Genomic DNA, 287,434 nt, shown 5'->3' on the forward strand with positions numbered 1-287,434 from the left:
TTGGCGCAGTGCCTGGCACATGGTAGGTGCCGAGTAACCATTGCCTGTTTTATAACACACTTCTGATGCTTGGTAGAAAGTCTCTGGAGTTGACAGGCTTGAGTTCATCAGCAGGTCAGCTCCTAAAAGCCATTTGCTGAGCAGTGGTTTAGGGGTTGCTCATTTGTTTTAATTCCTGAAACTGGTCCCTGCCTCCGCCCTGCCTTCTTCCTGCCTGATTCAGTTAAAGGCCATGGCCTTTCGTGAATGGACACCTGGGGGATTTTATACTGGGTCGGTTTGGTTTTCTGCTAATTGACGCTATATGTGACCTTTGGCAAGCTAGTAGTTTACTTCACTGAGCCTTTGGGAATATAGGAAGAATGTTAGCTAAGTGGATGAGTTAACCCAAGGAAAGCACTTAGATGTGACTGGCCTGGGCACCCAGCCTAGCAGAGTCCCAGCCTCAGTCACTGTGTCATGATCCCTCTTAGTGAATGGACACAGGTGTGGTGTGGTCGAACGCAAGCTTAGGCAGGAAGATGGTAAGTTCAAGACTGACCTGGGCTACATGACAATACTCTGTCAAAATAAAAAGGAAGTGGGAGGCTGGGGGGTGGGGGTGGGGGCACAGCCAGTGCTGTCATACCTACCCATATCAGCTCCATATTGATTTCTAGGGATATTCATGTCTGTCAATTTGTACAATTTTCCTATTGATGGGCAGAAAGACCATTATTACCTGGACTTCTAGGATTTTTTTTCCTAAAATGTAGAATATGCTTATGATTAGTTGATAATAAATTAAATTGATAAAAACCTTTAAAATAGATTGGTGACACAAGCAATAGTGGACTTTCCTATGGCCCCTGACAGCTCAAGGGTGCTCCAGAGGACCTGGCCAGCCAACATGGCACCCTCAAGTTTGGAAAGAGCAAAACCAAACAAGTGGCATGATTGGGACCTGAAAATACAAGACAGTAGGACTGTGGCACCCTGATGTCAGGGACACCCAGAAATCTCACTTGTCTTTCCTGTGTTGCATTACAGCCACACCCCTGTTCCTCCTGAAGATGGAGAAGATGTTGCTGGGGTGCTTGCTGATGCTTGGACAGCTACTCGTCCTCGCAGCTGGAGTCAGAGAACGTCCCCAAGCCAGGTTCTTCTCCAGAGGCCGCCTTGTCCGGACGAACCCCCAGACTGCAATGCTGGGTGAGTGAGGGGTGCCTGCAGCAGCAGGAAGTGGTGTGGGTGGGAGAGGGGCTGGGGAGGCTCCTGCCTCTGTGTCCTGTACTGGCTGTGCTGGGGACTCGAGGAATCCATTGGAAACTGGCGCATCTGGACTGTGGATACAAAACATCCAGGATTTCAGATGAAAAATAAGCTTCCTGGGAGAGGAATAGCTGCCCTATTGCCAGTTTTCTGAGAAAATGCCAGATTGGTTTCCAAAATGGTTGTACAAGTTTGCACTCCCACCAGCAATGGAGGAGTGTTCCCCTTTCTCCACATCCTCACCAACATGTGCTGTCACTTGAGTTTTTGATCTTAGCCATTCTGATGGGTGTAAGATGGAATCTCAGAGTCGGTTTGATTTGCATTTCTCTGATGACTAAACACATAGAGTGTTTCTTTAAGTGTTTCTCAGCCATTTGATAACCCTCTGTTGAGAATTCTCTGTTTAATTCTGAGCCCCATTACAACAAGGACATATGCTCAACCATATTCATAGCAGCCTTATTTGTAATAGCCAGAACCTGGAAACAACTTAAATGTCCCTCAGTTGAAGAATGGATAAAGAAACTGTATTACATCTACAATATGGAATACTACTCAGCTATTAAAAACAAGGAAATCCTGAAATTATCAGGCAAATGAACGGAACTAGAAATGATCATACGGAGTGAGTTAATCCAGAAGCAGAAAGACTCACATGGTATATATTCACTTATAATTGGACACTAGCCCAAAAGGTATGTCCCATGAAAGTTTTCACTTATCAGGAGATTGGGATAGATGCGAGGACTTCCTATTGGGACTCTAGGTGAGAGAAGTATGGGAGAATGGGGAAATAGAAGGATACAGAGGGTCCTAGAAACCTACAAGACAAACATCATGACAGGCAGATCTGGATTCAGGGGGTGTCTGCTCAAACTACTGCACCAACCAAAGACAATACATGCAGCAAATATTGAACCCCTACTCAGATCTAGCCAAGGGACAGGACATTCTCCACAGTTGTGTGGAGAGCGGGGACTGACTCTGACATGAACTCTGGTGCCCCATATTTCACAACTTCCCGTTGGTGGGGAGGCCTGCTGGCACTCAGAGAAAGAATAGGACAGCTACCAAGATGGGACTTGATAGGCTGTGACCATGTGGTGGGGGAGGAGGTCCCCTTCTGTCACAGACCTAAGGGAGGGGAGTAGGGTGAAAGTGGGAGGGGGAAAGGGAGGAAGGGGAGGACACAGTGATAGGATAACAAATGAGTTGTAATCTGAATACATTAATTAAATAAAAATTTAAAAAGACATGGAAAAAATAAACTTCTATTTTAAAGCCTTGAGTTAATGTGGGCTCATGACTGTTTTAATGCAAAGGCAAAGAGTTTCCTTCTGAAAGTATCCTTGCTGGACTTGCCTGGACAGGGTGTTATAAGAAAAAAAATCTATTAAACATGTCTGGATGAATCTGTTCATATTCCAGCATATGGTGCTATAGGGAAGCAGGCGTGACGGAGAGGTGGGGCTGCATCCAGGCACGGGGAATGGACAATGGCAGTCCTTAGTCATTTCCATCTAGGGAATGTGTTTCCTCCAGAAGGAAAACACCATGAAACACACAGATCATGACAGAGTGTCTGGTTGACAAGCAGGCTGGCCAGGGCAGCAAGTCGATATTTTGGCACAGGTGTGGATTCAAGTCCTGTTGCTGTTTCCTACTGGGTGACCTCTCTGACACTCTGTTCCCTCGTATGTAAAACGGAAGCAGGATTGTTGGCTTTGGAATGTTTTCAGGGGAGAAAATTATGCAATTTCTATAAATTCTAAGTATACAGTAGATGTCGACTCTGGCACAACCAGGAATGGTGACCTCTGAAACCGCTTTACCTTTGTAACTTGCAGGCTGCTGTTAAAACATGGGCCCTTCAGACAGATACCTGAGGACCACAAATTACAGCCAGGGACCAAAGGACCTAAGAACCCTGTTCTGACAGGCCAGAACCTGTTTTGGTTGGCCAAACAGTAACCCTGTCTTTCTTCTCCTGAGAGTCCCTGGTTCATAGTGCCATGAATGCAAGACTTCATAAAATTGTTTTAAAAAGAGCTGGGCAGTAGTAGTGATGCACACCTTTAATACCAGCACTCTGGAGGCAGAGGCAGGCGGATCTCTGAGTTCAAGGCCATCTTGATCTACAGAGAGTTCCAGGACAACCAAACCTGCAGAGATAAACTCTATTTTGAAAAACAAAAACAAACAAACAAAAAAAGTTAAAAGAATTTAAGGATATTTATATGATAAACATCATATGTATTTGAATATATACAAATAACTTTTTCTTATCATTCCTGCTTCGGACATCATCATCATCATCTGTGACTGTGTGGTTGGGTTTACTTTACCTTTTTCATGATGTTGGTGTTGGAACCCAGGGCCTCTCACATCCTGGGGAAGCACTCCGTCATGGAACCATGTCTGCACCCCCACAGTGAGTTTTTGATAAGGCTGGGTTGGGGATGAGCTGTCTCTGGCTCAGCCGGAAAAGCTTATGCCTTCTCTTCTCTTCTCTTGGCTCCAGGTCTCTGTTTTTCTGTCCCTCATACACACACTCTCACCAGTCTCTGAATTGGTGACTCTCAAACTTCTGCGACAGGAGGTACACACCCATTTTGCCAAAGGCACCCATCCCCATGTGATGGTTAGAATAAGAGTGGCCGCCACAGGTTCATAAATTTGCATGCTTAGTCCCCGTGTGGTGATTGTTTGAGAAGAATTAGAAGGATTAGGAGGTGTGTCCTTGTTGGAGGAAGTGTGTCACTGGGGGTGGGCTTCTCTCTCTCTCTCTCTCTCTCTCTCTCTCTCTCTCTCTCTCTCTCTCTCTCTCTCTCTCTCTTTAATGGGGAGGCTTGATTTTGAGATAGGGTTTCTCTTTGTAAGAGCCCCTGGCTGTCCTGGAACTTTCTCTGGCTCCTGAGGGCTGGGATTAAAGGCAGCGTGTCACAGTGGGGGTTGGCTTTTCAAAGGCCCCTGTCATTCCCCATTAACTCTCTTTCTCTGCAGTTGTTCACATGGGGATCAGATGTGAGCTCTCAGGTACTGCTCCAGGGCCCTCTTGTCTATGTGTGCTCCTCACCATGACGATGGACTCACCCTCTGAACCTGTGAGCAAGCAAGGGAAAGTTAAGTGCAGAAAGGCGGCTTTGCTCACAGTGGGGGTTGAAGGATAGCCGTGAAACTAGGCAGCAAACACTGCAACTCTGGCCAGGGTTCTGGACGCAGTCTGCTTTGGACGGCACTCTGAAGAGAACCGGGTGGAGTGCCGCCCAACGCAGGCTGCATTCCAGAACCCTGGCCAGAGTTTCGGTGTTTGCTGCCTAGTTTCACGGCTATCGTTCAACCTCCTTTGAACCGGGGAGGTGGAGACAAAAGGGTCCATAGTGCTCAGTGGCTAGCCTACGAACCGACTTGGCCAGCCTCAGGCAAGTAAAAGACTGTCTCAAAGGAACAAGGTGGATGGAGTCATGAGGAGCAACATCCAATGTTGACCTCTGGTCTACATACACATGTACATGCACGCACCTACAAACACATAATTGTGTGTGTGTGTGTGTGTGTGTGTGTGTGTGTGTGTGTGTGTGTGTGTGTGCTATCACCAAAAGGCATGTATCTACCCATTTCTCCAAACAGTGTTTGTAGGCCATTCAGTCTTCTATCCACATGGGCTTTTCTTTTTCTTCTTCATCTTCCTGGGATTTCTACCTTGTGACTGACATGAGATATAGTGTGGTGGGCCTAAGATCAATAGCCTCCATTAAGAATGTGCAGTGAGGTGGTGGGATGGGCTTATAGAAAGATCAATAATTTGGTAGACTCAGTGTGCAACCATGTAGGCATCTCCAGATTAGCCAGGCTGTCAGCTGAGCATGTTCTCTCCAGCTTTTTTATTTTAGAAATCTTCTTCATACACTCAAGAAAAAACTGAGAGCCTCAAAGAACTTCTATGTGGATTACAAATATCATGAATTATTGTGCCAGGAACTAAAGTAAAACTTAAAAAAGTGTTGGTTAATAAGAATCAATAATAAATCCATACTATGTTGATGTAGACTACAGTGCCACACGCCTGTAATCCTAGCACTCGGGAGGCAGAGGCAGGCAGATCTCTGTGAGTTCGAGGCCAGCCTGGTCTACAAAGTGAGTCTAGGATAGCCAAGACTACAAATAAAAGCGCTGTCTTAAAAAAAACAAAACCAAAAACCAAAACAAACAAACAATGATGAACAGCAATCTAGAACTGTAAGCCAAATAAAGGCTTTTCTCCTCAACTTGATTTTTGGTCATGGTGTTTTATGGCAGCAATAGAAATCCCAAGATACCCATCATCAACAGGTGGTAGTGGCACTTGGGAGGGAGGCCGAGGCAAGTGGACCTCTGAGTTCAAGGCCAGCCTCATCCACAGAGCAAGTTCCAGGACAGCCAAGACTACACAAAGAAACCCTGTCTCCAAAATCCAAAACCCCAAAACCAAAACCAACCAACAAACAAGACACCCATTGTCAGATGTGATTTGACAGTCAAATGCCAATTCCTCCTCCTTCCAGTCAAGAGCCACCTTCAGCAGACCACACACCCTGTGGGTCCTTGCCAAGGTATCCACCCTGTCTGCCTTGTAGCCTATGGGCTAGTGGTAGTTCCTACCCCAGAGAGATCAGCATTCCAGTTATTTTTGTACTTGCTGAATGCTTCCCACCAGACTGTGCCTCCCTTGGAGAGAGGGTTGAGTACTGTGCACTGATCGCAGCCCAGGGAGGGTGGTTGATTTGAGCCCCTGAGACAGTTAGACACATTTTTATTTAATCTGTGGGGGTAAACAATGCTAGATGAGTCTTGCCGCGTGCCTCACCTTATGAAAGGGATGCATGGCTTTGCAGCACATGTACACAGAGCAGAGAAAGGTGAGTCAGCAAAGACAGGTGTGCCCTATGCCAGGACATGGTGGCGAAGCCTGGCATGAGAGTTTTCATGGAGGCCGTGAGACATCTGTGTGCCTTCCTGTGCAGCCACCACAGGCCTGGCTGAGCTCCCACCCACCTCTAGCCTTGGCACTGGTTTTGCCATGTGTGATGGCTTACTTTGTCCCTTGGATCCATATTTATTTATTTGCTTATTCGTTAGTTTATTCACTCATTTCTCTAGTGCTGGTGGGGAATCAAATCCTGGACACTGAGCCACATCCCCGCTGATTCCAGCTTGAGTCTCTGTCTCTCTCTCCTCTCCTTTCTCTCTCTCTCTCTCCCCACCCCTCCCTCCCTTTCTCTCTGTCTGTCCCCTTCCTCTCTCTCTCCCCCTTTCTCTTCCTTTCCCCAAATTTCTCTGTCTCGTGTGTGTGTGTGTGTGTGTGTGTGTGTGTGTGTGTGTGTGTGTGTGTGTGTGTGTATTCTAGTGATCTTCCTCTCTCTCTGCTCCCATGATACTGGGGTTACAGACACGCACACATCGCTGAGAACCTGCATTCAGATCCCCATGTGTGTGCATCAAGCATCTTAATTGCTGAGCCATCTCAGCTGAGCCCCAATTTCAGTCTTGATTTGACTAATTCTTTCTTAGGCAAATGGCTTTCTTCTCTGAGACTTTGTTCCTCTCCAGAAGGAAGAGAAGGTCAGTGAGTCCTCCTCAGGTTTTCTCTAGGAGATGCAATGTCAGAATTTCTTTCCACATCCCTCTATGGGATGCCAAATGCAATCCTCTGCTCTCTCTCACTCTCATCAGGTAAGAACTACCACGATTTGGAAGCTAAGATGGAGGTTTTGGGTAGGAAGAGTTGGGAAAGAAGTTTAGGGGTACGGAGGATGGGGCAAAGGGACCAGGCACATCAGGAGCCTATGGAAGGCTTTTTGGAGCACAGGTAATTTAGCCCCACTCCCAGCAGGTCTCTCTTAGTCGGTTTTGCAAGCCGAACAGCAGTATTTCTGAGGACCTCAGTAAAATAACCATCACTGAAGAGCAGCCTCCGAGATGGCGTGGAAATGGGGAAGGCCTCGGGCGATGCTGTGCTGTGAGCCAGGAAGAGGACTCGAGACAAATAACATCTGCAGGGAAAACTGCAGCTGGAGCATTAACTAACTTCAGGCTGGGTCCACCCCTCTGGAAGTTCAGAAATAAGCTGCTAGCATATTCCTACCCAGGGAGGAGTTGGCAAAGGTAGAGCCTACGCCTGTGTGGGGAGCCAGCCTCTTGCAGCGCAGCAAGTCACGTGGGGTCTCTGCAGGACCCACTTGGCTGGATCTTTATCATTAGAACTGATCATAAAAATGAAGGTTGATGTATGGGGTTTATGAGATTGTTTTAAATACAGAAAAGGCTTTTGCAGTACAGTGCTTCCCTGTTCGTTCTATGTCCGCTCACTGTGAACGTCCAGTCGAATCCGTGGAGTTGTGGACTTGACAGAGGGCTTCATTGCTGCTTCTCGGTACAGGGATGCTCTTCTTTATGAAAGTCATTTTTCATGCCTGATTAACATATAAACCAGCTTCTGTTATTACTCATTTTTTAATAAACTGTATGAGATTAATTCCTCTCTCTTATCTTGTGATTAATGCTTGGAGAACTCCAGAAAGTGCCGAATCTGGTTTTCAACAAGCTACAGATTGAAAACTTTTCCTCGCCAACAGATAAGCTGGTTTCCCCTCCTTTGCAGACTGCGTCTTTCCTTCTGTTCCCTATTAAAATCTTTTTTTTTTTTTTTTTTTGCTCCTCCCTTTTTTATAGCCTTAAAAAAAAAAACCTCCTCTTAGCTCTCCTTCTCTTGTTGCCTTCCTTGATTGCCAAAAGCTGCATGGAGCTGTGGGTACAGCCCAGCTGACCTGTGGATGTGACATAGAGAACAGGTGGGGTGGGGTCCCCCCAATGAGTCCTCTAGTCTCCTATTTCAATCATGTCCCTGGTCTTCTTAGCTGATAATGATGATGACAATGACAGTGTGAGGCTGTTTGGTTGTTTTATTTGTTACTGTTATTTCTCCTTTGCATCTATTGCTGCCTGGCGTTGTGCTGGGACAGTCCACGCCGCTCAGCTCAGTGAGGTTAGGCCCATTCTTTGGGTGGAGCTGAGCCTTTGAGAACTTAGGTGTTTCAATAAAGCTCTGAACCCAGTGGACAGAGGTAGAATTTGGTTTTTGTTTACTCTGCCCAAACCCTTACCTATAACCCTAGATACTCCCCTCTGTTCCATCCACCTGAATTGCGCTCACCTTTTAGGTCCCAGGAGCAACATTCCTACACTGAGTCTGGATTTAAAGCCGGGACTGCATTCCCACAGCCTCATCAGTCTGCTTTGCCTGCAGAGCAAGTCCCTGCTTTGTGAGTTTGCTGTTGTATCAGCAGCTCAGCAATGAGTCTGGGATCCCACAGGCATGTGGTGCATCCTAGGAAGGAGTAAACGAAGTCCCAGCTTGGCCAAGGGAGTCTGGAAAGAGGCCTCTGGGCTGACGAAGGATTTCAAAGCCAGGCAATACAGAAAATAGCCAAAACTCCTAGGGATCTGAAGCTTGGAAAGTCACTGGGGGTGCTCTATGAAGGCTGCACATTTTCTTTTCAATCCATTTGTGTTCTTGTTTTGGTTTTTTGGTTTTTGGCTTTTCGAGACAGAGTCTCTCTGTGTAGCCTTGGCTGTCCTGGACTCCCTTTGTAGACCAGGCTGGCCTTGAACTCACAGAGATCCACCTGCCTCTGCCTCCCGAGTGCTGGGATTAAAGGCGTGTGCCACTACCGCCTGGCTTTCCAATCCATTTCTAAGATCTAGCTGCTTTTTTCTTTGCTCAGGCTCATTGTTTTTTTTCCTCCTTCCCTTCTTCCTTCCCTCCCTTCCTTTCTTTCTTTCATTTTTAGCTCTTTTATTCCTTGATATAGCAAGTCAGGGTCACTTGCAAATTTGGCAAGATGCTTTGCAGGTCTGCACAAACTGTTGTACCAACCAAGGACAACACATGCTGCAAACCTAGACCCCCTGTCCAGATCTAGCCAGTGGACAGCTCATTCTCCACAGTTGTGGCGAGAGCAGGGACTGCCTCTGACATGAACTCTAGTGCCCGCAATTTGATCACTTCCCTTTGGTGGGGAGGCCTGGCACTCAGAGGAAGAGGAAGCAGGCTATCTGAATGAGCCCTGATAGGCTGTGGTCAGATGGTGGGGGAAGAGGTCCCCTTCTGTCAGAGGTCTAGGGGAGGAGAATAGGATGAAAGAAGGAGGGAGGGTTGGAACAGGAAGATACAAATGAAGGGATAAGAATTGCGATGTAATCTGAATAATAATAAAAATAATAGTAAAACTAAATATTAAAAATTTTTGTTAAAATTTGTTTTATTTTTAGTGAAATTTTGGCTTAGAACAAAGAATGCGTTTCATCGTGGCATTGTTGCATATCTGTATTGTTACATTTGTTCTTTTTCGCCTCCAGTGGCTCATCCATTCATGCCGTTCCTTTTTCTCTCCCTCCTGTGCTCATAACAACTCTATGCCATTACTCTCTCCTTCGTTCCCTGTAAGTGTTGCAGCTCAGACAGGAAAGTTACCCTGGCAGTCAGGAGCCATGGGATACCACCAAGTACCGCACAACTAACCTCACACAAGCGATTTATTGGGAGGGGAAAACCCAGGTGGGTGGCTGCCTCTGCTAGGAGAGAAGCAACAGAGAACTGAGCAGAAGCCAGGGTTTATACAGGGTTTCTTGGTGTGTGTGTGAGGGGTGTGTGTGTGTGAGGGGATGGGTGTGTGAGGGGGTGGTGTGTGAGGCATGTGGGATGTGGGGTTTTGGGTGATAAGGATGTGGTTCCAGTGGTGCTCGTGCAGCTTTCCAGGGTGGCCTGGGATTGGAGGGATTATGTGGCCTGACCTTGGGGCAAGGTTAGGGGCTGGTGGGATTTTTTTTCTGTAGGGCAGGTCCTGGCCACACTCTCACCTCAAGGGGCTGGTGACAGTTGTTATGGCCCTTGGCGAAGTCTGGGGGGTAGGGCCTTGCTGCTGGAGCTCCTCAGGGGTGGGGACAGGAGCTGATCACTCAAGTGCTCTTAGGGGTTCAGGCCTAGTGCCAGAGTAGTTTGTGGGAGAAGTCTGGCAACTGGAGGTCTTCAGGGGTGGGGCCTACAAGGGGGGTCTCTGTACACCTATCCCCCACTGCCAGAGTGGGCATAAATAGCCAACCCCCCCCCACCCTCTCTCTCCATCTCTTCCTTCTCTCTCCCCTTTTTACTCTCATATCCTACACACATGCATGCACATACCATATATACATGTATGTATATATATATATATATATATATGACATGCAAGGGAAAACATGGTATTGATAAAAATTCCATTTTTATCTCTTTTCCTGTGAATGTCATAATTTCATTTTTCAAAAAGTTTACTCATATTTTTGAGAATTTCATACAATGTATTTTGATTATATTTACCCCGCCCATTCCTCCCCTTAATTTCTTCAGATCATTCCCCGTTCCCCACTCTTCCTAACTTTGTGCCCGTATACCACAATTTCATTCTTCTTTTTTCTTCACAATTTCATTTTTAAATATTATTTTTAATGTTTATATAAGGATTATCATCTTTACTCTGTAAAATCGTATCTAAATATTTAATGAGTATTACTGAAAAATGCAAAATGAGTTTGTTTTAAGCGTTACACAAACAACAATTGTTTACAAATATTTACTGTGTTCTTGACAAGAAATAATATAGAGTTGAGTGGTGTGTTGGTTCGTTGGAACTCTAGAAGAGTGGACCACAGCTTTGGGATTTAAAACACCACAAATGCATTGTGTTGTAGTTCCCAAGGCAGGAGGTCTGAGGTCAAGGTGGTCTGAGTCTGCTTTCCTTTGAGCTCTCTGACCTGGCCGCCTCACTCTGTGTCTTCACATGGCCCCTTCCATGTGCCTTTCTCTATCTAAATTTCTTCCCTGGTTGTCCTGGACTTGCTTTGTAGACCAGGCTGGCCTTGAACTCACTGAGATCCACCTGCCTCTGCCTCCCAAGTGTTGGGATTAAAGGGGTGCACCACCACATTCAGCCCTGATCTTGCATTCTTAATCCTCCCACTTCTGTTTGAGTGCTGGAGTTACAGGCGTGGCTACCACACCCAGGTCTCAATAACCTAAGATGGTGTTTCCAGCATGGCTAACCTCTTGATGTGTGGTTAGAATTTTAGCATATAAATTCTGAGAAGGTTCTGTTTACCCTCTAGAAAGTCACTATGCCTCCCACTTTCCTGGTTTGTAGAAGAAATGTATGTCACCCTCTGACTTGTTTCTTGAATAGCTTGCTTTTTCTTTCTGACTCACCTGATGTGGTGTATGGCACGTGACATGGCCACGCACATTCAGACTTTGGCACAGTGGTACTGTATTAACTTCAAGTTGCAGTGTGGAGTCCCATCTCTGAAGCGGGCCCAGCCTTCCATGCAGCTGTCCATGCAGCTGTCCAGCCACCGCCCCGGAGACACAGATAGGAACCGCTCTAATGTAACCAAGTGCAGGGGTAGGGGGGACAATTTGAGTAAGTTCTTTTTTTTTTTTTTTTTTTTTAATCCAAAACCGAGAACTTCAAGTTGAGCAAAGTCTTCTTTCCAAATATCCAAATGGGTAGGGAAAAATGAAAGGGAGTCGGTGTGTGTATTTTGGCTGCTCGGAGTTTGGTGGGGCCGCAGAGGGAGGATGGAGAAGGTCTCACAAGCCCCACAGCCAGCAAATACGTCAAATGTCAAAGGATGGTCTGGTACAATGAGATGAAGCTTGAGGAGGGTTGAGGGAAGCAAGACAAACGTTGGCTTTGGGTAGTTTGAGCTCAGAGCCAGGAGGGGCCTGTGGGAAGGCATGATGGGTCACATGTGGTGTGGGCATTGCACCATGAGAGGCCGTGGGAGGGAGTCCAGAGTCCGAAGGGCCCCGGCCTGGCAACGGCAGTGGGAACCTGCTGTCCATCCCCAGATCTTCATTCCTCAGTTCTGACACCAGGGCCTGTGCCTTTCTATTTGACCCATTCAGTAAAGAAGCCTTAGTGCTGGGGCTGAGCTTGGACCAGTGAAAGATGAAGAATCCTTACATCTTAGAGATGGAGTGGGCATGGAGTCCTGTTCACCTGTGTGCACCTAGAATCAGGTGTGCCCAACGTTTTGTCATTGTAACATGATGTTGTCTTCTCCAAATTGGAAGCTCAAAAACTACAGGATTGAAAATCTCTCTCTCTCTCTCTCTCTCTCTCTCTCTCTCTCTCTCTCTCTCTCTCTCTCTCTCTCTCACACACACACACACACACACACACATATTGTTCTAGGCAATTCTTGCTCTTTTTTGTTGAGCCACACTCATAGTTATGTTTGGCATGTGAGCCTGTGTTAGCTATGTCAGATGGACGTAGGTGTCCTAGTGGCTGTCCTCTGTGACTGTCCCACACATCCCACCAAATGAAGTCAAGACAGGAACTCAAACAGGACAGGAACCTGGAGGCAGGAGCTGATGCAGCGGCCATGGAGGGGTGCTGCTTACTGGCTTGCTCCACATGGCTAGCTCTGCCTGCTTTCTTATAGACCCCAGGACCACCAGCCCAGGGATGGCCCCATCCACTATGGGCTGGGCCCTCTCAAATTGATCACTGGTTGAGAAAATGTCTCAGAGCTGAATCTCATGGAGGCATTTTCTCAGCCGAGGCTCCTTCCTCTCTGACGACTCTAGCTTACATCAATTGACACAGAGCTGGCCAGTACAGGGATTCTCTTGACAACTTATTGACTTTCTTTAAAAGCTATTCATTGATTTGACTTTTGTATTTATCTTTCGGTCTCCTCTGGTAATTGGTGGTTTCCTTAAAAAACTGCCCCACTTATCAACATTAATTTTGTTGGCATCCATTGCACCTCCCAAAATGGAGCCACGCTTTAATAAGTGGCACTGTTCTTTACTAAAGCATGCCCATTGTTTTATTTTCAAAGATCATAAAACTTTTGGCAGAAAACTCTGGAGAAACATTGAAACTTCAGAGATAGACTTGTGTCTTATCTGTAGGATGCAAGCTCTTGGGTTTTCCTTGATCTTTGGCCTTGAGCTTCCACAGACATAATGTCTTATCTTAGAACTCTTTTATCTCTTTTGTCCATCTAGTGACCCCAGCTTCCCAGAAGTGCCATTGCTGGCCACACTGAGCCACAGTATGAGCCTATACTCCATGAGGGGACTATCTACCATCCATAGCAAACATGGCATAGTAGGCTTTCAGTGGTAGAGGGTCCAATTGACTTGCTGCCAAAATTGGGGGCCCAGCTGCCTCCAGGGTTGTCTGTAGTTGTCTTCCTCACACTAGTGGACTCTGAGTTTCCTGGGATCCTACAGTCCCCATGGCAACAGGGAGTCCTGGCCTTGTGAGACCTTGATCTTAGGTTGCTCCACCCTGTTGGAAAAGGAGCTGCTAGGCCAAGGGAGTGCTCAGGCATTTTCTGACAATCCTGCAATGAAACATGTGAGATGGCTCTTAGATTCTAGAGGGATCTTAGATTCTAGAAGGTTCTCTACCCTGGCTAGTTCCCAAATAATCGAGACAGAGACTTTTTGAATTTATAAAAGCTTTAAAGCACAGTAACTGGACAGCCATCAACCCTCTAAGCAATTTTGCTATTTCCCAGCTACAGACCCCAAGTTACTTGCCATAATTGTTCCTGCGTGGGCTGCTCCTGTTCCACCAGGCCAGCCTTCATGGCCGTGTGCTCATGGAATGCACTGCCCCATGGATACTTCCTTCTCTCTGCCTCCTCTCCCTCTCTTTCCCACTTCATGGTCCAGATCTGACCTCAAGCCTGGGAGCCTAAGCTCCACCTACTTCTCTTTGGCCCAGTTACAGGCTTCTAGATATTTTATTTACCAACCTACTTTCAATTGGGGAGCAAGGTTTACACAACATCGCCTGGTATACTTGTCTGGATAGCATCCAGATCTTGGGGGCCAGTATTTAGCATTTGAATACATAGCACCCCACAATAGATGACCATACCAGCTGGCACACTGCTCTAGAAAAGCAGGTGGCACTCTTTGGAATACAGTCTTTATGCCTTCACCCACTCCACTCCCTGTACCACTTACAAAATAGGAGCATTGCGTCTGCCACATCTTAGAGGCAGTGGGTGTGCTCACTGTGTGAGGGTAAAGACTCACTTCCTAGTCTTCACCTGTAGATGCCAAATACTTTGGAGAAGAATCAGAGTACCGGTGGATGCCTTGCTGGGAGAACAGGAGCAGGAATTTGGAAAAATTTAAGTCTGCTTCAGCTGAGGAAATGCTTTGGCCTGTTTTGGAATCAGAGTATTAATGGAAATGCCCTCTGCTCTTGGGCTGAGGGAGGGGGTTGAGCACGAGACTCCAAAGGATGCACAAAAGCCATTTGTCATTGTCACAGTTCCTATGCTCTGTCTTTCCAAATGCTGTTTATTCACTTACAGTTATGATAAGGAACGTTTTCTATTTCTGTTTGATAATGTGATGGGTGTGCCATTGGGTTTCCTAGCACAACACCAATTGTTGCATTATTGGGGTAAATCTTACTTGGTCATGATGTGCTTTTTATTAATTTGCTAAAATATTTTTTAGAGCCTTTAATAGTTTATGTGAATATATCATTTTACTAGTGCATTTTCATACTTTGACTCATAAATGAGATTAGCTAGTTATTTCCTATCATTTTCTCTGTTTTGTACTATCAAAGTTTTGGTATCAAGGTTAAATTAGTTTCATGAAAATATATGTCTTTTATAAAATAGGGATTATTTGTCTTTAAAAAGTTTGCTTTGGAATTGATGTGTTTTGTACAAAGGATATCTTTGAAGCTAACTTAATTTTATTAAAAGCCATCATTTTATTTCTAGTTTTGTAGTTTAGCTTGGAAACTGATGTTTTCCTTAGGAATTGTCACATTTGTCTACATTCTCAAATGTTTTGCTACCAATCTCAGTTTATGGTTCTAAGCTAAGTTTTAATAATAGGTGACACAACATACTTTTTCAAAAAGGACTCAGTGTTTTCTTTTCATGAATCATAAAGCTTTTCATAAAAATCTAAAAACAAAAAACAGAAATCACTGAGACCTGGGGCACGGGTGTGTAGATTGGAAGTCTGCTGGTTCTTGTGTTCCTTTGATCCTCTCTGCCATTCTGAAAGGGTTTTACAGTTTTACATTTATTGCTTGTCTTATCTCCCTTGGCCTCATTGAGTTCTTGAGAGTTAGATTTTATAATGATGCCTAATTTATAGATAAGAAAATTATGATCTGAGATGTCATGCTAGTTACTTTTCTATTGCTGGGACAAAACACTGTTGTCAGCACGTTTAGGCAATAAAGCTTTTTTGCTTGTTTGTTTGTTTGTTTGGTTGGTTGGTTTTTTTTTAGACAGGGTTTCTCTGTGTTGCCTTGGCTGTCCTGGGATCACTTTGTAGACCAGGGTGGCCTTGAACTCACAGTGATCAGCCAGCCTCTCCCTCCTGAGTGCTGGGATTAAAGGAGTGCGCCACCACGCCTGACTGGCAATAAGCTTTTAATTGGGCTATGGTTTCAGAGGGCTAGATTCATGATGGTGGAGCAAAGACAGGAAGAGCTGAGAATTCACTCATTCACGAGTAGATGACAGGAGGAGCTAACTGGGAATGGTGAAGCTTAAAAGCCCACCCCCAGTGACATACCTCCTCCAAGGCCACACTCCCTAATATTTCCCAAACAGTCCCATCAACTGGGGACTAAGTATTTCAATATATGAACTTATGAGGGCCATTATCATTCAAAACAGTACAGATGTTTTAATCACCTGTGATGGACAGTTGAAACCAGAAGCCATTTTGATCATGCCATTTTATTTAGAAGAGACCATATTCTAAGCTAAGATTCTTTTTTTTAATTAATTTACTCAGATTACAACTTAATTGTTATCCCCTCACTTGTATCCTCCCGTTCCTCCCTCCCTCCTGCTTTCACCCTCTTCCCCCCCACCCCCCAGATCTATGACCGAGGCAGACCTCCTCCCACACTATATGGTCATAGGCTATCAAGTCTCATCTTGGTAGCCTGCTTATTCTTTCTCTGAGTGCCACCAGGCCTCCCCACCATGGAGAAGTGGTCAAATATGGGGCACCAGAGTTCATGTCAGAGTCATTCCCCACTCTCCACATAACTGTGGAGAATGTCCTGTCTATTGGCTAGATCCGAGTAGGGGTTCAATATTTATTGCTTGTACTGTCCTTGGTTGGTGCAGTAGTTTGAGCAGAACCCCTGGGCCCAGATCCACCCACCATGATGTTCTTCTTGTGGTTTCTAGGACCCTCTGGAACCTTCTATTTCCCCATTTTCCTCTATTTCTCTTACCTGGAGTCACAATAGGATGTTCTCTCATCTTTACCAATCTCCTGGTAAGTGAAGACTTTCATGGGACATGCCTTTTGGGTTAGTGTCCAATTATAAGTGAGTATATACCATGTGAGTCTTTCTGCTTCTGGGTTAACTCACTCAGTATGATCATTTCTAGCTCAATCCATTTGCCCACAAATTTCGGGATTTCCTTGTTTTTAATAGCTGAGTAGTATTCCATAGTGTAAATGTACCACAGTTTCTTTATCCATTCTTCAACTGAGGGACATTTAGGCTGTTTCCAGGTTCTGGCTATTATGAATAAAGCTGCTATGAACATGGTTGAGCATATATCCTTGTTGTGTGGTGGAGCATCTTCTGGGTATATTCCAAGGAGTGGAATAGCTGGGTATTGAGGAAGCCCTATTCCCAGTTTTCTGAAAAAGTGCCACATAGATTTCCAAAGTGGTTATACAAGTTTGCGCTCCCACCAGCAATGAAGGAGTGTTCCCCTTTCTCCACATCTTCGCCAGCATGTGCTGTCACTTGAGTTTTTGAGCTTAGCCATTCTGATGGGTGTAAGATGGAATATCAGAGTCATTTTGATTTGCATTTCTCGACTAAACATGTAGAGCATTTCTTTTAAGTGTTTCTCAGACATTAAATATTCTATTGTTGAGAATTCTCTGTTTAGTTCTGAGCTCCATTTCTAAGTTGGGTTATTTGGTTTGGTGGTGTTTACTTTCTTGAGCTCTTTATATATTTTGGATATCAGACCTTTGTCAGGTGTAGGGTTGGTGAAGATCTTTTCCCAGTCTGTAGGCTGTCACTTTGTTCTTTTGACAGTGTCTTCTACCTTACAGAAGCTTCTTGGCCTCATGTGGTCCCATTTATTAATTGTCCTTATGGCCTGGGCTGTTAGAGTTCTGTTTAGGAAGTTGTCTCCTGTGCCAATGTTTTCCAGGCTCTTCCTCACTTTTTCTTCTAACTGATTTAGTGTCTCTGGTTTTATGTTGAGGTCTTTAATCCACCTGGACTTGAGTTTTGTGCATGGTGATAAATATGGGTCTAATTACATTTTTCTACATGTAGACATCCAGTTAGACCAGCACCATTTGTTGAAGATGCTACCCTTTTTCCATTGAATAGATTTGGCCTCTTTGTAAAAAAATCAAGTGATCATATGTGTGTGGATTCATTTCTGGGTCTTTGATTCGACTGATCAGCCAGCCTATTGCTGCGCCAGTACCATGCTATTTTAATTACTGTTGCTCTATTGTACAGCTAGAGATCAGGTATGGAGATTCCTCTGGAGGATCTTTTATTGTATAGAATTGTTTTAGCTATTCTGAGTTTTTTGTTTTTCCATATCAAGTTGAGAATTGATCTTTCAATGTCTTTAAAAAATTGTGTAGGTATTTTGATAGGGATTGCATTGAATCTGTAAATGGCTTTGGTATAGGCTAAGATTCTTAACTCAAGTTCTTCCTGTAAGTGGGCCTTAACTCCAATCCGTAAACAATTGGTTGTATCCCTAATAGCTGTGTCATTATTTCACCAGCAGGCACATCTTCTCAACCACGTTGGTAACATAGCACACAATCTTCACAACCGAGCAGGACTTATGAATCTCTCCCATCAGACTTCAGACACTGCAAGACCTATCCAACAGTAGAGGATTTCAACCTAAGTTCTAGTTTAATTTATTTTTTAATGTCCTACAACCAAAGCAAGTAGTGTCGTTGGAAACAGGCAGGGTTTACCATTTAGTCCCAGCTTACAACCAGTAGCAGCAGCAGCAGCAGCAATAGCCCTTATGGTTTGTGGAGACCTTGGACCTTCCTGGTCAACAGCTCACAGAGAGCTAACCCACCTTGGCACTGGGATATTCAATAACATTATAGCTTCTGTACTTTCTTTTTTTCCTGTGCACCGAAAGTCTGTTTAAGCCTTTTGACTGCTGCTTTTACTGTTCTTCCATATGTCTTTACACATCTGTTAAACACTCAAGGATTAACATTATATAAAACAAACCTTTATACAACAGTGGACAGGATCTCTGAACACCCAGCACAATCCATTCCAAGGAAGTGCCAATTGGTTTGGGGATTTAAATGGCTAGGAGGTACTAAAAATCTTAACAAGGTCTAACACAGCATGAAGAGGTCCCATCACTCGTTTCAGTTGTTTCCTCAAAAGTGCAACACTAGGCGCAGCGTTGCTGATCCAACCTACTCTCATGCAGCTCTCTGTGACTCTCAGCCATCCTCCATGAACTGCCCTATATCCTCATCTTCGGGCACTGCTGAGGACCTGCCACACATTACCCTGCCTGGCTGGGCGGGCAGCGCTGCCATGTGCTGTTCGGTTCTCCCTAGGGGCAAGAGGGAGCAAGGCTCTTACCTGCTGTACCCATTGCTTGAGCTGCCCTCTCAGGTCTAACAGGCTCCAGGCCAGCACATGCCTGCTGCCTCACCATCAGCCACATCTGGATGCTCAAAGGGCCCAGAGCTGGGTGAACAATCTTGGTGTACTTTCTTGAAGGGAAGAAATGTACACAATGTATTCTGGGGGATACCACCTGGGACAAGCTTACTGTTTTCCACCTGTACTGCTTTATCACTTAGACGTCTGTTGAATTTTCATGTAGGTTTTAAGCCCTTCCAGAGGTTCACAGGCACAGAATCTTGGCTGCTGGTCAGTCCCGTGCCCCCCCACCCCCCACCCCAGGACTTCTGGGTCCACGGAGCTCTTGCCACATTTGCTTTTGAGCAACCTGCTTTGCCTTACTCCTAACTCCTCTGGATTGCTTTAGCACTTTAAGAGTCTGATTTTACATGGCATCCTGAGATAGCCAGATCTGCCTGAGCCTTTCAACCTCATAAACATGATGTTTCATATGTCAGTAAAGTCGATAAAACCCCTTTATAGTCCCAAGATCCCTGCCAGATTAACTCCTTTCCAAATGCGCCTGTGAATACAGCTCTACCAGGTCCAGGGAACTGGGCATCATATCCAGCCCCCAGGTCATATCTGTCCTTCCTCTGTCCTAATGAGGACTAAGTATTCCTAATGGCGAAAGCCTGTCCATTAGAGACCGACTTCCTATGTTTTGCTTCCAGTTATGGAGCCTTTGTCACAGAAGGCATGGGTAGTTCAAAGAAATGACAGGATTTCCTTTGGCTTTTGGAGAATCGCCCTAGCTGTGGGATCAAGGCTAAGCTGTAGAGGGCATAGGCAAGCTCTTGTCAGTGGGTAAGTACTGCTGTCCAGGTGAAGGCTGATGACAGAGCTGGAAAATCTCTGCAGTGTAACGGAGAGCTCAGCATTATTTTATTTAAAGGCAGTCTAAAAGTTTTCTTTGAACAGTATTAGGTTGTTGAAAACCTGCATCTCAGCATACAGCCTGCAATTACAACTCAGCAATGTGTGTGTGTGTGTGTGTGTGTGTGTGTATGTGTGTATATATATATATATATATATATATATATGAATGGATTATGTTTTTGTGCAGTTGTGTGTGTGCATGTTGCTCTTCCAGTCAATCACAGGAACTCTAGAGTCAGATATATTTGAATCCCCACTCTGCCATTTACTACCTGTGTGGTCCTGGGCAAAGGACCCTCTCAGAGCTACAGCTTCCCCTCTGAAATGGGGACTGCGTGAGCTAGTGCGTTCTGATGATCTATAATAGTTGTTCCATAAATATTAGCTATCGTCGATGTGGCTAGAGCTACGTATAAAGGGCCAACAAGCAGTTTCTACCTAATTTCTTTTATTTACAACTGTAGCACACTAGAACTGGCAAAGAACCAAGGCATATCATTTCATCCAACACTCTTGTTTCACAGGGAAGGAGGCAATCGGTGAAGATAGAAAATGATGAGTTAAAAAAAAATTATATGGCTAGTGTTCCCTCACTAGATCTAACAAGCAAGCCTCTGGGTGCTCAGTGTGGCTCCTCTTCCATATGTCCCTGCCACAAAGTTTAATGTGTTGCTAGGTGGGGATGCTAATAACAATAGCAAATTGTCATGATACTCTCTGTCCGGTGCCATTCGAAGCCCTTAACGCATGTTCTTTTGTTCAGTCCTCACCACAGCCCCATCTTGTTGTCCCAGTCTTGTAGAAACCCTAAAGGTTAGGGAGATCCAACTACTTGCCCCTGGTTTTGGGACAGGAGCCAGCTAGGGGTCAAGAGGCTGTTCCACCCCAACACAGCATGGCCTTCTCCACTGGAAGAATAGAAACACTGGATCTAGCCTTTAGCATTCTCTTTTTGGCTTTAATATGTACAAGTCCCAAGTGCTTGGTGCTTGATGCTTCTGAGCCTTGAAGAAGCACCATTTCAGCCTGTTAGCTCGCTCTCTTGTTTATTAATCATTCCACATATTAGTGACCAGCTACAAGAAGGGCTTTGTGTAAAACCAAAGGCACCGACTCTGTGTGGTGCGGATCCCCAGCATGTTATTTCTGGCTTCCATGGCAACCCTAACATTGGGCGGCAATCTTGATGGAGCAGAGGACAGCAGCTGGAGACAAGTGTTTGCTAAAGCGCTGTGAGCAGTAAGGAAACAAATTGCTTGCCCAATAGTTTTCTTTTTGAGTAATTACTGTCCCTGTGTGTTTAGGGAGTTGAAAGTGAAGCCAAGATAAGTAGGAACGGAAGAAACAAAGCATTATAGCAGAGTGGAAAGAGGACAATTTTCACACAAGTTAGAGAAGGAATACAGACAGGCAGCTAGGAAGTCGCCGCGGAGAGGCTGTGGGGGATTGGCATGCAGAAGTGTGAGGTGACCAGAAGAAGGTTAGTCTGTTTCCACAGAGCCTGGGGAGGTTGAGTGTCCTCAAGAATCCTGAGCATGCTCAGTTCTATTAATCTGCTCCAACGAATTGGAGCCACCACGTGGAATTTTCTGTGTCCGGACAAGGCATTAAGCATAGAGGTAACCATTGAGAAAGCCGTGAGGGTCGGTTCAGGAAAGCAGACTGTAGTAAGTACTGAGCAGAGAGACTCAGTACAGGAAGTTAGGTGCTTGCGTGATTGTTAGAGGAAGCGGTATGGAGCTCACCACACAAACACACATCACTGCACTCTGGATACTACTGTCACTTTAATCTCCCAGGATGCTGATGAGCTGACACTAGAACCCCAAGTCTGTCGCTGTAGTGCGCTGCCTTCTACAATCTGGAAGGCTAGCAGAGACAGCCTCTGTCTCACATCATCCTTTGTGACAATGTCTAAAAGGGGTTTAGCTCGTTCTTATCCCAAACTATCTGCAATGGAGTCTGGGAATTGTAGTTTTTCCCTTTAAACTTCTGTAATACTTGAAGACTGGGGAAGAGGAGGTGTTTACGCTAAGTGACAGTTGATGTTCAATCAGTGTTGCCATTGAAATTTAGGACTACGTAGAGGATAAGTCGACCTGCGCTTTCTCCTTCAACTACCCACGCATAAGGTAGAATCATTCTTGTGGCAAATACGCAACTCCTAAACTCGGAGGCGTTTCAAGGACTTTCTCAGGGCTTTGCTTCTGGCTTGTCCATAGGGAGCTGAGAGTTTATACTTGAGACCCGGAGGAGGGCCTACATGAAGGAACACTTAGGTGGCAGCAGGTTGGGGACAGGCCTGGTAAGACCGCGCTGAATCAGACATGAAGAAGTCTGGGCTGAGTGTGTGTCTGAAAGGAAGATGGACACACACACACACACACACACACACACACACACACACACACACACACACAACTTATTTATGGCTCTACTTTGGCTCCTTCATAATAACTCTATGTGGCCCCAGACAATGCTGTCACCCCTGCCTCCTTAGGATCCAGCCTTACCACGTCACTTTGTGTTACCTGTACGCTTGGGTACCTCACTGTGGTCTGGCCCTAAGCCTGTGCTCATACCACCCTAAAATGTCTACTCAACCCTTGGCCTAACCCCGTCTATCATACCATCAAGTTGTAATGCAATAACCGTCCTCTTCAGGACTGCCCCCATGCCGGGCTCCAGCGTGGGGCTTTGTTCCAGGCTCAGGTTGTGCATGCTTCTGAAACCTTCCGATATGCCTTCTCTGTGAGACTTCTTGGAGAGCCTGTTAAATGTTGTCATAAGAACCGGGCACAAAAAAGGGAATAACTAACTGTGTCTGTGTAATTCAACCAAATGGAAATGAGGAAAGTGTCTCTCTTGCTGGTTCAGAAACCTGTGCAGCATTTAGAGATACATTCCCTGTCATATAACTCATCTTTACTCCAGAGAAAAGACAAACCCTGGGACCTCATGCCACGAGGCTGACATCTGGGACCTCCTTCCTTTTCCTCCTGGCTCTAAAGGCTTAGCTACCCAGCGCTGCTGTTCACAGGTCTCTCCGTACTGCTCCTGCCTTTCATTTGCTGAACTCACAGAAAGCAGATGAGGCAACTGATCAAGTTCTTAAGTTTAAATGCCCTGCGAGTCAATGCCAGTTTGCTTTGGATAGCTGCCTATGCTACTTAATGCTTTACAGAGAGCAGAGGTCACATAGCTATTACCCAGGAAGGAAAGAGAGAGAGAGAGAGAGAGAGAGAGAGAGAGAGAGAGAGAGAGAGAGAGAGAGGGAGAGAGAGAGAGAGACAGAGACACACAGAGAGACAGATAGAGAGAGGGAGAGACAGAGAGACAGACAGAGACAGACAGACAGATAGACAGACAGACAGATAGATAGAGCATGTGTGTACTCTAACTGAAGATAGTGCCATTTCTCAATTTGAGACAGCAAGAAAAGTGGCCAGAGTGTCTGATAATAATACTGGGTTGGTTTTTTTTCTTTCTTTCTGTTTTCATTCTGTCAGTTTCTATTTTTTTTTTAAAGACTCTAAAGCCACCAACTATGTAAGGATTTGTTTATATTCTCTTTATCAGTTAAGGATAAGTTTGTGCAGCAAACTCTGAGAGAGGACGTGTTGGGCATTTCTTAGTGAGGTTTGAGCAAACTGCTTTCTTTACCTTGCAAGGAAATTTCAGTTCGCTGGAAACTCTTTTCTCCAGGACTAAACTGGGGCAGCCTTTCCTTTGGCTCCCTTGTATAGAAACTCATCCAGGGCTCTGGAAGCCACAGTTGTTGAAGTGCACATGATGCCTCCTTTCGGCTCCTGTAAGAGTTACCCGAGGAAACTGGTGTGATGTGGCATTTTTTTTTTTTTTTTCCTTTTGCTTTTTCTGGCTCCGTGGTGCATATTCCCTGAGGGCCTTAAACAGCTGTGTTCCTGAAGGAATTTATGACAGTCAGTGGGAACAACTGATATTTGAGCTAGTGTCAACTGGGATCCCTCAGGGAGCCCCTGACTTGTGACTACTTTATCAAGCGGTCTTGCTCAGCAAAGATGCCCGCTATCCACTCATTAAAATCTTTGTAAAATAACAGAAAATGAAACAAGTTTGAAAAAAAAAAACAAGTATGTTTTGCAAGGACACTTTCCTTGTGTGCTTCCAGGTAGGGAGGAGCTCATCCATTGAGGCTTCTTCTAGTATATTTGTCCCGCTGTGAATGTCCTTCCGGGTTAAAGTGCACACAGAGCGAACCTGGCTACCCCAAAGCCTCAACTTCTGCCTTTGACCGTGGGTTCCACCATGTACACCTGCCCGCCAGAAGAAGGCATCAGATCACATTATAGATGGTTGTTAGCCACCATGTGGTCGCTGGGAATTGAACTTAGGACCTCTGGAAGAGCAGACAGTGTTCTTAACCTCTGAGCCATTTCTCCAGCTCCTCACTGGTGCATATTAAAAGGAACTTACACACTGACATTCAAGCAGTTCCTGAGGGAAGCCATGATCCTCAGTATGTTCAGTGGTATCAGCGGCAAGATACTCTGAAGAAGGAAAAGAAAACTAGAATGTCTGGCAGAGCGGGAGCCTAGCTATTATATTTTCCCTCCCTTCAGTCATCTTCCTTTTATGTCTACCAGGCATCTCGCTTGAGCTGTGGAGGGAGGTCCATGAGCATCGTCTCCGCCTTGATGGGCACTGTGACTTATTCCCAGTGGTGGGCCAGGACTACCGATCGTGTGTGCCTGTATTTGCACTGGGTTCATGAAATATTCTGAGTCTTTCAGTCAGATGTCTGTTCTCTAGAGACTGTGGTTTGTGGTTATGGCTAGGCTCTTCTCACAATGCTCAGACTGTGCAGCTTGAACGACAGCTCGCCTCACTCTATCTCTCTCTACACTCTCTTCCTGTATGCCTATTTGCATCAGGGAGCACTGTGAGTATCCTGAGGCCTAGGCTGTGTCTTAGAATGCTAAAATGCCTAAAGCTTATGGGATGACACTATACGGTACATGTCACTACTTACCCTGGGATGCACAGCAGGTAAATCTTGCAAAGTTGGGGCATTGGAAATATGTGTTCTGAGTTGTACTCCTCCAAGCCTCAACTGCCTGTTAGCCCATGGCCTGGTGACTAGGAGGATAAGGTGCCTTGTCTATGGGGCATGTTTCTACTGAAAGCAAACTACATGCTAGGTTACTTACTGTGGAACAGTGGCTGGAAATGCAAGTAGCAGAGTCAGGCTGATGGGTTTTCAATTCCTTTCCACTGCCTCCCATCAGCCCCATCTCTGTGGACTTGCTACGCTAAGTCTCACCTTCCCACTCTTTCTTCTCCCACTTTTTGCTCCCTCTGTGATAGCTGGCCTACCTTCTTTATTGTCTGAATCTAACTGGAAACCATGGCATAGCTGTCACATATGTGACTCAGCAATGGAACAATTATTTGCGCCCGGTGGCATGAGGGAATCCAGGATACAGTGTCAACACATTTCTCGGGCCACTCCTGGTTATGAGGCAGAGGAATGTGGTGCTTGCTGCCATCCTCTCTCCTAGGCTCTTGGCCTACATACAGCCTCTCCTGCCCACGTGTCCGTAGAGATGGAGTTCTCAGGCTTGTGCCCAAGGACCACCTGGAACAAATACAGATTCCTTGCCTGGAAAGGACTCAGCATTTTTAATACATTTGCCAAGTGTTTCTGATGTCACCAGACCACTAGGGACCCCTGCTGTGGCTGTCTCCTATTGTGCCTCCAGATCAGCTTTTCCATTTGTCCAAGCTCATTGAGGGCTACCTAAAAGGCTCCCTTTGCTTCCTTTCATGTGCACACCAAATGGAATAAGCAAAGATTCCAATGAGAGCATCCAAATACCTGGCTCTTTGCTCAGTCTCAGGATTCATAGGAGACACTGTATGTGGCTAGTAGCTTCATGCACGAAACATGGGGGCTGTATTTAGATAGAGGTAAACATGGGGCATGAGAGGGGGTCCTTTAGGTCAATGGAGGTCCACTAGGAAAGGTGTTTAAAACAAAAGATGCCAGGGCTGAGAGCCTCTGTAGCAGAGGGCGAAGGCAGGCAGCCAGACCTCATGGGGTAGAAGACTTTAGGGCAGGAGTAGTGGGATACCTGAGGAGACGAAAGTTTCTATGTTCTGCCTCCTGCAAACATCAGTAACCTTGTTGTCAGTGACCTTGGGATGGTGGCTCTGGTAAACCACTCACTGAGGTTTAGTTGTCCTGGGCACCTTATAGCTATCAGACCAAGTGTTGTGACTCAGATCAATATGACCCCAGGTCCCACTCATGGCAAGTTCTGATTGGAGAGAAGAAGAGGAGAGGCCAGGAGGGCCATTGATGAGATAGTTAAGGTACTGATGTTGGGAGGAGCCTAATGGCATGACTAGCGAGTATCATTTAGCAGAGTCTGGTGTCCTTCCACAACCCCCTGCAGGCTCTGGTTGGGAGATCTTGAGGTGTGGTGACAATGGGAATCCTATAGCTAAAATTGGATGTTAAAGCCAAGGAGCTGAGGATGTGAAGAGAGGCTGTGATGTACAGGCTTATGTTTCTCTGCCCATCTGGTCCTGATTTTAGCCTGTGACCAGTTGTCAGTCTGGAACTCTTTCTCTCTGGGGTTCATAAGTTGATTTTTTGAGAGATTTATTTATTTATTTATTTATTTGTTTATTATGTATACAGTGTTCTGTCTACATGTACAGAAGGCACCAGATCTCATTACAGATGGTTGTGAGCCACCATGTGGTTGCTGAGAATTGAACTCAGGACCTCTCGAAGAGCAGCCAGTGCTCTTAACCTCTGATCCATCTCTCCAGCCTCATAAGTTGATTTTTTAAGCCTGTATGAAGTGCACAGAAGTAACTTTGATTATCGTCACGTTGGTTTTTTTTAACTCATTATTCTAGAAATACCTCATGGTCCCGACTCTGTTACTTCATTAATTCATGATTCTTCCCAACACTGTGCCTAGAAACGAAAGCTGTTTCTCCCGTGAATTTGGAGAAGTATTTGAGAAGTATTACTGAGGAGGAAATGGTTGTCCTAGACTCGGTAAGCAGCAGAGGGTGTTGTCCTGAGACACTAAGTCAAGGGGTCCGGGCTGTTCCCAGCAGCATGTTTGGAAGATGTGAACAGAAGTGACTGGATCAGCGAGAGCCATTGCTCATCGGCTGTGTACAGTGTCTAATATGAAGTAATTTAACAGCTGGCGCCTACTCACAAGGGAGGTGGAGAAACGAGAGTTGATTACGGGTCTTCCAGGCCTGGCCAGAATCCATGGCACTCCAACAAAGTGCCTAGATACATGGGAATTACAGGTCAAATGACACTGGGGACAAGAGTCAAAGATGAGTCAGACTGTTGCGGAAATATTCTTTTAACCATCCGTAAGTCCTGCATGTCCGTCAAGTCTCGAGCCAAAGAAGGACAGAACTACACATGGCATGTGCTTGTGGCATGGGTGGGGAGTTTCTCAGCATTGCTTGCAGGGTGGTCTCACTCTAGGTGCCCCCCACCCCCATCTCTTTCGTGTTCCCTAGATCTTTGTGAGCTCATTTTCTCTCTTACTCTATAATGTTCTAGTAACAGTTTACATTGTGTCCGTTGTTTTTATTATTCTTAGGTAATTGCGGGTCCCTCTGATTAGTCCTAGCTCACTGTCCCTGTCTGCAGTGCAGCTTTTGCCAAGATGCTGATGAGCCCAGTTAGTATTCATCCACATTGCCTGCTGACAGCTGGCTGTCCTGAGCTCTGCTCTTAGCTTCTCTCATCTCCGCCCTGGGTTTATAGGAACTGCACTCGCAGTCTCCCTCCTACAGTGCAGCTCAGTACTGCTGAGCTCTTATCTGGACTTGCAGCCGTTGGTCTTGCCTCTGTCTCTACCCGCTCCGTCACCTTTCACTTTCCCCATAGCCTGCCTTCCCAGATTTAATCACAGGAGATGGCTGACTCACTCTGTCAACCCTTGTCCCCTCCTGATCCACATGATAACCCAGTGACATCCAACTTTTGCCAGACTTCCCCCGTGTTGGAGTAGTTGAAAGCAGCTGCAACGAAACACCCAAACACGGTCACTGCTCTCACCCATCATGATCCCTTTCTTCAATTCAACTTTAGCACCATTTTAAAAAATCACACTTTAGCTTCTAACCCAGTCAGAGGCCAGAAACTACTACATCTCCCCCCCCCAACCCCTGTACCATGTATCATTAAAGCCTTCAGTTCTCTTAGTATCTACAAACCGTCTGCTTGTGGAGCTTTAACGGGAGTTGGTATGAAGCCTCAGATCTCTGTGACCTGTTCTCTTATCATTTGTCTCTCGTCCCGACTACATCTCTCCTAGTCCCCACAGTCACTGCAAGACCAGGGAGCTGTCTTTCCATCTCATCCTTCAGTCTCCGCAGATCTCACACCTGCTGACCCCTCAGTAAGCCTTGGCAAGTGGGTGTGGATGTAAATGACCAGCAGCTGGGCTCTTGCTGTAACAAAGGCCGTCCGCACGCGCGCGCGCGCACACCCACACCCACACCTACACACACACACACACACACACACACACACACACACACACACACGCATTTAGCAAAGAGAAAACACTTGTTTCGTTGCAGGCAAGTTTGAGCCGTGGTGCTCAGGCCCTTATTTCAGAAAAGGGAAGAACTGAGCCCAGAGAGCAGTGCAGTGCTGGTAGACCTTGAGGATTCTGGGAATGGAAGGTGACAAAGATAGGGTGGTTAGTGTGAGCTCTGGCCCCTCACACTAGCACAGCCAGACACGAGAGGCCAACCCAGCTTCTCTGCTTCCTCGGCAGGAAGGAGGCTGTGAGCAGGCTTGGACTCTTTGAAGCCATGTCCTCATCTGTAACGTGGAAACACAAACGACCCAGTTTCTAAGGTGACTCGGCAATAAATAGACCGGCCCATGGAAAGCGTTCCAAACAGGGCTGGGCAGCTCCATATGACCTACAACTCACTGCAGTGTTCTTTTTTAATTTTACAAGGTTTTAGAGGTTTCCTTGTCCCAGTTTGCAAAAGGAAAGACTGGTGGTTGGGCTGGAGAGACCACGACATTCCTAGAACCTTAAAAAAAAAAAACAGCTGGGCATGGTGTCAGGTCTTTTAACATAGTGCTCAGGTGTCCGCTATAGGTAGAACCCTGGGGCTCACTAGCCAACAAGTCTGCTTACTAGGTGAGAGGGACCCTGTCCCCAAACAAAGCACAGACAACCATGAAGGTAGATGGTGCTGAATAATGACAGCCAAGGTTGTCCTCTGTCTTCCACACCTAAAAGCATGTATGTATACACACACACACACATGCACACACACACACATACACACGTACATACACACACATACACACACATACACACACACATATACACACACACATACACAGACACACAGACACACACATACATACACACAGACACACATACACACACATACACACAGACACACATACACACACACAGACACACATATACACACATACACACACAGAGACACAGACACACACATACATACAGACACACACATACATACACACAAACACAGACACACATACATACAGACACACACAGACATTCAGGCCCATACAGACACACAGACACACACATACACACAGACAGACAGACACACACAGATACACACATAAACACACACAGACACACACACATTCACAGAGGACTGAGCATCACAGAACTTACAGAGATGCTCAGGACTATTCGGGAGAGAAGTGACGACAGAAGTTGGACTTGTGCTGAGATCACAGGGCTTTGCTGCTGAGTTCCTGAGAAGTTCCAAGTCCCTGCCAGACGAAATTACTTTACCCTCATTACAGAGACACATACCCCTCCCCATTACAAATTTCCTGACTTCCCCAGGCAGAAAGCACCACATATTTACCATGCTGCCATATAGCTACAGTTGACCTTAGCCAGAGTGACAGGAGCAACAAATCCACGGCCTGAGGAGAGAAAACAGCTGTGAGATCGCACACTGTCATCCAGCGGGGTGGAGGCGTTCTTACAATTCCCCTGGCTCAGCCTTCTTCCCTGGAAGAGAAGAGGCTGTTTTCTCAATGCCAGGGCTTTGAGTGAAGATGACCAGACTGGAAGTGCTGTTGACACAGTCCAGATCATTGCTGTGTCGTGAAAGGGTGACACTTTATCATGTGCTCACAAAACCTCATCCAAGTGTGGTTGAAAGCCAAGAGGCAGATCACTGTGTGCTCTTTCCCCAGGCCAAGGAGAAGGGGCATCCTTCCTCAGGACCAGTAACTAGTCACTCAGAGGAGAGTCTGTTTTTCTAGAAGCTTCTCTCAGCTGCCCACTGTGGAGAAGCTAGGGGTCTTCACAGGAAGCTCATATTGTCAGCTGTATCGAGAATGTGTTACAGGGACCTTGAAATGATAAGGAAGGGGGCCGGGGGTCAGGTCATGTCTGTAAACCTCAGCTTCCCACTCTGTAAAGTGGGTGACTCACCTCTATGATTGGTCCTTTGGCTCATATGTCATCAGTCGGGGACTCCGTGAACTGAGAGTTCAACCGCGGTGATGCTGCATATGCCGGCAAAGACATAAGAACTAACATTATGTCACACACACAGGATACACACCTGTTCTAGAACTTTCTGGCTTTGAGATAGTGGCTGCTTCCTTGACCTGATTGGGCTGACTCAGTTTCTTTTCTTGAAGCCTTGTTTTACCACCTGAAATTTCACTTAAGTCTACAGATGTCAATGTGGTGGGATCCTCACTGGGCCACCGTAGGGCTTCAGAGCCCCACCGTGTGGAACTCATAGTCAAGCAGTGAAGTCAGGACATCCCAAAATTCTTTTTATTTCCAGAGATTTATATCCTAGATGGGTCTTTTTCATGTCATGATCCCTGGAATAGGGACATCAACATCACCATTCAACTTGTTAGAAAGGCAAGTTTTCACAGGGATGCGGCTCACTGGCCCAGCTCTTAACAAATCCTGCAGGGATCCCGGGTGCATGTGTAAGCTTGAGACCACTGGACTAGCCATCTAGGACACACTGACCTGGTCTGAGTTCTTAAGGGAAGGTGCTAGAACTTGATTTCTGCTCAGAGACACAACTCTCTTGGAACCTCTAACCACATTGTGATATTTTTCTTACGTGTCTCAGGCATTGTGGAAATTATCCATTTGTTTTGATGGGAACTAAGCCAATTTAGCACACAATTCCACATGGACCATCCAGGATTTTCTTCAAATTGTGATGCGTGGTGGAAAGTTCATGCCATGAGTAAGACTCACAATAAAAATCTCAGTTTGAACTGTACCAACCAAGGACAATGCATGCAGTAAACCTACACCTCTATTCAGATCTAGCCAATGGACAGCACATTCTCCACAATTGTGTGGAGAGCAGGGACCGACTCTGACATGAACTATGGTGCCCCTATTTGACCACTTCCCCTTGGTGGGGAGACCTGGTGACACTCAGAGGAAGAGGAAGCAGGCTACCAGGAAGAGACCTGATAGGCTGTGATCTTATAGTAGGGGACAAGGTCCCTTTCTGTCACAGACCTAGGGGAACGGAATGGGATGAAAGGGGGGCAGAGGGGGAACAGGAAGATACAAGTGAGAGGATAACAAATTAGATGTAGTCTGAATAAATTATTTAAATGAAATTTTAAAAAAAATCTCAGTTTGAGCAAGAGCCCTCACTACCAAGTGTCCCCAGGGCATTTTGTCCTTTGTGGATTCTCCTCCCTTTTAATCCATAGTATCATTGTCAAAGCCGGGTTCCCTGATGTCCTCAGCAGAGAGTGACCATTGGACCGTTGTTATCCCAGAAGTAAGTGCAGACTTACTTAGAAGGTAGGCAGGTGTGGCTTCTGGAGTGGATGTCCTGGGTCATCCTGACAGTGCCTAGCTCCAGCCTAGGGCCAAATGCTCATTCATGTCCCCTTCACAAAGATGAGAAAGGCAGGTGCCACTCAGGTGCCTTTGGGGTTCAGGGCTTACCTGGATTTTAGCTCCCCTGCACTTTTTGGGTGCGTGTATGCAGGCACCATCTAAACAGCTATAAGCTCTAATGCTCTTGCCCAGCCTTGGGCTGAGTGTGAGAACTAAGGGAGGAGAGCCGGGGAAAGGAGGGTGGGTGGAGGGGAGTCTACAGAGCTTGAATACGCAACTGTTTCCTGTCGGCCCCTCGTTCACAACTGCCCCGGAAGGTGGGTATTACTGTTGCCTCAGCGTCTTCTCTCCTTTTCTGAAATATTGGCGTCGCACCTCTTCAGCACCTCCATTTTCTCACCTATGCAATGGGCACAATTCCAGCACTTTTCTCAGTAGCTTGTCCCTATGGTGAAATCACTCTGAAAAGGAGATTCTGAGCATCTTGTGAATGTGGGGGCCTCCGTTTTGGGAAATTCTCCTTATGTGTACCTAGCTTCTAGTGTTGGATTTGGGTGTTATATGGGGATATGTTTTATGTGACTTCCTGTCAGGCTACTGGTATTGGGGTCACCCCCTCTTCTCAGACTGTTGGACTTGAACAGCTGCAGTGAGGAGGTGTCACCCCTGGCAACTCAGCCTGGACAGGTTGGCTTCACAGTCCTTTCCCACCGCTCATCTTCATGACTGGCTTCACTGTTTCATTTTTTGGCTTTCCTTCTTATTCCTGCAGCTGTGGTGGTTGAGATTTAGGGCAAGGACTTGAGATCTTTTTTCTAATCCCTTTCAAATCCTGCTTGAGCTGTAAAGTCCAGGAAGGGCATAGAGAAGTGGGAGGGACTCCCCTGCCTAAAGGCAGTGTATTGGTGCACTTTCTCCTGAGTTAGAGTAATAGCTGTAGCTGGGTGAATTTATAAGGAAGTTCAGGGCAGTTGGTGAAAAGCTTGCTGTAAACGCATGGGAACCTGTTTGGACTCCCAGCATCCACATAAAAAGAAGCTGGGCAGGGCTGCACCCTGAGCGTGGGGGGCAGGGCAGACGGATGGATCGCCGCAGTTGGCTAGCCAGCCAGTCTATCTAATTGGCTCAGGGTGAGACCTACCTCAAGAAGTAAAGTGGAAACAGTAAGGAAGGGCCTACACCTCTGGCCTCCACACCACACACATGTACACACAAACCCAAGCACATACACACGTGTAAAGCAGAGTTTCATGTCGAGCCTGAAGGCCATATGTGGTAATGACTTTTTGCTATTAGATACCCAAGCAGGCACAAGGCACTGTGTGATAAAGAAGTGTAGTGAAGATTGTGTCTCTTCTGGCCTTTGTCTCTCTTCTAAAAAGCCACCAGCACTCAGCAACAGAGGCCCTGCCCTGAGGGCATAGTCAGCCCTCATCCCTGGCAAAGGCTCAACCTCCGAACACCTTAGCTACAGTAAGCTTGGATTCTCCTGCAGCCTCACAGCTGGGATCAAATCTGGACCTGTGACCCTCCGAGGGATGCTCAGGCCACATTCAGACAGCAGCCGGTTGTCACTCTCGTCTCTCAGACATTGCACCAGTGGAGTGCGGCATCTGTCTAGGGCCTCTGCAACACTCAAACTCAATGCCTTGTTTTCCACGCTGACCATTTCGCTAGGGCCTCGTGCATGCTGCGCACATGCCCTAGCACAAAGCGGCACCCCACACTCTGGTTCAGGCGACTGTAGTCAGTCATACAACGTCCCTACAGGAGATGTCACGTAATCCAGTTCTAAGCCATCATGCCATCCGTGACCTGTGTACAGATCTCCGAGTCTGATTGAAAGGTTTTCTCATATAGTTGGCTGCAGAATATTCTCAACTAATCGCACCTACTAGTTCCCAGCGTTCCCTGGGTTCTAGAGCCTCTTACCTTGTTACCCACCACATTCATCCATTCTAGGGGTGCTCACGAGCCCCTCTCCATGTGATCCTTCAAGCCAGACATTCGGTACTCACAAGGCAGCTCATGTGTCATGTCTTTGACCTCAGCCCCTGATACCCCAGTGTGCTCTCTCCCCTCTCTCCCCCTCCCCCTCCTCCTCTCCCTCTCTGCTTCTCTTTTTAAAGAAATTTTTTGTTTTTTTAAATCTGTGTTTTGACTGCCTGTATGTCTGTATGCCAGGTGCGTGCATTGGCCCTTGGAAGGCAGAAGAGGGTGTCAGGTCCCCATGGAACTGGAATTACAGACAGTTTTTATCTGGGAATTAAACCCAGGTCTTATGCAAGAACTGCTAATATTCTTCACAGATGAGCCATCTCTCCAGCCCTACTGTAGTTCTCTTAAAGTCCGTCCTCTTAGCTCAGTCTTCTAAAATAGATGACGAGTCATTTGATGTTGGACCCTCTTAAGCATCTTTCATAGTCTTTGCCGTGCCCTGTCATACTTGTATACCATGGCACAAATAATAAGATTAGTTTTTGACTCTGACAGAGTTTGACTGAAACTGCATCGGTGACTTTGTAGATTTATCTTGCAAAAAGAAGTTCTGTGTGTAGTCCAGGGTCATGATCATGTGGTACGCACAGAGATGATTGAGAATTTTCCTAGGTAAGAATAAGATTGAATTTTGGAGGTTCTTGAGGTGTCCCCGAGTCTCAGGCTTTCCCCACAAGAGCCAGTGTGGGCCCTAACCTCTCACCATTGTTTTTGCTTAGCTTGGCACAAACTTACGCACACCTGGGAAGAGAGAACCTCAATTTAGGAATTGTCTCCATCAGACTGGCCTGTGGGCATGTCTGTGGGGACATTGTCTTGAATGTTATGATGTAGACGGGCCCAGCCCACTGTTGGCGGTCCCTGGGTAGTGCAGCCCAAGCTGTATAAAACAAAGCAGCTGAGAAAGCCAGGGGAAGCATTTCTCCAGGGTCTGCCTTGGCTTTCCTTTAACCTGTAAGCCACATAACCTTTTCTACCCTGCTGACAGGAATAGTACTGGCTTAGGACCCCCAAGACCAAGTTCTCAGCACAAAGGATAAAGAGGGACAGAGGGCAGGGGTGAAGGACAGACAGGAGACAGAGGAAGAGGGAAGAGGGAAGGCAGCAAAGGAGGTGGAGGAATGGGGCACGGAGGAGGGTTAGGGGTATTTGACAAAGGACTGCCTCTGGATAGAGAGGACACAGATGGGACCCACAGGTAAATGGCAGTTTATAAAGGTACAAGGGGAAACCTGTGTTAAGATGAGGTATTGAATTTTAACTGGGCGTGTTAATTAGGTGAGCCAAAGGGGACTTTTGATTGCTGACCTTGGTAGTCAGCCTCAGGAGGAGGACATGGTCAAATAAGAGAATAGACCTCGGTGGCTAGCTTTAGGAATTTATATTTTTAAATTTTATTTATTTATTTTTGTTTTTCGAGACAGGGTTTCTCTGCATAGCCTTGGCTGTCCTGGACTTGTTTTGTAGACCAGGCTGGCCTTGAACTCACATCAATCCATCTGCCTCTGCCTCCCAAGTGCTGGGATTAAAGGCATGTGCCACCAATCTAACAGTTTTTAGCAAGGCAGAAAGAATGGGGGAGAAGGGCAAGGCCTAGCAGTGCTGTGCTCTCTGTGATTGCTTTGCTTACTCTCCATGCTCACCTTGTTTGCCATGCCCTGGATGCTCCCCATGCTCTCTGTGCTCCCCATGCTCTCAATGCTCCCCATGCTTTTTGTGCTCCCCATGCTCTCTGTGCTCCCCATGCTCTCAATGCTCCTCATGCTCTCAATGCTCCCCATGCTCTCAGTTCTCCCCATGCTCTCAATGCTCCCCATGCTCTCACTGTTCCCCATGCTCTCTGTGCTCCCCAGGCTCTCTGTGCTCCCCATGCTCTCTGTGCTTCCCATGCTCTCAGTGCTCTCCATACTCTCTATGCTCCCCATGCTCTCTATGCTCCCCATGCTCTCTGTGCTCCCCATGCTCTCAGTTCTCCCCAGGCTCTCTGTGCTTCCCATGCTCTCAATGCTCCCCTTGTTCTCTGTGCTCCCCAGGTTCTCTGTTCTTCCCATGCTCTCAGTTCTCCCCATGCTCTCAATGCTCCCCATGCTCTCAGTGCTCCTCATGCTATCCATACTCCCCATGCTTTCTGTGCTTTCCATGCTTTCTGTGCTCCCCATGCTCTTTGTGCTCCCCATGTTCCCCATGCTTTCTATGTTTGTTATACTCTCCACACTCAAGCTGGCCAAAGTCATCTCTTTGCCCATGTTATTTTTGGATCAGTGGGTTTTGTTTTGTTGTTGTTTTTAAATTTTACTTTATTGTTCATTTTGGGGTGTTTTTGTTTGTTTGATTGTTTGGGTTTTTTGTTGTTTTAGGGTTTTTGTTTTCAGCTTTCGAGCCAGGATTTCCTTGTGTAGTCCTGGCTGTCCTGGAACTCAGTCTGTAGGACCAGGCTGGCCTTGAACTCACAGAGATTCACCTGCTTCTTCTAGGATTAAAGGTGTGTGCCACCACTGCCTGGCCTGGGCCAGTGCTTTATTATAGCAACAGAAGAGCAAATCTGAGCACACTCCCTCTGACACTTGTGACCGCTGTTCTTTCCACAGAGAGCTCCTGTGAGAATAAGCGGGCTGACCTGGTATTCATCATTGACAGCTCCCGAAGTGTCAACACCCATGACTACGCAAAGGTCAAGGAGTTCATTCTGGACATCCTGCAGTTCTTGGACATTGGTCCTGACGTTACCCGGGTAGGCCTGCTCCAATATGGCAGCACGGTCAAGAACGAGTTCTCCCTGAAGACCTTTAAGAGGAAGTCCGAGGTGGAGAGGGCTGTCAGGAGGATGAGGCACCTGTCTACGGGCACCATGACAGGGCTGGCCATCCAGTATGCCCTCAACATCGCCTTCTCAGAAGCAGAGGGGGCCCGGCCCTTGCGGGAGAATGTGCCACGGATCATAATGATCGTGACGGATGGGCGGCCTCAGGACTCAGTGGCTGAGGTGGCCTCAAAGGCCCGGGACACGGGCATCCTGATCTTTGCCATTGGCGTGGGTCAGGTGGACCTGAACACACTAAAGGCCATCGGGAGTGAGCCCCACAAGGACCATGTCTTCCTGGTGGCCAATTTCAGCCAGATTGAGTCTTTGACCTCGGTGTTCCAGAACAAGTTGTGCAGTAAGTCCTGCTCCTCGGTTGTTCATTTGTCTTTAAGGTCTTCATTCGGTGCTCATGGCCATGGGCAAAGGGAGATGCACCATTCTTTGGGGGATTATGCTTTGGGCAAAGACAGATATGATGCAAACACTAAGGCAGCCTCAGTTGTTAACAGTGTAGTAGAGGAAGAATTTAGGGCATAGTGGAACAGAAAAACCCAGAGTCTAATCTAGGCCATGGTGTTTATAAAGACTGTCCTAGAGGAAAGGATGTGTTTGCACCTGTGTGTGCGCGTGCGGGTGTGCATGCGCTCATGTGTGTGTGCATATGTGTATGCAGGTGCATGTGTATGTGCATGTGTGTGTATGTAGGGGCATGCATGCCACAGCTCATGTGTGGAAGTTGAAGGACTATTTGCAGGAGTTTGTTTTCTCTACCATATGGGTCATGGGAATTTAAGCTCAGATAGTCAGGCTTGATGACAGGTCCCTCCTCCAACATGCTCAACCGACGCATCAGCACTCCCCAGATTGGAACTTGTGAGTTGGAGTAGGAATAGGAGCAGAAGGCATAAATCGTAACCAAGGGGGAGTGTGTGCGGGAGACCAAGGCGTTTCTGCTGCATGATGGTGTGAGCAGTGGCTGTTTTGCTTACTGAGAAAGAGGCTTACTACACAGGAAGGATGGTGATGAGGGCTTGCAAGAGCAGTTCTTAGAATGCCGCAGGCTACAAACCTTGTGCTTAGAGAACAGGAAGCAAGATGTACTCACATATACTTATTGCTTATTTGTTTGTTTATGGATTTTCTTTCTTTTTCTTTTTTAAAGATTTATTTATTTATTTATTTATTTATTTATTTATTTATTTATTATGTATACAATGCTCTACCTGCATGTACACTTTCAGGCCAGAAGAGGGCAGCAGATCTCACGATAGAGGGTTGTGAGCCACCATGCGGGTGCTGGGAATTGAACTCGGGACCTTTGGAAGAGTAGCCAGTGCTCTTAACCTCTGGGCCATCTCTCCAGCCACCGGTTTTATTTATTTATTTATTTATTTATTTCAAGACAGGGTTTCTCTTTATGTAGCCCTGGCTGTCCTAGAACTTGCTCTGTAGACCAGGCTGGCCTCAAACTCACAGAGATACTTCTGCCTCAGCCTCCCGATTTCTGGGATTAAAAGTGTGAGCTACCACTGAGCAGTTTCATTTTTTAAAATTATTTTGACACAAAGTGTCAATAATCCAGATTGCTTTCAAACTCTCTGGAGAGTGACCTTGGATTTGTTGTTGTTTTTCCTCCGCCTCCCACACGCCAGGATGACAGGTATGTGCCACCATGATTGGGGACAAGCTGATAGCTGTGTTCTTGCTGAGCAGTAACTCCCCTGACTGAGTCACACCCCCAACCCCAGGTGCACTTTTGATGTGTCTTTAAAAAATCCCCTTGCAAGAACTAACGTCAAAAAGCAAAGACTCCATTTTCTCTTGATTCCAGAGTCAAATGATTTACTTAAGAAATCAATGCCCTAAAAGAAAAAGAACCTTTTCCCGAGCAATGTCAGCTGGAAACCGTTCAGAAATGCCATTTCCCTGGCACCAGAGAGAGGCTGCATTAGTGTGGTGCACCGTGGCCTGCGTCAACTGGAAAACTTCAATCAGTAGAAATGCTGCAATCATTTTAAAGGTTTATGGCTTTACATGACTTCAGCAGAATTTACATTCCCCCTTTCCTGGAAATAGTAAAAAAAGAAATTGTTTCTGTAACACTGTTGACAGCTTCTTCATGTGTCCTGGGTGGTTTTAAGGAGGAGTACAAGCACTGCATTCAACGCAAATAGAGAGATAAGGTGACTAGGCAGAAGAGCAGTGCGGCACAAACGACCCCTGCACGGCTGAGTGCGGACTTGGACTCAGAGAACCTTCTTTCTCTGTGGGTTTTAGACAGGCAGCAAAATTCAAAGGCAGTTTGGACTCCCCTCCCCCATCACTGCTGTTTTTATCTGGAAACTTTAAGAAAACCCTAGTATCATCTCGTTTCTTTGTGTGGCCTGAGAAATGAATCCCTCGGGGCTCCCCATCCACTCTGCTGAAATACAGCTGAGCTCCACGCCCTGTACCGCCAGGCTCTACTGAGAAGCTTCATCAGCTCTCCTGAAAGGTTGAGGAGGCCCCAGAGCCTCTTTATCAAGCACATGCTAAAGACCGCAGTAACTAACGTTCATTAAGCGCTTTTCCTCATGTGTTCTCATTTGAGGCTCCTGAAAACCAGAGAGGCAGGCCAGATGGTATGCTCTCCACTTTTACTTTTTTTTTTTTAATTAAAAATTTTTTTATTTACATTGGTGTTCTGCCTCTATGTATATCTATGTGAAGGTGTCAGATCCCTTGGAACTGGAATTATAGACAATTGTGAACTGCCAAGTAGGTGCTGGGATTTGAACTTAGGTCCTTTCGGACTATCAGCCAGTACTCTCCAGCCCCAGCAGCCCTCTGCTCTTACAGGTTAGGAAAGTTTGCTGATTCCAAAGTTCCTGATCTCCTTCATCGGCCAGGAATTATAAATTCCTGGTTTACAGTGAACCCTTTGCTGAGGACAGTCCCCACAGGGAAAGTGGCTCTGCTGTTGGCATTCATCTGATGAGGGTAAAACTGGGAAGGGACGCCTGGGTAGGACTGGGACTGGACTGACTGTGTGACAGTGGGTAAGAGACTGACTATGTGACACTGAGTAAGCCCTTTGGGCTCACTGAACCTCAGGTACCTCATCTGTAATGTGGGGATTTCACAGGTAGGTGATGTACAAACAGGCATTATAAGCTGTGGACCTCAGTTAATGTGCACGCACTACTACAGTCACACTCAGGGTCCACATGTGAGGCAACAGCTTCCCTTCTGATGTGCAGTCTGGCAAGCCCACACCAACCATGAGCATCTTCGGAACCGCAGACGGCATTGCCAGGTTCTGGAAGTCTCATCTGCTCCTGAAACACTGAACTGCACGCCGTGGTCACAGCTGCTCATGTCCCGTGTTAGGTACATTCTGAGCATCGCTCCATTTAGTTCTAAAGCTGTGTTACCAGACAGGTATTCTTGTTATGAAAGTGGAACCAAGCCTTAGAGAAAATAAGCACTGCAAAAAGCAGCTCCAGACAGTCAGAGCCTGAGTGCTTACCCTCCATGCGTGAGCGCAGGATTGGTGAGAAGATACTCTCCTCATGGAACAGTGTGATGGGAGACAGAGTGTGTACTTCATAGCCCTAGGATAGCCATCTGGACCGGGGAGCTATCCCAACGGGCACCCGGGTCTGCTTTGGGGCTCCAGGAAAGCCTTTCAAGTGAAACAATGTGATTTATCACTACCATTTGTTGTTAGCAATATCTGCATGAGGCGAGAATGGTGGCACACTCCTGTAGTCTGTGCCCTCGAGGCTGAGGGGCCAAGGAGATAGCTCAGAGGGTAAAGACCTTGGCATGGGACTCTGACCCATGGGGAGTTCCATCCCCACAGCTCATTCACAGAGAGAGCTGGATGCAGTGGTGAGGTGAGAGGCAGAGACGGGAGAACTGGCAGGGAGCTCGCTGGCCACGTAGTCTGGAGCACACACGGTGCAGCATTGAGGAGCTGGAGGTGGGAATCCACTCCTGAAACACATGCCCTGATCTCTGTTCACCACGTTGGCATGTGTGTGTGTGCGCGCGTGTGCATGCGCATGCGTGTGTGTGTAAGAGAGAGAGCTCGCCTGAGTGGGCACTCACACACAGAGGCTGAAGTAGGAGGATCCAGAGTTTAAAGTTAGCCTAGACTACATAGCAAGTCCCAGGCCAACCTGAGCTACAAAACAAGAACCAATCTCAAAGGTGTGCATATGTGTGCTTGAGTGTGTGTGCACACTTTTTTGAGCTCTTTGCACATGTAAAATCGTTTTATTCACACAGCAAATATGAGCAGCAAGTGCTCTTAAAACTCAGAAGAAGAAGAAACTGGTGGTGCTCACCTTTAATCCCTGCACTTAGGAGGATCTCTGTGAGTTCGAGGCCAACCTGGTCTACAAAGCAAGTCCAGGACAGCCAGGGCTGCACAGAGAAACCCTGTCTTCAAAACAAAACAAAACAACAACAACAAAAATGTCAGAAGAATTGAAACTTAAAAGAGCTGACTGCCTTGCCCAGGGACACATAGCTCTAGGGGGAGGATTGAGGGGCGGCTGGGCGTTCTGGCTCCAAAGCTACAGTGAAACCGTGACAGAAGAGCGGTGGCAGATCCTCCAGTCAGCAAGTGTGGGGAGGGTGATCACCAGGCCCCAAGCAAAGAATGATGATGGTGATGATGATGATGATGATGTGTGTGTGTGTGTGTGTGTGTGTTGCCTGCATGCATGTCTGTGCACCACATATGTACCTGGTGCCCACAAAGTCCAGAAAAGGGCATTGGATCCTTAGGAACTAGAGCTACAGATGTTGTGAGCTCTCATGTAGGTGCTAGGAAGATCAGCCAGTGTTCTTTCTTAACCACTGAGCCATCCCTCCAGGCCTGAATAATGATATTTTAAAGTCTGTTTTATCTTAAAAAAAAAAAAAGCCAGTCCTGGTTCTATAGCTGATTTCAATACACCACTAAGGGGCCATGACTCACAGTTTGAAAAGTGATGACAAAGGGCCATGCCTGGGGAGGGGCAGCCACTGGGTGCACGGAAGGGACAGGATATTGTCGGGAAAGCCTATTGGCACCTGCTGGCAGGCAGGACTGAAAAGAGAGGTGGATCGAGGCAGAGGCAGGCTGTGTGCAGATGTACCCAGGGCAGGAGCCACTGTCACATAGTGACATGGGTTATGCTCTAGGTCCAGACTGCCCCGAATAAGAATACTGGATTTGGCTCTGGCTAACTGTAGGACCATGTACCTGGGCATGGCAGCAGCTTTCTGCCTATGGACAGTGACTTCCCACGAGGTCACAGCATGGGAGAATCATGTCATGATCTCAGGCCGCCCTGGAGCCCACCAAAATTACGTTAGAGACCAGAGTCTGTGAATCGGGGCCCCGCGTACAGCTGACCAAGCCCCACGCATTCTGGCATCCAGTTTTGTTGCCCAGGAGCAGAAAACACTGACTCTACAGGTTGAAAACTGTAAGTCTGCCTTCTGCCATCTGATGACTCTGAGCAAATTGGGCACAGCTGCTTCTGACTAGCCTCACAGTGTCTTGTTTTATCAGCCTAGCTAGCATTTTTGGAGCCCAGAGCCTTTGTTCTTACCCTAACAGCCCCACCCCCTTAGGCACAATTGAAGGCCCTAATAGTGTTCAGAAGACATCCCCTTCATCTGGGAAAAGTCTACACTGATTTCACCCCTTGGCAGCCCTATTGTACAGCGGGGAAGCAAACCTGCATAAATGCTGGCCTGTACATCATCGGTTGATCCCATTGAGACCCTCAGGCAGCTACACTCGAATCCCAGCACTCAGGAAGCTGAGACAGGAGAATGGCGACTTCTTCTTTTTTATTAGTTTTTCGAGACAGGATTTCTCTGTCCTAGAATCACTCTGTAGACCAGGCTGGCCTGGAACTCACAGAGATTCTCCTGCCTCTGGCTCCTGAGAGCTGAGATTAAAGGCATGTGCCATCCCTACTGCCCAGCGAGGATGACTACTGTCCAGGCTACATAGCAAAACTCTTTTGATTAAATCACAACAAACAACACCCCCCAATTAGCTGCTTATATTTCTTTTTTTTTCTTTTCTTTTCTTCCTCCCTCTCTTTTTTGCTTTCTTCCCTTTTCCTTCCTTCCCTCTCCTTCCTTCCTTATCTCTCCTTCCTTCCTTATCTCTCCTTCCTTCCTTCCTTATCTCTCCTTCCTTCCTTCCTTCCTTTCTTCTCTCTCCTTCCTTCCTCCCTCTCTTTCTTTCTCTCGATAGGACCTCACTACGTAAGTATGGCCGATAAGTCACAGATCTGCCTGCCTCTCCTTTGAACGTGTGCTCAAGGCATGAACACTACAGATCTAGGCATGTGGTGTAGTTGATAATTTGCCTGGCCCAGGGTTACATCTGCAGTACTATAGAAAGCCAGGCCTGCAACACCAGAGGCAGGGGTATGTGTGTGTATGTGTGTGTGTGTGTGTGTGTGTGTATGTGTGTGTGTGTGTATGTGTGTGTGTGTGTGTGTGTGTGTGTGTGTGTGTGTGTATTTCTCCCTTAGGCCAGCCTGGGTTAAAGGAGACATTGTCTTTTTAAAAAATCCAATTTTGGATACCACAAAATTTAGTAATAAGTTTAATAAATTAAAAAACTCGGTCCCAATACTGATTTAGACTACTGGTTTCTTATTTCTTCTGAGTAAAGAATCTTGGTAAAGTTTGAGCCTGGTACTTTCTGAAGAATGGAGCTAATTGGCTTACACGATTCTGCAACTCAGTGTAGGGGGTACCACTCCCCCTTTAACAGCACAGCCAAGGCCTGTCTTAGAGGTGAGAAGACGTGAACCCCAGATGTATGCAGAGGCACCTAGCACTCAGCACCGATTCCACAGATGTACAATTTTTATTCTGTTCAGTAAAAATGTTTGGGATTCTTTTGGTTGAAAGTGATGGATATTCAGGCTGGAGAGATGCTCAGAGGTTAAAAGCACTGGCTGCTCTTCCAAAGGTCCTGAGTTCAATTCCCAGCAACCACATGGTGGGTCACAACCATCTATTATGAGATCTGGTGTCCTCTTCTGGTATGCAGGTATACATGCAGGCAGAGCACTATATACATAATAAATAAATACATATATTTTTAAAAAGTGACAGGAATTCAACTTGAGTTGGGTCTGGTGGCTAATTACGCTAGGAGCCAGTCTTGGAGAAATAAGTGAACACCTTCCGGGAGACATGTTTGAGCGTAAGTGAAAGATTAGAAACCGTGCCTGTGCTGTCCGACAGTAAAATGAGAAATGGCCTCTGGACAGATGATGGAGTGATTAGAAGAGCTCAAACAGAGCCAGCTAATTTGATTGCAATCAAAAAGGTTAAGTTAGAGCTCACGTGTGAGGGCAAATCTAAGAGAGAGTTGGCGTTCACTGTTCAAGGTGACTTTGCTCTATGGAATCACTGCAAACAGTGAGTTGATGGATAAGGAATGTTTTATACAAAACATAAGCAGGACTGGCTGTCATGAGCTGGTCACCTGGTGCTTTCATAGCTGGTTAATATATAATGTACTCAGAGACAACAAATTTAATATGTGTATTGTTGGTTGACTCACTCACCATGAGCTTTTGGCCAACAAAGAAAGACTCTACTCATTCTACATTGAAACATATTTTAATATATTCATTTTCCTAAAAGGGCATAACATAGCCCTTTTTGTACTTAATGGGTTATGTCAAATAGTAAAATTACCTACAAACCCCACAACCCCACAGTGCTGCCTAAACCATGAAGACAATTTGCTATTGTACGAAACAGAAAAGACTAATGGAAGCAACGCTGCCTTGTTTAAGCCCCCTGAGGACACTAAATCAGGAGCACACTCCTGTTGTCTCTCAGCATCTCAGTGAGTGCCTAGGAAAGTGCTGCACTGGTCTGGGTCACAAGTGCACTTCAGTGACCAGGGGGATTCACAGGTATGGAATCTGAATAATGAGGGTCACGTGTAAATGGCCGCTCGTTCCAATATCTTTGAAATTAGAGCACATTTTGGATTCTCTGAAATACAGCGCTTGAGTCAGTACAGATAGAATTTGTCGTTAATGTTGAATGAAAATCCAAGTCGGTAGACAGACAGACAATAGGGTATAGGTGTATAGATGATATTCCCAAAGATGTATGTTGTTTCTAACAAAATCTCACATGTTTGATTTTACCAATAAAGACTCAGGAGCCAGGTGCTGGGATGGAGGCCTGCTAGCTCAGAGAGGCAGAGAAAGCACCCAGATAATCTGCTTCTTCAGGTGACATCCCCAAAGAAAGCTCTTCTCCACCGATGTCTCAAAAACCCCTCAAACTCAATGTCCCTCCCTTCTACTTCCTGTGCACCTCTATCTGCCCTCCTGACTTCTACTTACTGTTTTTTTTTCCCCCTAAGTACAACCTTGTGAACCAGTTGCTTTCTTTGCCTCTTGACCGGTGGTTTACTTTATTTAATCCTATCTTGGATTAAAGGTATGTGCTAGGGCTGAGTCACACCAGTAAACAACACAATCTCGGGTTCACAGTGCGATCAAATATTCTGTAAGACATGTAAAATAAAGCATGCTGATACTGTAATGGAGCAATGGCAGCTCTCCCAGAGGACCCCGGTTCAATGGCCAGCACTCTATGGCAGTTCCTAGCCATCTGTAACTTGAGTTCCAGAGGATCGGATGTCCTCTTCTGGTTTCCTCAGGCACCAGGCTTATACGTGATGTAAGCAAAATATGTATGCAGGCAAAAACTCATACACACAGAATGAAATTAAAAAAGAAATCAAACACCATGATACTTTTTCGTTGCTATGACGTGGCTTATGGGTGTTGAGCATTCCCTGGGTGTTGAGCACCATTTTCACTGTTAGAATATGTAAAAATGATTGCATGCCATGTAACAGATCTGGTATAAAGGAAGTAGTTTGTTGAAGGGGAAGGGAGGGGAGTGAGCCATGAGGGCAGAGAGGGGGGTGTGCAGAGAGGGAAAGAAAGGGGGCACCCAGGAGAGAGAGAGAGAGAGAGAGAGAGAGAGAGAGAGAGAGAGAGAGAGAGAGAGAGAGAGAGAGAGAGAGAGAGAGAAAATATGTGGGGACAGAGGGAAGCTGGAATCCAGAAAGAGAGAGAAGAAAGATCTGGGGGTGAAATGTGGTCCTTTTATGCACACACACACACACACACACACACACACACACACACACACCACATCTGGCACATCTGGCACACATAAGATATTGCTGGGGCCCTGAAGCCAGGCCAGCTGAATCTCCTGTCCAATAACACTCACCACTTTATCTGGTTGCTTCAGCTAACCTTCACAAGGCCCTTATGAAGCTGGTGCAATGTTTATTTTCATTATTATAAAGAAATGAAGAGTTCTCAGGGTCTCAAAAAGGTCAAATATTTCAGCTTGTAATAAAAAAAATGGTTGGATTAAACCTACAACTTCTCTTCTGTGATTTGTATTCTAACAGGAGTTAAAACACAATTATGATCTCAGAACACTGTGTTCTGAATTGTGCTGTTATAAAAGTTTCATTCCCCTATCTCATATATTGCTGTCTTAGAGTTTCTATTGCTGTGATAAAACACCATGACCAAAAACAGCTTACAACTCTCAGACCAACCTCCATTACTCAGGGGTGTCAGGGTAGGAACCTGGAGGCAGGAGCTAAAGCAGTGGCCATGGGGTAGGGCTGCTTACTGGCTTGCTCTCCATGGCTGGCTCAGGTTGCTTTCCTCCCTCCCTCCCTCCCTCCCTCCCTCCCTCTCTCTCCCTCCCTCCCTCCCTTCCTCCCTCCCTCTCTCCCTCCGTCCCTCCCACCCTCTCTCCCTCCCTCTCTCCCTCCCTCCCTCCCTCCCTCCCTCCCTCCCTTCCTCCCTCCCTCTCTCCCTCCGTCCCTCCCACCCTCTCTCCTCCCTCCCTCCCTCCCTCCCTCCCTCCCACCCTCCCTCCCTCCCTCCCTCCCTCCCTCCCTCCCTCCCTCCCTCCCTTCTTTCTTTGATGTTATCTTACAACAAGTCTCACTATATAGCTCTGCCTGTCCTAACTATGTAGACCAATCTGGCCCCAAACTTACAGAGATGCACCTACCTCTGCCTCCCGAGTGCTGGGATTAAAGGCGTGAGCCACCACACCTGGCACAGCTTGCTTTGTTTTAGCACCTAGGACCACCAGCCCAGGGGTTGTACTCCCAACAGAGATGGCCCCTCCTATCAATCAGCAATAAGAAAACACACCACAGGCCAAACTTGGGGAGGGGACATCTTCTTAGCTGAGGTTCTTCTCAAGTGACTGTAGTTTGTGTCAAGTTCACAGTTGCATGTTTGAAAGTGGCCCATGAGTAGCTGAGTTTCCCTACCTACAGGGTCAATCAGGGTCCCCTTTACTCTGTAAGCTTCAGAATGCTATTTTCTCTTTCGAACATCTTTTGTTTATGAGAAGACTTGCATAACATGTTCCGTTAACACTGGTGCTCATTAATTTTAAATGTGCTCAAGTTGTACTATATTGATTAAAGTCATAAATTGAGATGTTAAAAAACAACAAGAATTGCATGAGCTCCAGACAGACTTATCCAAAATTTATATATCTGAAGCTGAGGTACTTTCAGGAACTAAATGCAAAAATATTTAAAATGGAGACACAAAAATCATGGCATTATAAAACATTTAAATGCAGTGTGATTCCAATTTTGTGTATACTTATGCAGATTTAAAAGTACATTCCTCAAAAAAAGTACATTGCTCTTAAGATTTATGATCACTTTAACACACCTTCCTTTAACCAGCAGTCCTCTCAATTCCATGTCTGCCTACTCAAGACTCCATCCTATAGAAGGCATTCTGGAATCTGAAACTCTTCTGAGCTTTCTGTGTGCCAAATGGTTTTATTAAGTTGAACCTGAAATTTGTGGATTTGTAGGTCAAAACCCAAATATATCAGCAATTTCATATGGCTCAGCCTAACACCATTCCCCTTTGACCTTACATGGTCCTTTATTTATCTGAGTCTGTCAGCTTTAGACACTGAACATCCCTGGTGAAAGGATGCTCTTTGGGATCAACCCTCTTTTCTTTTTTAATTAATTAATTTATGTATTTACTTTATATCCTAGTCATAGCTCCCACACTTCCCCTCCCCCTTTTTCCTCAGAGAAGAGACGCCGCCTACTCCCACCCCAGCTCATTAAGTCCCATCAGGGGGAAGTGATCAAAAAGCAGGCAACAGAGTCCATGTCAGAGACAGCTCTTTTCCCTTACTAGAGGACCCACACGAAGCCAGAGCTGCTCATCCTCTACATCTGTGTAGAGGACCTAGGTCCAGTCTACGCATGGTCCATAGTTGGTGCTTCAGACTCCACAGGCTCCTGTGGGCCCTGGTTAGTTGTCTCTGTTTGTCTTCTTGTGGAGCTCTTGTCACCTCTAGGTCCTTTTATCCTCCCCTGCCCCTGCTTTTCCACTAGACTCCCAATGCTTTGACTAATGTTTAGTTGTGAGTCTCAGTATCTGTTTTGAACTGCTGTGGGTGTGGATGTAGCCTCTTAGAGGACAACTCTGCTAGGCTCTTGTCTGCAAGCATAGCAGAATATTGTTAGTAGTGTCAGGGGTTGTCTCTTTCATGGGATGGGTCTTGGGTTGGGTCCGGCATTGGTTGGACTTTCCCTCAATCTCTGCTCTATCTGTTCTATCTTTATCCCTGCACATCTTGTAGGCAGAGTAAGTTTTGGATCGAAGTTTTCTTGTCAACCTTCTTCTTCTTCACAGGCTCCCAGTGGACATTTACTGGATAGCATGAAACTAAGGCGTGTTGTCAACATTCATTTTCTTTGTCTTCCTTTGCAGTGGTCCACATGTGCAGCGTCTTGGAACACAACTGTGCCCACTTCTGCATCAACACACCTGGCTCATACATCTGCAAATGCAAGCAAGGCTACATTCTCAACGTGGATCAGAAGACTTGCATAAGTAAGGCCACTTTGCTCATGTGTCAATATGGCTTGCTCTTTAGCTAGGAACATCTTATTCGTGTATAGTCCCCCTCCCAATCCACTTGCCACCTCCTCAAAGCTGGAAACAGCTTTTGTACTTTCTAGCATTCTCCTGGCCCTCTCACAGTGCCTAAGCCTGGCAAATAGTAGGTCACCAGGCAATGTGTGAAAGGTTGGAGACGCTGTCTCAGAAACAGTCTCTTTCGCCTCTGTGCTGCCTCTTGGTGGAAACTACCAAAGCATCTTTCCAGCCTGACTTTATTAGCTGGGCCCTATGGGGCTGTTTCTGTTTTATCTTCTTCCCAAAGCTGGACTGAGGATGAGTTATTATTCTCAGCAGGGAATGACTATGCACCCCTGTTTAAGAGGTGGTGGGGGTCTGGCTGCTTTGGTAACAGACAATTTATTGTTCTCTTAATTTAAAAAAAAGGGGGAGGAGCAAGCAGATATAAAGCATTAGAACTTATATTGTTCTTTTCTGAGCTGGCTTCCAAAACTAGGCAATATACTGATATATAAGCCAGAAGGAAGTACCCTAGATCAAGAATTAACCATATAGTGAGTGTATACCCAGCCTCCTCCTTCTCCTCCTCCTCCTCAAGTTGTAACCACTGTCTTAGCCACATGCAACCGGACTATGCACAAAAGGCCTGAGAAGACAGGCTACAAGGAAGCAAACAGAACTCAGCTAAGTCTGACGTGTAGTTCGTGCAATGCAAAATTGTTATTATACCACATGGCAAGCAATTAAGCACTAATGGAGAGCAGTTTGAACAAATGGCTTTAATTAGCACCACATTTATAGAGCCAAGCCACAGTCTCTACTTTTCTTCTCACTTTTTAGTTTCAGCACTGTGTTGCTTCATGAGAGGACTTCCCTGTACCCCAGTAGTAGGCACTGTCTGCTTGGCTCTCTGCCCTGGGGCTCCAAAGGTGAGAGAGCTTTGTGTTTTGGGGCTCCTCTGTGGTCTCAGGACCCCGGCTGGAATCTTCATCTTTCTCTGCAACCACTGACACTTCCTCAGTTTCCCTGGCAAAACTTGGTTACAGAAAATACTCATGGGTTTACTAAAACTTCCTGACCACCCAGGGGAGCCTGGGAAGGGTCATCTGGAGTCATCTCACACTGTTCAGCAAACAATTTGAATGTCTCTTGGTAACCCTGTCCCCTTCAGATGTGTTCAGCCATCAAGCCCACCCCCTCTTCCTGCCCTCTCCTCTTTGCGGAACACAATATATTCTCTATGTCTCATAGAGACATAGGCTGGGACCTGGGAAGCTGTAAATGCCCATTTTCCATGGTGTGGATGAGCCATGTCAAATGAATTCTGGAATAGATAGATAGATAGATAGATAGATAGATAGATAGATAGATAGATAAATAGATAGATAGACAGATGGGGGGGGGATAAAGAAGGAGCGGAAGCAGAGTTCTGCCCCATGGCTGCTGCCCCTGGAGGTCCTGTAGCCTCGGGCAGTGAGGGATAGGGAAAGGGGGAGGAGCTAACGTGTGCCTTAGCCCAGACTTCTGCCCAGTCAAGTTGCCCTGAGGCTGTTGCTGTGCACACCCTGCTGGCTCAACTGCATTTCTGAGATGGGGCTTGTGAGACAAACAGGGCCATTGTAGTCCTTGGGTTTCACCTTAGATCTCAACATTATCATCTTCTGGCTGGTGCTGCCTCCCAACCCTTGTGGATAGATCCAGGTGAGGCCCTGTGTCTGGTCTCTGGATGACAAAGCTGAGCCACCAGACCTACTTACTGGCTGCTTCGCCGCTGACACCGTCACAACTTGCCGGTGCCCGGGTGAAATGAGACACAGCTATGCTCCGTTTTATTGTCCTGCTCTGATTGTAGCTGGAGAGTCTCCCAGTTAAAAAGGAATGTGGACTGTGTTTCTTTCTTCTCTAAGAGGTGCTTGCTGTTCTTTTTTCACGGTGCTCAATAGTGGGTCCTGTAGGCGCTTTTAAAATCTACTTTATTTTATTGTGATTTCTTATACTTCTACCTCCCTTCTCCACCCCAATCTCTCCTAACACCCCAACACTAGTCAGGAGAAAAAAGAAGGTTAGTGGGGAAAAGGGGCAGAGTTCTCTTTAGCCACTACCTGGTGGTTAGGGTCGTTGGGCTCCTTGGGGGCAAATCAAATCTCTCAGGACATCTTCAACTTCTTGTTAAACTACCTTAACAGCATCTAAAAACATCAGGGGGGAAACACCAGCATTCGTTTTTCTCAGAGCCTCCTGTCTCTCTCTCTCTCTCTGGGCTCTGACATTTATTCCCTCTCCAGAGTCCTCCTCTCAGAGCCCACACAAGGCAAATAGTTTGCTGCTGTGGATAGTCTGAACCAGCCCCGTTTCCCACACCTTGGATTAAAACAAAAACATGTTTATATAACATAACCGAGTTTTTAAAGACATGAAAACTTTTCACTACATTTCCCCCCTTTTGTCTAAAATATGGCTTTTTTCTTGAATATGAATGAGACTTGTTACTTTTTAAAAAGAGGATGATCAAGGAACCAAGCACTTTTTGGATCAAGAGTTTCTACTCTAACCTGGTAATTCTCGGCTGCTCTTCTCTGGGACAGCTCATACTTTTTGCTGCTGAGCCTCAAGCTAGGGGCCCCAGGCTATTTCCTAATAGCAACAGGTTACCTCATATGTTCCTCTTGGACCTGCATTCACAAGTCAAATGACCTCTTTTACCATGGTGTCCACAAACCCGCAGAAGCTTAGGCATTCTTGCAGGGAACACGATACTGCCAAAAATGGCTCCTTCATTTCTCTGGCAGAAAGCACCCATTTTTAGCTCTGAGGCTTTTAGCAGCTTGGTCACAAGTTCTTTTCAAATGGCAAAATCTACCACAATTGAAGCCCCCAAGCATTTTGATATCTAAGGTTGTTGGTGGCTACAGGGAAAGCCAACGGTGGTAATCTCCTAACCCGAGGCTGCTCCTCTGGCAGCTCAGTTTGCTCAAGAATAACCCGATCTCTTGAAATGGACAGTTTATCTGTAACCCTTTTGGCCTGTGTGGCCTTCTGCTCCTCCCAGCTCCCCAGCATGCTGGGTGGTGTTGGGAACTTGACACCAAAAGTTTGAGGAGCAGGACAGGGCAACGATTTTGGGAAACTCTCAGTTACCAGGTCTGAACCCTTTTCCATCGGCACTATTCACTTCCAAGTGCCTCCATCTTTGCCTGCAAACTCTCTAGCTGCACAGCCAACTCTGAAATCCTTTAAAAAATGAGAGAATTAAGTGACACTTCCGATTTTCCTATTTCATCTATTTTTTTTTTCTCAGACCCCTCCATATTCGCTCGCAACTTTTCCAATTGTTCAACCATTCTCCCAACCGTTTTTGAGATGGAATAGAGGTGGAAGATTAAGCAAAAACAGGCAATCTCCTCTGGAAGCAGTGGGAAAGACCCCAGCAGCAGAAGCCGCAGTAAACCTTTTGCTGGTATCCTGAAACAGTGTTTCTTCATACCCTGCTGTCTCCTCTATGGCATTAGAGCCCAGATTTTCCATTATTCCAAGCCCTATATCTGGGCGCCATTTTTAGGAGCTATTTTTTAAATCTATTTTAATTTAGGGTTTTTTTTTATATCTTTCTCCCTTCTCCACCCTAATCCCTTCCAACACCCCAACACCAGGTAGGAGAGAAAGAAGATTAGTGGGGAGAAGGGAGCATTGTTTTCTTTGGTTTCTTCCTGCTGTTTAGAGTCATTTGGTTCCTTGGGGCAAGTCCAGTCTTCATTTCAGGATACTGCTGTTAAAAAGAAAAGGCAAGCTAGCCTAGGATAAGATATTTGTAAAACATATCCAACGAAGGATTTCATAATACATAAAGAAGACAAAACAACCCAATAAAAATAGACAAAAGATGTGAATAGACACTAAGCCAAAGACAGCAGATCTGGTGTGTAGCTCAGTGTAGGATGTTTGCGCAGTGTGTGTAAGACTCTGGGTTCAGTCCCAGCACTGAAAAATAAAACAATGAAGGCCTGTGGATGACACAGAAACTCACAAAAGGAGGCTCATTGCTAACCAGGAGGAAAAGGAGACCCAACCACAATGATGTACCACTGCATACTCACTAAACTAGATATACATTTTTAACGATTCTCTCTCTCCCCCTCCCCCTTTCCTCTCTCTCTCTCTCTCTCTCTCTCTCTCTCTCTCTCTCTCTCTCTCTCTCGTGTGTGTGTGTGTGTGTGTGTGTGTGTGTGTGTGTGTGTGTGTGTGTGTGTGCGCGCCCTATAGTTGGAGTTACAGACAGTTGTAAACCAATGAGCACTCTTAACCACTGAGCCGTCTCTCCAGCCCTAAAATACATACATTCGAAGAGTGACTGACACGGTTAAAGCCTGGAACTTTCTTACACTATGTTTTAGTTAACTTTTTATTGTTGTGATAAAACACCATGACCAAGGCAAACTATAGACAAGTTTACTGGGGATGTACAGTTTCAGAGGGTAAGTTAGAGACCGTGGCCATCACGTTGGGGAGTATGGCAGCACACTGGCAGGCATGGCCCCGGAGCATTAGCTGAGAGTTTTTATGTTGATCCACAAGCAAGAGGCAGAGAGAGGTGCCAGCTCCCCGTGACACCCCCCCCCCTCCATCAAGGCCACATCTCCTAGTTCTTTCTAAACAGTTCCACCAACTCTGACCAAGCACTAAAATGTATGAGTCTATTGGGGGTCAGGGGCAGCATTCTCATTCAAACCACCATATGCTGCTTATAAGGCTGTGAAGTGTTCTACCATTTTGGAAATTATTTTAGCAATTTTTTGCAAGCTTGGGTATGTACCTAATATGACCTTACCATTCCATTTTGATAGTTGCCCAAAGAAGTGAGTTATGTCAAAAGATTTGAACACAAATGTCCACACCCACTTTCCTCATGATAATCCTGCACTGGCAGCCGTCTACATATTTCTCACTTGCTGAAGGACAACACACTGTGACCAAGCACACACCATAACACTATACAACGATGAGGAACGGATCCCACAGCGGCAGCCAGTGCATCTCAGTCTCACCCTGCCCAGTGAAAGGAGCTAGATATTAAAGTAGAATACTTGCTGTGTAATTCCATTTCTGTAGAATTTTAGGAAATGGCATTTAATCCGTGCTGACAGAAGGCAGGTCAGTGGTTGCTCTGGGAGCAGGAAGAGGGGCAGGCGGAGGCGTCAGAGGAGGAATAAGGAACTGTGGGAGTGATGGCTGTGTTTGCTCTGTCTTGATTGCATTGGTAATGCTCGCCAAATCAGTTGCTTGAGATTGTACTTTGTGCAGTTTGTGCCAAGTACAAGACAGTGAAGGTAGCATTTGTAAATCACAGCAAGGGTTAGGAAGGTAAGTGGTACTCAGACAAAGTGCTACAAGAAAAAGAGGTTATAGAAGGAACATTGGGAGGCTAGAGAGATGACAGCGGTTAAAAGCACTGGCAGCTCTTCCTGAGGACCCGGGTTCAATTCCTAGCACCCATATGGCAGTTCACAATTGTCTGAAACTCCAGTTTGAGGAGACCCAACATCCTCATATGGATATACATGCAGGCAAAACACCAATGCATATAAGATAAATAAAATATTTAATTAAGAAAGAAGTCTTGGAACTAGCCTGGGACACACGGTGGAGCAGTTGTAAACTCAAGCTGATGTCTAACTGGGTCTTTGGTAACAGAAGAAGCTGAACATGTGTGTTCACATGAGTCACAAGTACTGCTGCATATTAAAATCACAGTTGGATCTGACATCAGTGTGGGCTCTGTGCTAGAAGGGAGATAGTGATTCAAAGATGCCATTCATTTATTCGTCCTTCATGGACTCCTTTCTGTGGGTGGGCACTCTGCCTGGGCAGTTCTCTTGTGTATGTGAGACTTAGGAGAATCACATTTTAGCTTCCCTTATGCTGCATATGCAGTGCTGGAAATCAAGGCTACAGTTTACGATTCGAATTAGTTTCAATTCAGCGTGCATTCTTTTTTTTATTTTTTATTTTTTTAAATTAATTTATTCTTGTTACATCTCAATGGTTATCCCATCCGTTGTATCCTCCCATTCTTCCCTCCCTCCCATTTTCCCCTTATTCCCCTCCCCTATGACTGTTCCTGAGGGGGATTACCTCCCCCTGTATATGCTCATAGGGTATCAAGTCTTCAGTGTGCATTTTTATGCCTACAGAATTAACTAGACCACAGTGAGGATTTGTCCCAATGAGGACTTTATGACAAAAAGTGGGGCTGGCAGGTGGGTAGTAGTACTGAAACTGACAAGTTTCTTTACATGGGAACATGGTTTGGAGAGAGAGGGCAGGGGCCAGGGCAGAAGGGGGGGGGGGCGGTGAGGGTAGACGGAGGAGGGAAGCAAGGAGGGTGAGCTAACAAGGCATCATCAACTGCCAAAGCCAGATGCTGACCCAGCGGCTGTTAAGAGCACCTGTGCATGGGCAGAGGACTTTGCTGAGAAGCACAGATCCAATCTCCCAACCTCCTGGCTGCTGAGCCTAGGGTTTAGAGATCATGTGCTCACTTTCTGCCTATGTGAGGATACAGAGTTGAAAACAGAAGGAATCTGGGGAGAGAGAGGCCCCTTAGGAGAACTGAACTGACTGAACACAAAGCTATACTGGTTTTGAAAGAATTCCACACATGAACCGTGTGCTACTTCTGTGCGTTGCTGTATCCCAGGCACCCGACTTCACAGGTGTGCCCGGGACGGCAGCATCAGCTGTCCAGATAGCTTGTTAGAAATACAAGTTCTCTGACCTGCTTACACCTGATAAATCAGGACCTCCCAGCACAGCCCACAAGCCACTTGTGAGTTCTAATGTCTACTCTAATCCCAACACTTGGGAGGCAGAGGCAGGTGGATCTCTGTGAGTTTGAGGTCAGCCTGGTCTAAAAATAAAGTTCCAGGAAAGCCCTTAGTTAAACCTAGATGTTTAACTCACTAGGAAAAGTGCCGTGTGTGTGCGTGTGCATGTGTGAATATGTGCGCTTGTGCATACTAAAACCACAATGATGTGATAACTTTGGGAATTGAAAAGTGCTACTCTCGGGCTGGAGAGATGGCTCAGTCGTTAAGAGCACTGCCTGCTCTTCCAGAGGTCCTGCGTTCAATTCCTAACAACCACATGGTGGCTCACAGCCATCTATAATGTGACAATAAAATAAATAAGTCTTAAAGAAAGAAAGAAAGAAAGAAAGAAAGAAAAAAAAAAGGAAAGAAAGAAAGAAAGAAAGAAAGAAAAGCGCTGTTTTCCCACGATGAGTATTATTTCATAATATCATCCAGGGTATTCTCTCTCTCTCTCTCTCTCTCTCTCTCTCTCTCTCTCTCTCTCTCTCTCCTCTCTCTCCTCCCTCCTCCTCTCTCTCTCTCTCTCCTCTCTCTCGCCTCCTCTCTGCTCTCGCTCCTCCTCTCCTCTCTCTCTCTCTCTCTCTCTCTCTCTCTCTCTCTCCTCCTCTCTCTCTCTCTCTCTCTCTCTGTGTGTGTGTGTGTGTGTGTGTGTGTGTGTGTGTTGCCTATATGAATTTCTATGCATCATTTTGTGTGCTTGGTGCCTGTAAAGGCCATTAGCCTGTTGTGAGCCCTCATAGGTGTCCTCTGTAAAGGCACTGGCTGTTCTTAATTTCTGAGCCCTGTCTCTAGCCCCTTACTTGGGTTTTAGGGGTTTGTTGTTGTTGTTTTGTTTTGAGACCTCCCCATATCCTCACTTTCCTTTCCCCAAAGAAAGCCAAAATATTGCAAGTGAATAGAGAATTGATTCAAAGACTCTGTGGAGAGGGGCAGGCCCAGCTGGAGATTCCAGGAGAGGGTGGCTTTGTTTTCTCTGGGACTTGGGGTTCATTTTGCTTCTGTCAGCAGAGAGAGGCACAAGGCTGGTGACTCACGTTTACTGTTGAGTCTTAAAATCCAAACTGCAGCTGTCAAAACAGGATTCGTGCTTTCAGGCACAATGAAAGAAAGGGAACAGCCCCCAAAATGTGGGCTTGGGTTTGGCTTGCCCTTGTAGCTCTCTAACCCAGGGGTGAGCGAGCTATTGGGTTGAAGCAGACAGAGACCCCAGAGTTGCCAGTGGAGTGAAATCACAGCTGTGGTGACAGCTCTCCTCTCTCTTGCTGTAGTACACAATTTGTGATTTCTTCATTTTGGGTTAAATACTAGAAGGAACTTTTTTTTTTTTTTAAGGTAGAGTGCCCTAATGAAGGTGTTCATTTGCTTTGACTCCAAAGGAGAAATTAAGCTGTCACTGATGTCAATAGCACACACTGCGGCTTGTTTAAAGTTCTGAACCATCTATAAAAGCCCTTGACTAAGCCTGGATGATGCAAGCCAAGCTGCAGCCTCGTGCTTTCCTCCTCCCACTTAACGAGCCGCATATCCCAAGTTCTCTGGGCTGAAACCCAGCACTGAGATTAGGATATGAGTGAAGGGAAACGCTTAAACCCAGGGTTCATGTACCCCTCTGGGGAGACTCCATGGACGCGTTGCAGCACAGGTTTGAGGCTCATTGCTAATTGATTTCACCTGCGCTTGCAGTCCACCGCTCTAGTAAAATTCTCCAGGACTGAGGAGAGACAAGCACTTTTTGCTGACTGAAGCTGTGTGCTAATAGTTTCCCCCCGGGGCAATGTGTAGCTTGAACTTGGCCAGATTGTTTGTTATAAATTTCAAAACGCCAATTTTGCCGTATCAGGTCCATTTAGCAAACCAAACTTAGCCAAAGGTACTTTTAAAATATTCTGTAAATGTAATATCTATGTCTGAGGCTTCCCTAAGTACCCAATAAAATGAAACTATCTTTATGGAATTGTTTTTAGGGTCATGCCTGTGTCATGCTGACCTTTCTCCATACTGCCTCAAGACTTAGGAAGTGAGGAGAGTGGTGTTTGTTCCACCCACTCTGGGCCACATGCTTCTCCACTCTTACCATCTTCCTTAACTCTGTAAAGACAGCACTTTCTACACTCAATTATTTCACATCTTTATGAAAACTGTTTCTTGCTGGGCACACACCTTTAATCCCAGCCTGGTCTACAAAGTGAGTTCCAGGACAGACAGAGCTGTGTTACACAGAGAAACTCTGTCAAAAAACAAACAAGCAAACAAACAAAAACCAAAACAGATGAAAACCGTTTATTGAGTTCATTGGCTGAATTCTCCCAGCTAGGGCCAGGTTTGACCTCCAAAGACAGTATTCTATCTGCTTGCCCCACCCCTTGCTCTCCTGAAGAGTCGTAACTGAAATGAAGACTCCCTTCTGACTCTGTACATCATCTTGTCCCGTCTTTGCACAGAGTCACCTCAGTAAAGCCACTGTTCATCATATTGTGTAGAGTGGTAGCCATTAAACTCGCCTGCTCCCTGCTTACAAGATAATGTTGATTCCTCATCGATGATGTGCTGGTCAAGATTTAACAACCATCTTTATAGGGGAAAGAGCTCTGATTTACAGTGTTTGCCAACTTCCCTGGTGTAAACACTGCTACCATGGCCCTTTCAAGCCACTAAACGGCTTCATAGGATGCAGAGTTAGGAAGAAACTCTAGTCAACCGCTCTAGAGGAGCTGACTCAAACACATCAATGAATTCTTTTCCAGATTCTCAGTTCCATGATGGTAAGGAATTTTTTTTCTTACTTCTTTCTTGGTCTGTTTGATTCGCTAATCGTTTTTCTTATACAATGAAGAACTCTCTTGAATGAACAAGTAGAATAATTCTGTCATTCACAAACATTCTTTACTTGACCACATGCCAGGCACCAGAGTAGGTAGTTGAGCTAGAGTCGCACAGTCATGAGGACTTGTCTGCCCCTGTGTGACAGGCAGGCTAGGCTCATTCTGCTTACAAAGTAAACATTCAAGTATAATTGTTGTGAAAACTACAGAGGGAAACTGTGAGGAAGGACTTGACAAATGACAACTTAAACCTCTTCGGAGAGTACACTTTAAGATGTATCCTAAAGGGTACATAAAAATTGGGTAGGCGAAAAGCAGCAAGGAAGCAGTATGAGCATTTGAGGTAAAAAAACCAAAACACGAAGAGGGGCTGGAGAGATGGCTCAGTGGTTAAGAGTACCACCTGCTCTTCCAAAGGTCCTGAGTTCAGATCCCATCAACCACATGGTTGCTCATAACCATCTGTAATGTGATCTGATGCCCTCTTCTGACCTACAGTTGTGCATGCAGGTAAAACACTGTATTCATAGTAATAAATCAATAATCTTTGAAAAAACAAAACAAACAAACACAACAAAACCACTAAGAGAGTTAAGCAGAGGAGAGACCAGAGCAGATTGTGTGCTACGCTGGAACAGACACCAGAAGACCCGGTGACATATTACCATGATTGGCTGAGCTGATCCTGGCTCCTCTTAGCAGGGGTGAGGTGGGTTGGGTGGGTGGGGGGTGTAAAGAGCAGTAGCAAAGAGCACCAAAGTGATGATTAGATTTGAAGGGCACAGAAGACAGAGGACACCCGTGACTTCCAAATCTCTGTGACCATCCTCAATTCCAAGGCAAAAATCTAATAATCTGAAATTTTTATCTTTGCTAAAGGGAAAGTAAAGAATAGTAAGGCTCTTTTTTTTTTTAGCTCTCCCACTCCTGCCCAGAAGCATCCTTGAGGCAACACTGCTCAGAGGTGGCCGGGGAGGATACTGTCAGGTCAGCCCAACAGCATTATCTAAGCCTGAGGCATGACACTCACACCTCAATCCTAGCATAGGAACACCCACACTTCTGGTTGTTGGTCCTGTCCCTCCCTGAGCTTGCAGCCCATGTAAGAATAAATTAGAAAGACCCAACAAGCCTGTGTTTGTGTGACACTGATATGGATTTATTTGTCTATCCAGCAAGAACCCATTCAGCGACTCCAATGTGTCCGGCACTGTAATGGGTACTAGGTAGCAAGCACAGATTCTCTCCACATCATCACAGCTTTCCTGGTATCTTCAACTAGAGACTGGTGCCTACATGTCCCTGTCCTCAGGGACAGGAGTGCATTTTGCTGAGGATGAGGAAAGGCATGGATCCCATTTCTGTTGGAGGACAGGGCGTTGGGGACTTAGGAACATCTCTGTTGGAAGGCAAGGTATATGGTCCTGTTCCTTCAGCCGTGAGCATTTATGAAACACACAGGGACAGTACAGAAGGCTCTGATGACTCAGGTGGACACACCAGCTTACGTTCCACTGGGTCAGGCAGATGCGTGGTAAATGGCAACGGTGGCAGGACTCCGGCGAGGAAGTCTTTGAGCACGCTCCTGGAACAGACACTGCTTAGCTGAAGTCGCAAGCCATAACTTGGGTCTCCAGGCAGAGAAGGCAGAGGGCTGTGCCAGGGAACAGGAACTCCGAAGCCAAGTCCTCCCCCTCCTCTACCTCCTCCCTCACTCCCCTCCCCCCGCCCCCTGATCCTCCAGTGTGACCTTATCGCCCTTCAGTGAAGTCCTTCCAGGCTGTGAGGGAGAAAAAAAGTTGTTTTTCAAAAGAATAAGGAATTGTCCAAAAGCATTGTACTTTTTTCAAATGGAAGTGATCACTGCTAGGAAAACAAGAAGCCATTTTTGTTAGAACCCAGTCTCCATTTATTCCTTTGTCTTTGTTTAATTGGGTTAATCCCTCAACAGTCTCCCTTGGGTCAATACTAATCGGTCATGGTCATAAATCCTGCCGTTCTAAAAACAGTATGAAAGAAAAGGCCACAGAGAGCCAACTGGCAAGCTCACTATTCGTGGGACAATTGTTTGGGAATGGGAGATGTAATCCTTCCTGGTCCTGCCACGTTTTGCATTCTCGAGTGTGTGTGTGTGTGTGTGTGTGTGTGTGTGTGTGTGTGTGTGTGTGTGTGTGTGTGTAGAGGAAACGAGGAATGCAGCCATCACTCCAAGGCTTGTTGCAGAGAGAAAGCTGGGGCTTTGGGGTTCTAGGTCATAAGAAGAGTTTGAGCACCTTTCCCTCAGAGGACCATGAGGATTTTCACCACCGTACTCTGGGGACTTTGAGGATGTTTAGCAAGCACTACTGCTAAAATCCTGCCCTTGGACAGTCTGGCTTAATGAAAGAGGTGGCATCAGGAGAGTGTGTGTGTCTGTCTGTCTGTGTCTGTGTGTGTGCGAACAACCTCAAGTGTTGTTCCTCAGTCTTAGCTTTCAGGCGGTTCCACCAGCCTGCTCTCAGGTGTGAGCAGCTGGATAAAAAGACCACCCCCAACCTAGACCTTTTCTTTCTCTGTTCTCAGCGTTCCCCTCCCCACCTCGTTCTTGGCCTGTACCCCCTCTCTGCCCCCCTTTTCTCTGACCTCATGGCTCTCTGGCTGCCTCTATCCCTTTCCCAGGTCCCCACTCCTCTCTCTTCTCCCAGTAAAATCCTCTCACACCAGGTCTGTCGCATGGCATAACTGCTCAGAAGGCACACCTTGGCACGGCTCACCATGGCACCCCTCCCCCAGGGCATTATATTTCATAGCACTCAGGAGCCATCCCATTCTTCTCCCTTCCCTTCCTTTCTTTCCCTTCTCTTTTCTTTCCTTTTTCCCTCTCCTCTTCCTTTCCTCTCTTTCCCTGCCCCCAACAGAGTCTCTTACTGGGATCTGGAGCTTTCCAACCAGGCTAGGCTGGCTCACTGGTGAGCCCAAGGACCCCCCAGTCTCTGTCTCCACAGTGCTGCGCTTGCAAGCAGCTCACGCCTGGCTTGAGCTTGAACTCAGGTCTTCATGCTTGCACAATAGGCACTTTACCATCGAGCATCTTCCAGTAGGCGGTTGCGTTAAGACTTTTCTGCATTCAGAGACGGGGCCACACAGTTATCCTTGGACTTGCCAGAGTCCCAGCCTGCCCAGAAAGAAATTAGCATTTTCTTGCCATCTGCTGTCTCTTCTATGGGGGAAAATCTTTTGGTGGAAAAACAAAACCAAACACTACCTCAGGGACTGGTTCGTTCCTTTTAAAATTCTACTTTCAAAAGGTTCTTTTGGAATACACTAATTTTGAAGCCAGGCAACTGTAAGTAAATGAGCTGCAAAGCTCTTGCTTCCTGGAAGAGATGACTTAGGAATTGCTAGTGAGGATCCCCACTTCTCCACCAGCAGGACTCTGTGCGGAATGCTGGCCACCTGCAAAGGGGCTTAGAGTCCGGTAAAAAAGACACAGTGACTGCATCACTAACACATATACCATTAACACATATACCATGGTACATGCTGGGGAGGAAGCCAGCGGTGCTGCACTGACAGCCAGTGTGTGAGACAAAAGCTCTGAGCGGCTCGAACTCCTCATAGCAAGCGGCAAGCTGCCTATCACCCGCCTATCACCCGACAGGTACCCTGAAGCCTGGGACTCAGGATCCCATCACTGTTCTTATAAAAGCATTAGTTTTCATTGAAATGTACTGGAAGTGCCATAAGGTCCCCAGAGATGAAAACACCTGTGACAGATGCTCCTAGACACATCTTTGAGAGCACAAAGCACAGTTCAGATACAATCACTGGTCTCTCCTGTTAATGTTATTTTTACAAAACAGGGTTTGCTTCTCAGTTTCTCTCTTAACCCAGCTATCACACAAATAATCGAGACTCTATTATATTATTTTAACAAGCTTCATAGCAGTTTTAACTCTATTCTTAACTCTCTAAACTAATTTGGCTTCCTCTCAGCGTGCATCCCAGAGATACTTGTAGCTTTCCTTGCTGAACTTTCTCCCCATGGCTCAAATCCTCTACTTCTTCCTCCCTTGGCTGGAAGGAAGTCCCACCCTATTCTCTCCCCTGCTTAGGGATTGGCAGAAAGCTGATTTATTGGCATCAGGAGACAATTGGGGATTAGTGTTTACACAACATTGAGACAGAAGGGTCTCACCATTTGAATTACACAATAACCTTATGCCTACAAATTCCCCTTTTAGTTTAATAAACAGCTCTTTCTCTTACAATAACAAACTATATGTAATAATAGTAATTATGAAAATCATTAGGTAAGATTTACATTTGTATATTTGGCATCCTTGGATAAAGTATTCTACTATCTATCAATTTCTATCATCCTAAACAATTTAAGTTTAACAGTGAGACTATAAATATCTAGTCTTCAACCACACCATATATGTAAGAAGAAATAAATATTACCTAAATATATAGGAAGTACAAGCAAGCAGCTTCCAAAAGTATATAAATGACAGAGATATTTATCTGCCTGGACAGTGCCCCCAAATTTCTCTATAATGTTGGAGCATCGTCTTTAGCCTTCAGGCTCAGAATATCTGACAGACTCTTCTGTGAAGCAGCAATGACAGAGGACTTGCCTGCCCTTTCCTTGCAAAGCTTCATAGTCAACTTTCTCAGATTTGGTTTGTCCAGTTTGGGACATTATTCCGTCTGTAATTGACGCAAGGACATTTTCCACCCAGTGGCTATCTTGCCACATACGAAGCCTGTGATGCTCTTTGAAGGAGAATGAGATGCCGCCAGGAGCAGACCTGTCCCATGTCAAAAAAGTTTTAAGTTAATAAATGCCATATTCTGTAGATCTCTGAGATTTTTAAAGACTCTATCTATCTATCTATCTATCTATCTATCTATCTATCTATTTGAATTGCTTGTTTCTAGCTACTTTTTTTAATCTGTCAATCTAGGAAACATATTTTTGTAATTAACTAAACTAGTATCTAGACCATGAGTTTGATTGTCTGACTGCTAATATGTATTTCTTAATATCCTAAACAGTTGCTAATAGCAGCTCCAAAGAGGACTAGGACTTAACATTGCAGTTTAAAGAATTACATAGGTGCAATACCTTAGCATGCTGCAACCAAATATAATCTTAAATCTGTATTAATATACAAAGATCTATACCAATGTGATATTTTTGGCTTATTAATGTTCCTTGGTCTAAAAGTAGATTCAATAATATACCCTTTTACTTATTCTGTAACCAACTACTTTAAAACATCTGTCACCCATACAACGACCAAAAACCATCCATGCCCTCTTGGGAACAGGGCATAATTTTCTTTAATTGCTTCCTGCTGATTTGGGACATAGTTTTTCTTTTTGGAGGCTCAAGAAAATTGGGATACCGCCCAGTCTTAAGGAATCTAGCTGTACCTTTTGCTGTCTAATCTCTGCATGCTAAGAAAGCTCAGGGCTTATCTGAAGTCCTGACTGGAACAGTATGTGATGCTAGCTAGCAATTTTGAAGTTGTCCCAGATGCAGAGTTTTGGGAAAACATTGTCATTGAGGCCATCAGTGAGGTAGGATTACCTGAGCTACGTGTCTTATCTTTTTTGGTGTCTGGTCCTCTTGTCCTGAAAAATATATAAACTTTCAAAGGTGTTATACATTTTGTATTAATATATGTATGAGCTGTGTACTGAACACAGTTCAGTTGAAGATGAATCTCTGCTCTCTGTTGAGCAGGTAAGGCACCAAGCTGTAATATAAATATTTATTTATGCCATTTAAAAGAATTACATGGGAAGTTCTGTGGCTTTTGTAGCCAAAGATTTATTATACATGCATAGCTAAAGTCCTGGCTGGAGACTTTTCATGGCTCAGTCAGTCTCAGAGCTGTTCCCATGTGCATGGGTCAGCAAATCATGTTACCTCCTCTGTTTGGCCTTCCTGATTTCTTTCCTTCTGTTTGAAGCCAAGATCTTCAGGAACTCTCCCCCTGTCAAATCTGATTTTTAAAAAATGAATTGGGACAGAATCCACAGGTTTTTGTTCTTAGGTAGAAACATATGTATAACCCCTTCCCCTGTGTAACACATTTCCTACCGTCTATTCTGAGGTTATGACATCCTTAATGTAACAGGTTGATTTAGTTCAGCAGTTTCCCCCCATAATCCAATGTCTCTCAGCTAATGTTTCTTTTTGTTCATCAGCATTCAAAAAATTAGAGTTAACAAAGCTCTATGTAGCTTATCTCTGTGTGTCTTTGTTACTCTGTTTTGTTTGCTAAGCATTTCCTTTAAAGTCCTATCGGATCTCAGTAAAACCGCTTGTCCTGTAGGACTGTGTGGCATACCTGTACCATGATTTATATTATCATATAAAAATGCTTCATTATACAAGAGACATATGATGGAGCATTGTCAGTCTTAATTTCAACAGATATCCCCATAATTGCCATAACTACTTCTCCTCCTCCTCCTCCTCCTCCTCCTCCTCCTCCTCCTTCTTCTTGAGACAGGGTTTCTCTGTATAGACTTGGCAGTCCTAGACTCACTTTGTAGACCAGGCTGGCCTTGAACTCACAGTGATCTGCCTGCCTCTGCCTCCTGAGTGCTGGGATTAAAGGCATGTACCACCATGCCCAGCGCTATAACTTCTAATAAACACATAATTACTGAATCAGCTTTTTCAGAACTCAAGGGAGTTGCCCACTGAAATCCTGAAATGTGTCTGTAGTATGATGCACATATTTTAAAAACTCTGCAAAGTAAAACACATCCATTTGCCAAATTTTGTCTCTTTGAGTACCTTTTGGGTTACTCCCTGCAGATAATGGAGTTCGATTATATAAAGAACAAATAGGACATTTTCTTATACTTTTTTTTTGGCTTGTTGCCAAGTGATAGAAAATCCACCCTTTTAAACCTTTGCTATTATCACGGTGTTTCTTAAGAAATTCTGAGACTTCTAGCATATTTCCTATTAATAGCTGATCAATTTCATCATTACCTGTGCTAGGTGGCCTGGTAGACATGTATAGGATCTGAGATGTGTCGCATACACAGGATGGTTTATAGTTCTAATTACTGGTTGCAGCTGAATAAATAGTGAAGTTAATTTAAAACCATCCTGAATAAGTTCAGCAGTTTCTATATGCAAAACAACTCTTTCTGCATATTGAGAGCTGCTTGCTATATTAAAAGTCTCTGGAAAGTCTAAGAGCACTGTAAGAATTGCGTAGAACTCTGATTTTTGAACTGAGTCGTAAGGACTCTCAACCACCTTTCTTATTTTTTCCGACTTAGAGCCTGACTTTTCTGATTTATTTGCATAAGTGTAGGATATAGGAGCCCCAAAAATTGGTGTCACTATGCAAGGGAAAATCCAATTTTTTTTCTTTTTTTGTCAACTGGAGTTGCCTGCTTTTGGGGTATTTGTTGTTAATCTCTCCCAAAAAGTTACTGTAACCTCTTTGCCAATTTTTATTTTCTGCCCATAATGAAGCAATCTTTGCATTAGTAATGGTGCAACAATTTCTCATGGAGCTATTCCTGCTAATTGATGAAGTCTCAATTTCCCTTCATTATCAATTCAGAAAACTTTTCTATATAGATCTTTAATTTTTTTTACTTTGTTTGTGTGCGAAAAATATCCATTCTAGGATACAATCTTCTTTTTGTATAAGAATTCCTGAGGGAGAATGAGTATCGGACAAGATAACTAAAGCGCATCTTTGAATCATCTTTGATCTATATATGTGTTTTATGATTTCTTTTCTACCAGTGCCAATTCCTTTTCAGCCTCAGCTGATATTTTTCTTGGACTATTTAAGTCTTTGTCATCTTGTAAGGTTTGAAATAAATTATTTAGCTCTTGGGTAGTTAATCCAACTGTGGGCCTTAACCAGTTAATAGCTCCCAATAATTTTGAAAATCATTAAGCGTTCTCAATAGGTTTCTTCACATTTTTACCTTCTGTGGTCAAATCTTCTGTAAATCTATCTTATATTTTAGATTCTCCTCTTTGTATTTTTTCAGAAGCAATTTGCAATCCCCAGGAAAGCAAAATTCTCTGCACTTCATCAAACATTTCCCCCAAGATATTTGTATCGGAATCAGCCAGTAAGATATCATCCATGTAACGATAAATTAAGAATTGAAGAAATTGAGTACGGACTACTTCTAATGGCTATTGTACAAAACTTTGGCATAAAGTAGGACCATTTAACATTTCTTGTAGCAAGACCTACTGATACCTTTTGGCTGGCATAGAGCTGTTAGATGTGGGTACTGTGAAAGCAAATCTTTATCTTGTTCTTGTAAAGAAATGGAGAAGAAGCAACCTTTCAAATAAATTATTATAATAAGCCATTCCTTAGGTAACAGGAAAACAATAGGATTTCAGGCTGTAAAGAGCTCATTGGCTGAATTATTTTACTAATGGTTCTTAGGTCTTTAACAGCCTCCATTTGGCCCCCCCCCCAAATGTAATGACTAATACAGGAGAATTTCAAGGACTGGTAGACTCTTCTAAACGTTGAACCTCCAACTGCTCTTGGACCAGCTGTTCTAGTGCCTGTAATTTTTCTTTTGTCGTAGGCCATTGTTCTATCCAAATAGGTTGGTCAGTCAAACACCTTAGTGGTAAGGCTATTGGCGTTCTGTCAGCAGTGTCCTCCCCATGTAAAATTGGAGAATCAGCTTCTACTGTGTTCTGTTTATGGATGACTTGGACAGGCCAGGACAGTTCCTGATAAGAATTTTTAATATCTTCATCAGGAATATCCCTGATTTTATGGTTTGTCTCTGAAGTTCGAGGAATGGTAATCTATGCCTCCCATTGTATCAACAGATCTCTTCCCCAAAAATTCATAGCTGTACTAGCCACATATGGCCTTAATTTTTCTCTTTGTCCTCTGACCCTACATGATTAAGTCATTTTAGACTTTGTTTTACCTGAGATAATGAGCCAATTCCTAGTAGCTGTGTAAATACATTTTGAGGTGGCCACATGGGACACTAGGAATCTTGGGAAATTATTGTGACGTCTGCTTCAGTATTACTAATCCTTCTATTTCAATGCCATCTAACTGTAATTCTAATTCTGGCCTCTTATCATTTTCAGTAGTTTGCCAAAATACCTGGGTCCATTTTGTGTCTTTAGCATCTTTCATTTTATCCCTAGGAGTATCTTAATCTCCACTAAATGGTTTATCTAAATTTTCAGTAGCCCTATTTGTCCTATCAGGTCTTGAATTTTCTAGTTTTTTGCTTTTGTTTTTTAGAATAATCATTTTTTGGAGGACAAGAAAGGAATGGCTCGTGTTGTTTTTTGTCAGGCCTTGGGCGAAGCCTTAGTTTTCCAAAATTAAGGAATTGCCTCGGATATCCTTGGATGACCTGCATTCATGAGCCATATAACTGTTCATTCCACATCTTCTACATTTCATAGGAAATCTTTTCCCCGAATTGTTAGTATTATAGAAGAATTTATTCTTAGGAATGGTTTGTTCACTATCCTTTAGGGAATGACTTGATTTTTCCCAGCTATAGCAATGGACATTTTGTATTTTGATGCCTCCTGTAGTTGTTTGTTCAACTATAACTGAGCTATGAACATCTGTTTCTATATCTGCAGTAGCTTTGATCGCTCATGAAGAGGTTTGAATCTTGACCCCAAGGGTCTAATAGCCCTTTTGCCTTCAGCATTAGCATTCTCAAAATTTCTCAAGCATTTGGATCTGATATTGTTCTATTCAAAGCTTTAGTTGGTCTCTGTAAGAAGTCAGTGAAAGATTCATTTGAACCTTGGGTTGTCTTTGTAAGGGATTCCATCAGTCCCTGTTGTTCAACCTTGTCCCAAGCATGTGAGGCTGTCCTGTGGCATTGTTCTAGGACAGCTTCATCAAGGGTGATCCGTACTCCTAATTCAGAACACAGACCTTCGTATAGTAACTGGTCCTTGACAACATCAATGCCTCTGCTCCTATTCTGTTGCTCCGTAAGTGAAGCCTCATCTTCCCACCATGCCAGCAACGGAGGCCCAGGGTCTACAATAGTTGCCATCAAGTGAGTTATGAAGTCTTTTGGAGTTTTGAAATTTTGTATGGCCCTGCTAAGTATTTGTTTAACATATGGTGAATGTAAGTGATAATTTGCTATTGTCTCATTAAACCTTTTAAAGTCTTGTGCCTCTATAGGTTGCCAATCAAAAACCTGATAACCTTGTAGATTTTCCACATCTCCTGGTAGTTCCCTTATCAAGGCTCAGAAGATCATTTTAGGTTTTTTTTTTAAAACCGATATAGACCACTCTGCAGTCTTACTACAAAGTGATGTTACATGTTATGGCCTTTTTTTCTTCTGTCTCTATCTTAGGATCATTTTCATTCTTAATTATAAACCTCTCTAATTTCTCTTCTAAATTTTGTTTCCAAATTTCATTTTTTTCATTTTGCTTTGTAACTGATACCTTGGCATTTTCATCAATCTGGTCTATAAATTCCTGTAATTTTGCTCCCAAGGTTTGTTTATATAACTCATCTTTCTCTCTCTGCTATTCATTTTGATCCATAAAAAAATTGTATCTTTTGTTCTAAACCTGTTTCCATCTCTTATTTTTTCCTTTTGTTATTCATTCTGACCTATAAACCTCTCCAATTTTTCTTCCACTGCCTGTCTCATTTTTCCATATTCTTCCCTTCCTCTTTATTTTTAAGGCCTTTGTTTTTAAAAGTCATTATTAATACCGATATAATGGTTGTCAGCATGGTAGTATTTATAATCTCATCCCTAATCCATCTAAAATGGCATTCTACAGAGTCAAAAGGCTTGGTGTCACTGTGTCATCCTCCATTTCCAACATAGAAATTAATCTTCTTTAATTTCAAAACCTCTCCCTAAGGACTTTACTTCCTTAGACCTGGCTTCCCTTCAAGACCTAACCAGTTCAGGCTCATGAGGCTTCTCAGTCTGCCTCTGGCTCCTGCTTCTAGAGAGAGGCTTTTCTGCCTTCCTCACTGAACTTTGACCTCTCCCCCACTCTGGGAAGTTATTTGGTCCCCAAGTCTTTTCTCCTCTGGCCTACACAAGTCAGGCCAGCAAGAGCCCCTTCTCAAAGGGATTTAGTCTGGCTTTGAGAAGCTTGCTTGTGTTAAAGAGCCACTGTGTTCATTCTTGTCAAGGTCTAAATGAAGTGTCTCGGTAGGAATTGTATCAGTTTTAGAGTTTCTGCAGGAAGCTGGAGGCCTTGCAGCTCTGTGCCGGGTCCAATCAGGAAGCTGTGAGCTCCTACCTTAGAAACTGCAGTTGCTCTATTAATGAACACAAATAAGAACTGCTTTCTGTTTAAATTTAGATTCTACCTAAGTTCTGTCCCAAAATGTTAATGTTGTTTTTACAAAACAGTGTTTGTTTCTCAGTTTCTCTCTTAACCCGGCTATCACACAAATAATTGAGACTCTATTATATTATTTTAACAAGGTTCGCAGCATAAGAACTGAGCAGTTTTAACTCCATTCTTAACTCTCTAAGCTAATTTGACTTCCTCCCAGCATTCATCCCAGAGATACTTGCAACCATACATATAAAAACAAAAAGCGAAAAAAAACCCAAAACTCTCAGTTTATTTACTAAAGATGCTGAATCAGATCAGTTTTTATCTTTTCATCATTTTATTATCATTATGTTATCATTTTAATATGTTTATCTTAGAGCACAATACAAAACTCACATGCCAAGTAGGTGATATGTTTATTTGTGTGTGATCATGTGTGTGCCGGCAGATGTGTGTACATGTCTGTGGAGGTCGGGCACCATGCACCTTTGTTGAGAGTCTGTCACTGGTCTCTGTCTTCACCAAGTGGGTGAGCTCTACCAGGGACCGACAGCTGTTCTGTTCTGCCTCCTATCTCACTGCCAGGATTGTAAACACATGCTGCCATTCTTGGCTTTTTAGGTAGGTTCTGGGGCTCAAATTTGGGTCCTCATGTTCCCAAGGTGAGCACTTTACAGACCGTGCCATCTTCCCTAGGAGGTGATGGTAAAATATAAATGTTAGAGAAGCTGGTTTTTACAGTGCAAATGAGAAAAATATATCCTCGTGGATGTTCATGGTGCTGAGAATAAGTGACAATTGAGGGTCTTTCCTTACGACACCCAATCTGTGTCCCAGGGGATATCATGGACCAGGGAGCAGAAAGAACGTAAGGGCCAGAATACAGGGAGAAGGGCTTCCGAATGCTGTCTCCAGGGCGTGGTACCCACTGCAGTCATGCTCACAGCAGCGGTGGCTGCCTGCGCTGGGCCTTCACAAGCCTGCGCATAGTTAGCCACAGGTCCACGGGGCCTCATGGACCCTACCCCTCTTCACCGAGCCACTGCGTACTGTTGGATGACTGGGGAGGGACCGTCATTATCTTTAGTTGTAGACCCATTGGTAACCCCACCCTCAGGCTCCTCTAATGGATGGTTCCAAACTCAAGGTTTCAGAGACAACCACCCAGCCCCACCCCACCCAGTCCCCACCTCCCACCCGCACCCCCTATTCCCTTAAACTCAGTGGGTCACAAAACAGAACGAAAGGGCATGAATATGGATGGGAAAAAGACTGGTAGGGAGGTGGAAAAGTGAGAGAAATGAGAAAGCATTGCATGTGTAAAATTGTCAAAGAACAAATTTAATAAAGGATATTTTAACAAGGAAGAACGATGAGGCTGAAGAGGTGGCTGAGTCGCCAAGAGTGTCTTGCAGAGGGCCTGGGTTGTTCTCAGCACCGTGTCAGGTGGCTTACAAGAGCCGGTAACGCCAGTTCCAGAAGATCCAAGCCTTACTCTCGCTTCTGTGGGCTGCTATGCTCGTGGTGGGCACGTACAAACAGGCACACACAGTTAAAAATTAAATCCGTCTTTGTGTAAGTGCTGTAGAGGTTTTTGGGTTTTTTTGGGGGGGTTGGTTTTGTTTTGTTTTTCCTTCTAAGTATAAATGTTATAGTCAGGACTGACTGAACGTTCTGGGTAACTGAGTTTTTATCATTCTTAATGTAGTAACACTTGTTAGCCGAAGGAACGTCCCTTTACTATTTTCGGTCCCCTTTATGCTCTCTGTATTTCTCTGGTTGTAGTGGCAGGATCGTGGGTAGAGCTAGTCATCTGATGGCCTTTGAGCAGTCTCCTTGCCACGAAACAGCACCATCATGTCTGCCCGTCTATGCCAAGGAAAGGCTGAGTCAGTGGTGGCTTGAAGGAGCCTTTAACCTTTCCGTCCTCGTACATAGTCCTCTGCTTATGGCTGGAGACGCATGCGCATACACACACTTCCGCATTGCAAAGGAAGGACTAGCCAGCTCTGCACTTTGTGGATACGTGATGACTAGATCACTCCTCCGTCTCTCCCTGTGATCCTTCTTAGCTCCTCTCCTGGCATTTGCCTTCTCCATTTTCCTCACCTGTTGAGCAGACGAATGAGCAGCGTGCGTAGAGGACTTTCAACGCCCTGCCTGTGGTCAGATGGGGAGCAAAAGGGTGGATGGGGATCTGGGCATGGGGTTGTGCGTAGACTTGCTGTGTGCCTTAGTGTTCTGTGGCTGTGGAGAGACACCGGGACCATGGCAACTCTTATAAAGGAAAACATTTAGTTGGGGTCAACTGACAGTTTCAGAGGTTAAGTCTATTATTGCCAGGGTGGGGAGCTTGTTGGTTTGCAAACAGACATGGTGCTGGAGAGGTAGCTGAAAGATTTCTACATCTTGGTTAGCAGGCAGCAGGAAGAGAGAATGCTGGGCTTAGCTCGAGCATGTGAAACCCCCAAAGCCCTTCCCCAGTGACACACTCCCTACAACAAGACCGCACCTACTCCTACAAGGCTATACCTCCTAACAGTGCCAGTCCCTAGTGGGAGCTTATGAGAGCCGTTCTTTCTCACCACATCTCCTGCAGAGTTGTAAGGCCATAGCTCCCTTGGCTGCCTTATCTGCACAGTGTGAAAGGCAGCACAGCGCAAAGTCATCTCAGCAGATACTGGTGACGCTGTGATTGCCCAAAGGCTAGGGATGGTACCTTATGGGAGCAAAAAGCAGCTCTCACTCACAGCCCAACTCTCATGAGCCCTCGAGATATGTTTAAAGTGGTTCTTATTGCCACGGGAAAATACAGAATTGATATTAAAATTATTTGGTTTCCATGTAATTCCAACATATGATTTCCATATAATTCCAACTTTGGAAATGTTTTTTATCTACACTAAAATGCATAAAATGTCAGCAGTGGTTGCCTCTGTGTAGTAGACTACAGGTAGATTTTCCTTTTTATGTATTTTGCCCCTCAATTTTCTATAATGAAAATATATGAAAATGTATAATGTGTAATGTTGCATTAGGTTACTGTAGTAAGTGCCACAGAGTTGAGTTGCCCTGGGCTGAGAGGATTTCTCCAGAGCTATGTGCTAATGGTGCATCTTTGCCTCAGTCCAGGATCTGTGTGCCACAGAGGACCATGGCTGTGAGCAGCTGTGTGTGAACATGCTGGGCTCCTTCGTCTGCCAGTGCTACAGTGGCTACATTCTGGCCGAGGATGGGAAGCAATGTGCAGGTGAGTGTTGCTCCGGTCCTGTGTGCTGAGGAAGGACACATTAAGAACAGGAAAAGCCGGTAGAACACAACATGCGTGAGGCCCAAACAGTCCCATGGGTCTTTTGAAGTGCTTGGTCCTATGGTCTAGTTTTTAGGCAGAATTTGAACTTTAAAGACTTCATATTTGCTCATTGTAGACCTCCATATAAAGCGTATTTATGATGGCCTATGTAGATATAATTAGCTGGTACTTCACTGCTTGAAAAGGACAGGGTGGATTTGGAGCACAGCTTGGGGACCTAACTATATAGCTCATGCATTATATATAAAACTTACTTGGCAATGGGCAGAGGTGCTATGCAGTACCTCAGAGACACTGGCAGATCCCTCATTTTGGACCTGCAGTTCAATGAAAGGCCAACTGTCTGCATTGACATCGTGGTCATAGAATATGAATATACTCAAAGAGCCGAGGAGGGGTCTCTAGGGAGTGCTTGGAGCTGCAGGCACAGATTCCTAGTTGAACCTCCTCCCAGTTTGGCCACCCCATACTGAGTGATCAGATTAGACGTGGGGGTGGCATCCTATTTCTTCAGTGATGGACTGTAGTTTTCCTTAGCCCCTGCCCAGCAGACCAGCAAACCCCTAATCTGTGTGCAGGACCATCCTGGTTGGCTGTAACATCCTTGCCTGATCTCATTGATCATTCAAGATAGAAATAGACAAATAACAGGTGCTCAGTAAGCTGAAGTGACGTGAACCTAGATTCCTGACCAAATCTTGCTTTTCTGTTCTATTCCCCATTGGTTTCGAGACCACATTGCACCCCCTCCTTCCTTGTTTCCTCCCACAGTATGTGTTTATTCTTCTGGATTTAAAATGTATATTTTGCAGCACACCTTGATTATTAGGTGTATGACAGGGGTAAGGCAACAACAACAAGCAGTCCTTTGCTTTTTGCAGGGGAATGAGGAGAGTATTGTGGCTTTATTCTTATACACTGGTTATGTTTGAAAACTACCATCATCAGAGATCAGAAAATGGAAAAAATGATCTGGTTCAGCATGTTTAGTAAATAAATTGAGTACTTTCTTTTTCACTTTTAAATGTATGTATGTGCACCACATCCATGCATGTACTGCCCACGGAGTCCAGAAGAGGGCACCTTATCCCCTGTAACTGGAGTTACCGCAGCTGTGGGCTGTCATGTGGGTGCTGGAAGTCAAACCCAGATGCTCTAAAAAGAAGCCACTGTCTTTACTACTGAGCCGTCTCTCCAGCTTGAGCTGAGCCCTTAAAAAATAAATAAAATAAAATCTCAACCGGGTGTTGTGGCACACACCTTTAATCCCAGCACTTGGGAGGCAGAGGCAGGTGGATCGCTATGAGTTCGAGGCCAGCCTGGTCTACAAAGTGAGTCCAGGACAGTCAAGGCTACACAGAGAAACCCTGTCTTGAAAAGCCCAAATACAAAAATTAAAAAAATAAAATAAAACAAAATCTACACTACCACATATTAAAATGCTGAGGTCTAAGAAGGAGAATGGAGAGTGAGGGGGGTATGTTGATATGGAGGAAAGCAGGACAGGATTGGTACCTGAATTCTGCTCTGGGAATTCCCTGGAAACTTGCAGGAGAGGCTGGAAAAGACAATCACACACCAAACGCGGCAACCAAGGATGCAGGGGGAGCGAGGACCTTTCAGGAGCAGCAGCCTGTGTTGTGAGCATCCTTTGCTTTGGGGTGCATCAAGCTTCAGCTGGAAATAGTTCTGTGGCTTTGCCTCCATGAACAACAGTTCCAGTAGCACCTGGTATTGGTGAGTTTAATACACAGCACCTGCCTCTCAAGTCCTCTGATATTTCTGTGCTCCAGCGACAAGTGGTCAGATCCCTGTGTCACAAAGATCAGGCTGGTCACCTCTTTTGGCCTCCTCTTTCACATCATAAGGTACAATCCCTCTTCCAGAATCTATGGAGGAAGGTATATAAAGTAACATTCCATAGAGCAGCTTTTAAAGCTGAGCACATGTCACCAATTCTGGATAAATCAGTGCTGTTCTTTCCTCTAACTCCTCTGGAACTTTAGATGGCTGAGGCAGTCGGGTGTTAACTTACTGGCGGTAACCATGGCAGAGCATCAAAGCCTTCTGTTGACACATCACAAAAAAAGAAGCCAACATGTACCCACCGATTATTATTTTGCTTTGTTAATTTTTATCATATAGCTGATACTTAAAGGATGAGAAAATCATTGTTAGTAGTTCATTGTATTTTCTACCATATTTTTACCCATAGAAATATCTACTCTAAAGCATTTGTTCATGGTGAGCAAAAAGTTATACTGCTTAGTTTTATCACCTGTTTTTGCCCCTTCCTGTTGTTTTAAATAAGTAGAAATATTGTGAACTGAAAAAAGAAAAGAAAAAGGCATAGGATGGGGCATTTGTGGGGAAGGACAGGTGATAAGTGTCAAAGCGCCAGGAAAACAATTCTAATTGAGGGAAGAAACAGGATGGACCTGGAGCCCGTGGCAGATACAGAGGCTACATGAACAGGAACTCTTGGCCCTTGGGAAAGTACAGGGGCGTGGGTACCCCAGTCCTCCCTGTTACCAAATAATTCTCTAATTGTCCCAGTGCACCTGAGAATCTCTGGGTCTCTCAGGGTTCTGCTGTAAGTTTGGAATTTGACATTTGCTTAAGAGCAGAAAGAAAGAGCGAGTATATGGCATCGTTGCCAGGCAGCAGTGGATGTGCTGTATTCATCCAAGACGAGTGTTTTCTTTGCTGATGCTTATGTGCACATGAGAACGTCTGGGGCTGGAGAGACGGTTCAGCCATTAAAGGCTAGGCTCAGACCCAAAATGTCAAGACTATCTTGCCTCTATTAGGCAGTCAAGCAGAAGCCAAGAGAATCTGTGCATCCTAATTTCACCCAGCTCTCATGCCCCTTGTTTGGTAACAGAGGCATTACAGCTGCTCTTGACAGCCATGGACCAAGCTCTGTGGGGATGTGAGATGACCAGATAGATCTCTGTAGCCAGGAGCCTCAGCTAAGGGGGTCAGAATTCTCAAAAGTCAGTTGCTGTTCCATGGAGCTGTGTTGAGAGCCCAGGGAGGACACAAGTAGAGAAGAGAGACATCTGAAGAACTAGATTGGAAGATCTGCATATAGAAGGAAGGGTAGCCATTGGACAGATGTCCCAGCAAGAGCCAGAGATGGGATGGAGTTGGAAGCACTTTCAAAAGAGAGATGTCATAGTGAAATATCAAGAGGTACACAAGCATCCTCACAAAGGACCATTCTCAAAGACAGATGCTCCAGGGGCTACGAAATATCACAAAACAAAATGAAATCGTCTTGTAATGTTTTATGTAAGATTACAATTTGATATTTGGCCACTTCAAGCCTATCCTGGGTTGGACACGCCTGGAATTCCATAACCTTGAGCCTCTAAGACTCTGAGAATGATACAACAGTGATGGAAGAGACAGGAGAATGGATTTAAGGAAAGATAGCCAGAAGCTTTAGGCAAAGCAAGGTTGGAGCTTTGATGAGATGAGGCAAAGGTATGGGAGGGAGGGAGGGAGAGAGAGAGAAAGAGAGAGAGAGAGAGAGAGAGAGAGAGAGAGAGAGAGAGAGAGGAACAGCCCCAGTGCAGAGGAGAACGCTTAGAAAGCCAGCAAAGCAGGCAGAAAGCAACATGCCTTTTAGTGTCCATTTAGATTGCTGCATTTTAAATGTCTATGTGTCTTTACTTGTTTTGAAGGCACCTGGACCTTCAAGCCTTACATCCCAGTTCCCAGTGAAAGCACATCTTTATCTCATGAACCTCCTGCTTAGGATTTGGGAAGATAAGCTATTGAGTAAAGTTCTCAGCGTGCACTAGGCACATCTTACAATGACTCACCAGAACTGTCACTGTGACCTGTGTGAGTATCTGTTCCTAGGTACTGACTCAGAAATTTCTAATTAACATTTCTACCCATTTGAGTTAGTGGAACATTGCATCTGAGTAGCAAGGTTCTCTGCTGATCCCCATTTCACTGCAGACAGTACTGACTTTACTTCCAGATGCAACTGACCAGAGGTGAGTTACTCACCGAGAGGTCCCTTGTGACTTAGTGGAGCTCCTGGCTTTGAGATGCACTAGCTGCTGAAGCTGTAGTGTCACCCAACATGCATCTCGCTCACGGAGTATGCATCTATACCCTGAGTGTGTGCTTACTGCTGAGCTTGCTTGCCTGATGTTCACTGGCTGCTTTGTCTATGGGGTAACTTTGTTCCTGTTTTCCTTTCATCTATTTAAGCAGAGTATAAACCCTCCAGGCAGAAACAAGTTGTACTTTTCACTTGTCAGGGTCAACTTGCATCACCATTTCTCTGAAGGTGACACACTTACAATCGCAAGCATTCGTGTCTCTTAAATGGGCTCTCCCTCAATTGGTTTTTAAATTGCAGATTCAGTTTGGTTTTTTTTTTTTTTTTTTTTTTTTTTTTTTTTTTTTTTGGTCTTCATTCATTCATGCTCTGACAACAAAATACCTGAAACTGGGTAATTCATAAATAGGAATTTATTCCTCATGGCTCCTGTCAAGTTTTGTTATCTGGTGAGGGCTGCTTTCTGTTTTCAAGGTGGCACCTTGAAGTCTGAATTGTTTTACCATGTGGGGTGGAAGAGCAAAAGGGCCTGAATATATTGAGACCTTGTTAGGATTGGTTTTATTTTTGACTCTGTGTGTGTGTGTGTGTGTGTGTGTGTGTGTGTGTGTGTGTGTGTGTGGTGTCTGTATGTGAGTGCAGATGCCCATGGAGGCCAAAAGAGGAAGTTAGATTCCCCTGGAGCTGGAGCTGCAGGTGGTTGTGGTCTGCCATCCACCGGTGCTGGGAACAGAACCTGGACCCTGTAAGAGCAGCCCACTCTTATGCACTGTGTCATTTCTCCAACTCATTAGTGAAGGCGCAGCCCTAGGGCTCGGTCACTGCCTAGAGGCCACACGTCCTAGTACTATTGCATTTAAGTTGAGCATGAGCTTTGGAAGGGCATGAGAATTCAGATCATTACACTAATTTGCTTAGAAGTCACTTCCATAAAAGCTTGGCTAAGGTAACTAGCATCTGGTATTGGCCTGTTGTTACTATCCAAGGTGCAACATGTCGCCTGATTCAGTAATCACTGAGTATAAGTGCTCTTGAGCTAAACAAATGGCTTATCATGTGTTAGCCCAACCTTACCTTATTAGAGGGACAGGATGATAAAAACGTGCTTACATTTATTGAATGTTACCAGTCCTGGGACTTCTCTGAAGTACTTTACTGGTATCACAACCATCCTGTGTGAAAAGTACAATAGTTGTTTCTCTTATAAGTCTCTGGGAATATACAGGGGGACGTAATCCCCCTCAGGAACAGTCATAGGGGAGGGGAATAATGGGAAAATGGGGGGGGAGGAATGAGAGGATACAAGGGATGGGATAAACATTGAGATGTAACAAGAATAAATTAATTAAAAAAAAAAAAAGTCTCTGGATTTCTTTGTGGTCCAGTCACCTCAGTCTCTGAGCTAAGGGTAATAGTAGCTAGCTCACAGGTCAGTGTAATGTGTGACTATATTAGAGTCAGGTAATTTACTCCTTACGATGTCTAGTGGGTAGGCACTTGATCTCCATTAGATGTTTATACTTCCTTCATGAGTGCTTCTTATGGGTGACTGCACTTAACAGTCTCTAAGGTATCACTTTTCTGTCGCTGTTATAAAGCATCATGACAAATGTCCGTCTTCGTCTTTATTACCTTGCACTGATGTACTGAAGGCAGCGGAGCGGTTTCTCACATGGAGGGTGGAGACTGGACGTGGCAAGGCTCACTGTGACTTTGTGATCTGCCTGGACAAGGAATGACAGGCAGAGAGTTACAGAGCTCTTTCCACCTACGAAGGTGCACAGAGAGACTCCAGGCCGAGATGGCAGGAGGGATCTTGTCTGAGTGGATGGGGAGAGTGGTTAGCACCATGCGTCTGCTCCCTAACCTTGGCCTTCCTCTGCAAAGTATGGTTTTTATTAACTGACAAAGTTATACGACAAATCCAAAATATTTGGTAAGGATGCCAAAGCCGAGTGGACTAGACCTCAAAGCTGAGTGGACCAGAGCTCAGAGCCGAGTGGACTAGAGCTCTCCTGATCCTAAGACTCTTCAATGCTCATATGAGTGGACAGGGGTTTCTTCATGTCCAACTGCTGAGCGGTGGCCTGAACAGCCACCCCTGAGTGGCCTGACAGTGAGTCAATGATACCATTGTGACCCTGAGATTTTGTAGACCTGAGTCTTAGGAACTTAGAGTCACTGAATCTGGCCTTGCCTTAGTTCAGAGCAGCGTGCACACAGAGAACAAAGCAGCTGGAGAATGGCAGCCTGGGAGAAGCTCATCCTGTGACAGTGCCTGGCTAAGGAATGGAGGATACCATCCAGAAAGGGCTGTCCTAAAAACTACCCGTTGGTCTGGGTGGGGGTGGTGCCACACACTTGTAACTCAAGCACGCAAGCATGCCAATTCCAGGCCAGGCTGGTCTACATACCGAGACTCTGCCCCTGCCATAAAAACGCAAGACAAAGAGTGCCACTCTCAAACATCTACATATACAAATGTATCTTAATAGTTTTTGTTTAAAAACAAGCTACATTTAATAAAAGTTTTATTTAATAGTACTTTCAAAATGTTAAATAGGCTTATTTGAAAAAACATGATATTTAAAATCTTTGTTATATAAATTGTTCCCACAACATGGTGTCTGTGATTTTTCAGCTTGGAGTTCTTTAAGTCGGCACAGGATTTGGAAAATTCTATAAAATAATCTAAGGTCAGAATCCTTGTTGCTATCAATTAAAAGGTGTTCTAATCTTTTATATTTATAATATGATAAAAATTGTTGTTCTCAGAGTAATTTTAATCAGCATGAAGCCTCAAGTTTCTCCAAAGCCATTGACTTAATTTTTATTTTTAAGAAAAATTCTGTGTGTTTATTTTTACTTGTTATTCTATTTAATTACAATGTCATGTGCAAATGCCATGCACAATATGTTCTTGCTTTTTAACAGAGGCTATTAAAACTTAGCACCAGAATCTCCTAGGGGCTTGTTAACGTAGATTCCAGGTTTCCATACCCAGAATTTCTGATCCTGTTTGTCTAGGGCAGGATGTGAGAACTGATACTATGGGTAAGTTTTCAAGTGGTTGTTCATGTGAGCAGCTCACAGACCACGCCTTGGGAACATTTGCCTTACATGGTTAATGGAGAATAAAGCATATGTGTTGCGAGACAGTTGCTTTATAAGCACACACCCCAGCCAAGCTGAGTTTTGTACAGAGAGTCTAATAAGCAGAGGACCCAACTGCCCCAGCCATCTAAAGTTCCAGAGGAGTTAGAGGAAAGAACAGCACTGATTTATCCAGAATTGGTGACATGTGCTCAGCTTTAAAAGCTGCTCTATGGAATGTTACTTTATATACCTTCCTCCATAGATTCTGGAAGAGGGATTGTACCGTATGATGTGAAAGAGAAGGCCAAAAGAGGTGACCAGCCTGATCTTTGTGACACAGGGATCTGACCACTTGTCGCTGGAGCACAGACGTATCAGAGGACTTGAGAGGCAGGTGCTGTGTATTAAACTCACAAATACCAGGTGCTGTTGGAACTGTTGTTCATGGAGGCAAAGCCACAGAACTATTTCCAGCTGAAGCTTGATGCACCCCAAAGCAAAGGATGCTCACAACACAGGCTGCTGCTCCTGAAAGGTCCTCGCTCCCCCTGCATCCTAGGTTGCTGTGTTTGGTGTGTGATTGTCTGCTCCATGCATGGTTTTGCTTGTAAGACACTACAAACGCAGGCGGGGTGTGTAGTGTAGGCAGAGCAGGTACCGAACAGGCACAGGCTCCAGGCTCAATCTCTAGTACAGAAACCACAACAAAAAGGCACATGTGTATTAATTTTCAGATTCCTTGTTCTTATTTGAAAAAAAAAAGTAACATTTGAGTAGCCTAAAATACTATAGACAGAAACTTCTTTTTATTATCTATCTATCTATCTATCTATCTATCTATCTATCTATCTGTCTGTCTGTCTGTCTATTGTTTTGAGCTAGGGTCTCACTATGTAGCTCTGGCTAGCCTGAAACTTCACAGAGATCTGCCTACCTCTGCCTCCTGAGTGCTGGGATTAAAGGTGTGCACCAGTAGAATTTTGTTTGTTTGTTTGTTTTTGTTTTTCAAGACAGGCTTTCTCTGTGTAGCCTTGGCTGCCCTGTACTCAATTTTGTAGACCAGGCTGGCCTCGAACTCACAGTGATCGATCGACCTGCCTCTGCCTCCTGAGTGCTGGGATTAAAGGCCTGTGCCACCATGCCCAGCTGAAACTTCTTTGTAAAAAAGAACGGTATCTATCTACCATCTGTCTAGTCCTGTCACCTGAACGTAACAGTAATCCTTATTCCTCATTTCTCTGCTTCAGAAAAAAGCTATAATCACTATAGATATACAGTTTTGAGATCTTCTTTTTAAAACTCTATCATTTATTATTGTCAAGGTGGGGGAATGCATGTGCCAGGGCTCTCGTGTGGAGTCACAGGACAACTTCATGGGGTTGGTTCTCTCTCCCGCTTACGTGGGTTCTAGGACTCAGACTCAGGTCATCAGAATTGCAGGGCAAGCATCTTTACTCTGAGCAATCTTGCCTGCCTGCGATCTCATTTTTTCACCAGATTTTGTATTTCTGTTTACAGTGAAGCCATCACAACTATAATGTTAGTGCCTGCTCCAAATGGAACTCTGGGTCTACTTCCACCATTCTCAGACCATATCTGTCTTCGTTCATAGCAGAGCCGCGCTCTCTACTGCTCTTTCCAGCTGCCTGGAGTCGGTCTTGATAGTTTTCTCTGGATTCTCTCTAATTCAGCAGGAATCTCATTGCCCCCACTTTCAACATATATACAGGGATTTCCCCCCTAAGGTTGTCAAGCAAAACACTAAATTTGGGGGACTTAAAGCAACAGCAATGTCAAAAGTACAGGAAACTAGAAACCTGAGCCAAGGTGTCAGCAAGGCCATGCCACCTCTGAAATGTACACAGCAGGGGTCTTCCTGGCCCCTTTTTAGTTTGTGATACCAACCTGCAATCTTGATGGTTCATCTTCACATGGTGATCTCCTTTTAAAAAAGTATGTGTGTATGTCTGCAGTGTGTGTGTAAGAGAGTGTGTATGTATGCAGTGTGTATGTGAGAGAGTGTGTGTATGCGGTGTGTATGTATGCAGTGTGTGTGAGAGAGAGTGTGTCTGTATGCATGTGTGTGAGAGTATGTGTATGTGTGTGAAAGAGTGAGTGTGTGTGTGTGAGAGAGAAAGAGTGTGTGTATGTATGTGTGTGAGAGTGTGTGTGTCTGTATGCAGTGTGTGTAAGTGTGTGTGAAAGAGAGTGTGTGTGAGAGAGAGTGAGAGAGTGTGTGTGTGTGAGAGAGAGAGAGAGAGAGGGCGGGGAGAGATGTATATGTGTGTGTGTGTATATGTGTGTATGTGAAGGAGTGTGTGTGATAGAGAAAAAGAGAGACAGACAGACAGACAGACAGACAGACAGAGACAGAGAGCTGTAGCATTCATGTGGATGTCAGAGGACAAATATTGGGGAACACATTCTCCTCCCCCACTGTATGAGGCGAGGTCCCCGCGTGCCCCAGGCTTGCTGGACTTGCAGCTTCCTGCCCTTCTGCCTCCACTTCCCATCTTAGCATAAAACTGCTGAGTTGCAGATACAATCCACCAGTTTCGCCTTTCTATACAGGCCTGGGGCTTGAACTCGGGTCCTTATGCCTGGCTAGTATATTTGAAGCCCATGTCTCTTTTAACCACTTTCATCTCTGCCTCTCTCCATGCTCTGTACTGGCTGCTTGCTGGTCCTGTAGCAGCGTAGGCATGTTCCTGCCTCTTGAATTTTGCACTTACCCTCTTTACCTGAGATGCTCACTCCCAGATGTCCTTATGTCTGGTACCCAATTCAGTACTGCCCAACCGTGTCTTTGAAGATCCTTTTCTGACCACCTCCATCATACCCCAACCTCCTCCCCTGACAGGTCTTTCTCACTTTGTTTTCCTCTAGAACATTCTCCATCTTCTAATGGGTTATGATATTTAATGACTTTTGTCTGTTGCCTCCACCACCACCATTACCACCAATGTTAACACCGTGAGGCTGGGTGGGTCTCATGTGTTATTTACTCTGTCTCTAGAATCTAAAACAGGGCCTAATTCATAGTTAATATTCAGTGACTATTTATGGAGCTAATAAGATATAAAACAGTGTGTTTCTCATGAATTACTAAATAATTTACCCTTAATGCAAGTTCATCTTATTTTCCAGACATATTTGGTCACTGTAGATGATGCAATGATAAGTATCTTATTGCATATAAGTAATTTTCCCACTCCTCAATTATTTCCTTAAATCACATTTGCAATATGAAATTATCAAATTGCTTCCATGGGGATTCTTAGCAATCTGTAGCACCATTCACGAATTCACAATTTATACAATAACACGATGTTTGTGCTGACTTGCTGCTTTGAGTTTTTTGTTTGTTTGTTTGTTTTTTGTTTTTTTTGTGGTTTTTTTTTTTTGCTGCTTTGAGTTTTTATTCATTTGTTGCTTGTTTTTATGGTGCCTCTTGCACACAAGACAAATGCCTTATCATTGAGCTATGGTCACAGCTGCCATTCAGTTTTATGTGATCTCTATTTTCCCCAGTTCAATAGGTATAAATGTACCTTGTGATAATTTTGATTTGCCTTTCTCTGAAATTTAAATATAATTGTCCATGTATTCCTTATGTTCTGGAATGAAAGTCTAATGTAGACTCTTAATATTTTTTTTGAGGAGGGATCTTGGATTCATGTTTATTCATCCATACTTTTGGGGGGGCAAAATCAAATTATATTTGTTATAAGTATTCTGACATTATATTGCACTCTTCTCTGCCCCCTCTAATTAAAATCTATATGTATGTTGTTTTCTGCAGCTGTGGACTACTGTGCCTCAGAAAATCATGGGTGTGAACACGAGTGTGTAAATGCTGGAAGTTCCTACCAGTGCCAGTGCCATGAGGGATTTGCTCTCAACCCAGATAAGAAAACATGTTCAAGTAAGTTATGTACACATGTGCACGCGCGCGTGCACACACACACACACACACACACACACACACACACACAGTGCTGTTGCTGTGGGCACTGTAGACGTAGAACTCTCCCAAGCATGAATTAGCACATATTAAGTCATGAGGTTCTGCCTTTATTCCTCCTCTGTTAGGCCTTTCTAAATTGCTCCAGTTAAAATTTTTGGTGACGGCGTCTTTTGTTGAAGACAAAGAAGCTACCAACCAAACCAGCATCGCATGTGCTGCCTCAGCGTGGCTGTGTCTATCATTATAACGGGGCCTGAAGAATATTTTCACCGCAGCTTTGTGGCTTGTGGGCTCCAGCTCTGACTCCACACTAGAACCAGAAAATCGCTGAGCCAAAAGGAACTGAATGTCGTTTCTTGAGGGTGGGGTGGACATAGGTGAACGGCATCTTGCTGAGAACGGCGGGGCTCAAGTTTTCTGCAAACTGCTTAGTTCTGTTTGATTTTAGCTCTGTGCATAACCATTGAAATTAACTTAAAAAAAAAAAAAAAAAAAAAAAAGAAATTAACTTAAACTCCTAACATTGGAACAGAAAAATCTATAAGCTTAAAAGGATCACCAGTTGTATAAAAAGTTGCCAGAAGTAGTCTTTTAAATATAAAGGTGCAGCGGGACACGTTGTGGCTTCTGTGGGCAGATGATTGTCCAGTGATACAGTGGAAGGGTCGCTTGCAGGAGAGCTGCTTCTGAAGTAGTGGGGCCTGGCGATACTTTAATGAGATGCAGCAATAACTAAGAATAAAGCAAGGCATCTCTGTAATGTATATCTATGAGAAAATAGGACTTTCATTATCAAAAGCTCATGTACCTTCCACCTTTCAAAGCTCTACCCAGCATGTACTGCTGTTCGTGTTTCAGAAGCATCCTTCCTATTTCCTTGTCTCCAGTCCCTAATATTAACAGCTGAAAACCCTAGAGCCGGAGACAGGGCACACTGCATCAGAAACATATGCTCCCGCAGCCCCAGGCGCCAGCCTGTAGAAGTGAGGGAGGCAAAGTCCTTCTTGGATGAGGACAGACCTTGGCTGGAGTTTAGAGGAAGCCATCATTTACCACACAAAGCAGGGCACATGGGGATGCCAAGGGGAGTGCTCGATAGGACCAGCAGGGCAAGCGCGTGGACCTCCATGCCCAGTGCACAGCTAGTGCACAGCTGTTTGTTTGTCCACGTAGGGAATGAGTGCTTGGGTGCGCCGCTCTGCTCCCAGCTCCCCTCCCTTCTGTACAAACCTTGAGCAGTTCTCAACAAGATGCTATCCACCTAGTCCCACCCCACCCTCAAGAAACCACATCTGACCAAGGAAACAACAGTCAGGCTGTCACTGCGGCTGGGAGCTGTGGTTGCTGTGCCATTAAGCCAGCACTCCTCACCAATGGGGGACCCTGTGCTCCTCGCTCAAATCTCAGCCTCTGCCTTTTCTCTGGGTGATCCCGGGCAAGGCTCATGCTGCAATTTCCTCAGCTGCAACAGATGATAACACCTGAAGACAATTCACTCTGTGGTCCTGAAGGTTAAATGAGATTGTTTTTAGGAAGGACTTATCAAGTTGCAAAGTGCTAATTGAGTTTTTATGAAAGATAGAATCTGGGGTGTCAGCAATGATGTTTGAATCTCTGGCACCCCTGTAAAAAACGGCACACACTGAGGATGTAGAAACAGGAGGCTCTCTGGGGCTCCCTGGCCCACCAGTCTAGATGAATGGGTCAATTCTAGGGTTCAGAGAAATACTTGCTCTCAAAAGAATCAATTGGGGAACAATTGAAGACGTTACCCAACATTGACCTCTGACCTTTACACATGTGTACATGCACATGCGTATACACGTGTACACACGCACATACATGAACACATACACACTAAGACAAAAATAATACTGGCCCCAAATATTTTAGTAATAATGTGCACATACTATATGGCTTGACCAAGCATAAAGAAACATAAAAACTCAAGACTTCCGTTGAAAGTTAGTAGGAACACAAGTCCTACCACACAGAGCAACTCAGTCACAGCACCGGGACACATGTGACCCAGGGTCCATGGCATGATGCAGACACGCTGGACTGGGGCAGGTGGAAGCACTGCCCAGTGGTCAGAGGAATGTCTGTGGAGGGGGGCGTAACACAACTGTCTGATCTCAGAATTTTCTCCCTGGAGGAGTCCTGATTCTCACTCTCACCCTAGTCTCCAGAACAGCGTCATCTCCCCACACTGGCCCTCAGCATGTCCCCTATTACTGGAGCCTATTCCAAACCTGAGCCGGGTACAGACAAGGAGGTCTGAGCTTTGCTGTCAGATCTGGAAGTGGAAAGTGCAGGGTAGAGACTTTGGAGAGGTTTGGCTGGGAGTTAGGACAGGGCACTTCCAGCTGGGAGGTCTCTCCCCAGAGAGGCTCAGAGCCAGCAGCCCGACATCTACAGGCCTTGTCAGAGGCAAGCCCTTGAAGCTGGCCAGCCCAGTGCGTGGGCAGAAAAGAATGCTGGGAAAGCTGTAGGGTCCAGGCCAGCAGCACTGGGGTGAACTGCCCCCTTGGAAAGGCCACCTTCCCACAGTCCTTGGGAGTGGGCGGGAGCCAGATGGAACAGTCTGGCAAGAGAAAAGAGATGCTTTAAGTAAGAGAAAGCCCATTTGTACAGATAGAACACTGGAGTGTCTCTGTCTCCAGCAAGACAGAAACAGCCAGTGGCAAGGACAGCCACATGAGGGACAGACCCAGGAGCAGCCAGGCAGCCACCCTGATAATAACTTTGAGGTGTCACCGTCCCAGCTACTGGCCACTGCTCTCATGATGGCAATCAATCAATCATCAATCAATTAATCAATCAATCTATCAATCAATCCAGTTCCTACACACTTCCAAAATATTTGTAAAATTCTTTTTAAAATCAGTTCCTTACATTTCAGTCTATTTATTTACTTGTTTGTTTGTTTATGGTTTTGGGTTTTTGTTTTCTTGGGAGGGTTTGTTTTTTTTGGTTTTTTGTTTTGGTTTTTTTGGTTTTTTGGTTTTTCATTTTTGAGACAGGGTTTTTCTGTGTAACCTTAACTGTCCTGTACCCACTTTGTAGACCAGGCTGGCCTTGAACCCACAGAGGTCCACCTGCCTCTGCCTCCCTGAGTGCTAGGATTACAGGTGTGTACTACCATACTTGGCTCAGTCTTTACATTTTTAAAGACATATTTCTTTTTTTTTTTTTAAGATTTTTATTTTATTACATATACAGTGTTCTGCCTGCACACCAGAAGAGGGCACTAGATCTCACTGTAGATGGTTGTGAGCCACCATGTGGTTGCTGGGAATTGAACTCAGAACCTCTGGAAAAGTAGACAATGCTCTTAACCGCTGAGCTCTCTCCAGCCCAAGACTTATATTTCTTTTTAAAATATTTGGGGGGGGGGATAATATGTGCACATGTGAGGCTGGAATTATAGGGGTTTATGAATCACTGGGTATAGGTGCTGGGCACCATACTGGGGTCCTCTGCAAGAACTGTATGCACTGTGGAGTCATCTCTCTAAAGCATACTTAAAAGTGCACTTACTGTCTAGAGAAGGTTGTCTAGTCAAGGTAATCCATCAGTTATGACTAAAGTGTGATTGGGCCATAGCGTACCATGTTCCTGAGCATATACTGGAATTCAGTAGAGATTAGTGATATCCAAAAGCATCCCCACGCAGGGTGTGGCTGTGCACACCTGTAACCCCAGCAGTGGGAAAGCAGAGGAAGGGACATCGCTGCAGGGTGAGGCCAGCCCGGCTGTATAGTGAATTTCAAGCCATTTAGGCTCTATAGAAAGACCCAGTCTCAAAACAAACAAACAAACAGAAAACACAATCAATCACTTCTGTGTTTTGACTAAAATCAAGTATAAAAAAAAACAAAACCAAGGCCAGGTGGTCACAGCACTCAGGAGGGAGAGGCAGGCAGATCTTTGTGAGTTCGAGGCTAGCCTGGTCTACAAAGAGGGTCCAGGACAGCCAAGGGTACACAGAGAAACCCTGTCTCAGAAAAGCAAAAAAAAAAAACAAAAAAATAAAACCAACACACACAGATACAGCAATTCCTTCACGAATCAGCTGAACACATCCCAGTGGAAAAAAGAGAAAAGCACTCAGCACTAGTTTGCAAACACATTGGCTACGCTTTTTAAAATTATTGCTATAACTATAACTATGTATATATCACATCAAACTTGCCACCAAGGGGCTGGAGAGATGGTTCAGTAGTTAGAAGCACTAGCTGTTTTTCCAGAGGACCCCAGTTTGATTCCCAACACCCACACGGTGGTTCACAACTGTCTGTAAGTCCAGTTCTAGGGGATCCAACACCCTCTCCTGGATTCCAGGGGCATCAGGCATGCACATGGCGCACAGACACGCATGCACACAAAACACCCGCCAGGTACTACCCTACCAGGGGCAGTAGCAACATATATTCATTCAACCACAGTTGATGTAGTTGTAGACACAGGGCTTACCTCTCAGTTCGTACAGGCCTTTCTTTGTGATGGGGTAGAGTAGGAGAAGAAAAAGCAACATTTGTTGAAAGGCTGGGAAGAAGCAGGAAGGAGAGTCTCTGCACAGGAGCGTAGCACCAGTGCAAACACCCGGGGGCAGGAAATGTGAGGCCCAGCAATGCTGAAGGTCGCTGGGAGCCTGTAGGACTAGGACAGAGAAAGGCTGTCACGGGGCCTTGTGAACTGAAGAGCATTTGGCCTCCTCCCTTCATGGCTCCCCCAATCCCAGTCATGCTTACAAGCCCTTACGTCCTCCCTAGATTGAGGGAGTTACTTAGTTACTGTTCTATTGCTTGATGAAACACCATTGGCCAAGGCAACTTATAAATGGAAACACTTCATAGGGGCCTCGCTTACGGATTCAGAGGGTTATCTGGTTGTCATGGTTATCATGATGGTGGATGTGACGGCAGGCAGGCAGGCATGGTGCTGGAGCAGGAGCTGAGAGCTCACATCGGACATGCAAGTTGGTGGCAGAAATGAATGAGCCTGGACCTGGCACTTCTGCAAGAGCAGTACGTTATCTTTTTTTGGTTTTTGGTTTTGTTTGTTTGTTTGGTTGTTAGTTTTGGTTTTTGAGACAGCATTTCTCTGTGTAGCTTTGGCTGGTCTGGGACTCACTCTGTAGACCAGGCCTGCTCTATCTCTCCAGCTTCACTTTTGTTTTTATTTTTTTAATAGTGACAGCTTTGGCTATATATAGTATCATTAGCCATGTTCGCTGATTATTTTGTTTTCAAATCTCACCTCCTACACTGTTCTTTTTTTCCTATATTATTTGTTATTTTCCATGGCAACTAGTTTTGTAATTATGAATAAATATATTTATTTTTTATTACAAAAGTAATGTAGGTTTACTTATAGACAACTGGTTCTTATAGAAATGAAGTTATATAAAATAAAATCATCTATACTCCATCCCAGTTTGGTGCCTTTACTTCTAGATTTTAAATTTTTAAAATATTATTAGATTTACTTGTCGGTTAATATATGTATATGTATGTAGATACATGTGTGCCATGGTAAATATCTCAAAGTCAAAGACAGCTTTGGGTATCAGTTTTCTCCTTCTACTCTGTGAGTTCCAAGGCTTAGCAGCAAGTCCCCCATCCCATCTCCACTCCATAGACAAAGAACTACAGGCAACCAAGGAATGCGGGGACTGGGAGAATAGTCTTCCTCAGGAAGAACACACGGTGGTTATCTCATACCAAATGGTCAGCCATGAAATCATACAAATACACACAACACTAAATGGATTCCACAAAGTGTGTGTGCGCATGTGTGTGTGCATGTGTGTGCGTATGTGTATGTATGTGTATGTATGTGTGTGCATATGTGTGTGTGTATATGTGTGTATGTGTGTGCATGTGTGTGTGTTAAAACAAGGCCTTGAATTTGAAAGAGAGGGAAGTATAGGGGAAAATGAGAAGGGTTGGAAGGAGAAAAGGGAAGGGGGATGATGTCATTATATTTTAATTTTTAAAAATTAAAAATTAAGTTTTAAAAATTAAAAACAAGAAAAATCCCAGAATTCCAGAGGCAAGTGAATCTCTGTGAGTTTGAGGCCAGCCTGGTTTACAGAATGAGTTCCAGGATAGCCAGAGCTACACAGTGAGACCCTGTCTCAAAAAAAAAAAAAAAAAAAAAGAAAAGAAAAGAAAGAAAGAAAGAGAAAGAGAAATAAAACAAAGCAAGAAAAGAAAAGAAAGAGGAAAAAGAAGAGAAAGGAAGGAAACCAATATGCTTCTAACCAGACTAGCCAGGAGGAAAAGGAGCGAGCAGATAGAGTTTCCCAGGGTTAGGAGTGTTGATGTCATTATTGATCCACTGAAAGAAAAAACACCGCACAAAAACATGCCAATAAAGTATATGATATGCCCCTCAAGGACACAGACCACTACAGTTCTCTCAAAAAGAAATAGGTGATATGAATAGTCCTGTGCCTCTTAAATCTTATGTCTCTTAAATTATGTCTCACAAATTTTAATTTATGCCTTAAACTTTTACATAAAAAAAAAAACTCTTTAGATCTAGTTGACTTAACTCCTGCACTCTACCTTTTGTTTGAGCAACAACTAATACTATTTCTATACAAATGGTCCCTCAAAATTAGTGATAAGCAAACGCATTTCAGCTGATTCCTAAGCCAGCCTCACTCTAATGATCACACCAGAAGAAGCGATCAGAAAATACACACACAAATATTCCTCAGGAAATATATGCAAAAGCCCTTTAAATCTTTGCAGCCATCAAATCAATAATATTCAAAAAGAACAATGCATCATGACCGTGCGGGATTTAGTCCAGGAAGTCAAGGTTGGCTTGATATGCAATGTTCAACCAGCCTGATTATAATATTAACATACTGAAAGAAACGTAGGAGCCACTGCATTAGGTGCAGAAATCACAGATAAGATAAGATCCTCAGTGTGATGAGTAAAAAGCTTTCTGCAGTGAAGGGAACTGCATCAGTGAGTAAGTAAATTTGATGCCTGCCACCCACATAAAAAGCGAGAAGGCAGATGCAGGAGAACTGGTGTCTTGCTGGCCAGATGGCGTAGCCGAACTAGTGAGCTTCAGATTCAGTGAGAGATCCCATCTCAAAGAGGAAGGTCGGGAGTAATCGAGGAAGGCACCCGAGATCGACCTCTGACCTCTACACAAAACGTGCACTAATGAAAAACTGTCAGCTTCCATTATGTTTAACAATGGAAGATTGAATTATTTCTCTGTTTATAAGATCAGGAACTGAGCAAGCGCGATGGAACATCAGGTAAAAGTGCATGCTGCCTGACCTACGAACCCAGTACGTGATGGAAGGAGAGAGCTGACTCCCAGAAATTGTCCTCTGACCTCCACAGGCATGCTGTGACATGCACATGTGCATGCACACACAGAGACAGAGGCAGAAATCATAAATGAAAGAGAATGTCCACTCTGAAAACTTGTATTTAATATTTTCTACAAGTTCTAGCCAGTGAAATAGAAAAGAAAAATAATAAAACAAATAGATGTCACCTATATAGGATGGGAAGAATTTAAGTCCTCTTACTAACAAGTATTATCATCTATGTAGAAAATCCAATTTATTTTTAAAAAAAATTTATAAGATCTATTAAATGAACTTAACAAGTTTGCTAAGACAAGATAAACATACAAAAACCTGCAATATAGAATCAAAATTTAAACTAAAATGTTCAACAGCACCAATATACAATATTTGTGAAGAAAATTGAAAATAGATATGAAATATCTGTACAATGAAAAAGTACAAAATATTGCTAAGAGAAATTGAAGACAACTTAATTAGATAGAACGTTAAATAGCCGGACTTTTCAATTTGCCCTATAGACATAAATTAAGCAATGTTTTCTGTGTTTAAATGACAGGCTGATTCTAAAATATACCAAAATACTCAATAAGTTGAAAAAGTTGAACAAAGTTGGAGAGTTTAAACTACCTGCTTTTAAGACTAATTACAAAGCAGTAACAGTCAAAACAGTATGGAACTGTCCAAGTATAGACATACAGAGCTATGTGACAGGATAGAGCTCAGAAACTGAGCCACACACATATTGTGAAATGACTTGTTTAAATAAAGATGTCAAGGCAATTAATTGGGGAAAGATTAATATCATCAACAAATATCATTATCTTTTAAACATTTATTATTATTATTTTAATAATGTGTGCGTGCCTGCGCGTGTGTGTGTGTGTGCGTGCACGTGTGCCACTTGCATACATGTCTATGGAGACCAGAAGAGAGCATCGGATCCTCTGGAGCTGGAGTTATGGGGTGTGAGCTACCCTGCGTGCATGTTGGCATCTGTACGCACGTCCTCTGGAAGAGCATTAAGCCCTCTAACCACTGAGCCATTTCTCCAGTCCCCAAATAAACATTATTCTGATTGTGGCTATGGTTCATAGGAGTAATATATATATATGCCAACACTCTAAATTAAATTATTGGCCTAAAATATGTACTGGGGTTGGACCAATTGCTCTTTTTAATTTAATTTTTGAGAATTTCTTATATAAGTATTGTATTTCTAGGCCTCCACCCGACTTTATTCCCCCACTTCCTCTCAAATTCATGGCCAAGTCTTCTTCCTTAACTTTTATTGTTGTGTGTGTGTGTGGTGTGTAGTATCTATGTATCTATGTATGTATGTACCTATGTATGTATGTATAAATACAACCTGCTGAGTCCATTTAGTGTTGCTGGTATGTATATGTGTTTAGGGTTGACCACTTGGGACTGGATGACCATCAGGGGACTCTTCCATGGAAAAGATGGATTCTCCCCTCTCTCGTTGGTTATTAATTAGCTAATTGCCTGTAGCTCTTCATCCTGGGATAGGTCCTTGTGAGATTTCCCCTTCCACATTAGCATGTTGTCCTAGTTAGGGTGCCTATTACTGCAACAATATACCATGACCAAAAAGCAAATTGGGAAGGAAAGAGTTTATTCAGCTTATGTTTTTGTTGTGTTTGTTGTGTTTTTGTTTTTGAGATAGATTATCTCTGTGTAGCCATGGCTGTGCTGGGACTTGAACTCACAGAGATCCACCTGCCTCTGCCTCCTGAGTGCTGGGATTAAAGGCATGCGCCACCACTGTCTGGCTTCAGCTTACACTTCCACAGGGCTGTTCATCACCAAAGGAAGTCAGGACGGGAACTCAAACAGGGAAGCAACTGGAGTCAGGAGCTGATGAAGAGGCCATGGCGTCTTACTGGCTTGCTTCCCCTCGCTACCTCAGCCTGTTTTCTTATAGAACCCAGGACCACCAGCCCTGGGATGGCCCCACCCACCACAGGCTGGGCCCTCCCCCATTGGTCACTGATTGAGAACATGCCTTTCAGCTGGATCTCATGGAAGCATTTCCTCAACAGAGGCTCCTTCCTGCCTGGTGTCTTCAGCTTGTGTCAAGCTGACACAAAACCAGCCAGTACACATGGGTATTGTCATTTTGTTGGTCTTGTTTAGGTGACTGTGTGGTTGAGATTTCATAAGTAGCTTCCTTGTTATATATAGGAGATTCTGTCCCATAAGAGCTGCCCTGGTCACCTGGCTCCTGGATTCCTCCTTCTGCATCTTCCATGATGTTGTCTGAGCCTTAGGTGTAAGGGTTATGTTCTAGATGTAGCAATCAATTACTTTTCAAACAAAATTATATTGGAATGTTGCATTGTTCAAGAACACCAATGACATAAAACCCAAAGAGAGGCTGTAGAAGGGTGACAGGCCCTGTTATCACTGTGTGCAAAGGGTCGAGAGCTGGGGTGTCTACTAAGTCTCTGAGATGCAACCAGTGAAACCAAGGAACTGAATTATCTTCTGTTTTGTTTAGTTTTTCGAAACAGGGTTTCTCTGTGTAGCCTTGGCTGTCCTAGACTCACTTTGTAGACCAGGCTGGCCTCGAACTCACAGAGATCTGCCTGCCTCTGCCTCCCGAGTGCTGGGATTAAAGGTGTGCGCCACCACACCCGGCATGAGATCCTATCTTTAAAAATGCCAACTGTAAAGATTAGAATACAGATAGCCAGAATGAAATTATTGTATCAATTGAAGCTTATGAAGTTTATAAGTACATTATGGTTCTACAGGAGTCGTTTGCTTTCCATGCAAAGAAAGAGGGCCAGTGTGTGCATAACCTATCACTCTACAATGGTTTAGAGAGTGCCCAGTGGGTGGAGCAAAGTGTTAGCGGGTGAATCTCAAAGGGGAGTATGTGGGTTCCCTGTACATTACTTATTTTTTTACATTTGACCCTTTATAAACTTGAGTTTCCAAATAAGAAGCCTTTAAAAATGTAATTTACATGACTGTCATATGGTTATACATATTTTTTAACATCTTGGTCTTTAGAGATGTATTATGAAATATTTATGGACAAAATCATGTCTGGGATTTGCCTCAAAGTAACATGGGATCTCAGCAGTATGCGTCTAGACTGAAGTGCAGCCACAGACAGGTTGTGGTGTCCGTGTGGATGGCTATATTGCTCAGTCCACTTCTGCATGTGTAGCTTTTCCATCCATCCCTTCTAACCGGAAAGCTGTGGGAGCTTCTGGCAGCTTTTCCTTAACAGAATAGTACATGCTTTCTTCTCGCTTTGTCTCCTTTATTATGGACTAAGAAAGCCTCACACCGAATTCTTCATTTTGGAAATTAAATACATAGTCAAACATTCCTCAAAGCAATACAAGTCCTCAATAAAACAAAAGTGGCCACTTTTGGGGGCAATTTTTAGCAATATGCCCAAATCCACCACAGCAAAATGTTTCGTTCAGACCTGTCAATACAGAAGTCTCCTTCCATATTTAAAGATGCTTATGCAAGTGAAATTCCTTGTAAAAAAAAAAAAAATCCCATACGCACTCTTCTTTGTGAATATTTCTGAAACCCCCTAGAGATCACACTTTTGATCTTCTTGGGAAGATTTGTGGGGCTGAGGAAATGACTGAGTTGGCAAAGTGCTTGCCATGTGAGCATAAAGACCAAAGCTTTATCCCAGCATCTGCCCGACTGGTAAAGAGCCAGACTCAGTGCTGCATTCCTGTGACTCCAGCGCTGGGGAGGCAGTGACAGGAGGGTCCTTGGGGCTTTCTGGCCAGCCAATCTAGCTGAGTCAGTGAGCTCCAGGTTCACTGAAGGAACCTATTTCAAAAGGTGAAAAGTAATCAAGGAACAGTCCTTTAACCTTTGACCTCTATGTGCGCGCGCGCGCGCGCGCGTGCGTGTGTGTGTGTGTGTGTGTGTGTGTATTGTAGGGGATACTATTTATGTTCATTCAGTCCACCAAGATAATGAGGGAAGAGGTTTTGTTGTTGTTGTTGTTGGTTTTGACCTTGGGTTTTCAGTTTTTCAAGGCAGGGTTTCTCTGTGTAGCCCTGGCTACCCTGGAACTCAATTTGTGTATACGATACTAGCCTCAAATTCAGAGATCTGCCTGCCTCTGCCTCCCAAGCACTGGGAATAAAGGTTTGCGTCACCACTGCTCTGTTTTAAATTCAGAATTGTGTCTTTTCGCTTCTAGGCTCTATGTTTCCCAGGATCCGATTATTTAGTTCTGTGTAAAGAGTTTAAGTGGTTTGGAGTTTGATTTGGGAAAGTTTTAATCTCTTTAATTGCATAAATTCAATTAAATACTCAGCTCCACTCTATCCCTGCTTGTAACACAGCAAAGAAAATCCCATTTTAATTTTTTTATGTGTGTTCACATATGTATGAGCGCTTGTGTGAGGGTGTGCATGTACATATGTGTACATACATGTGAAGGCCTGAGGTTGACATGGGGTACCTTCCGTGTCCTTATGCATCACGTGAAGATCTGAACCCAGAACTTGCCAATTCCGCTAATCCCCCTAGGCGGCCTGCTCTGGGAACACCCTTCTTGCCTCTGGAGTGCTGGGGTTACAGATGAGCATTTGGGTGGTCCTGGAGGTCTGAACTCACCAGCAGGCGCTCTGTGCACTGAGTCCTCGTCCCCAGCCCATCAGTGGTTAGATGCTGAACCAAGTCTTGTATGCACTGTGCAAATTTTTTACCACTGAGATACTTCCCCAGGCCAACACAATGTTTTGTTTTGTTTTTGAGACCAAATGTCACTATGTAGTATTGGCTGGTCTTGAACTCACAGAGTTCAAGGGCCTCCTAAGGACTGGGAAGAAAGGTACACCACCACACCCACCACACCCAGGCCCCCAAGGTAGATTCAATTTCAGTGGTTTTTTTTTACAAGGAGTATGTGTTAGCTGGGAGTGGTGGCACACGCCTATATCCCAGCACTTGGGAGGCAGAGGCAGGCGGATCTTCATGAGCTCAAGGCCAGCCTGGTCTGCAAAGTGAGTCCAGGACAGCCAGGGCTACACAGAGACACCGTGTCTTGAAAAACTAAACCAAACCAAAAAATAAGAAGCATGTGTTCATAAATCCCTCCATTGTATAAATATTTCATAAAATAAAATGTCGAAAAGATCTTTGAGATGAGGAGGACATAATCTCTAAACGTGGGAATGCTTTTTTGAAGAGAACTCTTCTGGGCCTAAATTTTGAGGCATGTATTTCACACACTTGGGGAAAATGAGGACTGAGAATCCTTGTGTTTCATGGGTAGCGATATTGCTGTATCCTTGATGCCCAGGGCCTTGCTTTCTTTCCAGAGATAGACCACTGCGCCTCCTCTAACCACGGATGTCAACACGAGTGCGTTAATACCCAGAAGTCCGCTCTCTGCCGCTGCCTCAAAGGCTTCATGCTGAATCCAGACAGGAAAACCTGCCGGAGTAAGTGGCCCTCACCCGGTCCTCCAATGTCCTCCAGGTGTCCCTCCTTGACAGACCTTTAGCATATTGTATTTGTGATGCATGATTGTGTTTAGGTTACTCTGCTCTTGTTTTCCTTGTGGGTCACTAGAACCTGGCATGGAATGTTTTCCACAGACTGACTGTACTGGGTCTGGTCACGAGGTTTGTCTAGCATGCCGGCCCATGCTGAGTCTTCCTGAAATGAAGGCGCAGATCCCTGGTCTGTGCCCCACAGAGTGCTTCGGAATGTTGAGGGAGAAAGCAGGCATAGAGATGGGTATAGGGATGGGCATAGAGATGGGCATAGAGATGGGGCAGCAGAGGAGCTGGTTTCTCCATGTCCTGCAAGAGGGGGCACTCGATGACTTCTGAGTGTGGGACGTTAAAGTTCTCTTCTCTTTGATAGGAAGGAAGGAGGAGAGTAACACATTAGTTCATTGTAACAGCACTCAAGGGGACAGAGCATCAGCAGGATGGGAGTGAGGAAGTCCAAGTGACTCAGGTGCCTGTCACCTGAAATACTCCAAACCAGACACACGCGTGCACACACACACAAACACACACATGCACACACAGACACACACATGCACGCACACACATGCATACACACACATGCGCACACATGCACACACAGAAACACACAGACACACACGCACACACATGCACGCGCACACACACAAACACACACGCATGCATGCACACAACTGTTCCTGAAGGCCACCAGAGTGGAAGACCTACCAGGACAGAGATGCTTGCATTTTTAAGTCACTGAATCCTCAACAGCTCGTGTGGGTTGAGTGCAGACTTGTGGGATGAATTATGTATGAATGAATAACTGAAAGAAGTGCTCTGAGATACTTCATTCTGGAGAAATTACAATGTAACCGGAGTGTCTCCATCTTTTGTGTATGATTTCCTGACCATGGCATTTGTAGAATTCTCTGGAACCTCTGATTAATGATGTATTTCCTTTTCTTCCTTCCTCCCTTCCTCCCTTCCTTCCTTCCTTCCTTCCTTCCTTCCTTCCTTCCTTCCTTCTTTCCTTCCTATTGTTTTGTGTTTGGCTTGTTTTGAGACATGCTCTGGCTATGTGGTACAGGCTAGCCTCAGATTTGCCCCTCTCTTTCTTCAGCCTCTGAGGGTTGGTTCTCAGGTGTGCACTCTCATTCCTGGTGCAACGCTTCCCTGTGTGCTGTGTCTGCTACTTCTTCCTAGCCCTGTGTGCTGTGGCAGGACTGTACCGTGTACAGCACTGTGGGCCATATGAATCTAGACAAACCACGTCCTGCTATGGCACAGATTAAGTTCCACGCTCTTTCTAATAAGGATTAAACTTCGTCTGTTTACAGAGCCCATATTTTGAAACTGAGCTTCTCTTACAAAAGATAATTCCTGTTGCCAAACCTGGACCCTTGAAACAGTCAATGGCCAAGCCTAGACCTTTGAAACAGTTGAGCACTGAATGAGAACCTGAGTGGCGAGCATTCAGAATGTGAAGCCAGTTAGACAGAATAGCTCCATTGGACCACAGCCATCCGACAGTATGTGGGAGGGCCGGCTTCACGGCCAGCCGCTCCCCTCTGTGCTGCCGACACCTTTTGCTAGGGACAAATGTCCAGAGGGCTGACTGCACCGTGGGAAATCAGCTGCACGTGGACATATAAGTGGATGAGCTCTCATAGGGAGGTAATTAGATCTGGTTCAACACAGACAGGCATTGGGGTGCGTGCTTCCTGCACTACTAATGGAGTAGAAAAAGGAAACAAGTCAGGCATGTAGCCAGTGATGGAGGCTTCACTGGAGAGTCTGCAACTTCTGCCAGTCCTCCGAGATTCCCTGGACCTAGGCCACTGCCTCCACACCCAGCTGGAGAGGCACTGAGGAAGAGAAGCCTCCAAGGCAGTCATCTGCACATATCATCAAGGGGCTGAGGGGAGTGGTGGGGGAACAGAGGCTGAGAGAGCCACTTCAGGACCCCAAATCGGCCCAAAGATGGGCTCTGTGGTAGGCTGTGGCTCTTGCTTCAGTCTCTAACACTCATCCATCCACACCTGCTGGTGGCAGCTCCACATCCTCCACAGCCAGGTACCCTGCTTTTTTTTTTATCCAGGAAAAAGAGATTGTTCCTAAGCTCTGGTGTTATCATCGGTCTTCCTCCTCATCGTTACATTTTCCATTGTCTCTACTCTGAGCCCAGGCCTGTCAGAGCTGCCCTGGCTAACTGCTCACACTCAGTCCCAGATTACGGCAGGAAGCAGGGAGTGGAAGTGGGTGCTTGTGATCCCCCTAGAGCATTACATGGCAGAGGGAAACAAAGCAATTGGCTTAAAATATGAGACTTGTAATTAGGAGTCTCAAATGCTCTGGCCTTACAGACAGTGGGCCAGTTACATGTAACAGAAGAAAGTGGCTATTCTCAAATCTAATTTTTTAAAAATCTGTTTCCAGCTGGGAAGTTGTAGCACATGCCTTTAATCTCAGCAGAGGCAGGCAGATCGCTGTGAGTTCGAGGCCAGCCTGTTCTACAAAGTTAGTCCAGGACAGCCAAGGCTACACAGAGAAACCCTGTCTTGAAAAACAAAACAAAAAACAGAACAGAACAAAAAAATCTGTTTCAAAAGAATTCAATATCGTAGCCAGGTGCGGTGGTGCATGCCTTTATTCCCAGCATTTGGGAGGCAGAAGCAAGTAGATCTCTGTGAGTTCAAGGCCAGCCTGGTCTACAAAGCAATTCCAGGACAGCCAGGACCACAAGAGAAACCCTGTCTCAAAAAACCAAAGAAAGAAAGAAACCAGTATCATCCAATGAGACTGGGAAGAGTAGTTCAAGGCAACACCAGACTTTTCACCAAGACTTGGTCTTCTTCCCCATCTCCTCCTGGAGAGTGCCACCATCGACTTCAGATGCTATCACGACGATGGTGATGCCAAGCCCGGAACCTCAGCAGGCTCTGAGGCTGAGCACTTACAAGTGGGACCCAGGGCTGGGCTCTGAGATTCGAGAGCTCACACTGGGGCTCACCATAGTTGAAATGACATCCTTAAAAGCCAGTGTGGTGGGGGAGGGGGGCTGGAGAGATGGCTCAGAGGTTAAGAGCACTGTCTGTTCTTTCAAAGGTCCTGAGTTCAATTCCCAGCTACCACAGGATGACTTCCAACCATCTATAATGAGATCTAGTGCTCTCTTCTGGCCTGCAGGCACACATTCGAGCAGAATACTTATGTAAAAATAATAAATTAAATAAATGTTTAAAAAAAAAAAGCCAGTGTGAATTCCCCAGTTGGTCCAGTCTAGGTACTGCCATTCACATCAGCTATGCCACTTTGGACTGGCTACTTCAACTTTTCTGGACCTGGATTTCTTTAATGAAGAGTTCGGACTCTCTGCTTCAACATTTCTAACTTTCGTGTTTTTCTGGAATTTCTTCTCCGGGTTATTGATCTGCTCATCATCCACATTTTCAGTCTGACCTTCCCGGTCTGCCTCCAGCTCGTTACTGATTTGCATGCATAAAGGACATATTCATGTGACAGTTCTGACATCTGGCTCTGGTATTCCAGGCCTTACTAAATGAAGTCGCATCATGCCTGGCCCCTTTATACTGCCCCTTGGTTTGTGGTTTAACCAGCAGTGGGGTGCAAAGGAGGCATAAATAGGCTCACCTCATTGCTTGACATGCACTTACGTCTTTGGTGTCCAACATTCCTAACTCCTTTTTGCGGTGTCTCCAGAGCACAAGCCCTTGAAAGTGGGGCCTCAGCAGTGCTTGAAGGCAGGACCCCAGCAGCACTACCATATTGCCTCTACATATCTAACTTAGGGCCTGGCCCGTGGTTGGTAAATGACTGACTGACTGATAATTCCCAGCTAGCCTCGGCAAGCAGTAACCACCAGCTCTCGCCATGGGGGCTGTGGAAACCCTGGAGCCCACCCTCCTAACCTCCCAGAGTCTGGTTAATATCTGCCCTACTAAGGCTATTTTAAAATATAGCGGGTGTCTGTGTCTTGATTTATTGCTAGCAGGTTAGAAAATACTGCTCTAATAATAATTATAGGCCTAATAATAAACATTATTAGGCTGTGCTGGTAATTAACAGCAACGGAAGGCTCGTTGCTTTCTCTCCTCAGGGATCAACTACTGTGCACTGAACAAACCAGGCTGTGAGCACGAGTGTGTCAACACAGAGGAGGGCCACTACTGCCGCTGCCGGCGGGGCTACACCCTGGACCCCAACGGCAAGACCTGCAGCCGTGAGTGTGCCCCAGGGGTATGGGCGCTGATGGGGTGGGGCCCATGCACAGTCCTTTGGGCTCATTAGCAGCCGTGTCCTTCCAGCGCGTCTGGGTTTCCTGCATTTTATAACCAGCAATTGGCGCTGATAGTACTACCCACTTCAAAGGCTGAGTGTAATGATTAAGAGAATCCATATAAGGGCTAGAGAGATGCTTGGAGTTAAGAGCACTTGATGCTCTTCTAGAAGACCCAGATTCTGTTCCCAGCACACACACAGTGGCTCACAACTGTTTGTAACTCCGGTGCCAGGGGATTCAACACCCTCTTCTGACTCCACAGATACCAGGCACACATATAATACACATATACACATACGGGCAAAATTCTGATACACATAAAATAAATACATCTAAAAAGAATTTAAAGAGAGTTAGTATGTGCTGAGTACGGTGGTGCACAGGTTACAGTCTCAGAACTCAGGAGCCTGAGGCAGAAGGATGGTGACTTCAAGACCCCATGGGCCCTACAGCAAGATGTCATCTCAAAACGCTGGAGGAGAACAAGATGGGGAGGATGGATAAATAAATAAACGTGTAGGGGTTGTGGGTGTAGCCCAGTCAGGAAGAAGAGGGCTTAGCCTTAATGTGCACAAAGCCATGGGTTAGATTAGCCAGTACCGAATAAAGTTAGGAGGGTGGAAGGGAGAAAGTGGGGGAGGGAGGGAGGGAGAGTGTATTTAGACTGCTTAGAACAGGACTGTTAGCTGCTATTCTTTGCTAATAAAAGCATTTACACAGCTGTGTGGCAGATGTGGCGCCCGCGCGCGCGCGCGCGCGCGCACACACACACACACACACACACACACACACACACACACTAACACAGCGGGTCCTTCGTGCTAAGAGAGCAGCAGCCGCCGCGGCAGCAGTTTATTATTCTCTCCTCCCAGAGTTCCAAAGAGCCTTCTTATAGGCAGCAAAACAGGAATCCTCCTCCCAGGTGAAATCCCTCAAGAGGTGATTGCACACAGGAGGACAAGTCTCGAGGAAGGGAGGGGCGTGTTCTCAGAGCAGTAAACATGACTAGCTAACCAAGATAAACACAGACGTGGAAGCTGCTAGAAACAGGACATGAAACAGCAAGACAGACAGGCAGCCCAGTCGGGCCTGGTTCCTACAGACAGAGGCAGGTGGATCTCTGTGAGTTCAAGGCCAGCATGGTCTCCAGGACAGCCAGGAATACACAGAGAAACCCTGTCTCGGAAAAACAAAACAAAAAAGCATTTACTAAGTCAGATAGGCCCGAAATTCAAGCCTAAGCTCTGTCACATTCTACATATATGACCCAGACAGGTTGTTCTCCAAGCTTCAATTGCCTGTCTATTTCAAAAAGTGAGGACGTTAATAACTGTGGTTCCCTGGTGGTTATGGGGAATGACGGAGGCCATTGCCATCTCTTGACCTAGTGCCTGGCCTGTGGTAAACATAATACTAAAGATAAAAACCCTAGTCCATATCCCCAGGCCTATGACAGTGGACCACCCAGTCCAGCTTGGGACAAGAGGCCAAAAGGGGTGGACCTTGGAACACTTTGGACTATCCAGGCTGGCATGAGGACAGAACCGCACAATATGGGACTTCTAACTCTTTCCTCAGTTTCCTTGAATTGGAGCCACATCAATGCTTGGTGACATAAACACATGGGAACTTTCAAGTCTTATCAGCATGATGAGCCCATTTTATTTTTATTTTTATTTTTTATTTTTTATTTTTGTGAGGTACAGTTTCCACAGGCCCAAGCCAGCAAGCTGAGAGTATTTGGGTCTGTGGTGGATCCTAGGGCCCTGACACACTAAGAGCTGGTGCTAGCGACACTGGCCTCCATAGGAGGGTCTCTTTGTGTAGCCTTGTGCCCAGGATGCTCTGCATCTGTCAGCTCTGCACGCAGAAGTAGACTGTACGTGCGAACCATGCAGCTGTTGAACATTTGGACCCTCGACTGCCAGGAGAAGAAGTTTCACAGCTCAAGTATGAGACACGGAGCCAACCCGGGGGAACCTCATTCTCCTTCATCTTGAGAAGGAACAAAATGCCTTGTTTTGGCTTTCCAAGCCTGATCCCGGAAGCCAAAGGGCATCTGAGCAACGGAGTTGATGTGAAAGTCAGCGCTGTGCTGTGCACTTCCTGATAGATGGCTCTGGGTCCTGAGCTGCTAAGGAGCAGGCGATCTTTGTTAAACTAGAAAGTGCCTGGCTAATGGAGCTGCCATGTCCTGTCTTCCCAGCATGTGTGGGGTTGGCTTGCTGCTGCCCTGGCAGGGATCCCCTATTTCGCTGCACGTATCTTAGAAACTAAGGAGTCCTGGCCTCCCTGGCTCTCCCGGGATGCCTTGGGGAGTCTAGAAGAGCTCAGACATGAGCCCAGAAGAGAAGGGGGGAGGGGTCTTTTCCTGTAAGATTTGTCAACTTTTACAAAGCATAAACAAAGCTGTTTCTGTCCAAAAGTCCCCAGGGAAATGCATGGGGTTCTGAGAGCCCAGGCACGATGACCGCAAGCCCTTCTGCAGTGCTCACTCCACGCAGGCGCAGCTGTGGGCACCTTCGGTACACTAACTCACTCCACGCAGGCGCACTGTGGGCACCTTCAGCACCCTAACCCACTCCATGCAGGCGCAGCTGTGGGCACCTGCAGCACACTAACTCACTCCACGCAGGCGCAGCTGTGGGCACCTGCGGCACACTAACTCACCCCACGCAGGCGCAGCTGTGGGCACCTTCAGCACTCTAGCTCTCACGTTCCTCCCATCAACTCGGCCGGTAAATGGCAGAATCGGGATGTGAGCACGAGTATGTGGCTCCTGCGACCTTGCACATGTTTGCAGTAGGTGCCGCTACCAGCGGACTATTCCAGAAAGCACTGGTCCTCAGCCAAGCAGAGGGAAAAGGCGTACTTCTGTCTGTCCAGCTGACGGGGAATGCACTTTCTCCACTTAGTAAATCTGGGGCTCTCTGTGGGAGCTGACCACTGCAGCTGTGTGTTCCTTGGCCTTCAGCTCTCCCTGCCCTAGGGCCAGCTGTGTGGTGTTTGGGTGCCAGAAGGGGCCACACAGGCAGCCCAGGCTTTTGTTTATTTTCTGAATCTGGATTTCCTGCTTAAGAGAATTTTTTTTTTTAAACTTCACTTTTTAATTTTCAATAGAATTGAATTGAACAGTAATTCTCTCTGAGCACTATTTACTAATAATAACAAGCATGCCCTAGGTGGTTGGCGTACGCCAGCCTCTGTCTGGAGGACTTTAGATGTACTGTCTCTTCTAACTTTCACAATATTACTACCAAGAAAGTGACCACCATGTGTCTGAGGGAGACAACCCAGTTGGTAAAGTATTTGCTTGGCAAGCCAGAGTTCCACATCTAGAACCCAGATAAAATGCCAGGTGTGGCAGCATGCCTTTGTAATCTCAGCTGAGAGCCAGGCAGTCTAGCCTGCCAGTCTAGCCTACTGGTTGGGCTTCCAAGCCAGTGAGAGAGACCCTGCCTGCAGGACATAGACTGCAGGTCCCAAGAATGCTGAAGTTGTCCTCTGGCCTCCGCAGGAATGCTCACACACATGCATGTGTATTTCCATACATGAACACACAGAGACAGGCAGGCATTTAAAAAAAAAAAAAAAATGAAGAAAAGGGACCTGCCTCCAGGTCAGGGTCACAGCACAGCAAGGAAAGTGGCCCTGGCCTAGTTTGCTTCTCTGCTGCCGTGATAAACTCTGTGACCAAAAACAGCGTGGGAAGGAGACAGCTTGGTTCAGTTTACACTTCCAGGTAACAGTTTAGGGCTAAGGGAAGCCAAGGCAGGAGCTGAGACAGAGACCGTGGAGCCACGCTGTACACTCGCTTGCATCCAAGTTCACAATCATGGTGGGCTGAGCCCTCCCACAATAGGGCTACATCAAGAACATGCCACACACGCCCACAGGCCAACCTGATGGAGGCAGTTCCTCAGTCCAGAGTGACTCTAGGTTTGTGTCAAGTCCGCTGAAACTGGCTACAGAGCAAAGCTGGTTTCCCAGCTGCCGCTGCCAGGAAGGCTTTAGTTTGCAGGCTCTGGGTCAGTGGAGCACTGGCCCCAGTCCCTTTATGTTTTCCTATTTTGTGACGGATGCAGGGGTGGACCACTGTGCACAGCAGGACCATGGCTGCGAGCAGCTGTGCCTGAACACGGAGGAGTCCTTTGTCTGCCAGTGCTCTGAAGGCTTCCTTATCAACGATGACCTCAAGACTTGTTCCAGTGAGTCCCCCTCTCATCTCTCTATGAGGGAAGGGTTCGCAACAGGACAGCATGTTTTTCTCGGCCCCTTTTCCTCCTCCATGGAGACTAAGGGGAAGTCTGCTGGGGAAACCACATGCTGTTAGTAGCAGCAAATGGGACCAGTTACTTGGTCCCCATCACAGCCCAGAAGCCTTGCTGACAGGCCCAGGGACCTCACGTGGCTTTGGTCTTACAGGGGCGGACTACTGCTTGCTGAGCGACCATGGTTGTGAATACTCCTGCGTCAACACAGACAGATCCTTTGCCTGTCAGTGTCCTGAGGGTCATGTGCTCCGCAGCGACGGGAAGACCTGTGCAAGTGAGTCTAATCATGTCTGATATCCTGGGACAGACAGGATTTGCTACAAGCCCTTGTGGGTGCCAGTGAGCTGCTGGCGTGTGCGTGTACCTGAGTATCCTCTCCCAGGCTTCACCGGGCACCCAGTGATGAGGGTGCCTGCATCCCATAGCCTCAGACTTCCTTCCCACGCTCCTGGAAGTGGCTCTGCTATCTCCACGCCCTGCCTCCCCACCATTAGGAAACAGGCCCTCATTCTTGGCATGTTGCTCTGGTTTGAGTTGTGGTTTGTTCATACTTAAATTTACGTTCAAGTTTGGTTGCCATTGTGACACGTTTGAGACATGGAAGTTTTCCAAGGTGATTATGTTGGTTGGAAGGATTCGCGCTTTCTTGGGGGGCGGGGGGAGGTGTGGGCTGGAGGCGGAGAATGGATAACTCTAAGTGACATCAGTTCCTGCCCTCCTGACCCTGTCTCTTTTGTACACACCTTCTCACCTCTGTGCCTTCCCACCAATCAGATGAAGCAGAATGAAGCTCTGCCTTTACTCTTCTGCCCTTCCTCGACATTCTGTCCATGTACCGTGCAGCAACGCCACGGAGTCCAGGCCGAGACGCTCAAAGCTCTGCTCCTAGCCAGTCACGCCTGGGACTCACAGTGCAGATACTTGCTGCCAGCTGGCTGCATGCCAGCCGCCGAGCACTGTGCTGAGCACATGCTGTCACACTCAGGGACAGATGAGATAGCCGCAGTTCAGACTTGGGGAACAGTCCAAGATGGCCTTCAACTAAGTAGGGGCTCACTCTCTGTGACACCCTGGTCGGTTCTGAAAAGGAGATGTCCGAGACTCTTCAGCCTTCACTGAGCCCTGTCAGCTCAGGCCAAGGCCAGGTTGGCAGGGATGCTGTCTAGGTATATGTCTCTTGGTAGCTGGCTTTACATCCCTTCTCCACTTAAACAAAAGATCCAGGCTCCCTCCCCTGGTGATGGCGGCACACACTTTTAATCTCAGTGCTCGGGCGGGGGTGGGGCAGGCAGAGGCAGGCAAATCTCTGTGAGTCTGAGGCCTGCCTGAGTCCCAGGACAGCCAAGACTACACAGAGAAACTGTCTTGGAAAGCAAAAGAAAAAAAAGGTTCCGTTCTCCCTCATCTCTTCCACTCGATGAGGTCATGCTTTCTTCCTTTCATTCCCATTTCCAAGTGGGCCAAGATAAAGGACTGAGAACAGTTTGGGAGAAAGTATCAGAATGAAAGCAAAGAGCATACTTTGTTTTCCCTGGCCACTGTCTCTCTGACTGTAGGAGCAAATCCCGTGGCCACCGACACAGCTGCAGGTCCGGCACTCACGCATCCTCCGTTTTTCGGAACTTCACATGGGCAGATGAGCGGCCTGCACAGCTGCGCAGTGGTAACTGTGCTTCTTGTGAGAAAATGTTTTCCTAGTTTGGGGTGGATTCTTGGATCTTGGCAACTAGGTTGTCTATGTTGCAGCTTGCTTGTGGATCCCTGCCCAGCTGCCTCTCAGACTGCTGCTGCTGCCTGGGCACTGGGAGTGTGGAAAAAGGGTGGGTAAGCTAAAAGCATCTATGCTTCCCTGGCCGCCAAAGCCAGATGTGAGGGGCTCATGGGTGTGATTCTCCGTCATCTTAGATTATTCAGGCCCCTTCTTTGTTCTCTTTACTCTGATAATCAAGAGCAGAGTGTGAGATCATTGCAGGGCTTGTAAACTTTCCTCACAGAGCCTGACACATGCAGACCCTTCTATCATTCCCCCGCCCCTGAGCTAATCAGAGTTTTGCCTTCACCATCTTTGGCCAGCGCCTGTCTTCTCATTTAAAGTGTGTTTGTAACTGAAGGCATGATGCCGGCGCTTGTATGAGTGAAAGCCCAACAGTGCAACTGCAAGTGAGCTTCATGCATGATTGGGAGGCTATGAGAACATGTGAGGTAATCCGATGGGGTAGAACTTACCTCAGAACAATACGGGACAAACACATTTTCCCCGCCAGAGCCATTCCCCTAATTGAAGACTTTCTGTCTGCTCTCAAATGATTCGGTCCAGCTGCTCCATCCTGTAACCGTAACTGTGGTCACAGCTAATGGGGGTTGGGGTGAGTGTTCCCCTGCCCCTTGCCAGATGACACAGAGCCAGATAAGATGACTGTACCTCCTCAGTAATGTCTGGTGGACAGGAGATGGGAGTAAGCTGGCGTCTCCCAGGCCTTGCTCAGCAGATGAGAGGTTCCTTAGCCTTTATTTGGAGCCTTGACAACAGATGGTCTAAAGAGCCCTCACTTGTTCTGGAAGTTGCCTGAAGTGTAGAGCCAAAGTGCAGGTTCCTGGGCTGCTGGGTCAAAGTGGGTACTGACTGGCAGGAAGCCAGGCCTCTTTTCCTCTCAGTCCTCTGGTGCCAGGTTCTAGCTGTAGTTTGGGGGCACAGGGAAATGATGAAGTCTCTTCTTCCAGATGCAGCTCAGGGGCTTCTTTTCCTCACTAGTAGTTTCCTTTAAATGTAGCTTGTACCAGACAGGTGCCAAACACACTGCCAAACAAAACTCCATGGTCACAATACGCATGGAGTTCACAGCCCACTGCCTTCAAGCCCTTGGCAGAGGAGAGGCAAGAGGCCAGGTCTCACCTGGAGTTAGGATTCCCAGAGTGCAGCCTGGCAAAGTGAAATGAATGATGTAATGATTGAAGAGAGATCAGCTAGCTTCCCTTCGACTCTGCGCCCCTGCTGCAGGCTCCACTCCCAGCACTGTCACCTTTAATGGCTCTCAGGAAAAAAAAACAAAAAACAAAAAACAATCCAATGACAATCCTTGATTTGGCAGTGTGGGAGAGCTCCCCTTCTTCCACCTGTTAAGGCCTTTCCCAGGTCTTCTCAGAGCTTCCTGTGATCCAACTAAAGTGCTCTCTGAACAACCTCCCCAGGGCACCCCACCACCACCCCACCCCACCCCACCCCCACCATACAAAGACACAGCCTATCACAGAGTCAGCCCTATGGAAACTTCCTCCTCCCACCCCCTGGGTCCCTGTGCACAGATGTGAACGAACAGGGACACAGCAGAATATAAAGAGTAGGATCTGGGATCCAAAGATCCAAATTCACATACTGTTTTTTCTAACCTGGACAAGGAAGCTGGCCCTCCCTGTGTGTCTGCTCACCTTCAAACTGGGAGCGATTATCCCTGCCTTCCAGGTCCTAGAGGGTCACAGAGACCTACCTTCATAGACATGTTTTGAGAATTTCTAGTGGGCATTAAACCCTATGACACCCCTGTTAGGGTCTCACCCCTCATCTTTAGACTGCTCTTTACTGAGAGGCCCACAGGGAGCTCCCTGTATTGTTATCTGAAGACTCACCTTGCAGGGACAAGCTTAGGGTCCACGCTCTGTCTCCTATAGAAGCCACTGTTGGACCCTAGAGTCCACTCGGGTAGGTGGTCGTCACGAGAGACCACTTGAGGACCACAGTTGATGCAAAAGCACAAGGTTTATTGCTGACTCGTGTCAAGGGACCTCAGCATTCACTCGGAGGCGGAGGCACAGGCTACTTTTAAAGGCTAAAACCGCAAAGGTTAGGAGGGGCTGTGTGCCCTATGTTAGGATTGGCTCTGGTGGTCGCTAGGGGTGCTTATCTAAATGTTATTGGCTATTGTAGGGGTCGTTGGTCTTGGGGACTATTCTTGGCAAGGAGGGGTATTGGGGAGCTTCCAGGGAATTTCCAGAGGGTATTTTTCTGAGAATTGTTTACCTTAGTTGAAATTGTTTATCTCAGTTGGCCACCTTGATCTCAGAAACTGAAACTGGCCTTCAGTTTTTTCTGGGTCACGTTCCCAGGCTTAGGCTGAGAGAGAGAGAGCCTTACACCACAGCCTTGAACCCCTCAGCATCCAGGTGGCCACACTCCCAGTCTGAAAGGCCTCTTCAGCCCCAAAGTCCTACCCACCCTTCACCCTGCAAAGAGTCTAAGTCTGCTCTGGCAGCCATGACGAAATACCATAGACCATGTATTGTTTCCTAACCACAGAAATGTCTTTCTCATAGTACTGGAGGCTACAAGTCTGAACGCAGGGCGCCAGCATGGTAATACTCTGGTGAGGGCTTTTCTGCACCAGCGGCTGTTTCCTCTCGCGAAGGGAGAGAGATGGAGACAGGGAGTAAGTTAATGAGCTCTTTGGTGTCTTTTAAAATAAGAATACAGATCCTGGGGTGCCAAAATGACACAGTGAAGACGTGCCTACCACGCAAGCCTGGTGAACTGTTTGGTCCCTAGGATGTAAATAAAGGCAGAAGGAGAGACCTGACTCCAGAAAGTTATTCTCTGACCTCCATATTGCACCACAGCACATGAACTCCCCATCACGCCATATACACTGTGATGATGATGATGATGATGGTAAGACTTAGTTCCATTGAATCTGGGCCCCAGCCTTGCAGTCACAACCAAACCTAATCACTTCCCTTCCCTCAATTACCACCACATCAGGAATTAGGGGACTAGTCAGTCCAGTGCATAGCATGAATGAGGGGAGGGGCCTATCTTCATCTCAACACATCCCAGGAGTCCTCAGCTTCAGAACTCAGGAGCCAGAATGATGGTCTGGAGGGCATCTCGGTGTGGATGCATCTCAGTTTGGGGAAAGGCTTCTACAGGGGCGCCAAAGGTTCAGCTGTCCCCATTGAAACCGTCATGGTAGCTGTTGACTATGGCACCCGCGCCACCGGGGTACTGAGTCGAGGGCCAGGGACTGCGGATTTAACTCATGCACACACACAATAACACAGCGGGTCCTTTGTGCTAAGAGAGCAGCAGCCGCAACAGCAGCTGCGGCAGTGGTTTATTATCTTTTCCCAGAGTTCCAAAGAGCCTTCTTATAGGCAGCCAAACAGGAATCCTCTTCCCAGGTGAAATCCCTCAAGAGGTAATCACACACAGGAGGAAAAGTCTCGAGGAAGGGAGGGGTGCGTTCTCAGAGCAGTAAACATGACTAGCTAACCAAGATAAACACAGACGTGGAAGCTGCTAGAAACAGGACATGAAACAGCAAGACAGGCAGGCAGCCCAGTCGGGCCTGGTTCCTACAATTGACCTTGGGTTAGTAACCTTGGCAGACCACCACTATGGTCATCTCCCTCTAGGGCCAGGTGTGTTTTAGTTATATATCATATGTGGCGTTCAGAGTGGAGTTGCTATCTGTCGCTGTTGCCGAAGTCCGACCACACTGGACACATTACCCACAATTCCTACAGCTCCCACCTGACATGTAACTTAGGTGTGAGAAGCACAGTCTTTGTCTGCAATGCTGCGAACCCCTAGCCATCCTGGTCACAGATGGCAGGCCTCATTCACAATGAGGCTTTAGAGAGAGGTGTGACCTGCCTCTGCCCATGGGAACAGAAAAGAGAAAGGCATTTATTTGACTGGAAGATGTTTTCGTCCTGCTGTCTGAGATTTCTGCCCCTTCTACTTCAGCATTGATTAGTAATTGAGTCTGACCCATCCCCTTTCCTGGCTAGGAGTCTTAATATTTGCTTAAGCCCTTGGCTCATTTGTCCGTATTCTCTTGGGTGTTTGCCTGTGGTATGCCAGGTGTTGGTGGTCCCTGGGAATGACCTAATTCAATTTCTGCCTCAGCAGTGGCTACAGTTTCTCTGGAAGAAATATTTAAGCTGCGTCAGCCAACCTGTGTGGTGACCACTGGGATGTGGGTAGAACTGCCACAGGAGCAGGAAGTAGGGAGGCCCAAGTCTGGGGGAAAATGTTTAGTCTAATGCTGGAGGATCAGTCAGGGGAGCTAGCCACGGGTGCAACACAAGCACTTCCCTGACATGGACAGTAGTGTGTGCACGTCCATGATCAGGACTGGCCAGAGGGAGCCACAGGAACAGGTGGGACCTGTCACCTGTAGCTCGGAGAGTGACAGAAAACCTCCTGGAACCTACCTTGAGCCAACTATTAGTTGTCTTCCAAGATACTTACAAGACTGATTAGCTCCATAGAGCTGGGATCTAGAAACGCAGAGGGGATAGGTCTGTGACCTACTGGGGTCGGTACATCTAAGACAAGTCATATCTTCAGGTTAAGGAACCTTGAGAAAGTCACTTCTGCTTGATGGCTGCACGTTTCCTTGTCTCTAAATTGGAACTGGATCAGCATATTTCCAAGGTCCTTTCTGAAGGCAGCAGGCACAGGTCATCAGTCCACAGATGCATCCAAACAAGTGCAGTCCTAACCGGCGTATACACCATTCCCCCAGCTGGTGGTGAATCAGAGATTGTGGCTGAGAGGAGGCACTGAAATGCATCCCCACAGCAGAGCAACATCAGTCCCAGGAGGAGCTGAGGCCAAGTTGGTTTCCGGAACGGGTAGGTAGGAAGCACTAGGGCCTGTGGCAGGAAGTGAGTTCAGTGCACAATTAGCATTCTTTCTCTTACGGCATCTGGTGCTTGGACCGTGTGACAAATGAGAAGTGTGTATTCTGCAAGGCTGATGTGTAGGAGAGAGTGGGGATCCCGGCTGACTGCCAATACTGTCCACCCAATTTTCATTGGGAACATCCACATAGATCGTGTGACGTGGATTTAATTACCTTTGGTTTTAGAGTAGGAAAATGAAAAAAGCTTCCTCTTTTGCAAAAGTCCTTTCCTGGGACAAGTATGTTCCAGGCAGCAAGGCGCTGGTGACAGAAGAAGACGTAGGTATGCCCCATGGGCTCTTGGCTACCATGGCCCATGTAGACACAGCCACACAGGCAGTAGACGTGGATTTCCCAAAATGAAACATACAGGTTGATACTGCCCCAAAAGTGAGGTACATGTGGCTTTGAGACCCGTGCTATAGGGAAGACTTTCTGAGGAGTGAGCAGTGAGGAAAAGGAGAGAGGAGCTCAGAGAGCAGACTCTGGGCCAGGGAGGAGACTGCTGTGAGGAGACAGGCAGTATGAAGCTAGAGAGCGTGAGGTGATGAGGCTGGAGAGCAGGTGTGCCAATCCCACTAAGGACTTCCGGTCTTACCATCATTAGAAAGTGACTTTAAAATCCCAGGCACAGGACTGGAGAGAGAGTTCAGCAGCTCATCTAGAGAGCCTGGGTCCCATTCTCAGCACCCACATGACAGTTCCAAACCATCTACACTCCAGTTCCAGGGGATCCTGTACCCCTGTCATGGCTCCAAGGGAATTGCTCACACATGGCAAAAATATACAAGCAGGCAAAATGCTCACACACATAAAGTAAAATATTAAAGAAGGAGAAGAAGCTCTTGTTCCTGGTGTCTAGTGCTTTTTGAGATACTGCACTAACTGCATGATAGGCCATCATCTGCCTCTGAGCTACATCCACAGCCCAGTTTTGGCTTTTATTTTGAGATGAAGTCTCATGAAGTTGCCCAGATTTGAACTCACCTGAGTTTGGTCTGTAGAACTCACATGATAGAAGGAGAAAAATGACCTCCTGCAAGTTAACCTCAAACCGCTAAATGTAAACTATGGCATATGTTTCTTTTTTCTTTTTTTGTTTGTTTACTTGTTTTTTTGAGACAGGGTTTCTCTATGTAATCTTGGCTGTCCTGGACTCACTCTGTAGACCAGGCTGGCCTCAAACTCACAGAGATCCGCCTGCCTCTGCCTCCCGAGTGCTAGGATTAAAGGCGTGCACCACTACACCCTGCTGGGATATGTTTTTGATTGTGAGCACATGCCCATACACACACACACACACACACACACACACACACTGTAATTTTTTTTCCTGTTCTTCCTTGCTTTTGAGAAAGGGCTTAGTAATGTAGCCCAGGCTTGTCTTGAACTCAAGATCCTACTTTAGTCTTCCAAGTCACGGGTTACAGGAATGTAACATCATGCCTAACTTCCCACTACTACTTTATATGAATAAGTGCAAATAAAATACATATTTTTGTTTTTGCTTCTATACACACAATATAGTATTCAATATAGTTGATTCTATTTTTTTTTTCATTCAATACTATTTCCTAGAGATGTCTTTGTATCATTACTATCTTAGTCACTGTTCTTTGGCTGTAAAGAGACACCATGACCAAGGCAACTATTATAAGAGAAAGCATTTAACAGGGGTCTTGCTTACACATTTCAGAGTTTTGGTCATCATGTCATGTAGGCAGACACTGGAGCAGTAGCTGAGAGTTACATATTGACCTATACACAGAGAAAGAGACTCTGGGCTTGCTTGCCATGGGCGTTTGAAACCTCAAAGCTTACACCAGTGACACACTTCCTCATAAGACCACATAGCCTAATCCTTCTAATATTTTTAGATTGTGCCACTCCTTAGGGACTAGGCATTCAAATATATGAGCCTATGGAGGATATTCTTATTTAAACCACCACATTCCACATAATGCAAAAAGCATTTAATTAAATTCCAAAAGCCTCCATGGTCTATCACAGTCTCAACATTGTTTAAAAGTCCAAAATTCACCATCTCTCCTCAGACTCTTAACTGTAACCCCCATAAAATAAAAATAAAAACCAGTGCACACACTTTCAGCATACAGCGACACAAAATATATACATTACCATTCCAAAAAGAAGGAAAGGGAGAACAGTGAGGAGATACTGGACCAAAGCCAGACTGAAAACCAGCAGGGCAAACTCCTCTGCATGCCCACATCTGACGCCAAATCCCCCTTCAGGTCTCCAGCCTCCTCCAGCCTTGTTGATGGTGGCACACTTCTTTCTCTCGGGCTGTTTCTACACCTTTTCACACATCTGCTGCGAGCTAGGTAGGGTCTTGCCTTGAGGCCACTGTTCCCTGTATTACCATTCAGCATCAGGCTTCTCTTTAAACTTTTTACATCCTCAAGCAACGGACTTAGCTCCATTATACTTTCTGGTGCTCCTTTTAGTCCCAGACTGTACATTTTGTGTTTTCTTTGTCTAGTTTGCTCCTTTTCACATAGATCTGCATAAGAGTGATTACTAGTAACCACATGACACATTTAATACTAGACTGTCTTGAAATCTCCTCTGCCAACACCATTAACAAAACTCTTCAATTTAATATCAGGCAGATTTTCTAGGACAAGGACAAAAAGCAGCCACATTCCTTGCCATGATGTCACAAGAACTGTCTCTAGTCCAGTTACTACTATTCTTCCCATCATAACCCAGCCATCGTAATGTACATTGCTCACAGCACCACTGTCCTCTATAATCCTACTGGCATGGCCCTTAAAGTATTCAACTGGTTCCTAAGCCCAAGTCCCAAAGTCCACATTCTACCATCAAGCAGCATAGTCTGGCTGCTTTCAGCAATACCCGACTCCTGGTACCAAAATCTGTGTTAGTCACTCTTCTGTTGCTTTGATGGGGCACCATGACCAAGGTGGCTCATATTAAAGAAAGTGTTTGATCGGGGGCTTGCTTACAGTTTCAGAGGTTTAGTCCATTGTAATCATGGCAGAGAACATGGCAGCATGCAGGCAGGTTCTGGAGCAGTAGCTGAGAGCTACATACTGACCCATAGGCAAAGAAAGAGACTCTGGGCTTGCCATGGGCTTTTGAAACCTCAAAAGCTACCCCCAAGTAACACACTTCCTCCAACAAGGCCAGCCTGGATTCAGTTCTCAGCACCCACATGACAGCTCCAATACCACTACTCCTTGGTGACTAAGCATTCAAATCTATGAGCCTATGGGGGCCGTTCTTATTCAAACCAGCACAATTACGTAGGGAAGTTCCTTCTTCTTTCTACAGCTGTGTTATGTTTCATTTCATTTGGCCAGTTCCCTGTTTCTAGACACTTTAGTGGACTCTCACTTTTCATCCTTACAGTAATGAAGTCAATAACTTGAATGCACACGGTACAAGGGTGTCTGCAGAAGGGAGTCCCTAAGGGAATTGCTGGGTGAAAGGTGCATTCTGCACCTTCAGCTGACACTCCTGCCCAGGCATATACGCCTTTTAGTACAGTTGACTTTGGAAGCTGTATCTGTTTTGCCTTTAGCAGCCATCTGCAGAAGCCTCCTATGATTGACAGTCACCACTGTACTCTGGATCAGATGCCCTGAGGAGATGTGCAGAGGAGAAGATAAGCTTGAAAACTCTTCACTTACTTTAAAGCATGCACACAATAGCGGTTTCGGGAGAACCAAGGAGCTGGGCTGGGAGCTGCTGCCATGGCATATAGCCAAGGATGTGGACATGGCCCTATGGGCACGGGGCTTCTGCCTGCTGCCCTGTGCTCTGAAGGCCATGCCATCTGACAGATGTGGGCTTGGGCCACTCTGGCTTGTGGTTGCTGCCTCTGCTCCTGGGGGAAGCTGGGGCTCAGTTGCCTGTATCTCTGTTGAGGAAGACCCTGTGGTCTTCAAGAAGACAGCCTGAGCTGTGGCTAACAGAGTGTGGCTGCATTGGGGAGTCCCATGCAGGAGTGTGCTTGGAAGGTTCACTCTGGGCTAGGGCTTTGGCAAGACTGGCCCAAGGAGAGCTTTTGTTATTTTATTGCCTTGGAAAATGGAGTATTCTTATAAATTCACGGTGGCGGAGGAAAAATGCTCCCATCTGTGCCAGCCAGCTGTCTGTGCTGTTTCACTTAGTGGTACTTTCAACTATGTGACGGACCACTCCAGCCCCAGGGAAATGTTCTGTATTATTAATGAGTCCAGAATGTGTCCCTGCTTTAAGGGTTTACAAAACATGCAAAGTTTACAAAAGGAGTCCACCGGGAGGGGTAGGTATGAATAGCCGACAGGTGCACACTCTCTCTTGAAATCCTGTTCCCTGTCTAAATGGCTGGGTTAGCTTTCAAGTAGCTCTATGGTTCTCATAAAATGTTACTGGCCCTGGTCCTCGGTTTCAAGCTTTGAAACCCAGAAGTCCCCAGAAGCCATCCAGCCCTATAAACTGCAATGCCATCCTTCAGTAGCTTAGTCCAGTGACGTCAGAGTCATCCTTGGCTCTTCTGTCTGAGCTAGGGCGAAGGCAGATTGTTCAACTGTTCCAATGAAGGGGAGTTGACAAAAAATTGCCCTTTAGATGAACCTTATTAGGGGAGAGCCTGATGGCCACAGGCAGCTGTGATCAGGCCATGACGTGAGAGAGCATTCACAGACACAGACACACCACAGTAGAAAAGCTGAGCAGAGAGAACCCTGGGCCTTTAGGAGTAAAGGACATCCTGATTCCTTCAGGTTTGCAGTGGAGGTGGCCAGCCTCCATAGCATGTGATCTGGCCGGGTTGCCTGTGATCGGTGGATCAGGGTGGCCAGGTTTGCTCACCGCTGCAAGAGAGAAGGCGCAAACAACAGATAGGCTTCAGGGAGGAGGGGAGGTGGCCTGAAGGGGGAGAAAGATAGGCTCTATCTTCAAAACATAGCCAGTCTGACCACATGATCACCTCTGTGTTCTGGGCCAGCCAGACCATTGCAGTTGGCTATATCCATCTCCTGTGTTCTTCCCCTACTCTCACACCATTCTGTGCTTTCAGAACACAGCCAGACTGAGGCATTCTACTGATCAAAACATCCTGTGACCGCCCTTCTCCCTCAGACATGCATACCCCATGCTCTGTACTGCCTGCCCCTACCCTGCTGGGCTCTTTGCCTTCTTGCAACATGACGGGCCATGCTCTTGCATCTGCAGTGTGCAGATGCTCACCTTTCTCACCCAGAGACTCTGCCTCAGACACCAGCATGCACTTCCTCTCCGCTTCCAGGGCTCTGCTCCTTATCTGACACCATGTCAAGCCCTAAGCGAGCAGATGCCCTCTGTCCCTCTTGTCCTCTTTATCTCCAAAGCATTTTCCTTCCCCCACCCCAAGACATGCTTGTTTATTGTTTGTCTTCCACACACACCAATCCCCATACATTCCTGACACCCATTGCGGAATGCAAAGCCCCATGGAACAAAAAAATGCTTTTTTACTGGTCATTCTGTCCTTAGTGGCTAAAACATGTCTGACCCACAGTAAGAATTCACAGCAAGTTTTCTGATTGTCTAAAGACCATGAGTTCAAGGCCAGCCTGGGCTACATGAGGATAAACTATCTCAAAACAACAACAAAAATCATTGCTGCCTTTGAATAAGTGAGCAAATAGGCTAAGTGTTCTACATGCATATATACATCCATAGGAAAGTGGGTCTTAGGCTTACACTCTTACGGTCTTAGATATTCACATCTCCTTTTAGAAACTGTCTTTTTCTGTTTATTCTCCCCTATAGGGCTTGATGTTTTGCTTTATGTATGTATGTGCTTTGTATATATTATGAATTCTTGGTTGTAGATACTTTCTGTGCTGAAATAAACTGTGTGAGGAAAGACACTGTTTTAACTTAAGATGTGTACAATGTCTTCTAGGAATGAATAGGTCACTAATCTGTAAATAATTTCCTTCTACTTCTGTGATTCCAATCAGAACTGGATTCTTGTGCTTTGGGGGACCACGGTTGTGAGCATTCATGTGTAAGCACTGAAGACTCATTTGTCTGTCGGTGTTTTGAGGGATACATCCTCCGTGATGATGGGAAGACATGCAGAAGTAAGTTTGCTAGAGCTAGCCCATATGGCCTGAGACCCACCATGCCAACCTTGGTGTGAGCCACAACACACAACCAAATGGCAAGTGATGTCCTGTGCAGGATCCTGGAACAGAACAGGGCTGCTGTGTAATAATAAAGGAACTATATATAGCTATGTGCTTTACTAATTAATAAATGTCAAGCTAGGTGTGGTGTTACATGCTTTGATTCCCACTACTAGGGAGGCCAGTCTGGTCTATATAGCAAGTTCTAGGCTGCCTTACATAGTGAGACCCTCACTGAGCCTGGTGATGTACCCCTATAATCCTAGTACATAAAAAGCTGAGGCAGGAGCATGGCAAATTCATAGACTTCCTGAGCTATAGGCCATACTAGACAATTTAGCGAGACACTGTCTCAAATTAAAAAAATAAAATAAAAAAAAAGTGGGCCAGAGAGATGGCTTAGTGATTAAGAACACTTGCTAAGCCCAGCTTTAGTCCAAGCACTCAGGAGAAAGAGGCAAGTGGATCTCTGTGAGTTCAAAGCCAGACTGGTCTACAGAGTGAGTCCAAGGTTACTCAGAGAAACCTTATCTTGAAAAACAAACAAAAATTATAAACAAACAAACAAACAGGCTGGGGATATGGCTCAGTGGTAGCATGCTTGCCAAGCACACATAAGGCTCTGGGTGCAGTCCCTAGTGCCCAGTAACAACAACACGCAAAGAGGATTGTGCAGGCTGCACGAATGCTTCTTGTCCCTGTCTCTGTGAGACTTCTTAAAGCTCTTCCCAAAGAGCTTTGAGGAAAAGATGAGTACCTGGAATCGTTACTCATTTTCAGACAGGAAAGCCAAGGTTCCAAGAGGTTACCTGATTTTCCTAAATCATGGATTATGCCAGGGACAAAGGCAAGATTAGATTCCCAGGCTGCTGATTTAAACTGAAGTATTCTCCTAAATAGTCATACTGAAAACATCTCCGCTTGGCACCGTGTCAGAGGCCATGTCTGCAGACATGAGGCTGGATTGCATCCTGAGACACTGATGCTGGGGCTGGTGCCTGGGGATGTCAATGGCAGTGAGAGATTAAAGATTTAGGTCAATCTGCCCCGTGTGGTGGCGCACACCTTTAATCCCGGCACTTTGGAGGCAGAGGCAGGTGGATCGCTGTGAGTTTGAGGCGAGCCTGGTCTACAAAGCTTGTCCAGGACAGCCAAGGCTACACAGAGAAAACCTGTCTCAAAAAACCAAAACAAACAAACAAAAAAAGATTTAGGTCACCAACCTCCATCCCCAGTTTTACCTGCCTTCTCAAGTGGCACCTGAGTCCAGAGGGCAGGATGGATGGGTCTCCCAGGGAGATGTTCACATAGACTTTATGTTGATTCAGTTGTTTTAATCATGGTACTGTCCTTAGGGAAAGATGTCTGCCAGGCTGTGGACCATGGCTGTGAGCACCTTTGTGTAAGCAGTGGCGAATCGTACACCTGCAAGTGCCCGGAGGGCTTGAGGCTGGCTGAGGATGGGAAACACTGCAGAAGTAAGTAGCCTGAGTGAAGAGGATTCCTGCCTCTAGGACTCGGTGGGCCCAGAGCATCACTGAGTCCCTACACCCTCCCTTGCAGACTTGGTAACCATGAAACAAACTTGGGTTCCAACTTTGGGTGCTCTGCAAGTGTTTCCCAAGGATCAAGGCAGCTTGTGGGTTCTGCAGGAGTTCTCAGTGGCAGGCCAAAGTTGCCAGTCTCTCTGCTTCTATTTTCACTCAGTGCTTACATAGTGATTGGGCAGGTACCCAGGACCTAGTGTAGTGCCTTGCAAGTCGATGGGCAAAACAAGAATCATTGGTAGCAATTGACTACCAGGACAAAAAGATAATTTCAGTGCTTTTTTCTTCTTGGCAGATCACATATGTTGGAGAGGGGCTGGAGGGAGGAGGCTCTGTGGGTTTTGAGAGAGGGAAAAACAAGAAAACCTATCATTTGCTCTTCTAGATCAGGTTGCTCAGAACAGAGTTTCAATAGAAAGTGTGTTAGGGGGGACCCCAGAGATGGTTCAGTTGGTAAAGAGTTTGCTGTGTGAACATGGGGCCCTGAGTTCAAAAAGAGAACTTGTCTCAAACAATAAAGTGGATAGTGACTGAACAAGACACTCAACATTGACCTCTGACCTCTTCAAACACATACAAACATGCATGCATGCACAGACATTCACATAGACTCATGTTAGGATATTCCAGAAAAACAGATCCTAACAGTATTTCTGTGAAGGAGGCACGTGTACAACATGTTGGGGACAAAAGAAGAAAGAGGGAGAAAAAGAAAGGGAAATTGACTTTAAGGAATTGGTTCATGGGATTGCCGGGGCTGGTAAGGAGGATGTCTGCAAAGCCAACTAGAAACTCAGGAAGAGGGGCTGGAGAGATGGCTCAGAGGTTAAGAGCGCTGCTCTTCCAGAGGTCCTGAGTTCAATTCCCAGCAACCACATGGTGGCTCACAACCATCTATAATGTGATCTAATGCCCTCTTGTGGCCTGCAGGTGTATGTACAGGCCGAGTACTGTATACATAGTAATAAATAAATATATGAAAAAAAAAGAAAGAAAGAAAAGAAACTCAGGAAGAGTTGGTGTTGAGAGAGTCTCCCCCTCCTCTGGGACTCAGCCTGCTCTGAAGGCCTTTAAGTGACTGAGTGGGGCCCACACACACTATGGAGGGTAGAGGTAGCCTGCTTTACTCAGAATCTACTGACTTAAATGTTAACCTCATGTACAACTTCATGCGGCAACTTCTAGACTTGCCTTTAGCGAAACAGCTAGCCCTGTAGCCCAGCCAAGGTTTATACAAAAGTAGCCCTTACACAACCCCAGACAGAGCTGCTCAGTAGGGTGGTGACTGCTCAGTAGGCATAGATTCTTAGATAGTAATTTTCCTCAGGAGGCAGGGGTTGATAAAAGCTATGTGGGTTTTTGACACTGCTGTAGTGAGCAGAATGGTTCTCTTTCTCTCTTTCTCCCTCCCTCCCTCCTTCCCTTCATTTTTTGTTGTTTTGGTTTGTTGGTTTTGTTTTGTTTTTGAGACATGGTTTCTCTGTGTAGCCTTGGCTATCCTAGACTTACTGTGTAGACCAGGCTGGCCTCGAACTCACAGTGATCCACCTGCCTCTGCCTCCCAAGTGCTAGGATTAAAGGCATGTGCCACCACACCTAGCTGAATAGTCCTTTCTTGATTAAACAATGTAATTTATTTGCTTTTGAGGTTGCTTAGTGGGCAGTTTCCTCATAGGCCCCCGAGACCATGAGACATTGCGCATGCCAGCAAAGCTGAGCAAGCTAACTCATTAGTGTGATTTTCATCCAGGAGCAGTTGTCTCTGGCAAGAGGCTCTGTGACTAAGTGCATGCCGTGGCACAGGCCTGACTCTGCCAGCCTCTCTGCACCGTCTGGGCTTCTAGCTTCGCACTACAGTTCTTCTTTCATGGAGACCAGGCTCAGTCCTGTCCATGTGTCCGCCCGAGCTGTTCTTTCTATTCAATTAACATACGTAGTGGCTCACTACATTCAACAGTTGGGCACAAGGCACTATTTCTAGCTTTGTAATTTGATCCCTAAATTAAATCCCACACTTTCCCTCCTCCTAGAGGGATCTATAGTTCCAGATTCCAATTTCATGTAAGGTTTCTCATTTTAAAGGATGTACAGAAGCCCAAGGTTGGCATACAGTCAGGAAGTGATGACTCAGGAGAAGTGTGCCTCAGTTGGGCCATCCTCTGGCTGGACAACTTTGTACAGCTCAGTCAGACTCTGGCATCCACTACTTCATTTATTCTCTGTGTATACTTAGCTATGCCCCCAGCGTGTTGTGAGGATTAAAGGGTCATTAACTACCTCAAGGAGTTCAAATTACCTCACCCATGAGAAATGCTCATTAGACAACCAACACAGGGTATTTGAGATCGCTACTAAAAAATCGGAAGTCATGGCCTATCTAGCCATTCTAAAATCAAATGGTAAATCCACCTGAGCCAGGAGAATCAAGGGAGATCTGAGATGTGCTGCTCCGTGATCTTGTCCTCTTCTGGCATGGATTGTAAAGATTATCATTTTAGCAAGGATGTGTTCTTTAAAATGGACCACTTTCTTAAACTCCCCTGGCATGACTGCTCACACTAGCTTCTTCCTACAATAATGGGTTGTTCACCTCTCCACATTTCCTTCAGGGAAGGATGTCTGCAAGTCAACCCACCATGGCTGTGAGCACATCTGTGTGAACAAGGGCGATTTCTATGTGTGCAAGTGTGCAGATGGGTTTATCCTTGCTGAGGATGGAAGACGCTGCAAGAGTAAGTGATCTGAAGCAACTCTCGGCTTCCATTTGCTCTTGGAGCAATTGCTTTTTGGAGCATTTTTCAGGCCATAGAACCTGATAGGTCAGCAGAGTACTTACAAGTGTGCTACCAAATGGCCTCTAACAGGTTCTTCTATTCTGTCAGTAATAATTAGCCCTTCTCCCATAAACACAGATGTGTACGCGCAGCAGCAGCAGCAGCAGCAGCCAGGACACGTTTGGTTTAGTCGATAGTAAACAATGGCTGGTGCTGTTCTGTAAGCAAAGGCTATATAGAAGGGAGTGGCTGGTACATTATACCTGGACATCTGCTGGACAGCCACATGCATGGCACAGAAACTTCTGGTTTCATTTCCATGAGGAATCAATAGATTGAGTAATGAGGACAAGCATTTAATGGGGCTGCAGAGTTAGCTCAGCAGTTCAGAGCATGGGCTGTTCTTTTGAAGGACCTGGGTTCAATCCCTAACATCCATATGGCAGCTCACAGCTGTCTATGGGTCCGGCTCCAAGAGATGTGAGTCATATACATTCAAGCAGAATATTCATACACATAAAATAAACTTTGAAAAAAGAAAGAGAACTCAACCCCCAACACACACACACACACACGCACGCACGCACGCACGCACGCGCACACACACACACACACACACACACACACACGCACCCCAGCACTCACATTAGCATTCTCTGCTTCATTATTGTGCTTCACTTTGTAAGATTAGACAGCCGCTTCATGTACATCATACTGTAGACTGTTTGAGATGAAATCAGTCATTTGGGATTGCTACAATTCTCTTTTGCAGCCCTACATACAAAGTCTCTTGGCATCTAAATTGCCTGTGTGTTTATGTAGTTTTTCATTTTACTGTCAACCATCTAAGTTGACCAAATAACTTTTAAAAAATTAATTACATTTTTAAGTTTGTTTGAGACAGGGTTCCCTGTGTAGTCCTGGCTGTACTGGACATACTGTAGAGACCAAGCTGGCCTTAAACTTACAGAGATCCACCTACCTCTGCCTCCTCAGTGCTGGGATTACAGGTGTGTGCCATCTTGCCCAGCTACATTTTTAAGTCTTAATAGGTCAGTAGAGTACTTATAAGTGTACTACCAAATGGATACTACCAGGTTCTTTTATTCTGTCAGTAACAATGTACTGAATACCGATTGTGTGCCAAGCATTATGGGCACAGAAATAAATGATACATAGTATCTACTGAAGGAGAAGTCAGACTAAGAGAGGAAGACACATTGTTAAATAATTGTCCCACCACATGGGCACAGCATAGGGCACATTGGACTTGAGCAGCATAGTGTTAGACATTTTGTGTTAGTCATTATCATAACCCTGCTGTGGCCGGTGCCCCGCACAAAGCAGGTACTCAGGAACTTGATTGTGGTTGAATAAAGGAATGTGTTGGGGTATTCAGGTGAGGAACTGACACAAGCTGGGTCACTGTGCAAGCTTCTTGGAAGAGATAATGGCTGAGGGAAAATTAAGCATATCCTCTCCTGTCAGTCAGGATATTAGCACTTGTGTGTGTCAGCCTCCCACAACAAAGTGAGGGGAACTGCCTTGGTCTCAGTCTAATTCAGTGAGTCTCAACCTGTGGGATATTAACATAACAATTCGTAACATTAGCAAAATTAGTTATGGGGTAGCAACAAAAACAGTGTTATGGGTGAGGGTCATTGCAACATGAGGAACTGTATTAAAGGATGGCAGCATGTGGCACATGCCTTTAATCTCAGCACTCAAGAGGCAGAGGCAGGCAGATCTCTATCAGTTCGAGGCCAGCCTGGTCTGCAAAGCGAGTCCAGGACAGCCAAGACTATAAGAGAAACCCTGTCTCAAAAAACAAAAACAAACCAAAAAAGATGGCAACATTAGGAAGGTTGAGAACCACTAGTCTAATCCTTTACTGTACTGTATGCATGACGAAGGCCTCACTGCCATTAATCAGCATATGATTTCCTTTACAATGTGTGTACACTGTGTAGCTTACTTAGGGAAATTACTAGTGTTATAATCAGTAGCTCAAACATAAGAGAGAAAACACTGTTATCTGTCCTGTGTGCTGGCTGAAGGAGAAAGACGCCTCCTCAGCTTCACGGACGCCTGCTGCTGAAGCACGACTTTTATCCTCTGTGTCTACCCGACCTCTGACCCTTTAACCACGTTACCTTCCCTTCCATCTCTGCAGGATGCACGGAAGGCCCAATTGACCTAGTCTTTGTGATTGATGGATCCAAGAGCCTCGGAGAAGAGAATTTCGAGATTGTGAAGCATTTTGTCACTGGGATTATAGACTCCTTAGCAGTTTCCTCCAAAGCTGCTCGTGTAGGGCTGCTGCAGTATTCCACGCAGGTCCGCACAGAGTTTACTATGAGGGACTTCAGCTCAGCCAAGGACATGAAGAAAGCTGTGGCCCACATGAAATACATGGGCAAAGGCTCCATGACTGGGCTGGCCCTGAAACACATGTTTGAGAGAAGTTTTACGCAGGTAGAAGGGGCCAGGCCCCTCTCCACACGGGTGCCCAGGGTCGCTGTTGTGTTCACCGATGGACGGGCTCAGGATGACGTCTCCGAGTGGGCCAGTAGAGCCAAGGCCAATGGTAAAATGGGATGGAGTTGTGGTTTATATGACTCAATGTTCCGGTCTCTTAAATTCACAGCTAGCCTTAGGAGTCAGAGAGAACTGCCATTAAAAATACACCTTGACAATACTGCCACCCACAGGCCATGGTGTGGCCTCCAGCAGAGACAGTCACCTCAGTACGCGTTATTTAACAACACATGGCTGTTCTAATGCCCTGGTATAATTCCTCCACAGTCACCTGAAGAATTTTTTTAATGGATTTCTGGTGGCAACTTTACTAACACAAATATACTTTTAAAGATTTTTTTTCACACGCATTGGTATTTTGCCTACATGTATGTCTCTATGAGGGTATCAGATGTCCTAAAACTGGAGTTAGAGACAGCGGTAATCTGCCATGTGGGTGCCAGGAATTAAATCAGGTCCTCTGGAAGAGAAGCCAGTGTTCCTAACTGCTGAGCCATTACTCCAGCCCCCCAAATACACTTTAAAGAAAAAGGAGCAGCAAGAGTTCTCTTGCTAGCCCAAGCTAGTCTGCAGCAGACAAGGTAGCCCAAAATGGCTTCACACTCATAGCCGCAGGCTCCCTAGTGCAGGTACTGCAGCCACAAGCCACCACGTGAATAGTTTCAGTCAGGCCTTGAAATGAACATTCCAAAGTCATGTGTTGCAGGTGGATCACTGTGAGTTCCAGGACAGCTTGGTCTACAAAGCGAGTCCAGGACAGCCAAGATAACAGAGTAACCCTGTCTTGAAAACCTAAAGAAACAAAAACCAAACCTGTGTTAGAAACCTGACCTAGCCGGGCGGTGGTGACACACGCCTTTAATTCCAGCATTTGGGAGGCAGAGGCAGGCAGATCTCTGTAAGTTCGAGACCAGCCTGGTCTACAAAGCCGGTCCAGGACAGCCAAGGCTACACAGAGAAACTCTGTCTCAAAAAACCAATTAAAAAAAAAAAAAACAAAAACAAAAACCCTGACCTTTGGGGAAGAAAAAAGCCTAAAAACTAAAAACAAAACAAAAAACCAAAGTTGATGTGTCCAGGTTCTTATTGCTCCGTGGAGCTCAGCCCCTCTTCTGAGGTTCTGACTTCGTTCATACTGCAGGGACTGGAGAGTAACGTCAGTTGCATAGAGGTGAAGGGTGGGGTGTGGCCCTTGACTCATGGGACGCCAAAATCTAGCATGGATGTTAGACCCAGTTCATGGTGTCTGCATTTCTTCTGGCAAGATGAGAAAACTCAAGGTCATGAAGCAGTCTGCTTGCAAGCCAAACTCCTTGAGTTGTGAAGACACCCTGTTCCATCAGGTCCTCTAAGAGGAAAGAACGTGCACAGCCCTCCCTGAGACCCTAGGGTTTGGGCCTCGATGGGCCCAGATGCATAGATAATAGGCACACACTTACTTGCTCAGTCCATAACAATCAGGAGTTAAAGTACTTTTGGTTCTATTGGTGAACTCCACCCCCCTCACAGAAAGGCTGGTGCTTCCCAGTTTTTACGAAAGAATCCATTTTATACACTTTTCTTAACTTCACTGCTCAATCTTTCCCTGCCCAAGAGAGAGGGAGCCATAAGAGATGTCCACCCTGGATAATCTGAGTGGTTTGTAAAACGACTACAATTTTCCCAGAGAAAACTTTCATTTTTCTAAGCTGTGAGAAAACTTTTTCCTACTCTCCTGAAGACTAACTCAAGACAGCTACACATTTGTTACCTGACCCTCTTCTGGCTAATCAATAAGTTGATGCCTTAGCTAGAGGCTAATCAATAAGGTGCCCCTACATCTCTAATGGATGTAGGCTGCATCTCTAAGGATCCTCTTTTGCTCATAGGTCCAAAATAAAAATGCTAGAAAATATAAAGGGGTGTTGGGTATTGATGCTTCAAACCACACCGCTTAGTATCTAATTCTGGGCATAGCATAATGTCGACCCTGGGAATGCAAGCATCTTTTTCTAACTTCTGTTGCTTAGGTATTACTATGTATGCTGTTGGGGTAGGAAAAGCCATTGAGGAAGAACTACAGGAGATTGCGTCTGAGCCCACGAACAAACATCTCTTCTATGCAGAAGACTTCAGTACAATGAGTGAAATAAGTGAAAAGCTGAAGCAAGGCATCTGTGAAGGTACTGTAGAATGAATGTGTCTAAGGTAGACCATAGTCAACCACAACCACAGGGCAGCATGAACCCAGGAGAAAATCCTCAAACCATTTCTTTAGAACCTAGAGAAATGCCTCCCTGCTGGCCAGGACGAGTGATGCCCACAGACACCACACCCAAAGACAATGAAAAAGGTGAAGACAAGCATGTCTTGCTGTGCCAAACAGCATACTAAATGTTTTAACATGCCATTCTTTTTTAGATATTTTTGAGGCATGGTTTCTCTGTAACAGGGCCCCAGATGTCCTGGACTCACTTTGTAGACCAGACTGGCTTTAACTCACCTGCCTCTGCCTCCGGAGTGCTGCCAGCAAAAACATGCCCCCCCCCCTTTAGAGATTTATTATGTATACAATGTTCTGCCTGTACAAGTGCCTGCCTAGCTGAAGAGAGCACCAGATCTCACTATAGATGGTTATAAGCCACCATGTGGTTGCTTGGAATTGACCTCACGAAAAGCAGCCAGTGCTCTTAAGAGAGCTCTCTCCAGCCCCAAACACGCCATTCTTAGTCCTCACTAAATTCATGTAAGCAAAGAGCCAGACCTAGAACTTAAGTCCTACTTCAGGACGTTTTTGGAGAGGGATGCCTATCCTTGCAGGCTCATTATTGGACGCCTAAGAATTCCTTCCACAGGGGCATCTATTTATGACTATTTTTTTTTTTCAAGACAGGGTTTCTCTGTGTAGCCTTGGCTGTCCTAGACTCACTTTGTAGACCAGGCTGGCCTCGAACTCACAGCGATCCGCCTGCCTCTGCCTCCCAAGTGCTGGGATTAAAGGCGTGCGCCACCACACCCGGCTTTATGACTAGTCTTTAGACTTCAGACGTTTACTATACTTTTTTCTGGTTCACTTATTAGTTATGTTTACACATTAATTCTATCCATTTCCTCTCTTATTCACATCTTAGGTTCAGACATCCTGAAAATCCGATCTAAATGATGCCTTATTCCTCTAAAGCAAAGAACTCTGGGGTGAAAGGGGGACCCCAGGGGGTGGAGCAGGCTTTGCCTGTGTCTGCCATTCCTAGTGAAATGTCTCAGGTAGGGGTGCAGTGATCGAACTGGGTCTTTTAGCAACTTCAATTTTTTCAGCTTCACCTTCTTGCCATAGCATGGTGCATTCGTTAGATGGAATTTAAGTTCTTTGGGAGAGAACTGCCCTAACATGGTCATAGATCATCACAATAGCCAACAGCATTTTTGAATCTTCGGTGTTACCAAATAACATCAAAAGATCCTGGGTTCTAACAGTGTCCTAAAAAGCATGTGTGTGTATGTTGTAAAATTGTGTCACTCCTCTTGGCCATCTCTTTCTGATCAGCTCTAGAAGACTCTGATGGAAGACAGGACTCCCCAGCAGGGGACCCGCCAAAGCATGTCCAGCATCCGACAGGTGAGTAGTCTCACTGGTACTTCTACCTCTGCTTTGCTGTTGCAGACAGAAGTTGTAAAGTGACAGTAAGACTCAAATGCCAGCTAAGGCCCTTCTCTGACAGACAATAAAAAGGTACTGTCCCTTAAGCAACCATTCTACTGACAGTCTTTTTGTCACAGCGTGCCCAAAAAAAACAAAAAACAAAAACAACAACAACAACAAAACAGCAGCTCTCCAAGTGTTGTGAGGAATACAAGCGCCTCGTTAGTGGCTGCTTTAGACCACAATAGTGTGAAACTGGTTTGAATTCAGTTGTCTCTCTTTGCAGAATCTGAGCGAGGCACCATAAATATCCGAGACCTACTTTCCTGTTCTAATTTTGCAGTGCAACATAGATATCTGTTTGAAGACAGTCTTTCACGATCTACACAAAAACTTTTCCACTCAACAAAATCTTCAGGTAATTCCTAGTAAAACATCACTACTTAGTAAGCTGCAGTAGCCTTTCAGCTTACCAGTGGACTTAGCTTAAAGTAGGAAAGAAAAAGGAACTTGACTTAACTGCAGTAACTAGAAGTAGTAGACCCCAGTGTACAGTGTGTGAAACAGACAAAGCTCTTTCCCAGCACTTACGCCCCTGATCTGGACGTATGGGAAAGGCTAGACATGCATTTCACTATGTTTTCCTGTGTACCATTACTATGTGTCTGGGAAATGAGGTGAAAGATGGGGGTGAACTCTTTCATCTGCTTTCTCAGGAAGCCCTCTGGAAAACCAGGACAAATGCACATGTGAAAATCTTATAATGTTCCAGAACCTTGCAAACGAAGAAGTAAGAAAATTAACCCAACGCTATATCCTTTTCCAGTAGGATACTCTATAGGTAATGCAAATATTGACAAAACTTTGCAAATAACTGGATGGATTTCATCAAAAAAGGAAAGACAGCAACACTGAGCCAGGAAAGGCTTTTTCTATAAGTTAGCTGGATAGGTGTTTGAGAGTTGGGGACAAGCCTGGGTTAGTGACCATGGTCACTAGTTATCTGCTGTCTAGTATAGGAAGACTCACATTAAGGCCAATCGGGTAGCATATAAAGTCTAAGAGAGGAGGCATTTAACTTTCTGTGCTAGGATGGCCATACACTAGGAATGAAGTGCCTCAGAGATGCATGTTTAGTCAAATATGTTACAGAATTGAAGAGATTTCAAACTCAAGTCTAAGCTCTAAACCCTGAACTACACAGAAGCCACATGCATGTAGCAGGCGCTGGAGAGCTAGGTTTTCCTCTTTTCTTTTTGGCAGCAAAGATTCTTTGTGTCAGCACTCTAAGAAATCAAAGATTCTACCAAGTGATCAGTATATTCAGTGCTTTTACACATTGAACACACTGCCAGCTGCTCTGAACTTAAAACCACCTAAGCCTACTAAAGCTAGCTGATAGACCAGTATCAACTACTTCAGAGAGAGATGGCTTAATTCTGCACTACTGTTCCAACAAACTTACAGAATTCTGCTAAGTGGGGAAAGAGGGACTGGTCCCCCACGTGGAAAGTCTTCCTGACAGCAGATAACACAAATAGACTGGGCCCTTATTCTGCAATGGTGGCAGATAGGGAGGAGGAAGGGGCTTATGGGAAAGAGAAAGCCTCCTGTCCTTTTCCACCCATGAGTGAAGGCTACTTACTAAGAAACTACATGTAAGAGTCTAAGTGAAAACTCAAGGCCATTTACTTCCTAGCTTTTGGCCTGTCATTGAGAAAAGCCATTCCCGTTTCTTTGCACTCCACATCTCTCAAATTATGAGCTATAGGACCATGGCAAATTGGTTTATAAGCAACAAGGGTGTGGCCAGAAAATTTTTTTAATCTTAAAGAAAAGCAAAATTCAAACAACTATATGGCTTTGATGTTTTGAAAATAAGCTTAACATGAACCACTTTTGTATTGTCTTTAAGGCATGTTAAAGGAATTACTATAAATGTGTTTTAAAGTACTGGACAGTTTGTTTCTTGGTTTTTCGGGACAGGTTTTCTGTGTAGCCTTAGCAGTCCTAGACTCACTTTGTAGACGAGGCTGGCCTCAAACTCACAGCGATCCATCCTCCAGCCTCTGCCTCCTGAGTGCTGGGATTAAAGGCATGAGCAGCCACCACCTGGCCTGGATAGTTTATTATTGGGGTTTTTTTTTCCCTTAAATTTTTAGTAGTTAAAATTGTTATACTTTATTGTAAGCTAAAGTAGGCAGTCTAGATGTCTCTTCCTTAACTCAAGATTCACTAGAAGAAATGACACAAAGAATGGAAGCCTTGGAAAACCGCCTAAGATACAGATGAAGACTAGAAATGCCTTTATGTATATTTGTGCGCCATCATTCTTGACAAAGGCGGTGGAGCCTGAAAGCAAAACACAACCAGTACAGATACACTGGATTGCTTGGCTGCAGAATTGGAGACACTGAGCTGTCTAAATTTCAGTGGGGGTAGGGGTAAGGAATCCTTCTGAATTCTAAGTTTACCATGAGAATAAATAAGCTGTGCAGTGTTCTGCAAAGTGCAGTAGGCATGATTTGCTTCTGCCCCTTCCTGCCTTACCATTGAAATCTTCACTTGACAACTGAAGAATCTCAATTTGGCAGAAAACTGACTCCACAAATTGCTGTTTTGTACTGGAATTTAACTTGATGTATCTGGATATGACATAAGTCATGGGGACCTATGTTCTGTAATAAGTTGACTTTTTTTATACAATATTAAAACTCGTCACTCCAGGAAACAGCAGTGAATAAAATTCAGTTTTAAATGAGAAAGAGCCTCATTAATTGGTGAATTTCTAACTCAGGCTACTTCAAATTCTCATTTCTCCTACGCCCACGTCCAGAGGACTGGGAACACAGGCAAGCCCAGTCTCACTTTTAACTTTAAATATAAGCTCCATATACATGGGGAAAACCAATATAGTCAGGGAAAAAACAAAACACTGACTAGTGATGGTTATTGACGGGGAAATACAAGATCTTGAAACATACAGATCTTTGCTCCAGCAGCTTCATTTGATATCATAGTATGAAATCAAATGGCTTTAACACACAAATGAATGTCATTAATACATAAAAGCAACAAATTAAAATTAGCCTAACCATTACAACTAAATTACTATGTAGCCTGTATCACTGAAATACAGTTACAGAAATCCCCCATATCCATGCTGAAGCCCCACAGGGGGCAACACAAACAGGGCCTCAGATACTGGAGACTGGCCTCAAAGTCACTATGTAACAGGATGACCATACACTCTTGAGCCTCCTGCATTTCTGAGTGCTGGAGTTACAAGTATGCACCACCATATCTGCTTTACATAGTGCTAAGGACTGAGTGCAGGGCTTTGTGTATGTGAGGAAAACACTCAATAACTGAGCCACACTCCAGACCTCAGATCAACTGTAGAAGTCAATGACAATATGGGGACACGCAGGCCTGAGTTCAAAGCCAGCCTGTTCTATATACTGAGACTCTACCCAAATTAAGTCCAATCACAGTCTAGCATCCCAGTAATTTCTATGAACACGAACACACACATTGGCTATTCAAAGATATACTAGTATGTACATTAAATGCAGGAAATGAGACAAGCTAGGGGGAAATTACAGTATCACTTCAAGACACAGTGAGCTGCAGCTTTATAGAAGACTAAGTAACATGCTTCCAAACAAAGCCCTTCAACTTTAAAACTCGAATCTTTTACTGTCCAAAATACCTTAAGTTTATACTGATACTTCAAGTGTTTTCAACAGAATGTCCTCCCATAGGGTAACTGACTGGAAGAACATTCCCTAGCCTTCAACAGTATCTGAACAATCTTAAGTGGTGTGACTCAAAATACAGGTTTTCATTGTATTGATTTGGATGACAAAGACTGATGTATAAGCCAATCAGCCTCCAGTTGGCTGTTTTTTGTTCATGCCCCCGCTAGTGGACCAAAACTGCCTCACAAATAGTACACAAGCTTCACTGAAAAACAAGCCTGCCACCAAGCCTGTTATCACTTTAGATTAGGGGCTTGCTGCTGAGTTGGGTTTCCAGTTCCTATACTAGGCACATGGGCTAAGGCACCAGTAGCTCCCACAAGTGATCCAATGTCCTTGGCTGACATGTACACTCACATGCAGACACAGAAGGAAAAAAGCTTAAGTCCTTTTATTTAAAAAAGTTTTAGCTGGGCAGGGGTGGCACACCCCTTCATCCCAGCACTTGGGAGGCAGAGGCAGGTAGGTGACCACTCACTGTAAATTCGAGGCCAGCCTGGTCTACAAAGTGAGTCCAGGACAGGCACAGCTACAGAGAAACCCTGTCTCAAAAAAAAAAAAAAAAAAAAAGGAAAAAAAAAGTTTTTAACTTAAGCTGGAGCTCAAGAAATGGCTCAGCAGTTAAGAGCACTGGCTGCTTTTCCAGAGGACCTAGGTTCAATTCCCAGCACCCACATGGCAGCTCACAACTGTGTGTAACTCCAGCTCCAGGGGATCTGATACCCTCATACACACATACAGGCAAAACATAAAATGCAATCAACAAATAAATCCTTAAAATTGTTTTCAAGTGTTATCATTTTGTTTCATTGTTGATTCTAACCTAAGCCTGTGTCACCTGTAAAGTAAGGTTCACAGTGCTATCTTAGGACTGAATACATACACTTAGCCTCCTCTCAAAACATGGCACTTGCTGTTATTACAGAGGACCCAGGTTCAGTTCTGAGCATCCACATAAGTCACAACCATCAGTAACTAGAGTTCAGGGGACCCAACCTGGCCTCTGTGGACACTAGGCATGCAGATGGCGTATTAAGTGCATGTAGACGAACTACTCATACAGATGAACACATCCTGGTGCTTAGATACGGCTCAGCAGTCAGTGCATTTGTTCCTGCAGATGATCCAGGCTGTTTCCAGGAGTGGTAGCTCACAACTCCAGTTCTAGGGAATTCAATGCCCTCTGCTGGCTTCCATGGGCACCAGGCATGCAAGTGGCACAGACAGAACTGCAAGCAAAACACTCAGGCACATAAAATCTTTTAAAAAAATTTAGGTATGTAGGAGAGCAAATGCTATGTATTCAAGCGCCCACAGATTCTAGAAAAGGATACAAAAGAACCCCTCCCCCAATATTTTAAATGCTCAGTATTAGCTGTGACATTTTTATTCTCCAGCACTGGCCTCTCCCAAGATGGAGAGGTTTATACTAAGTAGATGGAAGACAAAAAGGAATTCTTGGCTTTGACTCTGAATGAGATGGTATAGTAAATTACGTAATAAATGCACACAATAATGAAAAAATTACTATTAACAAGACAAACCGTAAAGGTTGGACTAGATCTAATGGGGAACTGTTTAAGCACTAGAAAATATTAAAAATTTTAAGCAGCATGAAGTTGAAAGCGCCAAATCCTTAGTTCTCTAGGACTGCTGTTTAGTGAGTGGCAGACGTTGACTACTGCTTTTTTAAAGAAAGGTCAATTTTAACGAGGTGGCACGTAGATCAAATACAGGTAAACCCAAAATGGGGGCAGGAAATCTTTTGCCACCATAGGTAAAAGCAAACCTTCTCCTGAAACATGATCATCTTCTACATTAGGCAATTCCGCTCATTACTAGCCTATTTCTTCTTAAATACTGTTTGAGCCTATATAACGGCTTGTCTCATGAGGAAGAGAACACCGGAATAGGTTAGACTTTTTTGCTATAGCAAGCTCAAATTGTGTCAGACAGTTTTGTGCATCTGCCACAGAGTGTTGCTTGCAATTTTAACATACTCAACATCCAGCTAGCTAGATTCCCCAACAAAAACCTTGTTTTATTATTAGAATGCCACCTTTTACCATTCCAGATTTGGGTCAGTGACCTTCCCCCCCCCCAATAAAAGTACAGTGGCACATAGAAACACACCAGACTAAAGCATATTTCCTATCACCTAGCTTTAAACTTTCCTCTGCAGCCGGGTGGTGGCGGCACTTTTAACCCCAGCATTCGGGAGGCAGAGGCAGAGGATTTCTGTAACTGTGAGGCCAGCCTGGTCTACAGAGTTCCAGGACAGCTAGGGCTATATACAGACCCCATCTTGAAAAAAAAAAAAAAAAGCATGTGTGTACATATATATATACATACACATACACACACACACACACACATCCATACACAATTACACAAAATATATAATGTATAAATTAAGAACCAAATTATCTCATACCATATTATCACACCTACCAAGCCCTAGAAACCACACATTAAAAAATATATTATTCGCCGGGCAGTGGTGCCACACGCCTTTAATCCCAGCACTCGGGAGGCAGAGGCAGGTAGATCCCTGTGAGTTCGAGGCCAACCTGGTCTACAAAGTGAGCCCAGGACAGCCAAGGCTACACACAGAAACCGTCTGGGGGTGGGGGGTATATATATGTGTGTGTGTGTGTGTGTATTCTAAATGCCTATAGCTAAGTCACAACATAGAAACTATATGTGCTTTGAAATTCTTCAGTTCACTATACATTAAGGGACCAGTTAATTTGGAAAGGAAGAGTCTAAATGACTCAAAATAGCATGAAAATTCCGTAACTTTGGTCAATCACAAATCTTGCTACACAAATGCCTCTCAGACACTCAAACATACAATGCAAATACACTGAGACTAGAATGAGCCTAGGGATATGTCTTAGTGGCAACATTTTGTGCAAGTGAGGACTGAACCTGAGCCTCCAGCACTATGTAAAACCATGGTGATGTGCAGGTAACCAGCCTGCACTTCCAGCAGTCAGCACAGACAGGAGTGACCCAGAGGAAGCTGGCTGGCTAGAGTAGCTGGAATTGCAAAGATAAAGGAAAATGCCTGTCAATCTCTAGCCTAAACACACCCGCCCAAGGAAAATACCAAATGGTCTGCTATTATATAAGCGCAAATGTGTATTTCAACATTGGAAATACAACCTGAAACCCTCTGGTCCCACACATTTTGCAGTGATATAGTGTGCTATCTCCAACAAAATAAAACCCCTGGAAACATGGACACTAGGCGTGTTCACTTTTCTCTCGGGCCTGCCAGCAGACCCGTGATCTCAAGTACAAGAGAAAGAAAAGGAAGAGAACAACCGAACGGACACCATGCTCTTCAAAAGGAGCTCTGGCAAAAGTTTTATTAAAGGAAAACTTTCCTGGTTTACTTTTCACCAGTCTGTTCTGGCATGCTTCTAATAATATCAGAATCACCTAGAAAATAAAAATAATAGTTTTACAATTCATTTAATGGCAACTGATAATCACACAATTCCCCCATATGTTCCTCAGCTCAGGAGGCAGATTAACAGTATGTGCAAATTATTATAGGTGCAACTGACACTCTTAAGACCTTCTAATCTCACCCATCCTAGAACAATCATGTAACACACAAGACCTGGCTTGTCACCAGCATTTAGAAAAGCAGACCTAGGTGAGACCTAGGTCTGGGGACACATGCATGGCCTTAATATAGCGAATGTCTAGCCTGTCCTGATTACCACAGAACCAGAACAGCGAGAATATTCGCAGTGCTCGACACGGCAGCTAAAACTTCTCCATTCAAGACACAAGACAATGTGTATTTGTAGGCACTCATCACAAACAGTCTTCCCAAGCAACAAAGATTGCGTTTTATTTTGCCTGGTATTTCCACCTCCCACCAAACTTTTTTGGGGGGAAGGCAGTGGGGTGGAGGGAGCTCAAGACAGTCTCACTGTGTAGCGCCAGATGTCTTGGAACTCACTCTGTAGACCAGGCTGGCCTCACTTCATTAAACAAAATTCATAATCTCAAGGTGTAAAATGCTTTTATTTACACAAAAACCAATTACAATGTATTGGCATGCATCATCAGTTCTCTCTGCAAAATAAAACTATGACATATGTCTTGCAATATTAAAGTTCTAATGGTCTGAACTCAGGAACCACAGCCACTGCCTAATAAAGACAACGTTCATACACTAGAAAGGAAGAAAACATTTTATGATTGAAAAAGCATACCTGGGTCAATGATAGCCAGTGTGCATACTCTGTAGTATTTTCCACACGCTGTGCCCAATTCAATATTATTGCCACTGTAGTGATGGACACCAGTTTTAGCCAACATGGCATAGTACTCTATTTCAGATTTCCTTAAGGAACAACAATGAAGAGTTAGACAACATGCCATACTCAGGGACTGACAGACTTACCAAGTTGGTGAGGCTTTTTAACAGTAACAAAATCACGTCCAGCTCTTTAAAAAGAGTTCTTCATCTATCCTGATCATCATAGTTCCTTTAAAAGGTCAAGTGTAGCCTGCAAATTATCTACTTAATACCCACATTAAGTAGTATCCAGTTCTAAATTCATTGTATTCGTGTTTCAAATTATTAAATACGTTTAATTTAAAATTAAAGAAAAAAAAAAAAGATGTAATCTAGGGTGGTAGAAAAGTTAATGTTGGCCTGTAGAGACAGCCACTGAAATGCTTATACTGCTCAGTTCCAGGACTGGAGATGGCTCAAAGGTTAAGAGCACTGGCTGTTCTTCTAATGGTCCTGAGTTCAATTCCCAGCAAAAAACAAAACAAAAAACCAAAAAACTCAGATCACAGCATTAACACCAGCCATCTCACAACTACCTCACAATTCCAGCTCCAGGGGCTCTGACACTCTCTTCTGGATTTTCTTTCTTTTTGGTTTTTGAGACAGAGTTTCTCTGCATAGCCCCACTTTGTAGACCAAGCTAGCCTCAAACTCAAGAGAGCTACCGCCTCTGCCTCTCCAGGCATGTGCCAGAGCGCCCAGCTCCTCTTCTGGATTTTGAAGGGCACATGCATATATTCTCATCCCCCCCACACACACACAATTAAAAACAAACCTTAAAAAAAAAAAGTTAAACTTAGCAGCATCTAAAACTATGTATTTCTCATGGCAACAACAGGCTCTATGTACTCCATTTTAACAAAGAAACTAAGGCAAAGAACAGGAAGTGGAGGGTCAGAAACCTAAAAAAGTTAAGTCGTCTTAACCACCTATTACATAAGGACCAACACTATTTACTCAAAGAACAAACAAATCAATATCAAGTTAATGAGCACAAATGGTTAAGATGTGAAAATACCACAGAATCCTGGCAGTTACTATATGGCTCAACAGAGCAACAGTGCTCCAAGCAGGTTATGAGACATGAACCCGAATCCTCACCCTGGATCCACTGAGTCTGAGCTTGTACTTTAACAGTGGATGTCTATGCTGTTACCATAAATTAAAAATACAAAGAACCCCCGCCCCACACACAAACTTGAAGGGTTTCATTTAAAATACAACCAAACACTCCGCATTCTGCCACTAAGCAGACACTCTACGTAAAAATCTGAAGAGGTACACAACTGCCAAAGAAAATCATGGAGCTTTCCAGAACTCAGGGAGGCAAGAGGCAGGCGGATCTCTCTGAGCTCCAGCCTGGTCTACAAATTGTAGTTCAGGACAGCCAAGGCTACACAGAGAATCCCTGTCTCAGGAGGGAAAGAAAAAAAAGAAAGAAAAAGAAAAATCATGGGACTTATATTCTGCAAGTCTCTTTAGCTTACTTGAAATTCTCACTAGGTTCAAGTTAAAGTTGCTAGTCAAATGGTTGGGCGGTGGTGGCGCACACCTTTAATCCTAGCACTTGGGAGGCAGAGGCTGGTGGGTCGCTGTGAGTTCAAGGCCAGCCTGGACTACAAAGTGAGTCTAGGACAGCTAAGGCTACACAGAGAAACCCAGTCTTGAAAAACTAAAATTGCTAGTCAAGGATAAACATATGCTCAGAAAAGTGGACCTTGCTAAACGGGTCATTTTATACCTTCAATTCCATAATCCAGCCAAAACTTTTCTAAACTTAAACAGGGGCATGCAATGGAGTGTACACTTCAAGCCTAGAAAGATGATCAAAAACAGGGAAGCACAGAAAAAAGGGAAAAAGCATATTATGTCTCTGTGGTTCCCTGAGCCTGTGGTGTTTGTATCCCTCCTGTCACACAATTGTGCCTCAAAGGTACGTTTACAAAAGAACACAACAAACAAAAACCAAGGTCCAAGCGTCAGAAAGCCATCACTAATTATTTTTCACAATGCTGGATATTCGTCCACCATGACTTTACAGTCGGTTACACACACTCCTTCAGGTTCCCTCCATTACCTCAAGGCTGGGCAGTTGTTAGCGAGGATAACCAATTTCGCTTTGCCTTGTCTGATCATCTTCAGAGTCTGTTTGTACCCCAGGACATACTTGCCACTTTTCATCACAAGCTGGAGCCTAGAGTTGATCGACTCCAGAGACTTTTTCTACAACGCAAACATTTGAGATGTGAACGCCAGTTGCAGATCTCTGGAACCGCACCCTTTAATAATACCTGCGGAATCACTCAGGGTCTCTCGGGCTCACTCTGAATCCCAGGAACGTCAGCGGCACGCTGTCCACCCGGTGCGCTCACATCCACCCGCCCCGGCCCACACCCGGCTCTCCACGTGAATCGGCTTCCGGGCCCGGTCGGCTTCACTCACCGTCTTCTTTGCGGCCACCATCTTCCTGCCTTAGGTGCGGGACAATCCCCAACCTAGCATACACAGAGCACACAAGATAGGATTACGATCCGGAGCGCCAAACACCAACTTGCGGGGCTCCCCGAGCCGCCCAATTCCTCCACCAAGCGGAGCCCACTCACCAAGATCAGCCGCCAAGATGGCCGGGGAGCGAGAAAGGAAGGAGCTCCCACAATGCAAAGCTCTTCTAGGCGGACAGGAGCACACTGGGACCGGAAGCGGAAGCAGAAGCGGATCACAAGCGGAAGGGCCCAGGCTGGGAGCGGTTGTGGCTGTCGGTTGTTATGGGGACCGGGTTAAGCCTGTGGCTGGGATGCTGCCTGGCCTCGGCTACGGGCTGAGACCGCGGAGAGCGGGAGCCGCCGGAAGGGAACTGGCGACGGCGGCCGGGGGTGTGTGAGACGGTGGCGGCCAGGGTGGGGCGTCTGTGGGCCGGTCCGGCTGATGCTGCCTCCGGCGGGCTCCTGGAAGACCCGGGAAGCCGGTTTTCCGGTGTCTGCCCTCCGCAAACGGTGTCATCTCTGTCCACTCGCCTTGCATCTTCCCGGGTGCCGCTCCGTACGACTTTGCATAATGACAGCAACTTAAAAAAAAAAATCTAGCCGGGTGGTGGTGATGCACGCCTTTAATCCCAGCACTGGGGAGGCAGAGGCAGGCAGATCACTGTGAGTTCGAGGCTATCCTGATCTACAAAGTGAGTCCAGGACAGCCAAGGCTACGCAGAGAAATCCAGTCTCGGGGGGGGGGAAAAAAAAAAAATCCAAATTCAGTGAGGTGACTCAGCGGGCAAACGCGCCTGCCGCCTAGTGGCCAACTGAGTTCGAAACCCACGTGGTGAAAGAGCCTACTCCAGCCGGTTGTTCTTTGGCCTGCGCTTGGATGCACACCCACGTTTACAAAAGTGAGAAAGAGTCGTAATCAAATATTTTTAAAAATCTTTTTTGCTACGAAACTTGGGCCATCGTGTAAATGTAACATGAGCTATCCAAGAAAAAAGGATTGAAAGCCTTGCAAGCATGAGGACCTGAATTCTATGCCTAAACCTTCCCGTCCCCCCTCCCCCAAGCTCTTCCCCCCCCCCAAAAGTTTGTCGTGCTGGTTGTGCATGCTTGTAATTCCATTTCTGGAACATAGGCAGATCCCCAAGGCTAGCTAGCCAGCCTAGCCTAATATGTAAGTCCCAGTGAGAGACACTGAAAACATAAGGTTGACAACTACCGAGTAAGCACACCAGAAATGCACACCCATGCATGACGTCTGCCCAACTGCACAAGCACCTGCACTGGCAAACTAGTATAAGAATTAAATAAAAATTAAAAACTGGGCGTGGCGGTACACGCCTTTAATCCCACCCGGGAGGCAGAGGCAGGCGGATCGCTGTGAGTTCAAGGCCCCCCTGGTCTACAAAGCACGTCTAGGAAAGCCAAGGCTACACAGAGAAACCCTGTCTCAAAAAAACAAAAACAAAACAACAAAACATTTTTTAAGTAAAATCAGGTTAGTAAACTAGCTGAGTGGTGTGTTACTTGGCCCTGGAAGTTGGAAGAGGGAAGAACACTCCCCATCCCCCTTAGTTAAAAATAATTCTTAATATTTTTGTTTGTTTGGGGTTTGTTTATTTGTTTTGTTTTGTTTTTTGAGACAGGGTTTCTCTGTGTAGCCTTGGCTGTTCTGGGCTCCCTTTGTAGACCAGGCTGGCCTCGAACTCAACAGCGATCCGTCTGCCTCTGCCTCCCAAGCACCGAGATTAAAGGCGTGTGCCACCACCGCCCTGCTTAGTAAAAATAATTCTTAAAACAGCCATGTGGAACATGGTTGCCTATGCCTTTAATTCCACAAGAGGCAGGCAGCCTCTGAGTTGATCTTTTTTTTTTTGGTTTTTCAAGACAGGGTTTCTCTGTGTAGCTTTGGCCAGCCTGGACTCACTTTGTAGACCAGGCTGGCCTCGAACTCAAAGCGATCCGCCTGCCTCTGCCTCCCGAGTGCTGGGATTAAAGGCGTGCGCCACCACGCCCGGCTTTTTTTTTTTTTAATCCAGAAAATTCCCTCCATCTCTCTCTCTCTGTCTCTCCCCCCCCCCCCACGCACGCATCCTGTGAGGTAGTGACCTTGTTATTCTCAAGTTTTTACAGCTAATGTATTACATTAAAGCTTATTTAACTGTTCTGGCCCATTTTGATGTGAATTTGGCCAAACACTAGGATTATATTACCATACTACTACTTGCATAAATTATTCAAGATGGTGCAAATCCGGATATTCACCTTCTATTATTCTAGTTCTGTAAATATACTAATTTTAAAAAAGATATTATTATGCATACAGTGCTCTGCCTGCATGTACACCTGCAGGCCAGAAGAGGGCATCAGATCACATTATAGATGCCTGTGAGCCACTGTGATTGCTGGGAATTGATCTCAGGAGCTTTGGAAGAGCAGTCAGTGCTCTTAACCTCTGAGCCATCTCTCCAGCCCCAAAATATACTAATCTTTAAATGAACCTTAAAACTAACAAGTAGCTCATATGACTTAAATTCAAAGAAATAAGCCTAGATTGGAGTTGTGACATTACTGGTTAACATACCCCTCACCCCATCCCCATTTTTAAAAATCCTTCAGGCAGTTTGGGAATGTTGAGGGTCCCCTGTTCACATTAGACATTCAGTACACATCTTCCCCCCATTCTCAAATGTTCTTGGTAGTACTTGATTACAGTGAGCCATACTCTACCCTCAGAACTAATGCCATGCTAAGGCATGGTGCAAGTCTAACTGCTGTGTGAACGAGTGTGCACGCTACGTATTCTTTCCAGATGGTATCATGCTGCAGGCCCTCTGTATTGCTGCTGCTTTAAGGTGCTTTCAAAGTGCTAGGGATGTTCTCAGTTGGTAGAGAGAGCACTTGCCTACCACGCACAAAGTCCTGGATTCAGTCCCTAGTACCACCCAAAGCCGCGTGTAGTGATGCGCACTGTGTGACCGCAGTGCTTGGGAGGGAGCTAGATCAGAAGCTGTAGTTCTACGTCATCCTCAATTGCATATCAAGTTCAAGGCCCTCCTGAGACCTTGTCTTAAAAGACAGATAGCAAAGGCACTTAAGAATAGGTCTGTTTAAAAGGAAAAATAAAAGAATGTCTCTTTACAAATGTGCAGACTTTAACATATTTTGGTAAAGTTTATGATCATGAAAATGTCATAGATCATATTACTCTTTTTTTGTTTGTTTTGTTTTTCAAGACAGTGTTTCTTTGTGTATCCTTGGCTGTCTTAGACTAACTTTGTAGCTGAGGCTGGGTTTGAACTCCACCTCCTGAGCGCTGGGATTAAAGGTGTGAACCATCACCACTTGGCCATATTAATTTTTTTATAGATGATAAAACGTTAAAAAAAAAAAAAAGGCAGGGGTAGTAGTGAGAACCTTTCAATCCCAGCACATGGGAGGCTGAGGAGCGCAGATCTCTGTGAGTTTGAGGCCAGCCTGGTCTACACAGTATGTTCCAGGATAGCCAGAGCTGTTACACAGCGAAATCCTGTCTCAAAAAACTAAACAGAAAGGAAATCAGGCTGAGCAAGCCTTGGAAAACAAACCAGTAAGCATCATTCTTCCATGGTGTGCATCAGCTCCTGCCCTCGGGTTCCTGCCAACTTCCATCAGTGATGGCCTATGGTGTGGAACTGTACGTTAAAATAAACCTTTTCCTCCCTAAGTTATTTTGGTCTGGTGTTGTATCACAGGAAAAACAAAAAACAAAAATTAAAAAACCAACCCTGACTAAAACATACATTCATATCACTTTGTCCATATATCCATTGATAGTATATATTCATTTTTCTTCAAAATAATCAGAATTACTACAACCTTTATTACAGAGAATTCAAGTTCTTGAAGTAACTTTCCTGAAGTGATTTTTGTCATAGAATACTTCATTTCATGTCCTCACCATAAAGAAAAAATCACTTCTTTTTGGCAGATATCTTACTATAGAATAATGAAATCTAATGAAACGTTTTTAGAAAACTCAGCTGTTGGCCTGTGTTGAAGATTACTGCTATCATGCCTTTATTTTCAGATGGATTCCAATAATACATCTGCAGACAGTTAAGTAGGGCAAATGCAAAAAGGTATCACTAGCTATTGAATTCAAGTGGAGTGTACACAAGTGTTCATTGTCTGAGGCAGCATTCTGATACCTTTAAAAACCTCTATACTAGCTGGCCTGTGGTGACACATGCCTTGATAATCTCATCACTCAGGAGGCGGGGGCAGTTGGATCTCTGTGGGAGTCCAAGGACAGCCTACTCTACAGATTGAGTTCCAGGACAGCCTGGGCTACACATTGATATCCTGTCTTGAAAAAACAAAACAAAAACCTCCATACTAAATCTCAGCACTTGGGAGGCAGAGGCAAGTGGATCACTATGAGTTCGAGGCTACCCTAGTCTCCAAAGTGAGTCTAGGACAGCCAAGGCTACACAGAGAAACCCTGTCTCGAGAAACCAAACCAAATCAAAACAAAACAAAACAAAAATCTCCATACAAAAAAGCTATGAAATGTTTTTTTTTTTCAGGACAGGGTTTCTCTGTGTAACAGACCTGGCTGTCCTGGACTCACTTTGTAGACCAGGCTGGCCTCAAAGTAACAAAGATTCTTGTACCTCTGCCTCCAGTGGGCTTAAAGGCCTGGGCCACCACACCCGGCCACTGAATACATCTTTGTATGTAGCATTTCATTATGAGTTTGAAAGAATAACAGATAAGTACAAGAGAAGAAAACTGACACAATATTCTTCACTCTTTCTCCTTCACCAAAGTTGCCATTCCAAGCTTCTGAAAAATTAAACACACAGAGACACCTACATTCATTTGTACTTCTTGCTTTGCTTTGTTTTTTTTTTTGTGTGTGTGTGTGGGGGGGTTTGGTTTGGTTTGGTTTTCTTGCTATGAGAATTAAAAGTGACAGCTGCATTCCTCGCTAGAGCCCAAACAGCACTAACAATTGTCTCTGATGGTTGTTGGTTCAGTGCGTTTGGCCCTTGGTCTCCAGCAGTTAAAATGATCATATTAATTAAGCTACTTGATGTTCATCGTAAGGCATGCCTCAGTGCTTCATATTTGTGCCGGTTTGCCTGCACGAAATCACGCTGATGTGTTGGTAGGGAGGGACAACGAAACCGAGTAAGCAGTCTCTGAAAGCCTGGTGAACGACCAATGTGCACCCATCCAAACATTTTGAACTCCCCAGTCCCTTCCATCCTTTCTGCCTGCCCAACAGAGACAGAACTGCTTCTCCCCCTAGCCCTTCCCGCTCAGGGGAGGGGTGTTCTCACTTTTGATTTCTAGTTTTTTTTTAAATTTGTTTATTATTGTGTATACAGTGTTCTGCCTGCATGTACACCTGCAGGGCCCAAGAGGGCATCAGATCTTATTATAGATGGTTGTGAACCACCATGTGGTTGCTGGGAACTGCACTCAGGACCTCTGGAAGAGCAGCCAGGGCTCTTAACCTGTGAGCCATCTCAGAGTCTGTAGTCTGTTAAAACCAGAAAACAAGGGTGCTGGAGAGATGGCTCAGTGGTTAAGAGCACTGTCTGCTCTTCCAGAGGTCCTGAGTGCAATTCCCAGCAACCACACAGTGGCTCACAACCATCTATAATGTGATATAATGCCCTCTTCTGGCATACAGGTATACATGCAAATACAGCACTCATATACAATAAATAATTGAATCTCTTAAAAAAAAAAAAAAGACTACAAACTCCTGTAACAGATTGAAAGCCAGCCTGAGTGATGCTTCCCCTCATCTAACTTTATTTTATTTTGCAATTTTCTATCCAAGGTAACATAGTTTTTTTTGTTGGTGGTGGCTTTTCTCTTTTTTTTTTTTTTTTTTTTTTTTTTTTTTTTTTTTTTGGCTTTTGTCTTTTAAATACACTTTAATACAAAGAGTCAAGTGAGAATACTTTTTCTGTTTCTTTATTGTAGGGGAGTGACACTTTTGGAAAGTAAAATGTTGTCTGTGAACTTGGTCTTTGAGTTAGGTTGTACTTCTCAGGCTCAGCTTTTTGTTTTTGTTTGTTGGTTGTTGTGGCTGTTTTGTTTTGTTTTGGGTATAACTGAGATGCTGTGTTTCAAAGTGTCCAAAAAGTATGGTGTTTTACACATTATATCTACTATTCTGAAAGCCTACTATCTATTTTTAAACTTAGCAAAGTTATAAAAACTAAGATAGCAGGCCGGGCGGTGGTGGCGCATACCTTTAATCCCAGCACTCTGGAGGCTGAGGCAGAAGCAGGTGGATCACTGTGAGTTCAAGGCCAGCCTGGTCTACAATCTGAGTCCAGGACAGCCAGGGCTACACAAAGAAACCCTGTCTCAAAAGAAGAGGAAGAAGAAGAAGAGGAAGAAGAAGAAGAAGAAGAAGAAGAAGAAGAAGAAGAAGAAGAAGAAGAAAAAGAAGAAGAAGAAGAAGAAGAAGAGGAAGAAGAAGAAGAAGAGGAAGAAGAAGAAGAAGAAGAAAAAGAAGAAGAAGAAGAAAAGAAGAAGGAGAAGAAGAAAGAAAAGAAGAAGAAGGAGAAGAAGAAGAAGAAGAAGAGGAAGAAGAAGAAGAAGAAAAAGAAGAAGAAGAAGAAGAAGAAGAAGAAAAGAAGAAGAAGGAGAAAAACCAATTAAGATAGCAACAGCTTTTGCTTTTAAACTACAATACTGTTGTTGTAACGTCCTATTAACACATACTCAATGGAGAAATAAATAATAATGCACTTTTGTGATAAAATAAAAACATGGATATATGGAAGAAAAATAACAAAAATGATCAATGGGGGTGAAATTATTAACTATGAGATATAAAACATTAATGTTGACTTTGAAAAATATAGTAGCATCTGGGCTTGGTGGCACACACCTTTAATCCCAGCACTTGAAAAGCAGAGGCAGATGGATCTCTATGAGTTTGAGGCCAGCCTGGTCTATAAATCAATGTTGCCCAAGCTGAATTCAACATCTGGGGCCTTGCTTAGTACCCCCCAACCCCACCTTGCCCAAGTAGTTGGGAGTAAGGTATATTCACATCTGGCAAAGGATGTCTAATATCTTAATGACAGGACCACTGATGAATGATACTGGCAAAAACTTGGTGAGTAGAAATAACATGTCTGATCTGGCATCCATTACAGTAAAAATGATCTGCCCACTGAGGGATGCAGAGATGGGATGCAAAGGGTAAAATGCTTGTCTTAAGAGCATGAGGACCGTGGTGGCGCACGCCTTTAATCCCAGCACTCGGGAGGCAGAGGCAGGTGGATCGCTGTGAGTTCGAGGCCAGCCTGGTCTACAAAGGGAGTCCAGGACAGCCAAGGCTACACAGAGAAACCCTGTCTCAAAAAACCAAAAAACCAAAACAAAACAAAATACCAAAACCAAACAATAATCGAGGTTGCCCTCTAACCTCCACATATACACTATGCACACACACAAACATGCACTCATACATATCACACACACACACACACACACACACACCTTACCTTTAAAAAATTAGCTTCACATGCCAGGTGTGGTGGCACACGCCTGTAATCCCAACACTCGGGAGGCAGAAGCAAAAAAGCAAAACCAAAAAAGATTAGCTTCACTGTTGTCCTAAAGGCAACCCATTTTATCTTCGTTGAGAAGGTCATTAGCTCTCATGGGAGCATCATTTTAGAGACCCCGCTTTTGTTGGGAAGTCATGCACGCAGCCCGGTGAACTCTGGTAAAGGGGAGAACACATTGTTGAGCCCAAGTATGGCTTCTACCCCTGTTCTTGTATCTCTTTAACTCCTCAGCCCATTTATCAAGCAGTGGATGGTTGCTGAAAGAGACTGATACTCATTAAATTCCTGCTTCTTACTGTTTGTCTAAGCACTAGCAGCCTCCTCTGGAGATAGTAGAAGGTAGCAAGTCTTAGTTGACAAATTGTCCCTGAAGGCATTCCAGGCAATTCCTAAAACTGGTTGATTAGGAAAAGGGGGAACTTAACTGAATCCTAAGTTAGCATAAAATGTTCAGTTTAGGGAATTTGTTTGTTTGTTTTTCGAGACAGGGTTTCTCTGTGTAGCCCTGACTGTCCTGGAACTCTCTTAGTACACCAGGCTAGCCTCGAATTCACAGTGATCCGCCTGCCTCCCAAGTGCTGGGATTAAAGGCATGCTCCACCACGCCCAGCTAAATTCAGGGAATTTAAAGTCACATATTTACTTTTAGTTAATATGTAAATTATATCTTACTGAGAACCTTCTAAAGCCTTCATTAGCTAAATTTAAAAAGCCTTTTTTTTTTTTTTTTTTTTTTTGGTTTTTGGTTTTTAGTTTTTTTCAGACAGGGTTTCTCTGTGTAGCCCCTGGCTGTCCTGGAATTAGCTCTGTAGACCACAGACCACACTAGCCTCAAACTCACAGAGAAAGATTTTTATTTTTAAAAGCTCGGGAATGGAGCCTTCTATGCCATGAACTGTGTCCTTCACCCAAATTGACATGATAAAGATGGACTTTCCAGTGTGATTGTTTTTGTAGACAAGGTTTTTGGGTTTTGTTTTTTTTTTAAGGAGACATTTAATGTTAAATGAGGGCAGAATGATGGGTCCCCAAACCAATAGTTCTTATAAAAGGGAGTGTTAAGACATAGACATATGAAGTCATGTGGAAAGAAGAGCCATCTACCAGTCAAGGAGAGAGCCTTCGAAGAAATCAGCCTGTGCCTGGCACCTTATCTAACTCTAGAACTGTGAGCAAATAAAGTTCTGTTGCTCAAGGTATTGAATCTATGGCGTTTTGTTACAGCAGCCCCAGCAAACTAATACAGATGATAACGAAGCTCACGGAATTATGTTAAGAGTTTCTAAGTCTCTACTGGTGTAAATCATTAAGTGGAGGATAAAGGCTCCTCTTCTGGCCTCTGTGGACACCAGGTGTGCACGTAGTACACAGACCTCCCGGACACATAAAATAATAAATAATGGCCTCCTGTGATAGCGCATGCCTTTAGTCTTAGCATTCCAGAGGCAGAGGCAGGTTCCCATTCAAATTTGAGGCCAGCCTGGTCTACATAATGTATTCCAGGATAGCCAGGACTATGTGTGGACCCCGTCTCAAGAAACAAAACTAGTAAAATTTGAATTTTATTTATGTTTATTTTATGTGCATTGGTGTCTTGCCTAGTGTGAGGGTGTCAGATCGCTTGGAGCTGGATTACAAACAGTTATGAGCTGCCGTGTGTATGCTGGGAACTGACCCCGAGGCCTCTAGAAGAGCAGTCAATGCTCTTAACCGCTGAGCCACCTCTCCAGCCCCCGAGTAGTAATTTTTTAATTAATTAAAAAGACAAAGCATGATTAAGGGAATTGTTCCAGATGGAAGCAAACCAAAAAGAAGCAGGGCACTAAAGTGATAGGTGTCGTTCCGGATGCATCAGGAGCCTGAAGCCGGCTATGGAGGGCAGGTCTAACAGTTTGGAATTCGTTGTTTAACTTCCTTGTGGTAACTATGTTAGAATTATGTAAGAGGATAAGACTGTCATCGCACATCTAGTCTACCAATCAATTGCCTCTGGCTACAGCCGCCGCCCCCTCCCCCACGACTATTTAGCGACGATTATTCACACCATCCCTCCCAGCGCTTGGCCCCTTGTTCTCTATCCTATCTCTCGAGCTTTTCCCCCTTTCCCTTCCAAGCGCCCTCCGCCTCCTGTCCAGCCAGTCCCTGGTTTAAGTTATCTCTGCTTTCTTGCCTGCTGGCCATCCGGCGGTCTGACACGGTCCCCTCTCTGGCTTTATCCACCTGTGCGTCTCTCGCTAGCCTCACCAGGTGCGCGCCCGGAACCCTGAACCCCGCTGCGCCTGCGCCTTGAGCTCTTGGCTGGGGAGACAAGATCACATAGTTGGAGAAACTTCAGCGGCTAGGTTTGCGGTGAGCATCGCATCCACGCCCCGCGACCGACACCCGCGTGAGGCTAGGCCAGGTGAGCCAGCCGACTGCGCTTTGCGCGATGGGCTGCTCCAGCAGTGCCCTCAACAAGGCGGGCGACAGCAGCAGGTTCGGCGGTGGAGGTGAGCAAGGGACCCACACCGCACACACTCGGGCTGGGGGATTCTGTGGGCTGGCTGCCCCAGAGATCGAGAGGGTGCGGCCCTAGCCCAACCTCGCCAGCAGGGGGCGAGCTCCTTCTCCGGGAAGGAGAGCGCAACCCGGAGGGTAATCTTAAAATCTAGAGCTGACCGGCTACTGAGGTGTGCCCATCCCAGTGCGGAGCGACCACCTGGTGGAGAGAGGGTTCGAGGTGCTAAATTACTGACTAAACTAGCTGCTACATCCCTTTCACCATACAGATGAGAAATGTCCCATTGAGAGTCCTATTTTGCTTTCTCGTGGACCGTTCAGCATCGTCAGATGACAAAACGCGGAGCGCGCGCGCGCACACACACACACACACACACACACACACACACACACACACACACACACACACACACACACGGGCATCCCTCCCATATGCTAGGTTCCGCCTGAGGATTTGAAGTGGTCTCAGACACTTTCCCCTGTCCCTGATTTCCCCTGTCCTTGAGGCAAATGTATGTGATCAAAGATAGTAATCACTGATTATTGTAAAGAAATTCAGCCACCACATTTTGATCATCTACTTACTCTGCAGAGATGCTGGAGTTGCTCGCATAACTCGCAGAAGCTGAGAGTGGAACATAAGCACGTAAGACATTGATAAATACTGTAGGAAGAACAGACATAGAGGAACGGAGTGGAGAGAGACTGGTTTCACAGTCAGCCCTCTTCTTAGATTATAAATTGCTAGCATTTTGAACATTGACAGCTAAGTGCAGTCCTTCAAGCTGCTTACAGTCTTCATCATGGCTCACTTTAGGGGGAATGTTATTTTAATTCCTTTTCACTGGTGTTAGCATCTCGTGTTACTGCAGTAGCAGAGTTTTTTGTTTTGGTGTGTGTGTGTGTTGTGTTATTTTGTTTTTAGAGACAGGGGTTCTTTGTGTAGCCCTGGCTTTCCTGGACTCACTTTGTAAACCAGGCTGGCCTCAAACTCACGGAGATCTGCCTGCCTCTGCATCCCCAGGTGCTAGGATCACAGGCATGTGCCACGATACCCAGCTAGTAGCAGAGATTTTTGATTGTCTTGTTTTGTGGCAGAGAACACAAGATTATCACGGAAGATGCTTCAGAACTCAGCCAACATGTCCTACTCAGAAACGTGTTGCTGTTACTTTTGTGCTGTGTGACCATTGACCATCGAGATTTCTTCCTTCCATAGATAAACAGAAAATGAGGAAGTGAACGAAAATAAAAGCCATATGTGCAAACGATTCAAACCCTTGTCACTGATGATATTAACACACTAATACTCCTAATGCACAGAGCCTGCTGACTTCCCCCCACGAGCTCAGAACCCTCACTCCAGCAGACTCCAGCAAGGCCAGTGCACTCAGAAATTGTTTTCTTTTGTAAAATTTTTTTGGTTTTTCAAGACAGGGTTTCTCTGTGTGGCCTTGGCTGTCCTAGACTCCCTGTGTAGACCAGGCTGGCATCGAAGTCACAGTGATCTGCTGCCTCTGCCTCCTGAGTGCTGGGATTACAGGTGTGTTCTACCATGCCTGGCTCAGAAATTGTTTTCATGTTGATTCTCATAAAATTGGGTGGATTTTTGCACTTGTTCCATGATATTTCCTTACTGGTATCATTATGAGAAATATGAGAAAAAGTGAAGCTCTCAGGAGATAATATCTCAGCTTCTCTCTTTCCTTCTCAGTGGCTTCCTGTTTAAAGAGCAGAGCACTTGGTTAGGGTGAGTGTATCTCAGTGGTAGAACATGTGGGCAGTATGCCCATGGTTCAGTGCTCAGCATGTGCGCGCGCGCACACACACACACACACCAGGGAATGTAACTCCAGGAGTAGCAAATGTATCTAATCAATAGAATGGGGGCTTTAATTATCCCATTTAGAAGTTATTTGACTTAAACTCTCATTTTTTTTAACCCTTACTTTCTTTTGTTGTAAGTTTTCATGAATATTGTTCTGAAAGAAATGTTAAACACTTGCTAACAAATTGAAGTGTATATAAAATTGATTAATATGGAGCATAAATTGCTCGAAACATACACTGGATCAACCAACAGGTGTATCTGCTTCTAAGCCTCCATTTAACAATACACCGGTAACTGAATACTATTGTATGAGAGCATTTCAACTTTGTGATCTTAGAGGCCTGATAAATAATTCATTACTTTCTCTACAGCCTAAAGTTTCTTAAATCCTTGATACAACCTGAGCCTATATGTGTGTGCTTTTAGATACAAATAGTCCACGTTTATTAAATGCCCGTAACACGCTTCCAGCCACTGCATGCCCCAGCACCTCACAGTGCTTAGTGTGGCATAGGCTCTTGGTGAAAACTAAGTTGAGGAGGAAGCTTCGGAACTGTTCCAGCTGGCAGAAGTGAAGGACTCTAAAGGGAATGGCAGTTAGTCTAAAACGGCAGGAGGCCGTGAAAGGCTCCCAAACGCTTTCCTCTTTCTGTCCGTTCCTAAATTTTATGTCAGAGACTTTGCCAGATCCCCATCAGATTCACCATGAAGTCATTCTTAAATCAGATCCCCAAAGGCTGATGGTGGCACACACCTGCAATCCCAGCACTTGAGAGACAGAGGCAAACGAATCTCTGAGTTAGAGGCCAGTCTAATGTAGAGACAGAGTTCCAGGACAGTCAGGGCTGGCTACACAGAGAAACCCTGTCTTTAAAAACAGAGAAAAGGAAGGAAGGAAGGAAGGAAGGGAGGAAAGAAAACCTCAGCATGTTGTGTGCTTAAATGTAGACCATTTAAAAACTCTTTAAAATTGCTGTTTGTAATTATCTGTCGAATGGGTCACTTCATTCAACCTTATAACAGTGCTATGACTAAGCACTATGCTTGTTTCTACTTTACAGAAATGTGTAAATAATTTACCACAAGTCAGAGCTTCCAAGAGTTGAAGTGGGGCTTTGGACATAGCTGTTTAAGCCAGATTGTGCTAACTATAATTAAATGTTTTTGGCTCAGATCACTCTAGACCCCCATTAAGCATGTGGTCACTCACTCTGGAAACAACAAAAGAAACACACTAAGAAGTACTTATTCTCATACCTAAATGTTATGTAAAAAGTATGTAGCATATAATATATCATATATTATTTATAAATATGTAATGTATTACATAGAATAAAATATATTACACTATTATATAGATGTCACATAATTTATATTATATATGAGTACATTACATAATATATTAATATTACTATGCAATATTAATAATACATTAGTATTATATTTTTTGGTTGTTTCTATAGCAAGTGATTGCAAAACTAATGGAGCTTTAGAGTGCTTTGAGGCATACAAGTAAATATATTACAACAAATAAAGCATCTATTATAATCCCTAAGTAGCCAGGTACAGTGGCATACTCCTGTTATGTCAGCACTGCAAAGCAAAGGCAGGCAGATATCTGAGGTTGAGGCCAGCCTGGCCTGCCAAGAGAGTCCAGAAGGGGCCAGGTGTGGTGGCACACGCCTTTAATCCCAGCACTTGGGAGGCAGAGGCAGGTGGATTGCTGTGAGTTTGAGGCCAGTTTGGTCGAGCAAGCAAGTCCAGGACAGTCAAGGCTACACAGAGAAACCCTGTCCCAAAAAAACCAAAAACCAAACCCAAGTTAAAACAAAACAAAAAAAAAAACCCTAAGTATGAGTCAGAGAAATAGGAATATTTGGTGGACATTTAAAACCTTTTTTTGGGGGGGGGCGGGAGACAGTGTTTCTCTTGTAGTCCTGGCTATCTTGTACTCCATTTGTGATCAGGCTGGCCTCAAACTCACAGAGATCCACCTGCCTCTGCCTCTTAAGTGCTGGGATTAGAGGCCTGTGCCACCATGCCTGGCTCCAGCTAACATTTTTTATTTTAAAGACTTTAAAAACTGTGTGCGGCCAGGTGTGGTGGTGCACACCTTTAATCCCAGCACTGGGGAGGCAGAGGCAGATGGATCTCTGTGAGTTCGAGGCCAGCAAGGTCTATAAAGGGAGTCCAGGACAACCAGTACAGTTATACAGAGAAACCGTGTCTCATAAAACAAAACAAAAACAAGAAGCTCTGTGTGCATGTGAGTGTAGGTGCCTGTGGCATTGGGTTGGGTGGGTAGGTGCTGGGACTAGAACTCTGAATTTGGGCTCTTCACTGCTGAGCTGTTTCCCTGGCTCCCACCTTTTTCTTCTGAGGTAACTGTCTAGCGGTACCTAGAGATCATTAGACTAGGCTGGCTGGCTAAGGAGCTTCAGCGATCTGTCCGTCTCTGGCCCCTAGTGCTGAGATTATAGGCTCCATCTTCTTGTGGGTTCTGAGGATCTGAACTCAGGTCCCCATGCTTGCCTGAAGACTCTATTTAGACCCAAAAGACCCTATTTTCTAGGCTCAAATGCCAATCAGCCAGCGGATACTGTTAGACAGCTAATGGGCTGCATAGGACTAATGTGTTCCAGTGATGGTGGGTGGATATTTGCTCTCACTCTGCAGAGGTGAGCTCCGGGCCTACACCCAGGACTTCCCCAGCACCTCTGAAGTGAAGCCAGGGCAGCAGCTGTGTGCTTCCCTTGGGAACAGAGGAGTCTGGCCTCTGGCTGCTCGAAGCTTAGAACAGGGCCCGATTTGCTACAGTGGCTCTTGCATTTTTACTCAAGAGCCCTGGAAAGTGTGAGGAAAGAGGCTTTTGTTTTGGGAAGAAAGGATAGGTAAAGATTAGAACTCCCTAAGTTTATCTGAGCAAATTCTAAGCGTTACAGCCGTTTCTGGCCTGATTGAATCTGAACGTGGAGCTTGTACCCACTTCGCAGGCTTTAACGTGGTCTCTCCATGCTCTTTCCACTCCACCAGCTCCCGGGGACACACGAGTGATGGCTCCCCTATTCTTTCCTGATGTAAATGTCATATCTTTCTGCCAGGACTCCCCACCCCTGTCATTTGCAGTTTAAGCACCAACGTGGACAAAATAAATACATGGTAATTATTGATGAATCCATTGCTAGGTTAATGTGTACATTTCCACTGGCGGCTATAATCATCTGTTTGTTCTAACTGAAACTTCCCCTGGCTGCTTGGAGCCTGTTCCCCAGGCAACCAGGAAGGTTTGAATTTCACAGGTGAGAGAATGATCTTTGTAAAGCTCTTTGTCCAGCCTTCAACTAATATTTTCACACAGTGACAATTCAATCTTTTTTTTTTTTTTGGTTTTTCAAGACAGGGTTTCTCTGTATAGCCTTGGCTGTCCTGGATTCACTTTGTAGACCAGTCCAGCCTCAAACTCACAGAGATCCACCTGTCTCTGCCTCTTGAGTGCTGGAATTAAAAGCATGTGCCACCACACCCGGCTAAGAGTATTTTTTTTTATTACTATAATTTATTCACATTATACCCGGATTGTAATCCTCTCTCTCCTGCCACCCCCCTATCTATCCCCCTCCTCCAGACCTCTGACAGATGGGGTCTTCCTCCCCCACGTCTGAGCACAGCCCATCAGGTCTCATCCGGACAGTCTGCATTGCCCCTCTTTGTGTTCCCACAGGGCCTCTCCGCCAAGGGGGAGTGATCAAATCCCAGCTACCAGAGCTCTTGTCAGAGGCAGTCCCCCCCCCTTCCCCATGTGGAGAATGAGCTGTCCATTCGCTACACCCGAACAGGGGGTCCAAGTCCTCCATTTGCGAGATTATTTTTTTTAATGTATTGCAAATATTCTTTCCCTGTCTTTATTTGTAAAACACAGTGCACGCACTCTACCCACTGTTCTGTGTCTTTTCCCAGTCTAACAACATGAAAGTATTGTTATCCCTCCTATATCTGCACAGTAATCTGCTGTGTGACTTATTTGACCAGTCTCCTACTGGGAGACATTCGATCTCTCTCCAGTCTTTGTTGTTGTAAGCAAGATTGGTGGTGAATTCCTTTGTGCACACATCATTTGAATGTGCACAAGCCTATCTGCAGGCAATTCTCAGAAGTGTCACTGCAGGGCCAAAGGGGGTACGCGCTTACAATTGTGACAGGAAACCGCCTAAATGCTCCCGTGACAGTAGCATGAGTTTACAACCTCAACGCAACAGAAATCCTTTAGATATTTACACAGCCACAGCAAAACATGAGAAGGCTGGACGCAGAAAAGAGGGCACTGCTCGATTCCATGTTTATGCTGTGCCTTTGGTGCCCTGAGAGGCCTTACAAAGCAAACATTAGTACCAAATGTAGCTGGCAAACTGAAGCTATGTGGAGCCGCGGTATTAAGTGATGGAGCTGGGACTTAAGCCTATGCGTGACTCCAAACCGCTTACTTGGCGTGCAGCCTCCAGTTCACCCGCAGTCTAGTCCCAGCCCTGCAGAAACTTGTGCTTGGCAACTTCATAACCTCATGTGTCCAACCTCATGGATGGGTCACAGGGATCTGGGACGATACGAGGATTACTCGGAAAAGCAGGGGAAGAAGGAGGAGTGGAGAAACAACGGGAAATAAAAAGTCGCACAAGCCAGCGGTGGTGGCGCACGTCTGTAATTCCAGCACTTGAGAGGCAGAGGCAGGCACGTCTCCGTGAGTTCAAGGCCAGCCTGGTCTACAGAGCAAGTTCCAGGACAGCCAGGGCTACACAGAGAAACCCTGTCTCAAAAAACTAACTAACTAACTAACTAACTAGCTAACTAAAATAAAACAGCACAGACCCCAAAGCTGTGCAGTGTTGGGCTGTGATGATAGTCTCTTAGGCTTGCAAGAAAGGCAAACTGTGACATAAGGCTTGATTGTGCAGCATGAGGCCAAGCTTCTGCAAGGCTGGCTCGTCCAAGTTCACCAGCAGTTTCACTTCTGTGTTAATGTTTCACAGCGTCAAGTCTGAAAGGGTATCACAGCACCACGGATGCTTACTGGAAGCCTTACCAATATCTGTTAAAAAGCATCGAGCTCCGCCGTGTGCGAGACCTGCGCTGTCTGTGAGTGTTGGTAGGACTGCGCCGTACAAAAATACTAGAGTGTGGTTTTGACTGGTGAAAGTAAATGTCTCTCCTTGGGAATTTTCTTAAAGTCCTGGAGTGTATAGTGCGGAGTGTTGCATTCTTACGTATAAGTCCAAGACTGTCCAACCTTTGCCCTCTAAGAATGAAGATATATATACACACATATATGCACCCTCTTTGTGGACCAGGCTGGCCTTGAACTCAAAGCGATCTGCCTGCCTCTGTCTCCCGAGGGCTGGTATTAAAGGCTTGCACCACACTGCCTGGCTTTGTTTTGTTTTTAATTTAATGTCTATAGGTCTTTTTAATTAATTTGTAGTACATAAACTATTACTTAAGTTCACCTGTGCTCAAAATGAGGATAGCAACTGGTGGATAAATAGAATCACGCTTGGTGTTGAATTGGAGTCACAGCAGCAGGACAGTCACGGCAGCAGGACAGTCACGGCAGCAGGACAGTCAGGGCAGCAGGACAGTCACGGCAGCAGGACAGTCACGGCAGCAGGACAGTCACGGCAGGAGGACAGTCACGGCAGGAGGACAGTCACGGCAGCAGGACAGTCACGGCAGCAGGACAGTCACGGCAGGAGGACAGTCACGGCAGCAGGACAGTCACGGCAGGAGGACAGTCACGGCAGCAGGACAGTCACGGCAGCAGGACAGTCAGAGCAGCAGGACAGTCAGGGCAGCAGGACAGTCATGCAGCAGGACAGTCACGGCAGCAGGACAGTCAGGGCAGCAGGACAGTCAGAGCAGCAGGACAGTCATGCAGCAGGACAGTCACGGCAGCAGGACAGTCATGCAGCAGGACAGTCACGGCAGCAGGACAGTCACGGCAGCAGGACAGTCACGGCAGCAGGACAGTCACGGCAGCAGGACAGTCACGGCAGCAGGACAGTCACGGCAGCAGGACAGTCACGGCAGCAGGACAGTCAGGGCAGCAGGACAGTCAGGGCAGCAGGACAGTCACGGCAGGAGGACAGTCACGGCAGCAGGACAGTCACGGCAGCAGGACAGTCAGGGCAGCAGGACAGTCAGGGCAGCAGGACAGTCAGGGCAGCAGGACAGTCAGGGCAGCAGGACAGTCACGGCAGCAGGACAGTCATGGCAGCAGGACAGTCATGGCAGCAGGACAGTCACGGCAGCAGGACAGTCACGGCAGCAGGACAGTCACGGCAGCAGGACAGTCAGGGCAGCAGGACAGTCACGGCAGCAGGATAATGCATTTGTACACTGTGATGCAGGAGGGCAAAGGACAAAAGCATCCACAACAGCTCCCTGGTGTTGCTTCAATGGGGAATATTCTTCCCAGAATGCGACTGGGAATGTGAACTTGGGGAGCTGCTCTGTTGGTCAGGTGTTGAAGCTCTATTTCCCAAAGCTGCCTAATAGCAGATTTTCATGACTTTCTTATGAGATAGATGAAAGGTGCTATGATCTGAAGAGGGAGGACTTCTCAGCTGAAAAGCTGAAGTAAATGGTCTAAGAACTGAGTCTCCATAGTAGCAGCACAGAACACGGCAGGAGCACTTCCTCCCAGTATTTAGACAACTGCAAGGCTGCCTGAGGCCCTGAGGATCCTGTGTGGCGTAGCACAGGATTTCTCCTTGACGGGTAGAAACTTCATTTCCAATCAGGGCAGTGAACTTGATTGGAAAGCATCTACTGTAATGTGAATTTCAGGTATGTTAGCTCTGGTTTTAATCCTTCCAGTAATGCGGCCTGGTATTCAGTTTCTTTGTGTGCCTATCACAACGGTGCTTGCAACAAGAGTTCCGTTGTCTCAGCTGTCACAGCAATTTTGTGGCCCCGGCTGTTTACAACAGAGTCAGAGATAATGAGCATCAAAGGATTAGGCTGGGAGCGGGGTAGGATTGGATGGAAACAGAGGGCTTGGAAAACAGACACATCTTTCCACAGTTTTGGGTGTGGAACCAATGCATCTGTCCTCAGCACTTCCCACGGCCTGTCTCCTGTGTGCACACCCAAATAGAAGTAGCTCAGTGCCTTCAAGTTAGGGTGCAAGAGGACATGTACCACTCGTCCACGTTGAGGATGGGGCTCGTGTGCAGAGTGGATGCAGATGCTCAGATGCCGAGTACTGTAGAAGTACCAAGCTGTGGTTGTTGAGGAAGCAGGCATTGTTTGGATTTCCTACGGACAGTTAGCCTAAGACAGCATAGAAGAGCCCTGCTTTATGGCTTGCTACAATCCCTGTGCCCAGTCCAGAACCTGCTTGTGACAGAATCAAAACCTGCTAGTGGAATGAAGCATCTCTTATTTGTAATTTTTGTTTCTGTTTTTCGAGACAGGGTTTCTCTGTGTAGCCTTGGCTGTCCTGGACTAACTCTGTAGACCAGCCTAGTCTCGAACTCACAGCGATCTGCCTGCCTCTGCCTTCTGAGTGCTGGGATTAAAGGCGTGCACCACCACAGCCCGCCCTTATTTGTAATTTAAAAATAAATTTTATTATTTTCTTTCTTACTTCCTTTTTTTGTTTTTTGTTTTTGTTTTTGTTTTGTTTTGTTTTTGAAACAGAGTTTCTCTGTGTAACAGCTCTGGCTGTCCTGGAACTCTCTCTGTAGACCAGGCTGGCCTCGAACTCACAGAGATCTACCTGCCTCTGCCTCCCGAGTGCTGGGATTAAAGATGTGGGCCACCACCTCCTGGCCCAATTTTATCATTTTCAATTACTCATATGGGTGTGTGACTGTGTGTGGGAATGTGTACAACTGAGTGTCGGTGCCTGTAGGGGCCAGAGGTGTCTGATCTTTTGAACCTGGAGTTACAGGTGGCTTGGGAGCCATCTGATGAGGCCGCTGGAAACCAACCTGGATCCTTCTGAAGGGTAGCACATGTCTTAACCTCTGAGCCATCTCTGTAGCCCTGAAGCTTTTATTTTATTTTTTAAATAAAAATTGCCAGTGACACGTTTTGAGGTCAGTTGGGTCTGATCAAATTGTAGGTACCAATTGTGACAGTGGTTCCATCACTGACCATGCTTTCAAAGCCATCAGGAGAAGGCTACACTTACGTAGGTCAGTATTGACAGCTCACAGTGTTTATGGGCCTGTGCACTAGAGCCCTAGCCTGCTGCACTTCATTCTTTCTGCTGCTAAATGTCAAATAACAGAGTTAACTAATAAAGAAAAGCACTTATATTTTAAGCCCATTGGGTTCTTTTTGTTTATTTTTTTATTTTTTGAGACATGGTTTCTCTGTGTAGCCTTAGCTGTCCTGGAACTTGCTCTGTAGACCAGGCTAGCATCAAACTCAGAGATCAGCCTGCCTCTGCCTCCCAAGTGCTGTGATTAAAGTTGTGGGCCACAACCTCAGGCACTTAGTAGATTCTTTTTTTTTTTTTTTTAAAGATTTATTTATTACGTATACAGTGTTCTGTCTGCATGCGTGCCCGCCTGCTAGAAGAGGGCACCAGATCTCTTATAGATGGTCATAAGCCATCATGTGGTTGCTAGGAATTGAACTCAGGACCTCTGGGAAAGCAGTCAGTGTTCTTAGCCTCTGAGCCATCTCTCCAGCCCTCTTTTTTTTTTTTTTTTTTTTTTTTTCTGGTTTTTCAAGACAGGGTTTCTCTTGTAGTCCTGACTGTCCTGGACTGCTTTGTAACAGGCTGTCCTCAAACTCACAGAGATCTGCCTGCCTTCACCTCCCAAGTTCTGGGATTAAAAGCATGCACCACCAGGCCCAGCACTCATTAGATTCTTAAGAGACGTATACGGACTTAAATCAGATATTGTCTGGATTACTTAACCCTCACTTTTTACCATGGATGATCAGGTGCTTCTGTTAATCCTATTTAGCAAACTGAGTCTAGTCTTACACATCTAATTTTTTGTGAAATGCATTTGCTGTTAAAAATTCTATATAAAAACCTGTGCCTGGCGGATCACTGTGAGTTTGAGGCCAGCCTGGTCTAAAAAGAGAGTTCCAGGACAGCTAGGGCTACACAGAGAAACCCTGTCTCAGAAAAAAAACAAAAAAAAACAAAAACCCAGAACCAAAACATGTGCCTGTGTTTTGGGTGTGTCAACACTCCCCTCCGGAGCTTTCTGCTTTAGAAAGTACCTAGCTGGTACAGGTGGGTGGACATGGCTCGCTTCTCACTGTAGTAACTGTTTCACCAGGAAGTGTCCCTGGGCAAACATCTGTGATTAATGCAGTAATGCACTTCCGTGTTAACTCCTGAAGGCAGTTAGTCCAGGACAGCCTTGTGTGAGTTGTTTCTCTGTGGTCCTGAGGACGCGCTTTCATTATGCTGCCTTTCTTGCTATGGTTTTGAATGTTTCATTCATGATGAATGAGGTAGGGAAGGGAGCTGGAGAGAGACATCTCAGCTTAGTCATGAGCCCTTACACTGACAGCCTGTGCCTGACTGTTCAGAAAACGGTTACTGAGTTTTGCTTTTCCATCTCTGGACCTTCCTGTAAGAATCACACTCAGTTTGTAGAGTGAGGTAGAGAGACGGAGTAGCCCCACTCCCAGCCCATACCTATCCTCTTTTTGCCTTTTGCCCAAACCACCCTTATAGTTGGGAACTTCCTTACAGAGTTTATCGTCTGTGACTTTGTCAAACAGGGTTAGATGGTTGTCCTTGACTTTGTTTTTGGACCACTTTTTTTTTGGCCTTGTCACCAGACTTATTCACTGGGTCTTTGTCTTTTTTGGCCGACTTTCCGGCGTCTTTCTTCTTCTTGCTGTCCTTGATGAAGCTCAGAGAGTCTATACTAAACTTTTACTAAGGCCCTGCGTCACTCTAAGCTCATCAGCGCCACCTACAGGCTTCTCCATGATCTCACTCCAGCCCTGGCCTCCAGCTCCCCTTCCCGCTAGACCTTATTTGCATTCTTTGGGAACCCCAGAGAAGCTGCTCCGGAGGTTCAGCGTTTCTCGGATCTCTTCTCCCTGTGTCCACGTGACTGTCACAGCGCTTCGCATGGTTCTGCAATGTCAGAAGGCAGAGTCTGTGGTTTTTCATATTCAGGAATTGCCTTTATGTGTTTACTTGGAAGAAGTATTTCTCTTTTTGTGATAAGCCATGTCATTAGAGTGTCTGTTGAGGTCCTATGAAAACATGCTCTCATTTTGTGTTCTCTAAATTATGACACAGTGACTATTTTAAGTGATTACGGAGTTGAAAGAAGGTACTAATGTGCAGTGGGAACGGGTGGGGTGGTGGTGGAAATAGGTTAGAAAAACAAGCTACAACATCCTTTTCTTTCACAGGAGGAGTTTATTGAAATGCCCCAAGCCAAAACATCCTACAGTACAATTCATTTCGATACCTAGAGAAAAGATTCTTCCAGCAAGGTGTGGTGGGGCACACTCAAAATCCCAGCACGGTGGGGCTGAAGCCACCTATATATATATATATATATATAGGGGCCAGATTGTGTCAACAAACAAACAAACAAACAAACATCCTCTCCAGACAGCTAAAAGATTGAAAATAGTTGCCCTTAGGGAAGAGGAAATGAAAGGAGGAGACCTGAGTATTACTTAACTCCCTTGAGGACTAGGAAACAAGTCTTTAAACCGTGTACATATATAATCAGGCTGGAAAAGGAGGAGGGAAACTAAGAAATCACTTTTTTAGAAGGGGGAGACGGAAGAAGAAGAAGAAAATATCTGACCTACTTTTACATTTGGGTTTTTTTCTTCCAGCTCTCCTCCCTCTGTGATTTGTTTCTCCCTTCTTCTTCTTCTTCTTCTTCTTCTTCTTCTTCTTCTTCTTCTTCTTCTCTTCTTCTTTTTCTTCTCCTTCCTTCCTTCCTTCCTTCCTTCCTTCCTTCCTTTTAACTTATCTGTGGCCACCTGTAGCACCAGTGTCTGGCTTTGTGGGCTGTCCCATGTGGCCACCTATAGCACCAGTGTCTGGCTTTGTGGGCTGTGGCATGTGTCCACCCGTAGCACCAGTGTCTGGCTTTGTGGGCTGTGGCATGTGTCCACCCATAGCACCAGTGTCTGGCTTTGTGGGCTGTGGCATGTGTCCACCCATAGCACCAGTGTCTGGCTTTGTGGGCTGTGGCATGTGTCCACCTGTAGCACCAATGTCTGGCTTTGTGGGCTGTGGCATGTGTCCACCCATAGCACCAGTGTCTGGCTTTGTGGGCTGTCCCATGTGGCCACCCATAGCACCAGTGTCTGGCTTTGTGGGCTGTGGCATGTGTCCACCCATAGCACCAGTGTCTGGCTTTGTGGGCTGTGGCATGTGTCCACCTGTAGCACCAATGTCTGGCTTTGTGGGCTGTGGCATGTGTCCACCCGTAGCACCAGTGTCTGGCTTTGTGGGCTGTGGCATGTGTCCACCTGTAGCACCAGTGTCTGGCTTTGTGGGCTGTGTCATGTGGCCACCTATAGCACCAGTGTCTGGCTTTGTGGGCTGTGTCATGTGGCCACCTGTAGCACTAGTGTCTGGCTTTGTGGGCTGTCCCATGTGTCCACCCATAGCACCAGTGTCTGGCTTTGTGGGCTGTGGCATGTGTCCACCTGTAGCACCAGTGTCTGGCGTTGTGGGCTGTGGCATGTGTCCACCTGTAGCACCAGTGTCTGGCTTTGTGGGCTGTGGCATGTGTCCACCTGTAGCACCAGTGTCTGGCTTTGTGGGCTGTCCACTATGCAGCAGACCTTGCCCTAACACGCAAGTTTTGCTTCCCCTTGTTTGGTCAACCCAGCATGAATGCTGACCTCTCGTTTGCACTCGCAGGTTCTATCCTCGGTCAGCACATGGTCTTCACAGTCATAGTCTCTCATGGGGCAGTATTTCACCCAGTGGGATATATTTTTAGACTTTTAAATTGTTTTTCAGCTTCTGCTGTTATGAAAAAAAAGATCAGATGATACTCCTACATCTATTTCTAAAAGATTTTGTATAAATTTCCAGTAGCTGGAGCACCAGGTCACAAGCCCAGGAATACAAACGTGTTGCCTATTTCTTCTAATCACAGCCACTGTTTCATATGTACGGATGCCTCTCAGCCATCGCTGTGATGGGGGAGGGACTCGCTGCCATGTCAGGTGTCAGACCATGAGAGCTCTGCTCCCGAGGCTATGCAGATGCAGGGGGAGCTGGGACAGCCCTGAGTACATGCTTCCCAGTGTTCTTTTTTATCTCTGCCCTCCCACCAGCTGCCCTCCCCCCACCCCCTCCCCCAGCATGATTTGAAACTCAGGTTGGAGCTGTCCCTGCACTTCCCTTCCCGGGGTGCTTAGCCTTCGCCTCTGAGGGCTTCCCTATGGTGGGGCCTTTCTTTTTCACTCAGGGCCAAGGACCACGGGGAAAGCTACAGAGGAGAAAGGTGAGAACAAGAGAAACAAAGCAATTGTGATGAACTAGTATGTGGGAGAGGAGCCTTGACAGGGTGCTCAGGAGGAAGCTAGGTCACAGCACCCTGATGCTTAAGGTGAGGTGTTTAGGCTGACAATGTTATAAGGCTTTGATTTGGGAGTGAGGGTCATGGTTTGACTGAACCATTAAATCTACATGATGTCAATTAAACTTTCCCAGGATAGCTAAATAATAATTCTGTTCTCTCTCTCTCTTTTTTTTTTCCATACTTATCTTTCAACTAAATGGTCAAAAAGTACCTTCAAATGAGAATTCTTCCACTGTAGAACAAATCAAGTTCTGTGTGGCCCAACCCAAACCATGTACACCAGGAAGAGAAGCTGCTTTTTATGGCAACGCACAAAGGGAAAGCCATCCTCCACCAGAGAGGCCCAAGGCTTCAGTGGTGCCTACAGCTAATGGTGTTAAATCTTACCACCAACCATCTCTGGCAAATGACGAGGCCCCTGGAAAGGATGCCACAGATCAGTCAGGACTCACGAAGAAGATCGAGCCTCGAGTGCAAGGAGAAGAGTGCGAGCCACCTCAGCCGGGAGCCAAAGACAATACACTAGGGACTGAGGAAATGAAGGAAGACGTGGAAGCAAGCACAGAGGCCCAGCCTGGAAAAGGAAATGCTGAAGAAGCAATGAATCAGCCTCAGAGCATGCCAACAGAGAGGCACTCCCCTGGAGCAGGGAACGACACGGAGATTCCACAGACTGGAGTGACGAAGCTTCTAGAAACCGCTGAGAGCATTCTGTCTCCGGAAACAGCTAAGGAGCTACCACCGGAAGGAGCAGTAGGAGAAGATGCACAGCCCCAGCTTCTAGAAGCAACTCCCAAAGAGAACAACTCTGCAGAAACAGTGGAAGGGAGTCAGTCTGCAGAAAGCAGTGGACAGCAGCGACCTTGGGAAACACCAGGCAAAGCTGAGCAGCCCCAAGATCTAGAAATCATTCTCAAAGATAATGAAGCACTGCAAAGCCAGCTTGTGCAAATGCCTGCGACGAACGAGTCACCCTGTGATGGCCCCAGAAGTGCCCAGGAATCTCAGCCTGAAGCAAATGGCGGAAGCAGGGAGCAGCTGGCGGCCACTGCAGAGACGGCAGCAAATGTGGAACCGGTCAGAGAAATCCACACCAATAAAGAGGAGCAGCACATTGAAGGTAAAAGGAGGCTGGCAAGGGTCTGTCTGCTTGGATAGACTCCCCTGAAGGAGGCTGGCTGAGGGTCTGCCTGCTTGGACAGACTCCAAGGGGATGGATGCCAGCTTTGGGGCCTGAGGTGCTGGAAGTTTACTTGACCCAAACAGAAAGGACTTCCACTGACTTGGGAAACACATTTCCTCGAGGCTCGTCAGCTCCCAGAAAATTGTTTTTAAAGCACAGGCTGTGTCCAAAAAAACTTTAATTTACTTTATTTTATTAGTAGTATCTCTGCCTGGATGCACATGTCCGGGTGGGTGTGTACCAGTGTGCAAAGGTGTGCAGGCCAGAGGCTGATGCCAGGTGTCTTCCTCGATTACTCTCCCTAGCCTCCGGTTTGAGGTAGAGTCTCTCAATCTGTAGCTTATTGCTTTAGTTCTAGCTAACTGAATGGTGACTCTGTCTGGCTCATGAGCTCTAGGATGTGTCTGTCTCTGCTGCATTACAGACATGCTTTGTTGTACTCGGCTTCTTACACTGAGTGCTGGGGATTTGAACTCAGGTCCTCATACTTGTGTAGTGAGTGCTCTAACCCACTGAGTCATTACTTCACCCCCCCAAAACACTTTTCAAAAATGCCATTTTTTAAGGGGATTTTGCATCCTGATTTTACAAGCAGGCCAAGACTCAGGGATGTAAGTGATATAACATTGGCCTAGGAGGATCTGGAGAATGAAGAAAATGTTGGCATGACAGCATGGAAGAAATTTACTGTGTAGACCTACAGGGCAACACTTGTCCCCAGTGGGGTAACATGTCTTCAGTGTGTCTTAGTCAGGGTGACTACTGCTATGATGAAATACTGTGTCCAAAAGCAAGTTGGGGAGAAAAGAGTTTATTTAGTTTACATTTCCATACCATAGCCCAACTTTGAAGGAAGTCAGGACAGGAACTCAAACAGGGCAGGAACCTGGAGGCAGGAACCGATGCAGAGGCCATGGAGGATGCTGCTTACTGCCAGCTTGCTTCCCATGGCTGGCTCAGCCTGCTTTCTTATGGACCCCAGGACCACCAGCCCAGGGATGGTACTACCCACAATGGTCTGGGCCTTCCCCTAATGATCACTAATTAAGAACATGCCTTGCAGCTGGATCTTATGGTGCCATTTTCTCAATTGAGGCTCCTTCCTGTCAAATAATTCTATGTCAAGTTGACATAAAACTATGCAGAACAGACTCTAAGCAAGCATATCTCTTATTGTCTCCTTTGGTTGCTCTTTTTCTAGGTGAAACAGGAGAAAAGGTGGAAGCAGAGATGAAAAATGAGAAAGAAAGTGAAGAAGCTGAAACCAAAGAAAAAGACACAGGAGAAGCTGTGGATCATGGAGCAGCAGAGGCCAGCAACAGGAGGGCTAGTGCACACAGTGTCAGAGCAGAGCAGGAAAATCTGAGGCCCTGAGGGCAGGTACCATCCTTCTGTGGCTACGTGGTCCATGCAAGGGTAATGGAGCTGTAGACTGACTGTAGGAACCAAGAGAGTGATGCCATTTTTTATTGTGTTATGCCATAAAACTGTAAAGCTAACACAAGTTTTTAGGAACCTAGGATAAATGGGTGTTCAAAGTGACTATAGTCAGAGCCAATAAAAAAATGTAAGATAGTTTAAGAACATGAAGGTGATTTTCTTCCTTGTGGCCATTCATGGTAAGATGAGCCCCTAGAGGGAAAATATAAACCTTTAACTGTAGGTGGCCAGAGAGGGGAACTCGTGATAAGAGAGTTAGTTACACAGTTATAATAATAATGATGGAATAAGAATAAGTACCCCCAGAATACAGGGGGTAGTACACCTCATATTTCTGTCCTGTAACAGAAATTAGAGTAATGGGAACCTTAGGGGTCTGAAATCTAATTACCTGCTCTCCTGAAGTCTATCTAACCCTGCAGATCACTGTGTACCATGGTACACTAAAGGTTAACAAACATTTCCAGAGGAATGCAAACTGGGGTGCTACAGCAAAGTTTGGCATTCTTCACGGTGAAAGAGTCCACGTTTTCCTGTGCCATTTTGAATTGGCTGATGATTTTATACCACCACATGCAGCTGTCAGCAATTATTGTAACAGTGAAATCTTCCTTTATAGTGAGCCCTTAAATGGAAAGATTAAATCAACAGGCACAGGCACAGGCACAAAAGTCCATTCTTCATTGGGTGGCCTATCTTTCTGTGTTTGCTTGTGTGTCAAAGCTAACCTTGAACTTACTATGTAGACCAGTCTGGCCTTGAACTCAGAGCTATCCACCTGCCTCTGCCTCAAAACTCATCCTTTCTTACAATTTTATTTTGAGACAGGGCCTCGTGCAGCTAGGATGGCCCTGAGTACCAAGTCCTCCTGCCTTCACTTCCTGAGGGCTGAGATGACAGGTTTGCAATACCACAGTAGGAGCCGGGTGGTGGTGGTGGTGCACACTTGGGAGGCAGAGCCAGGCAGATCTCTGTGGGTTCATAGCCAGCCTGGTCTACAAAGCGAGTCCAGGACAGCCAGGGCTACACAGAGAAACCCTGTCTCAAAAAAACAAAACGAAACAAAGCAATACCACGATAGGTTCAAATAAATGTCATTCTCTCTCTCTCAAAAAGTATGATACAGCCCTAATATAAAAGTTTTACAGGGCTAAACAGATGGGTCAGTGGTTAAGAGCACTGTCTACTCTTCCAAATGACCCAGGCTCAATTTGGCAGCTAACAACTGTCTGCGACTCCAGTTCTAGGGATTCTGACACTTCATATCAATGTACCTAGAATAAATTAAATTATGAAAAAATTATTTTAAAATGTTTTGCAAACTGCCCACTAATGCTCTATTAGCCAAAGTACTTTCTCACTTTTAGAAATTTGCATAATTTTTTGTACTTTCTGTACTTTTACCTTTAATGTGGCTATTAAGACATTAGAAACATTTTTAAAATTTTAAGGATTTATTTATTCTTGGTTTTTCAAGATACAGCTTATATGGGCTGGAGAGTTGGCTCAGAGGTTTAAAGTCCTGACTGTTCTTCCAGAGGTCCTGACAATTCCCAGCTACCCCATGGTAGCTCACAACCATCTATATATAATGTGATCTAATGTTCTCTTTTGGCATTCAGGTGTACATGCAGCCAGAGCACTGTGTACATAATAAATAAATGTTAAAAACAAACAAACAAACAAAAAAACCCCAAAAACCAAGAGGGGCTGGAGAGATGGCTCAGAGGTTAAGAGCACTTGCTGTTCTTCCAAAGGTCCTGAGTTCAATTCCCAGCAACCACATGGTGGCTCACAACCATCTATAATGAGATCTAGTGCCCTCTTCTGGCCCGTAGTTGTTACATGCAGGAGAACATTGAAAACATAATCAATCAATCAATCAATCTTAAAAAAATAAAATAAAATGGGAAAAAACAGGCATGGTTTATCTGTGTAGCCCTGGCAGTTCTGGAACTCACTATGTAGATCAGACCGGCTTTGAACTCACAGAGTTACATCTGCCTCTTGAGAGCTGGAATCAAAGGTGTGTGTCACCACCTGCCAGCAGGAATTTATTTTTAAATTATGTCTGTGAGCATGGATACAGGTGCCTACAGAGATCATTGGAGCCTGTGGTGCTGGAGTTATGAGAATTGGACTCTGACCCTCTTCAAGTAGCAAATGCCTAGAACCACTGATCCATCTCTGAAGCCTGCGCTTTTTCTTTTTCTTTTAGATTAAAAAAAAAAAAGTATGGCTACTTTGTAGCCCAGTTTGTGTCCTATTAATACAGCCCCAGGGGCTGGCAAGATGGCTCAGCTGTTAAGAACACAAGCTGTCTTGCAGAGGACCTGAGTTTGCCTCCCAGCAACCATACAGCTGCTCACAACTGTCTGTAGTTCTAGTTCTGAGGCTCCAATGCCCTCATAGGCTCTAGGCACACATGTGGTGCAAATACACACATGCAGGCATGACACTCACGCGAATAAAATAAAAATAAGTCTTAAGAAAAGATAACTTTATCACATTCTGTACCTAGCTGGGAAGGAAATGGTGAATAAATACTTCCTACAGTAGGCCATCAATTATTTTGCCAGCCTCAAATCTAGGAAATACCCAGGCCAGACCTCAGAACTCTCGGCCAAAGAAATGTGTGGTTGACCTCTGTGATCGACCACAACCCACACCCATGGTATTCTTTCCCATCCGGCCTTCATACGGGAAAAGCACAAGTGCAGCCCTCAGCTTTTGCGGCAGTCAAAGCACCATGCACTGTTGACGGGCGCTTCGCTGCAACCTTGGCCTTGAATTAAGTGATCCTTTTAAAGGGAAGTTGCCCTCTCCACATCTGAAGGGTCAGAGAATGCTGGACGACGTGGCTGAGCAACTGTAGTGGGGTTTCCATTTGTGCTTTTAGAGACTTTAAGCATACTGCTTCTATAAAGACAGTTGGGCTCTAGCTCTCCCTAGAGTCTCAGGCCCAAGGGTGACCTTTCCAACCGTCGCCTCACCACAGCAGCTCAGCAGGAGGATGAACAAGGGGTTGATTCCAATGAGTAATTATTTTATGGGTTAGTTTTAAGTTTCCTGACTATCAGAGGTGTTAGTCATTTGAGGTTAATCATTGAGGGGATGTAAAAATAGGTTTCTATCTAGGTACTTCCAAGACACACATGGATTACTTAGACAATAATTGTAGAATTTTCTCAGTAACAAATGAATACATGCTCATTGTAGAAACTTCAGAAAACATAAACTTTAGAAGATAAATGTTATTCACGATATAATGAACTAAAAATCATTGCCTATATGGGAATATTTACTTTTTGTTTTCAAAACTTGCTATGAGAAATTAGTCAAAACACAATTCTTAGCACCAGGCAGTGGTGGTTGGTGCACGCTTTTAATCCCAGCACTCAGGAGGCAGAGGCAGGCAGATCTCTGAGTTGGAGGCCAGCCTGGTCTACAGCGTGAGTTCCAGGACAGCCAAGGCTACACAGAGAAACCCTGTCTCAACCTCCCCCACCCCTGCAAAAACAAAAACAAAAACCAACCACAATTCTTACTCGGGTATCAGGTCTTCCGGCTGAGCACAGCTCTTCTGGAGGTCTCACTCCACTAGAATCCAGTAGAGAGAACAGTTAGCGGTGGCTCCAACTACACTTGCTGTAACAGAGCTATCAGTCAATGCTACAGAGGAAGAGACTGTGCATAAGTGTATCAACACTTGGCTGACAGAGACTTATGACTTAGGGTGGTTGAATAGTGACCTGAGATGGAATATCTGAAATTATTATTATTACTTTTCCCCCTTGTGGCACTGGATGTTGAGCCAAGGGCCTTATATGTTCAAGGCAAGTACTCTACCTTGATTTTTTTTTTAATTAAGAAATCTGATGGGTTGCTAATGCGGAGAGTATAAGTCTTTTTCAGATCTGGTTCATCTTTATTTTTCTCCTCAGGGTCCAAAACAAATTTGGCCTTCTTTATTGTTGTTTTTGGTTTGTTTTTCATTTTTTGAGACAGGGTTTCTCTGTGTAGCCCTGGCTGTCCTGGACTCTATTTGTAGACCAGGCTGGCCTTGAATTCAGAGATCCACCTGCCTCTGCCTCCCAAGTGCTGGGATTAAAAGCGTGTGCCACCATGCCCAGACAAATTTGGCATTCTATGAATATTTGTCTGTGGCAAATGTTCTTTTCCATGGTATAACCATGGCAGTTTCCTCATGATTAAGTGTAATTGGCCGTAGGAGAAATTACGGCCAAAATTTTTATAGATTTTGTATCATTGGCTCAACATTTAGAACTTTGGTTAAGCAATTATGTTATTACAACTAATAAAGTATTTGAAAGCTACTCTGATGTATTTGAACTGTTGATGCACAGATACAAATCTCTTTTGATCTATTATGTGCTTCAGAAAAAAGACAGACTCTATATTCTCTGAGGTAAAGACTATGACAATAGGCTGGGCATGGTGATGCATGACTTTAATTCCAGCGTATGGGGCTGTAGAGATGGCTCAGAGGTTAGGAGCATTGGCTGCTCTTCCAAAGGTCCTGAGTTCCCAGCAACCACATGGTGGCTCATAACCACCTATAATGAGATCTGGTGCCCTCTTCTGGCGGGCAGGCATACATACAGGCAGAATACTATATAAATAATAAATAAATCTTTTTTTTTTTTTTAAGCCAGCATATGGAAGGCAGAGACGGGATCTCTGTGAGCTGGAGGGCAACGTGGTCTACAAAGCAAGTTCCAGGTCAGCTAATGCCACATAGAAAGACCCTGTTTCAAAAATACCAATAGAGAAGAATATGACAACAGTAAAGAAATAAGGCTGAGTTGTTTTTAGGTAGAATGTAGTATGTTCCTGATGGCTAGTCTCGCTTGTCAACTTGACCATATCTGGAATGATCTATGACCCAGAAGTGCAGGACACTCCTGTGATCTGAATCCTGCGTCAGGAAGACAACGCCTTTGACCTGGATCTTATATTTTTGGTTGTGAGCCTAGCTTTCAATGGCTGAGCCATCTCTCCAGCCCTGGTCTGGATCTTGAGGCTGGAAGACACACCTTTTGACCCAGGTCTTTTTTTCTTCATTTGTTTTTTGAGACGGGGTTTCTCTGTGTAGCCTTGGCTGTCCTGGACTCACTCTGTAGATCAGGCTGGCTCCAAACTCACAGAGATCTGCCTGCCTCTGCCTCCCAAGTAACAGGATAAAAGGCGTGTGCCACCACTGCCTGGCCTTAATCCGGATCTTGAGGTGAAGATGACACACTTTTGATCACACCTTCTGCCAGAGGCCTATATAAAGACAGCGGAAGAAGGAAGGGCTCATTTGTTCCCCTGTTTGCATTCACCTTGCTAGCACCCCCACTGGAGCCTACTTCTTTGGGATTCCAGCTCATACAGAAGAAGACCAGCTGAAACATCTGGCCTTGTGACACTGAGCAACTACTAGATTCTTGGACTTTCCATTCACAGCTGGCCACTGCTGGGCTAGCTGGACTGCAGCCTGTAAGTCATTCCGTGACTCTAGAGAACTCTAATACAACATTTAACATTTATTTATTTATTTATGTATGTATGTGTGTACGTATTTATTTATTTATTTGTTTAAGGCAAGGTCTCATGCAGCCTAAGGTGGTGTCCTGGGACTCAGTTATGCAGCCAATGATGACCTCGAACTTCTAACCCTTCTTCCTCTACTTCCTAGTACTCACTATGGGCATGTGCCTGGTTCACCACAACCATGTTTGAAGGGCCAACACTGCCATCATCTTCTACACTTAACCAGAGTCAGTGCTTCTCCATCGGTCTGGAGGAAAGACCCAAAGTCCTGACCCAGCCACAAGCAACTCAGCTAACATGGGCGCCACGTCTCATTTTACTTCCAGCTCTGTCATCTAGAGTTTGGTTTGGAAGCCATGGCCTAAATGTACAAAGCACGCCGAGAGGATGTCTCTGTGACCATCATGGGGAGCAGAGAGATGAGCCGTGGGAGGCAAGAAGGCAGCTCAGCTCACCATGACTCAGTGGCCAGTGTTGGCTCAAACTTAGGGAGGCTGACCCCAAGTTGTAGTGTTTTAGGCATATTTCCGCACGGCACAATTTGGTGAAAGTTATTCTGGTGATGATTAACTCAGTCCCACGTGCACAACAAAGCAGACGTAAATCTCCTTGAGGAACAAAGTAAACTAAATACAAATCAGACATGACTACATGAAAACTCTTCGTAAAATCCTTAAAGATTCTGTTTCAGTCAGTGTTGCTGTGAAAAGACACCACACACCATGACCGTGGCAACTTTTGTTTGTTTTGTTTTTAGAGACAGGGTTCCTCTGGGTAGCCCCGACTATCCTGGACTTGCTTTGTAGACTAGGTTGGCCTTGAATTCACAGAGATGCCCCTGTCTCTGCCTCCCGGAGTACATGGGGCTGGCTTATAGTTTCAGAGGTTTGGTCTGTCATCAGCATGGTGGCACACAGGCATGCATGGTGCTGGGGTACGAGCTCAGAGTTCTATATCCAGACAGGCAAGAAACAGGAAGAGAGTCACTGGGCCTTGGCCTTTGAAGCTGTAAAGCAGACCCCTAGTGACACACTTCCTCCAACAAGGCCACACCTCCTGATCCTTCCTAAGTAGTGCCACTCCCTCATGACCAAGCATTCAAACATATAAGCCTACAGGGGGCATTCTTATTCAAACCACATTTCACTCCCTGGTGACCATATCAAGGGCCCTATAATGGCAAGGCCTTCCTTGGAAGACCAAGTGAGAAGAGATGTTATGTCTCAAATCCAGGTCAAACTGCTGAGGTGCCTATTTAACATATCAAAGTGGACCTGGCTGCCAGGTTATCCCAGCAGCATCTCTTAGTCCCTAGTGGCTAGAGGGTATGGGTAGCATACCCTTAACTTCTCCAGCCCAGGGCCTGAGCTCCCTTTCCCCAGCTGCCCTTCCCTATACCATCCAGCCGTTTTGGTTGCTAGGCTCCGTTTTCATCTACTCTTTTCTCTCCTGGTCCCCTCTCTCCTCTCTCCTCACATGGCCCCCTCAAGGTTATGTTCACTCTGGACTGCGGTTGTGTAGAGTCCAGTGGGAGGCCTGGCTTCCAAGTCCAGGAACCGCTTGCTTCCAAATGAGAAAAGTTGGACCTTGAGATCAAAGGTCCCAAGGTCTCATTTCTTGCTCAGGGATGGCTTGGAGCACTCAGGGTGAGGTCCGAGACCCAGGCACCTAGGCCAGCTTCCCAGACTCACTGGGGTAGGTGGAAATGACTTTCTACCGGGTGTTACAATTTAGCTCTTTTAGAATGAAATTGCTGGTATCAGACAGCAGTGGAAACCAGGAACTCCACAAGCTCGTGAATGATCCCAAAGTGTTACAGCCTCCTGTCTAGCTGCTGTGCTAAGCACGCCGAGAAAGCAGGCGGATGTGGATGTTTGAAACCAGGCAGCAGGCAGGTCCAGTGATGTGCACTTGTAGGCACTTGATGTGCACTTGTGGGTGGGCGCTTCAGCACTGAGCCAGCGGCACAAGGGAGGAGCAGGCTCCAGTCGCTGCCAAGGCAGTTCTGCCATCGCTGCCTGACCACCCAGAGTCCCCCAGAATAAAATTTGAAAACACTGGTTTGTACAAGCAGTAAAAGCACCTAAAATCTATCTACCCAAAAGGATAGTCTACAGTAGTTTTAAGACTTTAAAAACATTAAAAATAATCTAGCTTTAAAAATGGACCATTTTAAAATCTATAGGTGTATGTGGAAGCAATGTATATAGTGACAGGCGAGACAAAGACAGACAATGGGTGTGTAATGGGTGAAGGGCCATGTGCCAGTTGGATGGACAGCACCTGGCAGTGGGAGGGAATGTGAGCCAGCAGACTGTTTGCTTTTTAAGCTGTTATTCTGTGCTAGGATTTACTCTACTGTGAGAAATTATTCATGTAGTTGTCTAAAAGGGCTCTAGGGCTGGGTCTAACCACTGGGTGTCCTCCCATGCCCCAGTTCCCAAAGTAACAACCCTGAGATTCTACTATTTATGCATAAAAAAATGCCTAGGCCATAAGCTTTCCCTCATTGCCTGACTAGCTTTTAATTTAAAATACCCATTTATTCTGTGTGTCACATGATTGTTTACTTCTCAGTTTCATGTGTCCTTTCTTCTCAGAGTCCCAAGGCAAATCCCCCCACATGCCCCTCCCCTGTCTTTTTCCCAGAGTTCATCTCTCTCTGCCAGAACTCCCACCTCCTATTTCCTGCCTCAGCTATAGGTCATTAGCTTTTTATTGACAGGTGATACTTCCATACAGACACAACAGATTCCTTCAACAGCCGAGTGCACTATTAGTCCCAGCTACCCCAGTGGCTGAGGCAGGAGGACTGCTGGCGCCTGACAGGAAGCCCAGTCTATGTAGCGCACATAGCCAGGCATCCATATCTCAAAATCCAGTCAAACAAAGACTTCAAAGTGGAGATGGAGAGATGGCTTAGCAGATAAAAGCACATGCTGCTCTTCCAGAGGACCTGGGTTCAATTCCCAGGACCCACATAGTGGCTGACAACCTTCTAATTCCTGGTAACCTGGTCTCAGCAGGCACTGCACACACAGACCAGCTGGCAGGCATGCCAGTCATACACATAAGGCTTTAAAGCATAAACATAATAATTATACATAATCTAATTATACCTGTAAAAGTGTAGAAAACCAGAAATAAACTTTAAGCAGTGAAACAGCTGGAGATTTAACTTCACAATTCCTACCCACCCCACTCCCTTACTAGTAGTAAGTTTTTTGGTTGTTGTACCCCCCCACCCCCCGAAACAGGGTTTCTCTGTGTAGCCTTGGCTATCCTGGACTCACATTGTAGACCAGGCTGGCTTTGAACTCACAGCGATCTACCTGCCTCTGTCTCCCGAGTGCTGGGATTAAAGGCGTGCGCCACCATGCCCAGCACTAGTAGTAGTTTTAATGTATAATTAAACTGTTAAGAAAATAAGAGAATAAAACTACACCAAGGGAAAGTTATACATCTATTTTTATTTCCATTAAAGAAATATTATCTGTATAAGATTTTGGTCCATTTTCTTCTTCTGTACTATTCAAGTTTGAGTACTTTAATTTAGTTTTCTATCACTAACATGAGAGATTTCACATGAGCAAATTAATATAATTTAATCAGGTGTGCTCACTTTCCCCTCCCTCTCCCCCTTTGAGTGACTGAGCCGAGTCTTCTCACACACTCAGCGGTGTGTGTGTGCATGTGTCCTGAGCACACCAGTGACTGTACTGGATGCTCTCCAACCGATGTCAAATCTCCATGGAGATGGTTATTTCCATGACAACTGCAGCCACTCTGGTCAGTTTTCTATTTCCCAGCATCCTTTGTAAAAATTAAGGTGTGAAAGACATTCTAAAAGCTCCAGCGTCAAGATCAGCATGGTTACTTAGAGCCCTGCTGTGGTGAAGGGGCCCTGGACAGCGACTGCTTCAATTTCAATCCGGCCTCCCTGTAGGAAAAAAAAAAAAAAAAAGTCACTGTCTTGATCATTTAACACAAATTAAGGTTCAATAATTCCTTTTAAGAACATGAGCACCTAATGGGAGCATTGTATTTTTACCATTAATCTCTTCACAGAAAGTGAAGAATAGAGAAAATTCACTAAGAGCATGCAACGTATCACGCTAACATGCTAGGCACACTCATATGCACTGGCTCATTTGACTCCCTCAGGAGTGGGAACTGACACTGGGAAACAAGGCACTGAGCTCAGAAAGGCTGGAAAAGTGGTCCCAAGTCACAAATCCAAGTCTTCCGATTACAAGTTAAAGCTCTTTCAACTACACCCAATACCATCAGTCTGACAATGACCCTTCCCAGAAACAACCAGCTCAAACAACAATGGAGGACACTGCTGGGTGGCGCAGTGTCTTTACTGTCAAGTTACAGAAGGGAGTAGAGGCTGCTTCCCTGCAGCTGTACCGTACGGGCGAGAGGCCCCTGTGAGGGAACACCGAAGCCAGACCGGTGGCATCGTTCCAGTGAAAGGTCTAGATTCTTCATCACGTGAGAGTTGGGTGGATTTTTTATTAAGATGAAGAGCAGTAACACCCCAAGTCTCTGGGCTCTAAAATACAGTAGAAACTCACAAGGGGGTAACCTCCACACATGGCTGGTATGTTGAGCTTCCCTCAGTGAGAGCAAAGTCTGTCCGGAAGTCTCCACATAACTACACTGCGCTCGTGTTTACAAGTCCTTACGGAAAGGCGGACAGAGGCACGGCGTCAGATGGCAGCAAGACACACAGAAGGGGCCCAGCAACCCACCACTCCTCCAGGTGAAGGCTGGTACTGCAGACCTAAAGCCCCAGCACAAACTTCCTTCCCTGACTCATGTCACAACACAACCGCTCTCACGGTTTTCTTGTAACGTAAGCATTGTGTCGTGCCCATGTGCTGCTTCACAGGGTCTCGCAGCTTTTTCCTTGCACGTGACTGTTACCAGGGTATTTACATCCTTAATGGTGCTCCTTTCAGAGTGGCAGGTCGCGTGTGCCTTGGTGCCCTGGCTCTTACTGAGTACTTACTCTGGGTAAGGCGGCGACTTGGTAAGCAGCCCTGGCAGGAAGGTTACCCTGGAAATCTGAACGTAGACAGCGTCAGGTTAGTCTGCAGAAATGGCTGTCACTCAGCAAGCGAAGCAAGAATCTGGGAAGCACCTCACGGCCTGGCCCGTTCCCACACACAGATATTTAGACTGTCAGACAAGATATTCTGCCACTTTGTGACATTTAGTACCTTTTCTTAAGTATTTTATAAAACAATGAAACCCAGACTCTGGCATTTTTGTCCTGTAGTGATGAGAATGGGTTTAGCCTTTAAAATGATTCCTATGACCCAGTTATCAACACAGGGAATTGATGGCTTCTTATCTCCAGCGAGGACTTTCCCCTGGACCTTTTCTGGCCTCCTCTGCAGAGAACAGTAAGATGGTTTCCCCACGCTGCACCATCATTTCATACCACCAGGAGACAGGACCCTCTTTCCCCACTATGACGATGATAGCAACAGTAGCTGATGACATGCCAGCATCTGTCCCAAGTGCTTTGTAGGCTAATTAAGGTAGTCGTTCCAACAGCCTCCTGAGGCAGCAGAGGCCTGTCCTCACTTCACACACTAAGAAACCAGCACCAAAGTGTTAAGTAACTCCCCAGTGACCCTGAGGAGCTAGGCCATATCACAGCAATAGTAGTAAGTCTGTAGGTCTAAAAAAAATAAGGGAGGACTTAAAAAGCCAAAGAAACAAATAATGAGACTAGATTTTAGGAAAATGAACTTGTAGGGCTTATGCATATTATATTTTAGGAATTGTAATGGAGATATAGTTATCTTTTTCATGAGGGTAAACTACTATATGTTTCCTACCAGATGATGGGGCGTGTCAGGACAAAATATTATAAAATATTATTTTAACATCTCTGTCACTTTTACTTGACAACAATATTCATCTATATTAGCAGATTTATTTCCCTTTAAAAGTAAGTAGGAACAATGACAAATTACTCACGCATTTTGTAGATCTCATTGATAGTGGAAAAGTCATTTATGTCAGCCAGAAGAACAGTTGTCTTCACCACTACAAGAGACATATTTTTTTCATTAGGTCTAGCCATTTCATGAGACTCAAACAAAACTTTGAAAAACAGTGTACAGCTGGGTAATGGTGGCACATGCGTTTAATCCAAGCACCCGGGAGGCAGAGGCAGGCAGATCAAGGCCAGCTTCATCTACAGGACAGCCAAAAGAAACACTGTCTCAAAAAAACCAAAAACCAAAAAACCCAAACCAACCAACCAACCAACAACAACAACAACAAAAAAAACCCAAACCCAAAACCAACCAACCAACCAACAAACAAAAAAAGAAAACCTATGATTTTTATGACTGTCTTGATGAAAACAAGACTGAAGAAATGAAACAGTGTAGCTTCCCAGACCATCAAGAACACAACATTTAGCAACAATGACATGGAATTACATATTATATATTATATGTCCTCCACAAAGACCAAGGAAATACCCAACACACATTAACAGTGCTGGGAGTGTGGCTCAATAGTGGAGTGCTTGCCTAACACCCATGAGGCCCCGAGTTGGCTCCTGAGCATCGCAAACAACAGAACCCACCAGTTAACGTGAAGAAAGACCCAGTTGCTCACCATTAGTGAAGTCGCAGCCTGCAGCCTTCAGGATTTCACCCAAGTTTTTAAGAGCCTGAGAATCAAATCAAGAAAGTCAAAGATACTCAAGTCATGTAATTATTTTAATTGATGTTCAACACAAGTCAGTTACGTATTGGTTCCCGTTAATGGACTTAATCTTTCTGCAATGTAGTGAAATGGCCGTACTGTTCTGTAGGAACACTGGAACGGAGAAGGGTATGGTGCTGCACGTGGGAGGTTGGGGCAAGAGTTTAAGGTCACTTACGGCAGTAGAGTGAGCTCAAAGCCAGCCTTGGTTAATGAGACCCTGTCTCAAAAAACTAAAACAAGCCCTCCCCCCCAGTCCAAAATAAAATTTCAAATAATTGAATCATTGTTAATGAGTTACATATATGTTTGACAGGAGGTCTCTGAGAAAACATTAGTTTTTAAACTCTAGTGTCAACTTACTCTTTTCAATTCATTCTTCCTCCCAACGTAGGTGGTAACAATATTTTATTTTGTGTTTCTTTTTTTAAGATTTATTCTTAATTACGTGTGTTTCTGTGTTGGTATATGTAAGTGACTACAGGTGTTCACAAAGACCAGAGGTGTCAGATCCCTAGGGGTTGGAATTACAGGCCACTATGAAACATCTGATGTGGGTGTTATGAACCAAACTTGGGTCCTCTGCAAGAGTGTTAAGCTGCTCTTCAACCTCGAGTCATCTCTCTAACCCCTTAATACACCAATAAAGAAAAAAAATTTAAAAAAGGGAAAACCCCCAAATCCCCCCAAAACACACAACTCACGTACAACCCTCCCCTTTCTCCCACTCTCCAGATGGAGCCACAATTTCAAGTTTCTTTTTTTTTAAAAAAATTAATTAAAAAAATTTTTGTTTGCTTTTCAAGACAGGGTTTCTCTGTGTAGTTTTGGCTGACCTGGACTCACTTTGTAGACTAGGGTGGCCTCAAACTCACAGCGCTCTGCCTGCCTCTGCCTCTCGAGTGCTGGGATTAAAGGTGTGAGCCACCACGCCCAGCAATTTCAAGTTTCTTATATGGAGCTAGAGAGTGGACTCTTTCGGAGGACCTATGTTCAATTCCCAGCACTTTTCAACTATTTATAACTCCAGTTCCAGGGGATTTGATACCCTCTTTTGGTCTCTGTGAACACCAGTCACACACACATTACACAGACAGACATATAGACAAAACACCCATACACATAAAATAGAAAAACTAAATTTCTTATATATCCTTCTAGAAACAGTGAATGCTTCTGCTAGTGTAACCATGTTGTTTGTGTGTTTAGATAGAATTCAAGCCTCTAACATACTGTGTAGCTGAAGATGATCTTGATCTCCCTGTCCTCATGTTTTCATGTCCCAAATGCTAGGATTACACGTGTGCACCACCATGCTTGGTTTTATGTGGCACTGGGGACTGAGTCCAGGGCTTCGCACATGCTAGGAAAGCATCTGACAGACTGAGCCACAGCCCCATCCATAAACAGACTTTCCCACACTCCTTTTTTTTTTTTTTTTTTTTTAAAAAGAGGGTCTTATTGTGTAGTTCTGGCTGGCCTAGAACTGAGATATCTGTCTACCTCTGCTGGGATTAGAGGTGGGCACCACTGCAAACAGATCTTAAACATACATTTTCTTAAACACATACACATGGCAGCATATGATACATATCATCTTGTATTTTGGTTTGATTTTACCATGTAGCAATTTTATTAGAGAGCTTTTCATGTAAATTAGTTACATAGATCTAGGATAAGTATTCCAGTTCCTTAAATCTACACACTTAGGTTGTTTTGTGTCTTGGGTTTTACATGTGACTCAGTAAATTTAATTTAATAATTACAATTAAATTCTATTAGTGGATTAGAATAGCATTCCCTGTGTGTGTGTGTGTGTGTGTGTGTGTGTGTGTGTGTGTGTGTGTCTTGAGATTGAATTCAGGACTTCTATGCATGCTAGGCCTCCCCCCCCCCCCTTTTTTTTAATATGTTGTATGTAATAGCTGAGATTCTTCTCTTACTAACAAATGTTGACTTTTTTTTTCTGTGTTGGTGGTGACATCCTTTGGGGAGAGGAGGGAGGTCAAGGGCCCTGAAAATAAACTTTCCAATCCACCTGGACACATCAGCATTTGATTTAGATGACACAGGTGACAAGGAGGGAGCTTTTATTCTTCTCTGCTGTTAAGCCCTCTTAAAGGGGCTGAAGTGATGGCCCATGGTTATGAGCATTTGTTGCTCTTGCAGAGGACCATGGCTGGGTTCCTAGCACCCATATGGTGGCTTATGGCCACTTATAACCCCAGTTCCAGGGTATCCAACAGGTACACATGTGGTGCACATACATGCATGCAGGTAAAATATTTATACACATAAGTAAATCTAAAAAAGGTTCTCTTAAGTCTCAAATCAAGCAGAGCATAGCTGAAAACAATCTTATCTGTTGATCTCTACCCAACTGCTCAGGGTCATGGACTATCTGTACAAAGGAGTAGAAACGGGAACCTCTCCGCAGGAGCATGACTTACCTGTTTAGCTTCTTCCCCTGCACCTCCTGGCACAAGCTGTCCAGTGGAAGGATCTATGCCTAACTGTCCAGAAACGTAAACGGTCCTGTCCACTAGCACGGCTTGGCTGAAATGAACAAGAGCCAATATATATGTAAAACAGATATGATAAAAGCCAATCCTAAAATAGTAATTTAATAAGATACAAAAAGTAAAGAGTTATAAAATTAAAAAAAACTGTTAAATTTGACTTTTAACATATTGAAATTTTGTTTATTGACAGCATCTTTTAAGAATGTAAAAAAGTCAGAGGTTGGAAGAGAATCTTTACAACATATGTCTAACAAAGGACTTGCACCCAGAATATGTGAAGAACTTGTAATTAAACATATTAAGATTTGCAACCTAATAACATATAAGCAATTGATTTTGGTAGATAATTTATAAGATATACAAACAATCTAGGAGTACAGGAAAGATGCTATACATTATTAGTCATTAGAGACATACAAATCAAAATCATAAGATACGTGCTGGGTGTGGTGGTGCACACCTTTAATGCCAGCTCTTAGGAGGCAGAGGCAGGCGGATCTCTGTGAATTCGAAGCCAGCCTGGTCTATATAGCGAGGACAGCCGAAGCTACCCAGAGAAACCATGTCTCGAAAAACCAAAACCAACCAACCAACCAACCAACCCTCTGGAGTACTGGCTTTACAGTTATGGGCCACCACCACCTAAATAAATAAATAAGACAGTTTTTTCTTCTTTCTTTTCTTTCTTTCTTTCTTTCTTTTTTTTTTGAAACAGTGTCTCTTGTAGGCTACGCTGTTCAATAACCTCACTATGTAGCTAAGGATGATTTTGAACTTTGAATCCTCCTACCACCACCTCCCAAGTGCCAGCTTTTTTTGGGGTTTCGGGGCGTTTTCTTTTTTAGGTTTTTCGAGACATGGTTTCTCTCTGTAGCCTTGGGCTGTCCTAGACTCACTTTGTAGACCAGGCTGGCCTCAAACTCACAGCGATCTGCCTGCCTCTGCCTCCTGAGTGCTGGGACTAGGGCTTTATAGAACTTTCTTTTTTTCTTTTTCTTTCTTTTTTTTAAAGATTTATTTATTATTTATACAGTGTCCTGCCTGCATATATGCTTGCACACCAATATAGCTGGTGGGGCCTAGCTACTCTGCACACAGCAGGCATGCCGTGTCTCCTGCTGATGCTTTGCTCCTAAGCATCTCCAATCCTGGCTGGTGCCAGCACCTTCTCTGCAGGACCTGAAGTGCTGGAGCTCAGTGCCCAACAACTCAGACTCTCCTGACTCTCGCTTTCAGACAACTACTGAGCTTGTTAATGTGTAAGCTTTCCTCAGGGTGAACCAAACCATGAGTAAACACTATTATTGCAACATCTGAAAGAGTTTAAACTCAAATGCATTATCAATAATAAAAAAAAAACTTTATGATAGTAAAATAAATCCATTTACTTCCAGGATATCTAGAGTAATTGCTGGAGTTAAATTTTTTTTTTAAAGATTTATTTATTATATATACAATGTTCCACTTGCTTGTATGCCTGCACGCCAGAGGAGGATACCAGCTCTAATAGATAGATGGTTGTGAGCCACCATGTGGTTGCTGGGAATTGAACTCCGGACCTTTGGAAGAGCAGCCAGTGCTCTTAACCTCTGAGCCATCTCTCCAGCCCCTTGAGTTTAAATTTTAAACTCTCAAAGGTTTAAAGAGGTTTAGTCAGAAAAAAATCAGTTGACTACATGATACTTTCTCAGCCTAAGAATCCTACTTACCCAGTTATAGGATCCAGAAATTGTTTTATTAATGTTTTCTTTGTAATTATTTGGGGGCTGGGGAGTTGGCTTAATTGTTAAGAGCACTTGCTGCTCTTTGAGAGGACCCACGTTCAATTGCAGGCATCCACAAGGTAGCTCACAGGTGTCTGTAAGGCCAGTCCCAGGGGATCTGGTGCCTCCTTCTGACCTTCTCAGGTGTGCAGTCAGTATACACACACACACCCAAGTAGAGTTTATTTATGTGTATGTGTGCTTGTGTGAGTGTATGCCACACTGTGTGCGGGTGCCCAGCGGCCAGAAAGGGCATCAGATCCCCTGGGACTGGAGTTACAGATGCCCGTGAACCTCCTGGTATGGGTACAGGGAACCACACTTGGGTCCTCCTGTGCAAGGGCAGGAAGTACTCTTAACTGCCGAGTCATCTCTCCAGCTCCTAATTTTAAAAAATATTTTATATGTGTGAATGTGTGTGCACGCATGTAAGCTCACCATGGTGGACATGTGGAAGTCAAAGGACATCTTACAGGCGTCAGTTCTCCTTCTACCTTATCGGTCCCAGGATCAGACTCGGGTCACTGGGTTTTGCAGCACTGATGCTTTTATCTGTGGAACCATCTCACCTGTGCAGGTTCCAGAACTTTAAACACATTTTATTCTACTTCCTGGCCAGAGATACACCAGGCATGATGGGCCAAGTCTATAAAACCTGTACTCAGGAGGAGCACCATGAGTGTGCTGCCAGCCCAGGATGTGGGGAGTTCTAGGCTTGGCTGGGACTACAGAGTGAGACTGGCTGAAAAACCAGGCACAGAAAACATCTAAGCCAAACTAAACCAAGCCTAGAATCAGAATCGGGGGCAGTAAAACCTTCAAAAGCCATTCCAATTAAGTCGCAAGTCATGACCTGTGCCACATTATGGCAATGCTGATAGAACAGAAAGCTATGCAATTGGCGCTGATGTTGCAATCCCTCCAGGCTCTGTCCTCAGTATCCTATGATGTGCTGAGCTGTGCGAGCTAATCATAACAACACTCCATCCATCCCAATGCTGAGGAATGAAAGGTGCAACCCATCAGAGTTCTCTCTAGAGAGGACCTAGAATTCAAAAAGGGTGCTCACCACAAACCGCATACACAACAGACTTTATTTCCAAGGGGTTCCCAAAGCATATGTGCACATGCGCATATGGAGGCCAGCTGTGGACATCAGGTGTCTTGAATCTCTCTCTACTTTATATATTACCTGGACGCAGGGTCTCGCACGTGAACCCAGAGCTTTCTGACTTCACTAGTCTGTCTAGTAAGCTTGCTCTGGGGGTTCTGTTTCTGCCTCCCACACACTGTGGTCACAGGAGGGCCACCACATACACGCCTTATGTGGGTGCTGGTCTCTGTGCAGAACAGCTCTGAACAGGCTGAGGGAGGCCTACACTTGGTTATTACTAGGCTTCAGGACAAAGTGTCTTTTGTTAAAGATGCCTTTTGTTCTGAGGTAAAGAAGTTATTCTCTTGCAACTAAGCACCCTGGTTGAAAGAGCAGGGTTAGGGCTGAGGGAGAACATTTTACATTAAAAAAAAACATCTATTTATTATTATGTATACAGTGCTCTGTCTGCGTGTACACTTGCAAGCCAGGAAAGGGCATCAGATCTCATTATAGATGGTTGTGAGCCACCATGTAGTTGCTGGGAATTGAACTCAGGACCTCTGGAAGAGCAGTCAGGGCCCTTAACCTCTGAGCCATCTCTCCAGCCCCCACATTTTACATTTTTAACTATGTACCAATGTCTCCTATTTCCACTCAGCTCTAAATTTCTATCTGAATCACGATCAGAATTTCCTACTTAAAAGGGATTGATTCAGGCAGATCACAGTGCTGAGAAAAGCTTCCTTACTTATGATTGAGAACTGGTGTTACTGTTCTGTTCATTTAGGTAATAAAGAAGCAAACTAAGAGAGACAAAGTAACTCTGCAAGGTCACAACATCAAAAATAAGCCAAGTAAGAATTTAAATCCAAAGTCCAACCCTCTTCTCCCCAACAAAGTTCAACTTTACCCCCGAACCCACCCCCCAGACAGGGCTTTTCTATGTAGCTCTGGCTGTCCTGGAACTCCATCTGTAGACTAGGCTGGCCTCGAACTAAGAGATCTACTTGCCTCTGCCTCCTGAGTGCTGGGATTAAAGGCGTGCAACACCATGCTCAGCTTAAAAGTTGAACTTTTAAAAAAAATAAGTGACTTTTTATTTATTTATTTAAACAGTATTCTGCCTACATGCTAGAAGAGGGCACCAGATCTCATTATAGATGGTTGTGAGCCACCATGTGGTTGCTGGGAACTGAAATCGGGACCTCTGGAAGAGCAGATGGTGCTCTTAACCACTGAGCCATCTCTTCAGCCCCAAAGTCCAACTCTTTTTTTTTGGGGGGGGGGTTCAAGACAGGGCTTCTTTGTGTAGCCTTGGCTGTCCTGGACTCACTTTGTAGACCAGGCTAGCTTCGAACTCACAGCAGGTGGTGCTCTTAACCACTGAGCCATCTCTCCAGCCCCAGAGTCTGACTCTTAATGCCAACTTTTGAATGTTTTACCAGAAGGTCAGCCACACACAGTGAACCATACTAAGAGAACTGTTTTTTTTGTTTTTTTGTTTTTTTTTTTTAGTTTTCTTTCAAGTCTTCTAAATTGAGGACAACAAGTGAAATTATTCAGATTGAGCCCTGGCCAACTGTATTGTATTTCAAATTGTATTATAGTGCTAGTGGAATGACCTTGGCAAATTATTCAACTTAGTATATGTCAACTCATAGCATTTGAAAAATGGAGTCTTAATAGTGCAGTGGTGGTACACATCTTTAATCCCAGCACTTGGGAAGCAGAGGCAGGCAGGTCTCTGTGAGTTCGAGGTCAGCCTGGTCCACAGTTAGTTCCATAGACAGCCAAGGCTACACAGAGAGATCTGTCTTGAAACCCACTCCCCAAAAAGGGAGTTTGTAATAATAACTGTGTACAAGGAACACTGTTTAGTGCTGAGAAAGCACCGGCAGAAGCAGCAGCTGTGGCTCCGACTCCTCTTACTGTGTTAAGGGTTTAAAAAATTATTTTTAGAAAACCATCCCTTAAATAAATACTGTGAGGATTAAGCCCAGGGCCTCACATATGTTCAGCATGCTCTTTCACTGTCTAATATCCATCCTCAGCCAGAAACACATCACAGTTGTGATGATTTTTTACGTGCGTGTGTATATGCACATCACGTGTGTGTATGCTCAAGAAGGCCAGAGGAGGGCGTCGGATCCTCTGGAGCCGGAGTTACAGATGGCCATTAATGGACTGATGCGGGTGCTGGAAGGGCAGAAGTGCTCTTAACTGCTGAGTCATCTCTGCAGCCCCAGCCAGAAACACTTTTAACAAAGAGAGCAGGCCAAGGTTTTGTGCCAACTGCAATATGTAAATAGAATTTTGGAACCTACTAACACTTCATTTGTCATTTCAAACAAAATATTCCCAAAGTTATAAAAGACCATGTACACAATTTGGGAGAAAAACTGCCAAACTATCTCCCCTAAATCTCTACATTCTGTATTCTTCTAATTCTGTGCCCTCACTTAAGCTACTTGTCCTGGCAGAAGAGCCAGCCCGTAACTCATTAACTTTAAATAGTCAAACACTGCCAGAAATGAAGAAAACAAAACAAAACAAACAAAAAACAAAAACAAAACCAAAAAACAAAACACAAAAAACCCCCCCAACCTTTAAAATTTAAGCTGAACCTTTTACAAGGAGCTTTTCTTCTTTCTTTTTTCTTTCTCTGCTCTAAACTAGGATCAGTTTTCCTCCCTTTCACTTGGTCTCTCATTGCATTAAATTTCATTTCCAACACTATTATATAATTACTATTTTTGGCACACGTGAAGTGGTATTTCTCTTGAAAGTGTGGTGTTAAGGGAGCTAGAATTTGAGTTCAAACCAAGATGTCACTAAGAGATTATATAACCTTGAAAAGGCTGACCTTGAGCTTGTCTTTTTGAAAAACAGAGAGAGAAAAGGTGGTTGTCATGATGCCTGCCATATAACTTCAACCAACTAATGCTTCTTTTTCTTTTCTCTCTCTCTTTTTTTTTTTCTTTTCTTTTTCCCTGAGACAGGGTTTCTCTGCCCATCCTGGACTGGCTTTGTAGATCAGGCTGGCCCTGAACTCACAGCGATCGCCTGCCTCTGCCTCCCTGAGTGCTGGGATTACAGGCGTGCACCACCCAGCCAGCTTTCCTTTTCTTATATAGGAGAAGGCCTTTCACACTGGAGTAAGTACTTGGCATGCACCATGCATCTCCACAGTTTTAATGTTGCAGTGCTCGAAAATCTTCAGCTCTGACTGACAGCAAAGAGACATTACATCAGAAACTACTTTTTCTAAAGGAATTGGCTCTAGTGAAGACTTAGAAATCAGAGAAGAAAGTTTGCAAGAACACCTAAGCCACAACCCACTGATTTCTAAAGCTGAGGCATTTTGAGAAGAAGGTTTTACACTAGGTGTGCTGGTCTCCATCTCAGCACTAAGTATGTCGAAACGGGAGAACGGCAGGTTCCAGGTTAGTCTGAGCTGCATGGCAAGCCTGTCCTTCACAGCTCTTACAAACTGATGTGAAAAGAAAGTACCATTTCTACTTAAAAGCACATCTGGTAAGTGGAGAGAACGCCAAAGGGTAGTTTTTAAACTCAGTACATATATGACTGGCTCTAGTACATAGGGCAATTTCAGAAGATCACCTCCTTTGGTGTTACTTGCATTTGCTATTAGTGGTAGATATGCACGGACAAGCCATCCAAACACATCATAGTGCATTCCTACATGTTGTGAAACCCAGGGGCTTGGATAGATATACAATTATTTGCTGAGTATTGCTGTCCACACAGCACATCATATCTGTCGATGTGTTTTCTCTCGTGCATTAGTAAAGGGTTAGATAGAATTTCATGCTAGTAAAAGAAGCTTCTCACAACTGGAACCACACAGTGTATGATTCTTTTTTATAGGGAATGTCTTTAACAGGTAAACCCTACAGTGATGGACAGTGAATAGACGGTTTAAGGGGCTGGGGGAAGAGGTCATGTGGAAATAAAGCTGACTTCAGGGTGGATGTAAATGTTTTGAGGGAAGAACGTGGGGACGGCTAGACAACTTTTGAGTATAGTAAAAGCCACTGAATTGTACCCATCAGAGGAATGAGAATTCTATGGCTTATTTATTATATCTCAATAAAGTTGTTACAAAAACCAAAACCAGAAGCCACCAAGATGAAAGCCGATACTACTTCTAATCAGAGAAAGAGTGCAGCAAGCTTGACCCCGGGGCAAGGCAGCTCCAGGTGGGGGCAAAAATCCAAGGAACCCAAGCTTCTGGTCACACGTTTCCCCTATTCCGTGGGGGATTTGGGCACTGTTCCCCCTGCCCCCATTTTTTGTTTTCTTTGTTTGTTTGGTTTGTCAAGACAGGGTTTCTCTGTGTAGCCTTGGCTGTCCCGGAACTCACGCTGTAGATCAGGCTGGCCTCGAACTCAAGAGATCCGCCTGCCTCTGCTAAAGGCGTCTGCCACCACTGCCCCGCTGCGCAGTCACCTTTCTGAACCATGAGCTCAGTTTCTTCGCGCGCGTTATAAGGGGTTAGTTCTGAGACCCTCTTTAGCTCAGACCTCCAGAGGCTGCAGATCCAAAACTCCCACCCCTGATCCTTCAGAGCTACCAAAAAAAACATTACCTGTAGGCACCAATGGCCGCCGGGGCTTTTGTGGTGCTGATCACCTTTCTGATTATGGATGACATGTTAATTCTTCTCTCTTGAAGACCTTCCAGAAGAAGATAACACAACTCTATCCACTACTCTCGCCACTGACCAGACAGCCTCAGGTACTAGGGTTTTAGTCTCAGGAACGCCTCCGGGGGAGCTCGCGGGGCATGATGGGAATTGTAGTTCGCACGCTACTACGGGACACGTGGAGGAAGCAGCCATGCTGCGCACGCGCCCTCTGCTCGCTTGCTCATCATCCGCTGTGCGAACTTCTAGGGGTCTCAGAACCTTGTCATACTGACCAGCGGAGCCCTCAGAGCATCTGGCAGGTCGGTGGTGAGGCGCTAGTGCCTAGCGGGGGCAGCCAGCTCGCGGGGGCGCGTGTGCGGCTCGCTCCGCAGTGGCGGGGGCAGCTCGCGGCATCTTTCCGGTGCGGAGGGAGGTCCATGCTGCCTGGGCGGGCCTCTTCAGAGCTGCTGCCCTCGAATTTTATGCTTGTTGCCCTGCCAGGTGGAATTCCCTCTGGGAATGCGCTTGAATCCTTTTCCTAAAGGACCAGGATGGGTCATTCAGGGGGAACCAAGTGGAGGTGTGTGTTGTCTGCCTTTCCTTGTCCCTTGCTTTCCTTGCTCTGCAAAATCGCCTCATGATCCGACCAGAGCTCTAGTGACTGGGATCTGGTTTCAGTAGACTCATCTTCCTCTGGCTCAGGACTCCAGCTTACCCACCCACAACCCTGGGTATATAAAGTAGATGTAGCAGTCAGTTACTGATAAAATAGCATAGAGGGGTTTATTTTAAAGCAATTCTTAAGCGTATTTGGTGTAACTTTATCATTCATTAAAGATAAAAACGATTTTGCACTCTGAGATGGATGTGCTTGTTTAGTTTTTCATAAAGACGAGTCTTGGCTGAGTATTTGCTTTATGCAGGACATAAAGCATCCGAAGTGTTTTTTTGTTTTTTTTTTTTTCAGATCTGATCTATTTGATTTTATAATAGTCAGTGCCGAGATGACATTTTGCCTAACCATGTAGTACAAGCAGAACTATGATTGGGGCCAGTTGTTGGGAAAGTTTATCCAAATCTCAAATCAAAATTAATGATTTTTTTCCCTTTTGGTTTTTTGGGACAGGCTTTCTCTGTCCTGGACTCAGTTTGTAGACCAGGCTGGCCTTGAACTCACAGAGATCCTCCTGCCTCTGTCTCTCTATGCTCTCAGCTCAAAATTAATGATTTAAAAAAAAAAAAAAAAAAAAAAAGCCGGCCATGGTGCACGCCTTTAATCCCAGCACTTGGGAGGCAGAGGCAGGCGGATCCTTGTGATTTTGAGGCCAGCCTGGTCTACAAAAGCAAGTCCAGGACAGTCAAGACTACACAGAGAAACTCTGTCTTAAACAAACAACAACCAACCAACCAACCAAACAAACAAACAAAAAAAAAACAAAACCAAAAAACTTAAGTCAGCAACTCAAATAGCAGTTTCTGAAATAAAACAATGCAGCAACAGCACAATCCAAAAATGTACTAAATTGGCGCATGCTGAGAATGAATTTAGGAAAAATTTAAGCCTGTTTTTATAACATTGTTTCTTAAGAGCATAAACCTGTATGTATGTACAGTAAAAACTCTGGATTTATAGCTTGCCTGGGGTTGTGCCTGAGGTGTTTCAAGCAGTGTTCATTAGTATCGCGTGGTGTGTAAGCATGGCTGTCAGCACATAGGTGTTCTGGGTGCTGAACTGAGGCTGCACGAAGTCACGGTACAACACAGTTGAACACTGCCAGAAGCACCCTGGATTCATTACACATTTGATTTTCAATTTTTCTTGCTAGTTTTTTTTTTTTAATCACCCCTCATTCAGCTACATGACCCCATGTGGGGTTGTAACCCATGGTTGAAGAAGCTCTGAGGCTACGTACAGTTTTCCCCACCCCCAGAGCTGATCTCTGGGCAGATCATGCTGTGCCAGAAGGAACAGCACCAGGCTAAACATTTCTTACCTTGTTACGTATGCTTTATAGTCATTCTTCATTTTTTAAAAAAAAGATTTATTTATTATTTATACAGTATTCTGCCCACACGTGTGCCTGCCCACCACAAGAAGGCACCATATCTCATTACAGGTGGTTGTGAGCCACCATGTGGTTGCTGGGAATCAAACTCGGGACCTCTGGAAGAACAGAACCTCTGAGCCATCTCTCCAGCCCAGTCATTCTTCATTTATCTGTGCATGTGAATACCCAATTCTTACATTTTGATCCCCTGCTTTGTTTATGGTGGTCTGCTAAGTGCTATGTGACAGGGAGAAAGATCAGAGCTGTGGCCTCCTGGCAGTATGTACTGTAAGGAAATCCTCTGGCTGAGTGTGGTGGTGCATGCCTGTAATCGCAGAGGCAGGCGGATCTCTGTGAGTTCGAGGCCAGCCTGGTCTACAAAGTGAGTCTGGGACCGACAAGGCTACACAGAGAAACCCTGTCTCGAGAAAACAAAACAAAAAAGAAGATCCACGGTATTCCCTGTCGTTTTGTTCTACGTTAGGCTGAGGGGCTGCTTTCCTGTCTATTGTTCAAGAGCGATGAAGTCTTTTTTATTGGCTTAGGGCTCCATCCTGGAACAAAACAGTGTCCTGCCTGGACTCCTGCCTATTTGGCTCTATCCTCTTCTACCCATCTTCCTACTCTAGTCCTCCCAAGTTCTGATTCCTGAGCAAAAACTACCAATGAAATTCTCTTACTGGCTTTTCTTGAGGTTGTGCAATCTCAGTGTTCATGTCACTAGCGTCTTGGTCACCTTCTCTTTGAGGCACAAGAACAGCACACTCGTCTTTGCTGTTGTCTCCATGAACTTTACGTGTGGGTAGAAGTAAATTCTAATGTTAAAGGACTGAAATGCAGGCTTGGTGACTGCCACCGGTGTTTTCCGACCTCCATCAGCAGAAGAATTAGTGGCCGTTACATGGTACAGGGCTTCCAGGCACTGTCACTGGCTTTCTGGGTTGTGCCAGGGCCTTGTTGGCCTCTTGTTGATGTGATATCACCATGTCACACTGTCACTTAGCATAGTTGTAGAGAAATGCGTATTGCTTATTAAAATAGCTTTCAGGTCTTTATGTTAATTAGTGTAGGGTATTGTTAAAAATTACAGCTCTAGGGCTGGAGAGATGGCTCAGAGGTTAAGAACACTGTCTTGTTCTTCCAAAGGTCCTGAGTTCAATTCCCAGTAACCACATGGTGCCTCACAACCATCTATAAATGAGATCTAGTGCCCTCTTCTTGCCTGCTGGCGCACATGCGGGCAGAATACTTACTGTACAAATAATAAAGAAATCTTAAAAAAAAAAAGTTACAGCTCCACTCAGCCATGTTAGAAAGTTTTAGAAAAAGAAGACAAGGGTTTCAGATTGATTCAGTGAAAAAAGGTATTGAGGTCCAGATTTGGGAACTACTAAGTTCTTTATTTTTGTTCTTTTTTTAATAGTTTTTTTTTTCCCAAGACAAAGTTTCTCTGTCCTGACTTACTTTGTAGACCAGGCTGGCCTCGAACTCACATAGCTCCACCTAGGTGCCTCCCGAGTGCTGGGATTATGGGCATGCGCCACCACGCCTGGGGTCCATCATGTTCTGTCCTGTTGTCATTCTTTATGTGTTCCACTTGAAGCCAACATCATTAGCTATTGCTCCATCAGTGAAACGCTGCTCCGTGAGCTCAGAATCCTCATCTTCATTATCTGTGGCCAGCTGGCATCACCTCAGTAGTCTAAAGGAAAATATCAGTACTTTATCTTAGGTTTGGGATCAAATATTTTAATTGTAATTTGTTCTGGTGCCTCTTATTTCATCCAAGAACTAAGGTGTTATGAGTAATTTGATTTTAGTGGTCACTTTATATGTAACTTATGTTATAAGTAGTTTCATTTTAGCCTTCCTTTATGCATTGCTAGCATTTGTATGTAGCCTAATAATTTGACAACACAAAATATGCCAGTTGGGACAGTTTCATCAAGAAACTTCTCTTCATTTGTTTTTTGTCTGTTTGTTTGTTTGTTTTTGTTTTTGAGACAAAAAAGTTGTGTGAAGTCCAGGCTAGCCTGATACTTGCTGTGTAGCTCAGGTTGGCCTGAACCTTCTGCCCAGCTCCCACCTCCTGAGTGCTGGGTTTATAAGCATGCAATAGCACCATACCTTGCAAAGAAACTTAACTCTTTTCTACTAAGATGGTTTTCATTGAAATCTTTCTTTTTTGGAATCCCTGCTATAGATTAATATGATAATATTTTGGTATCATTAAACTTTCAGTTATATAACTATTTATTAAATTTATTACTTTTTACCTGCATTATTTATTTGTGTTGGGGGTTGGGAGCATGCCACAGTGGGCATGTAGTGAGTGGTCAGAGGACGACTTTAGGATTAGGTCCTTGCACTAAGGCCGCTGGGTTTGACGGTGCGTGCCTTTACCTGCTGAGTCATAGTGCTGGCCCGTTTTGTTTTGTTTTGGATTTTTTAGAGGGTTTCTCTGTATAACAGCTCTGGCTGTCCTAGAACTCATTGTGTAGACCAGGCTGGACTTGAACTCACAGAGATCCACCTGCCTCTGCCTCTCAAGTGCTGGGATTAAAGGCGTGTGCCACCACTGCTCGGCATCTGGCTCTTTTTGAAATTAAATTTTTTTTTCTGATGTGTTTTGAAATAGGGTCAGATATAGCTGAGGATGACCTTGAACTTTTTTTTTTTCCTCGAGACAAGGTTTCTCTGTGTAGCCTTGGCTGTCCTGGACTAACTTTGTAGACCAGGCTGGCCTCGAATTTACAGTGATCCGCCTGCCTCTGCCTCTCGAGTGCTGGGATTAAAGGCGTGTGCCACTACCACCCGGCTGACCTTGAACTCTTGAGCCTCCCGCCTCTGCCTCCCAAATGCTGATGTGAGCAGCCATGCCTGGCAATTCATTATTTTTGAAGTGAGACTCTTCTCTCCCTCTGTTAAGTGTATTGCTTTCCTTCCAGAAATGTCTAATGCAAAAGAAAGAAAACATGCTAAGAAAATGAGAAACCAGCCCAGTAATGTGACTCTATCCTCTGGCTTTGTGGCTGAGAGAGGTGGAAAGCACCATTTTGGAGGGGGGAAGCCTTCCCAGTCTCAAAAACAAGGTAAGGTGCACATGCTGCTCTTTCCACTTCTTTCCGATTTAGTTGCTTTTGCCAGTTTTGTTTGCTGACCGTCATCTTGGAGGTAAACACGTTGATTTAAAGAGAGATACAGAACACTCGTTATCAAAAGTTTGTACTTGCAAGTTTGCCTTCCTGTTAAAGTTCACCTGTGCCGTCATCCCTGGGCATGGAGAGATTGCCCCACGTGTCAGCTCCCGGCGGCAGCAGCGTTCCTCTTCACCGTTACCTGAGGGTGGAGACTGTAGAAGTACACAGTGGTGCAGGCAGCCCAGCTGTGCCTGGGCTCTGCGGCTCAGCTGCGGGCTCACCCCGCACCTTTGAATTTCTTTCTTCTGAAAAATCAGGGAAATGGAATCCACCAGGGTGAATTGTTCCTAGATTTAAAAGTCACAGGCTGATAAGATGCTTGGTGGGTAGGGTCAGGGGCCCAGTGGGAGATGCTCAGGTCACCCAAACCTGACCTCCTGAGTTCTGTTCCCTAAAGCCACAGTGGAAGGAGGGAACTGCCTTCTGCACGCTGTCCTCTGACCCTCACCTGAATGTCATGGCGTGTGTATGAGTCTGTGTGACAGTGATACATAAAACTACAATCTGTTTGAGATCGAGCTCTCTTTTCCATGCATTACGTATGCATCTGTGTCAGTGTGTGCGCGCGCTCGTGCATGTGTAATACATATGAAGGGAGGAAAAGAGAAAGTGTCTTTCTTCCCTCCTTCCCTCCCCCTTGTCTTATTTCACTTAATATGTATTACACACGCGCGCGCACGCACACACACACTCACACATAATTTGCATTTTCAAGCTGATATGTTGATCTCATTTACGCTGTGTTTCCTAACAGAAATATACTCAGCATATCACTGTTTAACTAATGTACTCTCAGACCCTTGTGAAATGATAGTTTGGACATGTTCTCTGGGAAAGTAGTAGAAAATGCGAGGTAGGAAAGTTTATTTACCGAGTAGTGTGCTTTGGGCCTGTTTAAATAACCATTAGATTTAATTTTTTTTTGGATATTCTTTTTTTTTAAGATTTATTTATTTTATGTATTGCATATAAGTGCTTCATCTGCAGAAGAGGGCACCAGATCTCATTATAGATGGCTGTGAGTCACCACGTGGTTGCTGGGAATTGAACTCAGGACTTCTGGAAGAGCAGGCAGTGCTCTTAACCACTGAGCTATCTCTCTAGCCCTAGATTTAAATTCTTAAGCTCTAGATTGAGATCTAGAAATATAGGGCTGTGTTTTGATATGTAGTCAAATATTATCTCATTTAAACCTCACAGTGACAAACCCTTTAATGCGTTTTAAGATGATAGTGGCTTCTTGATTTACATTCCAATGGAATGCACAAGACCCTGTAAAATTCTCTACTGACTTCTCTTCTGTCTGCAAACGATCAGACCATAGCACGGGCTTAGATGAACAATTCATGTTGCCCTGGAAACACAAAGGAGAAACTTTCCTTGTACCTGTTATGTAAGATGTCACACTGACAGATTGTGGTTGTACCTGTTAATGTGTCACACTAACGTGGTTGCAGTTGTACCTGTTAATGTGTCACACTGATGTGATTACAGTTGTACCTGTTAATGTGTCACACTGACATGATTGCTGTTGTATCTGTTAATGTGTCACACTGACATGATTGCTGTTGTATCTGTTAATGTGTCACACTGATGTTATTACCTGTTGTGCTGTGACCTTGGCCTTGTTCTTGGGAAAGTTACCTTCTACCCAAAATTCTTCTTTAAAGAAGATAGTAGGGCCTGTGAGATGTGAGATGACTCAGAGGGTAAAAAACTTGCTACATGAGCCTGGAGACCTGAGTTTAGTCATTAGAACCTGTGTGTGTGTGTGTGTGTGTGTGTGTGTGTGTGTGTGTGTCTGTGCGTATGTGCGTGTACATGCACAAGTAATAATACATTATAGGGCGTTGTAGGATTAACAGTTCTCTGCTGTGATTCTATCTCCCGTACGGGTGACGCATTTCTTTATGTCTTGTTTTTGAAAATGTACTAGAGCTTCATTCCGGAACCTCACAGCAGTGGCAAAGCAAGATGAGCCCCCACTTACTTCCCAAGTCTGATGTGAATGAGCAGTCTTCCTCCAAAACCATGTTTAAGAAAAAAGGAGGCTGGAAAGCAGGTCCTGAGGGCACTTCACAGGAGATCCCCAAATACATAACTGGTAGGTATTTATAAGGAAGAGTGAGCTCCTTGTTTCTAGTGCCAGCGCACTGCTCTTTGCTGCCCTGCGCAGCTGCCTCCCCTCTCCTCTGTCCTAACCACCTGCTCTCCTCCAGCCTCTATTTGACCATTGTGTCCTTAGGCCTGGTGCTGGCTCTCCCCTCTTTAGACGCTCTCTGACTGACCTTGTATGTCTGACTGTCAGCTGTTCCCCTAACTTCCATCTCTCTCCCCCTCTGGAACGGCAGCGCATACTCTTGCATGGCGTTCTGCAATGCGGAGCAGAGCTCGTAGACACCAGGATCTAAAGCCAGCCTCACTTCATCACTGCTGCGTCACCTCTGTCCCCACCACAACCTAAACTCTGTGTTCCTTGAACAAAGCTTAGATGTGCGTCTATATTTCTATTCCTACTTAGATAAATTTGCTTGTTTCTCTAGCACCCTGTCTACAGAAAGAGAGAGAGATAAACACAGAGAAAAGCTTGAGACTGATTCTGTTTTTTAATGAAGAAAACCAATAATAATAATTACAAGTTTTGAAAAGCAGAAAATAGTAAAGGAAAATACCCTTGAAGTCAAAACTCTTGTAAATCTTTTACCTCTCTGTGTTTTTATTTGTGAATTTTACACTTAAGAAAGGTTATGATTAGGGGCTGGGGAGGTGGCTCAGTTGTAACAACATTTGCTGTGCGAACATGAGAGCCTGAGCTGTAATCTCTAGGACCTGTGTGAAAAGCTGTGCATGGTTGCACATGCTTGTGACCCCAGGGTGGTGGGGCAGAGGCAGGGGGACTTTGGGAGCATGCTGGCCAGCCAGTCCAGTCAGAGCAGTGAGCTTCCGGTTCGGTGAAGAGACCCCATCTCAAGGGAACAAACCAGCGGATGATAGAGGAAGACAGGCTCTTCCTCTGCACGTATGAGCCTGATGGAGCCACATACACCCACGTATGCACACAGCACACATGTACAGTTAAGAAGAATAGGAGACAACAGTTGTAATTATATTAGGTGACTGTATGGTGCTTGTAGACCAACGCTCCTAAAGTTGGCCAGTCTTTTTTACTGACTAGAATATCTAGGAAGTTAGAAGTTTTTCCTAATTAGAAAATAGAACTGTTTTAGAAAGCTTGGGGAGATGTCACCATTGGGGAATCTTGTTGAGGGAATAGAACGCAGAAATGACCAACATTGGCGCTTACCTCATGGCACTCATAAGTTCCTGTTTCAGATCCGAGTGCCACCGAAACCCAGCAGAGAGACTGCTGCCTCAAGACTTGTTGGTGACCTTGCCTTTTCCTTCAACAGCTTCTACTTTTGCTCAAGCACGAGCTGCTGAAATCAGTGCTATGTTAAAAGCTGTGACCCAGAAATCGTCCAACTCACTGGTTTTCCAGACTCTTCCACGCCACATGCGACGAAGAGCCATGAGCCACAATGTCAAACGTCTTCCCAGACGGTTGCAGGAGATGGCCAAAAAAGAGGTAGGCATTTCACTTAGTGTAAATGGTCCAGAAGAATTTTAAGGCACTCAGCATTCTTTTTTCTTTGACTAGTTGGGTCATTATCTAGCCCTGGCCACCTTCTCTAGCTGTTCAGCAGGTGTGGCCAACCAGGACAACATGGTGAGACCCTATCCCACCCCAAAACAAGACTTTAAAATACAGTATTTGGAACCCATCTGTCTCTTCTCTTCTCTTCTCTTCTCTTCTCTTCTCTTCTCTCTCTCTTTCTCTCTTTCTCTCTCTCTCTCACCCTCCCTTTCTCCTTTCCTCCCTCCCTCCCTCTTTCCTTTTTTTTTTTTTTTTTTTTTTTTTTTTTCAAGACAGGATTTCTCTGTGTAGCCTTAACTCTCCTGGACTGGCTTTGTAGAATAGGCTGGCCTTGAACTCACAGCAATCAGCCTGCCTCTACCTCCCAAGTGCTGGGATTAAAGGTGTGCACCACCACTACCCAGCTTTTTTTGGTTTTTCAAGACAGGATTTCTCTGTGTAGTTCTGGCTGTCCTGGAACTAACTCTGTAGATCAGGATGGCCTTGAACTCACTGAGATCCTACTGAGTGTTGGGAGTAAAGATATGCACCACCTCCCACCCTACACTCCTGGCAAGTTTTGTACCTTTTTTTTTTTTTTTTTTTTTTTTTTTTGGTTTTTCAAGACAGGGTTTCCCTGTGTAGCCTTGGCTGTCCTGGACTCACTTTGTAGACCAGGCTGGCCTCGAACTCACAGTGATCCGCCTGCCTCTGCCTCCTGAGTGCTGGGATTAAAGGCATGTGCCACCATGCCTGGCGATTTAGTTTTGTACTTTCTAGATTGAATGTGAGGTCTGTTTTCTAGCAAAATTGAGTGTTTATCTATAGTCTAATGAAGTGAATGCATTGCTGTTTCCGGTTCTAGAATTCTGATCTTAAGTGAAGGTTAAAGCAAGAAGCTGATGTTTGGTTTATCTGGCTGCTAACATGAAGCTTATGTTACTGCGATAAACTTGTTTTAAAATTTGTTTACTTTGTTTTATGTGTATGGATATTTTGCCTGCATATATGTATGTACACCATGTTTATACCAGTGCATGAGGCGTCAGAAGGGTGATTTTTGAGCCACCATGTCGGTGCTAGGTATTGAACCTGGGTCTTTTGCAAGAACAGTGTGCTGTAAACCTCTGAGCCATCTCTCCAGCCCTGTGTGGTGAACATTTTACAAGTATTGTATCTTCATAGAGGATAAGGCTTACCGGGTAAGCAAGTGTTAGAGCTTTGCTTCCTTTCCAGGCTCACCTACCTCTCAGATCTTCTCCATTGTCAGCTGATTTGACCAATGTGAGGGAAGATTCTGTGCGACCCAGTTAAACAAAGTGGCCTGCCAGGTCTCCAGCCCATCTATTCATAGTTAGTCATTTGAATTCCTAATGTTCAGCCATGCTCTGAGACGCTTATAAACTAGGGTTGGCCTTTCCTCTTTAAACTGTAGGCCGAGAAAGTTGCTCATCAGAAAAAAGAACAGTCAAAAACTAAATGCCATAAAGCCCGAAGATGTCACCTAAACCGGACGCTGGACTTTAACCGTAGACAAAAGAAGAACATATGGTTAGAGACTCACATCTGGCATGCCAAACGGTTCCACATGGTGAAGAAGTGGGGGTACTGCCTTGGGGAGAGGCCCACAGCCAAGAGCCACCGAGCCTGCTACCGTGCCATGACAAGTCTCTGCCTCCTGCAGGTACTTGTTGCTATTGGACTTAGAACCTTCCTGGCGCCCCTTTTCAGACTTGCTCAAATTATAAACTCTTTCCTGTGAAGTTACACATCCAACAAGTGAGGCCCAGGACACTGCTGGGTGCTGGAGATGGAGCATTGTTAGTGAGGGAGACACACACCTGTCAGGGTTAGTGAGGGGGGCACACACCAGTCAGGGTTAGTGAGGGGGACACACACCAGTCAGGGTTAGTGAGGGGGACACACACCCGTCAGGGTTAGTGAGGGGGACACACACCCGTCAGGGTTAGTGAGGGGGACACACACCCGTCAGGCAGTAGTCAGGTCATGGTTGGAAGGGACAGGGTTCCGTTTTTGGTTTTTTTTTCCTTTGAGAGGTTCCCACACTAGTCAGTGCTGTTCTAGAACACCCTGTGTCCATCCTGGTTTTCAGTGCTGTCTGTGTGTCCATTCATTGTTCAGTCTTTACAGCAGCAGGGAAAGCGCATCCCTGTTTTATAGATGTGGAGACTAAGTTACAGACTTTGGTCCTCTGACTTTAGACCTTTGTTTTGTTTTGTTTTGTTTTTTTGTTGTGACCCAGTTGTACACATTTGGGTGAGAGCCATCTGGTCCCTGACAACTGAGAGGGAGCCGTTGTCGGTCAGTGATGGCAGTGGCTGCTTGGGATCTGTCCAAATCACAGCTATAATTTTGTCTTTCAGTTCTGATTGTTTAGCAGGCTGAAGTTGCTTCAACGGTGCTATGAGACAGAGTTGGTGCTGGCTGAGTGCCGCTCCACAGAACCGTATAGCTTTGTACAGATAGCCATCTCGGTGCCTTGGTGCCCTCTCCCAGGATATGAGGAGGTTGTAGGAAGACTTAACTTCAGTGACTGTACTGTCGCCTCAGTTCTTGAGGGTTTCTCAGTACTCAGCTCAGCTACGTTAATAAGATCGCACTCTCCACTGTGCTTGTCCACCGCTTAGTCAGACTGCGTACAAGATGGAGCATGGGAGGGAGACGGGACCAATTAACTGTTCATATCAGAACTCAGAACTGTGTTCAGAGGTCCTGGCCTGGCTAGCCAAAGCGAGCAGTTTTAGCATAATTTTGTGGAATTCTTTTTTTCTTACTCCTTTACTATTGTTTCTTGCCTTAAGTAGGTCTGAGGAATGAGTAATCCTTAATTAGAAGCAGCAGGCTGGTTTTTAAATTTTTTTTAAACATTCTTTATTTATTTACTTTTACTTTTTTTTGTATGCATTGTTCTTCTGTCTGCATGTATGTCTGTGTGAGGTTGTCAGATCTTGGGAGTTACTGACAGTTGTGAGCTGACGCAGCAGTTTTTATAGCCCATTTTGAACTTGTCTGTGAGAGTGGATTAAAACACAAATATGCTCGCTCAAATGTAGGACACTGTATGTTATAAATTAAATAATTCATTTTGATTTTTGACTCAGATTGGCTTAAGAATATCTGCTAATGTAATAGGAATAGGCATGCTTTACACATTGAGTTGTTAAAAAACGCTGGCTGTGGGTGACTTGTTTTGTGCAGTAGAACAGGTTTTCTTGTTGCCAGAGGTGTTAGAGCAGACCCCCTCTGGGGGTGAAGTCACAGGCAGTTGTGAGCCACTGAAGTGGGTGCTGGGAACTGAACTTGTCCTCTGCAAGGGCAGTGTGTAGTGCTCTTAACCTCTGAGCAGCTCTTCTGTGTTCCTCAACAGGTGCTGATACAGCTCTGGGTTCTTGGCACTTTTTACCTGGTAACAGACCATAGCATATTTAATTCTGTTTCTTCTTTGTTCAGGATTTGTCATATTACTGTTGTTTGGAGCTGAAGGGTAAAGAGGAAGAGATTCTGAAGGCGCTTGCTCAGATGTGTAGCATAGACACAGGTAACCTCTCCCAAAGCTGCGCGCTGTTTTACTCTCTCTGTGTGTGTCTGCTTGTAAACGAATGTCTACTATGCATTTCACAGTTTTAATGTGGAGATGTGTGAAGTACTGATTCCTAGTGAGTATTAATTTAAGAAAGATTGAGTTGATACTTAGATCTAATAACATTCTTATGTGTAAAGCGAGCCATTATTCTGTGGAGTAGACTTAGGCAGAAACAATTTAAAACTCACTAAATCATTCATTTAACAAATATTTTTTTTTTTGAGAACCTACTCTGTTCCCACTTTTCTTTTAAGCTGTGGCCAGAGCCAAGCTTCTCTCATGGACACAGACAGTGGCTCTCAGGAAATAAATAATGTTGCGTGTGAGCACTTGCAGTCACAGTATCTTGTTGTGTCTGTGCCAGGGCTGACCTTCGCTGCGGTTCACTGCTTGTCTGGGAAGCGGCAAGGGAGTCTCATGCTTTACCGGGCAAATAGGTATCCCAGAGAGCCGCTCGGGCCTGTCACCTTTATCTGGAAGTCTAAGAAGGCCACAGGGGACACCTCTGAGGACAGGCAGTTGTGGATCTGGCTTCACCCAACTCTTAAGCTGGTATGTCATTCTGTTATTCAGTTATACAGGTGTAGAGGTATTTAGTCATACGCATGTGGAGGTCAGAGGACAGCGTGAGGGAGTCTGCTCTTTTCTTCCACCGTGTGGGTACCAGGGAGTTCGGTGGCAATCCCAAGCTGAGCCGTCTCACCTGCTTACCATTACATTTTAAATCACTACTGGAAGACAGTATTTTATAAATCTGGATGCTATAAAGATGGCCTGACAGTTTGATGTGATACTTTTTTTAGTGAATCAATTAAAATTTGCTTCCATACTTTCTCTTTTTTCCTTCCTTCCTTCCTTCCTTCCTTCCTTCCTTCCTTCCTTCCTTCCTCTCTCTTTTTTTTTTTCTTTGAGACAGAGTTTGTGTAGCCTGGCTATTCTGGATTTGCTATGTAGACCAAACTGGCCTCAAACTCAAGGCAGTCTGTCTGTTTGTCTCCCAACTAAGTGCTGGGATTAAAACCATGTGCCATCATGCCTGACTCATATATTTTTAGTTAATTTTTTTAAAAATCTAAAACTATTGTACAAAGACTGGATAGACTTACCTTGAACGTGATTTGATTTTTATATATTTATACACACACACACACACACACACACATACACACACACACACACACACACATACATACACACACACACACATACATTATGTAATGATGGGCACAATGAACACATCCATGTCCATCAATTTAATTTGTAATACTACATTTAACTTAAAAAATAGTTTTTAAGCATCTATTTCTATTTTATATGTATGCCTGGTAGCCATGGAGGCCAGAAAAGGTGGTTTTAAACACTGAGAGATGTCTTGAGCGATCTGTGTTTAAATTTTGAAGATTTAAAACAAATGTTTAAATATTTCTTAGGCTGTCCTAGAGGAAATAAAAGCAACATGCCAGTGTTCAGAACCAATCAAACCAAGTGTCTGTGTCCCTGATCCTCTCCCGACACCAGCCCAGGAAGAAAGTCAACCTGAATTAGGTGATGACAAAATTAGCAAGAAAAGGAAAAGGAAAGATGATGAAGAAAGTATTAAACCAACTAAGAAAATTCTTGGCGATGGAACTAGAGACCCATGTCAGCCACGTTCATGGGTCTCTCCTACCACAGGGATTATAATCAGGTAGGAGGCGAGTTCAGTGTGCAGCTCCTGGGTATGTTCAGTGAAGATTGCCCCTCCTTTTTTTCCTCAAGAGAGGGTTTCCCTGTGTAGCCTAGCTGTCCTTGAAACTTGCTGTGTAGACCAGGCTTGCCAGATCTTCCTGCCTCTACCTTCCAAGTGCTGGGATTAAAGGTGTGTGCCACCCTACCTGGCTCTGACTTGTTCTGTGTGCCACACTGACTTGTCCTGTTTTGTTAGTAGTGCAGACATTATGTGATGGAGGTTTTCGTTTTGTGGTCTCTTCTCAGTGATCTGACAATGGAGATGAGCAGGTTCCGCCTGATTGGCCCACTTTCCCACTGCATCCTGACCTCAGCACTAAGACCTGCTCCTATGCACACAGTGAGTAAATGTGAGGTCACGTTAGCCCAGGTGGCTCTGTAAGACAGTCTGACACCCACTGGATTGCCTTGTAAATGTGTAATTTCCCAGCTTGTTTCTGTTAACAAAGATTTTTCTTTTACTCTTTCACTTCTAGAAGATCAAATCTCAGTGAGTGTGATAAATCAGTTGACGTTTTAATTCTTATATTACTCAGAGTTGTGTAGTTAGTAGTCTCTGCTCCATAGATGGGCCATGGGATGTCTCTAAGATCTCTGAAATTGTATGCCAGTATTTTTTTTTTCCTCCTTTTCCTTTAGTTTTTGTTTTCTTTGGGTTTGGCTTTTATGACTTTTTCTGAAAAGTTAAGAGCAACTCGCCTATTGGCTCTTCAGATCAGGAGCAGGGTGACTAGTGGCTACCAGTCATGTGACACTGCTGGCCACTTAAACTGACCGAGTGGCTGAGGTACTGATTGTACTTTTATTTAATTTTATCTAACTAGATTAAGTTCAGGTGGCTCTTTGTGGCTTGTGGCCTTCATGTAGACAGTGTTGGTCATGAGCGTGAGGAGATCAGGAGTCAACTTTCCGGTTTAGATTCTGTTTTTTTTTCCATCTTAGTCAGTTGATTTAGCACTTGAGCCTTGCAGATGTAATGTGGCAAATATAGTGACCAAGCTGAACACAAATTGAGCTTTTAGAGAGATGCTGTAAAGGAGGAAAGCAGCCTTTCAGTGGTTTCTTTTTTTGTTTGTTTTGTTTTTGTTTTTAAAAGATTTATTCGTTATGTATACAGTGCCCTGCCAACTTGTACACCTGCAGGCCAGAAGAGGGCATTAGATCACATTATAGATGGTTGTGAACCACCATGTGGTTGCTGGGACTTGAACTCAGGACCTCTGGAAGAGCAGGCAGTGCTCTTAACTGCTGAGCCATCTCTCCAGACCCCAGTCTTTTGCCTTCACTTGAGTTCCGCCCCAGCCTTGGCCCCTTGGCCTCAGGGAGTGGCTTTAGGACTGTCCCTTGTTATTTCCCCTTGTAGGATGGATAGTGAGCTTTTACCATTCATTTTATTCATTGTTTTTTGTTTTTGTGTTGTTTTTTTTTCTTTTCAAGACAGGGTTTCTCTGTTTAGCCTTGGTTGTCCTGAACTCACAGTGTAGACCAGGCTGGCCTCAAACTCACAGCAATCCGTCTGCCTCTGCCTCCCGAGTGCTGGGATTAAAGGCATGTGCTGCCATGCCCAGCTAAAGATTTATTTGTTTATTATTTATACACTATTTTGCCTGCATTGGTGCCTGCACCTCAGAAGAAGGCACCGGATCTCATTATAGATGGTTATGAGCGACCATGTGATTGCTGAGAATTGAACTCAGGACCTTTGGAAGAATAGCCAATGCTCTTAACCTCTTAGCCATCTCTCCAACCCCTATTTCATTTATTTTTGTTACATTGCTTTTTTGTAGATGGAATTCAGGCTTTATGCATGCTAGACAAGGCTGTAGCCCTGAACTATATTTCAAGTACAATTTATTCACTACTTGTTGAGATAAAAACTTCTCAAATAGTTGGGTGATGGTGGCGCACGCCATGAATCCCAGCACTCAGGGAGGCAGAGGCAGGCAGATCTCTGTGAGTTTGAAGCCAGCCTGGTCTACAAAGTTGAGTCCGGGACAAACAGGGCTTCACAGAGAAACTCTTTCTCAAAAAGCAAAACAAAAAGAAAAGAAAAAATTGCCAAGTAGTTTCTCGTGTCATTTAAGGTAAAATTCAGCTCCTTTCATGTGGCCTGTGGCCTCGGGGACCTTCAGCCTCCTTCCCCTCTGCCCCGTGGCATGCTGGCCTTTCAGTTCTAGCACGCGTCACTTCTCATGCCCATCATCACGGTGCTGACCCATTTTCTTTCTGCCTGTTGAGCGTTCTGTTGTGCTGATCTTGGTTGGGCTAAACTTTCCTCATTTTCAAGTTTCAGCCCATCTCATCCAAACTGTTCTCTCTAGAACTGTTCCCTGCGCCCTCAAGTTAACTTACCCAGCTGTTTCTGTAGCATCTGAGCATTTGCTCTTGTGTTAACATCTGGGTCTCTCACTGGCCTCTGCGGTTCACGATGGCAGGCAGGGCTGGTCCACAGTGCTTAGCATACAGAGAAGGCCTTCCATGTGCTAATAAATTATGGAGTGAAGATTTGATTCGGAAGGTTTGGTCCTGGAGCCTGCGCTCCACACCGCTAAACTGTGCTGCCTGTGTTCTGTGAGGTGCGTGGCGCCTGCCTCACAAGGGAGAGTCGTTGAGCATGAATCCTGGCTCTTGGTTGTCATGTCCGTCACTCTTGTAGTGCCGGAAATGCTTGCAAACCTTGCTAAATCCCAGTCTCGCCAAGAAAGATGTAAGTGGTGTGTTTACGCATCTCATCCAGTGTGACTGAGGACAGTCCAGTGGTTTACTTGATGTTTCTCATTGGTTTGCTGAGAAAGGAGTATTTTATTGCTTAAACTAAAGATGATGAAGGTGGTGAAACTGGAAAACAGCCGATGACTCTTAGATAATTGTGCATAAGAAAGTGTCACAGTGCCGAGTTAAGTCGCGTCTATGAAAGGCTCAGCTGTATTTCTGTGTCTGTGAAACCTCTCATTAGAGGGTTAGTCTTTTTTTTTTTTTAAGATTTATTTATTTATTAGGCAATGTTCTGCCTGCATGTGTGCCTGCATACCAGAAGAGGGCACCAGATCTCATTATAGATGGTTGTGAGCCACCATGTGGTTGCTGGAAATTGAACTCAGGACCTCTGGAAGAGCAGCCAGTCCTCTTAACCTCTGAGCCATCTCTCCAGCCTCTGTAACTGCTGTCTTAAATACAGTGGTGTCTTCACCGCTGCTGCTTGTGAAATAGTTCTCCTCACACTCAGAAACATGGGCAGTGGAGTCATGCTGCAGCAGGTTCTAGGCCTGGCTCAGCATGGATACTAGGCCTTGCTCATGGTTTTTCTGCTGAGGAGGTGTCTTTGTTTTCTAGGGGGAGGAGGATGCAGAGGAGACACCCCATCACTGGTGGAGCGACACTTGCAAGAGCTCAGATGGTGTTTTTCTTCATCAAAGACAGGAAGCAGTGTTCGAGTTGCTGGGAGGTAGAAAGGGAGCGTTTGGTTGTGCTGGGGAGGAGGGTAAAGGAGGCGCAGGGGGCTGCAGGGGGCTGGGGGGGCGTGTGGGAGGCATGGGGGGCGGCTCCGGAGAGCAGTGTGCAGGTGGCCCCTAGTCAGGACTCCTGCTTTTCATGTCGCTACTATTTGTTGGGACGTAACAAGAGAAGCAGCTAAGAAGCCCAGCGTCAAGGATTACAGCACCGTGTTCATGTCTATCTGTGAACTAACATGGTTGTTCCTGTTCTAAATAACCAGCATTCTGAAGTAATGATGAAGTGGACAGGCAGGTGTTGACCTACTGTGTGTATTTACTGACCCTTGTATGCTCATAGCTGTTAGAAAAACATGTGTTCATGTTGTAAGATAGTAATTTTTATGACCTTTTATTTTGCAGGAAACGTTGTTTTTAAGGTCTTAATGTATTTTCTGAATGTGTTAATGGGAAAAGGTGATGTGTGTTTTAAAATAATTATCCCCCAAAAAAGCTTTCATTGGAAAAATCTGAAAGGTTTCAAAATTCAAACAAGACTGTATTAATATATATTGTGACTTTTTTTTTTTAAACTAAAAATATTTTATTACCTTTATTTCTTATTTTGTGTTTGTGTACGTGTACATGTGTGTAGAGGTCAGTGCACAACTTGTGGAAGTTAGTTCTCTGCCTTTACTCATAGGGATGAGCCTTTACTCACTGAGCTGTACTGCTGCTGGCCCTGTGAGTGCCTTCTGTAAACTTGCTTTTTATGCGTTCATTCTGTTTCTGTTTCGTTGAAGGGATATCATCACCTGCGGAAATCCCTGCAGGTACTATTCTGGGATTGACAGTTAGGGATCCGAGAGTAAATTTGCCCCCACAGCGGTCCAGAGCTTTGCCTGATCCAGAAAGATACCAAGGTAAAGAGCTTGCCACGTTCCTTGCTGAGCTGTCAGGTCCTGTGAGGAGTTCAGCCTCTGCCTCATGTGTAGTATAGTCGCTGTACCTGAGGTGTGTGTCAGAGGATGCTGTGTGGAGAGCAGTGTGGACCATGCAGCCAGCTGTTCTCCTTTGTGGTGTATTTTCCCCCGAGTCCTCTGTTTTCAGTATCTAGTGAAGTGTGGCTTTTTAATTCTCCCAAGTACCCGGACTTTCAGATGTAACTGCGAGGAAGGGATGTGCACCGGCAGCTGGTCTTGTGCTCGTTGGAAGCCTCTGTCTGACCATACAGATGATCCAGGTTCGAATCCTGGCAAGGCCATCCAGGTGCTGAAGTCTCAGAGCACATGGTTTTAACAGGGTAGCGGGTCGTGAGAGCGCTGTTTGTCTGGGAGTGTGGGAAGGTGGGTTGAGGCTGGTGAGAATTTTAAGCTAATCTGGGATGCTGCTGCATTGGGTTAACTGTCACTTAAACACCAGTAATTAAGAGTAGTTTAAATAGCTTGTGAGCTGTGGGAGAAAAACATTTAAGTGCATTTTATAACAACTTCACAATTTTGTTTTTAACCCTTCTGTGTGTAGTTAGCTAGTTTATTAGGGACCAATATAAATGGCCCTGTGAGAGTTCCACAAAAAAGGTGGCTGAGAGGATTTGAAGACACATAGGTAAGTTAGCTGTGGAGCCCAAGTCTTCATTGCTTCCGCTTTCTCCTTTAGTGTGTATGGTCTGGCATAACTGTGGACGTTGGAGTGTCTACTGAGACTTACATGCAGAGCTGTAAATACCTAAAGCCACGGGTGAGCTCTCCGTCTCTTTAGCCACACCCGTTTTTGGATGGGCAGTTTTGTCACGTCCTTCCCAACAGGCTTAATATGAATTAGTTCCAGGAAAATTAAAGTCCGTTGTGAACACTGTGACTCAGTTTCCACTGTAGAGTCCACCAATGCGTTAGGCATTGGTACAGTATTTCATCACAGCCTCTTTTGTGTTACTGTTTTGGGTTTTTGAGACAGGGTCTGACTGGGTGTCCCTGGCTGGTCTGGAAATCTATGTAGAACAAGGTTGGCTTTGAACTCTGGTGGAGCTCTGCTTTCTCGGCCTTCTGGGTACTGAGATAATTCAAGCCTGTTTTAAGTGCTGTAATTTCTTTGCAGATATGTTTTATTTGGTATTTGAGCTGCATAAAGAAGCGTACGTTTTTGCTGAGGATGTAGCTTTGTGGTGGGATGCTTGCCTGGTATGTGAGAGCTCCTGAGTTTAATCCCTAATTGTTTTGGCACAAGGACTTGCTATGTAGGTATGACTGGCCTGGAACTCGCTGAATATCCCAGGCTGGCCTTGAACCATGCCAGTCTTCCCGCCTCACTGTCCTGAGTGCTTGGATTGCAGGCAAGACTCAGTAGTACACCAGGCAAGGAGTACACTTTCCATGTGAATTAGTTGGACTAGTGTTATATCAATACTTTGACTATCTCACCTAGGAAGATAAGTCAGACCAAAGGGCAGAGGTGTGTTTTGGTGGCCTGGGTCATTTAAAAGGTCAGGGCTGACAGAGTTCAGTCTGTCTGCATCTGAAGTTGTTCCCTGCCTGTTTTGACAGGTAGTAATTCTTGAAGAAGAGCTTGCCTGCTGTGGGTAGCAAGCTCCTTTTTTTTTTTTTTTTTTTTACCTAGTATAAACTGTATTTTGGTAGCTTTTACAGGGAAAGATTCCTGGGAACTTGACTGCTGTGTTCCCATGCTTTGAAGCATTCACCCCTTAAGTAAGAGTTAATTATTAATGTGTTTTTATAACACTTCAGTTTCATTAACTGAGCAGTTTACTGTGTAAGTAACTGGTCCCTGAGGTGAGATGTTAATATACTGAACTGAGAATGGAGGTGTGGCTTGGGGATAGAGCTCTTGCCCAACCACTGGGCCCTGGTTCAAGTCCCAGCACTGGAGAAACGGAAAGAAGCCCTCAGACCACATTTGTGCTGTTGGGCTGCTGTGCTTGCTGTCTCTAGTAGCTGCTGATCTGCTTTGCTAGGTTATTTGAGCTGGTCCTCGCCAGAGAAGAGCTTGCTTTTAGCTTGGCTGTGGAGCAGGCAGTGAGGCTCAGTGGCAGGGAATATGCTAAGTGTGTGCGTTGGAAGCATTTGTGCAGTCAACAAACCAAAACAGAAGGAAAGAAAGAAAGTACCGAGCTACATTTACATTGTATGTTTAGGCTTATTTTTAAAACTTCCCTCAAAATACTCTTTGGCTGTACGTCTGTGCCACCAAAGCCATGAAGGAGTGTCTGGTTGCTTCAAAATAGCAGATGGGCCGTCATCTCCTTTTCCAGTGCTCCTGAGCACTCTTAAAGCACAGCGCAGCAGAGGACTTCCAGGAGCTCGGTTTCGGGTCACTTTATACAGCTGTGTGCCTGCTTCTGGGAAGACAAAGCTAGAAGTTTCAGCTAGGAGCTGGCCTGTCCCTACCACAATGAGCTGAAGGCCGTCGCTCCCTCTCTGCCAACCCTCATGTTTTCCCTGTGCCTAGTTTTGCCTTTTCCAGATGTCAGGTGGTTGGACTCATACAGTGGGTAGCCTTTTCAGATTGGTCCTCTTCCCTTGTGAGATGCAGCCGAAAGCCCTCCTGTCTTCGTGTGACTCTGTATCACATTTGTTTAGTCCATCATCTAGAATATTTGAAGCTGGTGCTTTGCTGTGCCTTTGTTTCCTGAGAAGTCTCTCTCTTGTCTGCAGCTCAGTCTGAATAAGTAGCTCAGTTATGCCCCTCAGATCTGTGCTGCGCTCAGTAGGACAGTGCTCTGGGTCAGCCAGGGCTATCAGGGTGGGGCTGGTCCTACAGGGCAGTGCGAGCCTCCCTGGCACTCAGCTGCACCTGAGACCTCACTGGTTGTCTCCACAAGAAAGAGCACTTTACAGACCAAAGCGCTGCTTCTGTAGCTCTCTTCTCAGGCCTGTTTATCAATTACACTTTCGCCAACTTTGTTCTCCCTTAAAATTTGTCACGCCATGGTTTAGTTATTTTTTCCCAGCCTGCAGACTCACACAGGTATGTGCTTTTAAGTGACTTTCTGTGTTGAAAGTTTGGGACAATAGCCGCCGCTGCCCCTCCCACCCATTTTTTTGTTTTGTTTTGTTTTGTTGGAGACAGGGTCTCTCTGTTAGCCTTGGCTGTCTTGGACTCGCTTTGTAGACCAGACTGGCCTTGAACTCACAGCAGTCCACCTGCCTCTGCCTCCCGAGTGCTGGCATTTAAAGGTGTGTGCCACCACACCCAGCCTTTCTTAATTCTTCAGTCTAACAGAATTAGATTTGAAAGACTTCTGCTGTGTTTAAGCGACTGCACGTAGAGGTGACTTGTGTCAGTGTAAGTGTGCATCGCTGAAAACCCTCCCTCCTGGTCTTCTGTAGTGCAGTGTGCTTTGCTCAAGAGAAAGTGTAGTTCACAAATATTGCTCCCCTTACAGGAATGAAGAAACGTGTTTTACAGACAGGAGCAAGTAGCTCAGTAAACGTCAGTTATAAGAGAAGGTGTCCTGTAGAATTTGATTATCTTAAATGTATTATTACTAGTATTATAATTGTGTGTTTGTGGAGAAGTAAATGTCACAGAAAAGTTAATTCATGGACTAGGAAACCAATTGTAAGAATAAGTAGGAATGTCTTCTGGTTCAGTAAATGCCCATGAAATACTTTCCGCCATCAGTCTGGCAGCATTAGGGTCTGATGGATTGAGAGTGTGGTTTGAAGGCTGTTTCTTTTTCCTCTTAGATAATGAGCAAATTAAACAGCTGCTTCTGGAGGGTGTGCCTGTGGACTGTACGCGTAGCTTTATCTGGAACCAGGATATCTGTAGGAGTGTCACAGAGAATAAAATCTCGGATCAGGTAACTAATGGGCCAGGATCGCTGGTATGCTGAGTGACAGGCACTTGCTGTACTCAAGACCCTACAAAGGGACTTTATGTTCCATCGAGTCCCGTGTACTTACATGTTCTTTACTGCGATACTTTGAAATTAAAAAAAAAAAAAAAAAAAAGAATGATTTCTAGAACAAGACCTTTTCCTGAAGTGAAAAAATCTTGTGGTTTAATTTTTTAATTTTCTTTTTTTTTTTTTTTTTGGTTTTTCGAGACAGGGTTTCTCTGTGTAGCCTTGGCTGTCCTGGGCTCACTTTGTAGACCAGGCTGGCCTCAAACTCACAGCGATCTGCCTGCCTCTGCCTCCCAAGTGCTGGGATTAAAGGTGTGCGCCACCACGCCCGGCTAATTTTCAAGTCTATTTTCCTTAACTATTGTGTCTTTAAGGTCACAGTGATTGAACCCCAGAGTCGGGCATTGTGTCAGATGATGAGGTACTAGAAAGACTAAGGACTGCCTGGGGACACTGAGGCTGGCTTCCTGTGTGAAGGAGCCTGTGTTTGAACTTACTCTCAGATGGGAGCTAGACTTGTCGGGGGCAGGGTCAAGGCTGCAGTGGGGAAAGGCTGTCAGGAAGTAAGAGCAGCATTTATAATGGCCCAGGCCTGAATCTGCGCATAACCGCCAGCTCAGACAGGACAAGGGAGAATGCTGAAGGGACACACGGACTAGACTATAGAGGACCTCAAGGCATTGTAAAGATTTGTATGGGTTCCATGGAAGGTTTTAAGACTGGCTATGACATGACTGCATGTCACTCTAGCGGTATGTAGAGTTTGTGCATGGGGGGCGAGGACTAGGGGTCACATAGCGTGAAAAGAATCACATAGATAAAATGGCTGAATGGAAAGAAAGAAATGTACCGTGTAGGACATGGTGGGCTCTGAATTGTGCAGTGGCTGGAGGGATGGGACGACACTTGGTGGTTGCTGGAGGGTGACAGACGGTGTCTGTAGCTTAGCTCCTGACTTTCTGGTTTGGCTCTGTGGCGTGAGACAAAAGACAGCCAGAGTCGTGTTGGTTTGTTCACTGTTGTACTCCCAGGTCCTAGAAAAACACTTGGCACATAAGAGGTGCTCGGTAAATGTTTGAATGTTTGAATAATGAGCTCTGGGGTCTGTGTATCATTCGGTTAGGTGGGGGGTTTGGAAGAGGACAATGGGAAAGGCAATTCTGAGAGGCAATGTGCTTCTCAGGAACGGATGTCTTAGAGCCTGGTCTTAAATTCCAGGTGGGAAGCTAGGGAAAATATTGTGCAATGGATGGTAAATACACAGGTAGCCATAGAAGCTTAGCAAAGGTAAAAAGGCCAAGGCTTGAAGAGTGCTGTTGAGGCTGCAGTTATACCAAAATGTGGAGGAATGTCTCAGTTCCAGTCAGCTGAGGAGCAAAGGCAGTGGCTGCGCATCTCTGAACCCGGAAGGCTTGCCTCCCTCCCTCAGCAGCTCCGAGTGGGGGCTGGAAGGATGCTGTCACTCCTCACGTCTGGAAGGATGCTGTCACTCCTCACTCCGCACTTGTTTATGGTCTGGAAGGATGCTGTCACTCCTCACTCCGCACTTGTTTATGGTGCCGTCTGTCATTCAGACCTGCAGACAGGTTTTCTCAAGAGCATGGCACCGCGTTCTCAGTTGCTCATCTTTGGGAAGTTAATTTTTGTACTGTCTTACTTAATGAGAACACAGCATAATCAAAATAAAAGGAGTAGCATATACAACTGTAGAATTAATTTTGATACGAGGCTAGCAGAATGAACACACGTAGGTTAACTTTGAGTCTTCTGGCGTATCCTAGCTCAGACTGCAAATTTAAGACAATTTGGCATCTTCCCACCAAAGCCTGTGCGTAGAGGAAAATCTTTATAGGAAGGATACTTTTACTGATGCTGGCTTGTGTTTGCTCACTCAGGGCATTTTACTTTTACTTTTTACGCGAACGTTTATCTTCTACATTTTCTCCTAGGGGGTCCCAGTAAGATCTAGAAGACTGACTGTTTGTGTTGACTTATGTTTCTCCCTTTAGGACTTAAACCGGATGAGAAGTGAATTGCTGGTTCCCGGGTCACAGCTTGTTTTAGGGCCTCGTGAATCCAAGATACCTATACTTCTGGTTCAACAGCCAGGAAAAGTGACTGGCGAAGACCGACTGGGCTGGGGAAGTGGCTGGGACATCCTCCTCCCCAAGGGTTGGGGCATGGCCTTTTGGATCCCATTTGTAAGTTGCCTTTTGATTTCAGCTAATAACTGAAATAATGAAAACACATCATAACAGATAGTAGATGCTAAATGTTCTGTGCGTGGTGCACAATTTCGAAACTGAGTGGTATGTTTCCATCCTTAGAGGTTAAATAGTGGCTATAGAAATACAGAATAGCTCCTATGTGTAGTTCCCAGAGGAGCCAGGCTCTCATGGGTAAGACCTGTGGAGGGCCAACAGGAGGGCTCAGCAGGTTACGGTGCTTGCCACCAAGCCTGACATCCTGAGTCTGATTCTCAGTACTCACAGGGTGGAAGGAAAAGAACAGCTATCTCAAGTTGTCCTCCGACCTCCCCACATGTGCAATGACGTGTGTCCACACAAACACAAAATAAGTAGAATTTAGTAATAAGAAAGACAGGAGTGTAGTTCCCCCCCCCACCCCCGTGTCTCCCCCAAGGCTGGGAGTACAGGAGTGAGACACAGTGCTGGCTCCCACTGTATGGATTTCTGCTGTCTTACGCTGACTAGCATGTCAACTGTACGGCTACCCTGATGTTCCCTACATGCTTGCTTATGCGTCGATCATCCATCTGTTTGCCCTTGTCCCACAGTCTTGCCCCAGGCCTTCTCACATGCTAGCAACAAACTGTATTTGAAGTTCTCGAAGTAGAATGACTTTTTAAAAAATAGGTAACAATAGTGCTGCATTTTCAGCATGCAGAAATTCATTAGCTTAGCTTTTACAGAAGTACAGAGCATGTTATTGTGGTTTTAAATGCTAACTATAAGCATATACTGCTCCTGTTTTTTAACTAGCCAAATTTTTTTTAACACTTGTGTGTAAGCTACTTCTGGTTAGTTTAAGCATTACTTTGCTATCAATGATAAGTGACATGTCAGTGCCTAGGTTAAGTTGTTCTACTTAATTTAAAAAAAAAAAATATTTATTTATTTATTTATTTATACAGTATTCTGCCCACATGTACACCTGCATACCAGAAAAGGGCACCGGATCTCAGTACAGATGGTTGTGAGCTACCATGTGGTTCTGGGATTTGAACTCATGACCTTTGGAAGAGCAGACAGTGTTCTTAACCTCTGAGCCATCTCTCCAGGCCCTTAATTTTATTTTTTTAATTAGGAAATGTTTTGTTTTTTCTTCAGCACTGAGGATTGAACTGAGGGTTTTAGGCAGGGTATGAAGCATTCTGTCACTGAGCTACATCTGCAGACATTAGGCATTGTTTCATTCACATAGAAAAGACAAGGTCCTAACGTGCCCGAGGGCTGTGCGCCCTGAGCTTGCCATCCCGCCAGGGAAGTGAAGCCAGTAGAGTCACTGCAGCGCTTCACGTCCTCACAGCAGTCTCACCTCTCCTCCTAAAGCAGCACCTGGTTACCTCCATGCACATCCTCATACCTGTGTCAGATGCTTGTCTCTGTAATAAGTATGTGCTTTTAATCTATGTGCCTTATCATGAGTCTGCTTCTGTGACCTGTTGTGTTTACTGTTGCTCACTGTTGTATTTGCTAGGTATTGAGTTTTTCCCGTGTTGCACTACTGGATGGTGTTGGTTATAGGGTTATCTTAGCGTGTGTTTACCAATTTTCCTTGCGATGGGCCTTTAGGTTATTTCTCATTTCCCCTGTATTATTAGGCAGTTTCACTTCAGGTTAGTAAACTGACAGGGCCTCTTGACATTTCTTTTAGATCTACCGAGGTGCAAGAGTTGGGGGGCTAAAAGAGGCTACAGTACATTCTCAGTACACACGGTCACCAAATGTCCCAGGCGATTTCCCAGACTGCCAAGCTGGCCTTCTGTTTGCTGAAGACCAAGCTAAGGACCTTCTAGAAAAATATAAAAGGTAAGGAACTATCCTTCTAGTCTGCTGTCTCCAGGGTTGGGAAGCGCCTGCTGGAATTGCCTGATGAGTTGGGTGGCACTGCGTAACCCTGTGTGTAGTGAGAGCTTTCCCTCGGGTTCTCTGTTACAAGCCAGCAGAGTCTTTTGCTCTTTAGAGGCTCCTCTGGTACAGCCCTTGTCCTGACTCTTTCCTGACTTCAGTGATGGGCAGCTGACCTGCAGACATGCATTTCAGACACTTGCTAATAGATCGCAGTACCAACCCACCCCCCCTTTGCAGAGATTGCAGTTTTAAGAAACTGGTTTTAGAATAGCACGATTTATACAAGTTTAATGAAACCATGGAGGACACAAAGCACTTTAACCTGGTGCAGTGATAGGCACTGTTTTCAGGCACGGAAGTGGTTTCTTGTTTGCGGTGCCTGTGGATCTAGCCGTAGGCGGTGTGCACTAGGCCTCTCTAACCACACAGCTGGTGTTTGACGAATGGGTGGGTAACTGAATGTTGCAGTAGCTTTGCTGGGAGCTCCAGGGGCTGAGTGGGAATCCCTGTTCATTACCACAGCCACAAAGAGAGGTGGGGCCTGGCTGCCTTTCTAGCTGTTGTTGAGTGGCGACGGACAGATGGATGATTTGGATAAGTTATGACCTGATCTGGTCGGTACTTATCTGATCTGGACTTCCCATACTGTGTGCTTGAGAGTCCTGTAACTGAGGATTTTATTTTTCACTAAACCCTTTCATGTATATTCTCCATAGGTAACAAAGTTTCCTACGTAGAAGGATGGTATTATCCATATTATTTTGAAACCTTGCTTTTTCATTTAATCATATACTGTGTTGGTTTCCCTATAGCGATAAATAATGATCATAAACCAGATGTCGGCAAACTTTTTTTTGTAGAGGGCCATATAATGTGCACATTTGACTTTGTAGACCCTTTGGTCTCCATTACATGGTTTCAGCTCTGCCGCTGTGACAGGGAAGGTGACATATAAACAAACAAGTGTGGTGGAGTTCCAACCGGGGCTTACTTACAGTCACTTGCATTTAAAATTCATAGAACGTTCAGCATCATAAAGTAGGATAGTTTTCCTTTTCTTTTTCTTTCTCTTTTTTCTTTTTTTTTCCAAGACAGGGTTCCTCTGTGTAACAGAACCCTGCCTGCCCTGGATTCATTTGTAGAGCAGGCTGGCCTCGAACTCACAGAGATCCACTTGCCTCTGCCTCCCGAATGCTGGGATTAAAGGTGTGTGCCACTACGCCTGGCCCTCATTTGCTTCTTCAGTGAGTAGAAATATGAAAATCATTCTTAGCTTGTGGGTCATTTAACATCTGTTTGTCTTAGCTGCCAGGTCTGGTGCTGGCAGAGCTCTGGGTGACCCTGTAGGGCTGCGGCGTGGATGTACTGTGTGGGTGACCCTGTAGGCTGCAGCGTGGATGTACTGTGTGGGTGTGACCCTGTAGGGCTGCGGCGTGGATGTACTGTGTGGGTGACCCTGTAGGCTGCAGCGTGGATGTACTGTGTGGGTGTGACCCTGTAGGGCTGTGGCATGGATGTACTGTGTGTGGGTGACCCTGTAGGGCTGCGGCGTTGATGTACTGTGTGTGGGTGACCCTCTAGGGCTGCAGCGTGGATGTACTGTGTGGGTGACCCTGTAGGGCTGCAGCGTGGATGTACTGTGTTCATAAGTGGCCTTAGGTTACCTCTGTTTTCTTGTTGGGTGCTTTGGAGAACTTATGTGTGTATTTCTATATGTATCTCTATATTTTTCTGAATCATTCATTCATTCAGCACATACTTATTTCAAGCCCATGATTGGGTCCAACACCATCTGTACTCTCTGGCTCCAGCAGGCACGGGGAAGACTAAGTCTGTTCATGACTTTATGGAGACACTTCTTTTTTCTCTTCTTCTTAGAATAACCAATGTGAATTTCGCTTTTACTTTATTTCACTTTTTGATAATTCCATACGTCTATACAGTGTACAGTGGTTGTAGTTGCTGCTCCATTGTCATCTCTTCCCACCCTCCCCGATCCTGCTGGCCTCCTTCTCCCCAGCTCCTCCTCCTGGTTTCCTGTCTTTTTTTTTTTTTTAATTTGGGTTGCTTGTCTGAGTGTGGATATGGGCTGTTTCCTGGAGGTGGGCTAATTGACAATGGGTATACTGCTCTGCTCCTTGGGCAACTACTCCCTGCCAGTAGCTCCTCAGAGAGCCTGGTGAGCCCTGCCGAATCCGTGCTGGAGATTTTGGTTTGTTTTTTCCACACAGGGTGTTCTGGCTGTCCCGGAACTCACTCTGTAGATCAGACTGTCTTCTGACTCCCAAGTGCTAGAGTCAAAGGTGTGTGCTGTCACTGCCCTGCTTAAAAGCATAGAGCATACAGCCCCCCTCAACCCCTGCTGCAGTTTTGACTGGCTTGGGCTTCGCAGGTCTTGAGTGGGTAGGGTGGCCTCTGTGTGTCCGAGGCGTGCATGGCTGTGCTGTATCCAGAGGACAGGTTGCACTGTAGTCACCCCTTTCATGTCTAGGACTTTCTGCCCCGCCGTTCCCTGGACCTTGGTAATGCAGATGGATGTCGAGTACTCAGCGGTCACTTACTCTCTGTACTTTGACAAGTTCTAAGTCTGTGCATTAATTGTCACCCACTGCAAAAAGAAGCTTCTCGGGGTCACGGCTGAAAGCAGCACAGTCCATAAACATAAACAGAAATGTTTAGAAGGCAGTTTGACCACAGACTTTAGCATAGCATTGGTAGTTTGATTCTCCCTAAGGGACTGTGGTTTATAGTGGAGCTTCTCCCTCATGTCTGACCTGAAGTGTCCCTGCTGCCCTCCAAAACCACAGCCTCACTGTCAGTTTCCTGTGTTGCCTTCCAGGTGCGTTGTGCACAGAGCTTTGCAGGAACATGGTTGTTCCTTTTGCTCTTTTAGTTTTGTTGTTGTCAGGCCAGAAGTGAGGGAGAAGCCTCACTGTAACCTTGACTTAGAGCTGTGTGCATCTTCAGGCATAGCTCTGCTCACCCCAGGGCGCCATGCACATGGAGCTCCAGACTGAGTACCCCAATTGAGGTACTATATTTGGTTTTCAGAGGCTAATTAAAAAAAACAGATCTGGGCTGGAGAGATGGCTCAGAGGTTAAGAGTGCTTCTGCTGGCTGTTCTTCCAGTGGTCCTGAGTTCAATTCCCAGCAACCACATGATGGCTCATAACCATCTATAATGTGATCTGATGCCTTCTTCTCGCCTGCAAGCAGAACCCTGTATACATAATAAACAAACACACAAATCCAAATCTTTCACAGGGTGCGGTGGCCCATGCCTGTAATCCCAGCACTTGGGGAGGCAGAAGCAGGCAGATCTCTGTGAGTTTGAGGCCAGCGTGGGCTACAAAGTGAGTCTAGGACAGTCAAGGCTACACATAGAAACTCTGTCCTCGAAAAAACAAAATAATTAAAAAACTTAAAAAACAAACAAACAAATAAATAAAACCTCAAAGATCTAGCCTGGTGGTGCACACCTTTAAACTCAGCACTGGGAGACAGAGGCAGGTAGGAAGGCTTGCGTGTGCATGCGTGTGTGTGTGTGTGTGTGTGTGTGTGTGTGTGTGTGTGTGTGTGTGTGAGATATTTGGAGATGTGTTATGATGGTTATGGCTGTTTTAATTATCTACTCTTTAATTGCTTAAAATTTGTTTCTTTTTTTCGTTAGACGCCCTCCTGCCAAAAGGCCCAACTACGTTAAGCTTGGCACACTGGCACCTTTCTGCTGTCCGTGGGAACAGCTGACTCAGGACTGGGAGTCCAGGGCTCAGGCCCAAGAGACAGATATTACAGCTTCAATGCCCAGTGCTCAAGGGAGTGTCCCAAGACCACCCGGAGTGTCTTGTGTCCCTGAAGAGATCTGTCAACCATCTGATGAGGCAAGCATTGCTGAAAACCAACCCATGAAGCCAGAGGTCACAGGCTATCAACCTCAGGCATGGACTGAGGCAGTTCTGGAGCAGAGTGCCAGTGAGAATCACATGGCTCCCACTGGTAGCCCCGCTAGCCAGCTCTGTGTTGTTCGGTAAGTGTAAGCAGCTGCCAGATACATTTCGAATGGTTTTCTGTATTGAACATGCTAATTGGTGACTTTTTAAAAAGGGAGCCGTTTCTCTGAGGGCCTGGGGAAACAGTTTAATATTTGATTTGAGACATAGTACTAACTGATGAGAAGATTACAAATGCTGCCCTAAGTCAGGCGAACCTGACTGGTGACGGGCCTCTGTTCTGCCATAGCCTCTTAGGTTCTTGGGAATTGTGTCGTTGTGGGGTGGGCCAGCAGCCATTCTTTGTAGCGTGGTGGTGATGTGTGGTTTCCCTGTACAGGGAGTGCTGCCCTCCTCGCTGCTGTGGCTCAGCTCTGCTTCTCAGCGCTCTCTAATGTACTCTCACTTTGAATATCCCTCTTTTTTTCCCCTCAAACTTGCATGCTTTTGCTTAATTACAACCCTACGTTCTATCTTATTTTTCTCTATGTCTTACTTTTGTTTTCTGCCCCAGTATTATAATCTTTATTCTTTCAGTTTTAGAATGGCAGGCACATGAAAAGAAGATTATTAGTACTAAATGTATTGCATGCTTTAAATAGTTTTTAGTTGTAATTTCGCATGTCTCTTATTTTGTGTAGGAGTAGGGAGTTACGGAAGCAGCTGTCTGCCTGGTGTGGCCGCAGTTCTGAGGCCAGGAGGGCTCCCGGCAGAGGCCAGCAAGAACTGACCAGAAAGGCCTGCTTGTCCATTCTGAATGATTTCCCCAGAGCTCTGGTGTGGGTCAGCCTGTCCCTGCTCAGGAAGGGCAGCCCCGAACCGCGCACCATGATTTGTGTCCCATCTGAGGAGGACCTGCTCCAGCTCAGTCAGGATCAGCATTACCACGGACCCAGGGAGCCTAGACACAGCGACCCGTTCAAGAGCTTGATTCTGAAAGAGAAAGAGAAGAAGAAAATGGAGAAGAGGCGGAACCGAGACCACATGGTACCCACAGGCCTGGCAGTAGAGGCATCTGCAGTTGCGCCAGAAGCTCTGACTCGGGGGCTATGGGCAGGCCCCCTCCCAGGACTGACGTCACACTGCTCCAGAGTTCTCCTGGGCTTTGTCACTCAGGGAGACTTCTCCATGGCTGTTGGCTGTGGAGAAGCCCTAGGGTTTGTTAGTGTGACTGGCTTGCTGGAAATGTTGTCCAGCCAGTCAGCAGCCACAAGGGGCCTGGTGCTGCTGCGACCGCCCACCTCCCTGCAGTACCGCTTTGCAAGACTTGCCATTGAGGTGTGAATGTGGGCTCACAGCCTGATATCCTAACTCTTTTTGTCATCCCACAGATAGTCCTGGCTGTCTCTGTCATCTGATTTAAAGTAGAAAGTAAAACTGCTTGGAAACAAGAATTAAAGTTATAGTTATGTGGCTGATGATCTGTTTGCTTTATCCTAACAATCTGAGTGTTTTCCTGTTTGGTAATATGCTTGACTGGTTGACATGATATAAAGCATCCCCCCTCCCCTTTGGTTGTTAGGAACAGAAAGCTGTGAGGTCTTTTTGAAAAATTTTACTTAAATGGTTTGCAATAATAACTGTTAATTGTTTTACTCAGGAAGAGATGTTAGGGAACTGGGATGTGGCTCAGTGGTCACACTCCTGCATGTACGAGGCCCTGGGCTTCAGCCTAGCAGCAGAAAGCTAGCGAGACAGGCGGACACTGCAGATGCCTGGCTCTTAACATCCGTGGCCAGGCCGCATGGGCTGCATTCAGTTATGCCCTGGTGAACTGAACATTTTGTGCCATAAGGAAATCACAACTTGCTGCCTATGGTCAGGTGGGCTGAGTATATCACAAAATATGTTGGTCTCTATGGTACTGCTTTGTTACTTAATTTTTTAAAAATACCATGGAAATACTGGTTTTGATGAGGCTGTCAACATTGCCTGGCAGATGTGGCACCAGTTTTTAGCCAGGACTTTCTGAAACTCTTAAGGAGATCCTGGGTACTTCACAGTCTGGGCTGCAATGTGGATGGCCGCCACCCCCATGATGCTATTTATGACATCAACAGTGGTGCAGTGGAATGCCCAACTAGGTAAGAAGCAATGAGAGAAAATAATTTAAAAAACCGTCTGGTTACAAAACAAAACAAAACAAAACATTGTTTTTGCAGATAATTACTGGAGGCCATGAAGTTTTACATTTCAAAATATATTCTATTTATTATTTATACAGTATTTTGCCTACATGTGTGCCTGCACACCAGAAGAGGGCATCAGATTTCATTGTAGATGGTTGTGAGCCACCATGTTGTTGCTGGGAATTGAACTCAGGACCTTTGGAAGAAGCATCCAGTACTCTTAACCTCTGAGCCATCTCTCCAGCCCTTCAAGAACATGTTCTATTAAATATGATACCAAAGAAAGAAAAAAAGAAAAGCAAAACCCAAACTTAGATGGATTTAAGGCTCTTTAGGTTAAGCAAAAGCAGTCCTTTTGCCTCAAACTCACAGAGACCTGCCTGCACCTGCCTCCTGAGTTCTGGGAATATTTCTCTTTGTAATTAAGTATTTCTGGAAATTCTCGTGTGGTGGGCATTGGAGTCTCCAGGAAGTAGATAAGAGTGCAAAGTGCTTGTCTATCTCTTTGATCTTAGCCTTTTTGGAGGAACAATTTGTTGTATTAGTAAAGACATGCTCTGGTTGGCACGGCCAGGACACAGGCTACCTCAGCAAGGTGATGGGAAGAGCAGGTCACCAGTGACGTCACGGTGCTCACCCAAGAGGTGGTGGGGAGCACTCCGTAGGGCTCTTTTCTCTCCTCCGAGATCTTTGATACCGATGGATTAGAAAAAAAGACTGCAGGCCTTACAGTCGAAGCTTGAGCCACTGAGATGGCTGGTGTTTCGCTACACACCAGCTCCTTTCAGTGTCCAACTCAAATGAGCTGAAAAAAATAGTGGAAGTGGTGTCTGTAAACAGAAAAACATCACCGGACCGGTACACATTTCCTTCTAGGCTACATGCCACTTTGTTGCTTGGCGGTTTCCAGGGCAGGCTGAGCATGCGCCGTGTGGCTCCCCGGCTGCACGCTGCAGCGCTCTTCAGGCTGCCCTAATTCTGGGGGACTTTTCACTCGGGGCGCTTTTGCAGTCGCTCTGCTTTGTGGGTGGAAGTTCAAAGGGCCGCGCGATGAGAACGTCGGCCAGCACTGGCCCTGGGAAAAAGTTCTCTTGCCCCCAAGTAAATCTGGGAAGAGCCGTGTTTCCTCGCAGGTTCTTGGTACGTATTTGCGTGTTGGAGACTGCAGGGAAGAACTCTCGTCTTCTAGGCTTTTTCAACCCCCCCCCCCATGCCTGTTGTCCAGAGGCCACAAGTTTTGTGGAATATGTGAAAAAGTGGTGCTGTGTCAGGGAGATTCCCTCAAGAAGAAGCCTGTTAGGATGGCTGTTCTCTATAGTAATGAGATTGATTACTAGAGTCATGCAGCTACGGAGAAAGTGACATGGCTTCTGCTCTCTTATTGAGGGAGCAATGATGTCAAGGTCCATAATGCCAAGTGGAGTCCCAAAGGTGGTAAAGTTGGACACCCAGATCAGTGACATGAGTCATGTAAGACACTGAATTAACTCTGGGCCATTTTGCTTTGCATCTTTTGGGGAGAGTGTGTGTCATTGTAAAGTCTGGGCTATCCCAGAACCAGGCTTGCCTTGAACTCAGAAAGTCCAACTGCCTCTGGCTCCTCAGTGCTGGGATTAGATGGCTGCATCACCATTGCCAGCTTCTTTAAGCTTTAAAGAAGTTTCCCATTAAAAACAAAAAAGATTTATTTATTTATTATTATGTGTACAGTGCCCTGCCTGCATGTGTTCCTACAGGCCAGAAGAGGGCATCAGATCACAATATAGATGGTTGTGAGCCACCACGTGGTTGCTGGGAATTAAACTCAGGACCTCTGGAAGAGTGCTCTTAACGTCTGAGCCATCTCTCTAACCCACCTCCCATATTCTGTAAAATATTACATGTTGTGATGGTTAGTGTTCATTTCAAGATCTGGCCACCTTGGAGACAAGCCTGTAGCACACCTATAAAGGGTTGTCCAAGTTAGGTAAGCCTCCAGGTGCGCTTGCGGGGGTTATGTTGATCAAGTTAATCGAGGCAAGAGGACCTGCCACTATGGATAGCACCATACCCCAGAGTGGGCTCCTGGACTGTATAAAAGGAATACGTGATCTGAGCCACAACATTCATCATATTTTGTTTTCTTTTTTTAAAAAAAATTATTTATTTATATGAATGTTCAATCTGCATGTACACCTGCACGCCAGAGGAGGGCATTAGAGGGTATAGATGGTTGTGAGCCACCATGTGGTTGCCAGGAATTGAAGTCAGGACCTCTGGAAGAGCAGACAGTGCTCTTAACCTCTCCAGCCCTATATATATATATATATATATTTTTTTTTTTAAACTTTTATTGAATGTCTATGATTTACACATCATGCACCAAAATCCCCCTCCTCCCCCTAGTAAAATAGAACAAACAGAAACAAAAAAATCTTGTCACAGAAGCTGTAGTGTATCATGCAGTACAGCCTTTTGTCCACATGTGTTTACTTTCAAATGTTCATTGCTACAAGTCATGGGTCTGGTTGGAGGCCTACACTATTGTTACCGGATCCTCACTGGGACTGCTGTTGGATATCCCACTGTTGCTGTGTGTCAGGGAGATTCTCAATCTTTGAATTTGCAGATCTGGCTCCTTCATGTGTTCCAGATGTTGGGGTGAGGTTCACTCAGAGCCCTGGATCAGAGCTACTCCCTTGTCCTCAGGGCAGGGCCCACTCTCCTGCTCCCATGTCATCATGGCAGGGCCAGCTCACCCCCTTCAGTGTCCTCAGGGCAGGGCCTGCTCTCCTACTCCTGTGTCCTCAGGGCAGGGCTGGCTCACCCGCCCCTGGCCCCCCCCCCCATATTTTGTTTTCTTGATTGTGAATGGGATGGGATCAGATGCTTCAAGCTCCTGTTGCCTTGAATGCCCCATCATGGTGTGCACCCCTGCGCTGTGAGGCAGAATAAACCCTTTCTCTTGTAGGTTGCTTTTGTTAGGCTAACGGAAGCAATAGGAAAAGAAACAGGCTGTGAATGCCAGTTAACCACTTTCATCAGGAAAATTAGAGCTTGAAGAAACAGTAGTACCACATTTTTTGGTGGTTTGAGACACAGTCTTCCTGTGTAGCCCTGGCTGGCTTAGTACTTACCATGTAGCCCCGGCTAGCCTCAACTTTGCACGTTATTTTCTTGCCTCAGCCATGAACCGCTGTCTCTGACAGAATTTTTATTTTCTCCCAGGCTGGCCTCAAACTCCCGACTTAGCCTCCCAAGATGAAAACAGCTTTCTGGAGCTATCCATCTAGATGTTAGGATACAGGTGAGTCAGCATCTTTTAAGAAAAAGGAAAGCAGGGTTGATAATTGGTTAAACGAAAACCTGTGTCCATATGCCATATGGTAGGAAAGAGCTCCTAAATGTTGTCTTTTAACTTCCACACGTATACTTGCATGTACACACACACACACACACACACACACACACACACACACACACACACGCTGTGTCAGTTGCAGGTATCAGGATAGCAGGTCAGCTGCCCAGTTCTGGGCAGGTCTCCCTAGAAGCTGTTTCATCTCTGGCTAATCTTGGCTGCATGAGGATCACCTAGACTGCAGCCCTCAGCTCAGAAACCCATCTCCTGCCGGGCTGAAGCATTTGCTAACAGCTCTCTGGGTCCTTATAATCCACGGCTCCAGCTGGGGCCTAAGAGGGCCTGAGAGACCTGTGAATGAGTAATGCAGCCACAGATGTCTCATAATTCCTGCCCGCTCAGCAGGCTTCCTCCACACTAAGAAACTGTGTCTTTCTGTGACATCAGCTCTCACCAGCTCCTGACATCTAGGTAGAAACATAGTGGGAGCATTGTGGTCCAGAGTGTGGCTTCCACCTTGGACAAGACCTAGTCTTAAAGACAAATCAACCAACCAACCAACCAACCAACCAACCAACCAACCAGAAAACAAGCCTGGTTCATTGCTCCTGTGAATTCACTATCCCAGAGTACCAAAGGCTTTGTTTTGATGTTTTTGTCTCCCACTGAGAGTGTTCCAAGGCCAGATGTTCTCAGCTTTGGCTGCCCACTCCTAGGGAGTTGCTTTAACTGTAGTCAGGGTTACCGTCTGGACTTAGGGATGCCCAAGAGGCCCCATTAAGAACCACTCTTCTGACTTTTAAAATGAGGCTCTGCCATAATTCCCCAGAGATGTGCCCATGAATTAAGAGGGAAGCAACAGGGCAGCCAGCTACAGACAGACACAAGCTGTCATCCGAGTCCCTGACTGAGATCCTGCTGGGGCCAACCAAATGGCCAAGCTCAATTCAAAGTCTTTCCAGCCTCTCCCTGCTCCTCATCAAAAGTTTAAGTTGAGCCGGGCATGGTGGCGCACGCCTTTAATCCCAGCACTCGGGAGGCAGAGGCAGGTGGATCGCTGTGAGTTTGAGGCCAGCCTGGTCTACAAAGTGAGTCCAGGATGGCCAAGGCTACACAGAGAGAAACCCTGTCTCGAAAAACCAAAAAAAAAAAAAAAAAAAAAAAAAAAAAAAAGTTTAAGTTGAACCAGACTCTGCCCTGGAGGACACCCACATCCCCAGTCTGTGTGCATTCATTTAAGGACACTCCTAGCTGTAGTCCAGTCTCCTCACAGTCCCCTGGATGGGCCTTGCTCTGGACAAACTAGACTTTCTGCTCCTTCCACAGCCGCTTGAAGCCTTGTCCCCTTGGTGACTTTGCACAGACCTGCTTTGTTTTCACAGTGTCCAGTTCCATCTCACCCTCTGAGCTTGACCTTAATGGCCTTATCTGCCACTCCATTTAAAACATGTTGCTTTTCCAGATCATGGTGGTGCCTGCCTACACTCCCAGCATCTGGGAGGCGGAGGCCAGAGGATAAAGAAGTAAAGATTTGCTGGAGCTACTTAGTGAAATTCTGTCACAAAACACAAAATCAAAACCAATGCTATTCTGATGCCTACATCATCCTCTAGCCCATGACAGCTTTATTTCCCGGTGACATCACGATGTACAATAATTAATGATGGCATGGTGTGCTTGCCTGACCTTTATACACTTAGCCTCAGAAAGGTGAGACCAGGTCTTTGGTTAATGTCTTAGCCCAGCTTCGGTCACAGGTCTTAACTCACCACTTCTGTCTGGTACATTTTGTTGAATTGAAACATTAATTGATCGGAGGGTGTTTATTTTAGAGTGTACCAACTTGAAGCCAGGTTGTAATGAACAAATGAGCCACTAGGTGGCACCAAGATATCATGAATAAGCATAGGCTGTGGTTTTTAAAAAAATCCAATTAAAATACAATTCTGTTGTGTAATATCCTTGTTATTAAGGGCATTTATGAGGTCTTAGATTATTCAATACTTCACATTTTAGAGAGTAGACTCATTTGATCAGAGTCCTAACTGACAAGGTTTTGTTGCTTTTTTTGTTGTGTATTTGTGATGTGTATTTGTGGTGTGTGTGTGTGTGTGTGTGTGTGTGTGTGTGTGTGTGTGTATGTGTGTGTGTGTGTGTGTGTGTAGCTGTCAGGGAGTTCCTGAAGTGCACTTTGTTGGTTTTTGTTGTTGTTGTGGTTTTGTTTTTGTGTGGTTTGTGTGTGTGTGTGTGTGTGTGTGTGTGTGTGTGTGTGTGTGTATGTGTGCGTGTTTTTTGTTTTTTGAGACACTGTTTCTCTGTGTCTCTGTGCCCTGGCTGTCTTGGACTCACTTCGTAGACCAGGCTGGCCTTGAACTCACAGATATCCACCTGCTTCTGCCTCCCAAGTGCTGGGATTACAAGTGTGCGCCACCACGCCCAGCTCTGAAGTGCACTTTGGAACAAGCCCCAGCAACTGGCATGTGCACTCTAATGTCAGCTTGCCAATGCCGAGCTGTACCCTGAGATGTCCAGCAAATTCTCAGGCCCAGGGACCTACCTGTGCCATTTGTGACTACTTCCCGTTGTATACCTACAGTGGTCATTCGGGAGCTAGGGTCAGGCCGATCACCTGGTCAGAAAATGACAAAGAGGAGTTCCCTGCTGGCCTCGGGCTAGCTGTACATCACTCACTCTTACCCAGCTTCCTCGCAGCTTCCATTCATCTCATTCTTTCCTTCCTGCTTAGTGGCTTCCCTCTGGGCTTTTTTCTCTGTTTCTCAGTAAGATGGGGGGGGGGGTGCGGAATTGCAGAACAGTCTGGTTGTCACGTGCTCCTGGGATCAGCAGCCTCCGTGATGGTGCCATCCCCAGCCCTGGAGGAGACAGTATCTGAATCACTGAGTCTCCTGGCAGGAATGTTCCGGGGCTGGTCACAGAATCCCAGGTGTCCAAACATTGCCATCACACCACCCAGCTATCATCACAGCTCCTGGGCACTTGCCAAAGGCACACATTTCTGAGGATTGGCCCCCAGAGAGTCCCAGCTGCGCCAAGTCTGTGGGTGGCCTGCGGTTTCACTAGTTCCAGGGGTGATTTTGTGGGGTGGAGTCAGAATCACCAGGCTAGACCATCTTCTGAGTGTTTCCAACTTCTGGGATGCTTATATTTTTTTTTGCCATTGACTGGTTTAACTGTCATTCTTTTCACTCTTGGGGTGTTAGAAATCAAGGCAAGGTTTTTGTTTGTTTGTTCTGAGGCTGAGGTTCTGGACCATTATGTGCGTTTCCACCGCTCCCCGCCCCCCACATAACCGTCAGTGAGCCTTGGTTTCTACTTGCTGACTTTTGAAGATTCTACTCTTTTCCCAGGATCATGCAGGTGTCTGTTTTACGAAGCCATATAGTTCCCATGACTCCCCTCACTGGGGACTGAGTAAGTTCTGATGGACTGGGATGGCCAGATGTTAGGTGCTAGGGGACTCGGGACTGAGCTGAGGGTCTAGACTCTCTGGTGTTGCTACTGAAAAAAAAAGTCAATGTCTGCTGTGTCTGGTCATATCAAATCTAGAGTCATGTTAGTCATCCGTGGCACATTCGCAGAAGCACTCGTGGATGCTAAGAAAGGACTCTAGTCCACAGCCCTGTGAGTCTTGGCTGAGCATCTGCGGAGGTGCACATCCTCATGAGGTGAAAACCCCAGTGGATGAGGCAGCAGCTGGCCAGAGGTGTAGATCACCTGGGGCATACAAGAAGGCAGAAGACCTCCAGGGTGTCCTGCTAGGTCATTGGTTAAGAAGTAGCAGGAGAGCTCCAAACCAGAACAAAGATTTCCTTAGAAGGTGCTCCTGGGATGGGAGTCCTCAGACCTCACCTCCCAAGTTTCCCCGAGCCCACTCCTGGGAGGTCTGTCTGTGGGCCCAGTCTTTGAAAGGGGAGGAGGTAGGCCAGTCACTTATTCACCGGCCCTTTCTTCCACAGGGCAAGCTGTGCAGTAGCCCCAGAAGCTGGCTCTGGCATGGGACCAGCCAGTCTTGGGGTTGGAGTTTTCCTTTTCCAGCCACTCCACTTCCAGACAGCTGTGTGGCTCTGCTCTTCCCACTTTACCCAGAGGCTGCGGAGGGGATAGCTATGAGCAGAGTCCTCCATGGTCCCAGTAGAATGTAGGCACAATGTTAAGTCAAGAGGAAGTATCCATGACCATAGATACAAGCTTGAATATGGCCCTGAGCAAGAGTCCGCAAACCCAGCATGTGACCTCTTTTATGTAGCCCCCTGTGGCTCCTCATTTTCCCTCACTCTCAGTGGGAGAACAAAAACATGTTCTGCCAGCTTGGTACGCGGAATTGTTCTGTAGGGCTTCCAGTGACCTCATTCAGTCTCCATTCTGTCAAAAGCAGAACACAGGGTGTGTGATATCCCCTTAGGGCTTCCTGTGCCATGTTCCATTTAGTGCAAGCCTACTCTGATCAAGGCTCCTAGATTGCTTTTATAGACGAGGAAACCGACAATGAGAGAGGCTCACTGACTAGCCAGCTAGCTGCTAAGGAACATAACTCAGACTGACCTAAGTCACACGCCCACCGCGAGCTTGTCCCACCCACCTTCTGCATCAGCGCCAAGTTGGTGGTACGCAGGGCTCAGAAGCACAGGGGAGTCAGACATGGCCTTGGCTCCTAAGCAGCTCAAGCTTTGGTGCCCTGTGAAGATAGTTCAGGAGTTGGGCACTCCGGCTGTCGGTGAAATCTGGCCTTGTTCATTGTTCATGCTGGTGTTTTTCTGGAAAGATGGCTGTGGAATCCTGATAGATTTATTTTTCTCGCTTTCATTTTGCCCTGATATGCCGATGATATTTATGACTCCAGCACCACCCACACCATTCATCTTGGCCTTGTTAGGTGTGTGTGTGTGTGTGTGTGTGTGTATGAAAGGCCTATGATTACATCTCCCAGTTGGCCCGATCACATTGAAAACATCAGCCGAAAGCAAGACAATAATACACAGCCACCCAGATCCTGAGAGGAAGCAGGCGTTCTCCATCTGAACCCAGGGCACTCTGGAACTGCAGTCTCTGCTCGACCTGACCAGTGTGGGTCTTCCATGCTCACTAGAATCTTCTAATCTTACCCATAAGCTGCTGGCCTGGCTCCCAGGCCTCCCAGGATATCGTTACTGACTTCCAGTGGGGATCAGGAGCAATCTCCTGCTCATGTGACAGAACCCAGTCATTTGTCACCAGCACTCCCCAGGGCAGAGTTCTGGTTTCTCCCCCCCAGACAGCCAGGGAGCATCGTGGGGTACAGATTGCTGAATGACAAGATGTAGGGCTCTCATGTGGTCGGGGAAGAAGCTGGGTCCTGGAGAGCAGTCAGCATGCCCTCAAGTCACTCAGCCACGTAATGTAGCCTCTGTGTATGAGCAGGGCCTGAACCTGGCACACCGGGCACTCCTCAGGATCCGGCTGGGAAAGGATGCTCTGCCCCCAGAGGAAGGATTTCACATCCATAGAGGAAGCAAGTTGCCTGCTGTGCTAGCCTTAGGTCTGTGTCTTTCCTTCTTCCTCTTTGGGTCTTTCCAACTTTCTCCCAGTGGATCTACACTCAAGGGGCAGAACTTCCAAGGGCCTGCTTTGGGACGCTGGCAAAATCTAACAAGATGGGCTGCAAGTCCCGCCATTTCCTGACTGAAGGACATTGGGGGAAGTCCCTCGAGCTCTCTGACCCTCAGTGCTCTTGTCAGCACAACGGAGGAGGAGGTGGCGGTGCCGATGCTCCCTCGTCCTCCTGCAGCAAGACTGACATGGAGTAACAAACACCTAAGTGCCTCATGTTTATATTTGCTGTGTGCTTGCATGTGCCTTCCAGTGAGCTTTAGCTTATTTTTTTATGGGTTATTTATTTTTAACCCCCAAAGCAATTCTGTAAACTGTATAATCTCTTATTTTGCAGAAAGGCTGCAAGAGATGTCTCACTGAGAAAGCTTACTGAAACAAGGTAACTGTCCAGACCAACACAGCAAGAGAGTGACATCCAACATGTGTCTGTCATCATCCTGGATAGTATGCTCTTCGGTAAAAGTTTGTCACATCCTGTCATTTTCCCTTTATCTCTCCCAAATGTAACCTCTCATTATCTCTCTTGGGAAATGGAGGCCTAAGACACAAAGGCTAAGATGGATAGTTATTCTGAGATGTTATTGAGGAGAGAGGTGGGGTTGAACATGGCCATTTGGGGACCCCCCTCCCATTTTTCTTAGTACTGCTGGCATGCAGTTACCACATATGACCGCAGGGTGGCAGTGTGGACCAATGGTAACACCCCCCAGAGTTTCCGGCAGGCCTTCAGCCCTGGAAAGGAAGAGGATGCTAGTAGCCCTGGAGGGATGGTCCCAGGTGCAAGTGCGCAGGGCACAGGTCTGCTTAGATTCAACTGGTCTTTGAGGAGCTCCAGCTGCAGACTCCGTGAACCAGGAAGTGTATGATTGGTTGTTGCTCAGAGAAACGTTCTGTGCATGAGGGTGGGGTCGGGGAAGAAAGTAGGATACTATTTTAGAGCTATAAAAATAAATCAAAATTTGAACTTGCTTTACTAAGAGTAAAGGAGACTGTCATGTCTTCCTAGATCCTCACACCTTCTTTACCTGTTCTCTCAAAGTTACCTGTACTAAAAACAAAGACTCAGAGAACTGGACTTTAGGGATGCTCTAGTGATGAGCATAACCCATCACTCACAGCCAGTCCCTCTCACGGGTCCTCCATTGTTAAGCCAGTCCCTCTCATCTGCCTGGTCCTTTCTTCCTCACAGGGCTGCCAGGTCTGTACTCTCTACAACGATTTCTCCCGACTATAACCTCCTGTGCATTTCCCATGTGACACAGAAAACGCCCGTTACACAAGTGCCCCTCTGGACTGAAATGGTGCCGAGGGCCAAGTCCTTGTGCTCAGCACCTGCAACCTGTCAAGCAGGCAGAGCATTGTGTAGGCACCTGTTCGTTCGGTTTAACTGACTTACCGGAGAGAAAATGGACATGTTTGTTACTACCTAGCTCAGGCCTAGCAGCACCCTGTGCCCTGCTGTTCTAGACATTACTTCATAGAGGAGGGGATGACAGATACACAGATGCCATGCCAGACAGACTTGAAGGCCGCGATGGCTCAGCGTACCCATAGGAGTTGGCGGCCTTCTCCCGTCTTGTACTACACCATCCAGACGACACTGCGGTGACAAAATTCCATAGGTTGACAGGTGGCTTAACAGACATTTGTTTCTCCTCATTCTGGGGCCTGGGAGATTGAAGATTAAAGTATTAGCAGACTTGGCTCCTGGTGACAGCCCTCTTCCTACCTTCCATGCCCCCAAACGTAAGCTGTGCTATGTCCTATTTGGAAGGAAATGGGGAAAGCACACTTCCTGCAGCATGCTGGAAGATTCTGCTCTCTCTCTCCTTTCCTCTCCCTCATAGGCCTCACATCCTCATGACCTCACCTGGACCCGATTGCCCATCGAAGGCCTCAGTTCTCATGCTATCACATGAGGGTGTTTCGGGGCTTCAACATGTATGTATGTATGTATGTGTTCACGTGCGTGCTTCTAGCCTCTGTACAATCTAACCCAGGCCTAGAAGGTTTCCAGCCTCTGAGACTTACTGCTTAATAAGCTCACCTTTTTTGTTCTTACTGAGCTCTGGGCTGGCTGGTTCAACTCAGCTGTTCTGGCTCAAACTCCTCTCCCAGCTGACTTATTTAATCTGGCTTCTCTTTCAGCCTGGAATTGCTCTGCTTGGCCTCAAACTAACTCAGGAATCTGCTCTAATCTTCTGGCTCCTTCTCATTTCATGGTTGTTCCATCTTCATCTGAGTTCTTTCTCTGCAACCCATCTCTCTATTACTGTCCTGGTAAAAACTGCCTCGTCTTTCTATAAAACGGCCTTTTAGGTAGGTAGCTTCCCTTTCCACTCTCTTTTCCTGAGAGTTGGGCATATCCTATTCGGTCAAATCTTCTGATTTGTCACCTTTTATGTCACTCAGTTAGATATTACCTTCATTTGGACCTAGCTTCTCTCTCTCTTTTTTTTACTTTTATTGAATGTCTATGATTTACACGTCATGTACCAAAATCCCTCTCCTCCCCCTAGTAAAATAGAACAAATAGACAACCAAAAAAATCTTGTCACAGACGCCGTTGTGTTTCACACAGTATAGCCTTTTGTCCACATATGTTTACTTTCAAGTGTTTGTTGTTATGAGTCGTGGGTCTGGTTGGAGGCCTACACTATCGTTACCGGATCCTCACTGGGACTGCTGTCGGATATCCCATTGTTGCTGTGTGTCAGGGAGATTCTCAATCTTTGCATTTGCAGGTCCGGCCCCTTCACGTGTTCCAGCAGGTCATACATGGGGTAGATGTTGGGGTGAGGTCCACTCAGAGCCCTGGATCATGGCCTGCTCCCGTGTCCTCAGGACAGGGCCCACTCTCCCACTCCCATGTCATCATGACGGGGCCTGATCATCCACTCCCGTGTCCTTGGAGCAGGGACAGCTCTCCTGCTCCCACTAACCTTTTCTTTACCTGATACTTGCTCTATACCAGGCTGGCCTTGAACTCAGAACTGTTTGCCTCAGTCTCCTGGATTAAAGGCATGCTTGTATTTCAGCCGGATCACATAGACATAGATTTTGGGATGTGATCTCTTGCCAGAGCAGCCATGTTTTGAATGAACATTCCTCTGCACACAGACCCTGCAAGCATCCTATGGGTAAAAACCTGACACAAGTGAAGTAACCATACTAGAAAATGAAAATATCTGTATAGCTTTAAGACTCCCCCGCCCCACTTTGGCTTAGCAAAATGTTAAGCTTAGGTCTGGGGAGAGAATTTGGGGAGCTGTCAAGGTGCTGATGACAAAGTAGGGATGCCAATGTTCTCACTGGCTCCAAGGACAATAGTGTTCTGGAGATGTGTGGTTCCTGGGAGGCACTTCACAGGGAGCAGTGCAAGGCTTAGGTTCCCTTTCTTTGGGGGAGCTTGCCTATTTATACAGCGCAGCACTGGGCCTCCATGGAAGGTTCTGCTGCCCAAGGTTAAGCCCAGCTCCAGGGGCTTACTTCAGAATGTTCTGTCATAGTGGAGACTAGAGGTGATAGGTCTTTTTGGGAATTAAGCCATTTGAATAAAGTGTAACAATAAATGTGCCTTAAAGGAAAAAAAAAATAAGAAAAAGAAAAACAGTCTTGATTTGAGGCCTTCAGAAGCTGCACTGCCCCTCTCGTGGGAAGCGTTAGTGAAGATCTGGGACACAGAGTGGCCCTTCTTCCCAGGCTGTGGGGACTCAGCTCAGGAGGCCACGGGATTCCCTTGGAGCTCTTTATTTTGCTCCAGCAATTCAACCCACGTTGATGAACAGCCATATGGCAGCGTGTGCCAGAGCACCAAGCCGCCTTCTGTCTGTTTGTCCAGGTGCACAGGCTCAAGAGAAGCCTCCTGCCTTCCTTGAGATGTGGACTCACACCTGTCCTGGGAAGCCCTCCTGATCTTCCCTAGTTCAAGCTTCCCCTCTGCACTCCCGGCAGGCCTTGAAATGCACCTCTTGAGGATGCAAAGGGTGGGTCTAAAGTTCAGGTGGAAGTCTGAGTCACCACAGCTGCCTAGCACACTGTTGGTGCAAGTAATGTCTGTCTGGCACATGGATGAAAGGTCAGGGAGGCGAAGATGTGGTGGTGAAGACCCTGATGCAGCCTTTCTTCTCTCTTGTCCCAGCCCCACTTCAGCCAGCCCATCGCTCATCCCCTTAAAATACTTGTCCTTATGCTTGGGTGCGTGGGGTGGGGTGGGGAGAATGGGGTAGGAAAGGGGTCTTGTGGTGTCTGGTCCAATCAGATGAGGGAGGTGAACCAGAGGTAGCTGCTGCTCCACTCAGTGTACCCCATCTTCAGGCAATGATGTGATGCCACAAAAACCAGTCAAACCACTGGGCTCTAAGCTGGTTCCCGGTGAACTCATGGTACTCAAGTACATGCTCAACCCATTCCACACAGATGCAGTAGTGGCCTGGGTGATGGGCAGAAGTGATGGTGGAAATATACAAGGCTAGGTCAAAGAGCATCGCAACAAAACCAAACAATGAAAAGGACCCTGGGACCTTGGCACTTGTGGTGCAGGAGGCCAGTTGCCACGCATGAGCACATTTCTCCTGTGGAAGATCCTACATGGGCAGCAACAGAGACCAACAGCCAGCACAGTACCGACCTGCCAGTCATTCAAGTGAGCCACCCTGAAGTGGCCCTGCAACCCCAGTCCAGCTTAGGTTTTGTGTGTGCGAGTGCTCATGGAAGACAGAGGACAATCTTGGGTGCCCTTTGCTAGGTGTCATCCAACTTGTTTTCTGAGACAAAGAGCCTCTCTCTTTCTCCCCTTTCCTCCCTCCTATGCAGATTTTATATATGCAGATATATGGAGAGGGTAGATACAAGTTGTGAAACTAGAAATTGGGCCACAAAAGGGGGAAAGTAGTTTTAAAAGAACAAGGAAAGAAATAATAAAAACAAAACAAAACAACAACAACAAAAAACCACCCAGAGTTACAGAAGACACGTGACATGGAAGAAACAAAGAACCACAGTCAGGTGAGGCACGCTGAGAGCCCCCAACCAGTTATCAGCTCTGAAACTGTATAACATACAAGTAAATGTATGAAGTGAAGGCATGGCCGCTCTACGGTACAGTTGAAGGGAAGGCTGTTATTGTAGAAATGAGGGAGACTCCAGCCAGAGGCATCCAGAAGAGACCAGAACTGGGAGAGAAAGTAATAAACGAAACATGGCCGGCAGATTGGATTGGACCACGAGGGGTGAGGGGTGAGAGAGGGGGACCAAGAGAGGGCGAGGGCTCGGAAAGCACGTGGCCAGAAAGGGCAGCTTTATGAGAAGGAGAAGCTAGGGGAGGGAGTCTGTGGGCTGGAACCAGTTAGGGTAGGGGTGAGGTGAGAAGAGCCAGGATGCCAGCACAGACTCTGTAACAGGTATTTGCAAAGCTGAGAGAGCCCAGAAACCAGCATGAGTTTTGGTTTGCAAATGGGCATCACAGGTGGCCCGCTGTCCCTTCTGTCAGATAAAGAAGTGGCTCTTTTGGTAGAGGGAAATGGGGCACCAGAATTTGGGGGGGAATGGGGTGTCTTTTGGACCTGCCATTCCAGCCTTTTTTGTTGATGATAAGGGTCAACGTAATCTCTTATGAAACTGCTTCTTAGCGGGAAAGGGTGTGGAGAGACAGGGTCCCGCAAACGGCCTGGGTCCTGGGGAGGGGCAGCCAGTGGTCTTAACAGCTAAGCCACCTCTCTCGCCCACATTAGATTGCAAATCTTTTAAGAGAAATGTGTTGTTCTTACATTAATTTATGAAAGCCAGAGACTGTATCTTTTCCATTAATTAATCATCCACCCATCTACTTGACCATTTAGTTACCCATCCACCTGTTAACTGATTGATTGATTGATTGATTGATTCATTCATTCATTCACTCACTCACTCACTCAGCAGAGCATGTAGAAGCAACCACCTGCTAGGCATGGTGCTAAACTCTGGGAGGTCACATCCAGATCCCCCTCTTTCAGAAAGCTGACACTCTAATTGGAAAACAGACAATAAACAGAAGTATAACATTACTGATTTTTCAGTTAGAAGTACTGGGAGGATTAAGGGAAACCGAGTGTCAGCAGGTGACTGCCATCTTAGGACTGAGCCCAGGGCTTGCTGACCAGGGACAGCTGACAGAGGTGGAGGCTGAGTCCTGTGATTCCATGGAGTAGGCATCAGTGCAGAGGCCCTCTGGAGAGACAGCAGGGAGCTGCAAAAATGGAGCAGATGGAGCAGCACAAATGAGTGGCAGAGCAGTGGGCTGTGGCCACAGGGCAGGCGGGAGATGAACACTCTGGCCTTTACCTAGGTGAAGTGGGGAGCTATGACGGGGTTTCTGAGGGCCAGAGGATCTTGCTACAAAGCATACTTTGCCTGGGTCTCCTTCCTCTTGTGGCTCCCTGACACATGCAGACAGGGATCTGAGTTCCCACGAGATGCCCTCAGCCCTTCCTTTCCTAAGGGGGCTGCAGGTTCATTTATATTTTAGTCCCGGCTGGGGTTGCAGGTTAACATGAGTGAGGTATGATTCGGCTTACGGCCTCCCTGGCATGTCCATGCCACAGGGCCACTTGGAGCCACCCACTGTGACTCTGCTGGCTTCTCCAGCGGAAACACTTACATAGCTCTGTGCCCAAGCACACTGCTAGGGGACCCAGATGACTCCATCTCCCCCAGTAGGCAGCGCTCCGCTCCGAGCTGTCTCCTCCCCAGCTATCTGCCAATCCTTCCAGCCCTCTTTCACTTAACTATCCTTTGGCTCAGCGTGAGCTCCGCCCATCTTATCAGATATAGAAAGGCCTGGATTCTGGGAGGGGCTGTCATCAGCATCGAGGATGGAGGCCCCAGCCAGCTGGCCAAACGTTTTGGACACGCGCATTTGGACACTGTTGTAGCTGCTTTCTGAGGTCGCTCCCTCTTTCATCTCCTCTGGTCACGTTTCCTGTTTCTGTCATGGATCTGCTGCTCTTCAGGTGTCCTGACATATGAGCCTCCTCCTAGGCTCTTTCTGCATCTGCAGTCTCTGCAGGACCCTGTTTGGTTCTTCAATTCAACATCACTGTCCGAGGCACAAACAGGTGCCATTTCTGAAAACAGCCCAAGGCACCTAACTTGTGATTTCTTAGACACATTGAGAAGGCTGACTCTGTGCTTATGACTTTCACATCACATGTACGTATCTCCAGTAACATGGGCTACCCAAGCCCCTTTGAAAAGTCATTTGCAGGCTGGACTGATAATGTCCTGCTGCAGTGACATGGAATCCGTTATTTTCTTTACTCTGCAGAGCTCAACAGAGATACATCCGCAAGTGCTCAGCCCCTCCCCAGGCATGGGGGACTCAGAGGCCGCACACTGGAGAACAAACAGGCCTTCCCTATGCCCCACCTCCGCTCTGCGCTGCCTCTTTCTCTCCAGCGATGATGAGTCTTTATTGCGGTGATGGTCAGGGCTTGGTCCTGTGATGGTGGTGTTATTGAAAACAGATCTAGTAATGCGTTAAGCAGTTGGCCTGCCTGGCCAGAGATGGTTCGTCATAGTCATTAAGCTAAGCGGGGCCACTGGGGTCAGCTAATCTCTGCTTTTAGACATAACCACACCTACGTCATTGCAGAGAGATGGATTATTTTTCATTTGTTATTTCTTACAGACTTTCAGAGAGCTGAGCTCAGAGTTCAGCCTCCTTCAGAAATCACCTCTAGGGTTATAATGTTTCCATGGCTATGCCCAGTTTGTGTGTGTGTGTGCGCATGCATGCGTGCGTGCATGTGTGTGTGTGTGATGTTCATACTTTAGGGTTTCCATGGTGCCTTCTGTCGGCCCCAACATGTCCCCTGCTGACCTTTTCAGGCAGGACTCAGACAATAGCAGCGGAAAGGGTGTACCAGCAGCAAATGGTAGGGGCTCCAGAGCTCAATGTCACTTACGTTTCCTGCTCTGTGATCTAAGGCGGGCTGTTGCCTCATTGGCCTTAGCTTCCTTGTCTGTTAAGGGGAAATAAGAGCTATGACTTTGCAGTTCTGTGCGACTTGAGAGGCTGCATGCTATGTGGCTTGTCCATTGCAGGAGCTCTGGCTACTCCAGCGATGCTGGGAATATGGAGAAAGACAAGAGAGTGGAGGCACCAGGAACATTACAGCTTGAGTCTCTCGAGAAAAGACCGTGTGGTCTTTGTGGGCACTCATAGACAGAGCTAGCCTGAGGATCTCAAGGCCACCTGGGCTGCAGGGTACTGGGCTTACAGCCATTTGCATCTGGTATACTCAACTGCAGGGTTGGTGCTTCCCAGAACCCCGCTGTGGAGGACATGGGCACATGTCCCTGTCTTCTGTGGGATGCAATATATGTTGCCTGACATGATGCAAAGCAACCTGTCCCTGGGCTGTTGGTTTCCATGGCAGCAGAGGGAAAAGGAACCAAATATACTGAAGGAAAAAAAAAAATAAGACCAGAGTTTATGATGGGTGAACTTAGTGACTGTTGAAGCTATGAGTACACAGAATTCAGAGCTGCACTTACATAACCCATGTTTACAAGCACGCCATGCTTTCTTGTGACTTACAGATATCACATTTTATAAGTCAAATGCACATGGAGACCCTGCATGAGCTCTCACTTTAGCAATGTTCTCAGTATTGTATTGGTTGTGACGACCCAAGATCAATGATCTTTGCTACGACTATTGAGATTTAATCTGTACATTCTGTGGTGTTTTGTCTGCCCCTGACTGACTATTCCCCATCTTTCTCCCTCTACTGGACCTTGCCTTGCACTCTGAGATGCAGCAATATTGAAACCAGGCCAATTAATTATCCTACAGTGAGCTTGCAAGGAAGAATTTCACAGGGAAACGATGAGGAAGGCATGGTGATAGGCTGAGATAGGCCCAAAGCAGGGCCTTTGCACCAGCCAACTTGCCATAGTTAGTACAAAATAAAAGTTCTTGAAGGAAAATAAAAGTGGATGCATACTTGACAACATTCCTTTCAGCCAAGAGCCATGTCCTGGTTTCTTCTGTTCTGCGAAGGCTGACAGAAGTACAGAAGCTGCTGAGGCCGAGTCTGCAGCCAGCAAAAGTTGGCTCGCCACACCTAAAGAGAGCAGCTGTCTCTAAAGCGCAGAAGACTCAGCACAGTCCAGGGAGAAGCTGGGGCCATCAGGGAGAGTCAGCACAGTCCAGGGAGAAGCTGGGGCCATCAGGGAAAGTCAGCACAGCCCAGGGAGAAGCTGGGGCTATCAGGGAGAGTCAGCACAGTCCAGGGAGAAGCTGGGACCAAGTCTAGAAGAGAGCTATGCTAAGCAATAGTCAAAACAGCTTTTCCTGGAAGGAGATGCCATCGGGGCTTTCAGAGCTGGAGAAGAGACGTCAATGCTTGGTTTCAAATCTTCAAAGGGCAGGCTGACTCCCGTGGTAGAGCTGGTGCAGCTAGTGGCTGTTAGTGGAATCCAATGCTCATTTGCTATTCCAAAAATGCTGGGCCCCTAAGAGTCACCCTCAGCCCCTCCGCTTGTACTCTATAAACCTAACAGCAAAGCTTGGACGGCAGCACATCTGTTTACAACCTGGCCATCTGAATATTTTAAGCCTGTTGTTGAAAACTACTGCTCAGAGAAAAGGGGTTCCTTTAAAAATGTTACCACTCACTGGCCGAGTCTCTGGTCACCCAAGAGCTCTGATGGCGACACATGAGATTAGCATTGCTTTCATGCCTCCAACACCGCAGCCGCTTTGCAGTCTACGGATTGGGGAGTAATTGTGAACTTTCAAGTCTTATTATTTAAACATGCATTCCATGAGCCTGGAGCTAGATCTAGGCAAAAAAAAAAAAAAAAAAAGCTGTTCAGGAAAGGCTTCCCCATTCTAGATGCCATTAGGAATGCTTGTGGGGTTGTACAAGCTTGAAGACCTGAGCTTGAATTCCACAGTGTCTACAGCAAAGTTGGGCACAGAGCACACATCTGTAACCCTAGCACTACGCAGGTGGGGGCAGGCAGACCCCTGGGGCTCACTGGCCAGACAGTCTATACGATGACGAGCTCCAGAATTAGGGAGAGATCTTGCCTCAAAAAATAACAGGGAGGGCAACTGAGTTAAGACACCTGATATCCACCTGTGGCCTCCACACATGTATCCACAGGCAAACATGCACGCACGCACACACACGAACATGCCATATGAATAAAAGAAAACAAGAAAGGCGAACATTGTGGCTCATGAAAAGAGGTCAAAATATCAGTATTAGCAGGAACTTGGAAGCAGTTGATAGCCACCATCATGGGTGAGTTTGAACGTCCAACACTTCAGAAGAGAAAGGAGCTATTTGTCCATGTGGTGGGAGTAGCAAAGGAGCTCCAGTCAAAGCTGGGGAGGGAGCGCTTGCCTAGCACGCAAGGCCCTGGGCTTAGCGCCTTAAAGCAACTCAAGGAAAGTTGAAAAAGGACCAGTGATCGGAAAGAACAGGTTAGAACTGCAGCTGCAGCTTACTTGCTGTCATCTCCTGGTAAAACCCTGTGGGAGGAGCAGTTGCTTCCTGTGGACAAGCAAAGAGGTGTCTCCTGGAGACTGACTCTACTCCCGGTGAAGATGGGGGGTTACTGCTGAAAGGGCAGCAGCCTTACACGAGGACCATCACCTCAGGGGGCAAAGCAGCCTCCAGATGAGAGACTGACTTCAAATTTGAAAGAAGGTCTGCTGTACACGAATGGCTACCAAATGGCACTTCAGGCTGCGGAGACATCCCCCAGGAGAGGAGGAGTGTGGGGGCAGTCCATGTTGCCCAGTGCAGCTTTCTTCAGCCACCTACCACTCTGACCAGCTGTTCCCATGGAGGCAGGGCCTTCCATCACCCCAAAGATTATAGCTCAGTGCAGGCGCAGGGTGCTGTTGGCATTTTTTAGTAACAGAACACTATTCGTATTTTTATTTTTTATTTATGTGTCTGTGTGAGTGTATTCTGCATGGTGTGTGTGTGTGTGTGTGTGTGTGTGCGCGCGCGTGCACGTGTGAGCGTGTGTGCCCTTAGAGGCTAGAGGAGGATGTCAGGGTCCTTGGAACTGGAGTTATAAGCTGCGTGACATAGGTGCTGGAAACTGACCTCTGGTCCTCTAGAAAAACAGCAAGTGCCTTTAACAGCTGACCCATCGCACTAGTTCTGCAACCCAGCATTTTTAAAGCATGCTATCATCTTTTAGAGGTATTATATCACAGATGTAATAAACTATAGTGCAAATACAACTGCATGCACTGGGGAGCAGAACATAAAAACTGCTTGCTTTACTTCAGTATTTGCATTGTTGCCACAGTCGGAGTGGCGCCTGCAACATATCAGAGGTAAGCCTGTACTGAACAGCTACCAGCTAGCAGCTAGCAGGCATGAGGACACAGCAGGGATGATTACAGACAAGATGGTTGGTCTTAAGAGGCTGGTCATAGGGCAGGCAGGGATAGGAGGAGAGGGAGACTGTGAACACACAAGGGACCGAGCACACCGGTTGTACCACGAATGCACTGTGGGTGAGTATGGCTCTCTGCTGATGAGCATGAGGTTGAGTGTTTTCTGGGAAACTCACAGAGTCAGTGGGAAGACTGTAGAAATAGACCTAGGAAGGGGGCTAGTCCAATGGCCTCCTGAGGGCTGGCTTCTGGCTACATGGTGACGGGACAGGTAGACTAGAAGTGCGTGTGGAATGTCACCACTGCTGGTGGCTAATGAAACATCGAAAAGCTGCCTCACATCCTGACTTCAGTGTTTTGGGAACCTTAATGTCAACTGCCTCGGGTTGGGAAGAAGGAGAGTTGTGTTTTCAGCTTGCACAATCGAAGGGAGCAGGGAGTCTTCTCTCTCCCTCACGGGTGTCCCATAGGGGACCCCCAACACTGCACCCAAGCACAGCCAACCGCTGAGTGCTCAAGGAAGGAGGCAAAGGCTCTTCTGTTAATTTGCTACACCTATTGTGACAAATTAGGGCACTCAAAAACAGACATTTATCATCTTGTGGTTTGGAGCCTAGAAGCTTAAAATCAGGGTAGCATTGCGGTTCTCCCTGCTGAGGGCTAAGGGTGTAACCTGCTTCTCGCCTCTCTGCCACCTCAGAGATTTCTTTGCTTGGTGCATGGTGCTACTGCCTTGTGTCTTCACATGGCCTTCGGGTATGTATGTCTATGGCCAAAGGTCTCCTTTCTGATGGTAAGTACAGCAGCCATGCCGGATGAGGGCCCATCCTAAATCCCCACCTACACCAGAATCACCCCATTAAAGGCCTTACATAGGGTCACATACAGAGGCACTGTGGGTTAGAGAGGGTGTGCGTGTATCCTTCCTGGGGATGCAGATCAACTCACTGAGTCCCTTTCGGTGGCGCTGGTTGGCATTCTTGTGCCCTTGTTTCGTTTCTGCTCCTCACAAAGACAGGATGGCTTTCATACTGACGATTTTTTGAAAGATATTTATACCATTGTCGATTTTTAAATTGTGAAAATTAAGTAAGTCTGCCTTGCTGCTTAAATTGTTCATTAAAAAAAAAATCGGCTAACAGGCTTGGGTTTGCTCTCAGCAATTTTCAGTTGATAAGTTGTAGTTCTAGTGTTCAGAGTGTCTCTGGCCATGGGGTAAATGTTTTTCCCATTATTACCTTCATTGTTGTGGTACAAAAAAACCAGTGAGGAAAGCGAGGCCGTTCTCACTGCTTTGGGAAGGACCGTGTGGGCTGTGGGAAGGGACAAGTGCCAATTTGCAACAAAGACCTGTCACCCTTGGCCACCCAGGAATGGCTCGTTCATCACTCGGGCCTTCTGTCCAAGCATGTTTGACATCCCAGTGGTTATAAGAAGGGACTTGCAGTCATGCATATGTGTGTTAGACCCGATGTCTGAGGCACTGCTCGGTCCTCTTGGGTAGCTTTTCCTGCCTGGCCTGGGTGTGCCAGAGGTTAACTCTGATGTCACGTGTCCACATTGTTGTGAAGGGAAAGGAAGTGTTGGTGCCAGGCACAGGTCCCAGGTTCCTGGATCCTTTCACATTTGTGTCATCTCTCTCCTATGTCATATTTAGAAACTCTGAAATAATTAGCTGTTCTTTATAGATGGGACCAGTGGGAGGTCAGCAGGGGCATATAAGCATATAAGAAGCAGCCTGTCTGTCTCTGAATGGTGCTGGAAAAAGAGAAACTTGGGGTTGTAGCTAACAGAGCCCCAAGTAAACTTGCATGGAAGAAAAAGCTCCAGAAAACCCAACCTGGCTTCCGTGTTCTCGGAAGAGGGACTTTCTCGACCCTGGCCAAGGAGGCCCTGTGGAAAGAGCAAACAGGAAGTGCCAGGAAGCTATTTTTGTTTGGTGCCGTCTTAACTTTTCCTTGTTGCAGTGGAAAATGAGTCTAGCTTCCACAAAACTCCTTAGAGAACAGCAAACACAACTGGGGCAGTGCCAAGACTGTCGTTCCTCAGCTGTGGTTTAGGTGAAGTTTCGCTCTGTGGAGACCTTGGAAGGCCAGGGGCTGAGCCCAGCAGGAAACAGGTGGTTCACTTTAGATAAGGCCTGCAGCCTGGCCAGCCAGGCCACTGTGCCTGCTGTCCTTTCTACATATGTCCTATAGGCTGTCATGACCTGGATAGTAGCAGTGTCCTAGGCTGGCCTGGTGAGTGCCCATCCCCCAAGGGCAACATGGCTGGACTGTCCAGCTCCCTAGAGGTGGTCGGGAGTAAGCCTGTGGGAGTGAGGGCATAAGGAGAATGTCATCTGGTCCTGAAGGCAGAGTTTTAGAGTTCCCAACTTGGCCTAGGAACTCCTAGCTTGCAGCAGCAGTGGTGGGGTGGAGTGGGGCGTGGTGGTGGTGGGGGGGTGGGGTGGGGCGTGGTGGCGGTGGTGGGGTGGGTGGTGGTGGTGGTGGTGGTGGGGTGGGGTGGGGGTGGAGGGTAGTGGTGGGTGGAGACAGTAGGGTGGGATGGGGTGGTAGTGGTGGTGGTGGTGGAGACAGTAGGGTGGGGTGGGGTAGGGGGTGAAGGGTGGTGGCAAAGTGCGGTGGCGGGTAGGGGTGGTAGGTGAGGGTGGGGGTAGTGGTGGTGGTGGTGGGGTGGGGTGGTGGTGATGGTGCTTGCATGGCCTCGAAGGGCTCTTCTCAGTCTTACTAATTCATTTCTCTGGTTTGCCTTGACCCACCTGCTTAGCTGTGCACTCTCTGGTGGACAGAGAGGAGGCGCTTGCATCCTGTGTTCTACCTGCTTTTGTGACAGAGAGACTCTTTCTCTCCACTTTGAAGAGGGCTCCCCTTCTGCCCATTTCCTCAGCATCCCTCTCTGCACCCGATTTTTCACTTAGTCATGCCTGAGCCATCGTTGGATGAATACGTGAGTGGCACCAGGCCTTTAAAATCGAACAAAGCAGTGTTCATTCAGATTAAGCCAGACAACCTAACAGGGCTTTCTGGTTGCTTCCAAAGGCTCGCCTTTATTTTCTTGTCTGAATACTGCCTCCTCTGGTGGGTGAGTCCCATTGACCAGTTTGCACTATAATCTGAGACAATGGCCATTTTTTATGGTGCCTGAAACCACACTTAATTGTTGATACCTTTTTGGTGTCCAGTAGTTCCCTCCTGGCTGGCTGGGGCCTGGAGTGAGTATTGCAAACATGGCCCTGAAGTGAGTGGCTGAGATACACAGATCCGTGCCTTCTCAGAGCCAGGCTAGGTCCCCAATAGCTCCCTAAAACATACCGCTGTCCCTACCCAACCCTTGCAGTCTGTTTTTCTTCCCTTTGGCTGACAGCTCTGGATCTGAACTCTATTGTTTCATTATGCCCTCCCCTCCAAGTTCAGTTTACTAACACCCTTGGCATGGCCGAGGTCCTCTCCTGACCCCTCCTCCCTTATGCTGTGTCACCGTGGACTCCTCATTCTGTGGCTGTCCCTATGCGTCCCATGTTCTGGAGGGTAAGGCTCTGGTGGGCTCTGCACATCCCTCCCGTCGCACATGAGTTTTGTCCTGAGGCCATCTCAGGAGTCCCCACCCAGCTGCAGCCCAGGCACACTTGCTTGGTTCTGGTAAGATGGGCTGCAATTCCAATACACACAGGGAATAATAGCTAAGGACGCAGGGAAGTGTCACTCAGTTTTGATAGGGAATTTCTGAAGATGCTGGCAATGTCCTTGTGGTTCGAATTCTGAGGTGTCCGCTACAGGAGCATCTAGTCCGTAGCTTGTGGCACTATTGCGAAGGCTGCAGCATCTTCAGAAGCAGGACTTGGCTGCGGGGAGTAGGCACAGACCTCTCAACGTTGCACTTGCTGCTGGTCCCTTGTCTCCTTGTCTACAGTACCATTATATTCCCACTGCCATGGGGGGGGTGCCTCCCCCACTGTACTTACCACAACCTGTGACATGGTGAGTCAGATCAACCTTCCCTTTTGGGTTGTTTCTGTCATAGGTTCGATGACACCAATCAGAAAGGTGACTAATGAGGTTTGTTTTTATTTTTATTTTTTATGTGTGGCGAATGCTATGGAGGCCAGAGGCGAATGAATATTAGGTTTCGCTTTCAGTCTTGGGGAGGCACAAATGTCTGGCTGATCCTGGAGCTCACTGGCTAGATGGAACTTAGGTCCTCACGCTTTGTTGGCCGGGCCACCTCTCAGCTGGTAAAGTCCTAATACAATGTCATGTTTACATTGCGTCCTGAGGCACAAAGCAAATGCCACCATTTTCTTCTCAAGTCTAGTCCAAACTCTTAAATGTATACCAGACCAGGGCACTCTAGGCCTTTGGAGGAGCCTCCGCTTGTTACTGGCTTCTGTGGAGCTTGCTTTGAGCTATTCAATCCGTCCATTTGGTGGGGTTTTCTCCTGTGTCCTGATGCTTCAAAGACCATGTTGCTCTGTATCTTCACTTTCTGAATCACCACAACAAATTGTCACGTGCTTGGGGGCTTGATGCAGCAGAAATAAATATACTTTCTTCTGGAGAAATAAGTGCTGCTTAAGGGGCCAGCTGAGCAGAGCTCCCTGTGAAGTCCCTAATGTCAAGCCCCATGATTTCTCCCAGGTTTGGGTGGCTCCAACCATTCTTTGTTGTGACTTCAAGACTCTCATTTCTACCTCCATTTTCAAATGACTAAGTCTGGGCTTTCTCCTATTGTTTTAAAAGATACCCACTGGCTTTAAGGGCCACCCAAGAAATCCAGTTGATCTCCCTCTAACGGACCTTGGTTATTAGCGCCAGGCAGATTCCTCGGTGGCCAAAGCTCCTGCGACACAAATGTCAGAACCAGAGTTCAGATTCCAAGACCCCACGTAAAAGCTGGGTTGTAATTTAGTAATTTTAGCAATTGGAAGGCAGAGATGGGGACTCCCCACAGCAAGCTACACAGCCAGGCTAGGCCAGCCGAGGAGCTCAGTTAAGAGACACTGTCTCAACAAATAGGGTAGAGTGTGACCAAGGACTCCTGATGTCAACCGGGGCCTCCCATGTGCATGCGTGCACCCGTGTGCTTATACACATGTGAACTGGAACACAAACATATTATGAGAGGGAGGGGGGGGAGAGAGGAAGGAAGGGAGAGAGAGAGAGAGAGAGAGAGAGAGAGAGAGAGAGAGAGAGAGAGAGAGAGAGAGAGAGAGAGAGGGAGAGAGCGCACCCACGAGTTTTAGGGCCACAGAGAGGCCATCCATTTTGTGCCACTCACCTACTGCTATCCATGTTCCTCTGAACATCACCTAACCTACAGTGACCCTTTTCTCCTTATAGCTCCCACGTTATTTGTTCAAGGAAAGATACTAGTGACCTGTCATTGTGGCGATAGTGGTAAGAATACAATAAGTTACATGCCTTGCGTTCAAATCCAAGCTCTGCTACTTGACAGCTGAGCAATGCTGATCAAGTCATTCAATGCCAATGCAGAGCTGGGACACAATAGGAATGTGTAAGGCTAGACCTAAGGGCTGACTTCCTCTTGCTGTGCTATAAGCACAGGCGTGGCCTCTCACAACCCCAAAAGGAAGATTTTCATGGCTCCCTTAAATTTTATGCTCCAGATGCCACTTCTGCCTTACCTGACTCTAATCTCTGTGTTGTTGCTTCACCAGATTTTCTTTTTAAAAAATATCTTATTAATTTATTCATATTACATGTTAATGGTTATCCCGTCCCTTGTATCCTCCCATTCCTCCCTCCCTCCCCTTCCCCCTACTCCCCTCCCCTATGTTTGTGACTGAGGGGGACCTCCTCCCCCTGTATATGCTCATAGGGTATTGAGTCTCTTCTTGGTGACCTGTTATCCTTCCTCTGAGTGCCACCAGGCCTCTCTATCAAAGGGACGTGGTAAAAAATGGGGCACCAGAGTTTGTATGAAAGTCAGACCTCCCTCTCCACTCAATGGTGGAGAATGTCCTGTCCCAGATTTTCTGTTATGGAAAGTGTAAGAAGATGTCCCCGTTGGATAAATTGTAAGGATAAAATGAGCAGCTCAAACAGAAGATGAAGCGTAGTGCCCGACACACACTATGGCGCACAACAGTGACTAATACCTGCTATTTCTGTGACTGTAGAGAAAGATCCTAAGATGCTGGTCTTCGTGTCTTATTCATTTTACATTTGTAAGGACCATAAGCTGTCAAGGTTGGAAAGCCACCAAGATGCCCCTTCATAAGTGAGGGAAGAAGCTGTGGTGCATCCATAGTGGCACCTGGTTTAGTACTAAGCAGAGATAGATTACCAAGCCATGAGAGGACGCAGAAGGAAGATGGTGACTAAGGCATGAAAACAGCCAGGCTCAAAGGGCAGCATATTGTATGAGAAAAGCTGTATGAGGTTCCAGAGACAGCAAAACTTCCATGACAGTCAGAAGGCCAGAGGTTAAGTGAGGGGAAGGAAGAGTTGGAAGAGCACAGAAACTTTAGTGTCTTTGCTGTGGCACTGCAGTGGCGGATGAGTGCCACAGAATACACAGCTCCCAGAGCACTGTTTTAGCTATGGTTTCCATGGCTGTGATGCAACACCATGGTTATAAACAACTTGGGGAGGTAAGAGCTTGTTTTGCTGTACTTCCATATCACAGTCAGGGCAGGAACTGAGGCAGGGGCCACGTGGGAGTGCTGCTTCCTGGCTCCCTCAGCCTGCTTGCCCCCTCCCTCCCTTCCTTCCCCCTCTCTCTTTCTGTCCATCTTTTTCTTGTTGTCTCCTCCTCCTCCTCTTCCTCCTCCTTCTCTCTTGTTTTTTGAGACGGGGTTTCTCTGTTGCCTTAGCTATTATGGAACTCACTCTGTACACCAGGCTGGCCTCAAACTCACAAAGATCCACCTGCCTCTGCCTCCTTGAGTACTGGGATTAAAGGTATGAGTCACCACTCCCCAGCCCCAGCCTGCTTTCTTGTAACACCCAGGATTACCAGCCCAGGGTGGCACCACCCACAATGGGCTGGGCACTTCCACATTAATCACTAATAAAGAGAATGTTCCACAGGCCTGTCTATAGGCCAATGCTACTGAGATGTCCCTCAATTTCACCTCACAGGTAATCCTAGCTTATAGCAAGATGACAAAGCAAAACAAGCAACAACAAAACCACCCAAACCAGAACAGGTACCCTAATGAAGATGAGAGACAAGGCATGATAACAATGCAACATCGGTGTAAGTTCATTGATTGGTACTAAATATGCCACTGTGAGGACGAACGCTGATAGAGGAGAGGCTGTGCAACCATGGGGACTAGGATTATTTTGGAGAGTTCTGCACTCTCCGCTCAATGTTCAAGAAGCAAAATCAAAACTGCTCTAAAAAAGCAGCAAGCCAAGCACACATTTAAAATAGTAGGCAATCAATTTTCATCTAGTGACTTCATGAGTATTTGCCAGTTTGAGCCATTTGGTATCTGTGTAAGTATAATCAGGCAGCTACCCTAAGCGTCGAGTCTCTAGATTAGGCATTCCCAAGCAGAATCATGTCCTCATAGGTGCATTGTGCTCAGAAGGCTTAGGTGAGGTGCTCTGGATGGAGGGCGGAGAGCTCAAACCTCAGAAAATGTCTCAGGTTCATTTTAAAAATTAGAACCATGAAAGGGAAGGTTCTGGAAGTGGGATGTGATGCTGGAAGGACTGGTTCATGTCTGCATAACAGCAGCTCAAATGTGCAAAGTGGCTTTGGTCCACACAAGCTGCTCTAACAGGACAGGTCGGCTGTGTCCCTCTGTGCGCTTGCCAGATCCCTTGGAAGGAGATCCTTTCCCGGAACACAGAGAGTATTTTACATCTTGCCTGGAACTCTGAACTTTCTGGCAACAGCTGGGTGCACCTTGAAAAGCCCATTTATTTGCTATGGGGTCGATATTCCTCTTTCATGCTGTGGTTGGGACTTAGTAACTCCCAGTAAGGACCCAGATTGAAAGAGTTTTCCTAGTTGGGCCATAGCTCCTGTAACTGATTTGTTCTCCTGGCACAGGACAGAGTATTGTGTGGCACCCTCAGGCTGGTAAGAAGGGGGACAGATGCAAGAATTCCTGGTCAGGGAGGGGGAGGCTCTTCCCTGCGTTTGCATTGCTAAAGCACTATTTAAAGCACTGCCTTCAACAGCCCCAGACTGGTCCATGTTTGAAGCTGTGTATGTGTGGATTTTTATCTTTTTTTTTTGCTTCTAGACGGCTGTAATAAGAGCTAGACTGTTGATGAGTCTAACAATTAGAAGCAGTCTCAGAATTCCTGACACAATCATGGTAGGTTCAATTTTTAGCTCTTAGCCATACAAAATGTGTGATGTTTAGCAATCTTACTAAAAGACTATCAAGCCATAAAAGACATGGAGTTCGTGTCAAGAAATGAGGAGTCAAGCTCCAAATGCTTCATATTATACGATCCCAGCTATACGACATTCTAGAAAGGCAAAACTTTGATGGTAAAAAGACTGGGTTGGGCAGAAGGAGGGATGGACAGGTGCCAGGCACGTGCATTAGGTTTGTGGTCACTTATTTAAGGACTGTCTTAACAACAAGCTCCAGAGTTTGTGTAAAGCAAACTGGACGGGTGCTGGGAAGGTTCATTTTACTAACTGTAAATTGGCATCCCAGAGGCAACCTTCGGAGTGGTTGAGCATGTACAGTCACTGTTCCTGGATATACTGTGAGCCTGGAAAACAGAGAGTACATGGAGGGTTCTTGGCGTGAGGGACTTGGCTTGATGTCTCCATTCACTTGAGTAATGTCACCATCACAGTTGCTTTCTTTGGAACCACTTAAGACTCCAAATGGGACTTAGACATTGTCCCATTACTCTTGAGTAGCAGTGAGATTGTACTCATCAAAAAAAATCTGCCCCTTTTCTATTTCGATACAGAACAGAAACCCCAGGACTGCATATGGGATATGTGAACATGTATGTGTTATTATCACTGGTGGTGGTGGTGGTGGTGGTGGTGGTGGTGGTGGTGGTGGTGTGTGTGTGTGTGTGTGTGTGTGTGTGTGTGTGTGTGTTTAAAGAATATTCTGAATCACCACTTAAAGATCTTTTTATTGTGTCAGCTTTCAAGGGATTTTGGTAGTAAGTGTTAGAGTGTAGGGTAAGCAAGCATTTGAACAAAGTGGTCAGATGGTAGAGACTTCTGCTTTTGTCAACTGCATGAGAGATACTTCGCAAACTTACTATCACGGTGGTGCGTGAGACTGGAGAAGTTATTTCTGCTTGTTTAGTGGTGTCCATAAAAGAATCACTGCTTTCCAAAGAGACAAAGTTGGACTCTGAGAATAAATGTATAAGAAATCCATTTATTTATTAGATAAAATGATCTTAATGTAAATATCAGCTATCTGATTTTTCACAAATCATGAAGTGTCAATTTTTTTATTTTTTATTTATTTTATTTTATTTTATTTTTTTTAGCTATCCAGAGCTCAAGAAAGAAGAAAAAGAAGTTGCGTAGCAAGGGGAAGAGTCCGGACCAGGGTTTGGCAAACTACAGACATGGGTTGGTTATTATTTTTTGCTTTGTTAATAACTGCTGATGTACGTCTACTTTTATTTGTTTACATATTGTCCATGGCTACATTTGTGCTATGATGGAACAGCTGAGTAGGAGGGGACAGATACCATATGGACAACACAAACCCCCAAATGTTTACTTTGAAAGTTTTTACTGAAAAAGTTTGCCAGCCCTTGGTCTAGACAAATAGTCAGATGAGCCAAATGTTGGCCAAGGGTTCCCATCTTACAAAACCAGAAGGAATGGGTTAGCTTTGGTTGTCAGGCTCTGAACACTAAAGAGGAGAAAAACACAACCGATAAGCCAGTAGACTAAAACTTTTGTTTACCTTGGTTTGGTGTATCACAATTAGTAAAATTAGGTCTGAATATATTATATATGTAATCTTTATTTTGAAAGTATTTCTGCATTGCACAAGTGAATTTCATTTCTCAACACCTCTAATGCAAATGCTGGAGGGTATCCACATATTGTTGTTAAGTGTGTATCGTGCAAAATTATACAGTGCTCAAAACGGGGCACTTATAGCTATGAATGTGGTCCTAAGTCAAGTAAAACTCTTCCTCCATTAAAAAAAAAAAAAAAGCAATGTCAAGATTTACTAGAATCCATTGTGTAAGGCACTGGGCACATAAATGAGTCTCCCAGAGCCAGCTTATGTACCCATTCAGTAAATTATAAGACTGGTGCATCTAGATTAATGGGACACTTTTTACAGTGACAAGAATTGTTAATAGAAGCTCAGAAGCCAGAGATGGGCTTTGGGTTATTCCAGTTTGGCCATTAAAAGACTAGAAATAGTTAAGATTAGTATCTCATTAGCTTCAAGCTTAGTGCCATGCACAAATGCAAGTGTCCTCAGTGACATTGGGCTGGCATGGCCTGAGTGACCTGAGGTCTTAAAAATGTCATTAAGGACGAGCCTTATTATTTGGTTATAATAAACACGTTCCCTTTTCTCGTTGTTTAAGTATTAGGTATAGCATGAGGAAAAGCATTACTCTAGATTCTGTGTGCAAACACATGTTAGGAGACATGTGGTGAGTGGTTGCAGCGAAGCCATATGAGGCACAGGCCATCCTATGTTCACGCTCGACTGCTTGGCTATCTCCTATGGACGGAGTCAAGGAGCTGAAACCCAGTTCTCTAATCATGCTTTTCCTTTTCTAGAAAATCTGGCAAAACTTCAGAGGACTTGGGAAGAGAAACAGTGTGTAGTATGTGAATATCCTAAGAAACTAAATGCCATTTTGAGACTTGTATTGGAAGTTAAGACAGAGAAACTCACCCGATAAAGTATAGGGTCTGTAACAATTTAAGGCCTAATGACAAAGTTTTTCTTGAGTTTGAAGGTAAACATAATAGGACCATAAGGCTGGAGAAAATGCTACCGTTCTAGAGTTCTATTAAAAAAACAAATATTGGTGCATTTTTAACACTTTATAACTTTGTGTGTCATATTTGCACAGGGGCTATGATGATATGTGTATTGTTTGAATTTTAGTGCATGTGCCAGAGGTGAGCACAGTCATATGCCTTAAATGTTCCCATTTTTTAGGCTTAAAAAAATGCCAGTAGCAGGTCTTTTGAGTTTTTAGTATATGCTATCACAGAATACCACTTGTAAACTCTATTTTTTAATGAGGCCCTTTATTTTCAAAGGAAGATTTTTAACAGGGTTGGTTTTCTGAAACAATGAGTTGCCATGCTAACAGGGAACAGGTAGATGGCCGAGGCTGAGTGCCAGCGAACCTCTCTTTAAAGACTAAGGTTGAGGCACTAGTGGGCGTGTTTGAAGCCAACACGCTGACTCTGCGAGCCACATGGAGAAGCAGCCTATGCCTTCTATGGCCAAATCTCAAGTGCACATTTTTGTGTGACATTCCTGCTCAAGCAGCCAGGCTCTCACTAAGATCCAGCCAGTTAGATGATCGCTAGGGAGAGGCTCAGGGTGTGGGGAGTACTCTGAGCTACATTCCATGAAAGCATTAGACTGTTAGAGATTAGGAAGGCTCTGATTGTCCACAGTGGGGAGGGGACTGAGTCGAGTGCGCGCATATGTCAGCGTGAAATAGCTGCTGACACAAATTGAACATGTGCAATTTTTTTAAAAAGGTGGTATTGAATAACAGGCCAGCAGCCATCCCTCTCGGCATGCTAGGCTTCTTTCTTCTCTCCACTCTGGCTCTTTGTCGAGTCACTTCCACCAGGCAAGGTTCCATAGGATAAGCCATTTGAATCTGGTTGTATTTTGTCCAACATTTGTTTCCCTGTGGAGATAATAATCATAAAAGACCTTTTGAGCTCTTAAAGATAAAAACATCCTAATAATTTCTCTTCAGTTCTGGCCACAGTTTATGTCTTTTAAAAAAATACTATGTGGTTACCCTTCCAGTGAAAAAAGATAAAACGTCAAGGAAGAAAAGGCCCACAAAAACCCCACAGCACTTGTCATGTGGTCACACACTTGTCCACATGACGTCTGCCCACCCTACACTGGGCACAGAAACAGGTTGGAGCCATCAGGAGAGCCACACAACTCAGCTACTCGTCTGCAGACCTCTCCCCACATCCATGTAACAACAGAGGAAAACAGGGACCAGAAGCTTCAAGAGCCACTGCAGATCCTATACTCGAGGCTCTGTGAAGTGGAAAATAGTTGAGAAAATAAACATGATACCCCCTTTTATTTTCCAGCATTTTTATTTCTTAAAAAAAAAAAAATCGGTTTTAAACAAGCCATAATGAGCACTGTTGCCACAAGGCTCAGTTCTGCCACTGGGTACTTGCTCCTGACTCGGTGGCTCACATGGCAGAGAATACCAAAGTCATCCCTCTATCTTATAGAAACTTGAATGATTTTTGCTTTAAAGGCAAGATGCTAGTAGAATGGTGGACAAAACTATCTCTACTATTGCTCAGAAACCTATAGATGACCCCAAATCCCTAGCAGAGCTGGGAGTGGGCGGGTGGGGCTAGGACAGGAAGACAGTAAAGACAGGTTGATTTTGCCTCTGGTGTGTACTGTGCATGCCCAAGGTGAGTTGTTTCTCAGTGGAACTGAGCATTGGGAAGACGATATTCGTTGGCCCAGTCTGCATGAATGAGGTGAGGAAGGGAGTGTTGATATTCTGTTGATTGTGGTGATGTCACTATCGGCACCACAGTGAACAAGCTGCCTTGTTTTCCTCAGGAGCAATGTTCCTCAGCATCCGAAACATCAGTCTGTGGGTGTAGGTCTGTAGGTCTGTAGGTGTAGGTCTGTAGGTGTAGGTGTAGGTCTGTAGGTGTAGGTCTGCAGGTGTAGGTGTGTAGGTGTAGGTGAGTAGGTGTAGGTGTGTAGGTGTAGGTGTAGGTCCGCAGGTGTAGGTGTGTAGGTGTAGGTGTAGGTCTGTAGGTGTAGGTGTAGGTGTAGGTCTGTAGGTGTAGGTGTAGGTGTGTAGGTGTAGGTGTAGGTGTAGGTGTAGGTGTAGGTCTGTAGGTGTAGGTGTAGGTGTAGGTGTAGGTGTAGGTGTGTAGGTGTAGGTGTAGGTGTAGGTCTGTAGGTGTAGGTGTAGGTGTAGGTGTGTAGGTGTAGGTCTGTAGGTGTAGGTGTGTAGGTGTAGGTGTGTAGGTGTAGGTGTAGGTGTAGGCCTGTAGGTGCCAGGAATCTGTCATTCCCCATGAATTCATGTCTTTTGTCACTTCAAGAAAACCCAGTAATGAGATCGTCCAAGTGACCCACATCGAGGAAGCCTGGTCATTCCTTCAACAATCTCATTGTTTTGTGCAGAAGCGACATTCTGTACATTATCACCATCATACCTCCCTGGGCTTCATAAATACACTTCTTGAGTAAAAATTATGTTTTCATGTTAACATCCAAAATAATGCCAATGATGATTAATTATAAGAATACATTTTTTATATTTAAAAATTACATTTACTTGTTTCTGTGTATATACACAGAATGCACAGAGGTCAGAACACTTGTGGGAAGTTGGTTATCTCTTTCTACTATGTGAATCCCAGGGAATGAACTCATGTCATCAGTTTTGGTGGTAAGCACTTTTACCCACTGAACCATCTCAGGCCCAAGAATAATCTATTATAAATTAAAGAAAAAAATATCATTCATATCTTTGTTTCTTACCAGGAATATTCCCAAAATCAATAAAAGGCTGTTGTAGATGTTCCTTTTCTCTATTTCTTGTCACCAAAAATACTCCAAGGAACGAGAGAAAGCACCTGTAAGGAACACGGGATGAAGAGCCCAGCAACCTGAAGCAGGCTGTGATGCTAAACGGCAGCACTCCAACTTCCACATGACGACACATATTCCACCCGCCTTGTATATCCCAATTTTTATTTTTTATGGTAAACTGCTTCGAACTAGTCTTCATTCTTACAGCCAGTAATAGTTATACCCAGAACCAAGACTTGGGAAGTTTCCAATAAATCTCTGCCCCAGGTTTTCACCATCTGGAGGCTAATTCGGGCTCTAAACCCTTTGGGTAGACACTAGGTCTCGTTTTCTATCCATGCATGCCCAGACCCATTACTGGCATGCAATATGAGTACAAAACAAGTTATTCTTTAATTTTCTAAGAAATCTCATTGTCCTTGGACATAAGAGTAGTCATAGTTTCCAGACCCCAGAAGTTTGGCCGCACCCAAATGTCTTATGAAATTGAATTTTCGAGATAGATGGTTTCCTATGTTGAAAATAGACTAGGCTCAAGTTTGCACAACAATGGTCATGCTGAACAGCAGCTCAAGAAGCAGCTAAGCATTGATGGGGTGTGCTTGCAGCCAATGGAAGTGGCTAAGCATTGATGGGGTGTGCTTGCAGCCAATGGAAGCAGCTAAGCATTGATGGGGTGTGCTTGCAGCCAATGGAAGCAGCTAAGCATTGATGGGGTGTGCTTGCAGCCAATGGAAGTGGCTAAGCATTGATGGGGTGTGCTTGCAGCCAATGGAAGCGGCTAAGCATTAATGGGGTGTGCTTGCAGCCAATGGAAGCAGCTAAGCATTGATGGGGTGTGCTTGCAGCCAATGGAAGCAGCTAAGCATTGATGGGGTGTGCTTGCAGCCAATGGAAGTAGCTAAGCATTGATGGGGTGTGCTTGCAGCCAATGGAAGTGGCTAAGCATTGATGGGGTGTGCTTGCAGCCAATGGAAGTGGCTATTCACTGGCAACACATCATCAAGGTGTGGCTCTCTGTCTGCCAACAATGTTAACTGTGACACCCATCGAGTCTCTAGAAGGGGCCAAACTGGGCACTTTAAGACAGAAAGTGCAGCTACCAATCTGAAGCTATTAAGTCTAAAACTAGGGATTTACCACAGTCTTGGCCTTTTAATTTGGGTGATCCAAAAGGCATCCATGTTTCTCAAATTGAGATCAAACATAAATGCTCCCAAAGGAGAGACTGGCCTGATACCCTACTAAAAGGCTCTGGAGTAACCACAGGGACCAATGGATTTGTTGTGATTTTGTCTGGAACTGAAAATCTCCAATGTTTCAGAACTCTCAATGGAGTACACAAGCTACAAAGGCAAGGGCACAGAGCCTTGTGTAGGGTAGCAAGTTGAAAAACATGTTTCTTATAGTATGTTCCAATTTTCTATACTTCAGGCATGATGCCAAAATCCTATACAAAATTAATAGAACTTCACATACTTTGCCTCTGAAACATTTACTCACCCAAAAAGATATATAAATACAGTGAGAAAAGCAGCACCAAGGAATTCCTGGTAAAATATAATGCCTATGTAAGAAAAGAGAACAAGGTTAATTTTAGGGTAGGTGGACATTTATAATAGCAACACATCATTAAAACATTTGTGTTAATGCATTTTTTTCTATGTGTGATTTTCCTTCAAATGTGCATTCAGTATTTTAATTTAAGACTCTGTATGAAGTCAAAATGACTCTGAGATTCCATCTTACATCCATCAGAATGGTCAAGATCAAAAACTCAAGAGACAGTACATGCTGGTGAGGATGTGGAGAAATGGGAACATTCCTTCATTGCTGGTGGGAGTGCAAAATTGTACAACCACTTTGGAAATCAATCTGGTGCTTTCTCAGAAAACTGGGGATAGGGCTTCCTTAACACCCAGCTATTCCACTCCTTGGAATATACCCAGAAAATGCTCCACCACACTATAAGGACATATGCTCAACCATGTTCATAGAAGCCTTATTCATAATAGTAAGAATCTGGAAACAACCTAAATGTCCCTCAGTTGAAGAATGGATAAAGAAACTGTGGTACATTTACACTATGGAATACTACTCAACTATTAAAAACAAGGAAATCCTGAAATTTATGGACAAATGGATGGAACTAGAAATGATCATCCTGAGTGAGTTAACCTAGACCCAGAAAGACTCACATGGTATATACTCACTTATAATAGGACACTAGCCCAAAAGGGAGGTCCAATGAAAGTCCTCACTTACCAGGAGATCAGGATAGATGTGGGAACTTCCTATTGGGACTCTAGGTGAGGGAAATATGGGAGAATGGGGGAAATAGAAGGATACAGAGGGGTCCTAGAGAAACCTACAAGACAAACATCATGACAGGCAGATCTGGATTCAGGGGGTGTCTGCTCAAACTACTGCACCAACCAAAGACAATACATGCAGCAAATATTGAACCCCTAGTCAGATCTAGCCAATGGACAGGACATTCTCCACAGTTGTGGGACAGCAGGGACTGACTCTGACATGAACTCTGGTGCCCCATATTTGGCCACTTCCCTTGGTGGGGAGGCCTGGTGGCACTCAGAGAAAGAATAGGAAGGTTACCAAGATGAAACTTGATAGGATGTGACCATATGGTGGGGGAGGAGGTCCCCTTCTGTCACAGACCTAGGGGAGGGGAATAGGGTGAAAGAGGGAGGAACAGGAGGATACAAGTGAGGGGATAACAATTAAGATGTAATCTGAATAAATTAATAAAAATTTCCATGGGCTTGTAGGCCATGTTATCAATGTTATAAAACCAACATCATTTTTGTAAGGAGAAATTTAATTTAGTCTATATATGTATGTATTTGTGTATGTGTGCAAAATCATGTGTGTGCATATGCACCCGTGTGTGTAGAGGCCAGAGCATAACCTCAGAGTCTTTTCTCAGGAGCTGTCCACCACCTTGTTTTTAGAGACAGGGTCTCTCATCGGCCCGAGCTTGTCAACTGGGCCAGGTGGGCTAGCTAGTGAGCCTCTGTCATCACAGCTACAGCTGGTGTAGTACTGCCTGAGCTGTCTTCCTAGCACTGTAGCAGAAATGTCTTATTCCGTCCAGGTTTTCTCTGTGGAACATGCAAGGGAACAAAACTCCAGTGGCCATTTTCTATGTATGGTTTTATCAGGAGTCAGTAAACCTCCCCTGAGAGTCTGGGTGGATCCTGAGGCCACTGGCATGGTGGGTCTACCCCAGACTGTCTGCTGCAGCCATGCTATCCCAACGGCTATATCCTGTGTTCTGTAAGTCTGGCTAGGTGTCCATATGGGCACTAGAAAAATCTCTGGCAACTTGATGTTGCCCTACCTCCATTTTCCTTCAGGAGCTTCCTCCCACTTCCCTCTGGTTTTCTCCTGTAGGCCACTGGAAGAAAACGTGTGTCTTCTCTGCTCTGAGGAGCTTCTTGTTGCTCCCTGTTAGTCTCAATGATTTAGTCATTTAAGTCACCCCAGAGACTCTGTAGAGCTTTTATTAAGTAGAAAGGTTTTAAATCATGGGTCATCTGAAACTAGCCGTGTGTGGGGGGTGGGAGTGGAAGTCTTGTTAGCTGGGCAGAGAACTTCCTGTTTTTTAGGAGGCACTGTGGTAGGTGCTGGAGGCCCCACGGTAAGCAGGAGCAGCCCCACTCTTAAGAGCAGCTCGCTCAGTTCAACCTGACCTCTTCACTTACAGAATGAGCCACATCCACTTCTGCTAAAAATTTCATATGGTGAACATTTCCCAAGCACTCCCTGTACTGTAATGTACCTCTCTGTAGTCATTTTAAAGTTTTTGTCAATCTAGGTCAATGCACTGAAATGTTGATTTCTCTAAGGGTGTGTAAGCTGTAGCTACAGGCCTGCTCTTTAGTCCAGTAGTAATGAACTTCTCTGTGCACAACTCCCCCAGTGGTTTGAAACTTTTGTGTCATTAGAATGTGTTCCTGGAAATGGAATTTCTGTTTTAGAAAGCAGAGACTTTGTATTTTAAAAATACAGTAGAACATACATATTATAACATTTCCCATCCTAATTGTTCTTACGTGTAACGTTTGACAGTGTTAATGTGTTGCAATGCTGCAGACCCACCTCTGATGAGTCTTTCACTTAGAAAACTTGAAACTGTATTCTGATCAAACATTGCACTCTCCCCATCTCTGGTAACCACCATTTTTTTTTCTGTTTCTATGGAGTTGACACAAGTAGATGAGCTCACTTTTTCTTCTTTCTTTTCTCTTCTTCTTTCTTTCTTTCTTTCTTTCTTTCTTTCTTTCTTTCTTTCTTTCTTTCTTTCTTTCTTTCTTCCTGTGATTGACTTGATTCTCTTAATAATGCCCTCATGTTGCATCAATACTGGAGCAGGTGGCAGAAGTCCCTTGCTCTTTAAGGGTGACTAGTATTTTATAGTATGCGCTCATTTTTTTTTTTATATCCACACAGGGATAGAATACTGGATTGTACAATAATTAAATTTTTTTTTGATTAACTGCATACTGTTTTCCATAATGGCTATATCACTTTATATTTTTATTTTTTCCATTTACTGGTGGTACAGGAGTCAACATTCTAATGTCCTTGCTGATACTTGTTTTTGTTTTGTTGTTTTTTTGTTTTTGATAGTGGCCACCCTAGGGGTGGAGAGATTGCTCAGCAGTTAAGAGCATTATCTGCTCTTCTAGAGTTCAATTCTCAGCACCCACATGGTGTCTCACAACCATCTATATTGTCATCCTATGGGATCTGACGCCTTCTTCTGGTACACAGATGTACAAGCATACACCAGTCTTTGGTTGGATGTGGTAGCACGTTCCTTTAGTCCCACTACTCAGGAGGCAGAGACAGGAAGATTTCTGCGAGTTTGAGGCCAACCTGGTCTACATAGTGATTTCTAGGACAGTCAGCATTATATAGAGAGACACTGTCCCAAAACCAAAACAAAAACCAAAACAAAGCAACAGTCATCATTCTGGCGGGTATGAAGTGACATCTCATTTTATTTCCTTCATGATTGCTGATGTTCAACATTTTCATTTGCTGGTTGGCAATTTTATATTTTCCTTGTAGAAACAGGTTCTTTGCCCATTTTAAAATCAGGTCACTTGTGGTTTTGTTGTTGACTTGTAGAACCAGAATAGAAACTTTTAAGGTCTTTGACAAATACCATGGACTTTAGCTCCTGGAGAGCGGTCCTGCCCATACGGGCACCTGTGGCCGTGCAGCCTTGTCCACGCTGCTGCAGCAATAAAACCAAACACTACGTAGCTCAGTAGAAAGGAAATGCTGTCGTTCCACCTGAAGCTATGTCTGTTGCTGTGGGGAGGGGAGGCCACCGCAAAGCTTTACTGCCATTCTATAGACAGCTTCAGATGAACTGCTCTCACCCCGAGAGAGTTCCGACACTAACTCATCGGCTGCTCAGTGTTCTGAGCGTTATATCTAGCCCTCTTACTTGAAAGGCCTTATGCTCAGGGAGCTAATTATTTTTACACTTTTCTGTATATTGATTATTAGATATATGTTATTCCTGTAACTCTTTCTACTTTGTTTTAATTTTCTGATAGATATAGGCTGTACCTTACACAGCCTTTTCTCACTGTCACCAGAAAGCACCAGGCACTAAGCAAGATAGATGCCTTGGGATATAATCTTTTCTTTAAGCATTCCTTTTAGGTTCAATTTTTTTTTTTGGAAACAGAAGTTGTATGAATTAATCCAAATTCCTGTCCACTGGTGGTCCACATCTGATCCCAGCACTCAGGATGCTTGAGTAAAGGCCAACCTAGGCTACATAGCAAATTCAAGGGCAATGTGGGCGATATAGCATTGGCCTGATGAGAAAATGGCAAATACACCAATAAGCTACTGAGCCAGGACCTATCATTATCAAATGTATAAATGATTTACTTGAATCTATTGTATTTTGATTTGGATCAAGTTTTTTTTTAAAGTTTGGACTTCTTAGCATTATTATCTCTGTAATATAAAACATATTCAATAAAATCCAAGAGCTGTAAGAGAGGAAATAGCAAATGTGGAAGTCTGTCCGGTCTTCCCTGCAGTGGTAAATTAGGTCAGGAACCCCATTTTCTCATTAAAGTGATGAGGAGCACAGAAGGATGAATTCAAGGAATTGAGGGTGTTGGCCTGGAGGCAAGACGCAAGAGGATTTTCAGCCGCTTTGATTAGTAGGAGTTGCAAGCAGAAGGCAGGAGAAAGTAGAACAAAGGTAAGTATCTTGAACTCATAGAGAAACTGATTGAGCTCTGATGTAAGGAAACATTTTCTGGTCATTAGAACTCTCGGGTTAATGAGAGTCATCCCGGAACGGAACTGAGCTGCCTCAGGAAGCAGAGAGCACCAGGGAGCACGTGCACAAAGGAGAGGACCATGGAGGAAACTAGATACTGCCTGAGGCTGAGGGCACAGGCGCCACAGCTTCCTTGTTTTCCTTTTCAACTCTGAGAGGATCTTGTACTTGTGGCGGGGACGGATTCACCTACCGTGGAAAGCCGGGACTCACCTGCGATGATGGCACTGGTTGTAAAGAATACATGGTTGACTGGCACCACTGTGGTCATCGTGTAGAGTTTTGTGGCTTGATTCAGGAACCTAGAGCAGATGGCATTTACTGAAGCTCCGGCTTGGCAGCACTCAGTAACACGCTAACAATAACTTCAAGAACTGTATGCTCTGTAACTACAACTACAAAGGGAAAGGAAGTGCAGTGAAAGGCCACTTCCAATCAGCAGTCATAGCTTAGACGCATCTGAGGTATGAGATCAGATGTCAGCTTTTATGGTCTGTTTAAACCAACAACAGTAACAATGAAAAGCAATTAATCATATTCTGAGGCCACAGAAGTTTGAGTTGGAAACGATTCAAGCTGCTGGACCAGTATCACACTGGGTTTGATTCATTAGGATAGAGCCTAGAATCTGTTAAATATCAATCTGGGAACATATAGCTATCCATTGACATGCCACGTGCCAAGAAAGGAGACCGAGAAGCAAAGGAATGCTTAATATCTCAGAAGCAACGCTCGGTGCTCCAGCTGCAGAGCACATGTGGGAGCCAAGCTTCTCGCTGTGGCCACCACCAGGAACTCAGGTTCTCACACTGGCTTTGCTACTCTGGTGGTGACAAAGCAGTGCTTTGCATGGATGTCACCTGGGAGGTTTCAAAAAGCACTGCTGTTAGGTAGGGCAAGTGACAAGTGACTTGATCGCTCTCCATCAGGAGCAACAGATGTCTAGGATAACTAAAAAAAGGGGGTTTGTGGATAAAGCAGGTGCGCATGCGTGCGCATGTGTGTGTGCGCGCGCGCACGTGTGTGTGTGTGTGTATGTGTGCATGCATGCTCGGGTCTATGTGTGAATACACTTGTCTAAGTAAACCTCCTCAGGTAGCTAAATGGGAACACAGGTGGAGGACTACATTTTTCTTTTTATTTTGTGATGGTGGAGGGAGTTATGCAAGATTGACAGGATGCAGTCTTCCTTCAACTGTGTCTGACTTTAAATCCATGAAGCATGGTATAAGGACAATGAACTAATATCATAAAAGGTGCTGCTGTGATACAGATTAATTCAGACAACAGAAGTGGAGAAATAACAATATTCAAGTATGATAAACGCACTCAGTCTTAGAAAGTGACAGACAAAAGCCTGGATTTCTCCTGTTGCTCTCCTGCCACAGCCCCAGGTCCTACTTACAACACACAGGACTTAGACTTTGCTGCTGTCTGTAGGACAACTACCCCCCCCCCCCCCCCCCCCCCGCCGCCTCCTTCTAGGTGTGGGGCTGATGCTTCTGTGTAGCATTTTGGGGTGAATGTTCTGGCTAACTGAAAAGAGCCTATCAGGCAGAGACAGGTTCAGTCACAATGTGCAAGCGGAGAGAGTGATAAAAGCAGCTGGAGCTGGGGGAGGGGGGCAGGAACTAACAAAGTTCCATGTCACCAGTATTAGGACCCAAGAGAAACATGAAACAATCATTCTGAAATCCCATGGGTCTGAGGGAGATTCTGGGGAAAGGGTTTTGCTCCGGGCCAAACGTCTGGTTTTGTCCATCTCTGGGCAATTAATGAGCATGAGCTAAGAGGCGGAGGTGAAGGGTTCATGCATTTCTATATTTAGAATGAGAGCCTGGATGTGGACCTGCCCCTTTGATTTATTGCTAATGACAACCTGTATACGATGGATATTAATTACAAGCAGAAGAGCATCAGGGAAGCATCAAGCACACTTAGCTGGATCACGGCCACACTTTAGAATGTACAAGACACAAAGGCAGTGCTTAGCACAAACTACTGGACGGGAAGAAGAAAGAGAGCAAGGCATGCTGGCTGTGGGTAAGCTGGAGGCCCCGCAGCGGGAGACCCACTGGACTTCATGTTAATTGTCATCTAAACCACTGCACAGAGAAGGAATCCAGTTTGTGGACACTGACTTACTTGACTTGGAAAACACAAGAGGCTACCATGATAACAAGCATGATGTAGAAGATGGCAGAAGTCAGCTGCATTCTACCCGCCATGGAGAGAGTGACCATGCCTGAGACAGCTCTTACTGAGATCACAGTCAACGAGGCTGGAAGACAAAACACAAACGAAGTACACATTTGAGACAGACATACAGATACATCTCTTAAGTTTATTTGCTGGGGAGACAAATGTGCCATTACACTTTCAGAACAATGCTTGTGAGGGTGTAGGGACATGGACACACACGTGAGTGCATGCGCACGCACGCACGCGCACACACACACACACACACACACACTCTTTCTCTCGGCTTTGCAGCTTACATGGCACCTTACAGGGTACCTTCCCCTGCAGGAGCACAGTGCTTGTGTCACACACACAAACACACGCGCACACATGCACACGCAAGCACACGGTGCTGCAGCTCACATGGCATGGGGTGCCTTCCCCTGCAGGAGCACGGTGCTCGTGTCACACACACACACAATCACACACACACACACACACACACCCACACACACACTTGGCTCTGCAGCTCACATGGCATGGGGTGTCTTCCCCTGCAGGAGCACAGTGCTCATATCACACACACACACACACACACGTATACACACTTGGCCTGCAGGAGCATGGTGCTCACGTTCCAGCCTAGCTGTGGGAAGGATGCTATGGCTGCCTTGGAGGCAGTCATTACTAATGATGGGAAAGGCAGCAGGTCAGAGTGCCAATATGGCCTTAAAGGGGAAACGACAAGCAGTAGTGAGAAGCTTAAAGCTAAATAGGTAAGAAGACAGGAAATAAAACACCACTCATGGAGCAGCTGGAGTTTCCTGAGGGTTGTGCTAAGATTTTGTTTAGGATGCCTAGACCCAGCCTTGTACTTTCTGACAGAGGCAATAAATACCAGGACCAGATCGCGCCTTCATTTCTGACTGAACCATAAGTATAATGTTTACATAGCAGCATCTACTGATTTCATGTGCTGAGGAAGGATTCCACTGGGGGCAAACTTTTCATAGGTTCCAGAGAACAATTAAGAAAAGCAGATTAAGGAGACCATCAAGGCCAGTGGATCTGGACCCAGGGGGCCTGCACCAACCAAGGACACTGCAAGCAGAGACTAGACCCCTGGTTCAGATGTAGCCGATAAACAGTCCATTCTCCCTGAGGGGAAGCCGGGGAAGGGCCGGGGACTGCCTCTGACATGAACTTTGGGGGCCAGGATTTGATCACTGCCTCTTGGCAGAGAAGGCCCTGTGGGCACACAGAGGAAGAGGATGCAGGCCATCCACATGAGACCTGACAGGCTGTGGCCGGACAGTGGGGGAGGAGGACCCCACCTGTCAGAGGTCTAGGGGAGGGGAATAGGGCAGAAGAGGGAGGGAGGGTGGGGGCAGGAAGATAAGAGTTAGGGGATTACAACTGCAATGTAATATGAATAAATTATAAATAAAAAGGAAAAAAAGGGGGGGGGGGAGAGAGAGAGATTAGAAAGTGGACTGTCAGAGCAGTGTACTTTCTTCTATAGGATTCTATAGGAATCCTGTGCTTTCTATCTGTCTCAGATCCTTTGAAATTATGTTGCAAATATTTTCATACTTCAGCAGAAACCTATAGACCATCCTCCCACAGGAGCTGAGATTCAGTGGGCAAAGTGGAGCTGGGTTTGGATCCGTAGAATTGTGTGCATCTGAGACCACACTGCTAGGGATGGCGTAGGGAGAGACAGTGGGTTCTGGGGTTCCTGGCCAGCCACCCTCGCTGAAACAGCAAACTTCAGGTTCAGTGAGACTGTCTCAGAAAGGCAGAGAGACAACTGGGGAAGACTTCTCAGTCAGCCTCAGGCCATCGTACATGTCCACAGGAGCAAGGACATGCATGTCCACACACAGACATACCACACACACAAACATCGTACATGCATGTCCACACACAGACATACCCCCCCACAAACATCGTACATGCATGTCCACCTACAGACATACCCCCCCACAAACATCGTACATGCATGTCCACACACAGACATACCCCCCCACAAACATCGTACATGCATGTCCACTTAGAGACATACCACACACACGAACATTGCACATGCATGTCCACACACACACATACTACACACACGAACATTGCACATGCATGTCCACACACATACATACCACACACACAAACATTGCACATGCATGTCCACACACAGACATACCACACACACGAACATTGCACATGCATGTCCACACACATACATACCACACACATGAACATTGCACATGCATGTCCACACACACACATACTACACATACGAACATTGCACATGCATGTCCACACACATACATACCACACACATGAACATTGCACATGCATGTCCACACACACACATACTACACACACGAACATTGCACATGCATGTCCACACACATACATACCACACACATGAACATTGCACATGCATGTCCACACACACACATACTACACACACGAACATTGCACATGCATGTCCACACACATACATACCACACACATGAACATTGCACATGCATGTCCACACACAGACATACCACACACACGAACATTGCACATGCATGTCCACACACAGACATACTACACACACGAACATTGCACATGCATGTCCACACACACACATACTACACATACGAACATTGCACATGCATGTCCACACACATACATACCACACACATGAACATTGCACATGCATGTCCACACACAGACATACCACACACACGAACATTGCACATGCATGTCCACACACAGACATACTACACACACGAACATTGCACATGCATGTCCACACACACACATACCACACACATGAACATTGCACATGCATGTCCACATAGAGACATACCACACACACAAATATTCACAAATAAGTTTTTGTTTGAAATCAAGTGAGTATAAGTCAAAAGCAATGTGAAAGAAAAGCACTCCGCTACCACTGTTGTTCTACATAGTCATGGTATATATCAGAATGTTTTCCTTTTTAGCATTTGAAAAGACCATACAAAAATATAAGGAAAATGTTAAAAATAGGTAAAGAAGCTACATAATTTCATTTTTCACATTCTGAAGATACACTGAACTTGAAGAGTACTAGGGCACACTTCCAACTAAGTCATAATTATCAGAGAAGATGGGAGATAAATTCTAAATGACTCTCCAGTCTCAGCAGAGAGGTCTTATAGCCTGGACCACGGCATCTTGAAGCGTCTTTGACTGGTCACATCAGACTGACTAACACAACTGTCAGATCTTAGCTCGTCTCTGATGCTAAGCTCTGTCGGGACATGCTCGTTCCTCAGTGGCTAAGTGTGCTGGTCCCCTACGTGTGCTTCAGGGACCCCAACTTCAGGGACCCCAATGACTGAAAGTGGAGCACGGTGAGGCCACAGTGCCGTGGTCTGCACAGCCAGGTCTGACAGAACTAACGGAGAAGGACTTCAGCTTAGAACCTCAGGGCTACAGGCAGCCTTACAGGTCAGCAAATTTAACTCCCATATAATTTCAAATTAAACTCAAGAAAGAAAGAAAAGAAAAAGGAAAACGAAAAACCTCTGATTTCTTTAGAAGCTGCCAAACAAGCTACCAGCTTGTATAAGTGACCGTGTTTGGAAGCCTGAACAATTGCTATGTGTGTGACTCTGCAGATCTTTCCTGGCTGGCGTCCAGCACTACAGAGTACTTGTTTTTGGGCTGATTCTGGGCCGGGGAAGGATGGCTGATGAGAATAAGGTTGAAATTCAAAACTGTGACAGAGATTCAGTGTAATGTACACTGGAGGCCTATGGCTGCAAGGAAAGATGTCTGGAAAACACCAGTAAGACACTATCAGTTCTGATCTATGACGTTGGAGTATAACAAAAATTTAAATTAAAGTATCTATAAAAGCTTACATATTCACTTAAAAATTAGAAAATACAGAACAGCTTGGAGAAGAAACTGAAAATCAACTGTCATTGTAACACTTACCCTCAAGCCATGTCTTATCACTTGGGCACATCATTATTTTACTTTTTTCAGGGAAGAACGTGTCACAACATGTGACTCACACAGTTTACACCACTTAGAAACCTATTTTCCATCACCATTAAGCATTTTCAGTTCATGAAGCCTCCTAAAGCCTTTTGTTGGCTGTCAAGAATGCCTTTGTATAGGTATGTAATTTATTTTGACAATTTCCTATTTTTGGGTATTTAGACTGAATCATTTTTTCTCTTACCATTAAAATGAGGCTGCAGTGAATTGTCTTGAACAAAAATCTGCCCATCATTCTGCCTGTTTCTGTGGAAAATATCCTGAAGGGGAATCACTGTGTTGACAGCCGCTGTGTGATGGCTTCTGACACAGCCTGACACACAGCCTCCTGGAGAATGGAGCCATGCTGTCGTACTGTCTCTGTCTTCATGATACACACTCTGATCGTTTCTTTCTATCGTCTCTACTTTTCTTACTGACCGGCCACAAACGCACTCTCTCAATGGCTGCCACACACTTCCCCAGCAGCCTGCTCTCTTCTCCTGCTCACTCTTAGTTTTTGATATCTGGCTCCTCTTAGTTCTTCATCCCACTCTCTGGATTTCTGGGTGACTACACACTAGACCAACATCTCCTGGTCAAAGCCATCAATATTTCAGTTGTTAATTTTGCCTTGACAACTGGAGTATGCTAAAAATAGGGTGAGGTTTCTGGATTCCCCAGCCATTTGATCTGTGAGAGGACTGTGCATAGAGGCTTCATGTTTTCTGTTTCTTTCTTTTTATTTTTTATTTTTTTATTTTTTTTTAAAGAAAGGAGGTCACAGACTGTCACTAAGAATACTGTGCAACAGAACCCAAAACCTAATGATGCCAGAATAACACAGCCCACCATATTTATCCTGAGAGCTCACTGACATTCAAAAATTGCCAAGAAAATAAAACAAATGCTTTCAACACACATCCATAAGGTCAATGTTTGAGGTGACCAATACGTTTGCCACACTGATGTGATCATTAAAACAGTGTTTAAAATCATAGCCCCCCAAATTTATATAGTTCTACACTGTCAATTTAGAATTAAAGACTCTAAAATTAGAAATATTTGAGGAATAGTACAGGAACACAGTACAGTAGAAGCTTCCTAAAATATATACATATATGAAGATCTAAATGAAATCGACAAATAATGGGGAGACAGAATGCCAATGGCCATTTCTTGTCATAAAAAAGCTTCCAGTCCTGGGATTGGGCTACATTTAATTGAGTTGTTGGCCAAAGGCATCCCATGGGAATCTCCATGCAGCCCAGGCTGTTGCCAGGCCATATACTGCTCTCCACAAGTGGTGTTAAGGCCTCATTGCTGAGGACAGCACCCACATACCTCATGAACATGGGAGAGGCTGAGCCGGTGCCTGCATAGAGCCTTCACCTCTCTGTTCTAGCATCTTTGGTACAGGAAGCTATTCTGCACACTACTGAATAAAACACAAATAGCTAGCTAGACACAAACCCTTTCTCTACACAAGTGTCCTGCCTGCAAGGCATGGTGGGCAATGATGACCCCAATCCTGGTCTGACTTAAGGCTACTCCACGGGATGGAACAGCTACCCAGCACTGCTTGGGTGACCAGATAACCCAGGGGCCTAGAGAGGCCAGATGCTACTGGTCTAAAAATCAAAGTAGCAATGAGTAAAATGGCTCCTAATGATATTCTACTCTCCTCATAGGTCAGTGCCTTGCTCAGTCATCATCAGAGAAGCTTCCTCCAGTAACAGAAGGGAGCCAAAGCCAGACATCACACAGAGAGTGAGAGACCTTGGAACACTTAGCCCGAAACAGGCCATCTCCATCCAATGCTTCCCCTCAGGGCTCAGAGGAGCAGAAGGAGTGTTAGGGCAAGAGGTGAGGGAGGACACCAAGTAAACAAGGCCCTCTAAGCAAACATGATCAAAACACCTCCAACTTTGCCTCGTGTGTGCTTTCTTGTTTTATTTTATTTTTCTGTGTATGGGTATTTTGCCTGTATGTATGACTACGTACCAGTTGCATGCCTGATGACTATAAGATCAGAAGAATCCCCTGGAAATGGAGTTACAGATGGCTGTGAGCCACCACGTGGGTGCTGGGACTCAAACCAGGTGCTCTGGGAGAGCAGCTAGTGCTCTTAACCACTGAGCCATCCCTCCAGCCCTTCCTGTGTGCTTTAAACCACGCGCATGGAAGTACAGTGTATGCTACTTTCTCCATCTTATATAACACCATAAAAATTTCAAATCTGGCATGATTTTCATAACTTTTTTTTCTTGTAAAAGTCACTAGTGATCACTGTAAAATGCTCACTCATTAAGACGTGCACAGAGTGGCTGCCCTTTTCTCATTCCCTACTTTAATGAGAAAACTTCTGATATTTCACTAACCAGTTCTTTAGCAGGAATGGATATTAAACTTTAATGTGCCTTTTGACATATATTGATTAAGTATAGAATATTTTCTTATCTATTTTTCCAGTATATTGCAGTACCACTGAAAAATAACACTGTATGCATTTGTGACAATTTGATGTTCACATATGTAATGAAATGATTATCATATTCAGGTTGTTCACGAATCCTTCATTTATCATAGTTGTTCTTTCATGTGTATGTGTGAGAACACTTAATACTCTCAGAAAGCTGTGAGTATGGAATGCAGCATTGTTAACGCATCTGGCCAGGCTGACCAGGAGGGAGGGAGGCCCCTGTACTAGTTCTGTGTGCTACTCATGGCAGGTATAGGGATCTCAGAAGGAGGAGGCATTGGAAGGGCCCATTCTAGAAGCCAGCAGGTGTGTGTGTATGTGTGTGTGTGTGTGTGTGTGTGTGCATGAGTGTGTATGTGTGTGTGCATGCCTGCGTCTGTGTCAATAACTCACATGGAGCTGCACCATGCACACGAACTGTATCTAATTCAGAACCATGTTGAAGCTTAGAGTTTCTCTGAAGCCCAATTTGAAGATCTTTTTAAAAACCGGCTTTATTTACATTTATGTTCACAGCTGATATATCTGATCTTAATTCTGCTTTGTTCCTATTTCAATTTCCCCTTTATTTTCAATATTTCTCTATCCGATTGACCTTTTATCATTTCTTGTTTGCTTTTATTCTTCCTATCTGGTAATTTGAAAAGAAACAAATACAAATCTGTTTGCCTGATGCCAAGACACCTGAAGATAGTGTTTTCTGTAGGGTTTATTTGTTTCTAAAAGTAACTATCATAAACACAAATCCTCCAATACAAAGAAGAGGGCTAAGTGATGAGGTGGGAAGATGAAACTGCAGCATCTTGTTAATGGGGTGAGGAGCAGCTTACCCCAACAGCATCAGGACAATCTACCAAGTTGGGTCCATCTATGACAAAGAAGGGATAAAGGAAGAGTTCTAAATCAAATATGACAAGAAAAGTCCTTGGGGCTGGAGATATGGCTCAGAGGTTAAGAGCACTGGCTGTTGTTCCAAAGGTCCTGAGTTCAAATCCCAGCAACCACATGGTGGCTCACAACCATCTATAATGAGATCTGGTGTCCTCTTCTGGCACGCAAGCATACATATGAGCAGAACACTGTGTAAACAATAAATAAGTATATCTTAAAAAAAGAAAACTCCTAAGAATGTGCAGTGAGCTCTCATAGGGTTGTTACATCAGTATATGGGAACAATCGAGAGAGATGGGGAGAGAGAGGGAGGAAAGGATACATTAAAATACAGTTGGTTATCTAGGCTCCAGGTCTCAAACCTTCCCAGGAGCCACAGCTCCTGTCGGTAAACACAGACCGACGGAGACACAGCCTTTGGAAGCTCGTGCTTTCCATGCCTATGCTCCGTAGCAACCAGATCTAAGTTCAAAGTGTCAACAGGATAGATCTGGCTCAGCAAGTCCTCATCCAAATTGAGTTCCTTTAGTTTCTGCCTTTTAATAATTTCAGCTATTCTCTTAAAAAAGTCCTCAAATTCTCAGGGGGAAAAATTATTGACAGAAAAAAAATCTTAAATATATTTTAAAAAGAATGAAATATGTATAAATTAAGAAATAATATGCAAAGTGTAATTTGTATAATTTGAGGGTCCAAGTTAGAAAACAGAAACAGGGATCGAGAACTAGAGAAAAGGACAGCACGTCCGCACATCTTCCTTCCAACCTCCCTTCTGACTTAGTGTAGCTAAGAGACTCAGAACACAGAGCAGACCTTACCAAGGAGTGCCACCAGTGTGAGCAGGATTCCAATGTGCTTCATTCCTTTCCTTTTATGGAAATACAGAAGAACGCAGAAAACTAGGATCTCTAAAATCTAAAAATGAAAAATATTAAAAAAAAAAAAAGAGAGAGAGAGAGAGAGAGAGAGAGAGAGAGAGAGAGAGAGAGAAAGAGAGAGAGAAAGTTACTTGATATAGTCTACAGGATGCCCCAAGCATCAGTTTGGGTTTGCTATGGGTCTTGTGAGGGTTGGGGCAGCTGAGGTTCCCAGGGCTGACTATAAATGCAGGGCAGCATCAGGACCACCAGTCACCCAGACAGCTTGGATACCACCCTACCCACCAACGACATCAAACCCTGCTCTCCAAGCCGGGCTCCCTGCCACTCCAGTCTCATTCACCCCACTGTTTCCTGTCCTTGCGTGTGCTGAGCAGACGTGCGTGCGGTGCTAACTTTCTGCCAGGTCCTTCTGTGGCCACGCCCCACTGCAGAGGCTCCTAGCTCCCCTTGCATTTACCCTCTGCCAGCCTCCTAGCATGGCTGCTGCTGTATTCCATGTTGTCTAACTCTTTCCCTACCTTTCAAAACTCCTACCTCTTGGCAGCGATGGTGGTTTGAATAGGTTTGGCCTCCATAGACTCATTTGTTTGAATGCTTGGCCCATAAACAGTGGCACAATTAGGGGATGTGGCCTTTTTGGAGTAGGTATGGCCCTGTTGGAGGAAGTGTGTCACTGTGGGGTGAGCTTTGAGGTCTAGTATGCTCAAGCTATGCCCAGTGTGGCTCCCAGTCTCCTTCTGCTGCCTGTGGATCAAGATGTAGAGCTCTCAGCTCCTTCTCCAGCACCATGTCTGCCTGTGTGCTGCCATGTCTCCTGCTATGATGACAATGGTCTAAACCTCTTAACTGTAGCTGTCCCCAACTACATATTTTCCTTTTGTAAGATTTGCTGTGGGCATGGTCTCTCCTCACAGCAACAAAACTCTAACTAAGACAGCAGCCTGGAAGAATTTCTTTAGAATTATGGATAAAAGAAATGTAGTAGATTAATACATTTTATTTAACTGCAAAGAACATGCATAAAAATGGGTGCAAATCATATTACATTGAGAAATAAGTAAATCAGGCACAGGAAAAAAAATAAAAGAAACAACTTGCATGATATTTGCTCAGATTGATAGGGAGTGAAACTATAACTTAGATCCACTCATTCTTTTGCTTGAATTTCTTATAGCTTTCTATCCCTTGTATATTAAAAACAAAATTTCTCCTGGGTAACAATGTTTAGCATCAGCCATAGACCTCGTAGATGATCCATTCTGTGTCAACAATGATAGCCTTGTTCTCTCTCCCTCCTGTCCTTTCTTGCTTCCATCATTCCCTATAGCTGGTTGTTATCCTCAGATAGCTGTGCTCTGCCCAGAATGTTCATCAAACTTTGTACAATGGCTCCTGCTAATTATTCAGCTCTCAGCTGAAATGTCACTTCCTTGAGAGGTTTCCTATATAACTGTCCAAGTACTCCCTCTGCCTTCCCTCCAAGTCCTCCCTATGCCTTCCCTGCAAGAGCTCCCTATGCCTTCCCTCAAGTGTTCCCTCTGCCTTCCCTCTAAGTGCTCCCTATGCCTTCCCTCCAAGTGCTCCCTATGCCTTCCCTCCAAGTGCTCCCTCTGCCTTCCCTCCAAGTGCTCCCTCTGCCTTCCCTCCAAGTGCTCCCTCTGCCTTCCCTCCAAGTGCTCCCTCTGCCTTCCCTCCAAGTGCTCCCTCTGCCTTCCCTACAAGTCCTCCCTCTGTTTTCCCTCCAAATCCCTCCCTATGACTTCCCTCCAAGTCCTCCCTATGCCTTTCCTCCAAGACCTCCCTATGCCTTCCCTCCAAGACCCCCCTATGCCTTCCCTCCAAGTGCTCCCTATGCCTTCCCTCCAAGTCCTCCCTATGCCTTCCCCTCAAATGCTCCCTCTGCCTTCCCTCCAAAAGCTCCCTATGCCTTCCCTTTATGTCCTCCCTATGCCTTCCTTCCAAGAGTGCTCTATACCTCCCCTAGAGCTGCTTTGTGACCTTTGATGTCCCAGACCCTTTCCCCTTTAACTGGCATCCAGTTCTCGCCTGATGTAAATACAGCGATGTATTCATTTCCAGGAGATAGAAGGCCCACCCATGGCACAGAGCATGGAACACTTGCCTCATGCCTGCTCTAAATTTTGGTGATGCAGAATATAGTTACAGTCAGTTCTAAAAATCATGCAGACCTATTCTATCTCTGTGGCTTCAGAATAAATAAAGCATGGGTTCTCATTACCCACAGAATGAGTATAGTGCACTGGGCTCCACCTGTGTCGAGAGGTCACACAGCTCTCAGGGAAAATATTCAAGTAGTATGAAAAATGAAAAATGGGTATCCTTATTTCTCTGAGTCACTCAGCCAGCTGTGGCTTTATGGGTTCTGCACCCCATGGGGAAGCCACAATGCTGGCCGGCCTCTGTGAACTCAGTGTGCACGGCTCTTGGGATTCTTCTTACATCAACCACAGCCCTCCCAACATGCTTAGGAGGCAGGTACTGTGATTATCTTTCTGCTCTAGGTGAGGAAACTCAGGCTTGTGTATGTGGGGCACATTAAAGAACAGTGCCTCTGGAATGCAGAATGACGTCACCCTTCCCAATGAGGCCACATTCTAACTGCCCAGAGCCCTTGTCTGCATTATGGCATGCTGCATTGGGGCTTTACAGCTGTGCCTGATGCTATGGACCTGAAATGGGAGATGATCTGGACGATTCAAGCACGTGAGTCCCTGGAAGCAGAAGTCAGTGCAGCCAGAGACTGGGAATTGAGAGAAGTCTGAGCCGAGCTCTGCTGAGGATCTGTAGGAGCTGGCAAGCGACACATTCCTACTGGAGGCTCTGGCAAGCACACAGCCAGCCAGCACCTTGATCCTAGTTCAGGGTCCTCAGTTAGACTTCTGACCTGGTAACACATTTCTATTGTTTAACGCTGCTATGTCTGCAGTGATTCAGGTTTTGGTTCCTAAGGTCTTTTCCAAGGAATGTCTTCAAGATAAAAATTTTTCAGTTGGTTTTGGAGTTTCATTTCTTCTCTCTCTCTCTCTCTCTCTCTCTCTCTCTCTCTCTCTCTCTCTCTCTCTCTCTCTCTCATTGCTCCCCCTTTCTCTCTGTCTTGTGAGACAGTGTCTCTCTGCATAACCTTGGCTGACCTGACCTAAAACTCATATAGACCAGGCTGACCTTGAACTCACAGAGAACCATCTGCTTCTGCCTCCAGAGTGCTGGGATTAAAGGTGTGCGCTATCACTCCTGGCACTTGGGAGTTTCTTAATTGGTTCTTGAATCTAATTAGAATAATGGCACTACTTATCCCGTTTTGGTGCTAAAGGAGTCAATGGCAGTCTAGGAGGTGATGTGTTAAAACAGACACTTTCATCAAATGGAGCCTAAGTTTATCTTCCTCCCTGTGTGTGTGTGAGTGCGTGTGACTGCATGTGTGTGTGTGTGTGTGTGTGTGTGTGTGTGTGGGTGTGGGTGTGGGTGTGTGTAATACACATGCGTCCTTGAGCATGAATGCCCATGAAAGTCAGCAGGGGACATTGGATCTCTTGGACCTGGAAGTCCACGTAGTTGTTCAATCACCTGATGTGGGTGCTAGGAACTGAAGTCTTTTGCAAGAGCAGTGTGTGCTCTAACTACTGAGCAATCTTTCCAGCCCCATTTGTCTTCTTTCTCGAAAGTTCAGTCCTACAAATGACTCTGTCTTCAGAACAGGGTCTGTCAAGGCTCTCTGTGGATAGATTTGATCCCTGGCAGTCAGGTGTCCCGACCCTGCATAGGCAGTTCAAGGAAGTGCTGATGTGTGCCCTCCAGAGAAAGGCAGCCTTGCTTGGAGTTTGGACTCTCTGACTTTGTATTTATTGACTTTGGCCAAGTTACTGGACCTCTCTCTAGACCTGAGTTTCCTCTTCTGGGAGGTGAAGAAGACAATGTGCCCACTGATAGGATCGCTGCATAGGTAAAGTGTAGAGTGAAGCCAGAGCTGCACAGGCCCCATGCGAGGGCTCCACTGCGCATCCCTGCTGCAGGCACACAGAGTTGTTTGCATCTAGACAATAAAGCAAAGGGATCTAATGCAAGTGGCGCTTCATAAAAACACAGCTTTCTTCCTCCAGGATCACAGCACCAGATGGTGGGTGTTGAATCAGCTCTGTCAAAACTGCAGACTTAATAATCAGCATTGGGGCACAGAATTACTCCAAATGATAGGTTTGGCCCCTGCTGGTGCTGATTTGAGGAAAGAAAATGAGCACTGTGTAGATTCTCATGTGAAGGATTTTATGTTCAGAACAGAGGTTTCAATTTGAATAGTTTATTGGAAAGTCTGGGTGGGCAAAATAGCCACCACTAACTAAGCCTGCCAAAGAGCAGGATGCAGCTGAGGCTTAGGGCTGTGCCTCCTCTGTGGGCTGCAGAGAACACGTTAACGGGTGTGGCTGCTCCAGGAGTTGATCTACAGCTCCTTGGTCAAACAGGACATGTGGGACTAAGGAAACCAAACCTATGTCCTTCCTTAAGGACAGTAGCGCTCAGTCCACCGACACAGATGACAGATTTCTCAGGGGGTTGTGTTATGCAGGACCTTTCCAAATTACTCTGAGACCCCTTCAGCCTTGACTTTTGGCAGGTTTCGCTGAAGAGGACTATTCCTCTGTGGCAGAGGGGCCTGGAAAAAAAGCTGGGCTGCTGGGTGAGCAGACAGCTCTTCCTTCTCCCAGGACCAGCAGGTATCAGGCCTGTGCAGGAAAGGGTGTGGCAAGGTTTCCACTTAGCAGAGAATTGGACCTAACATGGGCACCCGTGGGCCATGTAAACACGTAATTGAGAGATGAACTGGTTATATAATTTTAGAATTGCTTGGTGGAAAATGCAAACTGATTAGGACTTTTTGAATATTTTTATCCATTTGATATGTAGTTTTGATCAGCCCTGAAAAGCAATTCAGATGCTGCTTTTATACTTGGTGTAATACGGAAACAGATGAATGACTTGTCCAAAAGCAGTCTTTTGGGGTGATGTTGAGACAGGGTCTTGCTATGTATCCCAGGGTGGCCCTGAACATGCGACCCTTCTGCCTAGGCTTCCTGAGTGCTTTGATTACAGCCATGTGCCATCACACCTAGCTCAAAGAATAGTCTTAATATAATTATTGCCTTTGTAAAAACAAAACAAAAAACAAACAACAATGAAAAATACCCAAAGCATCAAATCTACCACATCTGAAAATTTAACACTGATTATTTAGATGCTCAGAGGTATTGACATAGAAATGATCCCCCTAGAGTTCTTAGCGATGCAGTTACAAAATGGATTAGATTCCAAACCAATAAAATTGATCCATCCCCCTAATGGCTAAAGTGCTGCTCAAGTGTAACTTACTAAAGACTCATTTTATGCTCTCATACAAATACCTGAAAGTAGTTAAAATTTTCTGTGTGGAACTTATTTTGAAATAGCTTTCATTATTATAATATGGCTTTTGGAAGTAGAGGTCTCTCCTAGGATGATACGCTTTTGTCTGTAAGAATTCCTATTACTAAGGTTGCAGTGTATGCTGTATTATATTGAGTGGGTAAGTAAATACACGAGTTTAAGAGTTAGCTTTGAGGACGTTTGGTTGTGAGTGGGTAGGGATTAGAAGTGAAACTAGGAGAACTTAGGGGGCATGCAGGAGACCATAATCAAAATATATTGTATACATGTATGCAATTCTTAAAGATTAAAGATATTATATAAAAGAGTTAGCTTTAGAAAATGGCAAAATGTAATTAAATTTAGAGTATTTTTGTTCATCTACAAGGTTTAATAACTTGTTTGTGGGCAGGGGCTACATCTCAGTAGTGGTATACTTGCCTAGGGTGTACTAAGTAAGCCTGGTTTCAATCTCCAGGACCATGAAGAAAAGAAATGTAAAGATTTAAAGAGGCAGTTTTGTCTGTTTTAGATGTAGTCTCTGGTAGGAAAAACAATACAAGATACATCATCATTAAACCACGCAGTTTATTCCAGGAAAGAAGGCTTGCTGCATCTTTAATCTCCAGAGGACCCAACTCAGGCTATTAATTTTCTGGTCACAGGCTATGTCACTCTTTTGTTAACTAGACGAAGCATTTGTTTTGCCTGTAGGCAAAAAGTCGTAATGTGTTGGTCAGATTTCAAGCCTGCACTACCATGAAATATTCAATAAAGTATAAAGAACAGAAGTAAACCAGAGATTAAAGCTCTTCTAGTGCTTAGAGTTGATTGATGAAAGCTGTGGTAGCTAAAAGACTCTGATGATGGACAATCAGGAAAATAAATGGGGCACAGGGAAGGCGCTGAGCATCAGAGGCCCCAGGAAGGCTAACTTGAGTTGGGAAGGCCAATGCCCAAGACTGAGGTAAGAGCAAGGGCTATGGAGGAGTTTGGAAGTGACAGAGCCAGGGTAGAAATGACAGACATGAGACCGGAAGCCGGGATATTGACACACCCCAAACAGGTGCTTCTTAAGGCAGGGCACTGACCGATTAACCAACAACTCTCCTGTGGCAGGGCATTCCTGATACACCAGATGGGATGAAAAAGAGGAGGATGGGAGCCGAGAGAGTGATGGTTTGTTAATGGTGTGCAGTACATGAATGCATAAAAACCAAAAAAATTAACTTTTTTTCTATAGGGTAAGAAAGGAATAAAGATGGAGACAGTGAGAATATTTATAGACATTTGTATTCCAGGAGTCAGGATTATGTCAGAGATAGTGAGACAGAGAACTCTTGTCATGTAGACTGCTGTGACATGAGTCTGTGTTATTTCTAGGGGCAAAGGTCACCTGTAAACTGTAAATGTCAGCACTGTGTTTTTAATAGCAAGTCTGTAGAGTAGGGCAATCTAATTTAACACCAGAGAACTAGATCAGGTGCCTTTTGAGGTCACTTCTAATTCTAAGAAGTTTTAGAATTAGCACGAGTCTGTAGGCTTTATTCTTCATTATCAAATTTACAAGGTTTTGCCAAACTAATTCTTAGGTAAATGCTCAGTTAGACAATTGCAGTTTTTCCTACTACTTGCCATTTCTAGAATGTTCTTTTTCTCCGGTCTTAGCTGCATTCTGTAGCAAGTTACATATCTACTATTTTGATCCAGTTATTTCTTCATACTTACCAGATGCAGCCACTATATCAAATAAAACACCCTAGTTAACGTCTTCAAGCACCCATGACAGCAGCTCACTCCTTCCTTCCTTCCACACATCCCTTGGGACTGTACCACTGCTGTTACTCTGGCCTCAGTGAGGACTTTTGGGGAAGGTGCTTCAGCAAGCAGTGACTTAGTATCACAAATCATCACTGTTGGGAAAACCCTGCTGCTAAGGCGGCAGTTTATCATGACTACAAAGCCCTGAACTCGGTGCAAAATGGAGGACTCCCTTTGTCAGTGAGGCTTCCTCTTCTCTGCCTGGGGATCTTGGAGCCCCCACAAATTCTACCTGAGGAATATGACATAGTCCTTAGGGAAATTACAGGTCCAACTCCCTTTCTCCTGATAAGAACCTATCAGCAAGCAGCTGGGAGTCCTGGAGTGCCTCTCCATGTAAATGAGGCATCTCAGTATCTTAGCCCCCACCCCCCACCAGTCAATGACAGCTGCCCACCTTGAATATCCCTATCCCGCCCCAAAGTTCTATATAGCCCTCATTCATCCCAAATAAAAGTGATCTGCTTCCAAAAGCTGGTTCTAGAAGTCATCATTTCCATCCGTGCCCCCGGGGCTTGTGAACTCCCCATCCTTGCTCCATTTGCCCTTATTCACAGAGGGCAGGGCGGGTCACAGAACACATACTCTTACATTTTAGCAAATCACTGTGCGGAGAGGAAAGCTTTTCTAACCCTGTAGCTACCAGTGGTCTAGAGATTATGCTTCAGAAACAGTAAAACATTTAGAGCTCTTACCACATAGACCAGGAACTGCCAGCCAACAATGTAATACTGTACTGTTCTTGCTGAGATAGCCTGGGTGATATTTGGAGCAAAATTCACCAATAAATATGTTCCTGCAAATGCCAGTGTCATACCTTTGAATAAGAAAGAAAAGACAGATGAAACTGAAAAAAAAAAAAAAGATTAAAGTTTTTCTTTTTTCCTCTTTCCAGTTGGGATAGGGTCTTGCTGGGTAGTCGTAGCTGGTTTGGAATTCATTCTGTAAAATAGGCTGGCTGGCCTTGAACTAACAGCCCCTCTTCCTTTCTCAGTCTCTCAAAGATTGGGATGGCAGGTGTGCATCATCAGCATGGCTACTTTAAAGATTTTCTTGAAACAGCCATTACCATATCTTTTGGACCGTACGATGCACCCAGTTTTTAGAGCAGTGAAACAAGAAAAAAAAATATTCTGAACCAAATTAGTTCTAGCATAATAAAATTTTATTAAAATATAACAAAATATGGTAATATTAAACAGTGTTAACTCAATAGGAGGAAAGACTTAGAGACTGAAGCACTTTTCCAGTTTCCTTGGCTGGCACACTGACAACACCGGTAAGTGACCTCTTTGTTGACGCCTGATGGGCAGCAATCGGACCATAAGGTGCACCCTAATACCCCCCCCCCCTTGAGGAGAAAGTGTGTCTTATGGTTCAAAAAATATGGTACCTGGAGGGGTATATTACTCAGGCAGTCCCTGACCCCTTACTCCAACTGGTCCAATTAAGATACAAGTTACCAAACTGTCCCTAAAGAGCAGCACATCCTTGAAGGACAAAAAAGTCCAGGGAGGAGAGAGAGCAGGGCATAACTTCAGACTGTCTCTGTTGCTGCAGGAAGTTTCCCCAAAGACAGAGACGATGAAAGCATGCACACATGGAGAGGCAAGTGCGCCTCATCAGCCTGCTTCCACACCATGAGGCACAAGTGGGCCTACATAGATGTAGATCCATCCCGATTTACATGGAAGGGCTGAGACCAGAAGATAGGGAGGTCCACTCATGATGACCAGCTCTCCGTGCTTTCACCCTGGAGCCTGTGAGCTAGGGACATCTAGACTTTGAAATTCCGCAATGTCACTTAATCACTGTCAGTGACGGCAGTCCTTCAGAAGTAACTGTGGTGAGGGGGACCTCACTGTAGTGTTCTAATAAGCTAACCCTGGGATTCGAGATCCCAGATTACATCATAAGCCTGATTACTATCTGGTCATGATTTCAGCATTACTCAGAACTATGGAGGGAAGAGATGTGCACGGGAGGGCAGCCACAGCAGGGGTGGGAGGGAGAGCAGGCACTTCTGACAAGTACTGAAAACTGCCTGTTTATACATAATTAGGAGCCTGAGAAAATTTTATCAAAGTAGCCCTTTTCAGACACTACACTTGAAAAGACCCCTTCTTTCACCACTGAGCATATCTCTATTGTGGATATAATTTACAAACAGCCTTGAAATCCAGCTGGGACAGTCTGGTATGTCTGTAAAATCTCACAGTTTGAGGTGCTGATTTCCTACCCCTGTTAACTACATGGTTTGGGCTTTGAACTCAGTTTATGAGAACAAACAGTGTTTAAAAGTTGCGTAAGTTCGATGGCAACCCATTCAGGACACTATAAAGCTACAAGTAGGTTTCCTCTCATTTAACCTATAACATACTGTGAAGACAAGACCATACACATACTTTTCTTTTAGAGCTATTTCTTTTTTAAAGCATATTTAAATTTTTATTTATTTTTATTTAGTGTGCATTAGTGTTTTGCCCGCATATATGTCTGCATGATGGGTGTCGGATTCCCTGGAACTGAAGTTATAGACAGATGTGAGCTGCCATGTGGGTGCTGGGAACTGACACTGGGTCCTCTGAAGAGCAGCCAGTGCTCTAACTGCTGAGCCATCCCCAGCCTCTGTAGAGCTTTCTTTCTTTCTTTCTTCTTTCTTTCTTTCTTTCTTTCTTTCTTTCTTTCTTTCTTTCTTTCTTTTCTTTTTCTTTCTTTCTTTCTTTCTTTCTTTCTTTCTTTCTTTCTTTCTTTCTTTCTTTCTTTCTGGTTTTCTAAGACAGAGTTTCTCTGTATAGCCTTGGTTGTCCTGGACTCACTTTTCAGACCAGGCTGGCCTCGAACTCACAGAGATCCACCTGCCTCTGTCTCCCGAGTGCTGGGATTACAGGCCTGTGCCACCGAGCCCAACTTCTAATGCCAACTTAAAAAAATATATATTATTAAACACTGCAGTAAAAGTAAAATAATAAAAACACATAAATGAACTTGAGGAAGATATTGGTCAGTCATGTTCTTTCTTTGGAAAACAAGATTACTTCAAATTAGGTTCCTAGGAGGAAGGGATTTTTTTAAAAATTGAGTTTTCTGAACCTGATATAATAAAGTAGCATAAATCCACTGGGCACACTTTAAAATGTCTCAGCGGCTTCCAAGTGCTCCACTTTTGTGGAGTTCAAATTCATATTGACTTTTAAGTCCCTTTACCAAGATTTCTCTTCTCAAGTTTCCTAATGTTGTGGTGTAATTTGGAGTTGGTGACATGCACATCTGGTACAAAATTCCAGAGGGTCACATAGGGTCAGCCAAAAGCCAAGTGTCCCATTGGCTGCTGATGGCCCTGCCCCAAGTCAGGCACTGAGACTTCTTTCTAGGCTTCCTCTTCAGGGATGTGTGTGTGTGTATGAGTTTTGTTGTTTTCATATAAACAAGAGCACATTATAGACCTTGCTTTGAATGCTACTTTCTCTTACTTACAGAGCATTGTGAAGAGGATGTAAGGCGAGCTCCTTCTTTTAAATCTGCTGAGTATTCCATCATTTGAAGGCAGTTTTATTTGATTTCATTTTCCACGCTTTTTCTCATCTGCTGCTAAATTTCTGTATCAAGGCACTTATCTCTTTTGGTTGCATTTCAAAACAACACTGTTGCGGTTAATTTAGAAGTGTGGCCTCATAAATGTTTATTATTAGGCTAATTATTATTACGGTGGTATTGTCTAACCTGCTAGCACTCAATGGAAACAGAGACACCTGATGGGTTACCTAGAGGAGACATCACCCCCTAAGTTATCCTCCATAGCTCCCCGTCTCCATCCCAGTCCATCTGCTTCTAATAACTTGTATTTGGGATACCACCCATCCATAATCCCAAAATACTCTCTACATATGAATTAACCCATCATATCCTTTAGACCTGGCAAGGGTGGCTTTCTAAGAGGCCAGTCACAGCAGCTGAATGTGCTAGAAACTCAGACAACCTGGAGTAGATGCATTTCAGAACATTCGCTGCCTACTGTGGGTCATTGGATCTCACCCTAAAAATTCATTTACAATTGTATTTCTCTTAGCATGGCCCAGAGACAATGAGGATGAGTGCAAGGAGCTCTAATACAGCATGACAATGGAAGGTATGGGCAGGAAGGAATGGCTGGACTCTTGCCTGCTTAGGGAAGATCTTCCCCACTGATTTTTAAAACAAAACAGAAGGAAGGAAGCAACCTAATAAACAGAGCAGAGTCACACTGGGCCTCCAGGCACAGCTAGTTCTGAGAACTGATTTATATGAGATCTGGGTATCAGAGGTGACAAAAAACCCCACTATGTCTGGATGCTGGATGATACCCAGTTCAAGGGACGGCCCATCCTCCTTCCTCATGCCTTACCCTACAGCAATGCTGTTTTCTCATTAAATCATAGTCAGTTCTCTTGACAGGCATATAGGGAGAGGGCAGGACGAGAGAAAGATGGCAAATTTCCATGATGTCTTTCTTCTTCTTCTTCTTCTTCTTCTTCTTCTTCTTCTTCTTCTTCTTCTTCTTCTTCTTCTTCTTCTTCTTCTTCTCTTCTTCTTCTTCTTCTCCTTCTCCTTCTCTTCTTCTCTTCTTCTTCTTCTCTCTCGCTCCTTCTCCTCTCCTCTCTTCTCCTCCTCTTCTCCTTCTTCTCTTCTCCTCCTCCTCCTCCTCCTCCTCTTCCTTCAATTTCCTGATCTGAGAGAAAAGCCTGGTGGTTTAAAACCGAGGCCTTATAGGGCTTTTCTCCAGCCTGTCGGGAGCCCTGCTGATGGAGTGCCCTGGATGACTCTACAACAGCTGTGGGCTGGGCAGGAAGGCCCTCCAAAGACTTAACGAAAACCAAACCCAAGTCTCTGTCTGCTTCATGAAGGGTATTTCTTTCTGTGTGCTTGTGCGCGCGCTCTCTCTCTCTGTATCTCTCTCTCTCTCTCCTTCTCCCTCCCTCCACCCCATTCTCTCTGTGTGTGTGAATTTTCTCATCTGTAATAAAAGCCTTTCCACATTGGCAAAAAAATTCAGTTCTCTTACAAATTCACAGTGGCCTCTTCCCCATGCAGCTTGTTATAATATACAAATAATGATGATATATTTTCCTGTAAACTTGTACAATGTATAAAACAGGCATACAAGCTAATCCTTGCTTTTTACAGTAGGGGGCCAACTGTCCTGAAAGGAAAGAGGGTACTCTTTATAAAGCCCAACTTAATTATTTTATAGAAAAGAATGGCTGACATGAAAGTAATATTATGATCAATATGGAAATGTGGTGATACTAAAAACATTACAGTTTAATAAAAGGGGCTGGGAAGATGGTTCAGTGGATAGAGTCTGTGTTGCTCAAATATGCGAGCTGAATTCAAACTTCTGGTGCCCATATACAAAGCTGAGTGCGGCTGTGTACACAGCTTTAACTCCTGGTGTGTGGGGGATGGAGCCAGGAGAGAAGAGTGGGGCATGTTGGAAGGCAGCCAAGTCCCAGGTTCAGGGAAATGCTGTGCCAGGGAATAAGATGGAGTGGTAGAGCACGGTGTTTGACGTTCTTCTGAGGCCTCTGCACTCATGCATTTACACACACGTGCACAGACCACATGTATATGCCACACACACCACACACATTACATACACAAGCACCATAAACACAACTCTAAATTCTTTTTACATTATCAACTTAATGCTTATTTAAAAAATCTGTGAAAATGATTATAGTAGTTCTCCCTTGTCCATGGGGATACAGTCTAAGGCCTCCCCATGCCTAGAATCTCTGAAAGTAAAGCTTAATTCACAAATAGGCACAATAAATGATGAACAATAATTACCAACAAAAGAGAACAATGAAAGCAATAAACTTTAACAAGTTACTTAAAACTTAAAAATTGTTTAACTTCTGCAATTTTCTACTTAACATTTTTGGACTGTAGTTGACTGTGAGTCACTAAATCCTCACAGTTAGCAAATATATGTATAAGGGCAAATTGTTTACTATTGTTTAAGTACATTATTACAAATAATATGTTATAAATTAAATATTATAGATATTATATAGTAGATAGTATATAACACATAATATATACAATGTATAGTCTTTATTACTACTTACATTTGACAAATAAGGCAGACTCCTCTTAGCAGACCTGTAATCTCAGCACTCGGGAGGCAGAGGCAGGCAGATCACTGTGAGTTCGAGGCCAGCCTGGTCTACAAAATGAGTCTCAGAAACAAAAACAAACAAAAACATCTGACAAATGAAGAAAATGAATCAGAAAAGGAGTAACTATTCCACCCAGTATTTTCCAGCCAGTGAGCTGAAAGCTTGTTTGGAGCCCAGGCAATCTATTTCCTTGACTATTAACACTGAAATGCCCATGAATGCCCTTACTGGTAGGGGTTCTGAGTGGAAAGCATACACACGTCAGAACACCTGAGGGGAACCCTAATGCTGTACAGAGCACACTGTGAGACAGACGGAGCTCACTGCTGTGGCAGAGGGCCCTAGGATCCTTGACTAGTTTCAGGCTATTTTTAACCCTAAATTTCCTTTAGGAGAGCATTTCCAAATGGGTCTTCCTTAGAACAAGTTTAAAGAGATTTATTCCCCACTAACAAACATTTCTAAGACATCAAATACATTTGGGAAGTTCCGGAGTGGTTCTTTTTCTGGGAGACCTCTCAGATGTGCCAACATGTTGATGTTTACTATGAATCACCTAGTAGAGAGCAAAGCTGCCTTAGTTTCTAGATATATTTGACCATTTACATAGCTCTGAAGTAGTGTTTTGGGGGGAAGTTTATATTTGGGAAGTGCTTGACATTTAATGGGCCTGACGTGAAAATGCAGGTTGTGTCTCAGGAGGCTACAGGTCTCCCAGAGATGCTCACGGATGGGAACAAAGCATGAATGAAACGGAAGGACCGGGGAGTCCAGGTGTGCTTGCTCCCTGGCTTCTCCATGGACCACATGAAGACAGACGCATCAGTCTGCAGCTGATAGTCCTGTTCCCTAACCTTCCTTTAGAAAACTTTAGCCTTCTAACTTCTGAGAGCCTTGCGTTTTAAATTTTTCAGCTAACCTGACTCCATGCAATTCTTTTGGGCACTGCACTTATCTCTTGATTGATGAGAATCCAAGGATTACTTTCTTGGAATACTGGAATAATGAACTGGACTCAATACTGGAGGAGCAATCTAGTCCTGCTCCCTCAGGCTCAAGTGGTAAGTACCCCTGGGCTCACCATCAGAAAGGCTCCCAATCTTGAGGCTGCCCTGAAATCATCTGTCCTCTCAACTAGAATGACACTTCACTTGGCTGGATTCCTATTGAAGACAAATGAACCCGACCATGCTGGTCTTGGAACAGGGGGTGAAAAGGAGGAAAATCAGTGGTCTTGGTCTTAAGCATTGGTAGGTACTTGAAGTAATCCAGTTGCTTCTCTCTGAGGAGTGCTGCTGAGTTTACTATAATTTGTATTTTGATGATGATATTAGCTGGCCCTAAATTAATGTGGTTCTCACAGACTGAGGGAGAAGAGGAAAACACTGTAGCTTTTGGCTGGGTGAAAGGAAAGAGAGGAGTCTTTTTTTTTTTAAAGGAAAAATAATCATTAAAATAATTTAAAATTATTAATCCACTAAGAATCAGAGCAGGAGCCAAAGCCTGTCAGTGAGTTAATAATGGTTGGCGAGTCCTTTCAGACAAGGCTTTTGTGAGGTCATTTTCTGACTTGGCAATGAATTAGTTCAGCTTGTTTTCCACATGGCCTCAAATCTCCACTTGCTCCATCAGGAAGAACAAACTTTCATTTGTTTGAAGCAGGGGAAAATAAATGC

At 45.3% G+C, this 287,434-nt stretch overlaps 6 protein-coding genes and 2 non-coding genes across 10 annotated transcripts in view; 3 read left to right on the forward strand and 5 right to left on the reverse strand.

The window, feature by feature from the left end:
- Window positions 1–1,032: 1,032 nt before the first annotated feature.
- On the forward strand, window positions 1,033–131,494 carry Matn2 (matrilin 2). Of its 2 annotated transcripts, none has more exons than XM_051159459.1 (18): window positions 1,033–1,191; window positions 36,370–36,939; window positions 48,425–48,547; window positions 72,716–72,838; window positions 83,881–84,003; window positions 96,730–96,852; window positions 101,003–101,125; window positions 105,271–105,393; window positions 105,611–105,733; window positions 118,118–118,240; window positions 119,641–119,763; window positions 122,442–122,564; window positions 124,780–125,193; window positions 127,154–127,306; window positions 128,668–128,739; window positions 129,050–129,181; window positions 129,480–129,575; window positions 131,000–131,494. In XM_051159459.1, exons 1-18 carry the CDS (start codon window positions 1,053–1,055, stop codon window positions 131,053–131,055), a joined length of 2,862 nt encoding a protein of 953 aa, XP_051015416.1. In that variant the 5' UTR covers window positions 1,033–1,052; the 3' UTR covers window positions 131,056–131,494. The 2 variants fall into 2 exon arrangements, with proteins under 2 accessions (XP_051015416.1, XP_051015418.1); XM_051159461.1 differs by having other exon boundaries at window positions 129,107–129,181.
- Window positions 131,495–134,383: 2,889 nt separating this feature from the next.
- Window positions 134,384–134,509, reverse strand: LOC127201873 (small nucleolar RNA SNORA28). Its single transcript, XR_007832218.1, has one exon. It is a non-coding gene; the product is annotated as a small nucleolar RNA SNORA28 (small nucleolar RNA).
- A 1,347-nt stretch (window positions 134,510–135,856) lies between these two features.
- Window positions 135,857–139,553, reverse strand: Rpl30 (ribosomal protein L30). The gene is made up of 5 exons (XM_051160532.1): window positions 139,449–139,553; window positions 139,288–139,340; window positions 138,923–139,068; window positions 136,760–136,890; window positions 135,857–135,971 (listed from the first exon to the last, which is right to left on the reverse strand). The coding sequence occupies exons 2-5, from the start codon at window positions 139,306–139,308 to the stop codon at window positions 135,922–135,924; spliced, it is 348 nt and encodes a 115-aa protein (XP_051016489.1). The 5' UTR covers window positions 139,309–139,340; window positions 139,449–139,553; the 3' UTR covers window positions 135,857–135,921.
- Window positions 136,159–136,289, reverse strand: LOC127201943 (small nucleolar RNA SNORA72). The gene has a single exon (XR_007832277.1). It is a non-coding gene; the product is annotated as a small nucleolar RNA SNORA72 (small nucleolar RNA).
- Window positions 139,554–149,100: 9,547 nt separating the features above from the next.
- Window positions 149,101–166,456, forward strand: Erich5 (glutamate rich 5). The gene is made up of 3 exons (XM_051159462.1): window positions 149,101–149,403; window positions 164,001–164,912; window positions 166,177–166,456. Exons 1-3 carry the CDS (start codon window positions 149,343–149,345, stop codon window positions 166,347–166,349), a joined length of 1,146 nt encoding a protein of 381 aa, XP_051015419.1. The 5' UTR covers window positions 149,101–149,342; the 3' UTR covers window positions 166,350–166,456.
- An 8,965-nt stretch (window positions 166,457–175,421) lies between these two features.
- On the reverse strand, window positions 175,422–188,857 carry Rida (reactive intermediate imine deaminase A homolog). The gene is made up of 6 exons (XM_051159463.1): window positions 188,700–188,857; window positions 181,160–181,265; window positions 178,620–178,674; window positions 177,969–178,037; window positions 176,989–177,044; window positions 175,422–175,911 (listed from the first exon to the last, which is right to left on the reverse strand). Exons 1-6 carry the CDS (start codon window positions 188,762–188,764, stop codon window positions 175,849–175,851), a joined length of 414 nt encoding a protein of 137 aa, XP_051015420.1. The 5' UTR covers window positions 188,765–188,857; the 3' UTR covers window positions 175,422–175,848.
- A 76-nt stretch (window positions 188,858–188,933) lies between these two features.
- Window positions 188,934–220,795, forward strand: Pop1 (POP1 homolog, ribonuclease P/MRP subunit). Its single transcript, XM_051159464.1, has 16 exons — window positions 188,934–189,058; window positions 193,735–193,878; window positions 195,923–196,090; window positions 197,397–197,572; window positions 199,056–199,304; window positions 201,092–201,179; window positions 201,589–201,776; window positions 202,655–202,911; window positions 203,199–203,292; window positions 206,286–206,397; window positions 207,187–207,306; window positions 211,090–211,205; window positions 213,260–213,451; window positions 215,148–215,302; window positions 219,015–219,371; window positions 219,975–220,795. The coding sequence occupies exons 2-16, from the start codon at window positions 193,737–193,739 to the stop codon at window positions 220,615–220,617; spliced, it is 3,057 nt and encodes a 1,018-aa protein (XP_051015421.1). The 5' UTR covers window positions 188,934–189,058; window positions 193,735–193,736; the 3' UTR covers window positions 220,618–220,795.
- Window positions 220,796–253,086: 32,291 nt separating this feature from the next.
- Nipal2 (NIPA like domain containing 2) overlaps window positions 253,087–287,434 on the reverse strand; it is a 95,518-nt gene continuing 61,170 nt past the window's right edge. Inside the window, exons 5-11 of one of the 2 annotated variants that reach the window (XM_051159465.1) lie at window positions 280,293–280,414; window positions 272,299–272,395; window positions 264,049–264,184; window positions 262,117–262,205; window positions 257,067–257,130; window positions 255,513–255,607; window positions 253,087–253,650 (exon numbers count right to left, since the gene is read on the reverse strand). In XM_051159465.1, the coding sequence (XP_051015422.1) occupies window positions 253,538–253,650; window positions 255,513–255,607; window positions 257,067–257,130; window positions 262,117–262,205; window positions 264,049–264,184; window positions 272,299–272,395; window positions 280,293–280,414 (716 nt within the window). In that variant the 3' untranslated portion in view covers window positions 253,087–253,537. The remainder of the gene's footprint in view (window positions 253,651–255,512; window positions 255,608–257,066; window positions 257,131–262,116; window positions 262,206–264,048; window positions 264,185–272,298; window positions 272,396–280,292; window positions 280,415–287,434) is intronic. The other variant, XM_051159466.1, reaches the window with a different exon arrangement.

Source organism: Acomys russatus, chromosome 17 (assembly GCF_903995435.1).
Source record: "Acomys russatus chromosome 17, mAcoRus1.1, whole genome shotgun sequence".
NCBI classification, from domain to species: Eukaryota; Metazoa; Chordata; class Mammalia; order Rodentia; family Muridae; genus Acomys; species Acomys russatus.

Excerpts from the sequence above, each read along its gene's own strand:
- Matn2 (XM_051159459.1), top strand. The coding sequence starts at position 1,053 with ATGGAGAAGATGTTGCTGGGGTGCTTGCTGATGCTTGGACAGCTACTC. Across the intron at positions 72,839-83,880 it reads GGATGGGAAGCAATGTGCAG|CTGTGGACTACTGTGCCTCA; the intron begins GTGAGTGTTGCT and ends TGTTTTCTGCAG. Across the intron at positions 122,565-124,779 it reads GGATGGAAGACGCTGCAAGA|GATGCACGGAAGGCCCAATT; the intron begins GTAAGTGATCTG and ends CCATCTCTGCAG.
- Rpl30 (XM_051160532.1), bottom strand. The coding sequence starts at position 139,308 with ATGGTGGCCGCAAAGAAGACG. Across the intron at positions 139,069-139,287 it reads TGGTGGCCGCAAAGAAGACG|AAAAAGTCTCTGGAGTCGAT; the intron begins GTGAGTGAAGCC and ends TTTGCGTTGTAG. Across the intron at positions 135,972-136,759 it reads ACTGGCTATCATTGACCCAG|GTGATTCTGATATTATTAGA; the intron begins GTATGCTTTTTC and ends TTTATTTTCTAG.
- Erich5 (XM_051159462.1), top strand. The coding sequence starts at position 149,343 with ATGGGCTGCTCCAGCAGTGCCCTCAACAAGGCGGGCGACAGCAGCAGG. Across the intron at positions 149,404-164,000 it reads CAGCAGGTTCGGCGGTGGAG|TACCTTCAAATGAGAATTCT; the intron begins GTGAGCAAGGGA and ends ATGGTCAAAAAG. Across the intron at positions 164,913-166,176 it reads AGAGGAGCAGCACATTGAAG|GTGAAACAGGAGAAAAGGTG; the intron begins GTAAAAGGAGGC and ends CTCTTTTTCTAG.
- Rida (XM_051159463.1), bottom strand. The coding sequence starts at position 188,764 with ATGTCATCCATAATCAGAAAGGTGATCAGCACCACAAAAGCCCCGGCG. Across the intron at positions 181,266-188,699 it reads GCGGCCATTGGTGCCTACAG|CCAAGCCGTGCTAGTGGACA; the intron begins GTAATGTTTTTT and ends TGTTCATTTCAG. Across the intron at positions 175,912-176,988 it reads AAGTCGCCGCCTTACCCAGA|GGAGGCCGGATTGAAATTGA; the intron begins GTAAGTACTCAG and ends TTTTTCCTACAG.
- Pop1 (XM_051159464.1), top strand. The coding sequence starts at position 193,737 with ATGTCTAATGCAAAAGAAAGAAAACATGCTAAGAAAATGAGAAACCAG. Across the intron at positions 211,206-213,259 it reads AGAATAAAATCTCGGATCAG|GACTTAAACCGGATGAGAAG; the intron begins GTAACTAATGGG and ends TTCTCCCTTTAG. Across the intron at positions 213,452-215,147 it reads TGGCCTTTTGGATCCCATTT|ATCTACCGAGGTGCAAGAGT; the intron begins GTAAGTTGCCTT and ends CATTTCTTTTAG.